This window comes from Equus asinus, chromosome 2, assembly GCF_041296235.1.
Source record: "Equus asinus isolate D_3611 breed Donkey chromosome 2, EquAss-T2T_v2, whole genome shotgun sequence".
Lineage (NCBI taxonomy): Eukaryota > Metazoa > Chordata > Mammalia > Perissodactyla > Equidae > Equus > Equus asinus.
In genome coordinates this window covers 141,985,342-142,265,824 of record NC_091791.1, presented here as the reverse complement: position 1 = coordinate 142,265,824, position 280,483 = coordinate 141,985,342, and the positions used below count along the sequence as shown (strand labels likewise).

At 37.4% G+C, this 280,483-nt stretch overlaps 1 protein-coding gene across 5 annotated transcripts; it reads right to left on the bottom strand.

Moving 5' to 3' along the window:
• Positions 1-64,099: 64,099 nt before the first annotated feature.
• Positions 64,100-192,080, bottom strand: RFX7 (regulatory factor X7). Of its 5 annotated transcripts, none has more exons than XM_044764837.2 (10): positions 191,658-192,080; positions 190,893-191,055; positions 143,228-143,261; positions 105,453-105,535; positions 103,892-104,014; positions 76,988-77,104; positions 75,586-75,670; positions 74,737-74,944; positions 71,431-71,726; positions 64,100-70,223 (listed from the first exon to the last, which is right to left on the bottom strand). In XM_044764837.2, exons 1-10 carry the CDS (start codon positions 191,965-191,967, stop codon positions 66,951-66,953), a joined length of 4,692 nt encoding a protein of 1,563 aa, XP_044620772.2. In that variant the 5' UTR covers positions 191,968-192,080; the 3' UTR covers positions 64,100-66,950. The 5 variants fall into 5 exon arrangements, with proteins under 5 accessions (XP_044620772.2, XP_044620773.1, XP_044620774.1 ...); XM_044764838.2 differs by lacking the exon at positions 191,658-192,080 and adding an exon at positions 191,211-191,573; XM_044764839.2 differs by lacking the exon at positions 191,658-192,080 and adding an exon at positions 191,211-191,442 and having other exon boundaries at positions 190,893-191,058.
• Positions 192,081-280,483: the final 88,403 nt, after the last annotated feature.

Below are 280,483 nucleotides of genomic sequence, written 5' to 3'. Positions count from 1 at the left end.
TATTCGGGATAAGCAAAGAATTGTAATTCAGAGTCTGCCACCATGGCGAGACATATACAAGTCCCCCAGCAGCCAGGGAGGAGAAAGTTGGGAGGGCTATTGTAAACAAAGCGTTCAGGTGTAATGGCTTTTCAGTTGTCTGAGCTGTGACAGTCTCTCATTGGCTGAGCTTCTTGCCGGGTGAAGAAGAGGAAGTCTGTCTCCTCTCTCTTGGGCTCCGCTGTCACAGTAGGGGGTGAGAGCGCCCCCTTTTGGCCTCCCGACTCCAATTTAATGAGGTTTCGGTTTATTGCCACATTTTTCCCTTTTGATCAGGATCTTTCTCTGAAAGCATCATGGATCGAAAGTCAGGGTTTTCTGGTTTCAGCGGCTTTTTGGCCCTCAATATCAGGACGGACTTTTCCTCGGTGTCATGTTCCATGTTGGAAGGAAGGTGCACAGATTGGAAACCTGTTGAGGCCACATTTGAGTAAGAAGAAGAGGTAGAAGGGAGAACTCTCAGGCATTTTTCTTTTCTAAAGTCTATATATTGTCAAGATCATAGGCATTGGAGATCATCTGAAGCATATGTCATCAACAAGGTTTGGCAGACTTCTGACAGGCTGGGTCTGGGCCTCATGGGAAAGCTGTCTCATCAGATGTCGTCTGCTTCAATTCTAGAAATCTTTACTTTCAGGTCACCAGAGGATGTGTATGTCTAGTTAGGGTCTGGTACTTTCTTCAGATGTGTCACATAAATCCTGGAGTTTTGTGGCACAAGAGTTAGTTAAGCAGTACCTGATAGGGGCCTTTCCAGAAGAGTTGAAGAGAGTCCTTCTGGAGGTGTCTTTTCCAACAGACAAAATCTCCAGGTTGCAAAGTGTTATGCTTAAGGTCTTCATTTCTCTGGAGCGCACTGTGAAAAGATTCCTCTACTAAAACATGGTTATTTTTAACAGGAGCAATTAGGCCTTTGCAGTATTGGAGTGCATCTCCTTTTATCAGCTGTGGGTCAAAAGAGGAAGGAGCCAACTGCATTGATGTCCTGTGACTATGTCAAAGGTGAGAGTTTATGCTTTCTAAAGGGGGTGGATCTGAGATTTAGAAGAACCAACGGCAGTGCTTTGGCCAACATACTTGGAAGGTCTATAAGTTTTGCCAATTGAGTCTTAATAATGTCATTAATGTGTTCAACTAAACCAGAGTGTTGGGGATGGTAAGCACAGTGAAAATGTTGTAAAACTGGCCCAACAGCACGAACTTGTGGAAGGACCTGATCAGTAAAATGGGTCCCTCAATCCCTGTGAAACTTGAGAGGAGTTCCCCAGACGGGGATAATCCTTTCCGAAAGGACTTTAGCCCCAGAAGAGGCAGTAGCTTGTCTGCAAAGGAACGCTTCAGTCCAGTTAGAAAGCATACAAACCATAACTGAAACTATTTATATCCATAGACAGGGGAAGTTGTGTGGAATCCATTTACCAAACCTTGAGTGGTCCATTAGGCAGTTTAAAATTTCTAGGAGCAGTATGAACAGACTTCCCTGGGTTTTGTTTCGGACAAGTGGGACAAGTGAGGTAGATGCTTTTTGCAGCCTTATTAATATTTCCCCACTAATATTGATTCATGAATGATATCATTTTGTCAGTAGACAATGATTTAATGCATGTGCAGTGGTTAGGAGTGGGAATTTTACAGTCTCTGGTAGGACTTGGTGGTTAATTTGCTCCAAACTAGAGCTTTTTCTTTTTATCAAACCAGCAATTGTTGAATTTTCAATCTTATTTTTCTTTTTCTGAGGCCAGTTGTTGGGCTTCTCTAGCCAGGTTTTGTAAGTTATCATTTGGGAAAATAATCCCTTTGGACCTTGACAGAGCCTTGGCTGTTGTTGGTTCCTTTAAGGGCTGCATTCTTTGTGGAAATATTAGCTAGACAATTTCTTTTAGCTTCCATAGAGCCAAGTTTAGAGTGTCCCGGGACCTTAATAATAGCTAAATCAGCAGGAAAAAGTATAGCATCCAATAATTCCTCAATATAGTGGCCATTTTTAATTTCATTTTCACTGGAAGTAAGGAAGCCACGTTCCTTCCACAACATTCCCAAATCATGAGCTCCTCCAAACGCATGTCTACTATCAGTATAAATGTTGGCGGTTTTGCCCTTGGCTAAAGTACAAGCCCATGTAAGAGCATATAATTCAGCCTTTTGGGCCCATGTAGCCATTGCTAAAGGTGCTCCCTCAATGATATGAAAAGGACTATCAATAGCATACCCAGCACAGTATTTGCCATTGTCACCCTTTAAATAAGAGCCATCAGTAAACCACAAGAAGTCATCATTACCCAAGGAGTTCCCTGCAGATCATCACAAGGAGTCAGGAGGTGATCCATCAGCATTTAGCTGTGGTGAGGGACTCCATCAGCAATGGAAGAGAGAAGAGTAGCAGGGTTAAGGTTATTACAACATAAAAGAGTTCTGTGAGGAGTAATTAACAAAAGGCTTTCATAGGAGGTCAGGCGGCTGACTGAAAAATGTTGAGTGTGATGAGAACTCAGGACGGCTTCCACAGCATGAGGTACAAAAGTGGTTAAAGGGGATCCCACAGTGATTTTCTCAGCAGCCTTAACCAAAAGGGCAGTGGCAGTAATGGCTGTAAGGCAAGGAGGAGATCCCCATGCCACAGGGTCCAGTTGCTGGCTATAATAGCCTATAGGCTGATGGTGGTCCTCAGTGGTGATACCCCAAGGGCATTCCCTTCCCTTTCATACAAAAAGGAAAAGGGGAATCTGATAATTGGGATGTCCAAGGGCAAGTGGGTTCATCAAACTCTCCTTTAAGGTTTGAAAGCCTTTAAAGTTGGGGTTGTTCATTAGTAAAAGATACAGAGGTTTGGACATAAGAGAGAAATTTGGAATCCAGTTTTGCCAGTAACCAACTAGCCTGGGAAAACCTTGCAGTTGGTGCTTAGTTTTGGGTTTTGGGAAATCTAGGACACCATGGAGCTCATCTGGATCTAGGTGTAGCTCTTGTTCTGATATCAGATGCCCTAAATGTCAAACCTGGCTTTGGGCAAACTGCAGTTTCTCCTTGGCAACTTTATGTCCCTTTAAGGGTAAAAGCTTTAGCAGGTGGATGCTGCCTTCTTGTGAGGAGCCTTCCAGTCTCCTAGTATGGGCTTTATACCTTAAAAGGCTTCTTTACTTTTAGGATATTGATCAATTTTGGGGAGAGGTTTTGAGGGATCATTTGAATCTTGATGGGAGGTGTGCTGTAAATTTTACCAACATCAGTTGAAGATTTTTGCCCATAAGAAGGGTGGTAGCTGATTTAATAGGACAAATGATCAGTGTTTCCAGAATCAGCTCTAGTACCGTTAAAGATGGAAACAATAAAAAATGTCAAGGGGTCATTTTATTCACCTGGTTGGCTCTTTTGATGACTACTGTCAAATTCTAGAATTATTTTTCCTTTTGACGAGAAAGAAATTCCAGCATGATACTTTTCCAAGAAGTCTCAGCCTAAGAAATGAATAGGATCGCTTCTCAGCTTTTTGGCTAAGATCAAGTGTAGGAATGAATAGGGTTGGAGAAACTAAGGAGGAAAGGGTATGTGTCTTTCAAAGGACCTAAACAAAAGGGAATAGGATCAGAGACAGGAACATGTTAAGGTTCATTAAAAATCCCCACTATTTGAACTGTTTTAGTACTCTGAGGCAGAGGCTGCTTTATAGTAGTGAGGTTAAGCACAGAGTATGGCTCTAGTGTCACTTAGGACAGAAAGAGATTCTTCTCCAATCTGGAGAAATGTTTCTCCAAAATGATTAAGAGGGAGGATTGGGAAGAGCCCCTCTATTTCCTCAGAGCCCCATCATTGGGAATTTGGAGGACATTGGAAAAGCCCATTAGAGGGCTGAAGGTACATGAAATGCTTAAAGTTGTAACCATCTCTTTTCCAATGTCCTGGCTCTTTGCAATAATAACAGAAACTAAGAGAGTTTTGTTTTCATTTAGGGGCCTTCATTTTCTGGAGTTGAAGATTAAGAATTTTAGCAGTCTTTCTTTTAGGTGACTCATGTACAGTGTGAGAGAGTTGGTTTGCTAGATTAACTAAATATGGAGTGGACACAATCTCCCATTCCATCCTGGTCCATTTTACAGGAAGGGAAAGGTATGGATTCAGTCCATTAATAAACATAGAGTTAAAACCTACCCAGGTGGAATCAATATCAGAAGAAAGACCAGAATTTTCTTTAAAAATAATTTGAAGTTGATTGTAATAGTCATGAACAGGTTCATCAGGTTTTTGTGCACAAGTCTGAATCTTGTTGCAGTCAACAGGCTTTGGGATAGCCCTGTAATTGCCTGAAGAAGTTGTCTAGCAATTGCCTGAGGCTGATTATACAGCAGGTCAGTGGGTTGGTCTCCTGGTTGTAATTCCAGAGACCTTTCAGGATTTCCCCAATTAGCAGTTTTCATCCAATGCTGGGCCTGGCCTTCACCAACAAGCATATGAAGTAGCTGATAAAAGTCAGAGAAACCAGGTTGATAAGTCTGAATGACTATATTAAATTCCTTATCAAATCTGTGAGGATCTTGAGTTTCTTTGGGAAAATCTTTGACTGTCTCGCAGTTCCACCTTAGTCCAGTGAATACAAGAAGTTCAGGGTTTAGCCTTTCGATCCTCAGAATGCTTAGTTTTTAAAGAGACAATTCTGATACATTCAGAGGGAGAGGGAATGAGAGAGGTTCAGAGGAGAGGGGAGGTTCAGGGAGAGAGTTATTATGGGGTAACTGAGGATACAGAGGAGGTGTAGATTATATAGAAGGGAAGGAGGAAGACAGCGTTGCACGTGGGCCTGAGATAAAGAAGCCAGGGAAGAAGAAGAAGATGACGCTGTAGGAGAAGAACATGAGGCTTCAGAAGCCATTTTCTTTCTTTACTAGTTTGTTTACCTCAGTTAATCTTAAATATTGATTTTGCAAAGAGGCAATTTCAGACTCCTAATAATGTTTCGAGGCCTCAAAATACCAATTGAAATAGGTATTCTGTTCAGCTTTGGAAATTACAGAGTTATGGTTGTCTGATTCAGTTTTAAGAAAAGTAAGTTTGGGGAATTCATAAGTTCCCCATAATGGCCATTGATAGTCTAAATTAATTTCGGGTAAATCATTCCACTTAGTTAAAAATGCACATGAAGAATGACTACAGTTTTTAACCATAAAATTAGCTAGGGTCCCTATAAAGGGGAGGGGCGAGCCCTCAAAATATTTAGATAACTGAGATGTCATTTCTTAGAGCTTTTTCTCCTAGAGTGAAAGAATAATTCTCAAACAGCCTAAACAGCTCAAATCACTTAAACAGCTTGAACAGCTCAAACAGGCTGCAGGCTTAATACCAGCCAGTCCCAATAGAACAGTCCAATTTCATTAAGATGAACTGAAGGTTGAATCAGTGCAGTCCAAGGAGCAATGTAATTCCAAAGAAGAGTTTGGTTCCCAAGGGAATTGGACAAAAGGTTGATCAACATAGTTCTAAAGGACAGTCTGACTCCGTTGGGAGCAGAAGGCTGAACGGCACAGTTCCTGAACAGTCCAAAAGTCAACCAAAGGCTAACCAGCTCCAAGTATGAGAACGGTCCAGTTCCAAAAGGAATTGGACTAAAGGCTAGCGCAGTTCAAAGAAATACCCTGATTCAAAGAGTCAGGCTGAAGTGCCATCCAAGTACTCACAGTCAAGACCTTAACTAGAAAAGGATAAAGCCTTAGAATAAATCTTGAATAAAGCCTGGAGAGCCTCAAATATAAAGAGGGTGCAAGCTCAGATGCAGGAGAAAGACTTACCATCAAACTCCAGGGTCAGTGAGAAAAGCAGGAAGCTCAATGGGCTCTGTTGTGGGTACCACACCTGTTTGCTCACCAGCTTCAGAGTTGCTGGTAGCAAAGAGGTGTCCTTCTCTGGATTCCCATATGGGCCACCAAAGTGTTGACCTTAAGCAAATAGATAACTCGTTATTTCTCCAGCAAAAATGGGTTTATTCAGGATCAGCAAAGAATTACAATTCTGAGTCTGCAACCGTGGCAAGCCACATGCATGTCCCCCAGCAGCCAGGGAAGAGAAACTCTTTTATAGAGGGGAAGAGGAAGTTGGGAGGGCTATTGTAAGCAAAGAGTTCAGGTGTAGTGGCTTTTCACTGGCTGAGTTGTGACAGTCTGTCATTGGCTGAGCTTCTTGCCCATCAAGAAGAGGAAGTCTTTCTTCTTCTTGCTGAGCTCTGCTATCACAGTAGGGTATGAGAGCTCCCCCTTTTGGCCTCCTGACTCCAGCTTAATGAGGCTTCTGTTTATCAGTTTCCACCAGAACTTGCCCTCTCTCTAGACATGGAATCAGAAGAACTTAATCCTAGCCTGACCACAAGCTAAAAATCAGAGCACTTTCTATTTGGTTAAGGCTGCTGATTCCAGTAGAAGCTAGACGTTGGGACCTCTGGGAAAGCCTGAGCATGGCAGCAAATGGGGAGTCTTGAAGGGAGCTCGTCAGTCTTGGACTCAGCATCTGAAATTCTCTCCCTAGGATTTGTAAACACTGTGCCAGTTCATAAGCCATTTCCTGTCATATGGTCTGTCCATCTTTAAAGCCTACCAATAATGTCTAGACTCTAGGCTTAACCTACACCTGATTAGCTAAACCTTGAAGTGCAGCCCCACTGGAAGGTATTGAAGAAGGAGGGAAAATAAAATGAACTAGGACCTCCTGTGATGGGTTTTCTAGTTCCATAATCACAGAAAGATCTCACCAAATAAAGCACCCGTAAAAGAGAATGGGGAAAATTATAAGCACTCATTGTCTAAGTCAGAATTGATATCTTGTCCTATTTCCTAGAGTTGCAGAAATTTGCATAACTCTAGAATCCCAAAATCTAACTAATTTCAGTTTTCCTTAAAGAATCCAGAATAAACAATTTAAAGTGCTGAAAGGTGGGAACAAGACTATACCCCACATTATCGGTTTGTTATGTAAGATTTTGTTGTACTTTAATTATATTTGGCAGGGTCCATTTCATTCATATTGTGTATCAGAATTTTATTAATACATAATCCAAATTTTATCATCTGCAGTAGAGGGGAAAAGGTGGCAGTTAAGTAAACACTAGTGCAAAATTCCAGAATGGTCAAGAATTGTTGGCGTTAACTAAATTTAAAAAGCCATAATAGCATGAATTTCTTTGTTTTATAAACTGTCACATACCTGTGTTTTTAGTGGGTTAGGAGTAAAATCATCTGAAAATATTCAGTATGTGCTTTTATTTTGGAAATAATACTTTTTCCTAATCTCTTTCTGATACACATTTTTATATTTAATTTTAAGTAGGACATTCATGTCATTTCAAGGCCTAGTTACAAACAAGTATAGAAACAGCTTCCCATACTCCTACTAAAATGTAATGAATGGATGAGAAATATACACACAACCTAAAACTGGTAATAAAATTAGCCAGAAATCCCAGTGGTTTATATAATAAAGCATCAGCTGATATAGCCAATAGGCAATACTGAAGATAATTCCAAATACACCTGATCTAACTCATGGTTTCTTATTCTTTCTGTCTGGATCCAAAGTCATAATGAAGAATTAAGCAGGAAGCTACTGATACGTGATGAACTAGAGTAATTATTATTTCCCAGCTGGAAGCCAGGAGAGTCTCTGTGCAGCTTGTACCTGGAATTAAGAGAAAGTTCGCATAGAGAACGTGGTATCAGCTGGTGGTCCAGTAGCCACCACTCCCATCAAGAAAGCTGTGTGGAATGAGAAACCCCTCTTTTCTTCGACATACGGCTCAATGCATGGTAAGCCCATGAAGGTTTTTTGCCCACCTAGGCTGCCTTCAATTAAGTTCATGTTGATTTGATTTGAATAACTATATATAACCTTGTAAATGGCATGCATAAAGAACGTGATATTGTGCATAATAATTTGTTCCAAGCCTCATGCCCCCGCTGTAGATTGCCCAAAGTCAAATCCGAGGCAATTCTAGCAACCTCCAGTTGCATTGCCATGCTATCCCTTCTTCTTGAACTTATCCTCCCTTCAATCTCCCTTTACATGAGCCTCCAAACTAATAAAGGAGCAGTAAGTGAATGAAAATCAATAAACCTGGTCGAGACCTTCTAGTGTTCTACGTTCCTAAACCTCTTGATCTCTGCTGAGAGTATTACTTGTGATGCAGAATTGGAGGTAGTTTTTATTTTTTAAATATGAGCTCTTTGGATAAAAATTTTGGTATTGAATAGCTAATCTAACAAGGATAACAATATGAAAGATAATGTTGGTTATTAATTCTCTAAGGAATACAAAAATAAGACTTGTTTGAAAGTTCTCTTTTAATTTTCTCTCACTCTTAAAATCTGCTGGCTGCCTCTCTTTTCTGTAACACTAGATATTTGAGATCTTTAAGATTCATTTTTTTCTTCTTCTTCCACTCTAAACTCCCTGGACCTCATCTGTTGCCGTTGCCATGGTTTCAGCTACAATCTTTTTAGAACCCATCTCAGTCTCAGGGCTCAGTAGTGCAAGAAATGTTACTATTTAATTTTCTATAACTGAACTTAGTTCCCCCCACAAGCTTCCTGTCTGCCTAGTGGTAGAAAACTTAGTCCTAATCAATTCCGCATTCTCTGTTAACCCCCTTTTCACTAAGGTTGACTCTAAGTTCTAGCAGGCTGCTGTAGTACTACATTATCTCAGGGATGGAGAGCATGCCACGGTCCTTATTACTCCATGCTGACATTACTGGAAGCATCCTTGTTCCCTCTGGTCTCTAGTTGTGGACATTTGTATCAGTTGGAATGATGCTTGGCTGTTAGTAACCCAAACTAACAGAATTTAAAGATAGATGTTATATTGTTCTCTCATATAAAAGTCCAGAGGTAGGTATTCCAGGGTAAACTTGGCTAATTTGCATCCACAAAGGCATCAGAAATTCAGGCACTTTACACCTGGCTGCTTTGCCATTTGTAGGTGTGGCCCTTATCTTCATAGTCCAGAGAGTGCCTCAAGCTCCAACCATTACATCACTGTTCCAGGCAACAAAACAGAGGAGGGAATAAAGAAGAAAGTTCAGGTCTCATGCTTGTCTTTTAAGAAAGGCTTACAGAACCTTCTACTTAAACTCATAGAACAGAATTGAGTCACATGTATCTGATTACAGGCTAGGCTGGCAAATACTGACTTTTTTGTGGGAAGCCTTGTAGGGGTTCTATTACTAGGGAGGAAAGGGAGAACAAGGGATATAGGGGGCGAATTAGCAGACTCTGCCCTAGCATCTTTGCCCTCTGGCGTCCCTGGAGAAGTCAGCACTCCCGTCTGTTTCTGGTCTTCAGGCCATGTATTCTTAGGCTCAAAGATGGAAATCCTGTCAGGTCCTCTCTGACGTGCTCCTGGCCCTTCTGCATCACTCTGTGGCTCCAGAGACTTGGGGCCTGTCTCCAGCTGCTCTGGGTACTCCGGCTTTGCCTCACTTCTGCAGTATTGCTGCCGTTGCGCTAAGGTATGTGGTAGGGATGGTGGGAACTTCTGCAAAAATTTCCATTTGAGACTGTACCCAGGACACAGGTCACCTCTGCTTTTGGATTCCACAAATCTAACTGGGGGTTCTGTCATTCTCCAGTTTTGAGGGAAAAACCCAAGTGCTGGAAGGGAGTTTTCAGAGCCTCTTCTCGGAAATAGTCACCGTTTCCAGTACTGTCCAATAAAACCTTCTGCCATGAAATAAATCTGTATCCGCACTGCCAATATGATAGCCGCTTGCTCACGTGGCTGTTGAACACTTAGAATGTGGCTAGTGCAACAAGCAATCATTTTATAATTAACTTAATTTAAATAGTCACCTGTGGTTATTGACTGCCATATTGGACATCACAGGGACTGTGTCTAACATATCCCAAATTGTAGAAACTTTTAGAAAAATTTAGAGTACATACAAAAAATTATAAAAATGTATAAGGTATAAAGAATAACAATGAAATGAACACTAATGTGCCTATCACCCATGGTAAGAAAAACAATATTTCCAACAACTTTTTTGCCTCTTTTATGCCTGCCTGTTTCATCCCCTTTCCTCTTCCCGCCGAGAGATCACTACTATTCTGAATTCTATGTTTACCATTTTTTTGGATTTTTTTATTGTTTCACCACGTGTTTATATTCCTAGATAATGCATTGTTCATTTTTGCTTCTTTGGACTTTATATAAATGGAATCATAAAGTGGCTTGCATTTTTTTTACTCGCCATTCTATTGGTGAGATTAATTCATGTTAATGTGGTTATAGTGGTTAATTAATTTTCACTGCTGTGTAATAGTCCATTGAATAACTCTGGCCACAATTAATCATTCCTCTCTTGTTGGATGTTGGGGTGTTTCCAGGGTTTTATTTGGTTTTTGCTTTGTTTTTAACTTGTAAAGATATTTTATTATGTAATTTAGCTGCTTCAAATGTTTGTGTAAAGTACAATGGTGTCTGTGAAATTTAATGATGGTTCAAAATTTGTATCAGTTAAGATAAATGAGGCATCAGTGAGATTACTAATTTTTCCCCAAAGGTACATTATGTTCAAAGACAAAAATATCAATTTGTAATTATGGTGTTAAAAGACTGATCCTATTATGCTTTTTTTTTTGGTGAGGAAGATTGGACCTGAGCTAACATCTGTTGCCAATTTTGCTCTTTTTGCTTGAGGAAGATTGTCGCTGAGCTAACGTCTGTGCCAATCTTCCTCTATTTCGTATGTGGGGTGCTGCCACAGCGTGGCTTGATAAGCAGTGTGTAGGTCCACACCCGTGAACCCCAGGCCAACGAAGTGGAGTGTGCAAACTTAACCACTATGCCACCAAGCCAGCCTCCATTTTTTTTTATGAAGTAAATTCTAAAAATTTTCCCCTGCTGAAACCCAAATACAGCCCAGTGCTTCTTGTTTTAGCTTTTCTTCCATGCCATTTCAAGAAGTTTGGACTTTACACTCCAGCAATGAAAGGCAATGCTTCTTTTCTTTTTTGATGATTTTTTTCTATTGTTGTTTTGTTTTGTTTTGCTATTAGAAATAATGCTGCTATAACATCTTGTATATAAAGTCTTTTTATGAAACATCTTAGTATTCCAGAAAGTAACAAAAGTAATGATGAGGACATGTTGAAAGGACACAGCAGCCAGCTGGAAGAGGCTCCCACTGGCCAAATATGGACTAACTTGAGCACCAAAATAACTTATGATAGCAACAGATTATAATCCGATGAGTAGATCTGATACTGTGAATCCATACTGGTGTAAATTATACCCAATGAGCAAATTCAAAGTTTGACAAGTGAGATTTTTACAGCATTTGATGTATCTTTCTACAAAATACTTATTAATTACAAAGGGAGAAAGGCTGAAAGACACCACCATAATCAAGGGATCAAAGTGAAGATCAGAAATGGGACGGGGGCCAGCTCCACGGCCAAGTGGTTAAGTTCAGCTCTGCTTCAGTGGCCCAGGGTTTGCCAGTGTGGTTCCTGGGTGTGGACCTACACACTGCTCATCAAGCCATGCTGTGGCGGCATCCCACATAGAAGAACTAGACTGACCTACAGCTAGGATATACAACTATGTACTGGGGCTTTGGAGAGAGAAAAAAAAAGGAGGAAGATTGACAACAGATGTTAGCTCAGGGCCATTCTTCCTCACCAAAACAAAAAGGCAAACAAAAAAAAAAGGAAATGGCACAAATTGAAATCTTGAACTTTATGAATGTATCTGAGGATTAGATGGTTGTAATGTATGAATGTTGATTGCCAGTTTTGATAATTGTATTGTGGGTGTGTAGGTGAAAATGACCCTGTTTGTAAGATGTACATACTAAAATTTTAGGAGGTGATGAGGCAGCAGTCAATGAAGTGCTCTTAAATGGTACAAGAAAAAAATTTCTTTAAACTATACTTTCAACTTTTTTGTAAGTTTGAGATTGTTTCAAATTTTTAAAAAATGCAGTTGTACTGTTAAAAATAAATAAATGTCTCTAATAAAAGGAACCAGGGCTCCCTGGAGAAATGACTGATTCTAGGTCTGGGGCAGGAAATGTACAAGATGACCCTGGAGCATCTTTTAGTGCCAGGAAGGAAAGAAGTGCTCAAAAGAAAGATCTCCCAAAGGCCGAAGCTGGGGCAATTTTCAGCAGCAAAATCAAGTGGTATTAGATATAACCCACAGTATAAAATAAATATACACAAGTCCCTACTGATATAGATAAACGATTAAGTAAATAAATGGGGGAGAAGACATAAGTTTTGTGTAGAATTCCAAATAATTTATGTAGATAGTCCGCCCTCGAACAGGGGGAGCATAACTGCCCACTGCTACAGTGTTGGCTGAACACAGTGACTCTCTCCCAAAGAAGACACCATCATGGAAGGGAGAAAAGAGAGAAACTTTACAGTACAGGACCCTGACAGACCCTGTCTCAGCCAGGTGACCAAGGTCAGCATCAGTAGTGATGTCGTGTTGATAGAATGTACCCTTGACACTATATGATGAAAATGACACTTTACCTCTGTGAGACCAAAAACGTATAACCCCAGTCTAATCATGAGAAAATCGTCAGACAAATCCCAACAGAGGGACAATCTCTAAAACACCTGGTCAGTGTTCCTCCAGACTGTCAAGGTCCATCAAAAACAAAGAAGTCACAGCCTCGAGGGGCTGCAAGAGACATGATGAGTAAATGTAATATCCTGGAACAGAAAAAGGACATTAGGTAAAAACTAAGAAAATCTGAATATGGTACCAATTTTAATAATAATGCATCAGTATTTGTTTATTATTGTGCCAAATGTACCGTACTCATATAAGGTGTTAATAACAGGGGAAATTGGGTGTGGAGTATATAAGAACTCTCTGTACTATTGTCACAACTTTTCTGTAAATCTAAACTGTTCTAAAAAAATAAAGTTTATTTTAAAAATAAATGAATAAACAAATAAATAAATAGATCTTAATATCTTTCAAAAAGTTTTACAATTTTCTCCACTGGGATCTTGCATATATTTTGCTATATTTGTTCTAATAGACTCTATATTCTTCCTTGCTATTGTAAATGTAGTATTTTTTTTAGATTACATATCCTAACAGTTTATTGCTGGTGTACAGAAATACAACTGAGTTTTGTACACTTATTTTGCTATTCAACAAACTTCCTGAATTTCATTATGTCTAAAATACTTATTTTCACTTTCATGTAGACATTAATACCTTTGATTGACAAATTTGTTTCTTCTATTCTAATCCTCTTACATTTCTTTTTCTTATGTTAGTGTCTTGTCTAATGTTTGAATAGACATGGTGATGACAGGTATAATTGTCATGTTCCTGGTTTTGAAGAGTATGATATTTGCTGTAGGGTTTTGTTTTTTGTTTTCATTTTTGGGTTTTTTTTTTTAAACTATCCTTTATTTGGTTAAGAAGCTCATTTCCATTGCTGGTTCACTAAGATTATTGATCATAAATGGACATTGGATTTTATTTAACAATGTCTTCTGTATCTCTCTCTCTCTTTTTTTTTTGTGAGGAAGATTAGCCCTTAGCAAAAACCTGCTGCCAATCCTCCTCTTTTTTGCTGAGGAAGACCAGCCCTGAACTAACATCCGTGCCTATCTTCCTCTACTTTATATGTGGGATGCCTGCCACAGCAGAGCTTGACAAGTATTGTGTAGGTCTGCGCCTGGGATCTGAACTGGTGAACCCCAGGCTGCCGAGGCAGAACGTGCGAACTTAACTGCTGTATCACTGGGCTGGCCCCGTGTATCTCTTGAGATAATCTTTTTTTCTTTGAATTTTTTAGTGGGGTAAATTTTGGTGAGTTATGGTAATTAGCTGTAAATTTTATTTGTAATGATGTAGTCATTTCAGATTTCCCCACTCTTTTCAGGTTTTAACTTAATCAAATGATTATTTTTCTTTTCTCCCCATTGTCTCACTAGTGGAATCTGAGTGCCAGGAGCTTACGTACGGTCATGGCAATGGAGGAGGGTGTCTGTGTTTTTCCTGTTGGCCCTCTATATGGAATACCTAGCTGTTGTCAGTTTACCCCTCCTTCTCTGGTTGTTGTCCCTTCTCTATAGGCTCTTCTGGTTCACTGGCCCTCTCTTTTCCACCCTCTTTTAGGATCATGGAAACTTCCACATGCTATCCCCTATGATTTTAGAGACAGAAATCTTAGGGGCTGGACTCCAGCACACTGTCAAATCACACCATATTGTCATTTCTACTACAGCTATTGCTGCTAGGCTATGCCAGCAGAGGGAGAACTGTCTAGGGTTTACCATCTCACAGGGCTCCTGACAGGAAGTAGGACACATCACATTTTCTCTTAGATCTCCATAATTATTAGGGAGTTCTAGAATTGCCTCCCACTCATAGCTCAGCAGCGAGGATGTAGAGAGGGAAGTAGGGTCCATTGTCAGCAATGCTCATCTATATCTTCTTGTTTTTAATTCTTTTTTTTATTTTTATTTTTTTCCTTTTTCTCCCCAAAGCCCCCCGGTACATAATTGCATATTCTTTGTTGTGGGTCCTTCCAGTTGTGGCATGTGGAACACTGCCTCAGCGTGGTTTGATGAGCAGTGCCATGTCCGCGCCCAGGATTCGAACCAATGAAACACTGGGCTGCCTGCAGCGGAGCGCACGAAGTTAACCACTCGGCCACGGGGCCAGCCCCCATCTATATCTTCTTTTCACCCCCAGCTCTCTTTGCGGTGGGGAAACTGATTCTTTCATCATCATTCATTCTACCTAAATCTAGTGCTAAGAGCATCAGCTTTGGCTCTTCGTGCTCAAAATCCAGGCTTTTGAAACTCAGAAAAAGCTTTTTTTCTCAACCTACTTTCTCTGCTAGGAGATTCAAAGCTCTATTTTGAAACTTATCAACTGAGCATTGACTCATCTTTCTCTTTTCATTTCTGTAGTAACAGCCCTCCGCTGAGGGCTGTAAATATAGAAAGCACTCAGTACTGCCCGGGTTGGAGGAGAGAAAGGGAGGCAGAATATTCCAGACATAATGAGTACTTACCCACAATAAAATTTCACAATAACGTTGTGCCCCAGCTTCTACACCCTTAGCTCTCTCGTAACCTCCACACATGTATTTCTCACTAGCTAACTCTGCCTGAATATCCAGAGGAAACCTCAACTTAGTAGATCCAAAACTGAACTAACCATTGTCCTATATTCTCTGTCTCTGGAGATGGCGTTACTGTCCATCCAGTCTCAAAGGCTAGAAACTTCTGAGTATCCTCAAATTCTTTTCCCACCACTTTTCCCACCACCAATTTGTTATACAATAGAAATTCTTCTCCCTCCAACCTCGTAATTTTTTTTTTTTAATCTTATTGGTATCTCTGGCTAATGTCAGTGCATGCACCATTCTCTGGTTATTGGCCCAGACAGGTGGATAACCCTTTGTCTTTCTTTTTGTGTCTTCTTAGACGAAAGCTTGAATGCAGGTAGTTTATTTTGGGACACACTCCCAAGCAGTAGTATCCTGGACTCAGCTCCTACTGTCCCCCACGTCTCTATCCACCTGCAGATTTGGTGGTGTCATGTTGATAGCTCAAAATTAACAGGATGAGTATTTACACCACAGACATTGGCAAATGCTACAAAACAGGGTAATTTTTCTTTTTCCTAGAGAGCCAGTTATTAAACATTTACCAGCACACTACTGATCCTAGGGAAGATGAGTCAGGGTGAGGGCCCAAGAAAAGTAAAACAGGAAGGGGGGTAAAACCAATGCAGTGGTTTTCGAGTTATTGAGCTTGATCAATATTGTTGAGTTGATTTGGGGTTTAGTCTCACTAAGGACCCCTGGAGAGCCATGCAGAATGTGCCTCAGAATTATCCTCCCAAGAAAGGAGTATTTCTCCGCTGGTTTCTGTTCCCCTTTGGACAGGGGTTGCCTCCTAGGGTATTAAGTCTCTCACATCTCCGGATTGGCTTGCGTGTAGAATGGCTGGTAGGTTCCTGCAGGCATCTCAGGCAGCAGTGGCCGTGAAGCCCAGGCACAGAAAGTGAGAGATATGTTGCACAACTGAAGTGAGTTGCTGTCTGATTACATCTCTGATTACACATCTGATTACATAGCTGGTTGCTGCAGTAAGGACAGAAGTAAAGGCTAGTTGAGAGGATGTGAGGCAGAGTACAAGAGGAATCTGATACAAGGGTTAGCTGTAGCACCCACTGCAGTAGCTGGCCTCAGGGTAGTAATTAATATTCATCTTCTCTCTCCTAAACCACCCAGTATAGATTCCCCACACCCTTGGCCAGCACTTCAGCAATTCTGGGTTGTTGCGTGATGACTCAGATTTTTATCCTCAAGGCATATGAACCATCCTTTGTGTTAACCTTATGGGCCATGGTTGCTGTAGTAGCCCATTTACAGTTAGCATTGGATATGCAAGTACTAAGATATGCCCCAGTGAATCTCCTCAGTTCCACACATACTCTTTAATGCCTTTCTTTTGTAGCCCCAAACTAGTTCCTCATGACAATGAGTCCATCGGTCTACCCCCCCTGCCAGTACAGTAACTCCTTTGTTTGTCAACAGGTCCACTAGCATGAGAAGCTCAAAAGGACCAAGTGATAGTCATAGCTTCAGGTATAGTGGGACCCTTACTGTGTCTCCTAGAAGAAGCATCCCTCCGTTCCACCGCAGGAACTAGGACTTCTAATCCAGCAGAGCCTAAACTGGGGGAGCGGGAAGCACAGATTCCACAAATGAGTCACTGAGATGATTGTAAGAAAAGTCTAGCCTACTTCCACCCTTTGGGTCAGAGATCTGAGGGTGTAGCTAGTAGAGACACAATCTCATATGTCAGTCACCATAGCGCCCATTGTAGTCATGTCTGCAGGTCTCTGCTCTCCCAGAACCCTATCCTTATAAAGATAGTTTCGTGATAATATCTGCTGTTGCCAACCCTGCCCTACAGAGGATAGCCAATGAACTCAAAATTGTCAGTAGTCCCCTCACCAGTGCATTCCTTATTGCCTTAGTGAAGTGTCCTCTGTGTCCTCTTAGGGAACAGAGTTGGGTGGTGAGTTCTCTGGCCCCACATGATAAATCAGTTCTAATATTCCTCCCTCGCTGAGCCTTCTGATTTTTACCTCAGTGATTCTACCAAGGCTGTTTGGGCTCCTCTACACCCTTTGCTGTATGCCACAGTCATGTCCGAAACTCAAGGAACAATCCCAGCAGCATATAAAGACTGGACCCAGGTATCCCTGCCAGGACTTTTAACTCTGAGCTGGGGGAGAATGCTCTATGTTAATAAAGTCTCCTCGTCCAGCCTTTGTAGTCTGCCCTTTATAGTCAACAGCTTCAAAATCTCCTCTTGCTTATGCTCTCTCGGTTTCTTTCAGGTATGGTAGTTCTGAGGTGTATACAGTACTCCCTCCCAGAGCAGGGATTATATTTCCTTATTTAAGCTGTGCTGTGACCTGACCCAAATGTGCATCCATTATGCATCTGAGGAATTGATGAGAGAGGATCTTGAAGAGGACAAGCGTGATCTTGAGAGGCACCTGCCTCATGTGACATCTTGGCAGGGTGTCTAGGTGAGGGAGGTTGCTCCACTCTAGCAAGGGCGAGGGCACTGCTTCTGCCAGTCCAGAGAGTGCTGGGGAATCTGGGTGTATCAGTTTCCTAGGGCCGCCATAACAAATTACCACAAACTGGGTGGCTTAAGCAACAGAAAATCATTCCCTCACAGTTCTGGAGGCCAGAAGTCCAAAATCTAGGTGTTGGCGGGGTTGCGTTTCCTCTAGAAATTTTAGAGGAGTATCTGATCCTTGCCTCTTCCATCTTCTGGCAGCTGCTGGCATTCCCTGGCTTGTGCCCGCATCTCTCTCTGCTCCACCTCCATGTTGTCTTCTCCTCTGTGGATCTGTCTTAGCTCCCTCTGCCTCTCTCTTGTAAGAACACCTGTGATGACATTTAGGGCCGCCCTCGATAATCCAGAGTAATCTCCTTATCTCAAGATCCTTAACTTAATCACATCTGCAAAGATCCTTTTTCCAAATAAAGTAATATTTATAAGATCCAAGGATTAGGACTTGATATATTTGGGTGGCCATTATTCAACTTAATGCAATGGGATTTCCAGATTCTCAAGCTCTTCCAACTAAATGTCTCCATCTGTGGTTTACAGCATTGGGCCCAGTATTTTCCCCATCAGAGCCTGGATTTTGGTGTGACCAACCTGTTGAGCCCACATATTCAGTCTCCTGTGTAGCTTTGCTGCCCTTATCGCTAAATCTTGGACCTTGTTTTCGTCACAACCTGCCTGAGAGCACAGGAGGTACAGATGTCTTTAAATGCTGCCTTGGAAGAGTTCTGACTTTCACTGTTCTGTCAGTTTGCCCGTGCTGTCTTTCTGCCGCCGCTGCCCTTCTGCCTCCCCTTTCTTGGACTGGAAGGCACTTACTCACTTTTTAAGATCAGCTCAGATGTCATCTGCTCCCCAAAGGCTCTCACCATTCCCCCAGGCAGACTTAGTTGCTCTGTTTTCTGTGTAATCACAACTCTCTAGTCTTAGCTTTTTTTTTTTTTAACTTTAATCACCTTTCACTCTTTTAAAAAGTTATTCATACCTCTTTTACAGTACCTAACACATTGTCTTATAAATTGTCTTATAGTTCTCCCTGAATTAGTCTGGGAGTTCCTTGAATATGGGAATTGTGTGTATTATCTTACCACTGGACACATAGTAGCCAGTCAACACTTACGTATTACATGAACAAACGATGATATTTCTCAGCAGTGGGGGGAAATGCATATGTAACACTCATATTTGTACCTCATTAAGTTTTTATGTTTCTGTATTTTATGTTTTTTTCTTATTGCATGTGACGCAGTTCTACAGTAGATAAGCCATATCTATGCCATCAATACTCTGTAGCTCAAAAGCTCTGAGCAAATGCTGTTGTTTGTTTTCACTCCCAAATATAAAGTAAACTGACAAAGAACATTCAATTTTAGTTATTAACCATTTTTTCAGTGATAAAATGAAAAGGGGGGTTTAAAAAAATATCAATTATTACTACAAAAGTATGGTCTTTCTGTAATGACTTGTTGAGCTTTTCCTTAAAATGAGTAGCATTTAGGATTTTAAATGATATTTGCCTGAATTATTAAAAAGCTAGGTAACAGTTTGAATTGCAACACGTTTTATATTGTTCCCTGGGAGAATAAAGACATTGTGTTTGTGGTTCTTTTACCCTAACTATTCTTTTTTTTTTTTTTTAAGATTTTATTTTTCCTTTTTCTCCCCAAAGTCCCCTGGTACATAGTTGTATATTTTTAGTTGTGGGTCCTAGTTGTGGCATGTGGGATGCCACCTCAGCGTGACCTGACGAGTGGTGCTAGGTCTGTGCCCAGGATCCGAACCGGTGAAAACCCGGGCTGCCAAAGCAAAGCACGCGAACTTAACCACTTAGCCACAGGGCCGGCCCCTTCCCTAACTATTCTGAAGTCTGAATTAGAAAGTCTATTCATAAAAGTGATTTTGAATTACACATTTAAGAAATTGCTTCTGTTTTATTGTAATATGTAGAGTAAAAGTATAATAAATGGGAATTTCTATACTATTATTTGAAATGACCCAAATATGTGAATAAAAATAACATCGTCCATATAAGACCAAGAAGACAAGTTGACTAGCAATTAGAAGCTCAATGCTTTGCTTAAAAAGCGAAAATTATCCTATAGGTAATGTGGTATGTGTGTTTGTGTGTGTGTGTGCGTGTGTGCAATTTTGTCTTTTTTCTTTGTATGCCAGATTTCTTAGGTAAAGCAGTCATTTCTAAGTTACACATGGCCTCAAAAGTCTAAACCATTGAGAAAACTGTCTTCAAGTTTTCTCTCCAAGTATAGATGAACCTTCCAGTTTTGTTATTAAGAGATGATGAGTGATAGATGGCTCGAGGGTTTTGTAGGAAACTACTTGTAAATTAAGCTAAAGGTCTTATCTGCACGCGCAAACTTGTTTAGCTTTCGGCTGAAGACTCAAGCGAAGATAAATAAAATGCGGGCAACTTGTTACATAAATTTGTTGCGTGTGAATTCTTCCTCCTTCTCGACTCATTTTTGAGCCAAGAATAAAGTCACTCCTTCTAAGGAGACATCTTTTGAGATTAAAACATTATACCTGTCTAGTGTGCAGTGAAAGTACAAAAAACGACTTGGCATGTCTAACTAGGAATTCTTAGAGAATTGCAGAACTTCAGAACAGCAGGGCATGGCCCTCACTGTGTGTGCCAGCTGATGCTGAGGCCAAAAATGTGCTTATTGCAGAATAAATACAAAAATACTGGTTGCAAAGTCATGTTCTTTTTTCTTCCTCTGTGTCCCACATTGAACTTTTTGGATCAGTCTTATGTATAAAAGTATTTTCTCTATTATGTGAAAAATTCATAGGAAACATTGTGAAATCTAAACAGCCAAATTAATATTAATAAAGGACTACCTTAAATAAATCGTGGTATATCGATACTCTGTATTTCCATAAATATAAATGTATAAATTAAAGGAGTAGGCAGCACTTTAGATTACAAGACAGAGTGTCGAAGGAATAAAAACAAGTTGCAGAACAGTGTGTGCTGTTTGCTACCAAAGTGGAACTGTGCACAAGGGGAGGGTATTGGGATTTGGGGATTTATAGTCAAAAGGGGAACTTTAGCCTTATCTATAATGTACTAATTTTTTTGAAAAATAATTTTTAATCTGCTTTTTATATTATAAAGAATTAGTTAAAACATGATTAAATGAGACAATAAATGAAAAATACTGTTAACTACACAGTGCTACATTAATATTAGCATTTTTTAGCATTAGCATGTTTTTGTGGAGTTTTTTTTTGCTGGGAAAGATTTGCCCTGAGCTAACATCTGTTGCTGATCTTCCTCTCTTTTTGTCCCCCCCCCCCAAAGCCCCAGTACATAGTTGTATATTCTAGTTGTAGGTCCTTCTAGTTCTTCTCTGTGAGCCACCACCACAGCATGGCTACTGACAGACGAGTGGTGTGGTTCTGCACCCAGAAACCAAACCCAGGCAGCTGAGGTGGAGCACAAAGAACTTTAACCATTGGGCCATCAGGGCTGCCTCTAATATAAGATTTTAATAAGAAATAGAAAAATATTAGGTAAGATTTGGTTTAAGGAGAAAAAGGTAAAGCATTTAACCAAAATTACTGCTGATTCTTATTTGATGATAATATTGCTAGGAAATAATTTCAGAATTACTAAGAACCAGAAGACTATTTAGCATAGCTTAAAATCTCTATCCAAGTGAGGAACCAAATGCTGGTTCATGATGGCTCCAGGACACTGTCACTTAAAAAGAAGGAAGCAAGAGATGAGTATTTAAATGAAACTATTGTAAAATATATATCATTTGCTTCTGACTGCCCAATGGATCTTCCTTTGGAAAACTCCCATTGCTTCCACTTCATAGGCTTCTGAAAGAATGCCAAGCACAAGCTCCTATAGCCCTGACCACAGGGATGAGAATGTGGTCCAAGCTAGGCCAATCAAACCGTCTCTTGGGAATTTAAGTTTTAGGTGTGGAATCCAACAAAGTATCAATATGAAAAAGACAGACAACCCAATAAAATACCTCACAAAGTATGTATTTAAAAGACTTAAACAGGCACTTCACAAAGGAAGATATCTAATTATTCAATGAGCCTGAGAGAGGCAGAGGGAGCTAAGACAGATCCACAGAGGAGAAGACAATATGGAGATGGAGCAGAGAGAGATGTGGGCACAAGCCAAGGAATGCCAGCAGCTGCCAGAAGCTGGAAGAGGCAAGGATCAGATACTCCTCTAAAATTTCCAGAGGAAATGCAGGCTGACTTCCCTCAAGATCACAAAATGGCTGCCAGCACCAAATGACACAACAGGTTTCTTTACCTATATTCAATATGGATAAGTGAGATTGACTTTCCATCGCTATCATTCTAACAAAAGGAAGAACTTTCCTAAAAGCTTTCAATAACTCAAACTTCATTTGCCAATATTGGGGCACATTCTCATTCCTAAGCCGTTTGCTGGCCAGGGGCAGGATGCCCATGATTAGCTTACCTTAACCAGTCCTCACTTTGTGAGCCAAGGATGCAGTCGGCTTTCCCTGAGTCACAAAGGTTGTGTAGGATAAGGACTGGTACCCAAACAAAACTGGAGATCCGTGAGAAAGCAGGTTTGGCAGCTGGATCGCGGGTAGGCACTAAGAACATCCACTATATACATTTCTACCTTCCTCAAATTCTTGCACTATTCTTCCCCTTGATGTCTGTAATCCAGCCTCATTGGCCTTCTTTCACATCTTCAACATGCTTTGCTCTCCCTCACTCTGAGGTCTTTGCTCAGGCTATTCCCGTAGCCTGGAATTCTCTTCTCCCGCCCCCTTTCCTGGCTAAATACTACTCAGCTATCTGCATTCCACTTAAAAGTGGCTCCTTTGGTAAAGCCTTCCCTCAGCGCCGTGCTAGCTCACGTGCTTCTTCCAACTCAAACTAACTTAAGCAAAAAGAGAATGCAGTTGGTTCTCATTATTCGTGGTAGTTATGTTCTATAAAGTTGCACCGACGCTGAATTAGTAAGTACTGAACCAGTGCTCCTAGGGCATATAGAGGCTTAGCTTCCAGGGGGTCTCTGGTCACAAGATTTTTGTTAACCAACCAATACATAAACTTGTTTTATGTGTATTTCTGTGTAAAGACAGCTTATTTAGTATATATTGTTGATTCGTTAACACAGAACTCACAGCCAATAGCACTCTAACTCATCCTGAACTAAGCTTACAGGTATTTTCTCTGTAAGGCACAAGGCACCTTCTTGCTCTTAGGGGCACTAGCCAGCACTTAAGCACTCCCCTTGTGAGCCATTTAAAACAGCGAGATCACCCAAAAAAGGCACAAAAATTAGAAAAATGTGGCACTAGACTGTGAAAAGGACACTTGTTTACAGTCTGAGAGCTGAAACGAGAAGGCAGAGTGTGGCCTTGTACGACCTCAGCTGGGAACACACACAACAGGGAACTCAAAATTTTTACCCTTCTGCACACGATGTGTCCACGAATGACCAACTGACTGCAAAAGTACCACACTATTGATTTTGGGTTACAAATAAATTTTAGCCAATAGGCAAGTTGGAAAATACAGAATCCATGAATAATGAGCATCAGCTGCATATTGCTTCACATACCTGGAAAGTCCAACAAGGTGAATCTGATGCGAGGCACGGCTGGATCTGAGAGTCACAGGTCTCTGTCTCTCTTTCTCCAACCATCTCCTGCCTTTTCTTGGCTTCATCCTTGAAAAGGCTCTCTCCACCCGTCGGCACAACAGCTGCTAATAGTCCCAAGTCTATGTATTCTTGGTTTACCCACAAACCCAACAGGAAGAGAAACCCTTTATCTCCCAAGCTCTGTGTGTTTAATCTAAGGGAAGACTCTGGTCCTTCTTGCACCCTGTTCCCCCATCTCTGGTGGGAGGGAGTGTGTCAGTCCCACCTTACCCACGTGGGCAAGACTTAAAAAGCATAATTAGGGGCTGCCCGGTGGTGCATCGGTGAAGTGTGCCCGTTCTGCTTCAGTGGCCCAGGTTTCACTGGTTCAGATCCTGGGTGCTGACATGGCACCGCTCAGCAAGCCATGCTGTGGCAGGCATCCCACATATAAAGTAGAGGAAGATGGGCACGGATGTTAGCTCAGGGCCAGTCTTCCTCAGCCAAAAGAGGAGGATTGGCAGCAGTTAGCTCAGGGCTAATCTTCCTCAAAAAAAAAAAAAAAGGTATAATTAATAAATAATAGTAGTAGATATATTCACTTGGCACACCACTTGACCCGTGTGCATACGTTTCACATGAGGCAGGTACTGTTCTAAACACTCGTATTATTAACCCATGAGGTAGGTCTTGTTATCATTCCATTTATATAAGAGGAAACTGAGGCACGGAAAGGCGAGGTGGGCTATGTGACTTGTAAGTGGTGAAACCAAGATTCAGACCTAGGCAGTCTTTCATCCACTATGCTATGCCATCTCTTATAAAAGTCAGAAAATAATACAGTCATGCATCCAGATCAAGCATTTCTTGATATTTTGCCACTTTTGCTTGAGAGCACTCTCTTAAAAATATTATAAATACAGCCAAAGCACCTTTCTCTGTCCTGGCCCCATTTCTTGCCCTTCTCCCCTTCTAGAGGCAACCAGTACACATGGATGTTTTTTACTTTTATTACATATGCATGTATCCATAAAAAAGATATCAATTATTCTGTGTACTTCTAAATTATACATAAATAGTATCATATGCATATATACATACACATAATACATAATGTACATATATATGTATATATAATATACATGTCATATTGGTAATAGTATCATAGTTTACAAATTCTTTCACAGCTTTTCAGCTCAGCATTATGCTTTTTTAAAAAAGTATACAAGTTGATACAGGTTTACAAGTATACGAGTGATAGAGTATACAAGGTAATACAAGTGGATACAGGTTTACAAGTATATGAGTGATACAATACACAAGGTAATACAAGGTAATACAAGTTGATACAGGTTGATACAGGTAAATCAGGTTTATTCATTTTGTCTGTAGTTTGTTATTCCATTGTATGAATAAATGAGAGTTTATCCATTCCCCTCCCAAGGGAGGGTTAGAATGATTCTGCCAGTTTTTATTAATCTATTCTTTCAATTACTATAATTTTATAGTGCATCTTGACTTCTGGATGTAGTGCAGGTCGCCCTCAAAATCTCTCTACTGTTCTTAGGCTTTTCTCTTCCATCTGAATCTCAGGATTGCCTTCTCAGATTACATCACAAACCCGGCCAGGAGTCTGATTTTGATTGGAATTATATTGAATGTATAGGTTAATCTGTGACGAATTGACTTCTTGACAGGGTTAGGTATTCCCACTTAGGAACATGGCAAACCTTTGCATTCACTTAGGACTTCTTGAAACATCAATTAAGTTTTTAAATTGTATCAATAAAGGTCTCGAACATTTCTGTTGGATATATTTATAGATATCTAACCAATTTGGCTTCTTTGGTGAATGGCATCACTTCTCTTTGATAACATTTTTCAGACTGTTTGTTGCTGCCATGTGGGAATGCAATGGATTTTGAATATTGAGTCTAAATCAACCTTGCTGGACTCTCTCATTAGTTTTAATTGTGTATATGTGTCTTGGATTTTCTGTGTACATAATCACATGATCTGCGAATAATTACCTTTTGCTCTTTCCTTCCAATCCTAACATCTGTTTTTTCTTGTCTTCTTACTACATTGGCTGGGTCTGTCAAGATAATTTCGAATAGAAGCAGCAATGGTGGGCATCAGTCTTTTCATTAACTTTGAAAATATTATCTCAAATATTTTACTATGAAATATAGTGTTTATACTGTACATTTTTTATAGCTATGTTTTATAAAGGTAAGCAAGTTTCCTATTCTGAGTTTGCCTAATGAGGGTTTTTTTTTTTACTTACCTAACTTACCATTTTTAAATGTAATAATTGGATTTAAAAAAATATTTTTAAAATACCCTTGAGATTTTTTCCTCACCATTTTCTTATTTCCTACTGTGGGGGATCAGAATTTGCCACCCCAAAATGTGTCTCTTTGGCTTGATTATTTTTAAGAACAGAAGACTCAGGAAGAAACTTTGACCTTCCACCTAACTGCCTAAAAGAATTTAAGATAGAAGGCCTGTTCCATGAAGGAGCTGTCACCATAGATAACTCTAAGTATGGTAGACAGGGAGGCATCTAGCAAAGCCCATCAAATATTTGTTTACTGAACATTTGCTTTTCCATCTCCATGTGAATTGCCTTCCTCCTCTTTGAAGTCCCAAACCACTACCCCAACCTACTCCCTTGTCTTTAGCTGAAAATGGTATTTAAGGTGGTGGCTCAACCATTTTGGCAAGTTACTCAGTTTTCCTGGGTTTCTCCCGTGTTTACATGTTATTAAACTTCATTTGATTTTCTTCTGTTGTTCTGTGTTGTGTGGATTTAATTCTCAGATCAGCCAGAAGAACTTAGAGGGTAGAGGAATATTCTTCCTCCCCTACACCCCCAACCAAGTCACAGACTGTTCAGGTGGCTGATGACCACAGTATTACATCACGTCTCACTTGGACTCAATTTGTAGAAAAACTCTTTTTTTCTGCATCTATAAGAGGATCATATTGTTTTTCTCCTTTAGTCTACTAATTTGGTGAATAACATTAATACATTTTCCTTGCATTTCTAGGACAAATTCTATTTGGTCTAGTATAACTTGTAGTCATCCTTAACCACTCTATCTTTCATAGCCTGCATCCAATCCATCTAAATCCATTAGCAGACCCATGGTATGTCCTAGAAAAATGACAAAGTGGACACAGTCCTTGCCTTCTCCTCTCCTTCCTGCCTTCTTGCATAATTTCTTCATGTGGGCAGAGTTTATCTGAAACTGTACATTCTGATTTTAATGGCTTTATACTCTTTACTGTTAATATCTACTATCTCTCAACACTTACTGCCATGAAAATATCTTACTGACTTACTCACAATAACCAATAAGATTTTGAGTGTTATGCAACCTGGAAGTAATTACATTTCAACATATAAGGAATTAAGATATCAATATATCACAAACGGGGAAATTTAAATAGAATAGTTATTTACCTGGTCAAGGGGCTCCCTTGTCACCTCTAAAAATATGTAATATGTGTTGCTAACTTCTTTTACTCATTGCTTTTGTTCCGTAAGGATTTCAAAAGCTGATTTGATCTTCTCAAATCATTTTTCCTTCTTCCCTACTTCTTACTCCTCACTGCCTTGATCAGTAATATTATCTCTGACCTTTGCCAGCATTCAAAATATTCTTTATTATGTCTGCATTTGTAATAAAACATGAAACCAATATACCTTGTTTTCTTAATCAATGTTGATATAAATTGTATTCAGCATGGAAATATTTTTAAAAATTCTAAACAGCTTAGCAGAGTCAGATGCTTGATTTTGTGGGATACATTTAAATATCTGATGTGATTTTCTAAAACATTACTTATTTTAAAAATTTTAGAGAAAAATGACAAAATGTCTAAAACCAACTACCCAAATTAACGATGAAAATTTAGTGTTAATTCACGTATAATTTTTCACTTCGTAACATAATTCATCTACTGATCATCTTAATATTAATTTAGAGCATTTCATTAGGTTTTTCTCGGATTTTTTTATCCTTGTGTTTTTCTGTATTTTATCCATTATGAATAAATTTCTTTGCACAGTTAACTACTTGTCCTCTATTGAATTATTTCTCTTGAACATATTCCTGAAAGGAAGATCGCCAGAATAAAACAGGTCTGAATGGTTGTATGAGTTTTCTGGGGACCACTTTGATGCCCAATTCCAGGAGCCACTATTCCCAAAGGATGTAAGAAGGATGGTGCTCCCTGGGGTCCTGCAATATGGCTACCTTGCTCTTCTATGTAGTGCCAGAAAGGCTGCACCATTTACTGTTCTCAAGTCTATTAATAGACTTTTAGTATTTTATTTACTTTTGCTAAATTATTAAGTGTAAAGAAATACAATGTTGTTTTAATTTGCATTCTTTACTTACTAAAAATGTGAACATTTTCTTGGTTTATTCTCTGTGTTTTGCTTTGTAATGAGCTCATAGTTAACATCCTTAAAAATGAGTTACTAGGGGCCGGCCCCATGGCCAAGTGGGTAAGTTCGCTCCCTCCACTTTGGTGGCCCGAGGTTTCGCCAGTTTGAATCCCGGGCGCGGACATGGAGCCACTCATCAGGTCATGTTGAGGCAGCGTCCTACATAGCACAACCAGAGGCACTCACAACTAGGACATACAACTATGTACCGGGGGGCTTTGGGGAGAAGGAGAAGAAGAAACAAAAAGATTGGCAACAGATGTCAACATAGGTGCCAATCCTTAAAAAAAAAAACAAAAACAGAGTTATATATTAGGAATGCTTTGACTAGAAACTGGCATATAATAAGTTCTGAATAAATGTTACTTGTTCTCCTTATTATTATTGTTAAAATATTTTATTCTTTTTGTGGTTACCATGACCATTTTTGACCTAAAGAGGCTGGATTTAGCCCATGGATTTACACCAAATTTCTTCTTTCTCTATTTATCTTTAGTAGACTTTATATTTTAGAGCAGTTGTGGGTTCACAGCAAAATTGAGCAGAAGGTACAGAGATTTCCCACATACTCCCTGCCGCCACACATGCACGGCCTCCCCCATTATCAACATTCCCCACCAAGGTGGTACATTTGTTACAATTGATGAGCCTACATTGATGCATCATTATCAACCACAGTCCCTAGTTTACATTAGGGTTCAGTTTTGGTGTTGTACATTCAGTGAGTGTGGACAAGCGGACAGTGACATATATCCATCATTATGGTAGGATACAAGGTAGCTTTATTGCCCTAAAACTCCTCTGCACTCTGCCTATTCATCCTTTTCTCCTCCCTAAGCCGTGGCAACCACTGATCTTTTTACTGTCTCTGTAGTTTTGCCTTTTCCAGAATGTCATATAGCTGGAGTCATGCAGTATGTAGCCTTTTCAGTTTGGCTTCTTTCATTTTGTAATATGCGTTTAAGTTTCCTCCATGTCTTTTCGTGGCTTGATAGCTCATTTCTTCTTGGCACTGAGTAATCTTCCATTGTGTGGATGTACCATAGTTTATTTATCCATCCACCTACTGAAGTACATCTTGGTTGCTTCTAAGTTTTGGCCATTGTGAATAAGGCTGCTATAAACATCAGTGTACAGGTTTTTGTTTGGACATAAATTTTTGGCTCCTTCTGGTAGATATCAAGGAGCACCATTGCTGGACCCAATGGTACAAGTAAGTTTATAAGAAACCGCCAAACTGTCTTACAAAGTGGCTGTACCATTTTGCATTCCCACCAGCGATGAATGAGAATTCCTGTTGCTCCACATCCTCCTCAGCATTAGCTGTTGTCAGTGTTCTGGATTTGGGCCATTCTGGTGTGTAGTAGCATCTCATTGTTGTTTTAATTTGCATTTCCCTGGTGGCGTATAATGTGGAGTATCTTTTCATAAGCTTGTTCGCCATCTGTATATCTTCTTTGGTGAGGTGTTGGTTAAGGTCTTTGGCCCATTTTTTTAGTTAGGCTATTTGGTTTTTTATTGTTGAATTTTAATAGTTCTTTGTATATTTTGGATAACAGTCCTTTATCAGATGTGTCTTTTGTAAATATTTTCTTAGCTAAGGGCAACCCCTCCCTCAATGTTTCAGATCCTATCCCCCCTCGCCTTCTCCAAAACATTGCTTCAGCAAATCTCACCTCTCTCTCCTACATTATTAGATTCCCTCTCTACTGGAGTTTTCCCCATCAGCATACAAAATGCCACTGATATCTCCTATCTTTAAAAAAACATGAGAAAATGGTCTGATTACACTTCAGTCTCCTGAATCCACACTTTCCCTTTACAGAAAACTAAAAAAAAAAGTTATCTAAACTTGTCTCCTCTCACCTTCTTTTTTCCAAATCTCCTTTTTAAAGTTGCAAATTTATTCCAACTGCTATGGATACTATGGAACGAAAATTAAAATAATAAGATTTAATAAAAGTTTCCAATTATGTAGAGAAATAGTGAAATAAGATTGACAAAATATTGATAATTGCTGAAGCTGCAGCATGAGTCCCTACAGGTTGATTATACTATTCTTTTTATTTTTATATGTATTTGAAATTTTTCCTTAACAAAATGCTCAAGAAGAAGTGTGCACTGAAGTCTTTCTCGCGCCCTTGCCCCATCCACCCCATTTTGCCTTCCTCTGCAGGTCATCACATTATTAGTTTCTTGTGTGTCCTTTCAATGCAGAGACAAGTAAAAATGAATGGATATTCTCTACCTTCCTTTTTTACACACAGGTCGCACACCTCATACACACTTCTGTGATTTGCTTTTATTGTGTTAACAGTGTGTGTTAATATGCTACCTTGTGTGTGAGGCACAAGTCGGTGGTGCAAAGGATCGTGCAAAACATTTCTTTGCTTTTCATACTGAGTCACCTTTTAGTCCAGAGTCTATCTCTGATGGACATCTAGGACTTTCCTTCTTCCCGCTCTGGCCTCCTCCTCCAGCCAGGGTCCCTGATCTTTTCCTCCGTCATGCTTCTCAGATCCAGGCTCTGTCCTGGGCGGGTGAGAGGGTGGGCGGGGGGCTGGAGTCAGACCCCTAAAGTCCTGCATGTCCCCTGGAGCAGCAGTGGCCGCTGTAGGGCTTTAGTATCTCAGGCGGAGGTTTCAGCCTTTCAGGTCCTTGGAAAGGACTGAAGCTTCTATAAGACGAAGATTCCCTTTGCAGATGGTGACCACTTCTCGCAGCCAATCTTTGGTGCAAAGTCTCACCAAGGATTTCTTTCCTTTTGGTGGGGGAGGGAGGGTGAAATGGGGATGGGAATATAAAGAAGAAAGAAAGGAAGAAAGAAAGTCAAATCCAGCCACCCATTTAAAACTTTGAAATGTTTGCTTCTATTTTCACGTTATCTCTATCACTAGCCTCTATTTCTGCTTATAATTTTTTTTAAATGTATAATTGTTTTATATTTTAAAAGGCTACTGCTTTTCCACTGAAAATAGTTTCTGGAATTCTTACTATTTATTTTTCTATAAATGTTTGCTATTTTCTATAGAGGTTTCCAACAAAATTTAAATTGTACTGCATTAAATCTATGACTAAATTTGGAAGGATATTGTGTTCCTCACTACAAATTATTTTTAACACAGGATGTAACACATTGCGTCTTCTATTCAAATCCACCTTTTTTATTAGATCCATGCTGTTTTATTAGATCTAATTGAGACATTGTTAGGTTTGTTTTATAAATGCCTTAGCACCTTAACGTGGCTAATATATACTGGATTGTTCAAAAAGAAGTTTGATAATAAACTACAGAAAAAATCAGAATATCATACTGATGGAAAGTTTTAAAACATTAAAACGGTCTGAATAATAATGCTAAATTTTTAATTAGCTTTACTGAATTCAAAATTCCCATGTCCTAAGGTCACAGCATTCTGTCAGTAGAGTGATTGGCGCCGTGGCAATCCTCGTTTCTCAGTGGGCGTCTCAGTGCACGACACTACTTGTTCCATGCGGGCAGATGCCAATTCTCCTCTAAGATAGACAATTTGTGCTTCAAACCTCCCTAGGTTAGGGTTGCTGGATAAAAACACAGGACAGTTAAATTTGCATTTCAGATAAACAGCAACAAATTTTTTTTAGTGTAAGTATTCCCAAGTATGGTACATTCATTGCTTATCTGAAATGTAAATTTTAACTGTGTATATATAATGTGTGTGCGTATATATATATTTTTTTCCTAATATTTTCCTAAATCTAGCAATCCTACGCCCTACCCTAGGTATTATCAACTAGTTTTATTTTCCAGTCTGAGTGATACACCTAGCTCATAATTAATGTGCTGGTTAGTGGAAATGAATATTTTGAGACCGGCCAAGTAATAACAGTTACATCTTTGGAGCATTCAGTGGCTTGCAGTCCACACTTTCCAGAATATGAAAGATCAGGCCAGAAGTACGAGTCCCGTCTTCACATCAGTGGTACAGCCCTATTGAACTGATTGTCACGTTCAGCTACGCTAAGAAGCCCGATCCTCAGTGTACCCGCCTAGGAGTTCGTTCCGTCTCCATTTCCTCCTCGTTCTCTCAGAATCCTCCTCACCTGTGCCCTCCTGGCTGGCTTGAGATCATCACACTGGCTCAAGCTCGCTTATGGAAACGTGCTTCCCCCAGGTTCCCCACCAGCTTATCTGACTCCTCAGTGTGGGCTCCAGGCTGTCTGTGGCTTCCCGCCTTCCCTTCCCTCTGAACAGCACTCTCGCAGTTCTTCCAGCCACAGTCCCGTTCCTATACTGCCCCACGTGATCTTTGAGAACTCTGCTCCTCACTGCAGACTGCCCATGAGCAGGAGACAAGAAGCTCCTGACACCCGGGAGCTGGCCTGGCACTCACAGCTAGCCTGGGCGTTCTCCTGTGGAACATACGTAATTTCACAGAACAGCAAATCAGACAAGGCCACTCTGTGACCAGGATGGATCAAGGCAGAGACAAGCCCACTCTGGAACCATGTGTGAACACAGATAAAAACATGAATATTGTCTAAACCATAAAAAGGACCAACCAAGCATGCCCTCTCTGGACTAATGGGAGGGACAGCTGCTTCTTTATTGATCACAACTTTAGCTTTACTCGTCTTCCCTCCTTCTAGGTAAGATTCAATGAGATAACATTGAATCACAGTGAATTCTGTGAACCTAATCACAGAATGACCCCTGCTTCCAGGCAGACAGCCTCTAGTCCAGAGCAAACTCCTGCTTCCTTAAGCTGTCCCTAAAATTACCTAACAAAAGCCCAAATCCTATAGTAAGTCTTTTCAAACACCCGTGGTTACTGAGATGCATACCACGGTATGCTGTCTCCCCTGTTGCTAGGAAGAATAAACCCAACTGTTTGACTGCCGGGGTGTTCCTGGTGGTCTTTAACTGCAGGGCATCAACAACTCTTAGCAACCCGTGATTTAGCATCAACAGTCTTCAAGGCCACTCCCAGGATCGAGCAAAAAGCAGCAAGACCTAAACTTTTGTCAAGACCTAAACTGCATGCTGTTCCCTACAGGTACCCTTATCTCTGGCTCCTGTCTCGCCGCTCCAGGCTTACAGCAGGGCTTAGAGGTGAGCTGTGGTGTCTGCCCGCCTGTCAGAGGTCAGGATGGAAGATTCCAACACCTTACCTCGCACCCAGGACCACCTGGCTATTGGTGAATAGCCCCACTCTCAACATTGCTGGGTTCGCTATGATTGGGTGAGGCAAAGAAATCTAGAACTAAGCCCCCTGGGCCATTAGCCATCTCACGGAAGAACCGTGGTTTTGTAGCTCTGTCCTCACACCCTCCAACAACAACCTTTTCCTGAGCAGAAGCACTCACTTCTGCGTCAGATCTAAGAGCAAGAACGTTAGGCTCAGCATAGAATCAACTCAAAGTTAGTACAGGAGTGTCTATATTATTAAAGTTTAGGAGAAAGGAGTCCCTGTCTAGCATACGAAGGTGAAACAAGCAGCTTCAGACACCCGCAGAACTCTAGAACTTTCACCAGCCAGATATGATAAAGAATCTTGCAAAAAAAGAAAAAAACAACTCAGGCTATGCCAGGCCTCCTTGGGAATCAACTCTGACCATCTGAGGAGCCAGGAGGTAAACTCCTCTCTCTGTCCTCAAATATATAACCAGCCAAAACTGTCAGCCCAAACCTACAAGTATTGACTGCATTCCATTTTTTAAAAATTACCGTGGGCTGCTGTCTTGTACCGCCTCTATCTGAGAACATGAATATCAGTCTCAAAGAGTGTTTTCAATCAATTAAACTGACAAAGATTAAAAATACCAGTAATTCTCAGGGCAGACAAAATTGGTAGGGTAGTACTTTGGTACAATGTTTCTGGAAAAGATTCTGGTAACGTGTTTTAATGTTTTAAATGTGCATAGTCCACATTTAGGAATTTATCCTACGGACAAATTCGCAAAGATGTATATAGAATAATGTCAGTTGCAGCACTGCATGTAGTAGAAAAATTCAAAACCACCTAAGCGTCCATCAGTAGGAAAGGGTTCATATGTCGTATGGATAACACCATGCAGACATTTTTTGGTTTTTTTTTTTAGTAAGATTGACTGGTGATTCTCAGCCCTGGAAGCACATCTGAGTCACCAGAAGTCCGTTGGAAAAAAAAAAACATGATTCCAGAACCCACCTCAGAGGCTCTGACTGTTTGGTGCGGAGCATTTGTATTTTCAAAGGTGCCCCAGGTAAATTCTAATGTGCCGTCAGGTCTGAGAACAGCTTAACTCTCACAACCAGGTGAAGTTTCTGTATCAACCCCAAGAGGAAAGGTGCCTAAGACACATCACAGACATATCATTTCTTCTATTTTATAGATGGAAGGATATATCATCTTCTATTTTAGAAACTATATGTTCAGGCAAGTATTTCTAAATTCATACATTAAAAAAGTGCACACTTGAGACTAGAGAGTAAAAATTTGTTATAGCTCACGTGCAGAACTTCTATGTGAACTGGCAGTGGGGTTTACTGAAAATCATGATTCAGGGTTTCACTACATAGTAGAGATCATTAAAAAATATTGTAATGAAATATTATATATAGTACATATATTATTGTATATAGTATATATAATATTGTATAAAAACCTGTAATGTTTATGGGTCTGGCCCAGTGGCATAGTGGTTAAGTTCATGCACTCTGCTTTGGCAGCCTGGGGTTCATGGGTTCAGATCCAGGTGTGGACCTACACACTGCTCATCAAGCCTTGCTATGGAGGCGTGCCAGATACAAAATAGAGGAAGATTGGCACAGATGTTAGCTCAGGGACAATCTTCCTTAAGCAAAAAGAGGAAGATTGGCAACAGATGTTAGCTCAGGGCCAATCTTCCTCACCAAAAAGAAAGAAAAACCACCTGTATGTTTACATATTATTATATATAATATATATTGTTAATACTATTGATTTAAAGTCTTATTCTTTTTTAACTTGATTAAGAATAGCTTATCTTTTTTCTTTTTTTTAATGAGATAACATTGGTTTATAATGTTATATAAATTTTAGGTGTGCATTTTGACTCCTGTATAGACTATATTGTGTTCACCACCTATAGTCTAGTTTTTATCCATCACCATACATATGTGCCCCTTTACCCCTTTTGCCCTTCTCCCACCACCCCGCCCCCTTCTCCTCTGGTAACCACCAATCTGTTCTCTGTATCTATGTGTTTGTTTGTTTATAATTCTTTCTTCCTTCCTTGCTTCCTTTCTTACTCCCTCCTTTTTAAATTTTTTAAATTGAGAAATAATTGACATATAATACTGAATTAGTTTCAGGTGTACAACACAATGATTCAATATTTGTATGTATTGCAAAATGATCACCACAAGAAGTCTAGGTAACATTCATCACTATACATGATACAACTTTTTTTCTTGTGATGAGAACTTTTAAGATCTACTCTTAGCAACTTTCAAATATACAGTACAGTATTATTAACTATGGTCACCATGCTGTATGTTACGTCCTTATTTTTACAACTGGAAGTTTGTACCTTTTGACCCCCTTGGCCCATTTAACCCCCCACCCCCAACCCCTTGCCTCTGGGAATCACCAATCTGTTCTCTGCATCTGGGAGTTAGGTTTGTTTGTTTGTTTTTTAGCTCACACATATGGTATTTGTCTGTCTCTCACTTATTTCACTTAGCATAATGACATCAAGTACCATCCATGTTATTGCAAATGCCAAGATTTTATTTATCCAGAGCTGATTTCTACATATTGCATAAACTATACTATCTGTGCATTAAAAAAAAAAAAGAAGAACACTTAAACTCCCAAGTGGTATTAGTATTTTCTTGGTTAGTTCTTTCTATCATGTACGATATCTCCTAGAATGATACAGAGATCGAGGCTCTATTCACAGTTAGGTTCAGCTGTCAGGAACGATTAAACACCTTCCTTATTCCCAGGAAAGGTGGAAACCAAACAGAGAACAATTGTGCAAAGTTAGGCTGCTGGTTTCCCCCATTCAGAGGCTTTGGTGCATCCCAGCTCAGAGGAGGAGAATGGCATGGTTTTATACTAGGTTATGGGATGTACAATGGGATAAATTTTCTGGCTTCTCTGAGGTCAGTCTTCCAATAAGAGTTATTTTGCTTGAAGTTTTATTTCCAGAACATTTATGCCAGTTCCCAAATGTAAAATTCTAAACAACAAAAGTCATACATTCTAGGGGATTTTGAAGCAGTCATTCTTCATAACCATCTGTACCTTTCTTGTGCTTTACTTGCATGGATAATTTGGAGTTAACTGCAGAGTTAATACTTAGGAAATAAATCCCACGTGATTTTCATGTTAAAGGTGAGAAAAAAAGGAGAAAGGGCAATTCCTGTGCCTTGATGAAACATTTTATTCCATTGGCTGAAGTAGCTGAAGCGCACACGCATGACTCATGTTGGAACAGCAGGCTAATCGAATAAGAGCATCACGTGCTGGCAAACAGTGCGAGCTGACAGGCTGGTTATCTCTTTGGGCTGATGCAATCCTGGAATTTCCTGAACAGAAATACAATTTAGAACCAGAGGGAGAGGCCTTAGGCTGTCTGGCCTTTAGCCAATCCTGCAACCCCATTTCCCCCCCTTTTTTTTTTTAGCATTTGTCCATTTCCTTCTTTTCTTATGTGTGAGGTGATAATTGCTAACAATAACACTGTGCCAGACACTCATCTAAACGCTTTACTCTCTTCACCTTCACAACGCATCTATGAGGTCAGCATCCCAATTAATAGATAAGGAAATTGAGATGCAAGAATCCTATGCAATTGCTTTAGGTCACACAGAAGACTTTGAGAATTATATCCAGGCATTCTTGCCCTCGGTGCTCAGGTTGTGTCTAAGTTGTCCAGGAAGCCCCACTCTTGGAAAGACCATACCCGCTGTGAGCTGTGACAAAGAGGACATTGCCACCTCCGTGAACTCGGTGCTCTGGTCATGCATTTTTAACCTCAAAATCAGAGCTTTCTTTTATTTATATTAGAGCTTTATTTTTCTAAAATTGTTTCAGATTGCTCTTGATATTTTAAGATTGTCTTTAATGTTTTATCAGAAAAGGGTCACCACCTAAGATCTCCCCTGACCTTTTTAGGATTTAAAGAATGAGATTGATTTGGGATTTTAAGATTACTTTCAGATAACAGCAAATGATCAAGTCTTAATAATCTTTCATAGCTCATTATTTTGTTCTGGATTTAATGCCAGTATTTATATAAATAAGAGAAAAAAATCAGGCAAGGGATATGTTGGTTTGATGATTATCCTCAGGTGCCACACAATTCAAAATCCGTATGTCCTTCATGTCTTATCATCATATAGGAATGGAGGAAACTGTAAATGTGTAATAATCTTGGAGGCCATATCAATGATGGAGTCCATTCAGCATTGGATGTTTTGGTGTAACAGTTCCAATTGATAGCCCCTCCAGTCCAAACTACATATGCCTACTGGCAATTTGCTAGGAAGGCAGGAAGCACAGAGTGAGTATAGATTGATTGCCCAAACTTACCACGTAGACCCCAGGTGCCCAGCACAGGTTTCTCTAACACCTCCCAGCCAGGGATGGAATTAAGATATCCAGAGTTATTCCTGACCTGAGGCCCTTTCACTACCTCAGTTTACTCTTGAGATGGAGTTCAACTCTTGCTCTTACATGTTTCTGGAATTACTAGAATGTTTCAAAGGTTAAATTCAAGGTTCTTTGACCACACGTTTTGTGCAGGGTCACTGTCCTGGTAGGGCCTCTGGCAAGTGCTACTTCAAGGTTCCTTTGTTAGCTATCAAGACTTACCTCTGTTTAAAAGAAGACATGTCATATCTCACTGATGGAGGATAGACAGAACTCTTCCATTAGAACTCTTCTATTAGGATATAAATTCCAATTAAATGAGAAGTATGATTTGAAATCACATGTATACCAAGAACCCAACACAACTGATGCTTCGATTATTGCTTATTTGAAGACTTATTCCTATCCCTCCCACTTCTCCTCACTCCCGGGACATGTTAAATGGAGTCAGGAGATTTACAATTTTAAGATGGAGGAGGATGTGTACTGATGGGAAGTGAGCTGATTTGCCCCACAGAACCCTGGAAATGCTCAGGAATTGGAAGTGCTGAGTACTTCAGAAGACAGCGAGTGAAGTGTGTGTGTGTGTGTGTGAAGGCATGTAAGAAGCAAGAGCAGGGGGACTGTTGGAAGTCTGTATAAGCAACAGTCAGTCAGCTTCCCAAGTTGCCATCCACATGCCAAGAAGCAGTCAGGCTCCCCGCCTCCCCAACACTGGCAGCACAGGGGATGCTTTGGAGGAACTGGACCAGAGGTTCTGGACCCAAAGACGCCAGAAATAGAGGAGAGTGAGGATGATATGACAGATTTAAAACAAGGTAAGTGATATTCTGCATACTGAAAGATAAAACCTCTTTCTCTTTCCCCTACTGAGTTTCAGAATAAAAATAACCAGTCTTAAAAATACTGGCAGGAGATGGAAAGATGGACAACCTCCGAAGAAAAGGTCTATGGATGCTAACTTTTGGGGTTGCTATTCTTCCATACTACCTAACTTAGATGTGAAAAAAATATGTATGTGTGTCTATCACAGTGTCATACTCACGGTGATGAAAAACACTAAAAATGGATTTAACCAAAATTTGTGAAAAAACCATATTGGAAGAATGAATTAGGAGAGGTTGAGGGAGCGTAAGTCTTCTTTTACTATAATAATACATAATTTAGATAATCTCTAAAATTGGTGAATAAATAGCAAAGTTTGCGCATTATTTTGAAACGTGAAAGTAAGTGTTAGAACAAAAGAATTAAGTAGGTCTATCAAAGGAGCAGAACGAGATGATGAGGAGGGCCGAGGGTTGCTGTGCTTTGTTACATGCCTTTAACAATTATATGATATTTTAAAACCACGGACTAATATTACTTTGATGGAAAAGATACTATACAGTTAATAGTAAATTAGATTATTTCTTTTCAATGAATAATTTTGAGAGTGGACACCTTAATTTAACTAAACCTGTTCTAGGTAAAGTAACGCTGTTCCTTCCAGAAGGAAATAGATTGCCCTTTTTAAGGGTACTTCCCTTACAGGAGCTAACTCTTTAATGAAAGACAAAGAGATTTTCCCAGTAAGGTAAATTCTATGAAGACATTAGAACCTGGAGAAGGGAAGTGGGGAGTGGATGCATCACCCTTTCTAAATTAGCCTGGATATCTTTGCAGTAAACGACTATTATCTTCCTAGAAATTCAAATGCTTCATTATCTAAAAATGTTGTTGAGCTATAATCTGAGGAGATAACTTGAAAACTGTGAAATACTGTGCAAACAAGAAGATATTTGAAAGCCTTTGACAAATACATCATTTCTTCATTAATTGTAGAAAGTGAAAAGACTCTTTAAAAAGTATTGTAAAAGCACATTATCTCTTTTTTAATATTGGTTATACTCCAGGTAGAAATTAAGACCAGTTGCAGATACTAGATGAAGAAAATCTACAAGGTTGGGAAACATAGGTAAGGGCTTAATTACCTGATTATTCACTACAAACACTTATACAGATTATTTAAAGATCTCTTTGAAGAAAAACGGGCAGTTCTTTCTAGAATCTTCTTCTCAAGGAGTAACTAAATATTGTGACCAAAGTAGAGATCCAAAGAAACAGGTTGCTGAGTAAATTGTCTCAAATTTATTCCATTTCCTCATAAATTTACCAAAACAAGTTTTAATTCAATGACTAATCAATTGATGTCTTTCCCTATAGAAGTGATCTCTCCATTTAAGTAGAGATTCTCTCAACTGAGTTCTAGACTATAAAGAGATCTTAAATAAATCAGAAGAAATAACCAAATGTGATGAGGAAATCCCTAAGTCCAGAAATTTTGATAAAACCTGAAAACCATGACTCTGTTTAACATCCATGTTTCCATAGTGGCTTTGCAAGACATGTCAGTAAAGAGCTGGTTCATCAAGTGTTTTTAAAGTCATGGTGGCATTCCTGAATAAATAGAGTCAAAACAAAATGCTACAATAAACAATAGTTTCAAAGGACAACTTCTAAAAACGTGTAATTTCTAAAGGTGTACTGAGATAATACTTAGAGCTTTTAATCTTGGACTTTTTTCTCTCCTGAAATTATTCTGCAGTTCTCCACCAACTGGAGAGCGGCATTCACTGTTTGATGAGGGCAGACATTGCCTACAAAAGGGGAACTCAAATAACTTAATTCAAGGGCTGAATGGATTTTTTTTTTCTTTTCTTTTTTTTGGCGGGGGGGGGGGGGGTGGTGTTGGTGAGGAAGATTGGCCCTGAGCTAACATCTGTTGCCAATTTTCCTCTTTTTGCTTGAGGAAGACTGTCACTGAGCTAACATCTTTGCCAGTCTTCCTCTATTTTGTATGTGGGATGCTGCCTCAGCATGGCTTAATGAATGGTATGTAGGTCTGCACCTGAGATCTGAACCTGTGAACCCTGGGCTGTGGAAGTGGAGTGCATGAATTTAACCACTACGCCACTGGGCCAGCCCCTGAATGCATTTTTTGGTTTTTCTTGAGGAGGATTAGCCCTGAGCTAACATCTGCTGCCAATCTTCCTCTTTTTGCTGAGGAAGACTGACGCTGAGCTAACATCCGTGCCCATCTTCCTCTACTTTATTCATGGGATGCCCGCCACAGCATGGGCCAACAAGCGTTGCGTAGGTCTGCGCCTGGGATCCGGACCCAGGCTGCTGAAGCAGAATGTGCGTGCGAACTTAATGGCTGCGCCACCCGGCTGGCCGCCGAATGGATTTTTAAATTCACACCTGGCGAGAGTATGAAATCACAACATTCTGGATCTGTATGAGGCAAGCCTTTGAGAGAGAAAGGTTTTTGTTTTGAAGTCAAAGAGGGCATGGTTCCAAAGTTTGACCCAGATTGGAGGAGCAGAGTTTAGGCTTTATAAAAAGTCGTCACCATAGAGTAGGGAACAATGCACTCTATGACTCATGGAGTTCCCCACCCCCAAGGCAGGAAAATTAAAGAAACTTTTCCAGGCCTGGCAGAGGAATCAGAGAAAGAGAGAGAGGAGAGCAAGAGAGCTGAAGTGCCCCAGCGAGGACTGCTCTCAGCCCCCTTCTGGGAGCAGTCAGACCTGCAGTGGGGGCAGGCTGATGAGCTCGGTTCAGTAATCAAAGCCGAAGGAGCCTATACCCCACCTCCCACATGGGATCCTGAAAGGACACCTCTGAGAGTACCCCGTCACCCCCACGGGCAGCCTCAGTAGAGTAGAAATGGTACCATGATGTGTTTGGTAGATGAAGAGAGCTTGAGTCTGTGCCCCATTGGTTCCCCACGACCTGGACGAGATCCTCAGTTCCTGAGTCAGGTGTAGTTGGAGCCCAGGGTGCACAGACCAGGTGTACTAAGTGGAGGTAGACACAGGACAGCAGTGGAAGAAGAAAGGAGAGAATGTGGGATGCTATAGATAAAGCTGCTTTCTTGGGCTCTGAATAGTTCAAAGAACTGAACCTCTTTCAGAGAAGTAAAGACACAAAGCATAAAGCAACTCAAGCCCTAAGGATAGAGGCTTAGGGGATGTTTAGAAAGATCAAGCTCTGGAGAAAGAGACGAGATTTTATAGTGAGACTTGAAAGAGAGCCCACTGCTAGTGATTCAGAAGCTGAGCAGACCCGGGAGGTGCTGAGGAGGCAGAGAGGAAATAAGAGGAGGGCCATGCTGGTCTGGAGAGAGCCTAGGCTCAGGAGGTGCCTACAGCCCTTTCTCAGCCACAAGCCAAGGAGGATACTGCCTCTAGCAGGAAAGAAGAGGAGATTTCGGTTGAGGAATCAGTCCCTACCTTCTGTTGCTCTTAAGGGAAGATAGGGGCTTACCTGGTTGATGTGAAGTGAGGGTCACCATATACAACCCATTTTGGGGGGGCCTTCCACACAGACTAGGATAAAAATGGTGCCCCAGGGTTGTGCACATCCTGCACTCCTCTACTTGGGGGCTCTGTCTAAAGCCTGCCTGAAGCTTATCCCCCATCAGAGGAGGTTCTGTCTACGTCATGGCTGAAGCTTCCTAAAAGGTGGGGCTGGTGAGAGGATGAAGGCAAGCCACTGAAGAAGAGATGCAAGGATGTTGACCAAGGCCACCTGGGTAAACCCAGAGGGCTTGCAAAGAGAGACACAAAACAGATTCTGCACAGACACCCTCTTGGAAGTGGGAACATCCAGATGAGAGTAAATGTCTTTGCGGTGGCCCTCGATGATTCACTAGGAGAAAACATGAATTTGGAATTTTGGGTGATATTTGGAAGTTTTAAACCACGATTTGTTTTCTGTCCAAAAGGGATACTTGCCCAGTGATTCTTCACCTGTTAGAGTGGCATTCATTGCTTCAGGGAAAGGCCGAGTCAGCCTAGAACAAAGAAGGCCATTGAAGGGTTGAAAAGTAGTGTGCATGTGAACACACGCATGTGTGCGTGTGTGTGCATGTGTGTGTGGGTCTAGTCTCTGTGTTTAAACTCAGAGCAGGCACAATTGCCTGAAACCCTGCCCATGCAATAGGTTTGAGGTTTAAGGTCATAATGACTCAGATGAAAAGAAATATAAGTTTCTTTATTTGTCGATAAAAATAGAAAGAGCTCCTTTGGTGAGAAGGGTGGGAAACATTTCATCCTGCCCCTTTAAGGTAATGCCGTTGTCTCCAGTTAAAACCTCATCTCCTTTAACTGAAGGGTGGAAGAATATGGCACCCCCAAATATGCCGCTTTGGTATAAGGATTATTTTGAGCTGAAGGCAACTGAGAAGGAACAGATACAAGAAGAGCTCCCTGCCCTCCGTCACTTTGCCTGAAAACAGGACATACAGTTGCAAAGCTGTCCCTCCCCCCCTCTACCAGGAAGGACAAAAGTTACTCACAGGAGACTTTAAACCCTATCAGCCTGGAGATGGCACCAGAGGGATCTACAGAACAAATTTATTGCCTAGCCTTTATAGACCATTCGTTTCCCATATATTTGCCTTCCCACAATTTGCTGCCCCTGAAGACACAAGGTCCTTTTCCTTTGTCTTGTCACTTCTCTAAAATTTATTGTTCCTTTGCTAAGATGCTATATAAACACAAGTTCTAACCAAACCTTTCAGTTACTCATCTCTGGGGTACACACATGTCCCATATGTCACAAGCGTGATACACATGTTAATAAACTTCTGTTTGTTTTCTCTTGTTAACCTGTTTTGTGTTACAGGGGCCCCAGCTGAGAACTGAGAAGGGTAGAAGGAAAATTATTTTTTCCTTCCCTATATAACCAATTCAGGATTCAAATTTAGTTAATTCAAAGCCAAACTCTTTGTTCAGGCTTTTCTAAACCTCAGAGCCCTATTGCCTCCAGGGCTGTGCTCTGAGTGCAGGTGGTGGGTGGCACGCGGCCAGCATCGTGCTGGGGAGAGGAGCGTCTGGGCCGTCTGGCCTGTCTGCAGATCTGTGGCCTCTGCACCTTGCTGGCCTAAGGGCGACCCCTTGCTCAGCTAAAGTGTCTTATTCTCTGCCGGGTGCACCACTGGCGATCGCCTGCTTGGGTCATCTGCTCTGTGACCCTGCCATCCACGCTTGGAAGCCTGTGGTGCTTGCCTTGGCCTCCCTGCTCCAGGGGCAAGCTCTCCTCAGCTGGAATCCAGTCATTCCCCAGTCATATCCTCTCGGCAGGTGTGCAGCCTACATGGAGGCACATGGCCTCTGGATCTTGTCCAGGACACACATAACCCCAGAAAACCCACGGAAAACCTCAATCACAGACTGCTTCTGTGCCTAACACTCCACCCACCATTGCTATTGTCATTCTATTGTCTACTGTCATTCCTGTGTTGGTGTGGGACATCCTTTAAGCTGGCGTCCTTCCAAGTCTTTCCAGATAGAAAATAGTGCATGAGCTTCCCCACTCTAGGAATCTAAAGTGTGAGGTTCTTTATCCCCCCCATCCCCATTCACGGAGCTGGAGAACCCTGCCCTCCTCAGCCTTTTCTCCAAGCTCCTCCTCTTGAGTCAGGAAGGGTTTTTATTGCCTTTTTGTGTGACAGGAAATTGCCATGACCTCATGTCCTATACCCCATGGTTTATATTAAAAACTCTAAACTTAGCCCTCATGCTTTGGATCTAGAGATTTAAAGAGAATGTTTTGGAAGTTGAAATAAAACAAAACAGAACAAAACCCTTTCTCTCTCGAGTGGCTGGGCTTTGTAAATGATGTGCACCCCTGGCCTGTTTGCCCTCTAGTCCTTTCCTGCCCTGACCCTGTCCAGCTCTCGGGTTTCGGGGCCCAATGCCTGCAGGCTCCCATGGCAGCTGACTCTGGCTGGGTTCAGCCACTCGGCGACACTGGCAGGAGCTCGGGCTGGAGGCAGGAAGGAAGAAGTTTGAGTATTTCTCTCGGCCTCGGCAAATCTCTGGCAGAAGCTGCCTTATTCCGTTTGTCTCTCCAATCTTGCTGATGTGGTTTATTTCTGGGTGACTTGACCATCCACTCTTTGGTTTCTCATCTCCTCCATCTCGTGTGAACCCAGTTACCTACGCTAATTTTCCTCTGTTGTAAGTTCTTAAAGTGGTTTCTGTCTTCCTGGTTAGACTCTGACCGCACACCTGGCTTTCAAGACTCTTGCTTCTGAAAAGGACTTCAAGAGTTAAACAATGACTCTTTCCATTCCTGCTGTAAAAATCCTAATCCTTCCTAAGGAAAATGAGGCTGAGTCAGAGGAAAGTCATGGTCATAGAAGCACAAAAATAAAAAACACATTAATATATTTCAAAATACCTCACTACCAAAGCATGCACAGTTACTGCATTCATTGTATGGCTACTTCAGTAGACAATTTGTTGTCCCGCCTGCCCCCTTATAAACTCATGGGGAAAAGTTCTCAGGTGTTCTAATATCCATGTGATCTTCCTTGGGTCCCACGCTACGTCTCTTACCTTTTACTTACAGAAGATTATGCCCCATTCAACAGCAAGTCACACAACCCACTCGGCTGAATGAAGTAATGGTATATATTCTCAGTTGTAACAAAGCCGATTTTACACACTGACCAAAATGTGGATGCAAGAGTTTTAGAATATCAGCTTGTAATGACTGGTACTGACCATTCCAACAATGATACTAAAATCTGCAGATCCAAATGAGTGAAGGCAGAGGTCACACAGATCAAAAATGTCTGTGGGGCCAGACAGGTAAGACACGTGGGAAAGGAGATCCCGTGTATTACAAAAGGGAGCAGTGGGACTGTGAAAACTAGAGAGGAGGTGTGTTAGTGAATGGGGAGGCAGTCTCTACCCAGCTCCAGCTGATTACACCGTGTGAGAATGGGGACCCCTTGTAGGAAATTTTACAATATTTGAAGAGAAGCCAGAAATCCAGATTGCATGTGAAAATCTCATGATTTGTAAAGTAACATCAACAAACTCAAAAAATTTGAAAACGTTGTGCAAATTTAACAAAACATGTCTCAAGCTAGATAAGACCCCATGTCATAAGTTTGCTGCCTCTGTTCTAATTAGACATTATACATTGGAGAAATATACATTATATGTTCTAATAATGCTGCCTTAATTTATAACATTTGTGGATATTTTAGTTACCTCCATAACATGGTCTATTCTTTTGAATATTCTCATTTGCATGAAATATACATTCTTTCATGGTAGGCCAAACTTTCGAGAATAGTCAAAATAATAATGTGAATATCGTTTATAAACAAAGAAAAAGTGGGGAAAATGAATTTGGGTGTATGTTTTTCCCTCTCACTTTTAACCTCACCCCCACCCCGACTCCCCCTTCAGGTTGTCACATCTTTGAGTTTTAAAAATATTTCTGGGGGCCAGCCCCGTGGCCGAATGGTTAAGTTCACACGCTCTGCTTTGGTGACCCAGGGTTTCACCAGTTTGGATCCTGGGTGCAGATGTGGCACTGCCCATCAAGCCACGCTGAGGCGACGTCCCACATACCACAATTAGGAGGACCCACAACTAAAAATACACAACTATGTACCTGGAGTCTTTGGGGAGAAAAAGGAAAAGTAAAAAAATCTTAAAAAAAAATTTCTGACATTCTCATTCTATCATTCCAGTTAAAGCAATCATTAATAGATTCCCTCTAGTAAACCATTCTGATAACTTCCCATTTCTCTGAGCTCCCAGGCTATCCTCTATGCAGCTTATTATGAAGCAGCTAACATGAATTAGCACAATGCTAGGAACTCAAAGATAAACTGGGAAAAATTTCTACCCTCAAGAACTTTACATTGTACACATTTTGGTAGGTAGGAGGCCTGTGGCTGTTGGGGAGGAGAGAGTCCTGACTCTGCCTGAAAGAGGGAACGTGGAGGAAGAGAGCCTGGTTCATTGACTGGAGCCTCAGAGAATCCAGCCCTCCCACCCTCACTGTGGGAAGTAGTTAGAATGTCTTCATTCCACATTTAAAGCAATATAGCCTCTCACCACATCTCGTCTTATCTCCGCCAAGAAAACTGTCCTATTTTGTGTTCCACGAACACAGTGTCATGCTTTTCTGCCTCCGTGTTTGTTTCTGCAGCACTCTCCACCTCAGCCTGTTGAAATGCTACTTAAACTATGAAACTCAAATGCTACCCACCCAAAAATCTCCTGCTAACTTTTTGGAGTTATTCTTTCCTTTGAGTTTCCGCAGAACTTCTTGTCTACATTTTGGCATTCATATCCTGCTCTGAAACACAGATTCTTGAGTTCTTGTCTTCTCCCCACTAGACCACAAGGACATATCGGGCATCACCTGCATCTTATTACTGATCTTCTGCAGGGCCTAGCATTAAGCTTTGTACAAAGTACGCGCTCGAGACATCTGTCTTGTATTGGGGAGAAGATGAGTTCTCCATCTAGTGGTAAAACTGAAAACCGCATGCAACTTTTGCCGAGTCTAACACTGCAAATTGCTTCAACCTTAATCTATATGGAGGAATGCACTGTATTACTTCGCAAGCAGACGTTAATCTCTCATAATATTTTTTATCAAATCACTTTGTCTAAAAAATTTCTCGAGATGGTACAATCTTTCTAGTTAAGGTTAACACTCTGAAATGCAGGTTTCTACAGAAGTTTTTAGAGCAGAATTTCTAGAGATTGGGACCTACCCAACAGCCTAGACGCCTTACTTGACAGAGTCTCAAGCCACTTGCTGCTTTCATATGCCACTGTCTTCTTCCTTTCTTTTCCCCAGATTTAACAGGAGTTCAGTGGGGAACAGCTCACACCAGCAATGGCGTCCACAGAGGATGATCAAGGCCTGAGGAAATGTTCGGTAACTCAAGAGACAGCTTGGAGACCCTGCTTTAGCGTTTGGTGTCTTTTTAGAAAATTGCCTTCTAAAAATAAAGAAAAAATAAAGTTAAGATAGTTTTGACAGTAGGGCTAAAATAAAATGATGGTATAATGCTCTCATGAGATTAATTTTTAACTGTCATATATTTTATTATGTAGACAGTCATTCTAGTTCCCTTCTATTTATCACTTAGATTCCTAGGCAAAAATGTCAGGCATTTGACTATAATTTTTGTGGTACAGTGATAAATCGAAAAATATGGCCACAATATTTTGCAGTTCTTCTCATTAATAAGATGAGAAGAGAAACTATTCAGTTCTCTGCTAGTTCCCTACCTCTTGAATCTGGGCTGTTTGCCTTGCTTTGATCAGTATAATGTGATACAAGTGACACTGTACAAGTTCTAGAGACTTAGCTTCAAGGAACCTTGCAACTCCTACCTTTTCCTTCCGGGAATGCTGCCCTAGCCCACTGAAGATGAGAGGACCAAGATGCCCCAGCCGACAGCTTGAGCCAACTGCTGGCCCTGTGAGTGAGGCCATCTCAGACCTCCAGCCCAGCTAACCCTCCAGCTGAATGCAGCCCTGTGCGTGAGCCCAAGCGAACGCAGCAGAGGAACCCAGCCCAGCCAGTCCACAGAGGCTGAGAAGTAATATGTTAGTCGAAGCAAGCCTCGAGGCCAGCCCAGATTCAGGGGAAGGGGAAATAGCCTCTGCCTCTTGATAGGTGGAAGCCCAAAGAACTTGCAGCTATGTCCATGACTGTATTTCTATTTCATTTATCTATTCCTTTGTAACTAGCTATCCCAAAACTTAGTAACTGATTGGCTTAAACAACCCCTGTGTATTAACTCACAATTCTGCAATTTGGGCTTACTAGACTTAGCAGGACAGTTCTTTGCCTGTGCCTGGGAATTCAAGATAGGTTTACCCACATGTCTGTGTCTCACTGTGATGGCTGGAACACCTGGGGTTTGGCCAGTGTGACACTGTAATATAATAAGACATACATATTTAGTCTTCATTCCCAGTTCCTGTCACGGAGTCCCCTAAAACTTGTGATTTCCTTGAGTGGTGAGGTGAAAGGAGCATCTTCTGTTATTTGTAATAAGCCCCTTTCGACCATACCTGAGTTTATATTAATGAGGTGACTGGTGGCCAAAATCTAAATACTTTTAGGGGCTAGTCACCAGAGGAGCCAACCATGTAATTAGAGAGTTAGAACTTTCATCTACACCCCCCAAACTCCAGGGAGGAGAAAGGGGCTGGAGACTGAGTTAATCACCAATGGTCAGTGACTTAACCAATCATGCCAAAAAATGGAACCTTCATGAAATGACTAAACTATGAGGTCAGAGAGTTTCTAGGATGGTGAACACATCCATGTGCCAGGAGGGTGCACACCCAAACTTCATGAGCACAGAAGCTCCTGTGCCCAGGACTCTTCCAGACCTAACCCTCTGTACCTCTTCCTTTGGCTGTTTCTCTGTATCCTTTATAATATCCTTTATAATAAGCCAATAATAGTAAGCAAAGTGTTTCCCAGTGTTCTGAGCCATGATAGCAAATTATCAAATCTGAAGAGGGGGTCATGGGAACTCCTGATTTGTAGCCAAGTTGAACAGAAGTGTGCGTAACCTGGCTACCCACTACATCTGAAGGTGGGGCAGTCTTGTGGAACTCAGCCCTTAACCTGTTGGGTCTGTGCTCAGAATTGACTTAAATTGTAGGACACCTAGGTGGTGTCCACAGAGAATTGGAGAATTGCTTGGTGTGGAAAACCTACACATTTGGTGCCAGAAGTGCTGTGAGTAGAGAAACAGCTTTCCTTTAGCCAGCTATCTTTCATCTCTCCATCTAGGTTGCTAAACCTCTTTCCATGTGGCTTGGAGCTCCAAGAGGGCAAAAGTGGAAGCTGCACAGTCTTGTAAGGCCTGGCACAGTGTGTCTTCTGCTGCATTCTAATTGTCAAAACAAGTCACAAAGCCAGCTGAGATCCAAGGGGCAGGAAAGTAGACTCCATGTCTCCATGTGGGAACAGAAAATATTTTGTGGCCATCTTTAATCTATTACAGTCCATCCTCTGGCCATAAATTATTTGCATCTCTCCCACATGGGCCTGTTCCCAAGACCTTCCAAGTCTCATGCAACATGGCAGCAGCTCGTTGCTCAGAATTTCATCATCTGGATCAGGTCTGGACGTGCATGACGATGCTCGGGTGTGGCTTATCTCAATCTGGAAACCTGTGAACTAAAAGTTTAAGTTATCTGCCATCCATCACCACTATCCTTCACAACCCCACATACAATAATGAGTGAGGGATAAGATAGTGACAATGGACAGCCCCATTCCCAGGGGGAGGAAACTGAAGGCACATAGTAGGCCTGGGTCCTTAAAAATTCTGAAACTCAGCCATGCGCATGTTGCCTGATCCAGAGGCAGGGACTATTACATGATTAGGGCCTGTTTCTGCTCTCGGAAATGATTCCTTAACCCACTGTTCTTGGCTGTTGGCTCTGTCCTCTGACATCTTTTTCCTTTTCTGTGAGAAATTGTTCATGTTTGCAGCTGAGTAATTTCTCAGTCTGCTTCTTGCTCACAGAAAGTTGGGGGCCCAGAGGTCTCTTTTCATTTTGAATTGTCTTTGTTCCTTTAGACTAAGTGTATACAATTCCTTTAAAAATGTTGTGGAATTTCTCTATATGAAATTATAATCTACCCCATTAGACAAAAGTCACACCCCATCCACATGTCTCCTGGAGACAGGCCCTCTCTACTTTGGGCTGTGATGTCTTAAAACAGGTCTTACAGCTACATCCTCAATTAGATCTTGATTAAGGTCACATTTTGCTGGCAGCATCCTGAGGCCATTTCTTACTTTGAAAACCCTTAGGAGCAGGAGAATCTAAGAAAGAGAATAGGTTGTATTTTCCAATCCATCAAGCCTGAGCTTGCAAATATATTCTCTAAATTCTGCTTGGAAGCTGAACTGTTCCTTCTTTGGTTCATCTCCCTTCCCGTATTTTATCATAGGCAGCTAAAAGAGGCAAATTAGCCTCTCCAGCATTCTACTTGGAAATTTCCCTTGGCCAGATCCACAAGTTCATTAAGAACATTTTCTACCTTCCACGTTACAGTAGTCCTCAGCTTCACTAACCGTCCCCTACTTTAAAACACACGTGACCATCTTTCCAGCCCCCAATAACAATTTCCTTTGCCACCCTTCCAGCCTCTCCCCGTGGCTCAAGCTCAAAATCACCTCTTTTAGATTTCTGTTCCTGCAGCACCCCACTTCCAGATACTACTTTTTGTTTTAGTTATCTATTGCCATGTAATAAACCACCCCAAAATGTAATGGCTAAAAACAATGATTTATCATGTCTCGTGATTTTGTGGATTGACCGCAGTAATGTGATGCATTCGTCTAGGAGCCTGCTTGGACTGGACTGTCCAAGATGGACTCTCACCCTCCAGAGTGTGTCTCCATTTGGCCTCTCATCGTTGAGTGGTCTAGCCCAAGTCACTTTTCAGCATGGTGGTGAACTTCCAGAAAGAGCATTCCTAGAGGACAAACCCCAATGCACAAGTGCTTGTCAAGTCTTCCGTCACTCTTGCTAATGTCTCATTGGCCAAAGCAAGTCACAGGATCAAGTCCAGGGTCAATGTGGGAGGGGATGCCAAGGGCATGGATACTGGAAGGCATGATTTATTGGGGGTCACTGTCTCCTGCACTCTCCAACTTTATGTCTTAGCAGTTTTTCCCTTGTTGACTATGCTGAACTTACACTGCGTTCTTGCTGTTCCTTACACAGAAATCTCTTCCTTGCCTCAGTCTTTGTTTTTGATGTTCTCTACCTGGATCACTCTATCTCTAGTCTTCACATTGCTGTTTCCTTTATATTCCTCTGGTATCAGCTGAAATGTCGCATCTGCCCTCCAATTCCCAGTTACTATCACATTACCTTGTTCCTTTCTTTCTTGGCATGTGAAATTATCTTGTTTACGAATTTTCTAAAATTTTTTTCCCTCCCTCTACCAAAATATAAGATCAAGGGGTCTTGTCTGCTTTGTTCACAGCAGTATTCTCAGCACTCCAAATAGGCCCAGCACATTGTAAGGACTTAATAAATGTCTCTGAATGTATGATAAATGAACAAATGGATGAATGAAGTAACTAAAGCTTAGTGTAAAGGAATTTATAGATAAATGTTTATTTTTTACAGAAACTATATAAAAGTTTTAGACAATTGTTGACTACTAAAAACTAGGAGTGACCCAAAAAGCTATTTTTTGAGATCTGGACTTAATATTGGTTATAGCTTGCTGAAACATTTAAAAGAAATGATAAATTTGGGGTTTGCTTCAAAATAATCTGGAGAACACAGGGAAATGGGCTGGGGCGCAGATGACAAGAGACTGACTATGAATTGATACTTATTTAAGTTGGGCTAAGGGTACACGAAGGTTCATTATACTCTTCTCTTAACTTATGTATCTGTTTGAAATTTCCATGATAAAAAGTTTAAAAATTATATGTAGATTATTAAGGGACTGAAGAGCATTAGAAAGATTGTAAAAATGTTTTACAACTATGAACTAATTTATTGCTATTCCCACTTTTCCTACTTCTTTTAGAAAGAGATTTCTATCCTCATATGATGGAAGGGAGGCGTTTTTAATGCTCATCTAGAAACAGCATTGGCTAGATGATCTGAGGCTTACTTAGATGTTGCATTTAACCCACACTAGACTCCATTTTAAGATATTGCTGGAACTTGGCATGCAGAACAGATTTCCGTAAAGCAAATCATTTTCCCATTGATTTCCATTCGGTTTTGAAGACCTGCTCTCATACCTCCTGTTGACTTCTCTGTCTGCTAATTATAGCTCAAGGCAGGAGATGGGAAGTGCAGAAGCTCATGTAAGCACTGGCATTTTGCCCTGATCTGGGGCTCAATGCAGCTATCTGATGCAACAAATTTTTATGTCCTCTGCCTGGATCAAGAAGAAGCCAGGGAGAGCAGGAGTTTGCTCCAACACATGCCACCCTCAAGCTGACAGCCGCTTTGCCTGGCTCTGATATCAGTCTGGGGAGTTGCTCATCTGTTGGCAGAATTCAATTAATAAGGGACTTTTAATTATTATATATCTTTCATATGAGTCTTAATTTGGGGGAATATAAAAGAAATATGGCTTCGTCTCTGCTATCAAGGAACCTGAAGGCTTAACGGGCTCAGGAACAAGTCCAACCTTAAGGCATCAGCTGGTATTTTTCCGCCCAGAACTAGAAGAAAACTACTATAAGGTTGAGGGCTGCCATATCCTGGGCGTTTGTATAACGAATCAGGACCCTGGGGCCAAAATCGTGGAGCGACACAGCTTATTTGTGAGTGAGCAATGGAACTGATGATGCCCTTGTGTGGGCAGAAGACCAGGTGGCTGTGCTTCCATGCTTAAAGACCCCCAGATCCGTATCTAGGTGAATCCATTCAGGACGGCCACCTGCTGGGCATCCCCGCCTCTGGAATAGAGATAAGCACCCAAATGGGGATTTGTTTTAATGGAAGTCTCTTTGCTGGGATTTGTCCTCACCCGCAACTCACACACACCTTCACACAAAGGTGGTTGGAGAAAGGCCAAGACCCAGAAATGGAGGTGTGTGGACAGAAGGAACCTGGCATATCAGTTTAGGGTGCTTTCAGCTGCAAGTAACAGTGATCTGTCAGTGTGGTTGCTTCATCTAGTCTCCGGGAGGCCCTGAATTTGTAGTCACAAAAGCACTGGGCCAGAGGCAGGCTGACCTGAGCACTGGTCTGGACTCATTATTTTCCTCACCTTTCTAAATCTCGTTTTCCCATCTGAACACGGAGGGAGATGGTCTAACTTCTTGGAGATATCAGGTCCAGAAATCAATAAACAAGTGATGAAATAAAAACTTGTAGACTATTGGAGGGGGCAAACTTAGGAGGAGTCTGTCGTTAGGGCCTCTGGAGAACGGGGCTTCCTGTGGGTGGGAGCAGATCTTTGAGAAGTTGGAGGAACTAGTTCTTCACTTTGTGATTATGTTCAAAGCCCCAAATGGACGTTGGCTCTTTGGAGTAAGATGAAGGTACCTACCACTGTGCTCAGTGAATGTTAGTCTCCTGCTCTCTTCCGATGGGTGAAGCCCACCTTCCCTACGTAGGACCACCTCACCCAGACAGGAGAGAGAAGCACTTCTGATTTGCAAAGTAACACAGGCCTACATCAAGGCTTTCCTTTAAAAAAGGGCTTATTAAAAATTTTAAAATATGTATTTGCATAGCATAATTTCACAAAGACTACAGTAGACTCCAGTCACCAAAATAAAAATAAAACTATAAAAATATTATTTCAGTTGGAGTTGAGGATGTTCCCGTTTACAGATTCACTCAATAAAATAGTAGCTTAATCAACAAATTGTTTAATGCAAATATTTGGCGTCCTGCCAGAAGGACCATAAGGCTATTGTCAAATCAGTTAAATTTCTGTTACAAGCAGTGAGGGTGGCCATCTGCTGTGGTTGGCAAAGAAATGAACATATTTCGAAATGCAAACACATCTCAGTCTCTCCCTACACAGCTCAAAGCAGGCATCTTGGCTATAGACAATTTGGATGGAATATTTAGTGCTTCAACTAAAATGATGTCCAATGTCTTTAAAAATAGGCAAGAGATTTTAGATAATAAATGTTCTATTTATTTGCTGTTATGAAGAATGACAATTCTTTAGCTGAAACTTTGTGCCTTCTTGAGAAACTCTCTCCGAAAATCATTACTGTCAATTCAATTCAGCAAATGAGGATAGTGCCCCTGCTACAGTCACTGGGCTCTGTGCTTTGAGGCGAACAACGAAAGGGGCCTTTATGGAGCCTCCGTTTGCCTGCACAGGGCAGAGCACTCTCACAGAGGCCTGAATCCAGTGCCACAGGAGTCTGCTTATTTCACAGGCAGGGGTGGCAAAGGCTTCTCCTCCCATGGCAGTTGAGGTGGATTTCGAAGGAAAGTACGACCCATAAAAAAACCCCAAAATATGGAGAACAGCCTGAGCAAGACTTCGAGACACAGGAGTGCGCACCCTATTCAGGAAACAGTAAGCGGTTCTGTTTGGCTAGATACATTTGGTAAGATGAAGCTCAAAAAGTTGTGTGGGAACAATGGTGGGCACCTCTCATGTGTTTTGCCTGGCTTTCATTCCCCTTCTTCCGGAAACACCACTCTGATTTTCCTTTAGGGAAACTATGCCTTACTCTTTTCAGCTCACGAGACTTGAAGGAGCTGATTATGCAATGCTGTGGACACTGGCCAAAGGAACTTGGATTTGAGATATATATATATATATATTTTTTTTTTTTTTGAGGAAGATTAGCCCTGAGCTAACTTCTGTCGCCAATCCTCTTCTTTTTGCTGAGGAAGACTGGCCCTGAGCTAACATCTGTGCCCATCTTCCTCTACTTTATATGTGGGACGCCTACCACAGCATGGCTTACCAAGCGGTGCCACGTCCACACCTGGGGTCGGAACTGGTGAACCCTGGGCCACCAAAGCAGAACATGTGAACTTAACCGCTGTGCCACTGGGCCAGCCCCACTGAGCTATATATTTTAAATCTCTTATTTAATAGAATGGAGAATCATAAAAACCTTTTTAATGAAAGATTTGTGAACATACAGAAGTAAAAAACCAAAACAATGAATCTCTATAAAGCCACAACCAGACTAAACAATTATCAAGATTTTATGATTCTTCTTCTATCCCGCTCTCTCTTTTCTTAAGATTGGCACCTGAGCTAACATCTGTTGCCAATCTTCTTTTTCTTCTTCTTCTCCACAAAGTCCCTCAGTACATAGTTTATTCTAGTCGTAGGTCCTTCTAGTTGTGGCATGTGGGACTACGCCTCAGCATGGCTTGATGAGTGGTGTCATGTCAGCGCCCAGGATCTGAACGGGTGAAACTCTGGGCCACTGAAGTGGAGCACATGAACTTAACCACTCAGACACGGGGCCAGCCCTACCCCTCTCTCTGTCTTTTACCAAAGTGTTTCAAAGTAAATCCTGGACAACCTGTGTTTTCACTTCCACATATCTTAGTACACGTCTCTAAAAAGTATGTATGGACATTTTTGGGGTCAGCTCCGTGGTGTAGAGGTTAAGTTTGTTGTGCTTTGCTTTGGTGGTCTAGGTTCACAGATTCAGCTCCTGGGTGTGGACATACACCACTCATCAGCCATGCTGTGGCAGCAACCCACATATAAAATAGAGGAAGACTGGCATAGATGTTAGCTCAGGGCTAATCTTCCTCAAGGGAAAAAAGAGGAAGATTGGCAACAGATTTTAGGTCAGGGCTAATCTTCCTCAGCAAAAAAACAAAAGTACAGACATTTTCTTACAAAATGCCATTATCACAACTAACGATTCCTTGGGATCAACTAATACCCAGTCCATAATCAAATTCTCCCAATTCTCTCAAAAATGTCTTTTTAAGTTGGTTGCTTGAATCTTGTTCTAAACAAGGTCCACGCATGGCAAGTAGTTTTCATAGCTCATCAGTCTATTTTAATCTATAGCAACCCTCCTCTCTCCACTTTTTTTTCCTTATGCCATTGACTTGTTGAGGAAACCATGTCAGTTGTCTCTTATAATGCTCCCTCTTCTGGATTGGTCTCATTGCTTCCCTGTGGTGGTGTTTAATTTATTCTTCTAGCTCCTGTATTTCTTATAAATGGAGATTACCCAATGTTTGCTTGTCCCACATTTATTAGTAGTAATGCTAAGATTGATCAGTGAGTTCAGGTGGTGACAGCCTGTTCCTTCCACTACAAAACTTCTTACCCATCTACTACCTATTGGTTTCATCCATTGATGATCTTTGCCTGAATCTTCTATTTCATTAGGCGTTGCAAAGTGGTGATTTTCTAATTTTATCACTCTTTCCACACTTACGACCTGGATTTTTTACAAAAGAAAAATTTTCTCTGTCAATTAGGGCTAGTTGGTTATCCTAAATACTGTTGATATAGGAAAAGCAAATTTCCTTGTAATTGTCAATTTTCAGCATACTACTTAAAAAAAATTGAAAAATATAACAGATACAGAAAGCCACATAAACTAAATTAATACCTTAATAAATTATTGGAAGCAAACACTCTTGTAACCATCACCTAGGGGAGGAAATAGAACTTTGGCAGCCGCCCCAGAAGCCCTCCACGTGTCTACTTATTCTGATTTTTATGGTAATCGTTTCCCTGCTTTTCTTTATATTGTATCACCCAAGTACGCATGCCTAAATACTATAGTTTCATCTGCTTTTTATTTAGTATGAACTTTACTATGGCTTTTTAAAAAAGTCTCTTTTAATCTACAGGTTCCTCTTCCTTTTTTTTTTTTTTTTTTTTGCTTTAGGAAGATTGTCCCTGAGCTAACATCTGTGCCAACATTCCTCTATTTTGTATATGGGACGCTGCCACTGCCTGGCTTGACAAGCAGCGTGTAGGTCTGTGCTTGGGTTCCAAACCCAGGAACCCTGGGCTGCTGAAGTGGAGCATGTGAACTTAAACACTATGCCACTGGGCCAGCCCCCATGTTCTTTTTCTTTTGTTGAAATTTATTTGTTAAAGAAACTTGACTGTTTGATCTGTAGAGTTTCCAAGATTTGGATTTCACTGATTGTATCACCATGATACAACATTTCATAATCTATGTACTTCCTATAATTTGGTAATTGGATTTAGAGACTTGATTAGATTTCAGTTTAATTTTTGCAGGCAAGACTACTTTGTGGTGGGTTTTGTTCTTCTGTCATGAGGCACATACTGTCTGTTTGCCTCTTTTTTGGTGATGTTAGTGCCCATCGATGCCTATTGTCTAGATCAATTCAATTCATTAAGGGTTACAAAATTATATTGCAATTTTATCACTCCTTTCCTCTTTATTAGCTACTCTATTTCTATATAGAGCAGCTCTCCTTCATCTATTATTTGGTTTTCCAGTGGTACAACTCGCAAAGGAAAGGCAGGATAAATATTTGAGTTTTTCCCGTGACCCAATTTTAAAAATAGTGATTGGTTGCCTATCATCCTCAAAAGGTGACCAATTAATTTTTTAGGATCATTAAAACTCATGGATTTAAACATATTTTAAGTGTTTCAATCCACTGAAGTTATTATCCTTATTGAACTTAAATTGTCCCATCTTTGGCCAGTGGCAGCTTCTTCAAGTTGGCTCCTCAGTCCTGTTGACATGACCTTAGTAGTCTCTGATAGCTTCCTTGCTACTGAATGGCAAGATATTCCATGAGTTCTTACTGATACTTCCAATCCAAAGTCAGGACTGTATTGTTTTTACTTAACATCTTCTATCTTACATCAATATCTCCTTTCTTCTGATAAGCCAGATTCTCAGGGACCAGAGAACAAGAGAATTAGAATATTATACAGTTACTGTTTGCATTGTCTTGCATTATACACAATAGTCTCAGCAAAATCACTCATTCTACCACCACCAATATTATTGAAAAAGTTAAAAAAGTGTTTGCATATACTCTATTTTCTGTAGTTGCATTTTATCTAGATTTTCAGAGAATATATCCAATACACAGCATACTCTGTCCTCTTTAACCCTCATGTAGTCGTGGTTTGCCAAGTAAATAGGTATTCAATGCTCACCACCAGTCCTTAGGTTGACGTCTCTCTAGTCATTGGGATGTCTGAATTTGTTCTCTGATAGATTCTTCAGGAAATGTGCAAGGAAGCAATATTGAATTCCTGTGCCCCCACAATGTTTCCAACAGAGGATGCTGTCAAACTTAGATTTTTTGCCAACCTGATAGGTGAGACATGGTAACTTGGTGTATTTCTCTTATTATGAGTTAGATTGAGCATTTTTTTTCATGTTTAAGGATCATTTCTTTTTCCCTGAGCCATCTGTTCATATCTTTTGTTCATTTTTCTATTGGGTTGTTGGCTTTCACAGTTCCCTCATTTTTAGGAGCTCTTTCCATATTAGTGTTATTACTCCTTTGTGTGTGATGTGAGTTACAAATATTTCTTCCTACTTTGTCATTTGTTGCTTGGCTTTACTTACAGGGATTTTGGCATGTGACTTTAATATCTTGCAGGGTTAGCCTCTCCCTCAGTGCATTTTTCAGAATTTTGGGGGGCTATAATTGTTTATGTTCTGATTTTAAATGTATATTCAACTTGTCTAGCTCTAGAAAAAAACATTGACATTTTTGTTGAGATCGTGTTAAATTTACCCATTAACTTAGGCAGAATTGCTACCTACATGACATTGAGTCTTACCATCTAAGAGCATGGTTTCTCATCCCATTTGCTTTGGTCTGCCTTGTGTCTTTCACTAAAAGTACTTGAAAAGTTTTCCTTATATAGGTTTTGCATGTTTCTCCTGTGTTCATGCCTGGATATTTTATCTTTTGTTGCTAGCATAAAAAGGGTCTTTTCTTGCCTTCTATCTTCTAGCTGGTTATTGTTTATAAATACGAAGAATATTGACTTCTGAATATCACAGGCTTTTGAGTTAAGGATTTCTATGGTGACACTGTATGGAAATTATTAGAGAAGTAAGAGAGAATTCAGTATTTCAAGCGAGACATGAATCCACGTACCAAGGCAGAATCAGGAGGGAAAGAGACATGTACCTCAAAGGCAAAGGACTTGGAAACTAATCTGAGGTTGAAGAGAGGATGAAGGGCACATGAGCTTTCAACTTGGTGACTGCAATGATGATAATACTGTTATCAAATAATAGGAAGAGGAGAAGGTTGGGGAAGAGAGAATGAATTTCAATTCTGGGCATTTAGATTTTGAGACTGAAAGTCAGAGAGAGGTCAAATCTGAAAATTTAGATTTGGAAGCCATCAGGCAGAGCTGTAGGAGTGTTTGAAAAGACTAGGGAGAAAAAGTAGAAGAAGAGAAAAGCCAATGGTAGAATGCCAAAGGACTCCTATATTTAAATAATAGGCAGAGGAAGCTGACCCCTGAAAAGAGACCAAGAATTTGGGGTCTGAGGTAGAAAGTGAATCAGAATATGAAGTCCTGGAAACTGAAGGAACAGTGTCACTGGGTTTACCAATTCTGAAATCACCAGTAATTTTCAAGACAGCCATTTCAGAACTGCTATGAGGGTGAGGTAAGATTGTGAAAGATTAAGTAAAGAAATCCTATTGACTTTAAAGGTATAATCTATGTAGGTTCAATTAAACAAACATGCTCAGATGACAAAAGCTTGGCCTAAGTTAAATTTTATTAAGTTATTTCTTGCTTATGGCCACATAACCCAAATTCAAAGTTCAGCTCTTTGCCTGAATCTACATTCTTACTTTACCTTCTGACAGAGGTTGGGGGGGATGGTGTGTGTGTGTGTGTGTGTTGCTTCAAGTAAAACATAACTTTTAAGTGCTAAAAAGGACAAGATGTTTTTCCCACTCCTAGATAAATGTCTGTCCTTTTATGTACGTAGTTATAACAATCACAATGGCTTATACTTAGAGTTTACAAAACATTGTCCTATCACTGAACTTCACAGAAGATTCTGGGAAGTAACCAGGACAGGAGTCATTGTTCATATAAGTGCAGAAAGGCGAAAAAAGTGACAGAACTTGGTCTAGATCTCAGGTGTTCCTGACTCCTAGCCAATAGGCATATGTTAATAATAGTTAGAGCTAAGTGTAGGAGATGCTTATTCTAGGTATTTCAAGCAGAAAAAGATAATGCAGATAATTGTTTACATGTACAGAAGTGGAAGAGCAAGCTTTAGATTGTGCCTCTAGAAATGACTCCCAGAACACGGTAGAGCTGACCAGCAGGGGAATGGGAACGAATTCATATCTGGAATCGCTCCAGAGGTCAGGAAGCCAGACCAGCAAGCTGCTGATACTGCTGCTGCTACCATTGCTGCCACTACTTGACTGCATATTGACATTCACAGAGCTGGTGACTTGACATTGGAACAAGGACCCTTGATACCTAAGAATCTCAAGAACAGACTCTAGAACACTGCTGCTGAAAAACTTTGTCACTAGGAGCTTGCTTGCAAAAAGAAAGTCACCAAAAGGGGAGAAGAGGATAGCTTCTGCTTCATTTTCATCCTCCAAATCTTTTAAGAATGCATCTAATAGATGGAATGCAATTCATATCCAGAACCCAAGCAGTGAAGAAGTCTAGAAAATGCAGTTTTTGACCTCTCAGGATCTGCATAACAGGAGGAACCTGGAACAGAAATTGGGCAAGCCAATCTACAATATTTGCCACAGCAAACTTTTTGTATGTTCACTCAAGATTTTGGCAAAAATAAGAAACAGGCCAGAACCATTGTGGCTCACCACTGGAAACTGCTCTCCAGATGGGTATCATTACTAGCATTCAGATAACCTGCCCGGGGTCATGGTTATAATTGGCAGTGCCGAGACTTAAACCCAGGTCTGACACCAAAGACCAGAATGCTGTATTGCCCTTCAATTTGATTAATTCTCTTTAGTTGTTTTAAGCAAAGTTTATAATCCTTTTTTTTTTTTTTTGACAGCTGTGAAACAGTATTCAAATGTTGCGCTAAAATCAGGGTATTCTTTCTAAGATTCTCTCCTGACTTATCAATCCCAATGAAAAAGAGAGGCAGTTTGCCATTCTTCAGGGGAATCCGTGATGGTTTCGTGATCCTCACGCTAATCTAACATTCCCCACTCCTGCTTAAAACCTTCTGGTGGCTACGTTGGGTTAGAATTTGGATTTGCGTTGAGCGACAGAAAACTCAAAAGAATTGACCTAAACCAGAAATTTCTCTCTCATTCATAAGCAAGCAGTCAGGACCAGTAGGGCAGCTTCCCTGTCATCAGGGCCTTAAGCTCCTTCTATACTGTTACTCTATCGTCCTCAGCACATAGCTTTACCTCGAAGAACAAGGGAGCTAGTTCTAGTCACCACAGGTGCGTTCCAGCCAGCAGGGAGGAAGGAGGGCAAGAACACAAAGTCGCACACAAACCTTTTGGTTGAGTACTTGGTAAGTGACTCCCCTAAACTACAAGGGAAGCTGGTACATGCAGTCTTTCCTGCAGGTGCCCGGGAGAATGCTACTAGTGGCAAACAGCAGTCTCTGATACGGTGACCTCATTGTGTCCTGCAATCCTGTTCATTGTGCGTCTTCCTCATTATATTGTAAAATTTCAGAATGGCAGGCGTCTTTTCTAGCACCTGGCACAGAGACTGACATATTCTAGGCACTTCATCATTTCTTCAACAGCCTATTTCTTATTTCCTGATGAAATTGTAAAAGTGGTTTAAAAATAAATGATTAGGTACACCTCCAAGAAATGTGCCTGAAAAACATGTGTGTGAAAAACAAAATTTCGTATTTAAGTCTTATTTCTCCCTTGACTCCAATACATCAGGGCAGGTATTTCCACGGGGGTAGGAGACGGAAAGGGACTCGATTCATTGATAGGAAAGTTACAAAATACAAGTAAAATCCAAAAGCAACACAAATGAAAAGGAAGTCTAAGAGATATAAGGATGGGAGCTTAAAGGGAAATAAAATCCTCACAAAAATCAAACAACACCAGATTTTAAGCTGGAATGAAATTTAAAGAAGCCACCAGCTTCTTTACAGCAGGCAGTTTGAACAAGTGTCTTAAGTATAGCATAACAGTTATGAACTAGGCTTCGGAACCAAGTTAATCCCAGCCCTTCCTGTTGTTGCTGTTACCCCTATCACTTAATCCCTGAGCCAGAATTTTCTCACTTGAAAAATGATATTCTTTCAGAATTGTTACCATGAGGAAATGAGAATATATACAACGTATTTAATATGGGGTTTAGTGCAAGGAAATATTCTATATATGGTAGTAATACCATTCTCATGATACATTTTATTTGTAAAATTATTTTCTCTTCTCTCCAAAATTAAGTACTTCTTAGAAATAAAATCTACCTTGAAAATAGCAGTCCTTTTGTTTTTCCCTTTCCACCCCATAAGCAGATAACTCAAGGGCTGGTCATTTATATATTTTAAATTTCAGATTATATAATATTGATCAATGATTCCATCCACAAACTTGTAATTCTAAAGATTCATTTATAGTAATGTACATCAAAATCAATCTCTATAGATTGGACAAAATCAAAATTTTGGCAATAGGTGCTGAGGCAATTTGCATTTATGATACTCAATAATACCTGATTTTTCATCTCATAAAGGGAAGGCAGGATACCAGTTAACAGTTTACACCAGTAAGCAGTCTACTTCTAAATGCAGTCTTTACTAAGAAGCTTCTTTTGCCCTGTTCTTGGCTCCTGTGTGAATTCTCATCTCTTTTCTTCTATTTCACATATTATATCTCTAATTGGCACTTCTCAAAGAACATGTGAGTAGTTCTTTGTAAGACTGAGAGCCCCTTACAGCTGGACACAAGATCTTAAGTCCCTTGCATCTTCTCTAGGTTAAGGAACTCATTTTAAGGTGGATAACCACATGCTCCAGGAAACGGACGCGTACCCTAACTATAAAGAATCAAGAATCTAAGCTAATTTGTTTTAGGGTGGGCCTTTGACCTTGTTTTGTCAAATGAGACTAAATGGGGGGTGGAAGGTGGGAAGGGAGTGCCTAATGGGAGACTCTGGGGAGGTTTTTTTTCTCTCTGATAAAAGGCTGAGAACTGCCCTTATCACCTTGTTTGGGATGTACAAAGATAAAATTTCTGGAGCTGTGGCAGCCAAACTGTGACCACAGGCAAGAGATACAGAAAAGCAAAGCTGAAGAAGATGGAACAGAAAGACAGAAAGATACACTCTGGTTCTTGATGAGATTGAGCCATTCAATGAACTCTTGAACTTCCTGTCTCCAAAATTATTAAGCTAAAAGTAAGTATCCTCACGGCTTAAGCCAGTGTTAGGTTTTCTCTTACTTGCAGCCAAAAGCGCCTCAGGTACTACACAGTATTTTTCCTCAGACTTTGTTACTTGTTCATTATATCCACTGATTCTTGTTTTATTCGCCTGCTCTTGATTAATTTTTTTCCCTTCTGTCATTGAGAATCCTAATGTACTTAAAGTAACGTCCGAATAGTTCATTACTTTTATCTGGAGAGACCGCTAATTGTCTTAGTTTCGGTTTCTTTGAGTACTTTAGAATTTTGGTTTACAGGCTCAACATCAGTTTTGGTTTGCAGGCTCATCTTGCGTGGCAGTCTCCTTTCTCTTCATCCCCCCACTTTCCAAACGTCACTCTCTTTTTTCCTTTTATAATTGCTTCCACCACCTGTCCACACTCAGGGCTCAGTCCTGTGGTGAAAGTGGGGCTACTATGGATTAACACAGATCTGTATACACAGATGAGTCGGCTGTTTGGCTCAGGCCTGGCTACAATATAAATTACAGTGTCAGGCACCAGTGCTGCATCCGTTTCCTCTCCAGAGTGAGGAAACTCCATCTCAGATCCTGGTTCATTACTCTGTGGGAGTTGAAACTTCTGGCTCTCTTTCCTGTGTCCAGACTACAGCTCAAGTTCTGGTTTACCAGTTCAGTGCACTTATCACTTTGTACTTCTGGTTCACCAAAATACCTATATTGCTTTTGGACACAGTTGTGCTTTAAAATTTTCTCAGTTTATTCTTCTATTCAAAGCTCCAAAAATATACATATCTGGGTACTCACAGGCTAACATTCTAAAGAAAACATTATGTGAATGAGCAAAAGAAAAGATGTTATTTTGGACAACATAAAGCTCTATGCCATGTACCACTCACTGGTAATAAATCCTAAGTGAACAACAGAATTGTGACAAAGGAAATAAGATCTGTGTATCCTTCTGGATTAATAGCAGAGAGCAGGTTAGCCGCACTGTTTCACCTTGTGCTGATTTTTATCCATTTCCCCGAATATCATGAGATCAAAGGAAGAATGGCATCAGGTCTGTTCACAAAATGCATGCTGCCTATATAAAATAGCTCCCATAAATCACCTGAAGATCCAGTCAGTTTAATATAAAATGTTTTTAATTGTTTTTGAAAACATTTAAAAAACAATTTTTGAGCACTTTTAATAAAAAAAGAGAACTGAAATGCTACTGCAATATTCAACTACTGTAGTTTCAGCAGGTACAACAGACAACAAAAACACTCGGGAAATCTGACTTTTTGCACTAAATGAAAACATGAAACAGGGCTTGTTTTTGTCATTTATGGTGTAGTAAAGCACATTATAGTACAAGACTATTATATGAACCTCAGATGCACTGCACAAAAAAACACTTTCCTTCTTTTCAGTTCAAAAGTCAGTGCTTATTGCAATTATATGCAAAATTATTTACTTCATGAAGTCTTATCATGATAAACAGTATGCAAAATGTTTTAAACATCAAAACAATGAAAATAATCTGAGAAAAGAACATATTCAACAATAACTAAGCAGAATTAGTAAACATAAAAAAGTAAATAACTTGTGAATAACTATGCCTGCCTGGTTAACATTGAACCAGTCTCAATACAGCCAAGAAAAAAAAAAGTGGTTACAGGAATACCTAGTACTGTACAAGGTAAGTCAATAACACTCATGCACATTTTGTGATCATGTATTAACATGGTGAAGCAAACTAAATTCTTCCTGCTGTAATATTCTCACGTAAGAGAATAAGAAATAGAAATATCTCATTGAGATCAATGCACATTGCTACATAAGACAATTTTATCTGTCACTTTGATGACATTTTGTCTTTTCATAATGAAACACATTTAAAAAGTTTAATCTGTGGACTGTATTGGTTGCATTTATCCTAAGAGATGTGCCTACCACAGGTTCAACGAATTTAGTGCAATATATGAACCCCAGAAAGTTTGCTGGACGAATTCAACCAAATTTAAAGTGTTTGCTGCAATACTGTACAGGGGTTAAAAATCCTCCAGTCTTTATATTTTTATCAAAAAAGATTTCCATTATTTTTATGTTAGTAGGAAGCTAATAATGTAAACAAGGGATTAGAATGGCCTCAAAATCTCCTTTTCAGAGTATCTCATATAGAAAGGCTCCCATCATTTGTTAAAAGAAATCACACAGTTTCCTTTGGGTATTGCATACTTTGGTGTGCAGTAGTGCTGTGTCTCAATGTACAGTGAAGAAATAACTAGGATCAAGAAAAAATATCTAACAGATCATTAAATCAAGATAACAGCAAACACACACAAATGCCAATAACTAAGACATATCAATATATAAACCTCTGAGCAAACCCTAGCACCATTTATTTATCAAAATATGTTAATAACCTACCTTGCAAATTTATTGAACAATGAAGCCTTATTAAATTAAACCCCTCATCACATTTGTTAAATATTCATTGATTGTAGTCTTCCGATTGGCTTACTAATTAATAAAGGAAAGCTTATCTAGGTTCAAGGTAGCATAGCAATGGTTTAATGTTAGCTTTAAAAACTTAATGGCAATTTTTAAATCTATTTGAAAGTCATCTTGAAACTCACTTAAATGGAGCTGTCAACTAGTGAGCAGATTTGTCAACATGAAATTCATAAATAATTATTCATAAAACAAAATGGGAGCCATAGAGAGAAACATTTTAAAACAAATCCTGAGTGCTTCTTTTGCAATTGTGGTTATCACAGTCAATAAATTAAGCATGTAATAAAATGCCCCTCTTCTTCAAGTACTATTGATGGCCCCTTTGCTTATCAGATACAAAGATCTGTGGCTTCAGACCTTAGGTGCTGAAATGTTTTTTGCTCAGTTTTTATCTTATCTCCCTCCTGCTTGTTTCTCAAAGGGATCTCATGATCACGTTCTATTACTAGAATCAGGAGGAGCGGAGGAGTCGGTCACTAAATTGAGAACTTAAGATTATTCTACTCAAAAAAACTTCAAAAGAAATCTTCAATAGAATTTTACATATGTGCATGTAGCCACTGTGATGAAACTAAGAAAATGCTTTTATTTTCCTTCTAAATTCCCCTATCTCAACTACCTAATAATAAAACACAAAATATTTTCCTAACATGCTTGCTTTTATTCTATTAAATTACAATGTTTGGAGTTATTTGCTGTGTGTGTGTGTGCACACACGTGCATGTCTCTGTATTTTAGCTCCATATTAAAATCAGTATTTTAAAATAAGACTAACACAAGGTCACAAATATAAATGGCTACTAGGTTTTCCTTTAAAAAATTTTAGTGCAGCTTTTGCTTTCCTTAGGTTAATATTTAATTTTCCATTATTTTTTCCTATTGAAGCCCTTCATTGCAGGTGCAAATGGTACTGAAGTCCCAGAAAGTCCTACAGAGAATTTTCATTCTACAGTAGCTCTATGCTTCAAGCGTAAATACTTATAATAACCTGAATATTATCCCTGTTTCAAGGAAGACCTTCTTGTCTACAGTTCACCTTAGCTATGATTTCATATTTAAAAGATAATGCCAACAACAACAAAAAATAGCCTATACCTAAAATCAATGGTTTCCACTAAATTCTGTGCAGATCAACCAATGAATTAAAATGAATTTACACAAAATAAAGATCTAGACTGCTCTTGTAAAAGCTGGTTAGTCAATTGTTTACTAGCAAACAATGTGATTAAATGGGGAACATTATAAAATTTAAAACCTAATACTTTTTCTTCTACAGCCTACTGTCTTTAGAAACTTGTTAAGAACTGAGGCGAGTCTAACCATTTCCTACTGAAGAAGAAACCACTTCTGCAGCAAACTTTTTAAATGTCACAATTAATAGTAAGTGTTTCTGCTGCGGGAGGCACTTCCATTAAGACAAATACAATACATATGTCTTTAGATACAGTGTGCTACATATTATAAAACACAATTTAACCCAACATTTCAACAGTAGGATGGTCCTTGCTTTCTATCCATTCAAAACCTGATGAAGTCATAGAGCTCATGGATTCACTGCAAATTTGTTGAAATAATGGGTCATTCTTTAATTCTTCCAGTGTAGCTTCATCATCTTGTCCCTGCTGACGACCTGGATCAAACAGTAGATTTGGGTCTAAAGTGTTCAAATCATTGATGCTGCCTGAGAGCTCAGAAGACAACCTGATATCGCTAGAGAAATCAGACGCAGTATTAGTAAGATCAGATGCTACCTGACCTACTAGCTGCTGGCTGGTTTGCAAGCTGTCTCCACTCAACAGGTCTTTAACAGTGCTATTGAAATCTAATTGTTGCTCTCCAATTTCTGATTGTGCTTGATTATCTCCAGGAGAAAAACTGATCTGATCGGTGCTATTACTTTTGGTGAGGTAAGATGGTGTTTGGAATTCATAAACAGAAGTGCTGGAATCGATCATATTCTGCGGATTGGCACTAGGAAAAACAGTGGAAGTTTCCAAAATCTGAGTGAGATTCATCCGGGCTGTGTAATTGGAGGGCAAGTTGTTCATGCCTAAACCTCTCACTGCATCATCATTGTCAGAATCAAGTTTACTCAACAAAACATTGGTTATTTTTTTACTGTTTGTTTGCTTCTGAAGAGCATTCGGGAAGGCTGTCTGCATCATGACTGTCAGTGGAACTGATTGACTTCTTTGAGCTATGTTGTTGGCACATGGGTCTGTGTGAACATTTGTGAAAACATGAACATCTGGGGTTACTGGACTTCCAAAGGGGGTCACATTAGATCGGGGGATATTAGCTACTGGATAGAGGGTGCTTCCACTAAGATTACGTTGGCGATGAACAGCAGGGCTCACACTCCGGCATCTGAAATTGCTGCTGGTAGATGAATTAGTTCCTTTATTATCAAGAGGGGCAGGGACTGCAAAACCCTCCTGTTTGTTGGTGTTATTTACAGTGGCACCTTGATGCTGCACAGGAGAGACAGGAGTCAAACGACCAAAATGAGTGTCATGATGTCTGGATTGAGACTGGTAAGACTGTCCAGGCACAGCAAAAGCATGAGGTTTCCTGAAACGGTCTTCCACTAGTTCCTGATAGCTTGGGAGAATGCCATGGCCAGAAACTGATGAATTACCAACCCCACTATACCCATTATTCATCCATTCTAGCTTGGTTTTGTCAGGATGTGTGGCCATGGGTCTTTGCATTGGCTTCACAGGACTACTCGAAACAATGCTGGCATCATGATATGCCATACTGGAGCTTATTGGGGTAAATGCAAATGGATTCCTGCATTCAACAGGGCTGGGAGGGACACTACTGCTGCAGTTAGAATGTGGAGTACCAATGGGTGTATGTCGGCTACTTCCTAAAGCACTATCCACAGGTGTGGTCTGGGCTAGCCTGGAACAAGGGCTCTCCCGCGACAGACTTTGAGACCCAGCAATCATTTCAGATGTTGGGGTTGGGGTCGGGGTCGGGGTTGGGGTCGGGGTAGGAGTGGGTGTGGGTGTGTGGATTGGAGTGCCATTGCTATGGATTGGATGATAGAAGTGGGTGCTGGAGGTGTGAGATGACATTGGAGCTCCTGGAGTTACTGACTGACTTTGAAGGGTCATTCCCAAACAGTTACCATAAGAATGAGAATTGTTCATGGACATTTGCTGCTCCATAAGCACCAGCTCTTCCACAATACTATCTTGTGTAAGTTCATCATCAAAAGGAAAGTAGCTTTCATTTGTTTGGGAAACAGAAGGCTCAAACTCCTTTAGTTCAGACTGTAGAGGTAACTGATCTGAAGACTGTGCTTGTATTTGATTCAAAGAAGATTCTTGTATCTGGCTATGTAGCTGCTGGGTATATGTGTCCTGTGGCATTCTTTCTAATTCCCAAACAGATTTCTCTAAGTCATTGATATCAGAGTGCTCAGGAATTGTCATAACACTGATATCTTGCTGTTCACAGCCGGCAGATATAAACTCAGAATTCTTAGTGACCTGCTGCCATTCATTTGGATTAAAGCTGCCATCTGGTTTTGAATCACCGTCTAAGAGAAAGACACTCCCTTCAAGTTTTACTTTTATATCTGGAGATGATGATGGTGTTTGCTGTTCCGAAACTGAACCACTGGTAATAAGAGCAGAAGAATTCAAGGGTCGATTTGCCACTGTGTGTGAACTGACATTCATTGATACCTTGCTAGAAATCTGAGCACCCGCTGTTGAACTTTCTGTTTTCCCTGAATGTGGAACCTTTTGGTCCTTCTTAACACTGCCTGGTTTCTGACCTTCCATGTTAACTGCAGAAAGCTGTTCCACTATTGGTTTCTTTATAGGAGGCACCTGGGACTCTTGCAATGCAGAAGACAGTCGCTTTCTTGGACTTTTAGTGCATAATTTAGGGTCTTTATTTATTGAGTCACCATTAGATGGTGAGTTGGTGCTGGTGAAAGTTAAGTTTTGAGTGGCAACTGAGAGCGTGACAGTGCTTTGATTATTGCCTGTTGAAGTGATCGGCAGAATTTCATTACAGCGACTTTTACATTTGGTCCTCTGGTCACAGACCTTAGTTGCTTTTATTTCAATGACACCTTCATTTGAAGGTTTTTGCACTACTCCATCGGTATTACTTTTCTGCCCCAAAAGGGCACTAGGTGTTGTTTTGGGAGCTTTAGTCCCATCAGAGTTCTCTTGGCACTGTACAGGATGCTCATCTGATGAAGTTTCAGGTTCTATTTTGACTTCCACAGCAGATGATCCCCCAGCGCTGCTGGTCCTGGATCCAGGAGACTGAAGTGAAACAACAGAACCATTCTTGATCTGCGGAAAGGTCCTTGATTCTTCTGTTGTTCCTGTAGCACTGTTTACTGAGGCAGAATGTTTAAGAGGGGCACTACTGTTGCTGGGTGTGAGGGATATTGCTGTCATTTTCACCACATTTAGAGAACTCATGTGTGAAGTGGGTACAACAGCGGTTTTGATGGGACTGCTAGTAAAGAGGACAGTAGTTGGAGAGCGGATGGTGAGCGCACTGGTGTTGGCAGGTTTGGGTAAGATCTGAGGGTAGCGGTGCCGGGCAGAACGATCCCCACCAGGACTGGCTGGAACATTCTGAGGAGTCTTTGGTGCCTGTTTCACAGACTGCATGTGCTGAGTGACCACCTGTACATTGAGGGGAAGAACTTTGCCATCAGAAGAACTCATTGGACTTGGGGAAGTTACCAACTGCCTGGTCCGCTGGACCTGTTAGAAGGTGAAAAACAAGAAAAAAAATCAGATTTAACAAGCCTAGGATATAAACAGTAATTCATATACCTGTATAGTAACAAGGCATTTAATAAATGCAATGCTAAAAAAAAAAAAATCAGTTCCTATGTTAGATGAGAGTTCTTCTAGACCAGGTTCTACACAATCAGACACATAAATATGAAAATAAATGCAACATAGTGCATTATAGCTGGAAGACACAATATGTAAAGAAGAACATTAAGATACTTTTCAATTAACAGGACCAAAAACTTCACACTTGTGATGAATACTTACCAAAACAATGATTTTTAAGGAGGTTATAGGGAGAAGAGGAAAATCTTAAAGAAATATGCAACTTTATGATGGTATCGACTGGAGTCTGTGCCAAGAAGATAACTCACTCACTGGGGACACTGTCTGATAAATGGGTCTAACTTGCATCTTAGTAATTAAACCACTGTGGATAAGGTCTCAGATAAAACAACTGTCTCCCCAAATTTGCTCTATAGTGAACAGTACAAGAGTGTAGTTACCAGGTATTCCATGTTTTAATGACATGATGATGATAATGGTAGGAACAAGAAAAACAAGATAAAGTTTTTATCTCCCTCATAATATCAGTAACAACATAAAATACCATCCTGTTTTAGTATGATACACTTTCATTTTAAAAGCCCCTTCATCACAACCTTAGTGGTCTGAGACAGGAAAAGGGAAGAATATCACCTCTGTTTGTTGATAAGGAAATGGACTCAGGGTAGCTAAGGGACTTGCCCAAGGTCCTATGTCCAGCAAGCCACAGACATAGGTCTATGTTAAAGCATTATCAATACACATTACAATTTTGCTCCATCTGAATGTTAAAAAGAAAAGAAGTTTAAACCAAAAAAAAAAGTTTAAATTGCGTCATCTTGGCTTAGCTAGAGAAGAAACAACTCTGAAAATGACTCATCTCTTACATAAAGCTCTGACCAGTTATGTGCATACTTTGTATGTCTTGGATCTTTGTATTTTCACGTATGTTCATTTGATAGCTCACTTTGTAAAAGACAACCAACTGAAGCTGAATCTATCTGTGGTCACAAAATTAGTTAATAACTGAATCTACACCTATACTTGCCTCCTTCTCCTGTGCCACTTTTAATTAAATGATTGACTTCCCACCATCCCAGTAAAGCCAAACACTATTTGATGATATTACCGGAATGGGACTAGGGACAGCTGCCACAACGATACCAATAGGCTGAGGAGAAAGGATTGCAGGATTTCCATTAGAAAGATTAGTCACTCCATTAGTTGTAGCGCCTTCTGATTTTTTCGCTGAGGATTCTCCTGGCAAAGGGGATTGTAGTTTCTGTTCTTGCTGCTTCTTCTGAATTTTCCGTTGCAATTGCTGTTTAGCATCAATAGGTGATGGCAAAGTCTTCACCTGAGGCTGAAATGAATTACTTTCAGCTGTAGGTATAAAAGCAGAAGGCTGGGTAATTCCTTTAATTCCTGAAAATAAACAGAATGGAAAGCTAAAATAAATACTCTCCTTTATAGAAGGCAGTTACAACTCCATTTCTTTGAATATGTAGCTATCTACCGCACACGGCAACCAAACCTAGCAAATTTATTTATTTTATTTTTTTTAAAGATTTTATTTTTTCCTTTTTCTCCCCAAAGCCCCCCCGGTACATAGTTGTGTATTCTTCGTTGTGGGTTCTTCTAGTTGTGGCACGTGGGACGCCGCCTCAGCGTGGTCTGATGAGCAGTGCCATGTCCGCGCCCAGGATTCGAACCAACGAAACACTGGGCCGCCTGCAGCGGAGCGCGCGAACTTAACCACTCGGCCACGGGGCCAGCCCCAAAAACCTAGCAAATTTTAACTCACAGTTTCTTTATAAAGCGTAAGTATTAGACTCCAATTTATAAACATTTGTCAATATGGTTTTAATTGACACTTTAAAATATGGTTCAACTCAGGTGACTGTTTCAGTTAAATCAACAATAACAGACGAAGATTTTGAAAAGAGTAGCTCTGTCATGAATATGCAGAAGTTAGGATAAATAAATGCAAAGAAAGCATGTTTTATATTTTATCAGTAGATGTCAGAAATTTCCCTCCCCACCTTCTCTAATTAGAAATTCAAGCATTTTCACGATTTTAATACTCAGCCCACAAGGGGCACTCCATAAATATTTGCGGAAACCATCCATATATTAGAAAAAATTTGTATGGGGAAAACAAATCTTTAATTCTACCAGAAATTCATGAAAATAGATAAAACTATTTTAACTGCTACTACACAATTATTCCAGTACGACCTAGGAGAAATTAAGCAGTTTCTTGATAACACTGAGGTTAAGATATTTTGAAAAAGTGTCACTAAGCAAACTCTTTAAAGCAGTAGGAAGATCAACACTGAGAAAAAGGAATAAAATAAGCAAGAGATAAATGTCAATTTAAGAAAAATTGATTATGTAATACAATTAATTTTTTTAAAAGCTCATTTCACATTTAAGGTGTGGCACTGAGATCATCAGAAAATAAGCCTGGTCGGTAAAACCAGTGGACAGAGGAAAGGGGAGGACATCACCACCCTGCTGGCACACCTTGCCCTACCTTTCCCCAGCCCAGTTTCTGCTTTTCATGTTCCGTTAAGAACAATAACTTGGGGAGTGGGAGACGGGAAGGAGAAAAGGAAGTGACTGTAAACTCTCTCCCACGCACTCACTCCTCAATAATCCCTCATTTTTGGAGCCCCTATTTATCATTATTTTTTTCTCTTCAAACGCAGCTCGAATTGCACTGCTCCCTCCTGGCCCCCAGCCTCAGCTCTGGCTTCTCGGCACCTGCACCCCGAGAGCCTCTGCCAGTGGCTCAAAGCTTGGCTGTTACCCCGCCTGCCAGGGTTTCTGGACGGGAATGAGTTCCAAGCAGCTGACTTACAAAAGAACATTTGTAACACAACCTGTTCTTAATATGGAGACTATATTTATAAAAAACCAAATTCACTTCAAAGGATGAAGATTAATCACTACCAAAGGTATTCAAAAAAATGTGGTACTGGCTGAGAACAAAATTTCAAGAGATTCTAAAAATGTTTGAGTAATGATACAATTGTTAGAGCCCCCAAGCTGACTACTTTCAAAAAGGGAAAAGACTTGTCTATATATGTAATTTTTAGTATTTTTGTTTAAAAAAACACACCTTTCTTTACACTTATGCCTCAAGGGGGCTCTGGAGACAGACAAATCAGGATTCAAATTCTGGTCCCACTACTTATCTGCCCATGACAAAACACTTAACCTCCCTGAGAGGCTGTTTCCTGATCTGTAAAATGGGAATAAATATCATGTATCTTCCAGGACTGCCAGGGGAATAAATGAGGTAACATGTGTGAGCTATCTAGCTCGATAAGGCTGCCCCAGCACTCCCCTGCTTCTGAGTAAGTGTTAAGGGAACAGATTTAGGTCATACAGTTTACATCCAAACAGAAAAAATTATGAGGAGGCTCTTGTTAGAGATTATTTTTCTGCAGTGGGTCCTCAACTGACCATAAAATGAGAGGACAGAACAATCCCACAAACACACCACAAATGCTTAAAGCTTCCGATGAATATAAACTAAAAGAAAAAGGATTCCTTATTAAAACGATGAAGTTAAGACCCCCACAAAAAGTGAAGTTATTTAAGAGACCATAATTCTGGCTGTCATAAATCTATTGCAGATTTAAAAACATTTACATTTAACAATCAGAAGAATTATCTCTGGAAAACAAGTTTCATGTTAATAAGTTTTTCATAGAAATTGTAATTTCCTACAGTAATAACATAATTTATTCACCCTTTTTTAGGTTTATAAGGTATGACTGAAATAAGACATTTAAAAAATTTCATCAGAACAGATACTTTACACAGCTACTAATTTAGGGGTCATTTATTCCAACAATACTGTCAATTCTAAAATTCCTATTTGAATGAAAATACTCATTTGAATGCATATATGCATATAAAAAAATCACTCGCTATTTTATAGTAATGCTTCATATAGTTCATTTTTTGTGAGACTAAAGCACCTTTCACATGTCCAAAGATCATTTTATTTATAAGCATTAGTTTCTGAGAAAGCAGTCTAGCAAATAATTTTAAAACGCAGTCTTACTTTTACCTCTAATATTTAGTTTATTAATTTAGATACACATATGTACTTAAAAGTACATATGAATGTATCTTTAAATTTTAAATAGCAATGAAAAAATTAAGCAAACATCAGCTGGGAGACCTTAAAAGTTTCATATTTTGGCAAAGCAACATACAAAAAGCTTTAAGCTTTATAATGAAAGGACTACTATTACTATTTTTGTTGGCTAAAAAACCCATCTGAATTTAGTGTTAAATGAAGTAAGAGTGAATTCATACAAATACTGAAAAGACAAGTTCTCTGGCTAAACTCTTCTTTTGCTATCAACTCTACATAAAGTAATGCCCTGTCAGCTTTAGCTTGTGAATAGTTTTGTACCTGGTGGTGCTGCTGCCATCACAGTTAGAGCTGCCATCGACTTGGTACCTATACAGTGACTTGTTATGAGGAAGCGGGCTAATTCCAAGACTGTGTCAAATGGCTGGCTTAACACTTTCTGGGCCCACTCACACACAAGGCGGCAAGCAGAAGAGATAACTTCCTCGTCAATATTTTGAAGCTGCCCAGAAGGTTCAGCTCCTTCCAACTAAACAAAGGAAAAAGGAAAAGTTAATTTTTAAGAGAAAGTTCATAGAAATTAAATAGAAGCAATTCAAGATACGTACTCTTAATTAGAAGATACAATCTAAATCTGCTGGGTCTAAGTAGTATGAAGTGACGTATGGCAGGCATATAAGAGCATTGCAAATAAGGTGTCTTTGCCTATAGCCACTGGTGCGCAGCCATCAGCAGCATTGTGAATGTAACATTTAAATGGTTGTTAAACATATATGAAGACTAACAGATCTTTTGAATCTTTCTAAAAGCTTTTCTAACATCAAAAAACCCAAACTATGCTACTAGCCATATTTGCTCTTCTGAAAACATTCATACTAAACATATTACCCTACAACTTAAAATTTCCTCTTGACAATATAAATCATGGATATATCTACAAATCAGTAACTTTAGATACATCTTTGTTCTCTGAAATTTCACGAGCCATGTTGATATAAGTCATATACCCTAACATTTTTCAGCCACTGTTGAATTTTTGGGCTCATTTATTTTGTAAAAGACACTGTTCCTGGTCCCTGGTTTTATCCAAATGAGACTATGCAGTATGCATTTCAATGCTGATATTAAGGTATAATTCTATATATTAAAAAGAAAAGGCAAAATTCTTACCCCATCTCCAGTTTTGTGAAAGTCAAGATTGGGCAGTGTTGGCATATGGACAAAAGCTTTTTTTCTTAGTCCACTGTAGCAATATGTAATAAATGGTTAAGGTCTAAAGTACCCTAAATTAAATAAACTGCTTATATAGTTAGTTATATGAAATGAGAATAAAATCAGCATAAGATGACATCTACTTTCTGAGTTCTTCAGTAAGAGAAACCTTAACATTAGAAACTCAGGACACTTTTACTCTTTTGAAACTGGAACAGTCCTTGTAGAACGTTACTGTCTTAAATGAAACAAAATGATTTTCATCTGTTATAAATTTTACAAATAAATGTTCCTAATAAGCTGTGCCAGCCACCAGTAACAAACAGGTCAAAAGGAAAGGAATATCCAGATGGAAACCTGGCACAGAGAAGGGAAACTTTAGCCCAGGGCACTGGGACAAAAACAACTTTTAAGAGTGTCACAAGGGCTTTAACCTTTTCACTTCTCTTTTTCCACTGAAACACACAGGATTATCGCCTGTAACATGCCAAAGACACATCAAGACATTTCTTTTTGTACTCAGGAAACAAGTCTAGGTCATGCAACAAGTGGCTCAAAAACACCTGGATCCATTTTAGAAAAACAGCCTTTCCCCCTTCCCCTCATTTCCTCCAGAGTAGTGAATTTTTATGCTTTGAAAAATGCCAAGAGCTAATAAGCAGAGAGAAATGATGTATTTCTAATATGACAGAGAGACCCTCTATTTTACAATCTTATTTCAAGATTAGGAAGAACTTTAATAAATTCTTAAGTTTAATTTTAATTTTTTTTTTTACTTCTGTTTGCTCCTAAGTATTGCTCCATCACAAGAGGGACCATTTCTATGCTGTGGCTTTAATTTTAATAGAGGCTTTACATGGTTGGCTGAAAAACACTTTAAAGAGAACACTTATCGTCCAGTACAAGTTCCACAGAAATTTTTTTGAATATTCTACCTTTTGCCAAGGAGATCCCTATTTTTCTAAATTAGAGGAAGTAAAGAAGATAATCTAACATCTTTCTCCATTTTTATTGATACAACTTACAATTGCTGTACTGTGGCATGCCTCAATAATTCTTATTGTTAAAGAAAAGGACATCAGACCATAAGAACACATTACAGAGACAGCATAAGGTGAAATCTATCACAATCCTTATAATAACTACTGTTTGTTATTTCTCTTGCAGTTTGATAAATAGTTGGGAAAATAACATTTGCAATTATTCTACTAAGTCCTTTTGAGTTGTTTCTATTTGTTAATTTAAATTTATTTCTCAATAAATGTAGTTGAACTGCAAGTGCTGGTTGAAGTACCACAGCAGATGTTCTGTAATAAGCACCCTTACAGAGGTTACTAAAAACCACTCTGGGAAAGGATATTTAGATTTGCCTCTCGTGCCCAGACGACGTGCCTTCATGTTTGGAAAGACATTTTTCATGATCTTTCCAAAGTCAGCAGCACTTAATGGATGGTAACCAAGATTGTCACAATAGCTCCTGAAAAAGAAGGAGGGACCAATTTAGAGAGCAACAGAACTCAGACTTACACAGCACAGTGCTATTTCAATACAATTTGAGCCCTTTGAGAAAACGAAAAAACACATCTTCAAGTCATTCACCACAATTCTCACTGATAAATGATTATTCTTTGGGGACTAACTCAGGTTTAGCTAGCTTGTTTCATCCTCAGGGCATACAGTACCACTGCTTTCAACAGCATTCAAGAAACTTGCAGTAAGAGATATTGGCAGTACAAAGTTTTCCAACTACAATCCAACCCTCCACTCTGCAATGAGTACATCCAGCTCAATCAGTAGGGCTCTAAGTTTCCACATATGTATCAAGCTCACATCCTGGGATAATTTCCAGTATAAACATTATGTATGTCAGACATTAGAGACAAAACCACAACATGGTTTAAAACAGAAACATGATACATTAGAAGTAAAAGGGACCTTGGGGATCATCTATGCCAACACTCTCATTTTACCAATAAGGGAAAAAATGAAGGCATAGAGAGAGGTCCTGAAGGTCCAGTGTTCTCTCCTCACCCCCCTGACCCCTATTATTGCTAGGAATAAAGTACTCTGTAAGGCAGTAGCTTCAAGAGGGACAAGGGAAACAAGCCAAGTCTTAACGACTATTGGACTCAGCTATTCTGTTTTTCTCCAGGGCTGCCAGCTGTAGGTAAAAGGCCAATCCCTCCACTACAAGAAGCAGCAGGCCAAGGCCACATCTCGTTCTGGCTGCCAAGGCCTTCCTCGTAACTTTTGGCCTTTGGGAGAACCACTACCTGAGACATACTAAAGAGGAAGTCAGAGGAATTCCAAAGTAATTCAATCAGATCTCTCCACCTCACCACCCCCATTTCTGAATCAATCAGAGCAGCTTCTTGATGAAAAAGTCATGCGGTGCACAGCCAACAAAGAGATTTAGGATGAAGAAAGAAAGGAAAACAACAGAAAGGCCTGATGGGCAGGGTACGGTGATAACCAGGACTTGAGTTCTTGCAGACTGCTGAATATCTTGGCAACATTCCTGAAGCAACCTGAACTCAAGAAGGCAAATTGGGAGAGACTCAAGAGGAGGGAGGGATCCCTGGAGCCTTACCAGAGAGAAAAGGGGTAGGTCTGGAGACCATGGTCTTTTTCTTGCTTGTGTCCTCCCTATCCCCACACCAAACCGCACATACCTCTGTGGGGAGTGGGGGAGAGGGACTGCCCAGTAAACACATTCCCAACAGTGCTGAAGAGCAGGGAAAAGGCAAAGGAGCTAAAACGTATTGAGAATTCCCTCTAGAGGAAGTACTAGATTAGATACATCATATTTAAATTGAGACTAAACGTGATACTTTGAGTGGCTCAGGGGTCAAGGTTTAAGGTACAAAGTGAAGGGATGATTTTTTGGGCGCTGACAATTTAAATGAATTGCATCAAATAATAACCATTTCAGTAATGGGTTAAATCAGTCATCTCTACGGTTTAAACAAGCACAGAAAGAAAATGTGAATGAGGCTCTTTTGCACCTCAGGAACTTGACACGTGTTTCCTCTCCATGGAACATTATTACTTTTCTTATCCTTCAAGTCCTAGCTTAAATGTTATGATTTCGAAAGGGTCTCTTCTGCCTCCCCTGTCTAAAATAGTGCTCTCCTGCCACACCCTCACCATATTCCGCATCAGTGTACTCTGTTTCTTTTCTTCTCATGACTTACAGTTATGTAACAGCCAATTTACTTGTTGTCTCCTCCATTAGACTGTAAGTTCAACCAGGGCGGTGACCACATCTATCTGATTCACCAATGTAGTCGCAGCACCAGGAACAAGATTTAAGAGTTACACTGTTTACCTGTTACATTAAGCCTTAATATGACATTAAGTATGTCATACTTAAAATGACCAAACCCATTAAAGAAACACATAAAAAGGTTAAAAAAAAAAGTAAAAAAGAAACTACTGGTCACTGGTTCCCATGACAGCAATGGCAGATGGGCCTAAAAAAACTGAAACCAAATAAAGAAAAGCAGGGCAATGAGTCTAATGAGAGATATAACATCCATTCTAGCCTCCCTCTGTGACTTAGGTCTTGGTGGTTTTTTCAGTATATTAGTATACCAAAATTTTTTACTTTGGCAGAAGAGGTAGGTGAAAGGTTGGCAAAGTTAAGAATCAAGATGATCAATGCAAAATTTGCTTGTCAAATAGAACTACTCCTGAGTGTGATTTCAGAAGGTGACCATCTGATTTCATCTGGTTTTTGACTATTATTTATTCCACTAAAAAAAAGAAGTTCACCTTTTGGAAGAATTAATTTTTTTTACAATGACCTTATCTTTAAAATACTCTTCAGTGGATAAATATAAAAAGTATCTTGTACACATATAAACAGCTTAAATTATTCCTCCTCAATCAAACAGTAGGTAATATTAAGAGTAAAACTGCTTATGATTCAAAATTCTATACTTTGACATCTTACATGTCAAAGAGAAAATAAAGAGACCTCAATTTAAAAGCAATGATAACAGTACTGAAACAGGTCCTCAATTTTTTTAATTTTGTGAAATCTTAGAACTGGAAATGAGTTTAGAAGTTGTATAGTTCAGCTTCCTGCCAGATGTGGAAATGGCCCTACTCTTAAATGATGGGTTACCTCAATGTGAACACTTCCCCTTATGGGGAGGGCTCTATATCGTGAGGCAGCAGTGGTCCTCATTTTCAAAGAAAGAGAATTTCATTATTAGAGTCCCTTCCTCATTGGGAAGATCTAGATATTCAATGACTCTGTCTTAATCTAATTAGGTAAATATTTATAGGCTATCTACTCGTAATTTTGAAACCAGTGCTATACAACAAGCCATAGGTCATTCCAGGCCATGTGGAGATCCTGGTTGGTTACATTTCGGTTTCCTGCTTCATAACTTTAACTGCAGGTTGATCAAGCAAAATATGGTGTCAATTAACACTTAACTCAGTGTCAGATTATATTTATGCAAGACACAAAAAAGGGAAGGAATAGAGAATGTTCTATTCACAGGATAACTAACACTCTAATGCCATTCTTAAAATGAGACCTTTTTTTTTGTTGCAATGTTTTTTTAAAAGTATGCTTTTAAGGGGGCTGGCCCCGTGGCCGAGTGGTTAAGTTCGCGCGTTCTGCTGCAGGTGGCCCAGTGTTTCGTCGGTTCGAATCCTGGGCGCGGACATGGCACTGCTCGTCAGACCACGCTGAGGCAGCGTCCCACATGCCACAACTAGAGGAACCCACAACGAAGAATACACAACTATGTACCGGGGGGCTTTGGGGAGAAAAAGGAAAAAATAAAATCTTTAAAAAAAAAAAAAAAAAAGTATGCTTTTAAGACTTTGAAATTAAGCCTAAAATTCAACATGACCATCAACACATTGTTCAAAATTGTTGGCAGCAAGTCAATCTTTAATGTTTATTCATACCATTTACAAATTAACTGCATAAGTTAAAGGTAAACATTATTTAAAGGTACAAAAATATAAACAAAAAACCCATAAAAGACCAGTGGCAAAATATAGTCATAGGATACCTAACCATACCTGGACATTCTTTGAGTGTTTTGTATGTGTTACAACATTTAATCCTCCCAACACTTTGAGGCAGGTATTTATATTACACACGCTTTTTAGATGAGGAACTTGCGAAGAGAGAGGTGAATCTGGAAAGGATTTGGTCATCCGGCCTAACCTACTCATCTTGCCGATGAGAAACTTTTATTGCTAATTAGTGACTGTAAGCAAACTGAATGCTTGGAAAGCAACCAAAATTATATTATTAAAAATTTTTCCAATATTTAGAAAGAGAAGAATTTATTAAGAATTATTCATTTTCTATTAAAAGCCCTTTTCTTACCAAGACTCACACTAGTATTTTGGAGGGCCTTAACATTCAAGTATTACAGACGACAATAAAAAATATGGGAATTTAGGAAGGTTCCGAAGACATGTAGAATTACATTCCCTTAAAAGTATTAATCAAACAATACATTTGCCAGATGATCGGCAAGATAAATGAGGTAAAAGTAATATGGTCAAATTAGCTAATTTGCTTGAGCTTGGAAAATGAAACAGTTGCTGAAATCCTCCAATACTTTTAAGGTGCAATTAGGTCCTAAGACTCTGCAGAGAAATTCTTTGAAGGTACCTGACTTTGATCATAATGGATTTGACTTTTCCTATTGTTCCATGTTTTGGGCAGGACAATGATACACAGCTGAGTCTGAGGCACGGGGCTAGGTCCACTGGGCTCTGGCATTTGACAGGACTACTCAGAGAACACTGTGGAAGTGCACAGTGTAAGGTATGTGATGGCTTGGTGTCCCAGTGGACAGCACAGCTGGAGAAGCACTGCATTCGGCTGTTGGTTAGTTATCGTGTCTTCTAGTCTAGCCCTGGAGAGCACTTTAGAGTTGGCAGCAGTACTATTAACCCAAGCTTAGACAGGACAAATATCACCTTTGAAATTCAAGTGACAAATCGTATTTTTGTAGTAACTACATAATAATATGTCTGAAAGATTACTTTGCTTGAAGTCAACAAAATTAAAGAAGAGTTAAATTATCATGTATATATAAACAAATGATCATGCACGACCTTATTAACCAGGTCTTTCCTTCCACCTTGCTTTTCCTTTTTCATGGGATTATTAACTAAAATGATTTTAACTAATAATTCCATGAGAAAGATTCAGTCATGGTGAGTCAAGATTAACATGTCAAGGATCTTATCCTGAAGTTTATAAATTACTAATAAAAGAACATAAACTTTAAGGGTAGTCATCTGATAAACCCTCAATATTTTAAAAAGAAATCTGTGTCCTTAACTATTTAACTATAGTAAAAAGTAAATATTTCTATTTTTATTATGTCTTAAGAAAGTCTTGATTCCTCACTATTGCCTAAGAAAAAGCCATTTAAAATGACTATTCCTTTGGTCAGTTTGTATTTTTTTTTTTAAATAAACACTACATACATAAAGGATATATATATCTCTCAAACTCTGGATATAGTGCAAACTTTATTGGTACACTTACCTTCAATTTTGGATGGTCTCAGTTCTTTGTTTTAAATTAACCTCACATAAAATGTTCAGATTACATGAATAAATATAGTAACTGCCTATAGATTAAGAATGAACAAAAACACTGAAGCAGTGGGCCTCGACCCAATGAATCCCTGATTAACCATCTCTTCCCTGAACTTCCACCCAAATCCAATTTAACTATACTAACAGTTTCAAACATTTCTGAAATCAGTTTAGTAAAAGGATAAATTTGACAGGAACGAGGTTGTCTATGTTAAAACAACAACAAACTCCACCATCATCTGTGTAATCATACCATTTTGTAGATGAGGATACTAAGGAACAGAGAGGTAAAGATGATTTGCAAGGATAGTTAACTAATGAGTGATTCTTTATATTACTGATGAGCCAAGCAGAGTTTTACACATTGGGTATTCAACACATATTTGCTGACTGGTGGCACTGCAATCAATATTTTCAAAAGGTTCCTTCTGAAGAATACTGATCAGTCCCCAATTTGATTTGCTGCATAAAATCTCAAATCAATAAATACATATAGGATGGCATTCTTCTAGAAACTACATCAGGAGAAAACGATGAGTGAGATATATTTACCTGCCTTTAATTATTATACAGAAGAGAGAAAAATGGATAAAGACTTAAACAGGCTCTTCACAAAGAGGATATCCAATTGGCCCAAAGAACATACAAAAAGGCACACAACTTTATTAGTCATCAAGAAAGTGCAAATTAAAACTCAAATGGAAAATAACCTAATGACCATACATAGTAGAATGGACAAAGAAATTGCGGTATGTATTCATAAACAGAATACTAAACAGCAATTAGAATGAGTGAACCAAGACTACACAAAACAAAATGCATGAATCTTTCAAACATATGTTGAGTAAAAAAGAACCTAGATACAAAATTATTTTATAATTTCATTCATATAATCTTCAAAAACAAGCAAAGCTAACGTGTGGTGTTAGAAGCAGGGATAGCAGCTCCTCTTGGCAGAGTTGGGGTGATGGTGGTGGGCAGTGTAGTGACTAGAAAAGGACACAAGGGGCCTTCTGGGATGATGGCGATGCTCAGTTCTTGATCTGGATACTAGGAATATAAGTGTACTCACTTTGTGAAAATTTACCAAGTTGTACACTTAAAATCTGTGCATTTTCCTGTGTGTATGTTACACCTCAAAAAAAGTTACATAAAGTACTGTAAATAAAAAAGTCCTGTAAATAAAATACTATGACAGAGGTACAAATGAGCTGCCATATGATCACAGAGATGGAAGCAATTTTAACTTAGATAAGGGTATAACGGTGTATGCAGAAAGTATATTTAAACTGGGCCTTGGAAAACAAGCAGATTTAATCAGACGGGTGTTGTAGGGGAGGGGGCTGAGGTAGATCTATTGCACGTGGAGGAGAGTGTGTGAACAAAAACTGAGAAGAGCAGGGTGCGTTTGTGCAATCTCAAGAAGTTCAAAATAGCTAAGGTGTAGGATGAATGGTGAGAACAAGGAAAGAGGGAGAAGAAAGGTTTATACAGGATAAGGTTCATACCAGGTAAGGTGAAATGTTGGACCGTGGAAGAGTTTGAATAATAATAACTGCTGCCACATATTGAGGGCTAACTATGTACCAGGGACTATGGTAACACTTTTTGTATGTAGTTTTAAACCTTAATAAAAACAGTATGATATTTTTACATTCTACAAAGGGATAGAAAACAAACCGACACTAAACATAACTGACATTAAACGTGACTTGCCTATGGCTACAAACCTCAGTACATCTCTAAATGAGGACTCAAACTTAGACATGGTTAGTTAAAAAGTCCAATTTTTCTCTACTATATTATTCTGCTTTCCTCTGAAAAATACAAGGTTTTGGACTTCATTCTGTAACAATGGGAAATACCAAATACAATCTGGAAGGAGTCTTTTTCATAACTTTTAAAGAAAGTCTTAAAGAGGTTTTCATTTTTCAGGCTAAACAGTTTTTATTTCTTATGATTAAAATGGTTATTCCATTTGCTGGATCATTTCAATGAACTTTTCAATGAAGTGAGGCAGTTAGAACTACACATAACATTTCTGGTCCTTTAAAAATTTACAGCTTTCAATTTTATAGTTTTGGTGACATCCATGAAAACTGTATAGTAAGGACCACTGAAACAACAAGGGAATTAAAATGGTTCGCTAGAAAACATCTATTTAACACAAAAGAAGTCAGTAATGGGAAAATTCAGAAACAAAAAATAGACATAAGACAAACAGAAAAAAGGAGCAAAATGACAAATGTAAATCCTATCTTATCAGTAATTACATTAAATGTAAATGGATTAAACTCCCCCAATTAAAAGGCAGGAATAGGCAGAATGAATTTAGAATAAAATATGATCAAACGATATAGGTCATCTATATAGTACATATATATTTTAGATTCAAAGACACAAATAGGTAGAGAGTAAAAGTTGGGAAAAAGATATAGCATGCCAAAAGTAACAGAAAGAGAAATGGAGTGCCTATACTAACATCAGAGAAAAAGACTTAAAGACAAAAATTGTCACTAGCGACAAAGACAGACATTATTTCAGGAAAAAAGAGTCAATCCACCAAGAAGATATAACACCAATAACCTATACTGCACCTAACAACAGAGATCCAAAATACATAAAATGAAAATGGACAGAATTGAAGGGAGAAATAGATAATTCAACAATAATAATTGGAGATTTCATTACTTCACTTTCAACAATGAGTAGAACTAAGCAGAACATAAACAAGGAAACAGAATACATAAACAACAGTATAAACCAACTAGACCCAACAGACACCTATAGAACACTCATATCTATTGAACATACAACGATAGATCATATGTTGGGTTATAAAACAAGTCTCAATACATTTAAAAGGAATGAAATAACACGAAGTATTTTCTCCAACTATAATGGAATGGAATTAGAAATGAGTAACTGAAGGAAATGAGAAATTCACAAATATGTGGAAATTATAAATGGGTCAAAGAAGAATTCACAAGAGAAATTAGAAAACATGTTAAGATGAATAAAAATGAAAGCACAACATACCAAAACTTACGTGCTTGTAGGGAAATTAATGGCTGCATGTGCCTATATTAAAAAGGAAGAGGGCCAACCCTGTGGCCTGGTGGTTGAGTTCAACATGCTCTGCTGTGGTGGCCTGGGTTCAGTTCCTGAGTGTGGACCTGTATTAGTTGTTGGTGGCCATGCTGTGGCAGTGACCCACATACAAACTAGAGGAAGACTGGCAAGGCTGTTAGGTCAGGGAGAATCTTCCTTGAGCAAAAAGAGGAAGATTGGCAAATGTTCCTCAGCAAAAAAAAAAAAAAAAAAAAAAAAAAAAGGAAGAAAATTCTCAAATGGATAACCTAATTTTCCACGTGAAGAAACTAGAAAAGAGGAAACCAAACCTAAAGCAGGCAAAAGAGGGGAAATAATAAGAATTAGAGTGGAAATAAATAAAACAGGATCTAGAAAAAAATTAACAGACCCAAAAGTTGATTCTTTCAAAAGATCAACAAAACCGACAAATCTTTAGCTAAACTGACCAAGATAAAAAAAGAGAGAAGACTCAAATGACTAAAATTAGGAATAAAAGAGGGAATAGTACTACTAACCTTTTAGAAATAAAAAGGACTGTAAGAGAATACTATGAAAAGCTAAATACCAACAAATTGGATAATCTACATGAAATAGACAAATTCCTAGAAAGACACAAACCATTGAAATGGACTAAAAAAGAAACAAGATGATCTGACCTATAAAAAGAGATCAATTTAGTAAATTAAAAAGTACCCACAGGAGGCAGCCTGGTAGCGCAGCGGTTAAATTCGCAAGTTCCACTTCGGCGGCCCGGGGTTCGCCAGTTTGGATCCCGGGTGCGGACCTACGCAACACTTGTCAAGCCATGCTGTGGCAGGTGTCTCACATTAAAGTAGAGGAAGATGGGGACAGATGCTAGCTCAGGGCCAATCTTTCTCAAAAAAAAAACTACCCACAAAGAAAAGCTCAGGCCTAGATGACTTCACTGGTAAATTCTATCAGTTATAAACTCTCTCACAAAAATAGAAGAGGGAATACTTCTAAACTTATTCTGTAAGGCCAACATTCCCTGATTCCAAAAACAGACAAAACGTATCACAAGAAAGAAAAATAGAGATCAATATCCCTTATGAATATAAAAGCACAAATCCTTAAAAAGACTAGCAAACTGAATCTATCAGCATATACAAAGGATTATTCACCATGACCAAGTGTCATTTATTCTAGGAATACAAGATGGGTTCAATATACAAAAATCAATCAATAATGTAATACACCACGTTAAATGCATAAGGAAAAAAATCTGACAACGATCATCTTAGTAGATGCAGAAAAGGCATTCGACAAACTTCAACATCCAACAATCTGGTAACAGAATGCAAGTTCCTCAATCTGATAAAGGTAATCTATGGAAAACCCACAGTTAACATCATACTTAACAGTGAAACAATGAAAGCATCCCCCTTCAAACTGGGCAAAAGACAAGGATGTCTGCTTTCACCATTTCTATTCAACATGGTACAGAAGATTCCAACCAAGGCAATTAGGCAAGAAAATGAAATAAAAGCCAGATTAAAGAGGAGAAGTAAAACTATCTCTATTTTCAGATGACAAGATACTATATATAGAAAATCCCAAGGAATGCACTAAAAAACTATCATTAGGGCAAAACCTAGTTCAGCAATGTTGCAAGATTCAAGATCAATATATAAAAATCAGTCATGTCTATAAACTAACAAAAGTAAAATTAAGAAAGTAACTCCATTTACAATATCATAAAAAAAAGAACCCTAGGAATAAACTTAAGAAAAGAAGTACAAGATGTATACATGAAGACTACAAAACATCCTTGAAAAAAGCTAAAGATCTATGTAAATGGAAATATGTCCCATGTTCATGCATTGGAAGAAGTAATATTGTTAAGATGGCAATACTCCCGAATTGATCTACAGATGGAATGCAGTCTTTATGAAAATTTCAACTACATTCCTTACAGACACTGACAAGCTGATGCTAAAATGCATATGGAAATTCAAGGGACCCAGAAAAGTCAAACTAATCTTGAAAAAGAATGAATTCAAAAGACTCACACTTCCCAATTTCAAAACTTACTACAAGGCTAAATTAATCCGACAGTGTAATACTAGCATAAAGAAAGATACATAGAACAATGGAACAGAATTTAGAGTCCAGAAGTAAGCCCACACATCTACGGTCAATTAATTTTCCACAAGAGTGCAAAGACCATTCAATGGAGGAAGAAATAAAGTCTTTTCAACAAATGATGGTGAGACAATTGGATATCCATGTGCAAAAGAATGAATTTGGGTACCTACCTCACACCGTGTATAAAAATTAACTCAAAATGCAAAGAACTAAATGTATGAGCTAAAACTATAAAACTCTTAGAAGGAACACAGTGTAAATCTGCATGACCTTTGAATTAGGCAACTGTTTCTTAGATGTGATACCTAAAAGCACAAGAAATCAAAGAAAAAATAAAATAGATTTCAACAAAATTAAAAACTTTTGGGGCTGGACCTGTGGCTGTGCGGTTAAGTTCGCGCACTCTGCTTCAGTAGCCCAGGGTTTTGCTGGTTTGGATCCTGGGCACAGACCTAGCACTGCTCATCAAGCCACACTTAGACGGCATCCCACATGCCACAACTAGAAGGACCCACAACTAAAATAAACAACTATGTACTGAGGGGCTTTGAGGAGGACAAGGAAAAATAAATAAATAAATAAATAAATAAAAAGATCGGCAATAGATGTTAGCTCAGGTGCCAATCTTTAAAAAAAAAAAACCAAAAACTTTTATCAGAGGACACTGTCAAAAAGAAACAGCCCACAGAGTGGGAGAAATATTTGCAAATCATAACATATCAAATAAGGATCTAGTGCCCTAAATATATATATAATAGAACATTTATGACAATAAAAAGACAAATAATTAAAAATGGGAAAAGAATCTGAACAAATATTTCTCCAAAGAAAATATACAAATGGCCAATAAGCACATGAAAGGATGCTCAGCATCATCAGTCATCAGGGAATGCAAATCAAAACCATGAGCTACTACTTCAGATGTACTAGAATGGCTATAATAAAAACGATGGACAAGTGGTGGCAACGATGTGGAGAAACACCAATTCTCACGCATTGTTGGTGGGAATGTAAAACGGTGTAGCGATTTTGGAAAACAGTTTGGTAATTCCTCAAAAAGTTAAACATAGAATTATCATACGATGCAGCAATTCTACTCCTCAGGATACGGCCAAGAGAATTGAAAACATACAAAAACTTAGAGACAAATGTTCAGAGCAGCATTATTTATAATATCGAAAAGTACAAACAACTCAAATGTTCATCCACTGAAAAATGGATAAACAACATGTGGTATATTCATAAAATTGAATACTATTTGGCCATAAAAAGGAATGAAGTACTGATATATGATACAACATAGATAAACTGTGAAAACATGATGTTAAGTAGAAGAAGCCAGACAGGAAAGGCCGTATGTTACATGATCCCATTTATATGAAATGTCCAGAATAGGTAAATTCATATAGGCAGAAAGTAGATTATTTGTTGCTATACCCTGGGAGGAAGGAAGAATGGGTAGTGACTGTTAACAGATATGGGGATTTGAGGAAGTAACAAAAATATTCTGGCATTAGTGGTGACTGATACCTGACCTTGTAAATATGCTAGAAACTACTGAATTGTGCAATTTAAAACACAATGAATTTTATAATATGTGATTTATGTCTCAAAAGATAAAATCTAGGGGCTGGCCCTGTGGCTGAGTGGTTAAGTTTACGCGCTTCGCTTCAGCAGTCCAGGGTTTTACCGGTTCGGATCCTCCGCTGTGCACATGGCACTGCTCGTCAGGCCACGCTGAGGCGGTGTCCCACATAGCACAAGCAGAAGCACTCACAACTAGAGTGTACAACTATATACCGGGGGGCTTGAGTAGAAGAAGAAGAAAAAAAGAAAAAACTTGCGGGAAACAAGCAAAACAACTCTTACATGGGAATTTGTATGCTCAATGCATTTAATTAAAAAAAAAGAGAAGAGTGAAAATGCTTACTAAAAAAAGATAAAATCTAAAAAGCAGAACAAAAATTTATAGTTTTGTCTATCTGTGAATAATTGTCTTAACCCTATGACATACAGTAAATTGAGGTTTTTACTGCTGCATGAATCTGAATTACAGCCTTTAAGATGGGAGTGGAAGTGATGCACTTGCTGGGACATGAGCTAGCCAATCACACCTGCATCTCAGTAAGGCTTCACTGTTCTTAAATCATTAAGACTTATGCTGTCTCCAAAAATTATAAAAATGTTTTTTCTATGTTAAAAACAGCTCCAAATCAAATAGATGGATTACAGAACTGTTAATTTTCTTGGATGTGATAAAAGTACTATGGGTAAAAAAGTGACTGTCTTTATTCACTGAAGTATCATACCCACAACTTACTTTCATCTGGTACAGGAAAGAAACTGCTGAATCTAGGTGGAGAATACAGGATATTCTTATATTATTCTTTCAACATTTGTTACGTTTGAAAATTTTTATAGTAGGAAGTTGGAGGAGAAAGTGCCCTTAAAACAAAGTGATTCTTCAGGGTGGATGGTGATGCCAATGAATAGGAAGTGAAGAGATCTAAAAGGGTAATGATATTTCCCAAACTAGGAATTCATGAAGGTCTTGCAGCATCTACTTGGCAAAGTCCAGGCTGCATTATCTGGCCGCATCATGGTTTTGTAAAAGAGTGAAATGTTTGTTTTCTAGTTTTGTTCTTTTTCTGATGGTGCCCACTCAGTTGATCTTTTTGGCCATGGCACAACGTTGGCCTGCTCTTCCCGGGTTATAATTTATAAAGATCTTCCTGAGCCATTTGCAAATGGTAGCTAGAAAACCTTTATCCTGTAATATGCTTATTTTCTTAAATACACTTATTTTTGTCCACAATGAAGTTTCCTGATTAAAAATGCTTATGTGGATTTTTCTGCCAACCTAAGTGGCTTAGGACTTTGTCCCTAAGGTTAATTCACTGTTCTTCACTTGGTAGAGCTCAGTGTAAACTGCTTCTCCTCTTACACAGCCCACAGAGGATTACGCTGCTGTTTGCACTTTTCCTTTAAAGATGTATTTGTTTATTCTCATTTTTACTTCCCTATCCTTTAGCAAAGTGATCCAGTAAAAGATAAAAACAAAAACATCTACTACCTTGTTAAAGGCTTTTGAAAAGTTGAAGTATCCTTTACTCTTCAATCTAAACATCATACTAATACAACTTAAACATAAAGGCAAATCTAACAGAGTAAAATAAAAATGCTTAAATAGCCCCTATGTAATTTCTTAGATTAATTTTATTTTAACTGCAAAAATACAGTCAGGATTTAGCACATAGTGGGAGAGGGAAGAGAAACTCCAAGTCAGGACAGCCCAAGTTAGAGCTGTCCAGTTAACCGAGTTTGACCTCATAGGTATCTTTCTTCCTCTTATCCACAAATATAATTACAGAGCTTACTTTAAACACAGTAAAAACAATAGAGGGTATATTCTTTTAACTGTTATAATTTACTATCAGCATTCCTTCTCACCAAATTTTCTGAAGTTAGGCAGCAATAAATAACAATTCATAGACACTTTAATACATTAATTAAATTTTGAGTAATTTTATATCTTTTTCTAACTAGTTCATTTCCAACCATCAAAACAGCTATTTGATAAAAGAGGCCATCTAACATGCAATGAAATAAATATGAAGGGTCTTGACTATTACCATTTTGTTACAATTACATGGCTAATTTAGTTAACTGGCTTTATAAAAGAGGATCTAGCATATTAGTACATTAAGTACTTCTTTGCTGCTAGTCTATCAGTCACACAACTAATAAATATCAAAGAAAAACTAAGGACATTAAGGTTTTAAAGACACTTCAAATATTAATGATATTGCCATTATTGATATATATATATCTTCAATGCTAAAAAAAAGGGAAAAGGTCCCCAAGAGGCTAGGCTAGAGGTATTAGAGAATAGGGAGTATCTGCATGAACAATCAAAAAATTTCACAGATGCAGTAAGAGCTCCAATGAAATAGTAATTAGCTACAGCATTCTATAAAGCAGAGTTTCTCAACAGCAACACTACTGACATTCTGGGCCAGATAATTCTTTGTTGTGTGGGATGGTCCTGTGCTTTGTAGGATGTTAAGCAGCAGACCTCGCCTCCACCCTGTAATAGATGCCTGTAATACACCCCAGTTGTGACAATCAAAAACGTCTCCAGACATTGCCAAATGTTCTCTGCAGGGCAAAACCACCTTCAGCTGAGAACCACTACTCTAAAGCAGTAGATGTCAACCTTAGCCTCAGAGGAGAAAAACAAGGTGAGCTTTTAAAGTTCCCAATGCTTAGCTGCACCCCACACGAATTAAATCAGAATATCTTGGGGGGGAGGGGGATGGGAAACAGACTTCTTCTAAAAGCTCCTTAGGTAATTCCAATTTTTAGCCAAGGTTGAGACCAACTACTGTAAAGTGACAAGTTTATTTGTATAATTTCTCTCTCCTCTCCAGGATTATCTATGAACTCTCAGAAAGAGAGGACAGGTGCATTTTAAGTATACGCTGGTCATCTCTAGTCTGGCCACTGGATAAGGCAGTACACTTAGGGAAGAGCTTCTAAGAGCCGAGTAAGAAGAGACTTATTATAAACTCATTTACTTTCAGTAAAAAAATTTTAAAACAACACACCTAACTCAATTTTTAACCAAGGATTTACAAATTCAATAGTATTGCTGCTGATAGGTAGCAGACTGTCACGGAGGAGAGAAGTTGAGGGTAGGGAGGAGAAGGTAAAGTCAATAAGGTATGTGTTCCCAAAGACACGCAGAGATTTTATATCTTGAGTGGTTGATTACTTTCTTCCAGAGAGTTGTGGAAATGCACACAAACAATACAACTAATAAAGTTAATATAAGATTTTCAAGCATACATTTTAAATATTTTTACTATATTATCCCATCAAATTCACTGACTTGACTTATTAGAAAACTTAATGACTTCTGCCTAAAAAATTTTAGTGAAGACAGAGTATGGTGAGTTGCAGAGTGAATGAGAGGTGAGGAAGTTAAGACAGCTTAAGTGCACGGCCTCTGTTGACAGAAATAGCTCAGAGATCTAAAAGTTCCTCTGCCTTAGGCTGTTAGGATATTCATCTAAACTGTTTAAGCCTACTAGGTGTGAGGTTCCTATGAGGACTTAAGATTAGTCTAGAAGAACTGAAAACTTAAGATAGTTACATAATCATATGCTGCATTACACTGCTAAATGCCAAAACAAATGAAGAAAGATTTTGGTTAAATGGGATGGACAGATTGCATGCTCAAAATAAGTTAATATAAAGAATAAATATCATCCCCTATTCCCAAGCCACAGAGAAGTAGCAGCAGCCAGGAATCATCTCCCCAGGCAGGATAACTTAACCCTTCGGAAAAATTTAAAAGTGGGTAGGAGTCAGAGACAGCAAAAGGTGAGGGAGGGTAGTGGAATGAAGGGCAGAGTAAAAAGTGATTTTAATTTGATGCTATACTTTTAATTTGCTATAATGAACATATATTTCTGTAGTATTTGTAGAATTAAAAAATTAATTTGAATATCTGATAAGGGGTTAATATCGAGGACACATAAAGAACTCCTATAACTCAACAACATAAAAACAAATAACCCAATGAATAAATGGGCAAAAGAACTTGGATATGTTTCTCCAAAGAAGATATACAAATGGCCAATAAGTGTATGAAAATATGCTTAACACTATTAACCATTCAAGAAATGCAAATCAAAACCACCATGAGATACCACCTCGCACCCATTAAAATGGACACTATAAAAAAATCCCAGAAAATAACAAGTGTTGATCAGGATATGGAGAACCTTGTGCACTGCTGCTGAGGATGTAAAACAGTGCAGCCGTTATGAAAAACAGTATGGTGGTTTCTCAAAAAATTAAAAATAGAATTACCATAAGATTCAGCAATTCCACTTCTGGGCATACACCCAAAATAACTGAAAGTAGAGTCTTGAAGAGATATGTGTACACCCATGTTCATAACAGCATTATTCACAACAGCCAAAAGGTAGAAAGCAACCTAAGTATCCATCAACACAAGAATGGATCAACAAAATGTGGTATTATACACACAATGGAATATGCTGACACATGCTACAACACAGCTGAACATTGAGGACATTATGCTGAGTGAAATAAGCTGGTCACAAAAGGACAAACACTGTACGATTCTACTTGTATGAACAGTCAAAATTCATAGAGACAGAAAAGCAGAAGGATGGTTCCCGGGGATGGAAGAGGAGGGTACAAGAAGTTATTGTTTAACGGCTACAGTTTCAGTTTTGCAAGAAGAAAAGAGTTCTGTGGCTACATGGTGGTATGACAGCGCAACAATGTAAATGTACTTACTGCTACTGAACTATACACTTAAAAATGATTAAGATGGTAAATTTTATGTGTGCATTTTACCATAAATAAAAATAGCAATAGAAACATTGTGATTTTATTATAAGCAAGACTTAATGCAAGGTTTAAAATAAAAGTATCTTACCTACCTGGGAAGACAGAAACAACATTATATTTAAATAAATAAAAGTATCTTACCTACCTGGGAAGACAGAAACAACATTATATTTAAATGACAACTTAGAAAAACAGTGGAAGACAACAGGATGATTAATTTTAAATAAGTAACATAAATCAGTGATTTTCAACCTTTTTCTCACTCCCTTAACGCACCTGAATTCTAACTCACTTCTCCCATCAGCCACAGTAGCTCATTTTGGATGGCAACAAGTAAAACCAGGCTAAGGATTATGAGTGGTGAAATGGGTATCTACAAGGAGCCTGGGTCCCTGCTGATACCACGGAGCCGCTAGAAGGAAAATTAAATCTTTCTTGTTGTTGAAACTGTTGTTCACTGGATGTTCGGTTCTATGCAAATAAACTTGATCCCCACTGGATGAGGCTAAAAAAAAATTTGCTCTCCTGGGGCAGGCCCGGAGGCGTAGTGGTTAAGTTTGTACGCTGTGTTTCAGTGGCCCAGGGTTCACAGGTTCTGATCCCACGTACAGACCTAGCACAGCTCATCAAGCCACGCTGTGGCAGTATCCCACATAAAATAGATGAAGACCGGCACAGATGTTAGTTCATCAACAAAAGAGGAAGATTGGCAACCGATGTTAGCTCTGGGCCAATCTTTCTCAAAAAAAAAAAAAAAAAATCTCTCACTACCTCATCTCTCTTACTGTTTTCTTTCTCCATCCCTTTAAAAACTCTACTCAAGGTCTTCATTTACCACCTATTTACCTTTCAGGGCATTGTAATCAGGCTTCATTCCCCAATACAATATGGAAACTGCTCTGGCAATAGATCCCAGTGGCCTATTAAGTGACAAATGAGATGGATTTTTTTCCTTGTTTTCCTTTTACTCGAGCTGTCTGAGGTACAGGAGACTAGAGCAAACACCTGTCTCAAAATAATCTCTTTTCTCAGATTATAACATATATGCTTTCTTATTTCTCTTTTAAATTCCTCCTCATTTTTGGAGGGCTCTTGTTCCTCTGCCTAACCCCTCACAATTACCAATTTTCTCCTTTACCTTATCATTTCTTTCTGAGATGTTGTTCTATTGTTTAAGTTTTCAGTGACTCTCCATGATCCACACATGCTCTCTGGTCTGGCCTGGTCTCTGACATCTCCCGAACTCTGATTATAAGCTCCCAGGCATTTAGTATTGCGCCTTCCACCCAGAATGCCCTTCTGAATCCCTAGTCTGCTAGGTAAACTTGTCAGTTTTTACAATTTTACACATCACCTCTTCTGTGATGCCTGCCCTCACTCCACCAAATTGAGCTGGTAATTCTTTGTGCCCCATTTATTTACTGGTCTGTTTCTCTTATTTGAGAGTAGGGACTATGTATAGATAATGCTTGATAAACTAATGCACTCAAATTAATTTATTTTAAAATCATTTATTTTATTTAAGGTATGCTGTTTTTTTGGTGAGGAAGATTGGCCCTGAGCTAACATGTGTTGCCAACCTTCCTCTTTTTGTTTTTTCTCCCCTAAGCCCCAGTATATAGTTGTATGTCCTAGTTGTAAGTCATTCTAGTTCCCCTATGTGGGATGCTGCCAAAGCATGGCTTGATGAGTGGTGTGTAGGTCTGCACCCAGGATCTAAACCAGTGAACCCTGGGCCGCTAAAGCGCAACACATGAACTTAACCACTTGGCCACGGGGCCAGCCCTCTAAAATCATTTATTTTAATTTGTTGATTGCAATAAAGCACTACTAATTCTGCCACGATCTCTTTGTCCTTAGGATTGGTAATGCTGAAGTCTTAATTGTGTTAGTTCTTCAAAGTACTCGGTGCCTCTCAACTGCCACAGACCACATTAGGGGCAGAGAAAAAAAGTTAAGGTAGTGACCCCAGCAATGAACTGATAACTGAAAGATTCATGATATGGAATAACTAGGCTCATAGACATGCAGTTTACATGTGTAGGGTATTGGAAAGGACTCTCATTTTAAATTATGAGACTTGGTTTGTAGTTCCAATTATGACTATAATATGTGTTTAGTGCACTTACTGTGATTGGAACAAGTCAGTCAACGTTCTCTACAAATATGTCAAATTAGAGAACTAGTTCCTTTCCTGATATAACATTCACTGTTCTAGCTCTATTCTGCCACTACTCTATTACTGCTCTTTCTCTGATGATTTTAAAGAGTTGAAGAGGGAAAGATGAGAGTAAATGACAAACCTGTGAATGTACAAGTGGTCAAAAACATTGAGAAGGTAAGGGAAAGATAGATTATCAACTATCCCCTTGAAAATCAAGTCACTGGAAACAAAAGGAAAAGAGAAAACTGGGATAAGGACTCTATGAGATAGGCCACATCAAAGAAGTGTGAAAAAAAAATCTTACTGGAAAAGCAATCCCTTAAACATGCTAGCTAATGTATTTAGGGTAACAACTCAGACATTACAACTATTAAACTTAAATGGTAAAAATCTTAAACCAATTTATATCTTAAGGAATATTTAATATCTATATTTACCTGTCAAATACAAAACAAAAAGTTTGTAATGCTGAAATTGATCACTTTTATGATTTGGTTTATTTCCAGTCAGTTAAAAATATTTAAAATATAATTAAGGTTTGGCAAATGCTACTTCAAAATTTTTCATTTTAAAAAGAATAGTATTTGGAATAAATTTCTAGTGGTAATAGAGATTAATTCAAAAAGAGCCCGCCCTGAAGTCAGAAAACCTGGGTTCAGATTTGTCTAGAGCAATCTCTTCTCTGAGCCATAAGGCCCTCATCCATAAAGCAGGGATAACATCTGCTTCCATTTATTTCCTACGGACGTTGTAACACCAAACAATATATTATACTTTTAAGAAACTTACAAATTATGCACATACGCTTAGGCCTGACCTAGATTTCAGATAGGTGTAAAACATTTATATGTCTTTTAAGTCATGCATTTGTTCACTATTCTAAAGCTCTTAAAACAAATGTTACTAGAATCTACTTCTACCTTCAATGTTGTCCTAAGAGTTTGATTTACATTGATTAATACAACAAAAATTACAGACTTCAGTGGTAAGCATGAAAGCATCACACATGGAAATTTAATGATTATATAATAACAAACTAAAAAATTAAAACAATCACATTCCTTAAAATATTAAATAGATTAAAAAAAAAAGGATTTGGAGAGAACATTTGTGTACCAGCAAACACTGCAGCCAAGGTTGTCAAGTTTACAAATCTGAATATTTGTGACCTATCTAGAATGAAGCAAACAAATCTCCAGGAATGCTAAAATAGGCTATATATTATTTAGTAAGAAATTCATTTAAGATTAATACTTGAATTTCTCTATCATACAGGAGGAAAAAGCAGCAGGAGCTGTGGTTGCTATTGCCTCTGTTGCTAAATGTTTGCATACAGAAGAGTTTCTGGATTGGTTTATTCCACCAGCTTCCCTATGGGTTAGATTTTAAGACCAGGGACAATTTTAGATTAAAAATATGTAAAGCACGACATAAATGGTAAAAATAAAAGTGTGGACAAATACGTGTGTGTGTGTGTGTATATATATATATATGACAGATATCCAGAATGTGTCACAAATATTGATATCAAAGGAGAATTTAAGACAAAATACAATAAATATGACACAGGATCAGTTTTTGTTGACAACAGCAAAAACTATAATAAAGATATACCATCATGGACCTTTTTTGCGTCAAATATCCCCAAGACATGTAAAACAAAACCCATTAAAAATACTGCAAGGAATTGTGTGAAACATCACTTTTGTAAGAGATTAACCCCACTCATCTTCAATTGATTAAACAAAAAGCAAGTTAAAGATATTTTGCAGAATTTGAAGGATTTAAAAAATAAAGGAACGTGGATATAGTGCATAACAACATACAGTGAATACACAGTGTGATATAAACAGAATGTCCATAAACATTTATAAAAACTGTCCATTTGTTAGGCTGAAAGCAAACCTGAACTAATATAGAAAAATCAGAAATTGAATGAGCCATATTCTTTGAATGCAATATAATAAAACTAGAAATTAATAAACTGCAAAACAAAATGAAAGAAAACTCCTTCGAGCACATGAAAAGTTAAAAAAAAACACTTTATTTTGGGTCAAAGAAGAAATCAAAGCTATAATTCCACACGATGAGAAAATTATGGTAATTTTAATAAATCATATATCTACACATAAGGCATATAGCCAAAACTATAAGAAGAGGCAAATTCATAGATATAAATATTCATATCTTAAATATGAAAAGAATGAAAACAAAGTAAGCATTCCATTTAAAGAGGAAAAAAGTCCAAGAAAATCAAGAGAAAAAAAATAAAAGCATCTAATAAATGAGAAAACAGACCAAAAAAAATCACTCTTTTCTTCTCCCTTTAAAAAGAAAATCAATAAAAATAAACTACAGCTAAGTATAATTTGGAAAAAAAGAGGGAAATTCATATATATAACATTAGAAATATGAAAATGGCTATAACAAATAGGATATTCAACTTAAGAGAGAATAGGATACATAATGCTATGCTAATACATTTGAAAATCTGAATGAATTCCAGGAAAAACAAATTACCAAAAGTGACTAATGAAATAAAAACCTAACCAGAAAAAACTACAAAAAAATTGTCAAAGAATTACCTCCAACAAAGGCTCCAGGCCTAGATGGTTTTATAGTTGAGTTCTTTAAAACTTTCAAGAACAAATAAGTCCCATGCTATATAAACTTTTCCAGAGCACAGAAAATTAGGGAAAGAGTTCCAATTCATTTACGAAGCTGGCCTAACCCTGATATCAAAACCTGACAAAGATAGCACAAAAAAAGAAAATTACAGACCAAATTCACTTATGAATATAGATGCAAAGATTCTAAATAATATATTTGAGAATAGAAATCAATAGAATAATTAGACATCTTGACATGAAGAGGACATTCATTCTAGGAATAAAAGGAGGGTTTAGATTAGGTAATATCTTTATACATCATATCAAAAGGTCAAAGAAGCAGCACTGTATAATAATCTCAATAAATGCCCAAAAGGCAATTGATGAATTTCAATACCCATTTCTCATAAAACAGCAAATAATGTCTTGGTCAACTACAAATAATACATTCTTAACATCAAAGAACTGTAAGAGTAAATGATGCTTATCATTGCCATTATTTATAAAATCAGAAGGAATATCTGTTAAATGTAATAAAATAAAGAGAATGAGGAAGATACACAGGATAAACTTTACCCAGAAGAATCAAAACTAACAACTGAAAAACTAGGATTAAACAAAGTTCAGGAAATATAAAATTTGCAATAAATTCATAAATAAAATAAATTTTCACATTTAATGCCGTGTTAATCAAAATTCTTTTAAGGTTTCCTTTTTTAAAGTTAGAAAGGTGATTCCAAAAATTCATATGAAAAAATTAACTGGTCTGAAAATAAACTCCAGGAAAATTTTGAAAAAGAGGACTAATAAGGGAAGACTGGTCCTATCAGCACTTAAACATTTAATAGCTAAAATGCTTAAAAATGGTATAGTATTGGAGTAAGAACAGAAAATATAAAGGAAGAAAATTGAGTCCAGAAGGCCTTACTAAGATAAAAATATTATAGATTAGTGTTAAGAGAAAAAAATTATTCAATAAACAAGACACCATTTGGAAAAAATTAAAATCAGTGCCTTACCTTACGACACATACCAAAATACATATGAGAGGGACTAAAAGGTTATATGTGAAAAATGAAATAAGAATATCTAGAAAAAATACATGTGAGTATTTAGTTGCTAGTGGCATGGGGAAGTTCTGTCTGAGTATAATAGCAATGTGACAAGCTACAAAGAAAGTGGATAGATCAGACTACTTAAACAAATTAACTAAAATTTCAATAATAAAGAGCAATCTTGAAAAAAATTTACATTTTAATAGAGTTAATATCCTATATATATAAAGGTTCAATAACCAGCAATCCCAATTCTGATAATCTACACTAAATCATATAGCCAAGAATGTTCACTGCAGTGTTATTTGCAACAGTTCCCCCATTCAAGAATTGTGTAAACAGTGGGGCCAAATTTGGTTAAACAGTAACAAGAATATACATGGGAAAAGAAGGCATTAGAAAAAAATAAAAAGAAATAAACCAGAGTGGTTACTTTTAGACAGATTACTGGTGGTGTTTTTCTTTTTCATACATGTATAACTATCTGTCAAAACTTTCATGATGAATACATATTACTTTTACAACTAGAAAAATATAAAAAAACACATTAAGGAACATTTTCATAAATACATGATTATCAGAATTCAAAAGGTTCAACAAATGTAAAAGTTCACAATGGTTTGTAAATTAAACTATCTTTGCATGCTGAAAGCCCCTTAAACCTTTCTGGTTCTATTAATCTTAACTTAGCATGAAAATACAGTTAAAAAAAAGCCATACTGTCTTAGATTACATTTTCATTCCTTCTCTCAAAGGGGTTTTGATTTTAATGACTATTAAAAGGATTGATTTTCACAAATACATCTCAACATCACTGCAATAAATTATACAAGGGTCCATATGCAATAGAATAGCTTACAATAAAGGTTTATTTCATATTAATAACACTTTTTTCAGTGAATATTTAGAATAGAACCAATTTAAGACTGGTCATTTTCTATATTAAGTTTTTACTCAGGAAACCTCTTTAAGGCACTCCAAATAGGAAGACGACTAGCCTAAAAGCCTTTAGAAAAAACAAAAATTCTTTAAAAATCTTAATGGACAGGAAGTATTATTTTGTGCCTAACTGAAATCTCTCCTGTGATTTAAAACTCTTGTTCTTTAAAAAAATATAAAGCTAGACTGCATTTTGCTTTCTTTAGACAACATAATTTAAAAACTTTTAACTAGCTATTTCCTAATACTTTGGTTTACTTGTCTGTCTGTAGTCTTTTAATATTTTTCTTATCTCTCAAGTTATTTAACCCCATATGGCAAATTATGGTTTCAGGCAATGTACAATCAAATGAGAGAAGAGCTTAGAGCTCCTACATGTCTAATTCTGTAGAAATACAAACATACCTTCCTTCTTGGCACATGTTGCGCTGCTATTACATGTTACTGTGCTTGTCTCTTACCACACTCATATTATTTGTATGCATGTATACTAATTGTATGTAAACCAATTCATACTTTGAGCAGCTTTTTTATTCACACTAAGTGGAAGTCCTAGTCAACTTTATTTGTAACTACTTGCCCAACGTTTTCCACTCACTCAGTTTGACATCACTCAAATTAAACAATTTCGCCTTCTCATCTATTATGAAACACTCATGAAATGTGAGTTCTAGCCTTATAACCATCCCTAACTAGTTTTGTGACACTGGAAGAGTCCCTAACTTCTCCAGGTTTCAATGTTTCCCTCTATAAAACGGGGATGGAACTGTACTAGAAGACTAAAAAGTCTTTTACATGCTGACATTTTATTATCAATGCCACGGAAAAGATTCTATTCTAATTACTCTTAATATTAAATTACTGCTTACTATGTGGAAACACTGTGGGGAATACAACAGTAAATAAAGTATATTCTTAGTGCAATGTTTTTTGAACTAAAATACCCAGACTTAGGTATACTTATACTATAGTACTATACTGATTATAAATAGAAAATCATTAGCATAATTCTTTCAAATTCTGTGAACAGAACTGGTATTTCTTTCCTAGCCACATTATCAAAAATTTCCCTTGCCTATACTTCCTTTTTAGACTCTAGTCTAAGTCACTTCCTTTTGTCTCTCTTGCTCTCTGATGAACTGCAAACTAATTGTTCAACTTTAGAGCCTCCACTCCTCACCCCAAAATGATGTTCTGTTTTGGTTCTATTTTGTTTAGGAAAAATCTTTAACTTTTCTTAGTGAAAAAAATTATAAGGGAATTATATAAAAAATTATATGGGAATCTTATAAAATGATTTAATAAAAATTCAGAAAAATATAGAAAAATATAACCACATCTTGCCCAAGGCAAGACACTTTTAAAAACATAAGGACTGCTATAATGGGCCAGACTCACACTTTCACAAACAGAGGGTCCTGTCTCTCATGGTGATGCAAAGGGCTGTGCAGTGGAAGGACATCACTTCACAAATATATGAATATCCCAGGTTCCCTTATTAATTTGTTACGGAAATGTGATACATTAATTTGTCCAATTTGCCGTTTGGGAAGCTAGTGAGTTATCCGTGGATAACTAGTTCGTCAACATTTCCTATGTCAGACAATTTTTAGAAATTTTAGGGCTAAAAGAAACCTCACACCTTTTCAATTGCCTCATTTTATAGATGACAGGACTGACATAAAGAGTAGTTAAAACTCTTGTCCAGGTCACTCAAGTTTAAGAAAGAATCTACTCTCTCGATCCTCAATCCAAGGATATATTTCTTCAATATATCACACATTTATCTGATACTAATAACCTTTGAATGAATTCAAATTTGCTTTTTTGCCATTTCATAGGGTTATCTCTATTTTAATTAACTTGACTTTAGTGAAGAATTCATGCTTACTGTAAATATATATATTCTTGACAAGGGCCAGGGCTGTGTCTCATTCACTGAATCCTCAGAATTTATTTATAGGGTCTGGCACATAAGCAGGTATTCCATAGACTGTTGTAGACTGAGCGAATGAACTTTATAGACTTGGCTCACATGCATTCTTAGCTTTAATTTTCTTAAAGAGAAAAAACGTAAAGCTCTTTAGTTCAACTTTGTTCCTTTGATCATTCCTGACATTTTTCTCTAGACTTTCTCCAGCTCCATTATGTTTCTTTTCTTTTTTTTTTTTTTTAGGAAGATTAGCCCTGAGCTAACATCTGCTGCCAATCCTCCTCTTTTTGCTGAGGAAGACTGGCCCTGAGCTAACATCCGTGCCCGTCTTCCTCTACTTTATATGTGGGACACCTGCCACAGTGTGGCTTAATAAGCGGTGCAAAGGTCCACACCCAGGATCCCAACTGGCGAACCTCAGGCCACTGAAGCAGAACGTGTGAACTTAATCGCTGCGCCACACAGCCAGCCCCTATGTTTCTTAAGGTGAGGAAATGAGAATTTTGAATGAGAGTAGAAAGTTTTCTTTCTAGATACCAATAATCTTCCCAGTAAGTGTAGTTCCCTTGCACCACCTTATTCTGGTTAACAACAGTACTTACTTAACACTTTTCTTTCAAACTGTATAAGTACAACACATTAATGTTTGTTGGTTTGACATTTCAACACCCAGAAAATTTGGATTTTATTTATTCTGCCAGAATAAAGTCCCTCTTCCAAATCAATTATAAAAATGTTAAACAAGACTAGATTTAGCATGTATTAACTTTTCTCTATCCAGAATGGTCCATTAGACTCTATAGTTTCACTTCTTGTGTTTAAATAAATTATCTGTATAATCAAAATTATCTGAGTGTCTAATATGTGCAAGCCACTGAACTCCCTCGTCATGAGTAAGTAACTCATACCATTCCAGAAACTGATCTTTTTCTTTGGTTGGTATGGAGAAGGATTAGAAAAGTTTTGGATCCATGAAAAAGACCTTTAGGAAGTATAAATAAAAAACATGTTTTAGTTTTTCCTTATGCATTGACTTATTTATTGCCTTCCACTGTCCTTTTAACCCCAGATATACCCTTCCTGTCATTCTTAAGAACTCTACCAAAATCCTTTTATTTATCAATCCTATGTCTTTGTCCCTCTATCCTCAGACAACCCTCCTGTCATCTAGAAGAACCTTAGAGAAATTCTTTTATTCAGTAATCCTGTCCTTTATTACATACGCTATCAGAGAAGTTGAGAGATGGAAGGAATCTTAGAGATTCCAAGTTAAACTCCGATATACCAGCATGATATTCATCAATACTAAAACAAATAACTGTAGCCAAGTATAGTACTTAACCTGTTTAATACGTCAGCATGCTTGACGTATACACATAATACTTACTTGTACTCATCATAGACTTCCTGTTTCGGCAGTGAAGTCTCAGGATGCTCCTCTAGGGTATTCCGAATCCAGGAAAAGGCATGCATTTGCTGTGCCCGACTAGATGACATGGCGTTCTGATCACTAATCATAAAACAAAAACATGTTTTAGCTGAACTAGACAGCAATTCTTTGATAATTTTTGAGCCAGGACTAAATGTTCCACTAGAGAACTGTATGTGAACACATTATAAACGACTAAACCAGACTCAGTACATACATCAGATGCCCAGTTATCTATGTACCAATTGTCTACCTGTGGTTGTGAGCCATTTTCTACAGCTAGTATCCGACTGCAGTTACTGCTCTGTTCTATCCCTCTCCATGGTCTGTCTCTAAGGCGGCAGAGGTGATGGTGCACTGAAAACATAAGGTATTTGTTTTGGCCAAAATTATCTCTAAGTGGATATCTGCTCACTCACTTGCTTGTTCACTGGCCTAAATTTAACAAATCATCAAACTTTTAAAATAAAAGTCATCAAAATATTTGTTTATTTTCTATTTGCTTAGCAACCTCAAGTAACTACCCCAAAATCTTACTAAAACACTCTGTCCTCCAGAATGGAATTCACACTAGAGAGATCTTGAGAGGATGAATCTCCCCTTATAATCTTTCCTGTAACTGGGTCCCCTCCCCAGGCAAAAAAGATCCTAAGTTTTTATTATATGGCAGTGTCATTTATAAACCAATTCCATGAAATGACACCCAAGATAGCATGAGGGAAGCTCCCTTATTGATTCTGACATTCACCTCAGCTAATAGCATAACAATTTACAATAATTCCAAAGAAGAGACGGAGCAAGTTTCTAGAAAGGACAGAAAATGATTAAAATAGTAATAAAATTTGGTTGGAGGGAGAAAAGATAAAAGCAACACAATTTTCATTCCATTTCTTTTTATACACAATTTTAAAGCAATAGAATGTTAAGTATAACATATGAATGAAATGAATTTTGAGAAATACTTACAAGGGTGAAGAAATGCCTTTAAGAATAGAATGTATGAACAACTTCCCTCTATACTTTCTAGATGAGACTATTAAATATTTTTAATAATAAAAATATAGTAATACCCAAAAGCACCTAAAACGTCTTATATTTATCATAAATTTATGTTCCATACAGGCAATTTCACTTTTTTTCTTTTTTATATTCTGTGATTTACTTACCCGACAGTACCTAAAAATACTCTTTTGCATTTTATTGCTCACAATACTTATCTGTTTATGTTTTGGTTTTCTGTTCATTTTCACAATCTCCCTTACAGCATAAATACATTGATTTGCTTATAAAACATAATCCAAATTGCATTTTGTAGCATTTACCCAGGTGCACAAATGAACCGGCAAAACTGTAGGAAAACACTTAACCAAATATGATGAGACTAAAAAGATCTACTGTTTTGCCACTCTGTTTTCTGCTGATTTTAGGAACAGTGTAAAACCATTAACAAACACAACACACACATCCTCGGGGTGTCCTATAAACACTATAATTAAGGCAAAACCCAGAAGACATATACCTTTTCTCTCCATTGCTGAGACCAGAAGGCAGCTGAAGGTAGAGGTAGAGTTTCTCTAGGTCTGTAAACTTCTCAACTTCTTGCTGATTGCAAAGGATTAAAAAGAAAGATAATTTTAAGAACACTGGTTTCTCCCTCAATAAAACTTACTCCCTAAAAAATACTGACTGCCTAAATTTATACACCATGGAATGGACAACCTGCCAAAGAAAACAAAATTTAGGCTTTTTTCTCATCAGTAAAATAATATAGTTGTTTGATAAATTTATTGCAAATAAAATGTTAGTTAACAAGCAAAAATGGTCCTATTAATTCTTATCTTCTAGGTATAAATAAAACCATAGATCAATGCTTAGACAGAAGTTTCTCATTTTTCACGACGTTTAAAGAAGGGGACTGTACAGTACCATAGGAAAGGTACGAGACTAGGAGTCAAGAGAATATTACTTAGTCTTAACCTAACCATTTAACTGGCTATGAGGCTTTGGTGCTCTGGCAAATTTTCCTTGTAATTGTTAAGATGGATAACATGATTTCTAGGATCCTTTTCTAATGCTCAAAAACCTAGAACACGTGACTGACAATGCTATTATCACCTGTGGATGGAACTGAAGTTTAAAAAACTGAAGTACAACCAATCAAAACTCTTTCTACACTATGCAGATATTATTTAACTTGCAACAGTTGCTACTATTTGGAGAACCTACTTGCAACGTTCTCTATTGCTATTTTTCTGCACTTATGTCATTTCGTCTATAAATGCACCCTTAAAAATAATTTCTGCTGGTTGCAGGTTCCAGATTAAGATGGCGATGACAACAGAGGAAGATCCTGAACTCACTTCCTCCCACAGACATACTGAGTCTACAGCTATATATGGAACAATTTCCTCTTAAAAAACTCTAAAGTCTGTCTGAGTGATGACTACACATCGGGTAAACAAGGAGAAAACCATATCAGAGCAAACAGGAGAGGCTGGGAGACAAACTCGCCATAAACCCCACCCCCAATACCGGTGATCCACAACTAGGAGGGAACTCAGAACCTGGAACTTCTTGCTGAGGAGCAAAGGTTCAAACCCCACGTGTGGGACTCCAACTTTTAAGACATGCACTTGAGAGAAATAGCCCAAAACATCTAATTTAAAAAACCAGTGGGGTCCCAAGACCCACAAGATAGTAGAGATCTGGGAGACACCTCTTAAAGGGCCTGTGTGCTCAGACTCACTGGCCCAGGGCCCAGCTCAGAGGCACCTCATCATGCCCAGACTTAAAGTGAAGGAGGCTCACCTGCTTATATTAAAACCTCACCCTGAGGGGGAGGCATCTAATGCAACAGACACACACACACACATCTAGAAGCCTGCTGGAACACTTTCTAGGGCCAGACTGGCGGGCGCTATGTTTGCACTCTCCCTTTGCCATGCTCCAGAGCACCATTATCTCCCTGAAGAAAGTCCTTACACGTGTTTGGTGCCCTGATTTTTGTGGCTGCCACCCAAAGGATGCCTCTTGATCACCTGGCAGTGGAGGCCAGGGGAGCTTATATTCCTGGTCAGGCGGGACTCTAATAACCAGTGTCACCAAGAAAGCTCATACCCAACTGGCACCCTGATTTTTGTGACTGCTGCCAGAGGACACATCTGTATCATCTGGCTATGGTGGCGAGTGGAGCTTTTGCTCATGGGTCCAACAGGATTGTAACCAATGAATAAAAGAGTTCTTAAACAGCTATCACTCCCAGGGCAAGGCAAGAGGCAACAGACGCAGAGCTTCGTCTTTCTGTGAAGGAGGCCTTTCAGGTAATCATCATAACTGTGGCCTGAGGAGTAGGCTTCTAATTAAATGCACATCTAGGGGCCGACTGTAATCTTTTCCAGAGACCTGGGAGGGCAGGTGCTATCTTTGTACTCACCTTCTGCCATGCTCCAGAGTCCCAGTGTCTCCTGGAGGGGAGCTTTACAAGTGTCTAGTAGCAGGTTTTACAGCTGTTGCGCAGGGGATGCCCCTTGACTGCCTGGCTCTTGGGCCAGAGGGGCTTGCAGTCCTGTGTTTATTGGTAGACTAGCACCCCCAGGGCACTGCAGAGACAGCAGACTGAGGCACCCCGCCCTACCCCCCCCCCCGCCCCCACCCCGTCTTTCTGTGAAGGAGGCCACTTTGCTTGTCCTGGAGCTTCGGACTGAGGGGCAGGCTTCAGATTTGGCACACATTTAGTGGCCTATGGAGCTGCTCTAAAGGAATGTAGGCTGTGGATGCCAACATGGCACTCTCCCTCTACCTTGCTCCAGCTCACCAGCGTCTCCCAGAAAGGAGTTTATACACTCATCTGGGGCCTGATTTTTGCAACTGCTGCCCAAGGGACACTTCCAGACCACCTGGCTCTAGTGGCCAGTGGGGCATATGCTTTCAGTGCCTCAGGACTGTATATATCTGTATACTTTTAAAAGCTGCTGCCTGAGAGTCTGGCTTCAAGCAAACCTGAATCTAAGTGCTAAGATACTCCCCTTTGGGACAGTGACAGGTCTTGGCACATCTTCAACTACTAGGAGATATTAAAAAACAGATTAGGCTGCTGGGACAAGCACAGAAACTTGAGAGACAACCAAAAGCTGGGGCAGGGCTGAATAAAAAGGTTCATCTCTTACACAAGGCCACTCCTTCAAGACTAGGAGAGGTGGTTGTTTCATCTATTGTATAGAAACCAACACAGACAGCCAAGGGAAATAAAGAAACAAAGGAATATGTTCCAAATGAAAGAATAGGATAAAACTTCAGGAAAAAAAACTTTAATGAAACAGAGATAAGTAATTTATCTGATAGAGTTCAAAGTAATGATCATAAAGATGCTCACTAAACAGGAGAGAAGACTGGATGAACACAATGAGAATGTCAACAAAGAGACAGAAACATAAGAAAACACCAAATCAAAGTCACAGAGTTGAAGAATACAATAACTGAACTGAAAAATACACTACAGGGGTTCAACAAGCTGGATGAGGCAGAAGAAAGGATCAGTGAACTTGAAGACAAGACAGTGGAACTCAACCAATCAGAGCAGCAAAAAAAAAAAGAATGGAAAAAAGTGAAAATACCTTCAGGGAATTATGGGACAACATCAAACGGACTAACATTTGAATCACAGGGCTCTCAGAAGGATGAGAGAGAGAGAAAGGGGCAGGAACTGTATTCGAAGAAACAATGGCTGAAATTTCCCTAACTTGGGGAAGGAAACAGACATTTAGATCCAGGAAGCCCAGAGAGTCCAAAAAAAAGATGAGTCCAAAGAGACCCATACCAAGACACATTATAAGTAAAAGGTCAAAAGTTAAAGACAAGGAGAGAATTTTAAAAGCACCAAGAGAAAAACAACTTGTTACATACAAGAGAATCCTCATAAGACTATCAACAGATTTTTTAGCACAAACCTTACAGGCCAGAGGGAGTGGCACAATATATTCAAAGTGCTGAAAGAAAAAACTTCCAACTCTACCTGGCAAAGTTATTCAGAACTGAATGCGAGATAAAGGGTTTTCCAGAAAATCAAAAGCTAAAGGAGCTCATCACCACTAAACCTGTCTTCTAAGTAATGTTAAAGGGACTCCTTAAGCTGAAAAGAAAGGGTGCTAATTAGTAATAAAAACACATATGAAAGAATCAATCTCACTGGAAAAGTAAATAGACAGTAAAGGTAGTGGAATAATTACTTAGAAAGCTAGTATGAAGGTTAAAAGACAAAAGTAGTAGAAATAACTACAATTACAATAATTAGTTAAGGGATACATAAGATAAAAAAGTGTAAAATGTGAAGTCAAAAATATAAAATACGGGGGGGAGAGTAAAAATGTTGAACTTTAAAATGGCATCAAACTTAAGTTATTATCAACTTAAAATAAGACTGTTATAAGTTATTATATGCAAGCCTCATGGTAACCACAAAGCAAAAACCTATACTAAATACACAAAAGATATAGAGAAAGGAATATAAGTATACCACTAAAGAAAGTCACCAAATCACAAAGGAAGAGCAAGAGAAAAAGAAAGGAACAGAGAGGACTACAAAAACAGCTAGAAAAGAGTTAACAAAATGGCAATAAGTACATACCTATCAATAATAACTTTAAATGTAAGTGAACTAAATTCTCCAATCAAAAGACAAAGAGTGGCTGAATGGAGGAAAAATCACGATCCATCTATATGCTGCCTACAAGAGGTATACTTCAAGTGTAAGGACACACACAGACCAAAAATGAACAGATGGAAAAAGATATTCCATGCAAATGGAAACCAAAAGAAAGCTGGAGTAGCTATACTTATATCAGACAAGATAGACTTTAAAACAAAGACTGTAACAACAGACAAAGAAAGGTGTTACATAATGATAAAGGGGACAATCCAACAAGATATAACATTTGTAAATATTTATGCACCCATAGGAGCACCTAAATATAAAAAGCAAACATTAACAGACCTAAAGGGAGAAACAGATAGCAACACAATAATAGTAGGAGACTTTAATACCTTACTTACATCAATGAATAGATCACCCAGACAGAAAATCAACATGAAAACATCAGCCTTAAATGATATGCTAGACCAGATGGACTTACCAAATATTTACAGAACATTCCATCTAAAACCAACGGAATATACATTCTTCTCAAGTGCATACAGAACATTTTTGAAGATGGATCATATGTTAGGCCACAAAACAAGTCTTAATAAGTTTAAGAGGACTGACTCATATCAAGCATCTTTTCCAACCACAAAGGTATGAAACTAAAAATTAATTATCCAATAACACTGGAAAATTCACAAATATGTGGAGATTAAACAGCATGCTACTGAACAACCAATGCATCAAAGAAATAAAAAAATACCTTGAGACAAACAAAAATAGAAATGTAACATACCAAAACTTATAGGATGGAGCAAAAGCAGTTCTAAGAGGGCAGTTCCAAGTGATAAATGCTTACCTCAAGAAACAAGAAAAATCTCAAATAAACCACCTAATGTTACAACTCAAGGGACTCAAAAAAAAAGGAACAAACAAAGACCAAAGTCGGTAGAAGGAATAAAACAACAAAGATTAGAACAGAAATAAATAAAACAAAGACGAAAAGATCAATGAAATTAAGAGCTGGTTCTTTGAAATGATAAACAAAATTGAGAAACCTTTAGATGGACACGCCAAAGAAAGAAGAGAGAGGACTCAAATAACAAAATCAGAAATGAAAGAGATGTTTAAACTAAAATACAGAAATACAAGGGATCTTAAGAGACTATTAACAATTATATGCCAAAAACTGGACAACCTAGTAAAACAGATAAATTTCTAGAAACACACAACCTACCAAGACTGAATCATGATGAAATAGAAAATCCGAACAGAGTGACTACTTGTAAGGAAATTGAATCACAGTAATCAAAAACCTCCCAACAAACAAAAGTCAAGGACCAGATGGCCTCACTGGTGAATTCTATCAAATAGTCAAAGAACAATCAATACCACTCCTTGTCAAACTCTTCCAACATACAGAAGAAAGGGTATTTCTTCCAAACACATTTTACAAGGCCAGCACTATCCTGATACCAAAATCAGACAAGGCTGCCACCAAAATGAAAACTACAGGCCTATATCCCTGATGAACCCTTCCTGCAACTCTGGAATAAATCCCACTTATCATGGTATGTGATCCTTTTAATATAGTGCTAAATTTCGGTTTCCTAATATTTTGTTGAGAATTTCGTGCATCTATGTTCAACATTCGCAAATCAGTCAATGTGATATACCACACGTTAACAAAATGGATAAAAATCTCAATAGATGCAGAAAAAGCATTTGACAAAATTCAACATCCATTTGTGATAAAAACTCTCAACAAAGCAGTTATAGAGGGAAGGTAACTCAACATAATAAAAGCCATATATGACAAGCCCATAGCTAACATCATACTCAATGGTGAAAAGCTGAAAGCTTTTCCTCTAAAATCAGGAAATGACAAGGATGTCCACTCTTGCCACTTTTATTAAATGCGGTATTTGAAGTTCTAGTCAGAGCAATTAGACAAAAAAAAGAAATAAAAGGCATCCATATTGGAAAGGAAGAAGCAAAACTGTCACTAGTTGCAAATGACATAATACAATATATAGAAAACCCTAAAGATTCCACCAAAAAATGGTTAGAATTCGGGACCGGCCTGGTGGCACATTGGTTAAGTTTGCGTGCTCTGCTTCAGAGGTCCAGGGTTCATGGGTTCAGATTCTGGGCATGGATCTGCACACTGCTCACTGGGCGATGCTGTGGTGGCATCCCACACACAAAAGAAAAAAAAATAGAGGAAGACTGGCACAGATGTTAGCTCAGGGTCAATCTTCCTCACCAAAAAAAACCTCCTGTTATTCATAAATAAATTCAGTAAAGCTGCAAGATACAAAATCAATACACAAAAATCTGTTGCATTTCTTTACATTAATAATGAGTATCAGGGGCTGGCCTGACGGACTGGTTAAGTTCATTCACTCTGCTGCAGCGGCCCAGGGTTTTGTGGGTTTGGATCCTGGGTGCGGACGTGGCACTGTTCATCAGACCGTGGTGAGGTGGTGTCCCACACAGCACAACCAGAAGGACGGGGGTTGGGGGGAGGGGGAGGAGGAGGGGGAGGGGGAGGAGGAGGGCAAAAAAGATTAGCAACAGATGTTAGCTCAGGTGCCAATCTAAAAAAAAAAAGAACTTTCAGAAAGAGAAATTAACAATCCCATTTACAATTGCATCAAAAAGAAAAAAATACCTATGAATAAATTTAACCAAGGTGGTGAAAGAGTTGTCTATTGAAAACTACAAGACATTAATGACAGAAATCAAGGAAGACACAAATAAACAGAAAGATAGTCTATGTTCATGGGTTGGAAGGATTAATACTGATACAATATCTGTACTACCCAAAGCAATATACGAATTCAATGCAATCCCTCTAAAAATTCCAATGTTATTTTTCACAGAAATAAAACAAACAATCCTAAAATTTGTATGGAAGAATAAAAGACCCTGCATAGCCAAACTCATCTTGAGAAAGAAGAACAAAGCTGGAGGCATCATGCTGCCTGATTTCAAATTATATTACAAAGCTATGGTAATCAAAACACTATGGTACTGGCATAAAGACAGACTCACAGGTTAGTGGAACAGAACAGAGAGCTGGGAAACAAATCCATACATATATGGTCAATTAATTTATGACAAAATAGCCAAGAATACACACTGGAGAAAGGACAGTCTCTTCAATAAATGATGTTGGGAAAACTGAGAAGCCACATGCAAAAGAATGAAACTGGATCACTATCTTACGCCAGACACGAAAATTAACTCAAAATGGATTAATGCATGAATATAAGACCTGAAACCATAAAACTCTTAGAAGAAAACATAGGTGGTAAGCTCCCTGACATAGATTTTGGAGATGATTCTTTGAATCTGAAACCAAAAGCAAAAGCAACAAAAGCAAAAATAAACAAATGGGACTAAATCAAAGTAAAAAGCTTCTGCACAGCACAGGAAACCATCAACAAAATGAAAAGGCAACTTACTGAATGGGAGAAAATAACTGCAAATCATATATTTGATAAGCAGCTAACATCCAAAATATATAAGGAACTCATACAACTCAACCCCCCAAAACCACACAATCCGATTAAAAAATGGGCAGGGAATCTGAATAGACATTTTCCCAAAGAAGACATACAGATGGCCAACAAGTACATGAAAAGATGCTCAACATCCCTAATCATCAGGGAAATGCAAATCAAAAACTATAATGAAATATTACCTCACACCTGATAGAATGGTTATTATCAAAAAGAAAAGAACAAGTGTTGGTGAGGATGTGGAGAAAAGTGAACGCTTGTGCCCTGCTGATGGGAATGTAAATTGGTACAATCATTATGGAACACAGTATGGAGGTTCCTTGAAAAATTAAAAATAGAACTAGTATATGATCTAGCAATTCCACTTTTGGGTATTTATCTGAAGAAAATGGAAACACTAATTCGAAAAGATACCTGCAGTCCTATGTTCACTGCAGTATTATTTACAATAGCCAAGATATGGAAACAATCTAAGTGTCCATGTATGGATGAATGGATTAAAAAAAATAACAATGGAGTATTATTCAGCCATAAAAAAATAAAAAAAAGAATGAAATCTTGCCAGTGCAACAACATGGGTGGATCTCGAGGGCATTATGATAAATAAAATAAGACAAATTAAGACAAATACCATATGATCTCATTTATATGTGGAATCTAAAAAAACAGAAACAAAACAAGCTCATAGATACACAGAACAGATTGGTGCTTGCAAGAGGTGGGGCTCTGGGGCTGGGAGTAATGGGTGAACTGCTTCTTGTTTTTTTTTTCAGTTTAAATAAACTGAATAAAAATTTAAGAACAAATGTTAATGTCATAAGACACAAAGCAGCAGAGCAATTTCCAGATTAAAGGAGGCTGAAGAGGCATGCCAACTAAATGCAATGCTCAACCTTAATTGAATCATGGAAGGAAAAATTTTGCTCTAAAGCACATTAATGGGACAACTGACAAAATTGGAAATATAGACTGTGGATAATTAGATAATAACATTGTATCAGTACTAAAATTTGCTGATTTTGATATCTATACTGTGGGTTGTTATCTAAGAAAATGGTCTTAGGAGGTACAACTGAAATATTTGGGGGATAAAGAGAAAAATACAAGCAATTTAATTTTCAACTAAATGAGGAAAATAAAATAAAATAATTTCTGCTATGCAGAGATATATAGTGTTCTTTCCAGTTGAGTTTGCCATAGAATAGCTTTAAATGTGCCACAAATCCTATTACAATAAAAATATCAGAGTAAAATTTTGGTAGCCTTATTCAAGTAAAACTCCACTGCAGTTGAAAAATGCAGGCAGATTACTGGCATTCCTGATGGCAGAATTTCTTCTTATATAATAAAGCACAGCTTAAACATAGATCCAATTTTTTAAAAAAGCTTAAAATGACATAATTTAGCCTATTCTTATTATCACCAGAATTCATCAACAAACGTTTAATCTTAAAATTCATCCAGAGAATGATTTAATCTATCAATTACATGCAAATAACTCCCCAATCCACATTTTTTTCATTCCACTGTCTATGTGGGTATTTTCCAATTAGCTCTCGCTCTAACACCTAATAGATCTACCAGTAATATCCAAATAACCCTCCTCTCAAAGAAAAAACAACAATAACAAAACACACAGACATTTCCTTTCTCAATTGTTACTTGACACCTTCTTTTCTCCAGTTCCCCAGTGTTCAGTTTTGTTCTGCTTAATTTTGTTCCTCTTGGTGCATTCCACTTTAATCCTTTATTTAGCCCTCTTAACTCTTCCCCACATATTCTTCCAGTCTCTTTATTTTCCCTGCCACCATATTATTCTGGGTCTTTACCTGTCTTTCTTTTAACAATAAAGGAGAATTCATTTACTCATTTATTTGTTCAGTACTTCTATTTTCCGCCATGTTCCACACATGATTTACAGTAACCATGGATTTATACTGTGTGTTACAACCTATACAAAGACTGGAAATACAGAGATGAACAACACAACAATAGTCCTTGCCTTTAAGGAACTTATAATAATTCCTAATTCCTAAATTACTAAAATGTCTAATTAGCAAGTTTCCCTGCCTCCAACCTCTCCCCATTTTAATCTGTCTTAAATAAAGTAAATATAGTTCCTAAAACACTTTCTGTTGAATATTATTAACATCACCCACTTAATCCCAACAGTGTCTATCATATTAAATCCAAAGTAGGTTATGTAACCAAAACCCCCATAAGCATCATCATGGACAAAGTCTGAGAAAATGCAATATAAAACATGATTTTTGATGGCTAAGAATTAAAAAAAAACTTCATACTGTTGGAGAAACCTTGGACGGTACATAGTTTTCAAACTTTACATATACTAGAGACAAGAAACTCCAGAACAGAGAGGAAATTCCAGAAGGAATTTAGGAGATAGTCCAAATTAGGATAAAGTGCCAAAGAGATGATTTAAAGATGATGCCAAAGGAATAATTTTGAAAAAGATAAAACTTACCATCCTGTTTTATGTTTTGCCTTTCAAACAATGAAAATTTACTACTGTTAATTACCATTTCATTTGTTATGTGGGACTTAACACACAAAAGAAAAAATGTGGAGAGATTACTAAAACTGGTGATGTCAAAATTCTCTGGAGCAAATGGGAACAAAATGACTCAAGAATGTGGTGACGGCATTCTAGTCCAGCAAGGCTGAGTTCATGAAGATTTCTGGTTTGGGATATACAGTGTCATTTATGGCTAATAATTGGCTTTCAAAACAATAATCAGTGGTGTAGGACAAGAATTTAACCTGGCTTGATTATCACAGCAAGAGCATCAGGTGGCACATATGGTTAAACATCAGATTATTTGACATGCTTAAAGATTAAAATGTCAAGAATAAAGGTTTTTTGTTCCATGTTGAGATTCATTGGTTGTCAAAAAGAAATATGCTTGGCTGGATCTATGAAAGGAAGGACAAAATTGCTCTATTTTTAGAGAACTAGAAAAAAGATCAACTGCACAAACTTTTACAAACTATATAAATACAGCAATAAAAAGGAATAAACTACTGATAACATCTACAACACACACCAACCTTGAGAACACTATGCTGAGTGAAAGAAGCCAGACACAAAAGGCCACATACTGTGTGATTCCATTTCTAAGAAATATCCAGAATAGGCAAATCCTAGAAATAGAGACAGAAAGACTAGTGGTTGCCAGGGGCTGGGGGAGGAGAGAATGATGCTGCCTACAGGGTTTCCTTTTGGAGTGATGAAATGTTTTGGAAGCACAAAGAGGTGGTGGTTCCACAACACTGTGAATATACTAAATATCACTAATGGTAAATTTTATGTTACGTGCATTTTACAACAATAAAAAATGTCAATTTTGAATAGAGCTTGGCTCATTTGGCAGACATATCTGAATACTGGACCTGAAACTTTAAATGACAAACATTAATATCCCTATTCACTAGACTTAAAAAGTCTTCGTTTTCTTGAGTTGAAGAGTTAGGTTCTCAAAGCAAAGTTATTGAAAATGGTTTCAAGTCTAGGGGGAACCTCAAATATTACACAGTCTATTGAATGAACTAAGGTGATAATTTCCTGCTATTGTTGTTGAAGATCTTGCCTGAAAGCTTATGAGGACCTCTCTCATACATTTCAATCTTTGTAAGAAGATATCCAAAAGGAATTTTTGAACTAAAGTTTGATTTAAATGTCACAGGCATTCCAGGAATCTGCTTTGGAGAATTTTTGGTAAAATCTGTGTTGACTCCCAATTAGGTGAGGAGACCTTGTGTGTCACCATCCCACTTTTGTAAGCATGTATTTACAAAACTGGTTTTTCTGAACCTTTGGCTATGAAAACAAAGCAGTGCTACAGACCTAATGTTGCAAATGACCTAGATGGTACTTTGATCTTTCACATCTTGGACAGAAAAGCTTGTGGCAAATAAGGATTCAACATTCACTTTGATATCACGTGATCCAGGGGAGATAAAGGTGTAATTCAAGATATGCAAAATCAAGTTACCTTTGGAGGTTCAAGATGGAGTTCCCTGTTCGAATCCTACAACTCAATCACTTTTCCTTCTGAAACTTTGGTTGGTAAAGAATATTTACACAAGGAACTAACAGCGTGGAGCTATCTAAATCCTTCTATGAGGTGCAAGTAAAACAGTGAAGAGAACATGGGACAGAGACAGAGCTCATCAAATATTCCATGTGCTCACCTACACTTCTCAGCCTCCTTTGCAGTTAGATTAGGCCCAAGAACTGAGCACAAGTTATGTATTTCATTTCTCAGCTGACATAGCTAAGAATCAATGTATGACCTTTATCCAAAGGGAAACCCTTTGTGACACCTTGGAGGCCATCTGTTTTACTGGTGAGACTACAACATGGCAGTGCCTGTCAATGTGGGTTCCTGAGGAACTATGTGGAACAGGGGACACTAATGATTTGTGCTGTACATATAGAGTCATACACTGCATCATGACGTTTCGGTCAATGACAAACTGCATATATGACAGTGGTCCCATAAGATTAGTATCATATAGCCTAGGTGTGTAGTAGGCTTATACCATCTAGGTTTGTGTAAGTACACTCTATGATGCTCGCACAACAACAAAATTGTCTATCAACGCATTTCTTAGAACATATACCTGTCATTAAGTGATGCATGACCGTAAGGTGAATGAAAATAAATTTTTGTGGTTAGGTCAATATTTCAGGTGTACTTTGTTATGGTAGCATAGCCTTGCCCATTCTGATTAATAGAGAAAGTCAGACTTTTCCTTCCAGCACTTCTGAGAGAACTAAGACCCCTTTTATATATGCAGATAAAAAGGTGGGGAGAGGAAAAGGGATCCTCTGTAGTTAGAAAAGCTTCCATTCACTCATTTTTAGAATAGTATTTAACTTATTTTGAAATTTCAAATTACATTAACCAAGAATATAAGATATTTACTTATGTTTCTCAAAATAGAGTATGGGCTAAAAAAAGGTTGAGAAGCACCAGTTTAGAATACACAGCCATGCTCTCTTCCACTTAACTTCTACTTAAAAAAAAAAACAAAACCTCATCAAAAATTCAACTCTAATAAGTTTTTTACATGTGATCCTATAATATGTCTGTCTGTTCCTCTACTTTGAGCCACAATTACTTAAGAATTTACACTCAATTAATTTGCATTTATTGATTGTTTGAAAAAATGTTTTTCAGTGTCTGGTTATATATTCCCCCCTCAACTAGACTGAAAATCCTGGTTTGTCGAAACTCAATCATCCTTTGAGGCAGAATCCTGAAAGATACGACAGAGTTAGATGGGAATCCTTTTAATACTTTAATAGCTCATTAAATTTTTTAAAATTTAAAATTATAAAGCATTTCAAATAAAGTATAGAAAATAGGGACACATGTATCACTATCTATATTAAAAAGATACTAACTTTTTGGTATATTTGCTTTGGAATTCTTTGACTTTTAAACAGTTTGTACAATAGTGTTGTATGGATTAAAACCAGTTTATCCATTTCTCTAGATAGATACTATAAAATTTCATTATTTCATTATCGCTGCTATGAAAATCCTTATTTGTGACTATTGGGTACTTGTGTGAGAGTTTTTTCCTATGGTATGTACCCAAAAGTAGGAGTACTTGGTCACAAAGATGCATATCTTCAACTTTACTAAGTATTTCGAAATTGCTCCCGGCAACTGTTATGCCAATTTATATTCCTAACAGCAATGCTACAATTTCACCACATCTTTGTTAAAACTTATGATTTAAATTTTAGCTAATTTATGGGTCAGAAAAATAACCTTGTTTTAATTTACCTTTTCTGATTGATGATGAGACTGAGAATGTTTTCATAATATTTATTATTTAAGTTTAATACAACGGCTATCAAATTTTAGTATGCATCAGAATCACCTGGAAAGCTTGTTAAAGACTGCAAGATCCACGTTCTGATTCAGTAGGTTTGGAATGGGGGCCTGAGAATCTGGATTCCTAAGAAGTTCCCAGTGATGAGGATACTGCTAGTGAGAGGATGATATCTTGAAGAAACATAGCTCAAGCAACCGCTCATTTAAAAATGGGGATATTTATCATGTAGCCTGTATGCTAATCCTCTACTAGTTATAAGTGCTGCTAATATCTTCTCCTAGTTGTAGCTTGTCTTTTCATTTTGTTATTGAAGTCTTCTGATGCAGAGAAGATTTTCATTTCCAGGCAGTCACATATATCAATCTTTTCATTTATAATATGTGCCTTTTGTGTCTTGTTTTGAAATTCTTCCCTATCCCAATGTCCTACGTTTTCTTTTTAAAGTTTTTTTTTCTCATTTAAGTCTTTAGGTCTTTAATTGCCCTAGAATTTATTTTTCTATGAGATATAAAGTAGGGACCTAATTAAAAATTTTCCACAAGGTTAGCTACTTGTCCAAGTATGAGTTATTGAATGATTTACCAATTCCTTTCTAATTTTTCATGTCACATCTATTATGTGATTCTTCTTTATTAAAGGTTAAAAAAATTTTATTTTTACTTTCAGTATTTAAAAACATCTTTCTCTAGGAGGTGCAGGAGGAGTGATGTCAGCACCATGGCAGAGTGAGCCCTTCACTTTGACTCTCCCTGCTAAGACATAATGCAAAGGACATTCATAAACCAAAAGAGGACATTCATAAACCAAAAGAGTACATTCACACAACACAACAGATGTCTGAGAGAACCACGCAGTCATGCATCTGAAGGTTGAGGTGCTGGACTCCCAAGGAGGAAGTGGAAGGAGGTAAGGGGATTGCCTCTCCCTCCTCCAACAGCAGTGACCCAGGTCACGGGACTGCACATGGCTCTGAGAAAAGAGGGGGAAGGGGCAGCTCTCCATGGGAACACCTTCGCTCTCCAAATTCCCTCACAGCACGTGGAAAAGCCCCACACAGAAGTGGTTGGGCTATTGCAGAGCTGTTTTCATCAAGCCAGCATACCAGGAGAGTAGACAGTAAGGGCTATCCAGTGAAAATGTCCTCTAGATAAAATGGAGAAATAAAAACTTTCCTAGATAAACAAAAGCTCAGGGAGTTCATCGCCACAAGACACCTCCTACAAGGAATGATCAAGCAGGCCCTCATACCTGAAAAAAACAGAAAGGGTTTACAAAGCCTTGAGCAAGGAGATAAATAGGCAGACAAAAATAAGAAAACTGCTGCTCTCTATCAGAACAGCTTAGCAAACAATTATAACATTAAAGATAAAGGGAAGGAAAAAATAAAAAATACCACAAACTCACAACCCAAGATGGAATAAGATGTGACAAAAACAACTTAGAAGAGGAAGGTAAAAAGGATGGAATTGGCTTAGACGAAGGACACAACAGGCTATCAGAAAATGGACTATCTCATCAACAAGATTTTGTACACAACCCTCATGGTAACCACTAAACAAATAAGCAGAACAGATACACAAATGATAAATAAAGAGAAAACCACCATAGAAAACTACCAAACTGAACTGGTAGTCTGAAATACACAGGACGAGAAACAAGGAAAACACAGAACTGGAAAACAAGTGATAAAAATGGCAGCATTAAGCCCTCATATGTCAATAATCACTGTAAATGTAAATGGATTGGATCCCCCAATCAAAAGACAAAGAGGGGCAGGATGGATTAAAAAAGAAGACCCAACAATATGCTGCCTCCAGGAAACACTTCTCAGCTCTAAAGATGAACACAGGCTCAGAGTGAAAGGATGGAAGATGATACTCCAAGCTAACAGGAAACAAAAGAAAGCAGGTGTCGCCATCCATATATCAGAGAAAGTAGACTTCAAGATAAAACAGGCAACAAGAGACAAAGAGGAGCAGTATATAATGATAAAAGGGACACTTCACCAAGAAGGCATAACACTTATAAATATATACGCACCCAACACAGGAGCACCAAAGTACATAAAGCAAGCATTAACGAAACTAAACGGAGATAGTCACAACAACACAATAATAGCAGGGAACCTTAACATCCCACTTACATCAACAGATAGATCATCCAGACAGAAAGTCAACAAGGAAACAGTAGATTTAAATGAAATACTAGACCAGATGGACTTAACAGATATCTACAGAACACTCCATTCAAAAACAGTAGAATACACATTCTTCTCAAGTGCACATGGAACATTCTCAAGGACAGACCATATGTTGGGAAACAAGGCAAGCCTCAACAAACTTAAGAAGACTGAAATCATATCAAGTATCTTTTCTGACCATAATGCTATGAAACTAGAAATCAACCACAAGAAAAAAGCTGGGAAAATGACAACAAATATGTGGATATGTAACAACATGCTACTGAACAACCAATGGATCAATGAAGAAATTAAAAGAGAAATAAAAAATATCTGGGGACAAATGAAAATGAAAATAACCATACCAACTCATATGGGATGCAGCAAAAGTGGTCCTAAGATGGAACTTCATAGCAATACAGGCCCACCTTAACAAACAAGAAAATTTTCAAATAAGCAATCTTAAACTACACCTAACAGAACTAGAAAAAGAAGAACAAAGCCCAAAGTCATCAGAAGGACGGAAATAATAAAATTAGAGCAGAAGTAAATGAAATGGAAATGAAAAAAACAGTAAAAAGGATCAGTGAAACAAAGAGCTGGTTCTTTGAGAAGATAAACAAAATTGACAAACCCTTAGACTCACTAAGAAAAAAAGAGAGAAGGCTCAAATAAATAAAATTAAAAATAAAAGAAGAGAAATCACAACAGACACCACAGAAATACAAAGGATTATAAGAAAATACTATGAAGAACTATATGCCAACAAATTGGACAATCGAGAAGAAAAGGATAAATTCTTAGACTCACACAACCTCCCAAAACTGAATCAAAAAGAAATAGAGAATCTGGATAGACCAATGACAAGTAAAGAGATTGAAACAGTAATCAAAAACCTCCCCAAAATAAAAGTCCAGGACCAGATGGCTTCTCAAGAGAATTCTACCAAACATTAAAGAAGATTTAATACTTATCCTTTTCAAACTACCCCAAAAAGCTGAAGAAGATGGAACATTTCCTAACACATTTTACATAGCCAAAATCACCCTGATCCCAAAGCCAGAAAAGGACAACACAAAAAAGGAAAATTATAGGCCAATATCGCTGATGAACATAGATGCAAAAATCCTCAAAAAAATATTGGCAAACCGAATACAACAATACATTGAAAGATCATATACCATGATCAAGTGGGATCTATACCAGGAATGCAGGGATGGTACAACGTCTACAAATCAATGTGATACACCACATTAACACCATGAGGAATAAAAACCACATGATGATCTCAATAGATGCAGACAATGCAATTGACAAGATCCAACACCCATTTATGATAAAACTCTCAATAAAATGAGTATAAAAAGAAAGTATTCAACATAATAAAGGCCATTTATGACAAACTCACAGTCAACATCATACTTATTGGGGGAAAACTGAAAGCCATCCTTCTGAGAATAGGAAGAAGACAAAGTGCCCCGTCTTGCCACTCTATTCAACATAGTACTGGAGGTTTTGACCACAGCAATCAGGCAAGAAAAAGGAATAAAATGTATCCAAATTGGAAAGGAAGATGGGAAACTCTTGCTGCTTGCAGCTGGCATGATTTCACATACAAAAAACCCAAAAGAATCCATCAGAAAACTATTAGAAATAATCAACAACTACAGCAACGCTGTACGCTACAAAATCAACTTACAAAAATCCACTGCCTTTCTATACTCTAATAACTAACTAACAGAAAGAGAAGTCAAGAATACAATCCAATTTACAACTGGAACAAAAAGAATATAGTAAATACGAATAAATTTAACCAAGGAGGTAAAAGACCTATACAATGAAAACTATGAGACGTTTTTGAAAGAAACTAATGGTGACATAAGGAAATGGAAAGATATTCCATGAACATGGATTGGAAGAATAAATAGAGTTAAAAATGTCCATACTACCTAAAGCCATCTACAGATTCAATGCAATCCCAATAAGAATGCCAATGATATTCTTCACGGAAATTGAACAAAGAATTCTAAAATTCATATGTGGCAACAAAGATCCCGGAGAGCTAAAGCAATCCTGAGAAAAAAGAACAAAGCTGGAGGCATCACAATCCTTGACTTCAAATTATACTACAAAGATATAGTAATCAAAACAGCATGGTGCTGGTACAAAAACAGACACACAGATCAATGGAACAGAATTGAAAGCCCAGAAATAAAATCACACATCTGCAGACAGCTAATCTCCGACAAAGGAGCTAAGAACATTAAATGGAGAAAGGAAAGTCTCTTCAATAAATGGTATTGACGAAACTGGACAGACACATGCAAAAGAATGAAAGTAGATCATCATCTTTCGCCATATACAAAAATTAACTCAAAATGGATCAAAGACTTGAAGGTTAAGACCTGAAACCATAAAATTCCTCAAAGAAAATAGAGGCAGTACACTCTTTGAAATTGGTCTTGGAAGGATCTTTTTGAATACCATGTCTACTTGGACAAGGGAAACTAAACAAGTGGAACTTCATCAGACTAAAGAGCTTCTGCAAGGCAAAGGGAACCAAGAACAAAACAAAAAGACGACCCACCAACTGGGAGAAAATACCTGCGAAATAAGCCATACAGAGAAAGACAAACACCACAGGATTTCACTCATACGTGGAAGATAAACTAACACATGGACAAAGAGAGCAGTTTAGTGATTACCAGAGGGGAAGCGGGTTGGGGAGTGGGCATAAAAGGTAAAGGGGCACGTTTATATTGTGACCGACAAATAATAACGTACAACTGAAATTTTAAAATGTTATAAACTATTATGACCTCAATAAATTTAAAAAAATAAAAATAAAGAAAATAAAAACCTGACCACCACCACCACCAAAAAAATCTTTGTCTGAGAAAGATTAGAATTTAACTAGAATTCTAACTAGAATTTAGAATTTAACTAGAAAAACGTGAACAATTTATCCTTGAGAGGGTCATATACCATTATAGCAAAATATATGATTCACCAACCTTCTTGAACTTGTGTTACAGAGATTTTTTATATAATATAACCCAATAACTGATTAGTACAGTAATAAAGCTATATATATTAATGATGAAGCTTTTATAAATATGAGGTTAACAGGCAAGTCTCCTATTGATAAATTAATAGCTAATGAGTATACATGAATGAAGCAGCTGCTATTTGAGCTTGACTGATTGACCATTCGAATCTAATCTATCTAAAGCAGCAGGATATTGTGATAAGGTCTAGGATACAGAATCAGAAGGCCTGGATCTGAGCTCCAGATTTGCCATTCATTAGTTTTGTGATATTAGGCAAGCTGTTCAAGTTTGAGTATTAATTTTGAGATCTGTAAAACAGTGATAAAATGCTCAGATAATTTTTGTGAGAATTAAATGCAATTTATAAAATATATTTATGATAGGTATTATCACATAAATATTATTCTGAAATTTATAATTGCCTAAAATCAGATTTTGGCTAAATAGTTTATAACTCAAATTTTGTCAATAAGTATAGGATCTTTCATTTGAAAAAGCAAGGCACCTTAAGAAATGTAGGAAATATTTAGCCTGGCAACCTCCAGAACTTGGGAGGCATACTGTAAGAGCAAGGTTCTAGATTCTATATGTGAGCATCAGACTTGGCCATAAGTTTCTGAAGACAATGCTCCACCAGCACTGACCTTCCTCAGGGGCAGTACAGAAAAGGGCAGATACTATTCCCTCCTGAACCATCAAGATGAAATCAAAGTTAGAAAATATTTCTGACAACAATTTTGTTACCAGACAGAAAACAATCAACCTAAGCAGAATAGGTCAGAAATAAAAGCTTTCCCCAGGTTGTACTTGGAACAAGATGTGCAACTTTCCACTTACCTTCTGTCTTAAAAAAATACCTGAAACAATATTCTGTATTTAAAAAACTGAGGTAATTTTTAATGCTTCTGCTAGTCTGCTCAGGACATCTGCCTCTGAACTGTCAATACACACCAGATGGAATGCAGAGAACCAGGAAGAATTCTGAACGTCTTATTACCAGAACTTGAAGAGCTTCAAGTAGATGGTAAGGAAATATGTTCCTACTATTTATTGGCATGGAATACAGGTATAAGGTAGTCTGAGTAAAGAGATCTGCTCCTGTTTTTAGGGACCATCTTAAATCAGGTTTACTCCACAATTTCTCAAAATTTTAATTAAGTTTCTCCTATCGGAAATAAATTTCTCTGCAGTGATTTTTTTTTCTGTTATGAAACTTCCCTTTCAGGTTTTATTCAGGTTTTTTTACAGGGTTACAAAGCTGGGTAAGGGTTGATGCTTATAAAGACCATAACAATTAAAGACTTAAACAGAAGCTTTCATGCAAATCCTTGATGGGGAAATTACATCTGAGGATCATTATCTTTATTTCCAGAAGAAGCAGACATTCTCCTGTTGAAATGTATAAACACCTTTCAAAGAATTGGCCAGGATGATAATGACTGAGTTCTGACAGAAGATGACCAACCAAAGTATCATGCCCATAATCAGTTCTTTAAACTTTAGTTTTCAAACTGGCACCAGAAAAAGGTTTTTTGAAAAGTTTTAATTCAAAGTTGTGTTTAGAACAGTCAGCTTAAAACCCAGAAACCGAAATTCTCCAGTTTGACAGTTTCCTCAGTTAAATTACCATGTATGGAGAGAAAATATATATACGGCTAGGATAATCATCCTTGATTTTGTCTGCCCTTGATTTTGTGAATTACAAAAACAAAAGTGAAAATAAATCTAATTTTTCCCCCTCAAGGTGACACTGATTTAGGAGTATAGTTACTAAAAGGCCTCTTTCTTCACCACATCACTGACAGAAGCACCAAAAGGGCAAAAGCAGAACTTCATTCTACAGCCTTTAATTTATGCAAACAGTCAACATTCTCTCAGGCCCCAGCAGTTGTGAAAGATGTCCTTCCACAGGATTGTATAAGGAAGACAGAGAAAAAGGACAAGCGATGAGGACTCTATTTTTCAATGCTGGTTGCTTAGAATTCTTAATTTTTCAGCAATTTTCAATTTCCTAACTTGCTATGAAAACAATGGTGGGGGTGTGTGTGATTTTCTTTTGAGAGCTACCTACTATAAACAATCTAAGAGAAAACTGTTTTTCTATTCTCACTTCTAGAAAATACAAATCAAATGGGGAGAGTAAGTAATTTTTATTGTACTTGTATTATTGTGAGGATTTACTCTATTTATAAACCTAATGAATTAGACGTAAAATGAAAATGGTTTAATTTTCTGTTCAAAATGTTCTGCTCTGATATAAGGAATGTGATCTGAGTTCATTTAAAAACATCAGTTACTAGGGCACAGCTAAGGAAAAGTGAAGGAAGGCTGACAAGCAAACTTCAGCAAAACTCAAAATTTGTGTCTCTCTTTCTTCTTATTAATTCTGCTGGGTGACCTAGAGAATTCACGACCACCTGAAAACAAACTAACAAAAAACCCCTTTCAATTTGCCTGAACTACAATCAAGCCTAGAGAAATTCTAACATCAAGAAGCCCTGAGGGGCTGCAATGTAAGCACTGGAAAATTTACACTCCAAGGTAGATATCTAAGATATTTTTGAGTAGACTCTGTGTATATTAGGAAGGTAATATGCATAAAATTGGGAATAGAGTAAATTATGAAAGAAAAAAGCTAGAGTGCCAAGGACATTAATTGTATATCAACAGTGGTCATTAATATGAATGTGCTCTAAAATATATTCTTTGATCTTATTTTTAGGGCTTAATAATAAAAAAAGGAAGCTGAATCTCCGAAACTAACATGATGAATAGCATGGTAGCAAGTGTCATGGCTACAGAAGTGCCCAAATGTCTAAAGACCAAATGAAACGCATATTGCTACAATACTTACATGCCAGGTACTACGGTTCAAATGGGCAGAGGGTACATAAACCTATAGATTTGAGTCCCTCTGAAATAGGATTCAAATGAGAGCCATCTCTAGGGAAAATTCTAGAGTTAACATAGCTAAATTCTACAAAAAGTGACCATCATGGGATGATCACCCAATAGTTCTCTGGATCACTCAGATGGGGCAAAGGTTATCATCAATGTTTCTGAATGCTGTTTGAAAAGACCCTAGGGTTCTAGCAGTGGTTGGGGATAGAAGAGGGGACACTAGCAAAAATGATAAGGTTTAGATCTTTCCAGCCACTGTGTTTTCTTCCTTTTTTCAGCATGGAAAGAAAGCATGGTCCCTGAGAGCCCACTGCTATTATGCTTCCAAAAAACTGGACTTCTAATCAATTCTTCAAGATCACAAAGCTACAGCCTCAACAAAAGTGGAGGACATGGAGAGAAAAAGTCAGTTCTTTAATTCCTCTCTTTGCTCCTAGTAACTGTTCCTTCTTTCTCTCTTAGTTTAACTCTTTTTTGTAAGTTAGAAATGACTTAAAATGCAAAGATAGAAAAACTAGAATACTGTAAGAATTCATTTGCTTTCTATCAGAGCACATTTTTCTGGTTTATGTCATTCTTTGAATATAAAGATATTAATGAAAATTGAGTTTCTTTCAGGTAATGATGAGAGATTGCCATCGTATTCTTTCCTATTCCTCTTTGTGACAATAAAATGAATTTGAAATCTAGCTGACAATGATTTGGCATTCTTTATAATTATGAAAGAGGAAAGTTACCAGAACTCGTGATTTGAACCTTAGTGGCAATTTAGTCCACTTGAGTCCCTAACAGGAGAAAAAAACCAAAAGACATTATTAACTATATTGCCCTCCCATACTAAGAGAGGAAAAAATAACTTATGTGTTTAATGTAAATAAATAAATAAATAAAAGACTCAAAATGCTCTAAACAGCATGGCCTTAGACAGATTACTTCTTTTTGTGATACGCAAAAAAGAGAACAAAACCAGCTATTTAAACCTAGTCCTTTTGTCAAGTCCACCCCCACACCAAGTAAATTCTACATAAAAATGCCCTTTCTTTTGAAAGTTACCCATTTCTTCTCCACCAAGTGACCAAAAGGAAAAAGTCAGATTCTGAGACAGGACTAAACTAACAGTAACCCGAGTGCCACATCACAAGATAAACCCTATCTTCTATTCTAACAACGAGCGTTTTTCTAGCCATGATGTATTTTAATCAGACATTCCAAACAAAATTTTTAGTTTCAATCAATTTTGCGTCAGTAAGTTGACCCTGGTCATCATTTAGCATTCATTACAACAAGGATTTGAGGTGAGAAAGCATGCTTTCTCCCATAAAGGAGAAAAGGGAGGAAGGAAGTCTTTTTCAAATGTATACTCCTCATACATGCCCCTCAACTATATACGATCTATCTCTGAAGGGCAGGTGAGGAGGTGTGCCTTTTGTTAGGAATTATTCCTTGAGTGAGTTACTCAAATTATTTCTGGGAGTGTGTCATCTATCTTAGAAAGTCCCACTCTAACAATATTAGTCTGGTTCCCAGGAAGCAGGTTTCCTATACCCTAATGTTTCACGTATCTTTTAGTTCTCATCCAATCACTTCAGCAGTAGGCATATTAAAAGAATTGGCTTCTAACTGAAAATACTAACCTTGGCACAGACCTGAAAAGTTTAAAAATTAAACGAGATCATTCATTCATTCACCCACGATTGAATGCCTACTATGCTTTAGGCATGACCTTACATTTTAGTACCAGAGAGACAGACAATAAACAAAATTTAAACATAGAACATATGTTACACGATGATGATAAACATTATGAAGAAAAAGTGTTGGGAGGGGGTACAATTTAAGTTAGAAGGGTCAGGGAAGGTTTTGCTGGGAAGTAAGAAGACAAAATGTTTTGCACAGTGGCTACCCATCAGATATATTCTCAAAAGAGTTATTAGCATCATTTTTTGTTCTATCCTACTTTTGCTTTCTATTGACTGGCTGTTGCAATGGCTAGCCACGGCAAGGACTGACAGTAAAGACAGTCTATCGTACCAAGAGACAAAAATAGAGACTGTCTTCTCACTATCTGTCCTCATATACACTAAAATGGGTCCCCCAACCCTACAGAGAATTGCTCTTGGAAGAACTTTGCCCCAAAAGAATCTAATACATAGGTCACAAACTCAAATGTCAGGCAGGTAATGCAAATGATTAAAGTAGACTATAGGTAGGAAAAATATCTATGTTGAAGAGCTAAACACATGGCAAGGACTCAGAAGACTGGAGAGTACACGTCATGTTTAAAAGGGATAGCTGTTACCTAGGTCCAACAAACAACTGTCATGGAGAAACAAGGACTCAGTGTCCTCAGTTTTCAAGAGAAACTAGACAACGAATTTTTTCTGTGAATTCTCCCCAATTTTGAAATTTCAATTTTGAAATATGGCAACCAATTTGAAATTTAAAAAATGTCGGTATGGGCCAAACAGAACACCTCTATGGAACAGATCTAGCCTGTGGGTCTCCAGTTTAGCTCCTCTGGTCTACAGGGTCATGGGCTGATTCCTTCCAGGGCCAGAAAAGCAGTGGGATGCTTGATTTGCTGGACCAGGCTTGCTTGTTATTACCATCCAGTATATATCTGAGCAATCATGTATGAAAATCCAGGATCTCTGGAATGTACAGTACTTAGATTCGGAGCAAGCCATGATGAATAAGATGTCATAAGCCAAAATGAAATGATACTAGAAAGGTCATACACAGCAAAATATTTTCTACTGCAGTGTTTCAGATAGGACCCTGGTGAGAATCTAGGTACTGCTGAACTTCCACATAGATATGCATGATAAATAAATAGACTTCCTACAGACAGACTGCTTGTCCTGCTTTCCCCTTGCCTGTTTCTAACCAACTTATTACTATGCTAAATAGGATTTTTCAAATGGGCAGTTAGTATTTCTGTTGTGATTCTCTACTGGGGCAGGGGGTGAGGGTGGGGAGGGGAGGAATTGAGGTGGGAGAGAGTGAGCAGATTCTCTATACGATTACTTAATCAGTATTCAGAACCTAAAATACACAGACTACAAATTCAACACAATTTTACCCTTTCAAGTTTTCTACTGTATTCCCTTGCGAGAGGAGGACACAAAGAGTTCTCCCCTGGAGGGAACTTGCCTCACTACTGAATTATCTGAATGATGGCATTTATCACCTAGGTTTCTCTAGCCATCCAGAAGGAACAGGCATTCTGGCAACCTCACGTCACTTTCAACCTCTCTCTCCTAATGATAATCCTAGAAAGGCCTCAACTCTCATGAATAAATCCTATCCCAGCAGAGCTGACTTAGGTCAGAAAGCCTATAGACTCATCTGTAACAAGAAACTCACTAGACATGTTCAATTTTTGCCCAGATGAGTTTACTGGGCCTTCTAGGTGCAGAGCATAGCATGCTCTGTAAAGCACATGCTTTATTAGGCTATGCTAAGTCACCAAAAAAGGCTAATACTGTATTTTTTAAACCTAGCAGTAGCTGGCAATAGATAAGATTCCTCTCTTAGAATGTCAGTCACTTAGAGAGCCCTAGAAGTAAGGCATATACTCTTGCTGGGAGGTTTAGAATATAGACCTAAAATACTCAGTCTGCCTTATTCCTGGTTTTAAGCTTTTTCTCTCTCCAGCTGATGGGAAAAAAGTCAACAAAGGCTGTCTACTCTTATCTCTATTATCTTACTAGGATTGCTGTTGAATTGCTTAGTCCATGAGACAGAAATATTTTTCTTCTTGCTTTAGCTGATTTCCTGTTAAGCTGAATGTTATTTGTTTTAATATTTACAAAAAGCCTTTCCTAATGGGAACCAAAATATATGGTCTCCCCCTCACCCACCCCTTTTAACTGTTATTAGTTCTAGTAACTCTAAAGCAGAACTAATCAATTTAGGGGACCTGAACATTAGAATTGGTGGGAATAATGCTTCCTGGTGGTATACACACTTAAAACACAGTAATATAAAAAGAAAGTTCTCAATATCTGATAGTTCTGAATGGTAACGTGGGAAATAATTTCTTTCTCCATTCTAGAAAATTGCCCTATAGATTTTGCCAGTCATTTCCCAAATAGTGTGCCCTACAACACCAGTTTCATGAGAAGTTTTATGAGGGAAAAAAGTTTGAAACACAATGAATACTTGTTAAGATTCATGATATACAGAAGCATATTAATAACACCTCAAGACACTTTAATCCAGAGTTCATAAGACATATTTGACTCTTGGAATCTTTTTGTGTAACATATTAACATCCCATGGAATTACTCTTCCAAGGACCATATTTTGGGAAACATGAACTATTTCTTCCCATCCTCCTGTGGTTGACTCTCACCAAATCAGATCTTGCTTTTTGGCACCAAACATTCAGGATTATTTCTCTCACATTTTAGGTCTTGCTACAGCTGGCAGGTAGTTCAGTTTAACTGAACTAAGATGAGGGGACTAGGTAATATGGACCGAGTAGTTTTCAAACTCTGGGGTCTAGCTAATCCTCTGGTGCTGGATAAATCAAGGGTAAGATTTTGCCTTGACTATTAAATTGCTCATGAAAAATATAACTGGATCAGCTTTATAAATACGACATTACAGATCTAAAATTGTTACAACTCATGAGAAATTTAGCTTAAGACATGTTGGTTATTATTAACTTAAAAATTGTTTCTACTGCAAAAGCATTAAAACATTAACGAAAAATTTTATTCACAATTGTGCTACTAAAAATCTTTTCGTCTTTACTGATAGGCAGGCAAAATGCTAGGCTTTGAAAATAGCATAGATAGGGCTGGCCCGGTTCGCACAGTGGTTAAATTTGTGTGCCGCACTTTGGTGGCCCAGGATTTGCCAGTTCGGATACCAGACACAGACCTACACACTGCTCATCAAGCCATGCTGCGGTGGTGTCCCACATACAAAACAGAGGAAGATTGGACAGGGCCAATTTTCCTCATCACCCCCATCCCCCCCCAAAAAAAACCCCCAAAAACCTGCATAGATACAATTTTACGTTTTTCACTTCTAGTATTTTTCATAGTGCCATAGCCTTCACAATTGTAATCAATTTAAATAAGTAAAATCATTTTAGTTATTTTGTTTCAGTGAGCATATTATGAGCTTTTAAAATGGCATTCAAACAAACTGCTTGCAAAAAACCAGACTGCATTTAGAATTATTGACTACTAAAGTTCAGTATGATAATGAGGCCAGCTTTTAATTTTTTCTTTTCAGATTTATGTTCAAGGTGGAAATTTACTTTCAGGAACATTTTCTTGATTATAAGAGTAGAATTTCAAAAAATTCATACATAAGCTCGTGTTTCAGACACTTTTAAAGAAATGATACAGTATATCATAGCTTTCAAAAGCCTGGGCTCCAGAGTCAGACTATCTGGATCAAAAGCCTAATTCTACTAATTAGCAAATTTTATGACTCTGGGTAAGTTACTTAACCTGTCTGAGTCTGTTCTTCATCTGTAAAATGAGGACGATAACAGATTAACCTGCTAGGCAAATTATAAGGACTGAATGATAAAATATGTAAAGCACTTCTCTGGCACATGGTAATACTCAATAAATGCTAGTAATAACAACAACAAATACAAAAAAACTCTGTTTAGGGGAAACTATGTGCATATTATACCTTCTTTTTGATAATGACTGCATGTGAATAATCACTCAGCAAATATTTACTGAGTGTCTTCCATGTACTAGACAGTGTGTTAGGCACTGGGGATACAAAGACCATGAGACACAGTCCTTACTTCCAAAAGCTTATTTTTGGAGAAGAAAACAAATTAATCTGGTGATTAGCATACTATATGGTAAAAGCTTTAATAAGGGTAAAGAGCTTTTCATGAGGGTAGGGGCCCTTAACACGAGAAGGTATGGCAGATACGCTGAACTCGTATACATACAGCTAACCACCTTTTACGTCTTCCTCTGGTATTCAGTCTAGAAAACAAAATACTCTGTGTCTTAGTTTCCATTACACCTAGGAGTACCCAAGCGACATTACTCTGGAGGGTGAAGCTCCTGAAGTGGGTTTTCAGAATGAAAGTAGGTGCCCTGAAAATAAAGACAGAGCTTTGCTCGAATAAAGCCCTCTTGCCTTTCCTCCCTTCCTCCTGCCTTAGCGTTTGGACAGAAGGCATGGAAGTGCACCAGCCATCAATGACGCCACAGGACAAAAGGTGACACAGCAAAAAAGAAAGAGCCCAAGACTCCGGTGTCACTGCCGAGTTACTGCACCCCTCTTGAATGCCTAACTTTGAACTCATTAGATGACACAAACTCTTATTTCTTTAAGCTACCAATACACGGGGTTTTCTGTCATCTGCAGCTGAATGCATTCCTAGTAGATAAATGAAGCTTTCTAAAAATGTTTCTGAGTCGAGTACAAAAGGAGTAGGAGTTATCCAAATGAAGAAATCTGAGAAGGGCACAGCTGGCAGAGGAAACAGCTCTTACAGAGGCCTGGAGGGGGAGGGAGCATGGAGTGCTAATCCTGGCATCTGTTCTACGATATGCACCTTCTGGCTTCTTGGACGGCTTTAACCAGGTGATTCCCATCCTCCACCGTCTTTCACTACTTAGGTTTGAGGGATTCAATATCCTCTCCTCAGTGGTTTCATATGGTGAGCATTCATTCTTCAATGGTAAGTTCTGTGATGATGAACACAAAATGTGATCCCTGACTAATGTTAAGATTTCTAGAAACAAAAATTTATGCCAATTAAATCAATTAGATCCACATTATCAGTTTACACATCTAACACCTTCAACTGAAGTTGTCGTGTGTGCTTACCATGTGCCAGGCACTGTATTTATACTAGTTCTCTCATGTAACATTCACAGCAACTCAGTGGGTTAGGTACCATTATCACCTCCTTTTTTACAGAACTAAATTAGGTTAAAATTGTCAAAAGGCAGACAATAATGGCAGAGGCAAAGATTCAAACTCAGGTCCGTTTCATTTTTCAGCCTCAGCTCTGAGCCATTCTGCTATACTGCTAATCAGTTTCCCTTAGTTTCTGACCTGTTTGTCCCACTTTACTTGCTTAAATCCTTCCCGAGTGCAAAAGTTTTAGTTTAGTTCCCCATCTGTACTCCAACGATGAGAGTTGAGGTTGTTCAGGTAGGTTATCTCTTAACAGGAAAGTATGGAAGGAAGGGGCATATCTAAGCTGAGCATAACAAGGAAAAGGGTGAAAACGTCAAAAAAAGAAAAAACATTCTTTCCCTCTAAAGGAATGAGACAAGTTTTTGTTCTTACTGGCAAACTGTGAAGTAATTCCAAAAAATAAATTCAAATATTTTAACAAGTGTATGGTCTCTAAAAGGCCTAAACTGAAGGTGGCAACATTTCTTTATATTTCAAATTGTAATGTTTAATAACTGATTCATTAGTTTATACTCATTCATACATTTAACAAATATTTACTGATCATCCTCAGATGCCTCTGGGGAGATTCCAGTGAATACATTCCTACACTCAAAAAGCCAAGAACAAATAAAAATGCTAATTATAATTATCACAGAAGTGACTACATAATACAAATAAAGATAAGCATAGGATATTATGGGACAGAAAATGTGTCAAACACAGACCTGGGAAATCATACGTGGCTTTCCAGAGAGGGTGATACCTAAGATGGATCTTTAACTATAACTAGTATAGCCAAAAATAAGGGACAGTCTAGACCGGACTTCTCAACTTCAACATTGTTGACAATTTCAGGGTGATGTCCTGTGTCTTGCAGGATGTTTAAACAGCATCCTTGTCCTCTATCCAATTGATGCTGGTAACATACCGAGTGTGAAAACCAAAAATGTCTCCAGATATTATCAAATGTCTCCTGGGGGCAAAACTGCCTCTGGTTGAGAACCACTGTTCTAGACCTGCAGTATCTCAAATAGTTGCCACTAGTCACATGTGGCTATTTAACTTGAAATTAATTAAAATTAAATAAAATTAAAAGTTCAGTTCCTCAGTCACACCAGCCAAATTTCAAGTGCTCAACAGCTACATGTGGCCAGTGGGCACCATACTGAAGAGTGCGTATGTAGAATACTTCTACCACCACAGAATATTCTAATGGATAATGCTGTTCTAGACTGAGAGAGTACATATTCTCTTCTCTTACTCCATGACTATTCACTACAGCTTGCTGATAGCCTGTGGAGGGAGTAGAGAAAGATGAGGTTAAACAAGAAAAGCAAGACCTGAATATGAAGGGTCTTCAATGCCTTAAGATAGAACAATGGGGAATCAGTGAAAGGTTTTAAGCAAGGGTGTAAAATAAATAGGTTCGCATTTTATAAAGATGACTGTGATGGTATTGTGGAGAATGGAATGAACGTGGAGAGACTAGAAGCAGAAAAACAGTTGCAGTATTTCCAACAAGTATGGTGATCTGGATTAATGCAGGAGCAGTAGGGATGGACAAAAATGGAGCAATTAAGGAGGGAGAATTGATAGGACTTGGTAACTGACTAGATGTGAGGTAGGCTGAGGAAGAGGATGAAGAATGACTACAGGTTTTTAGGCTGGATGAGTGAGCACATTTATTAAGATAGAATGGTAGAAGGAATTATGGCCTACAAGATGTAATCCTCAAATCCCTGGAAGCTGTGAATCTGTTACCTTACATGGCAAAAAGGACTGTGTAGATGTGATTAAACTGCATCAACCTTGAGATGGGGTAATTATCCAGGACTATCCAGTAGGCCCAATGTAATCAGAAGTGTCCTGATAAGAGAAAGGCTGAAGGAGATTTGACTCCAAAAAAAGAGAAGTGTCAGGGTGATGCAGTGTAAGAAGACTCAAGCAGCCACTGCTGGCTTTGAAGATGCAGCCACTAAAAGCCAGAAAAGTCAAAGAAACAGACTCTCTTCTAGAGCCTCCAAAAGGAGGCCCTGCTGATGCCTTCATTTTATCCTAGGGAGACCTGTGTCAGACTGCTGAGCTACAAAACTATAAGGTAATAAGTTTGTGTTATTTTTAGCCACTAAGTTCATGGTAATTTATTACGGCAGCAATAGGAAACTAATACAGATAGAATTTACAATTTAGAATTTAGAGTATGATACAATGACACTGATTCTGGAAAAGCTGAGTTTGAAGTGCCTATGGGACATCTTGGTAAAACTGGCCAACTGAAAAACAGTTGGATACAGGGGTCTGGAGCTTAAGCTGGGGATGCATAATTAGGAGTGATCAGTATACTGAGATTAATTGAAACCATCAAAGTAGATGAGATCACCATGGGCAAATATAGAAAGAATGCAGAGGACTTAGGTAGAGGAATAGAAGCCCTTGAAGGAAACTGGGAAGGAACAGCCTAATATGTAACAGAAAACCCAGGACAGTGTCACATCTAAGGAAGTAAAAGAATGAGAATGTACTAAACGAGGGGGGAAAGAGGATGGTCAATACAGTCAACTGAAAAAGGATTGTCAAGTTAGGGACTGAGACTGTCTATTATACTTGACAATATGAGGTCATGGTACTGTTGATGAACACAATGAACATAAGTTTCAGAGGAGTGATTATTAGGAGAAGACTTGTTACTGGGGCTGAAGACTGAATGGAAGGTGAGGCATGAGACTGAGTTCAATCAACACTTTGACTAAACTTTAAACTTTAAATTTCTTCTTTCAAAAGAAAGGAGGAAGACAGGGTGGTAGCTAGAGAAGGGTTGTGGGCTACAAGAAGGATTTTTTCATAGATGTGGAAAAAATGAAGCCTTTAACTATTAGTGGGAAAAGGTCAGTAGAAAATGAGAGAATAAAAAAACAAGGGAAAGAGAACAAATGAAGTGAATTCTGAGATAGGAAGAGATGAGATCCAGAGCCTAGAAAGAGAGAGCTCAACTTCAGACAGGCAGAAAGATATTTCTTCTGTTAGGAGAAAAGGGAAGGAAGACAAGAACAGGTACTAAGGTGAGAAACTACTGAGCTGGGGATAAGAAGTGGGGTTAATTTTGTGGAATAACTACAATGTATCTTCCTATTTTCTCAGAGAAGTAGGAGGTAAAATCATGTGCAGACAGTGGGAGAAGAGGTGGGTATAGGAGCTTTAGTTAAAGAAGTTTTAAACAGTTTTGGTAGGGAATAGTGGAAAATAACTCACTAGAAAACAAAGAAGGTTGAAGGGGCCCACACATTTTACTGAATAGCTATTCAGTAAAATATCTTAAAATAGCTTTTAATAAACCTTTGCACATGGTCACATTGGAGTACCTAATACTGAATCAACTCTCCCAGGTTCATAAACTAAAAACTCAGACAAAATACAAGCAACAACTCTTTTCAGAAACTGGATAACAGAGCACAGAACTCTTATATCTTGGAGAAAAGAAACAAATGAGATGATTGCATCTGAAGGCAACTTCTGAACCATGGTAGATGGAGGGGGAACTCAAGCAGAGCATGGCAGGATTGATGAGTTACAGAGATAGAGATCAGTGTTCAACAACGCAAAGCATCAAAAGGAAGGAAGATAAGGAATATCTTCAAAATCTTTTATCTTTACAAACAAGTGTCGATAAATACTCAACTATTTGGAAATTGATCAATATATATCTACATGTTCCATGGGTACAAGAACAAATCAGAATGGAAAATTGAAAAAAAATTAAATGATAATGAAAACAACATAGAATTTATGGGATGCAGTTAAACCAGTGCTTAAAGGAAAATTTATAGCATTAAATGCTTATAACAGAAAAGAAAAAAAGAGTTTAAAGTTTCTTTATTAAGGAACTAGAAAAATAAGAGTAAATTAAAATCAACGTAAGCAGAAGGAAAGAATATGTATTAGAGGAGAAACAAATAAACCAAAAAACTGACAAATAAGAGAGAATATCAACAAGGCAAAACTTGATTTATATGGAAAAATCAACAAAATGATTAAACTTTTAGCCAAACTGATCAATAAAAAAGAAAGAAAGGTAATTATCAGGAATGAGAGATAACTGATACAGATCCTACAGATAGTAAAGGAATATTAGGAACATTGCAGCAACCAATTAGGTAATATAGCAGAAATGAACAAATTCCTTGAAAGGCACAGATACCCAAACTGTATCAAGAAGAAACAGAATAGCCCCACAATAACTGAAGAAACTAAAACCTTTTCCACTAGAGAAATCTATTAAACATTTAAAGAAGAAATAATATTAATTTTAAATAAATTCCTTCCAAAAGTAGAGAAGGAATAAACACTTCCAAACTTATTATATGAAGCAAACATGACCCAGACATCAAAGACAGAAAAAGACATTATAAGAAAACAGCAGATCAAAAGCCCTAATTAACACAGACGATAGTCTTTAACAAAACAGCAAATCCAATCTAGCAATATATAAAAGTATAATGCAACAATATGGAAGTATAATGCATCATGTGGAGTCTATCACAGGAATGCAAGGATGGTTTACTTTGGAAAATCAATCAGTGTAATTCACCATGTTAACAATAAAGAAGTACTTGTGATTATTTCGATAAGCGCAGAAAAATCATTTGATAAAATCCAACATTTATGATGAAAACCTCTTAGCAAAATAGCAACAGAAAAGAATATGATCAACTTGAAAAGAGCATCTATGAAAAAGCTAATGCTAACATCATATTGTAAGGTGAATGTCTTCCCCTACGGGTGGATTTCCCCTAAGCGTGACAACAAGGGAAGGAAATTCACTCTCATCATTTCTATTCAACATGGTCCTAGAGGTCCTAGAAGTGCAATAAGATGAGAAAAATAAATAAATAGACACTTAGATTAAAATGGAATTAAATTTTTCTGTATTCACAAACAATATGATTAGGTAGAAAATCCAAAGGACTCTACATACGAACTACTAGATCTAATATGTGAACTTAGTAAGTTTGCAGCTACAAGGTCAATATAAATATTAGCAATAAAACACTGGAAAACAAACATTTTTAAATGCCATTCGTGATAGCATCAAAAATCTTAAAATATTTAGGAATAATTTAAGCAAAATATATACAAAACATATACAAAGAAAACCACAAAACTCTGCTGAGAGAAATTATAGAAGAACCAACTAATATGGAGATATATCACTCTCATGGATTAGAAGACTTGTCATTAAGATGTCAACTGTCCCCAAAATTTTCAATAAATTCACCATAATCCCAATCAAGGATCCCAGTAGACTTGGGGTTTTTTTTGGAAGAAAGTGACAAAGTTATCCTAAAATTTGTATGGAAATACAAAAACAATTTGAATCATTACATTACCTGATGTCAAGACTTTCTATAAAGCTACTGTAAACAAGACAGTGTGGTGACACCATGAGGACAGAGATGGCAACTAATGGAAAAAAGAGAGTGTAGAAAAACATCCACACATAATGGTTTTGATATAGCAGGTGATTTGGGAAGGGCAAACTTTTCAATAAATGGTGCTGGAACAATTGGATATCCAGTCATACAGTAAAAAATAAACACTGAAGTTCACCTTACACCAAGCACAAAGTTAAATCAAAATGGTTCAGAGACCTCACAGAAAATACTAAAACTATAAAACTTCTTGAAGAAAACAGGATAAAATCTTTGTGAGAAGATTGAGATATCTAGACCAGGTGCAGTGAAGGTCAGCAATCCCCCCCTCAAAGTAACTATAAATGATGCAAAATGGTCTAAAAGAACGATTTTAGGGCTTTGGAAAGTGACTAAAGGCAAACAATATATTGAGAAGTGTTTGGTCATGAATAATTGCTGAACTTTAGATAATAACTGTGAGAGTCTGTGTCACTCTTGCCTGGGGCTGCTCACATGGTTCAGACAGCAACGCTGCCAGGATGAGGCCACCATGTTTAAACATACAAAGGAAAACATGATGACAATGAGTCAAATAATAAGGAATTTTAAAGATAGACAGAAGCTTTAGGAGAGGGGAATCCAAGGGACAGAAAAAGTATTTGAAGAAATAGTGACTGAAAACTTTCCAAATCTCAGCAAATCCCAAGTGATCCATAGCTACACATATAATAGCCAAACTGTTGAAAAGAGTAAACAAGTGAACAAGCAAGTGAATGAATTTATAAATGAATCTTGATAGCAACTCATCATGTGCAGGAAAACAACACGATTAATGACTGACTTCTCATCAGAAATAATGAAGGCTGAGGCAGTGGAATAACATATCTGAAGTGACGAAAGAAAAAAAAAAACGTGTTAACCAAGAATTCTATATCCAGTAAAACTATCCTTCAAAACCAAAGGCAAAATAAAGACATTCACAGATAAATACAGATAGAATTCACTACAAGCAAACCTGACTTACAAGAAATACTAAAGGAAATCCTTGAGACTAAAAGGAATTATCCTTGATTCCTCTTTGCTTCTCCCTCCACATTCAATGTATCAGCAAGCAAGGCCTACTGGCTTTATATCCAAAATATGCCTTGAATCCATCTACTTTTTTCCATCTTTCACTGCCATCACATGAGCAAGAGCTTGAACTCTCATTTGGACTTCTGTAATAGCCTAACTGGTTTTTCCTGCTTCAACTTTTTTTTTTTCCCCTTCCTTCTTTTTAAAGATATGTGGGTTTTTTTTGTTGTTTTTTGGGGTCTTTTTTGATGAGGAAGATTGGCCCTAAGCTGACATCTGTTGCCAATCTTCCTCTTTTTTTTTGTCTCCCCAAAGGCCCAGTACATTGTTGTGTATCCTAGTTGTAGGTCCTTCTAGTTCTTCTATGTGGGATGCCGCCTCAGAACGGCTTTATGAGTGGTGTGTAGGTCTGTGCCTAGATACAAACCAGCGACCCCCGGGCTGCTGAAGCAGAGTACATGAACTTAACCACTACACCATGGGGCCAGCCCGGCTGCTTCTACTCTTGTCCCCCCCACAAGCACATTTTCCAAGAACAGCCAGTATATTTTTTAAAAAACTAGATCATACTATTCTCCTACTAAAAACTCTTTAATTGGCTTTCCATGCACTTAGAATGAAATCCACACTATTCACCATGGCTAAATACGCCCTACAACATGCCCTACCTGAACTTTCTCTTATCATTCTCTCCTCCCTCCATAAGTTCCAGCACACTGGGTTCAATCTTTGCGTTCTTCAAATATCCCAAACTCACACCTGATTCAGCATTTTTGTACTTACTATTCCCTCTGCCTAGTATGTGTGGCAGGCAGAACATCACACAAAGCTGGCTTATTTTTTCAGGTCTCCCTTCAAATGTTATTTCCTCAAAGAGGCTTTTCCTGATCACCCAATCTAGGTTACCCTACCCACCATCACTTGCTGTCTTTTGCCTCTTTAAAATTTTGAAGTAGCATTTATCGTTATCTAAAGTTATAATGTTTATTTATTTGACCATTCATTTAATGTCTACCTCACTCAATAAAATGTAAGGTTCACAAGGATAGAGATCTTACTATCTTGTTCATCAAATATACATAACTTTAAAACTTACGCTAAAACATAAACACTTCTGAACTGTTGATTTTTTAAAAACCTTTTTGTTCTTACTTAGTACTTTTTATAAATGCCATATTTTATAAATTATACCAGTCTTCTGCCTCGATTTTCTCAATGAAAAGAAAAAAACTGAATAATCCTCCAACTTTATCTCAGGTACTGAAAAGAAAGCTGGTGGTCTTAGATAGGAATTGTATCTGTCTTCTTTTCTGACACCCAGAACAGAGTCTGGTACATAGCAATTATATAATAATTACTGAGTGATAAACAATGAGACTCCTGAGAGTTGGGAGAGATAGGAAATGCTCTCATGGCTGGGGGCAACATCACCCCTACATTCCCAACCACCACCTTCCTAGGACTTAAGAGCACTCTTGAATATATTCTGACAACAGACTGAATTTCTTGAGGCCAAGAAGTATATCCTTTTCATTTTGTATGCCTTATATCTAGCAATGGCAGACAGAAGGTGTTCAACAATCATTTTTCTGAAGTAAATGCAAAAGCATCAGTTTCTTCATTTGTAAAAGGGAGGTAACAAGATTACCTACTTCAGAGGGTTATTGTGTGAGGCAAAAAAAAAGGAAGATAAAGAGTAAGTGAAAGGAAAAGATCCCATAATGTTCTCTCTCTCAACTATTACTTTAGAAAATCATAGGAGAATTGATCAAAGTACCTCTTCACCTATGAACTACTACTATTTATTTGCCTACCTAGAAGCTAATAAGCTAATAATACAATAAGCTAATAATAATATCATGAGCTAAAAAGACATCAGATACTGTTTCAGCACCAGACACTAAGGACCCTACCTGACTCCCCCACAAAAAAATTAGCTTATAAGGAAGACCCAAACCTACATAAGAAAGTTCTGATGTCACAAATAGAGAAACAGGACTAACTACAATGATACTTCAGGAAATCTAACAGTACAGAGTCATTGAATGTTCTAGAGCCTAGGGAGTATTCCATTGGCAGAGATTTCATGAAGGAAGTCAGTACTATTCCAGCGGCCCCAGAGCTGCAAGCTTCTTCCCTCAAATATTTAAGAGACGACTTAAGGAACTACAAATACAATCTAAATTTAAACTACTGTTGTGGCTTTAATTCCTGAAGGCCAGCAACCCAAACATGAAAAGTATATTAAAGCAATAAAAACTAATCTTTGAAGCATTTTTAAAGGCTTTCATTTAAACCAATTCTCAGAGTTCTATAAGTACTATCTAAATTTAAACTTTTATTGTGGCTTTAATTCCTAAAGTCTAGCAACCCAAATATGAAAAATATGCTATCACAACAAAACTACCCCATCAAAATCTTCTTTCTTTAAACAAATTCTTACAGAGTTATTAGAACACAAAAATAAACAGCCCCTTTATTAAACGTTCAAGTGATTTTTAGCAAAAGCCAGTTACATTTCAAAAACATGCCATTACCTCAGATTGTGATGTTATTATTGATGAGATATAGGAAGGTATCTAGATAGCTTATAAACAGTTTACCCCTAGGGTTGTAATTAAATGTCAAATTTTACTCACTAAAATTGGGTTATATTTAAAACAAGTATTTATTCAAGAATAATATATTTTATATAGTGGTAAAATCCTTATTGCAAAAGAACTTTAAGATTAATTATTTTACTTACCAAAATGTAGTCCACTTTAGATTGTATAGTTTTGCTAAAAGAAAAAGAAAGTTAGGTTATTAAGAATGATAAATTTATTAATTATTTGAAATATTCTTAAACAGATACAGTAATTAGTCTCCCCTACTACGAAAAAAATAAGTAAAACTCCTTATTAAGATCAGGCATTGTATGCAGTGTATATACAGAATTGAATACTACTCAGCCATAAAAAAAAAGATAAATCGTCCCATTTGCAACATGGATGGATCTTAAGGGTACTACGTCAAGCAAAATAAGCCAAAGAAAGACAAACACTGTATGATTTCATTCATATAAAAGTAATAATAAAGATTAACCAATATGGTAATAAATTGAAGGGGCAGAATACATTTAGAAATAAATAACACAAATAAAGCCACTATATATCAATTTAACTGAACAACTGAGTATAAGTGAACTATTAATACATAATACAAATGAAGACAGTATAAAATAATTGAATTGTCATTTGGATTTTGTTATAACACGTTCAAGTGCAAATGTAATGAAATCATGCAAAAGTTTAGAGATAGTTCATATACAATCTTTAAAAGATGTTACAAACCAAATTATCTTCCATAAAAGGGTCTAGAGCCAAACAAAGGTAAAAAAGAAAAGTGGTTATTTACCTTTGTATATAGCTATTCAATTAATCTATAAAGTAAGTAAAAATCAGCATTTAAATCTCATTTTAGTTAATGTAATCAATAACCTTAAAACTTTGCACCTGTACTGAGATTTCAAATTTCATTTTTTAAAGAACAAAGCATGACTGTATTAAGTTCAATCACAAAGTTCAGAATGACCAAAAGGAGCAAGAAAAGTAAATGATACCTGTAGGTAAGAGGAACTGAAATCCCCTCCCCAGAATTCCACAGATTTTTTGAGGTTTTTAAATCTTTTGGGATCATTTATACAGCTTATCACTCACAAGCAGCTAAAGTGTGCTATATTTTTCTCTTCCTAGTAACTCCCACAGTTTCCCTGAGATAAGAGAGTAATCTACAAATTAAGACTGCTGCTAGAAAGTAATATGTGAGGAATCCAACCATTTCTCACCACCTTAGTCTAAACCACCATCATTTCTTGTCTAAAGTGATAAAATCACTTTCTAATTGGTTTCCTTGCTTCTGTCTTTACCAGACTAGCACCAACCCTCTGCACTATTCCCAATAAAGTGGCCAGAGAGAGTCTTTGTCCAAGCCACATTAGTCCTTTGCTCCTCAGTCTTTATATGGTCAACAATACCCTGCAAGATGCAGCCCTCTGCTCTTTCTAATCTCATCTCCTACTAGTCTTCTCCCCATTCACTCAGCTCCTGCCACAGTGGGTTTTTCTGTGAGCCTCTAAGGCTCTTCTCCCATATAACTTATCTGTTGACCTTCTTCATGACTTTGCTCGATGTTAACTTTTACAGACAGTTCTTCTTTGACTTCCCATACAAAATATTCTCCATCACTCTCTATTCCTCTTACTCTGCTTTACTTTCATTATTTCACTTACCACCAGTCATTTTATATTTTTATTAATTTACTTATCTACTTGCTATCTTCCTCGACTAGAATTTAAACTCCATGAGAGCAGGCTTTGTCGGTTTTGCTCACTGCTGAATTATCAACTGGCATATGTTAGGTATTCAATAAAATCTGTTGAATGAATAAATGACAAAAAACACATTCAGTCCCCCATATGAAGAAAACTCTTTGGAAAGACTGGGACCACTTAAGAAAGGGTTTTTAGAGAAATTAATATGAAATTGAAAAAGGTGATTATTTTTTAAACCATAGATCTAAATATACTCCCCTTCTACCAGAAACGGACTGCCATATGAGATATCTAAATAGGATGGCTATGTCTTCCCATTACAAACGACTTGGTAAATCTTTAAAACGTATATGTAAAAGACAGCCCTTTCAAAGAATAAACTTATAAAGTAAAAAGAAAGCATTTCTGAGCTAGATATCAACCTTGGCAATCAATCTAGCCCTTTGATTATTTTTACTTCATACTTACACAAACATAATAGGATATAGATGAAGTTTAAGTCTCCTTTGCTCTTCTGTCTAGTTTTATACCCTTTCCTAGTTTTCCAAAGACAACCATCATTAATCTGATACGTAACCTTCCCAGTTGATACTTCAATACTTGTATTAGACATATATCTATATGCAACCTAATTGTTGTTTGGTGAAACTTTTAAATGTTTATATAAATGACATTACATTGTATATATTCTGCAACTGTCTTCTCTCACTCAAGATCCATGTTGATGCACTTAGATGAAATTTATTCATTTTAATTGCTGAAAAGTCTTCCATTGGATGAATATATCAAATTTATTCATCCATTCCTCTATTGAAAGCCAATTACATACTTTGCAGTTTTTCCACAAACAATACTGCAATGAATATCTTTGTACTTGTCTCCTGATATACACATGCAAAACATTTCTCAGTTATAAATCTAGAAGTCAATTTTCTGGGGCTCATAGATATATCTTTCAATTTTATTATATATTACCAAATTCTTCTCCCAAGCACTTGTACCCATTTATATTCCCATCAGCAGTATACGATAGTCCCTATTTTCCTATTACCTTGCACAAATATATATATATGCCTTTTACACATGATATACATAATACACATATTAAAAACTTGTCATTCTAATGGATATAAAATGTTTTTTTTAATGTCTTTTTCCCAATTACTAGCAATGTTGTGTACCTTTTCACCTGCTTATTGGCCATATGGGTTTTCTCCTCTGTAAACTGCTGGTTCACATTCTTTACCCATTTTTAAGTGGAGTTGACTATTTCTTATTAAATGGTTGTAATTTGTTCTTTATATATTCTGGATACTAATTCTTTGTTACATATACTTACTTTGTTAATGATGTATTTTAATGATAGCTTATGAAAATTTAAATTTTGATTGTTTTCCTTTATGATGTGTTTTTTGTCTTAAGAAATCCTATCTAGCTAAGGTTTTAAAGACATTCTATATTTCATTCTAAAATTTCTGAAGTTAGCTTTTACAATTTTGATCTTTATTCTAATTAGAATTTATTCTTGGGTATGCTATGGTGTAACATAGATATTCTTTCTATCTGGTAAGCCAATTGTTCCCCATTTCATTGTGCCAAGTTTCCATGCATGCTTGAGTCTGTTTCTGGCTTTTTTTCTGTTTTATTAATCAACTATCCCGAAGCCAACATCACAATTTGAATTATTAGTGCTTTAAAAATTAGGTCTAGTTATTTGATTACATGACCCTCTTTGACCATTTCAGAACAGTCTTGGATGTTTAATCTTCCAGGTGAATTTTTCAGTTTTTTTCAATTCACAAAAGTCCTGATAAGATTTACATTGAACTGTACTGATGTTATAGATTGGACTGAGGGAACTGACCAATAATTTGGATTAATTTTGTCTGTCCTTAAAAATGTCTTGTAATTTTTCTGTATCTTTTGTTACAGAGAGTCTTAGGTAGCTTATAGATGGTATTGTGAACTGTATCTTTTTTTTCCTACTGTTTTCTACTAATTTTGCAGATGTGCAGAAAAACTCTTGGTTTTCTACGCTGACCTTATATCCAGCAGCCTTTCTGAACTCTTATTAGTTCTAATAGTATGCAGATTCTCTTGTAAATAATAATTCCACTTACAACTAATGAAAATATTTTTTCTTCCTTTCCAATCTTTATGCCTGCCCCACCCCTTTCTTATCTAATTACTTTGGCCAAAATCTCTAGTCTAATGGTGAAAAGTTGCAGTGACAGCAGACACCCTTGTTCTGTTTGCAAATTTTGTTTCAAAATTTTAACATATTATAATATCCCATTTAGTGGGTGTTTTATAATTTCCTAAAATATTCCTTGAATATTGGATGTTTTGATTGACTCAATTAAAATAAAATAACGCTTCAACATTGCAACGTTCTGCTTCAAATAATGACAAGGTAACTTATATTTGAGTAATCTTCCTACACATAACAATTATATATTGTGGACAAAATATAAAAACAAACATTAAGGTGAAAGACAGTGACCTAAAGCAGGTAACAACTGGAGGGAAGACATCCTTAAAACAGAATGGCACTGGGCAGGATCTGTACTTATAAGGCTGTCTCCTGAGGGCACTTATCCGCCCATGCAGCAATGATCACTGGGGACTGAGGCAGAAATCTGCTATCTTGCCAGCTGAGGAGACAGAGGGCAGTCTAGGGCTGCCCGAGTCACCGTAAAGTGAAGATGAAGTCCCAGAAAATAAGGTGCTGCAAAATTTCTGTACAAACTATGCCCAAATATTTGGATGACCTCTGTGTGAGGAAGACTCCAAGGTTTCCAGCAAAAAGCAACAGCTGGAAAGTGGAAAGATCTGCGTTGAGACTTCTGCTGCTGCCTATCACAGGAGAGATAAGATGGAGTATGAATCCAGCCATGTTAACTGTCTACCAGGACAAAAAAAAAAATCAACACTCATCCAAGAAAAATAACAGAATCTAAAGTCTACAACATATCACCCACAATGCCCACTACACAAGCAGAATTTACTGGAATGAAGAAACAGGAAAAAGAGACCCAGAGTCAAGAAAAAAAGCAGCTCATAGAAATCAAATCCTGAATGATCCAGATGTTAGAATTAGCAGACAAGGACTTCAAAGTAAGTATTATAAATATGTTCAAGTATTTAAAGGAAAATATGGTCATCATAAACACACAAACGGGAGGAATCTCAGTTGAGAAATGGAAGCTATGAAAAAGAACCAAATGAAAATTCTTGAATATATGAAATGGAAAATTCACTGGATTACCTTAACAGGATATCAGATAAAGCAGAAAAAGGGTCACTAAAATGGAAAATAAGTCAGTAGATCTTACTGAATCTAAAGGAGAAATAAAAACATTTTCAGAATAATAAACAGAGCTTCAGAGATTTTTAATATAATATCAAGTGGTCTAACTATGTACAATTAAAGAGGAAAAATAATGAGAGAAAAATATAAGATAAGTGGCCAAAATTTCCCCCGATTTTGTGAAAAAACACATACTTAAATATCCAAGAAGCTCAGCAAACTCTAAACAGGACAATTATAAAGAAAACCACACACAGTAGATGAAAACATAAAGATGAAAAGCAAATCTTGAAGGCAGCCAGAGTAACATAACTTAAAAAGTGATGTATGAATGATAGCTTACTTCTATATAGTCAACTGATTTGCAACAGAGGTACCAAAGCAATTCAAGGGATAAAGGAAAATCCCTTCAACAAAGGCTGATGGAATAACTGGATATATCTATAAGCAAATGAACATACCTCTTTCTATGGAAAAATCTGAGTTGGATCACAAAATTAACCATAAAAGCTTAAATTATAAAGTACCTAGAGAAAAATCACAGGAGAATATCATGACCTGAGAATATACAGAGATGCCTTAGGGTGCAGAAGCAATAATCATTATTAAAAAATAAATAAATTAGACTCCATCAAAATAAAAATCAACTTCTATTCATCAAAAGACATCAATTAAGAAAATAAACAAGGGGCCAGCCCCATGGCCGAGTGGTTAAGTTCTCGTGCTCCACTTCGGCAGCCCAGGGTTTCCCAGATTTGGGTCCTGGGTGCGGACCTAGCACCACTCAGGCTATACTGAGGCAGCATGCCACATAGCAGAGCCAGAAGGACCTACAACTAGAACATACAACTATGCTCTGGGGGGCTTCAGGGAGAAGAAGGGAAAAAAAAGAAAAAAAACACACTGGCAACAGACGGTAGCTCAGGTGCCAGTCTTTAAAAAAAAAAAAAGAAAAAGAAAAAGAAAATAAACAAGTCATCAACCAAAAGAAATCACCTGCAAAACACATATTTGACAAAAGATTTGTGCCCAGCATATATAGTGAATCCCTACAATTCAATAATATAGACAGGGGTTAACCCATTTAATACATCAGCAAACAACTAGAATAGACAGTTCACAAGGAAAGGATATACAAATGCCCACTAAGCACATGCAAAATGTTCAACATCATTAGTCATAAGAATATGCAAGTCAAAATCACAACAATATCCTATTACATTCTTACTAGGAATGGCTAAATCAAAAACACTGAAAACACCAAAAGTCAGCAAGAATTTGGAGCAACCATAATTGTCATACATTTCTGGTAGAAATAAAAAAGGGAAAACCACTTTGGAAAAATTTAGTAGTTAAATATAAACCTATCCTATAACACAGCAATTCTACTCTTAGGTATTTATCCAAAAGAAATAAAACTGTGGGTCTACAAAATAGGTGTGTACAGGAATATTCATAGAATCTTTAGTGACAATAGGACCAAAAAGGAAACAACACAAATGGCAGTCAACATAAGAATGGAGAAAGACGTAATATATTCACAGAACAGAATACTACTTAGCAATAAAAACAACAACAAACTTCTGATACATAAGAGACATGGATGAACCTAGTGGTCATTATACTGAGCCAAAGACACCACCGAGAAAAGTTCATTCTTTATGACTCCACTTATATGAAGTTCTACAATAGGCAAAATTAGTCTATGGTGAAAGAAAAATTAGAAAAAGTGGTTGACTCAGCATAGGGGTGAGGAGTTGACTGGGTAGGAGATATATGGATTCTGTAATACACTGTCCCTTTTCCCCTTTGCAGGAAAAAAGGACTATCCCCCAGCTGCTAGGAGAGCTTCTGGCAGAAATCCCTCAGTTGTCAGCCCCCTGTGGGGACTGCCTATGCTGAAGAAAACTTCACTCCCCAAGGCCACATCGTCCCACGACAGCCCACATCCAGAGGCTGATCAACATAGGGGAATAAAGGCCCAGGTCCTAGACTCAACTTGGGACAATTATGATGGGTCATTCTAGCTTCAGAGCTCTCCAGCACTGCAGCTTAACTTTCCCTCTGCTTCCTTCCTGTCCATTCCTTCCATAGATGTGAATCACAAGAGCACTCCCTAATAAAGTGGTTCTTAAAATATAATTCCCGGACTAGCATCACCTAGAACGAGTGCAGATGATTAAAAGCGTAAATTTGTGGGCCCCACCCAAGACCTAGTGAATCAGAAAGCAGAAGGCCCGTCTACCTGCGGAGCTTCCTATCAGTGCTTTGTGCCTCACTCTTATATATACTCAGATGGGTATACATCTCTAATACGAAAGATAGAACATTCCCCTTAAAAAGGGGGCAAGAGACCCTGCTTGGAAGAAGTACGACCATGTAAGAAGAAGAAAAAAATTTTAAATCTTCGCTAAGGTAAAAACCAAAAATTGGATACTATATATACTTTTAAAAACATTCAGAGAGCTAAAAAGTAACGTGTTAGAAATTAAAACTACTGGACTGGATATTTTCTGTTTGCCCTTCCAGATCCACTTCCCAACCTTTGCAAGAACCAAATGCTTTATGCATTGTATCTATATGGCTCCCTTTCCCTCTGGTTTCCAGTGGGCCGACATTAATCACCGGAAAGAGATAAAGAGAGCAAAAAAGAGATAGGAGGTATTTATGCCACTTGGCTTTCTCTCTAACAATTAGTAGTTAGGAAACTGTGGTTCTTCCTAGTAAGTCTTGTAAGATCTTTTTTGACCCATTAAACTAGGAGCATCTAAAACTTTAATCAAAAACGAAAATTAAATCAAATATATTAAAAATTTAAATGAAAAAATCTCAAAGTTATCAAACAAGAATTGGGATTATCTATGGATAAATTTGGAATTAACTTATAATTATTTTTTCACCATTACTCCAAGTTAAGAAAACTTTTTCAGCAACAGGAAAAATATTTTTATGTTATGTAAATTTGACCTCAAAAAAAAAAGAATTGTCATCACAAAACTAAGAAAAATTCATTTTGATACTACCAGTGCCTAATCAACAAAATACCATTCCTGTTTCTTTTTAGACCAAAATGCTTTTAAAATAGTCACTGTTCACAGTTCTTGCCTGATCTTATGAACCTGTGGGCAATCTGCTTTGAAAGGAAATGAGCCTGTAGACCGATGTTTCCCACTAGGGCACTGACATTTATTGGCATCCTCCTTTACTGAACAAGTCTTTCCGATGCCTTATAGGATGTTTGGCATTACTAGATGCTACCACTAAATGTCAGCAGACATTCCAACAACCAAAAATGCCCCCCATATTACCATATGTCCTAGTTGAGAGCCACTGTTACACATGAGAAGTTACCTAATATACCTAACACAATGCTCTTCAAATGAGTCATTTCAAAAGTTCAAACTTCTTTAGGTATAAAAATTGAATTCCTTGCTTTCTTGCTTTTCACACAGGATATTACGTGTTTGTTAATTTTACCATAAAACTCTAAACATTAAAACTAATTCCAACCAGAAGAATTAACTATATCACAAGGTAACTTTTGCTTACTATTTTTTTTTTGAGGAAGATCAGCCCTGAGCTAACATCTGCTGCCAATCCTCCTCTTTTTGCTGAGGAAGACTGGCCGTTAGCTAACATCTGTGCCATCTTCCTCTACTTTATATGTGGGATGCCTACCACAGCATGGCTTGCCAAGTGGTGCCACGTCCACACCCGGGATCCGAACCCACGAACCCAGGCTGCTGAAGCAGAACAGGCACACTTAACCACTGTGCTACTGGGCTGGTCCAGTATTTAATTATATTGATCGTATTATTAAAATTAAACTTTCAATTTTTCTTAGTGACATTATTCCATTCATTGAGTTAATATTTTCTTTTATTTTTTAAGTTACCAAGTTGCAAATATATAGGAAAGTTATAAAGAATAATGTAACACTCATGTGCCTGCCTGCCAGTTTGAACAAATCTGAACATTTTGCCTTTTTGTCCTTTAAGGGAGAAAACTTTACAGATAAATCTGAAGCCCTAATGGGCCCTTTTCCAATCTCATTTCACCATTCTTTTCTCAGTGGTGACCACTATTCAGAAGCTGCTGTTTACCACTCCCAGGAATGCTTATATTTTTACTACAAATGCTGAGTATATCCAGAAACAATAGAAAGCAGTTTTGTTCACTTTATAGACATGGAGATGATGTATATATCACTCTACCTTTTTTTTCCTTTTATTTAACAGGCCTAGAAGAAGTTTACCTACTTTTTTTTTTTTTATGTATATAAAGATTGGCACCTAGGCTAACAACTGTTGCCAATCTCCCCCTTTTTTTTTTTTTAAGGATTGGCACCTGGGCTAACAACTGTTGCCAATCTTTTTTTTTTTTTTTCCTGCTTTATTTCCCAAATCCCCCTGATACATAGTTGTATATCTTAGTTGCAGGTTCTTCTAGTTGTGGGATGTGGGACGCCGCCTCAACATGGCCTGACGAGCGGTGCCATGTCCGCGCCCAGGATCCGAACCCTGGGCCGCCGCAGTGGAGCACGCGAACTTAACCACTCGGCCACGGAGCCGGCCCCTGAAGTTTACCTACTTTTTGATTCTAGTTTATCCATTTTAACTGTTACATAGTGTCGTGGGTTGCATTGTGTCCCTCCCACCCCAAAATTCACAAGTTGAAGTCCTAATCCTCAGTACTTCAGAATGTGACTGTGTTTGGGGATAGTGTCTTTACAGAGGCAAATCAATATAAAGTGAATGAATTAGTCATCTGAGTGGGCACTAATGCAGCATGATTGGTGTGCTTATAAAAAGGGGAAATGTGGACAGAGACAGACATAGAGGGAAGATGATGTAAAGAGACACGGGGAGAAGGCCATCAATAAGCCGAGGAAAGCAACCTGAAGAGATCCTTCTTCACACCCCTCAGAAGCAATCAACCCTGCTGACAGCTTGATTTTGGACTTCTAGCCTCCAGAACTGTGAGAAAATAAATTTCTGTTGTTTATCTCACCTACTACGTGGTACTTTATTACAGAAGCAAACTAATACACATAGTATGCCATTATTTGAACATACCACTTTTTATTTATACATTCTTTCACTCAAGGACTCTTAGGGTAAGGTGTTTCCAGTGCTATACTGTAACCCACAATATTGCGACAAACATTTGACAAATAGATCCTGCTATACACATTGTAAGATTATTTCTCAGACAGAAAGATACATACAGAAACCTTGCACGAGAATTCTGTTATGTTGATCTTTAACTTTCTAAATGATTATTAAATTGCCTTTCAAAGTATACTCCATCAGCTGTGTACGAGAATGATTTCTTTCTATCCTCTCCAAAATCTGGTAATGAAAGACTTTTGCCAATTTGCTGTATGTGAAATATTTTAATATGCATTCCTCTGTTACTGAGGGTGAACATCTTTACAAGTTTATTGACCACTAAGTTTTCTTCCGTGAACTGCCTACTCATACCACATCCTTTACCCATTTTTATACTTGGTTGTTTGCCTTTATTATTATTATTTACTTATAAGAGTCCTCTTTATACTTTGCATATTAATCTTTTGCCAATTATTTGAATTATAAATATCTTCTCATCTGCTTTTTTTAATGGTGTTCACTGTTTTACAGAAAGCTTTTAATATAGTCAAATTTACTAATGTTTTTCTTTATGAGAAGTGCTTTTGTTACCTTGTTTTTAAAAATTCTTCCTTATCATGAGGTCACAAATTTATTTTCTTCTAAATGTTTGCTTTTCACATTTGGGGGTTGAGTTTCCCTGGATTCTGTGTGTGATTTGAGGGTTTTATTTTTTTATGTAGATAACTAAAGGTCCCAGTGGTCTATCCTTTCCCTTATAGACAAAGCCTACGTCTTGTTAATCTGTTTCCTAAGCATAGCATTTTTGCTGTACACATTAGGCAATTACAAATGTGTGACTGATAAAAGGAGGGATGAAGGGAAGAGAAGGGAGAGAAAGGGAGGTAAGTTAGGGATGGGATTGTGGGAAAGTACTCCGATCGTGGTCCTTGGCACAAACTAAGTATCAGAACTATACAAGTCAAAGGGCATTAAAACGGATTCAGGGGTGGACTGCAGGAAGATAGGCTTTCCAGAACTCTGGAATGCAGAAGGCAGACATTGCTCATGCGTAACTAGGTAGTGACTCTGCTTTCTCTCTCCCAAGATGAGAATATGGCCTTGGTGATACTGAATTTGTTCGAAATTCAGAAAACTGTGATGTTTTGTAAATATTATTTGATTATTATGTTAAGTCTTTCCAGAATGTTCATGAAAACATAGGTATAAAGGACAAAGATATACCAATAATTTGATATCGGAACACCATCGGAATTTTTGCTGCAGGAAAGGTGGCTATATGCACCACAGGAAACCTAGAGATCGGAAAAGCCGTTTAAAGATAGGCTGCATTTACTACTATTCGGAATAGTCATTTGGCCTCTATATCCTTAAATAAATAATCCAGGAACATATACAACAGGTGGGTGGATAGTCTCTTGCCAACAATCCCTAACCTGAGGGTCTAATGGGAGGTGGGGGCAGGAGGGCCAGGGCACAACTGAAAACAAAGGAAGAGAAGAACGGAACCTAGAATGACTTTTGCCTCAGTGGCCCTCAACAGAAAAATAGCTCCCTAGAGCAACATTATGAAGTATAGCTCAGAAACAGTCAAGGAAGTATGTTCCACAAGAGTAAAAAGGGGCTCAGTCTTCTGATGGAGGTACACAACACCACCTATGAAGTATTCTTGCCAAAATACTGAACTACGTCTACATAGTGAACCATATCTACATCTAACTTCCAATATTAAAGAAATGGAGGGGAAGTATATGCTAAACAGAGAAACACAAAGGAAAAGAAATATGCTAAATAGCAGCATGGGAATGAAATCAGTAAAACTCAAACTGTGGGAAACTCCAGAGGACAAATAATCCAGTTTCTTCAACAAATAAAAGATAAGAAAAATTTTAAAAGAAGACCTACAGATTAAAAGACATCAACCAACAGCAATGTATGAATACTGATTCAAACAAACTGTAAAGAAAAAAAAATGAGACACGGAAACTTGAGTACTGATTGTATGCATGCAGATACTAAGGAATTTCTATTTGTGTGTGTGTGGGTTAATCACCTAGCTATATTTATTTATAGATGAAATCATATGATACCTGGGATTTCCTTCAAATAGTCTATGGGGGGTTACAGATGGGGTTATACAGAAATAAGATTAGCTATGAGACGTTCTTGAACCTGAATAATGACACGAGGGTTCACTATTTTTTCTCCCCTTTTGTATACAACTGAAATTTTTCAACACAAAAAGTTTAGAAAGTGGGAGTGCTTAGCAAATCCTTTTCAAAAGAAAAGCACTTCAACCATGTAGGTCCTACAGTTAAGAGACTAGTTTGAAACCTAAAAACCTTCTGATGTTGATTAAAACTATGAAGGGCTTAAACTCTGTAAGAGAAGGTTATATAGAAAACTAAGAATCAGAGATTCATCCACTATAACCACTATCTACTGAGTTCCTGTTAACCAATGTTTACTAAACAGCCATTGAGCAACACCAAAAAGTATGTTAGTGGTATTCCAAAGTTTAGACTACAATGACTATTTTTATAAAAACTTTCTAATGAGTTATTTTCCTTTTTTGGCTGTTCTTCCACATGTAGGCATCTTTCATTACATTATTGCTGGGTGCACCAAATGTTGAATTTTATCACTAAAATCTGGCCTAAATGGACTGTGTAAATACTTTGGGAAGGCAGGGTACTGAACAAATTTGACTGTTCTCTTTAGTCTCTATGTACTTGCTCAGTTTTTTTCAATGCAAACAGACTTTCACGTTGACAATAAGAGTTCAAAGAGTCAATAGGATTCAAATGTGCAGTCAAATAATAGGAAAGCACTTGCCCACACAATACTCTTTTTAAAGTTAAAAAGAACCCTTAAAATAAATTTATCTAGTAGGAAACACTATGGTATATGTAGCAGGAAGAAAACATGGTTTTCGAAAGAAAGAATTCCAATTCTGCCACTATTAGCTGTATATCTTTACTTAGATGAACCGTTTTTTTCTTGAGGTATGTAACACCTCCTCCAAAAGTTGTACAAGACAGTTTATAAAAAAGCCCTATCGCAATAACAAGAAAGTAACAGATTCTTAGTAAACGTTAAATGAAACTAAATCTAGCCTAACCTTTTCATTTACAGTGAGGAAACTGAGGATCAAAAAGGTTAAATGACTTGTGCAAGGTCACACATTTTATTTGGCCCCATTATCAGTAAAAATGCTACTATTACACCTGATAATCATGCCTCTATTTTACACTAGGATTCTAATTAAGAAGAACAATTCTGCCCTAGTCTCATCATTTAGGAACTTCTTTCTCCAAAAAACATTAGGTATTGCCAGTAAGTGAGCTGGATGAAGGTTTTGGCTAGCTCCCAAGTCATATACTCTTTGCAGGGCTTCAATGCCCTCTAGTGCTGGGCTGCAGAGGCAGCCTCAGGTTCCAAATACAGGCAAATTAACCTGGTCTACAAACAGGTAACAATGCTCATAAAAATAATGAAACATAAGGCAGGTGCATGCACATAGAGACCCATCTATAAGAATGATTGTCTTCTTTGAGAAATGAGATTTGGGGAGGTTTTACTTCCTTTTCAAAGCTTAAAAAAGTGTTTTACACCTTTGTTCTTGTTTGAATTTTTATAACAAACATATAAAACTTTAAAAAACAAACTAAAACATGGGGCAGGAGAGAATCACGTGGATAGCCCAGTGGGGAATATTACTCTTCTTCCCATACTGCATTGCTCAGAAAAAGAGTTATACAGCCATGCAGCTTGGTATCTTCTTATGTTACATTAGAAGAAAGCCGGATCAGAGATAAGGCAGATCTTTAAATTGAAAAAAACATCAAGATAAAGGTAAGCAGGGGCTAGCCCCGTGGCCAAGCGGTTAAGTTTGCGCACTCCGCTGCAGGCGGCCCAGTGTTTCCTTGGTTCGAATCCTGGGCGTGGACATGGCAACTGCTCGTCGAGCCACGCTGAGGCAGCGTCCCTCATGCCACAACTAGAAAGACCCACAATGAAGAATATACAACTATGTACCAGGGGGCTTTGGGGAGAAATAGGAAAAAATAAAATCTTAAAAAAAAAAAGATAAAGGTAAGTGGCCTCATTTTCTTTGGATGTATATCTTAGGTGTCACCAATAGGTGACATATATGTAAGTCTTTTTAAACTAAAAAGTATTAAACCAACCTATGGTATTCATTATTAGATACTTAACTGAGATTCTAAAAGAAGGAAATCAAAGTGGGAATGGCTGTAGAGGACCAAAGTTAAAATAAGATTTCCTCTAAGATAGGAGATTTCCTCTAAAATAGCAGACTCAGGCAATGATGTTTCATGTGCAGATTAGAAACTACATTAATGTCTCATATAAACTGTTGCAAGAATATTTCTTAAAACCATAGTTGAAATGACTCTTGTATATACTGCCTTCACTCTTGAGACATGACTTACTACTCTTTTCTAGAGTTTTTTCTTAGTTTTTTTAGAGTTTTTCTAGAGTTTTTCTAGAGTGCAGTATTCCAAGATCTGTTCCAAAAAATGAAGCCACCAGATTCAATATCCTATCATCCACCATTTGACTCCAAGAATCATAAGACTTTTGTCATAATGAAAGGCAAAATACATGAAAACCAATTTGATAGTTAATACTAAAATTCTCTCCCAAAAAGCAATGAAGGAACCAAAAGTGAGCAGCCTGACCTAAAAACGTTCTAATCTATAAAGTAGAAGGCTATCTAAGGAGATCAAAGAATACTTAATGTTCAAATGATGCTGTAGAGGAAGATACTAACACTGACACATTTTAAAGGTAGAATAGTTATCAATGAAAACAGGTAAAATAATTTTTTAATGACAGTTAGAAAGGTCTAATGTTTTCATCTTTCTCCCTGTGCCTGAAGCATGATTCCACATAGGAAGGTCTGGTATTAGTAATGTCTTCTTGGGATATTTCAAAGAGACTTATGGGATGAAGGATCATCTGATCTCAAGCCAAAAGTTTTCAAAAACCAAACCAAGCCAGAATTCTTCCCTGAGCCAGAAAGCTTTATAAAAACCTAAATAATGAGGTTCAGCCTCCGAGACTTGTCAACTCATGGAGGAAGTGTACACAGTCTCACTGTTCAACAGAAACATAATACAAGCCACATAAATAATCTTAAATTATCTAGTAGTCAAATTAAGTACTAAAAAATAGATGAAATTAATTTTAAATATTTTACTTATACATCAAAAATACTACTACTTCAATATGTAATCAGTATAGAAATTACTGAAATATTTTAGATCCTTTTTTCATACTAAGTCTTTGAAATCCAGTCTGTATTTTATACTTAATATATCTCAGAATGATTTAGCCACATTTCAAGTGCTCAATAGCCACATGTAGCTAATGACTAGTGTACTCGACAGTGTAGGTCTATGGCACAGTATGTCTCACGGGTTATACTCAAAAGAATATAAGTAAGTTTGACGACTGCTTCAGAGGTGAACATGCAGAAACAAAACAGTCAACTGTTACTCTTTAATTGTAGGATTTACTCCTTTAAAAGTATATAAAACTGCAAATCTCTTGAATAAACTGCCTTCAATCATGACAACATGCAGAATAATTCCTTTCTAGATTTTACTAGGATAGTAATCAGTATCCCAACATCTGCCCTCTAAAAAGAAGTCACTAAGCTAACATCCCATTGTCCTTCCCTTGAAACCAAGACTCACAGGCACAGAGGATAAAGCATTTATGTATTGTAGTCACTAAGGGATTATAGCATAACACAGGCAGAAGATAGCTGTTAAGTATTAAGTATGAAAATGTTAGAGGCCACTCATTTGACCATCTGGAAAAGAGAACTGCAAGGTTAAAGTACATTAGTGACATAGTGCTAATATTCTAGTTGCATTTTGTGAGGAGTGTTCCTCCTAATATAAATAAATAAGTATAACATGGAAAAAGTGGCCAATATTCAAGTAAATTTAGGAATTGCTGAGTTAAATAAAATTAAACATATTCTAGGTTGCCCCATCCTTCTAATACAGGACTGTTTACGGACCTTAATGTGCTAATATGCACTGTGTCCATTTGAGAGAGGGTTAGAAAGAGGGCTATAGTATGCAGCATTTCCCAACTAATGTAATGAAGAAAATTTATTCTCATGGATTTATCTTGAGGAACTAGTATCCCAAGTTAGAAAATGATGATCTAGATGCACAGGTAAGACTAATTCCACAACCCCAGGGAGAATCAATGTTAGAGTATCGGCAAGGGCTTAAGGAAAGAGTATACTGCTGGGCTAGGCTTTGAAGGTCTAGTTCTTAAAAATAATTCTAACATAAACTCTAAGGCCTAAATTATCAGGGACACTTTTTTGATTTGGCTAAGTACAAAAGGTAATGATCTGTCTGTAGAGCTATAACACCTCCCTATTCCTACAATCAAGTAATAATGGCTACGAAATACAAGATTTAATTAAAATCCCCCACACAAAAAATCTTATTTTGGTCTTATGCTCCTGCAGACCAAGAAAGAAACTTTTATGAAATGAAATGGAAGTGAGGGGAAAAACTCATCTGATTCTAAAGCTACTGCAGTTGAAACTAAGCAGGTTTAAGAACTTTGTGAACTTCACAGCACAAAGTTTAAAGAAGTAACCAAGCAACTGGAATAATTAATGTACATAGAAACATCTAAAATAACCACATTGTCTAGAACCAAAAGGGATCTAAAAACATAAATGGGTGCCAATTTAGACAACAAAAGCAAAAAGAGAGTTATTTCCTCTAAGGAGAGATTTTTCTATGGCTTATGGAGAGTGTAAGTGGTAAAACAAAGAACACACTGCAAAAAATATTCTGTGATCTCTCCAAAACCCTAATCTGGATTAAATGTTCCTCCTACAGGATCAAAGAAGAGAATACATAAAATGAAGGTAACATTTACAATATTCAGGGTAGACAGTTATAAGTGCCAGTAGTAGGAAGAATTTAATTTTTGCCCATCTGGTGGGTACAAAAAGATTGTCTTGAGTTGCCTTCCTCTGAGAACTAACAAGTCTGAGCACATTTTAGTGGGTTTTCTTTTTTTAAACATTTCCTTTTTATGAAATGCCTGATTATGTTTTTTTGCCCAAATTTCTGTTTGCTTGTTTCTCTTTCTTAGTAATCTGTAGGACTTCTTTATATATTTAAAATACTAATCTTCTTTCAGTTGTGTTGCAACTATCTTCTCTCAGTTTGTGATTCATGCTTTCACTTTCATTACATTGACACAAGACTAACAAAACTTTAGAATTAAATGTAAATGCTCAAAAATGCTAGAGAATTCTACCAAATATTTAAGAACTAAACTAACACCAATTCTACAGAATCTTTTCCAGAAAATAGAAGAGAAGGGAAAACTTCTCATTCATTTTACGAAGCTGGTATTACCATACTGACAGAGTGATAGACACATAGATCAATGAAACAGAAGAGACCACCTAGACACAGACCCATTCAAATATGCTCAATTGACTTTTAACAAAAGTACAAATGCAATTCAATGGAGAAAACACATATTTTCAACAGATGGTGCTAAAGCAACTGGACGTCCACAGGCTAAAAAAAAAGATATGTCACCTCACAGCCATAAGGATGGCTACTATAAAAAATAAATAAATTAACAAACGTTGGCAAGGATAAGGAGAAACTGGTACCCTTGTGCCACAAATACTGTAGTCATAATTAGTCTTGGAATTCACTATTGCAAGTTCTTAACTTCTTCTTCTTTAGGAGCATCTTGGCTATTCTAGGCCATTTTCTCTTCCACAAAAAGCTTAAAATCAGATTGTTTTTTTGAAAAACACTATTTTGATTAAAATCGCACTGAATGTGTTGAGCTACTTGGTAAAAAATGAAAAGAATCTTTACCATAGTCTTTATTTCAGTGAACATGGTACATTTCTCTGTTTATTTAGGTATAAATTATTTAAAATCTTTCAATAAGGTTTTTAAATTTTCTAAAATAAAGATTTGCACATCTCTAGTTAAATTTATTATAAGAACCTCTTTATTTTTACTGAATATGCTTCTAAATATTTTTATATAAAACTTTTATGTAAATTTTTATTGTTGTATATACAAATGCAAATGACTTTTGCTAGACTATCTTAATAATTCTGATAATTTTTACATAGATTGAGTTTTCTATACAGAGTAACCCATGTTTGTTTCTTCCTTCCAACTATTCCTAACTTCTACTCATTTTATTTTTTTATGTCTGAATGTGCTAATAATTCTGTACAATGTGGATAAGAGTGTTTAAAAAGGGTGTTTCAAATCTTTTTCACTAATAAGTATGTTTTCTGTAGTTTCTTTGTGAATTGCCTCTTTTCAAGTTAAGGAAGTTCTCTTCTACTCAGTTAGCTAAGGGTTTTTATCATAAACAGATACTGAATGCTATTAAATTCTTGCATCAATTCAGATAATCAAATACTTTGTCTTACTTCATCTGTTAAAGTGGTAAATTTTATGAACAGATTTTTTAATGAACTAACTTTGCACTCTGTAAAAAACTCAAGCTAGCTAAGATGTATTACCTTTTTTAGAATTTTTGGCTTCAATTTTCTAATCTGTGTTTTGGACTTTCTGTTCCTATGTTTGAATGGGATAGTAAAATTAAAGGTCATTTTTATAGTCTATCTTGTTTGGGTGCCAAGATGATACTAGCCCCACAAAATGAATAGGAGTGTATATTAATTATTGCTGTATAATAAATTACCCCAAAACTTAGTGGTTTAAGCAACCAACACTTGTTATCTAACAGCTTCTTTGTGTCAGGAACTTGGGAGTGGCTCAGCTGGGTGCGTCGTCTCAAAGGGTTTCTCACGAGGTTTGTGCAGATGTCAGCAAGGGCTGCAGTATTCACTTCCAAGATGGCCCACTCACAGGCTGCTGGCAGGAAGCCTTAGTTTCTCGCCACATAGGTCTGTCCATAGGCATGAGTGTCCTCAAAAGTAGCTGGCTTCTCCAAGAGTAAGTAATCCAACAGAGAGAGTGAGGAAGAAACTATAGTTCCTTTTATGAACTATTCTCTAAAATTCCACACTGTCACTTCTGCTTTTTTGTCCTGTTAAAATTGCATCAAGTCCAGCCAACACTCAAGTGGGAGGGAATTAGGCTTCCACTTCCGGAAAGGAAGACTATCAAAGGAGTTTAACATATTTTATAATGACCATGAAGTATTCCCTCTTTTTCTAATTTCTGAATGTGTGTAAGACTGAAATTATCTGTTCCTTGAACATTCGGTAGATCTCACTTATAAAACTATTGGGACTTGGTATTTTCTCAGTAGGCAGTTTTTATAGAACTGATTTAACTTTCTTAATGGTTAAAGGGCAATCAGGTTTTCTATTACTGAGTTTTCTTGGAATTTATCCATTGTGTTCAATTTTTAAAATTTACCGGCATCAAGGTTGCTTACAAATTCCCTTATTTTAATCTCTGTTGCATCATAGTTATGTCTTATTTTTCATTCCAAATATTATCCGCATCTACTTTTTTCTTGATCCGTCATTCCTAAGTCTTGATTATTTAGCAGGATTTTGCAAAGAAACCAACTCAGATGTTGTTGATCATGTCATATCTTAGTTTTTTATTCAATCAATTTCTATTCTCACCTTTATTACTTCCTTCTTTCTATTTTCTTTGGGTTAATTCTGTTAATTTTTCATCTTAAATTGAAAGTTTGCCTCATTAATTTTCAATTTTTCTTTTTTCCTGGTATAAGCCAGTAAAGCTACAAACTTCTCTATTAAGTACTAGTTAACTACATCTACAAGTTCTGACAGGGAATCTTTTCATTATCATCTAATTCTCAATATTTTCTAATTTTCATCATGATTTCCTTTTTGAAGGTATTTCTTAAATTGCCAAATGTGGGGAGGTGTTCTCCAACTTTTTATTACAAAAATAGTTTTCAAAGCAAAGAAAATTTGAAAGAATACAATAAACAACTGTATACGCTTCACCTAGATTAAACAATAATTATCTGTCAAATTTATTTCCTCCTTCTACACACACATATATAGTATAACATGTATTTCACTGCACCATTTAACAGTAAGCTGTAGACATTAAGACACTTGATCCCTAAATAGTTTGCACACCTCTTCTAAGAATAAGCAAAATCTCCTAAATAACCACAATTTCATTACATCACCTGAAAAAATTAACAATAATTACAATATAACATGTAGCCCACATTCATACTTCCCCTAATTATTTCAAGAATGTCCTATAGAGCTTTTACCCCAGAACCAGATCAAATTCAGGTTCATGCATTGTAACTACGTCTTGTATCTTTCGTCTAGAATAGTCCTTCCACCTTTTTTTCCCTATGACATTCACTTTTTGAAGACTCCAGGACAGCTGACTCCAGAATGTCATACTCTGGATTTGTGTGATTGCTTCCTCTTGATGGCATAAGTGAATGTATGGACTATTCTAAAGCAAATACTTTGTCTTTTCCACTAAACATTTTAAGTTATGAGTCAATGTCCATATAACTTGAGCACCAGTTAGGATTCTGAGTGCACATTAACTGAACTACACAATATGTAAGATTTATTTGATTATAGCTTTAATCTGACATAAATTTAATGATATGCATAATTTTTTTTGCAGCAAAGTATTCAGGCACGAATGCTAAATAGCTCACATAAATAATAGTAATCAATATTCTTTTACTCAACCAAATCAATGTGTCACAGTTTTTCTTTCATTTTTATTATTTCCCCAGTAATGAGCCAGCACCAACATCTGTTACATATAAGCAATAGCATAGAATTTAATCCTCAGATTCAGTATCCCTTGTTCCTACCTTACTCCCTTGTACGTACGACTGAGACCTAATCTAATCTTTCCCCTACCTTCCTTAAAGAGGAGTCCTAAGGAGTCCAACAATTCACTGACTACTGACTATTTCACATTATTAGTTTCCTAGGTCTTAAATTCAAAACAGAAGAAACATAGTGTCCCTAGGCTGTGAATAGCCCATTTGCAAAACCACAGCTGGGGCAATGCACTGCCAGGCTGATGACCTGGGATCCTGGAAAAACACAGTGAGCCTGGTTTATGGATCTATAGCATCTGGGCCTCTAGAGGCAAGGAGGGATGACAAAGTAAAGTACAGTTATTCTCTACTTGGGAAGGAATTTAACTTTATAGCACGTGCAGTGAACAAGAAGGCTCTAATCACTTCCATCCAAAACCAACAAACCAAAGAAATACTAAAACAAAACAAAACAAAAACTCACCCACATAATGCTATCATATTGAGTGACAATTAATAGTATTTTATATATATTGCTTATAAAATGAGGTACAAAGAAATACAAACCTAGAAAAGGAACCAGAATTCAAATCTAGGTCTGTATTATTACAACCTATATTCTCACTGTTTACTGACACCAGATAACAGAAAGACCTAATTGCAGGATTAGAGAATTAATGTACATTGAAAACAGTGAATAAGTAAATACAAATGAGCAAAAGAACTCAGTTCAGATAAAAAATTAGGACGCAAGATGACACTGGGAGAAAGAGAGGTTGACAACATACTAGCATTAATACTCTTGTGAAGTTTATCACAAAAAGCTAAAATGCAATAATTCCTCAGTTATTAAATGGCAAGATTACAATATTTACTTTTACTTCTTCCTTTAGTTTAATCAGTTGTGTCATGTATAATAAAGCTCCGTTATATGGTACAAATACATATTTAGGATGTCTTTTTGATGAACTGGCTCTTTTATCATCATGAAATGTCCCTCTTTATCACTGGTAATACTTTGTCTTGCGGAGTACTTTGTCTGATATTAATAGAGCCACTCCAGCTTTCTCATGATTTAGCATTTCGGTAGTATGTCTTTTTTTCCTTCCTTTTACATCTAGTCTGTATCGTTATACTTAAAGTGCATCTCCTATAGATAGTATATAGCTGGGTCTTGGAATTTTATCCAGTCTGAAAATCTCAGCCTTGTGACTTTAGTCCACCTAGATTTAAGCTAAATATTAATATGGTTGGCTTGGCTTCATCTGGTATTTTTTAGTATTCCATTTTATTGCCTCTATTGGCTTTTTAGCCATACCTCTTTGTTTAGCGATTGCTTCAGGGATTTGCAATGTATATCCTTAATCTATCACAGTTTATCTTCAATTAATATCACTTCATCATCTTAGAACAATGCAATTCAATCTACCTTCCTACTATCTTACGTGCTATTGTGCCATGTTTTTTAGTTGTATGTGTTACAAACCCACAATATATTGTTAAGGGCAACTTTTTATAGCATTTTTATAGAAAATAAGACACAAGAAAAAATGTCATAAATATTTACCTAAAGACCAATTCTGGCCCTCTACATTACTTCATTTAGAGTTGAGTTTCTGACTGGTATGTTTCCTTCAGCCTGAAGGACTTACTTCAATATTATTTGTAATGAAGTCTGATGGTGGTGAATTCTGTTAGCTTTTGCTCATCTGAAAATGCCTTTATATTGCCTACATTGCTGAAAGATATTTTTGATGGATTTATAATTCCAGGTTGATAATTTTTCTTTCAGCACTTTAGAAGATATTCTGCTGTCTTCTAGTCTCTATTATTTCCAATGAGAAGTCAGTGTTAATTCCTATTACTGTTTCCCTATGTATAATGCAATGTGTCTATTTTCCCCTCTTTAACTGCTTTTAAGAGTTTTTTCTTTTTTAAATACAGATTGTGGGACTCCGCTCTTGAAAATTCTAGTTAACTAAGATTGGAATGGGCTCAGGAATCTGTTTTTTTGCTGTTGTTGTCAAGGAAGATTGGCCCTGAGCTAACATCCGTTGTCAATCCTCCTCTTTTTGCTCGAAGAAGATCATCCCTGAGCTAACATCTGTGCCAGTTTTCCTCTATTTTGTATGTGGGATGCTGCCACAGCATTGCTTGATGAGCAGTGTAAAGGTCTGTGTCTAGGATAACCCATGAACCCCAGGCTGCCGAAGTGGAGCATGCACACTTAACCACTATGCCACTGGGCTGAGCCCAAGATGTTCTCTTTGTATTTGTTTTTCAGCAATTTAACCTGATGTGTTAGTATGGTTTTCTTGTGTTTATTGTGCTTGGAGTTTGCTGACCTCCACATGTCTGTGTGTTTTCATCAAATATGGAGATCTTTCAACTATCATATCTTCATTTTTCTGCTCCAATCTCTCTTCTTTTTCTGGACTCCATTTACACATATGTTCTACCACTCTTTACCGGCCTATGGGTCACACTGAGGTTTGTTCATTTTTTTTTCTCCTCTCTTTCTCTCTGTGGTTCAATTCACTGAAGTTTTCTTCTGCAGTTTCCATTTGCCATTAAACACATCCAGTGAATTTTTCATTTCGAGATATTCAATTTTGCTGTTGTAGATTTTCCGTTTGATTCTTATTAAGATTCTACTTCTGCTGAGATCCCTGTTTGTGCATGGATTGTGCCCATCTTCTCCTTTAAATCCTTGAACATATTTAACAGAGACTATTTAAAACATCTGCTTGCTAATTTCACACCTTTATCATCTCTGGGTCTGTTCCTATTAGTTTTTTTTCCCTCTAGAGATGAGTCACATTTTCCTGCTTCTTCATATGTCCAGTAAGTTTTTATTAGCTGGATATTATGGGTACTATGTTGTTTAGTGTCTGGAGTTCCTTCAAAGTGTGTTTTGTTCTGGCATGAAGTTAATTTACTGGGAGCTCAACCTGACACTTTTGAAGGTTAGTATTAGGCTTTGTTTGAATGGGTCTGGAACAGCTCTAATTCTACAGGTAGACTAGCCTTAGTCCTAACAGTAAGACTTCCCGGGGTCTCAACTAATGCCCAAGGTGCTCAGCAAGCTCTTTCCAATCTGGCTGGTTGAAATTCTGTCTCTCAGCACTCTGTGACCTCTAGAATCTCCTCCTGACTTACGGCCCCAGGAGTTGTTCTCTGAAAACAGATGTGTCCTGCATATGTGGAGTTCAGTATTCAGCCAAAGAATCCAAAGGCCCCTGTGAAGATTTCTGAAGCTCCTTCTCTGTGTAGCTCCCTCCTTTCCAGTACCCAGCCTCACAAATTCCAGCTGCTTAGCAGCCATGCACTCCAAGGACTGTTTCCTCCATCCCCTAACTCTCTGGTCTCTGTTTGGGCTCTACTTTCCTGAGCAGCAGTGTGGAAAGCCAGAGTAAGCTTACCACTTAGGTTTTCCTTCTCTTAAGGATCATAGCTGTACGCTTTGCTATCTAACACTAAGAAAATTCCCAGTTGCTTCATATATTTTATTCAGTTTTATACTTGATTATGGAGAGAGGATAAGTTCAATACCTGTTACTCCATTATGGCAGGACCTGGAAGTTAAGGTGTATCAAAATTAATTTTTAAGTACTTAAAAAAATTGTCTTCATATATACTCATTAAAAAAACAGAAATACAAAAATGACAATGAAATTTTTTTTAAACCAAGACCACATTCCGCAAAGAACTTCTGCTAAATTCTGGTGTATTTTCTTCTAATTATATTCACATATTTGTCTTTATACATGTGCATAAAATCTTTTTAAAAATTAGGTGAAATTAGTTTTATATTTTGCTTTTCTTATTTAACATTGCCTGGTGGGCATTTTCCCAAGCCATTATACATTAACTGACAACAGGATCTTTTTATGGTTATACAACAAAATCTTGATAGCAATTTTAAAATAATTATAAGCACTCTCTTTTGGTTGGACATTTAGGTCCCACCATTATAAATAAATGTTTTGTCTTCTGATACCCACATGGCTCGCTCCATAATTCAGGTCTTTACTCATATGTTCCCTTAGTGAGGGTTCCCTGACCAACCTATGGAAAACTGTAATCCCCTCCCTGACATACATACTCCCTCTTTTCCTGCTTTGCTTTTCTTCAGAGAATTTATCATCATATCCCAACATATATATTTTTTATTATTATCTGTCCCTCCACTATAATTCAAACTTTATGAAAGCAGATATTTTTGACTATTCTGTTTACAGCTATAGCCCCAGAGTTCTAAAAGAATACCTGCCTAATAGCAGGTACTTAATTAATATCTGTTGAATGAATGATTATATGAATATTAAGGAAGGACACACTATACAATATGATTTAAACTATGCCAAAACAAAAAGTTATTTACAGGAAAAAAGAATCAAAAGAAACATTTATGTTTTACATAGACAGTGGAAATAAATTTTTTTTGTTTTTTAAGTTTTCTATAATTAATGTGCTTTGAAAATGTAAAAAATATATTTTCTTTTAAAAAAAAGACTAAAATATCTTTCTGACTAGTGACTGTGACAAATTATTATTTGAATCACCTTAAGACCATAAATATTTGCTAACATAGCACTGTGGGAGATACAAAGATGAATAAGATATGGCTGTTGCCCATCAGGGGCTCAACATCTACTGGGAAAGAAAGACATACACAATAAAAAATACAGCATGTGCAAACTGTGATAAATGCTATACTGGAAGTACAAGGTAAAATGAGGGAAAAAAAACCATTGGAAAGAATACAGTAAACTGGGGTAGCCTAATTACGGTCCTGAAAGTTGTCTCTGAATATGCAGAGGGAAAAGGGAAGCATTATTGCTAAAGGGTAAAGCCAAAGCCAAGGAAAAGAGATGGAAGACTATATAACAGCACCTTAAGAGAACAGCAAATACTCCAAAAGATCTATCAAGCAAGGGGTGCAAGGCAAGGGTATCTTTCAGGGATGGGCAAATAACCTAAATGTGTGATACAGCTAGACCTAATACAAATAAGATTTGGTGGTCCACATAGTGAAATGGAATATGTTGAAGGTATTCACATTAAAATTATTGTAAAATTTTGTAAAAAGTACTGTGCTAGTCCCTGCTAGAGACACTGTATTTAAGAGAAAGGAGGACAGAGAGGATAAGCTGGAAAGTCAACTGGAAACAAATTACAAAGTGTTTGGAATTCATCCTGCAATTTTAAGAGAAATATTTTTTAAAATAAATTGCCTATTTCAGGAAGACTCAAAAATACAATAAAAAATTATTTTGAAAATCATCCATATCACCACTTCCAACATTACTGAAAGTCAATATTTTTCTGTGTTTTCCTTCCATTCTAAGATTAGGGTTATGTACGTGAAAGTGTGTACACACGTGCATGTGTGTGTAGGTTTGATTGTGTCTGTAAAATTGTGTAACTATAGTGCATTTTTTTTATCTTACTAATATTCTATCAAAAGAATTCATTTATGTAGGGGCCAGGCCTGGTGGCTTCACGGTTAAGTTCAGTGTGCTCTACTTCACTGGCCCAGGTTGAGTTCCCAGGCACAGACCAACACTGCTCTGTTAGCGGCCATGCTGTGCTGGCCAGCCCACACACAAAAAACAGAGGAAGATTGGCATGGATGTGAGCTCAGGGTGAATTTTCCTCAGCAAAAAAGAAGAAGAAGAATTTATTCATGTATGACATACTCTCCATTAATATTTTTAAATGGCAGCATAACCATTAAAATTTTATTCTGTTCTAATTTGTCTTTTAATTTGGACTAGGTATAGGTGAAAAAATCTAATACCTAAGTTTCTTTATTTTTCATTAAGTAGTAAAATTCTTTTTTTGGGGGGGGGTTTGTTCTAATGTCTTCTACTACTTCTAATAGAAATCTTTCACTCCACCAGAATTTAATTTCTATTTTGTTCTAGTTTTTCTTTTAATCATCCCATTTCTTTTTCATTTAACCATTTATTCGTTGGAATGGTGTTGATGACTCCTGTGAGTTGAGGCTCTAAATTTATTCCCTCCCTTCTCCAAACAGCTACCAAGTGCACTAGTACCATTTCTTAAATAATCCTTCTGCCGATCTGTGCTGCCCCTTTTATCATATATTTGTATCATAATTGAAATACAACTTGATTATGATTCTAAATTTAAAAAAAGAACATAAAGACAGTAACAAGATTTCACCATTAAATATTGCTGAATGTAAGTTTTATATTTGGAACTCAACGGATGAACAACTGCAACCCAAAACAGCCAAAACACGCAGGTCCAAAATACAAAGTTTTGTTTTGTTTTTTAATCTGCCACAATCATTCCAGAGCCTGACCCTTTAAGTCATCACAAAAATTAAACACACGTAACCTCAGCTTTCTAATCAAGTAGCAAACACACTGTAGCACTGACATCCCAGGAGAATTTCCTATGAAACCGCATTTCTCAGGCTGGGGTTCAGTTACAGTCCCTCACAGTTCATTGTCTTCATCCAGGAGAGCAGTTGTCTGAGCAACCTCTAAATTCTTCACACCATACTGCCAATGCCAGAATACACATTCCAACTTACTTCACAAGAACTGATTTTAAACAACTACAGAGAACTTATTCTATTATTTAAATAAAGCAAGACACAAGCTGTACTTCTAGCCAAACAGGTTGAAACTTCAGAGAATTCACAACAGTTCACATCCTACTTCAGGAGTCAGGAATCCCAAAGTGTCCTTTTAGCTTCATTTCTCTCTGCTTTCAACTGGTTAGAATTTGGTAGCCTTATATCGGAGACTAAAGCAAGCAAGCAACCAGCCTAGCACCCCTTTCCTTCTGTTAAACTCACCGGCTGACTCACATCTTCTCTAGGGTACATTATTAAATGATTTTGCATAATCTTTTTCATATCAAAGGCTCATCACATCTTTTCTTAATCAACCTGATTAGGCTTCGAAACAACCTGATAAATAAAAAGCTGTTAACTCCTTAGATTCTGAATGTAAGAAAAGCAGGCATAAAATTTTAATAAACTATATAGATAAGTTTTTCTTTTATGATGGGGAAAGAAAGGTGAGAGACAGAAAAGGCAAAAGAAGGGGTAAAGGATAAAGAACAAGAGCGGTCAATAGAACAAAAAAGGATGGAGAAAAAAGGAGGCAAACTAGGAGGTTCTGAATTATCTGCTATAAACATCTTATACTATATTAATATGAGCGCTGTGAGGAAATCCTTCTCTTCACAACTTACTGGAAATTATCTCATGTCTTGTTTTAGACTAGATGATCCACATTTATAAAATATAAGTTTAAAGAAGTAAAAGACCAATGCAGATATTTTGGGGCCACAGAGAGTCTGACTAAAGTAATAACAATAGGAGAGGTGAGGAACTGGTGATTAACAATCAAGGTTAAGAGGAAGTACAGGTATAGGCACCCAACACTAGTTATCCAGAAGGAAGTCACCTGGAGGACAGAAACCAAGGAACAGCTTTGGGAAGGGTGACAAACAGATGCTACGTCCCATCTTCAAGGCAGAACTAGAGGGAAAAAAGACAGAAAGGAACTGAGAAAGAAAACCTGGCCGGACTTCAATGAGCTAGAAGGAAAGATGGAACATGAAAAGTCATATAGAGAGAAAACTGTAAATACTTACGCACTATGTTAAGAACTGCATTTAACACAAAAGTGTGACCCTGTAGTAAACTACCCACTAATCTTTAAGTCTGTATCCAAAGATTCCCTTACCATCATGATATATACGATATACAGAATGTTATAAACAGTCGTGCATAAACTGTATGAAACCCTCCAGAGGAAGAGCATTAGAACAAAACTGCAGCCTCAAGGAAAAGTAGCACCCAACACAGGGAGGGGAGTGGGCGTGGAAAACCACCAACCAGTGGCCAAAAGGCAGCTTTCTTTCTGTTTGGAGGTTCCTCAGATGTGTTTTACACAAGAGAAGCTTTTTGGACTTCTCTGTGTTTTGTTTTTAAAAAACTCTAAAAGTCCCCTAGGAGGAAAAGATACTGAATAAAAACTTTATTACTCTCCAAGAAAAAAAAAGTGATTAGAAAGGTTTTTTAGAGAACTGAGATAGACATAAAACATAAGTGTTTAGTTCTTTTTGAATTCTCTGGAAATGGCCTTCAAGAAAGAAATCACATCACCCCAAAATTAAGCCTTAAGGATCACAGCTAAGTGCACAGGTTGTCACCCTCACACTTTGTTTTCAACAAGTCTGGCTATACTAATCTGACATGTCATAATTTCCAGAGGTTAAAAATAAAAAAGTGTGGCAGTGACACCACAAAGCTGTTTTTCTCATCCCCTACATTCCCAATGAGAAATTAAAAAGAAATTTAACAAACCCCTAATAAGAGCACTGAACATTTGTTTACAATAAAACATTATATAAGGTAGTATATAACATATACCAGTAAAATCAACCACACTAGGGGAAAAGGGAATATGTAGGCCAGTTTCAGAAAAATGGTTCACACTTCAAGATTAAAAAACATCAATTTGAGAGTACACATACTAATCTGAATCACGATAAAATTATTTCTTTTTGGTAGTGCTATTTATATTAACAATAAATATTCAAAAAGGTCACCTGTAACAGAAATTTGCAATAAACTATACTTTTATACTATTGAAAATGGTGTATCATACACTAAAAATTGTGTATTTATACAGGAAAAATACTAAAGTTTGCTACTTTTATTTATAACTTCTACTACACTTAGTAACATAACTTAAAACACTGCTTGAGGGGGTGGACGGTGGGAGGAGGAAAGCAGGAAAACTGCACCAGACTCCCAACTCAAGTCTAAAAGCAGTTTGATAGTTACTGAGTTAGCTCAAGCATTCATGCATGCATTCATTCTTCACTGGGGAAGTATCTTTAAGTGAGAGAGCTATAAGAGGGGAGACTGAAACTATACATACAATTATTTTATTACAATTATAACGCATGGTAACAAGAATTAGAACCTAGGGGGAGAGTGATTAAGGACCTAACTTACCTTAAAGATTCAGGAAAGACTCCTTTTACAGTTAATTGAGTTGAGCTCTGAAGGATAAATAGAAATTTACTAAGGTGGGGTTAGGGTTAGGAGAGCATGGTCCAGGCAAAAGGACAGCAGGTGAAAGAAGGCAGGAACAAGACCAATTAGAAATCCCAGAATGGCTTCTAGTCTATTAAAACCACTATCTAAATGCAATTTCTTAAACAAGAGCTTGAGACTTCAGAAACAGTAATTTACAAAATTCTACTGCAAGAGGAAGCATAGAGTAGTAAGACTACCGGAGTGTTATAATAATGATAATTTGCATGTTCTTTAAAATAGTAGTACCTCTATTGTTAATACAGAGTTTCATTCTAGTTATTTAAAATAACTGAAATATATGTAAAATGCTTAAAAGTCTAATTCTCACTTTTTACTAATTAAGTTAGGTCATTTATTCCAAATTGCTGATGCATGTTTATACTCCAATAGACAGATTATGAACATTCAGTCTCTTTGACGGCAAATCTTTCAAATTTAGTAACAGCACCTATGATACTGTACTTAATATACAAGTTTGTCCCTCTATCAAAGAGCCTAACGTTGCATAATTTTGGCATTATCATCGCTCTATTTAAAGAAAATGGTAATGGTTATTCTATAAGGAATTACAAAAATACTCATTTAAAATTTTTGGAAAATAGAGAAAAGTATAGAGAAAATGAGACCACTCATGACTAGCTGCAACACCTCAAGACGCCCACTCATGAATATTTAGAAGTCTTTACTTCATCTTTTATACACACACACCTAATGCAAAATGTCAGTAACCCAGCACAGCCTGGTCTCCCCGTTTCTGCCCTTGCCCCTCTACAGTCTCTTCAACACAGCAGCCCAGTGAGCCTTTTAAAACACCAGCTGGGTCATGTCACTCCCCTGCTCAGAGCCTTCTAATGGTTCCCATCTCACTCAAAATGAAAGCCAAAGTCTTGGTGCTTACTAGACCAGCAAGGCCCTACACAAACCTGCCCCTCCTTTACCTCTGACCTCAGCACTACACTCCCTGCAATCACCACACTCTCACCACTTGGCCACCTTGGCGCAGCCTTCTCATGACCTTTGCATTTGCTGTTCCCTCTGCCTGGAAAACTCTTCCTTCAAACATCATCACAGTTCCCTCTGTCACAGTACAACAGTACAGTAATAAGAATCAGAAGTAATCATATAATCTTGTAAACAGATGGTGCGTTAAAGTGAAAAAGTTCTTTGGATTTTATTGCGGTTAAAAAATAACAGCCAACATTCATCACTTACCATGTGCCACATTCTATACTAAGTGTTTTACATGAATTATCTCATTTAATCTTCACTACAACCTTATGAAGTAAGCACTATTACTATTTCCATTTTATTGATAAAGAAAACAAATTCAAACGGTTATGCGATGGGTGGCAAACTCAGGCAACTAATTTCAGAATGCATTATAATGACGTATACCACTACATTAGACTCGCTCTTTGTGATTCCGATTTTTTTCACTTTAAAACTGTTAAATATGTAAGATTTTAAAAATAAAAGTTACTCTATTTTGGAAGTTTTTATGCTTGGCAGAGAAAGTTTCTAACCTTCTTAAAGAGAAATTAATTTAGGAAAGTACAATTACTTCACTGGTTCAAAATATGTTACAGAAAAAAGTGAGAGCTGACATATGCTCTATAGTTACAAATACATAACATAGAAATGTCTGAAAATAATGTGTGCCATAGGGAGATTCACACAAGTGTCTGACCAGTGATGATGAAGCTCAAGGCAACACTTAGATAATTTTTTTAGCAGTAAGCATCTAAACAGAAGAAAGCTTTTTAGCATATCTAAAGTAATTAAAGACTGGTCCACAGAGGACCAAGACTGCAAAGAAAAAGAACACCATCCATCTTCTGAGTTTCTAGAAACCCACGTCCTATTGTTGAGTCTCATCAACACATAAAACAAAAACACTACCCCAAATGTTCCTAATGCCTTTGAGCCTCCAGAAATATAATTAGATAAATAACTTTTCTACTTCTAATCAATCCAGTCAATATAATTCACTTTTTAACAGCTTAAAAAAAAAAAAAGCAAGCCATTCTAAAACTAGATCATAATGATGACTGCACAACTTTGTAAAAATACTACACCATCGGGCTGGCCCCTAAAATCTTTCTAGTGGTTACCCTAGGGGTTTACCCAATACACCCTATACACTTTTATGACTAACCCAAGTCTACTTTCAAATGACACTACACCACTTCAGTCAGTGCAAGTACCTTTTAAGAGTATTATCAATTCCTCCCTCCCATCCCCTTTAACATTGCTGTCATTCATTCACTTCTCTGTATAATCATCAATTATTTTGAACAAAATATTATTTGTTAGATTAAATATAAGAAAAAGACAAGATTTTACCTGTATTTATTCCTTCTACACTTTCTTCCTTTATATAGATCTGAGTTTCTGACCTATATCATTTTCCTTCTCTGTGAAGAATTTCTTCTAACATTTCTTGCAAAGCAGGTCTACTAGTAACAAATTCTCTCAATTTTTGTTTGTTTGAGAAAGTCCTTATGTGTCCTTCACTTTTGAAGGATAATTTCAGTGGATACAGAATTCTAGGTTGGTGGTTTTCTTCTTTCAATGCTAAACATTTCACTCTATTGTCTTCTTGCCTGCTTGGTTTCTGAAGAGAAGTCTGATGTAATTCTCATCCATGTTCCTCTACCGGTAAGGCAGTTATTTCCCTCTGACTTCTTTCAAGATTTTCAGTTTTTAATTTTCTGCAGTTTGAACATAGCACACCTAGGTGTAGTGGGGTTTTTTTGGTTATTTATCCTGCTTAGTATTCTTTGAGCTTCCTGGATCTGTGGTTTGATGTCTGCCATTAATTTTGAAATATTCTCAGCCAATACACTTCAAATATTACTTCTGTTCCTTTCTCTTGTTCTGGTATTCTAATTACAAATAAGTTACACCTTTTTTAATTGCCCCATACTTCTTGGATATTCTGGTCCATCTTTTTCACTCTTGTTTTCTCTTTGCATTTTAGTTTTAGAAGTTTCCATTAATATATCTTAACATCCACTGATTCCTTGCTTAGTCATGTCCAGTCTATTGAGGGGCTCATCAAACACATTCTTCATTTCTGTTACAGTGTTTTTGATTCCTAGCATTTCCTTTGAATTCTTTGAGTTTCCAACCCTCTGCTTACATTATCCATCTGTTCTTGCATGTTGTCCACTTTTTCCATTAGAGTCATTAGCATATTAATCAAGGATTTTAAAATCACAGTCTGACAATTTCAAAATCTGTGTCACAGCTGAGTCTGGTTCTGATGCTTGGTTTACTTCTTCAGATTGTTTTTGTCTTTTAGCATGCCTTGTAATTTTTTGTTGAAAGCCATACATAACAACCTCGGATAAAAGGAACTGAGGTAGACAAGCCTTTACTGTGAAGTTTTATGTTCATCTAGCTGGGAGTTAGGCTGTGTTTACTGCTGTAGCTATGGTGTCTGAGGCTAAAATTTTCTCTAATGTCCTTGTTTTTGTCTCCCATGTTGTCTTTGGGAATCTCGAGAGACTCCTTAAATAAAGTCTGAGGCTTACAGCTATTTTAGCTGTAATCCTGTTACTATACAGGAGCACTACTGATGTAGCGGTAAAGTGGCGGTGGGGGGGGAGGGGGGGTGGATGCTGTTGTCCTATGATTAGGTCTCAACCTTTTAGTGAACCTGAGTTGGGTATTTCCCTTTTCCCACATGGAAGACTAGAGGGGACTGGACTTGGGTATCTCCCTTCCCCCGGGTCAACTACGCTTTGGTAAAGCCCAAGTTGGTTGGGCTCTGATAAAATAGTTTCCCTTGAGGCAAGCCTTGTTGAAGAGAACAGAGAGCTCTGGGTATATTTTAGAAGGGTTACTTTTCTCCTCCCCTCCTAACCCACCCCCCCACCCCACACACACACACACACACAATATAGGAAGTAATAGGAGATTTTTCTCTGATCTTCACAGGGAGAACCTGGTAGGGCTCCTGGAGGTAAAACTCAGGGCAGTGTGGGGACACCCCACCCCCTCCCCAAGACTGGGCCGCCTCAGTTTTTAACTCTCAAGCTAGCCCATGCAGAGCCTCCAGCAATTCATCAATTATAGTTTGAAGTGCTCCTACCTATAGTGGCTTCAGCTATGGACTTCTACTCCGGGGCTGCTGCCACCTGTAAGCTGTGACTCTCTGCATCCACCTGTCTGTCCCCAGTTTTGCAGGCAGTTTGCCCTGTGACTTCAATTCTCTGATGGATTCAAGAACAGCTGACTTTCAGTTTGTTTAGCCTTTTCTCTTGTGATGACAGGAGTGAGGACTTCCAAGCTCTTTATGTGTTGAACCAGAAACCAGAAGTCAATATACTTTATTATTGTCCTTGGGAGCTGAGTTAAGACTATCCCTAAAATATAATTCTCACTTGCTTGCATTCTAATATGCTTTACACATAACCCTAGCTTTACCCAAGGGAGAATTACAAGACAATATCAAGCACGTGACTGTTATTCATTGTTTGTCAATAAACGGGAATAAAAACTGAGAACTGTATTCAAGTAAAAATTGATATCTGTATCCTCTGAGTAGTTATCCCAGCAAAGCAGTGGGATACAGGGGTGCACAAACTGCTGCCCAAGGACTAAATTCTGCCAGCAGTGTAACAAATCTGGCCTACCCGTTCATTTATATATTGTCTATGGCTACTTTCTTGATACAATGACAAGGTAAAACAGTTGCAACAGAGATCTTATGTTTTACAAAACCAAAAATATTTACTATCTGGCCCTTTGAAGAAAAAGCTTGCTTACTGCTGGGTTACATATCCCATACTTTCTTGCACGTGTGACCACTGGTAGAGTGAGTGTGTGTGTGTGTGTGTGTGTCTGTCTGTCTGTCTCTGTCTGTCTCTGTCTGTCTTTTAACTGCTGACCAGGGCTGAGTACAATGATGACTATGCACTGTTTAATTTTTATTCATCAATTCACCCATCAATTCATTTAATATACAATTACTGAAACTAAAGATTTCAGTTTAGTGGAAATCTTTTACAACAGTACAAATGATGCTATAACAGAATTATATTCAACTACTACGAAAATTAAAATAAAGGAGTTATTAACTCTATTTGGGGTACTCAAAGATTGAAAATACTAAAATTTTGCTACAGAGGACTTTGGCTTAATATTTGTTTATTAGAAGACATATCCTCTAAGCCAGTGGTTCTCAAACTTCAGCATCTATCAGAATCACCTGGAGAGCTAGTAAAACAAAGACTGCTAGTTACACCCCCTAGAGTTTCTGTTACAGTAAATCTGAGGTGGAGCTCCAAAATTTACATTTCTAATAAGTTCTCAGGTGATGCTAATATGACCACAACTTGAGAACCACTGCTCTGACAAACGAAGTAGCAGCATATAAATACAATTTTAAAGCTGAATGGGTCTTTTAAAGATAATCTAGTTGTTGTACCTTTCTGAAAGAATATCAGACCAGAAAAACAAACAAACAAAAAAGGCTCTATGTCAGGTAGAAAAGCCCAGCAGACTAGTCTGTTTTATGAATTTGAAACACGTTGGGCCCTCAGAATGGTTTTCCTATTTTAGTCATTCCCTCCTGACTTCCCAGATAAATCCAGCTCCCTCAGTTATTTGCCCTAACTCACAGGTTTCCTTTGCCATCTTTGGGCTTTGGCCATGACTCAAGTTACCTTAGCTTTGGGTCTTGACTCCTAAAACAAGCAGATCAAACCCTCCATCAGGACTAAACTTTAAAGAAGCTATCTCCAATTCAATGTTAAGCGGGTCTTCAAAATTGCAAGTTCATCTCCTGGGAACTAGGCTGGGACACAGCCTGCCAATCAGTTCACAAAACCCTAACTAAATACTACGGTACGCTCATTGATGAAAAGTTACTGAACTATGTAGTAGTCATTTGCTCAGCATTTTTAAAATAAAGGATACAATGGCTCTCACTTGGGACATACATTATTTTTTAATCTAGATATATAGTGAAAGATATTTAAGTAGTAATTGGTTAATATAAATTATATAAACTAATAAAATAATTAGAACTGAAACTCTAAATAAATGATTACTTCAGTTTCACCAATACAATTTTTAAAAAAATCAATTGCTGTAAGTCCTCTATTCTATAAAATGAAGCATAAGTTTGACAACTTGTCTGGGGAGAAAATTATCACATTAAATATATCAAATACAAAAACATTAACACGTAGAAAAAAAATAAAGTGCCCCCAAAGGGTTTCTGGACCCAATTCCAAGGTGTGTGTGGAGGCTTCCCCACACCAACAAGTAGTTCTCAGACACCAGCAAGGTGTCCAAGAATTCAACTCAATTCTGACCACTATCTACTGGGAGATAGAATCAGATTCCACAGGTAAAAGGGCTCAGTCCCACAAGACCACCTCCCACTTCAAATGCCAGCTGCAAGCCCAGGTTGTTACCTGTACTTCTGACTGACTAGCTATAAATCCGAGGTTCCCATGACCTACTCTTCAGGTTTGATTAATGTGTCAGAACAGCTCACAGAACTCATGGAAACACTTATGTTTACGAGTTTATTAAAGAATATGATAAAGGATACAGATGAACATCCAGATGGAACAGATGAGCAGGGCAAGGTGTGAGGGAAGGGGCACAGAGTTTCCATGCCCTCTCTGAGCGCCCCACTCTCCCAGAACCTCCATGTGTTCAACAACTCGGACGCTCCCAGAAAAAGGGCTGAGGAGCTGGCCTCTTGAGTGTTTAATGGAGACTTCATTACATGGGCACGACTAAGTCATTGGCCACTGGCAACTGATTCAACCTCAAGCCCCGCTCCCTCCCCAGAAATCAAGGGAAGGGACTGAATCCAATCCTCTGATCAGATGGCTGGTTCTCCTGGCAACCAACCTCCACCTTTGGGTGGGGTCCGAAAATAATCTTCATCCACATAACAAAAAATTCTAAGGCTTTTGGGAGGTGTGAGCCAGGAATTGTAGGTAGATGAAGACCACATATATATTTCTTACAAATCACAGTATCACAGTGCCTCTAAGAATGTAGTAGACAAAAATGCTATTCACTAGCACCTACCGCTAGATGAGAAAAGGAAAGATGCAAAAGGTGTTGCCCCTAGATTCAAAGAACTTGATTAAAATGGCATAGGAAAAAAATTGAGTGATTAAGTGCTTAATTGTACAGAACTCACTATACAACATGATGTCAAGAAAAGGTCAATGGGGACTAGAGTAGCTAAAGAATGTTTCAAAGCACAATGATTTCAACTATGACTTCAAAAAAGGTTAAAACGTGATTAAGTAGGATTTGGAGACAAAGGAGTGAAGATTCCAGAAAAGATATAAAGCAGGAATGAAAGCAGGACCACAAAATCTAAGTCAGATAGTGAATTAAGAAGTGAATTAAGGCCTGCTGGACTTAAGTGGAGTTGAATACTGATGAACAGCAAGAAATAGGGTTGGATTGATCGTACGGAGCTCCACAGGCCTTAGAAACCTGACAGAAAACTTTAGACACCATATAGTGGACAAGATGAAATTATTATAGGTTTTTAGAAGTGGACTGCATGAAAAAGAATGTCTTCTATTAGAAGAGTTATTTTGGCAGCAATATACAGCATAGTTCAGTGGGGAAAAAGGACAGGGGCAGAGAACAGCTATGTTGCTGCTATAATAATCCAGGAATGAGATGGTAAAGCACCAAACTATAGTCCTGGCAGTGGAAAAAAGGAAGAAAGAACCTTAAGTGACATTGCAAACTTGGTAACTTATTAAAATATGGTGATGAAGACAAGAGAGGAAAATCAAATACGAAACCAATATTGTTAGCCTGATAGAATTAAGGAACAGTGGTATCTACTACCAAAAGAAGAATAATTGGAAATGAAAGCAAACTGAGGTAGCAAGGCACCATGGCAAAGAAGAAGGGTTACCGTGAAAATGCCAAGCTTAAGGTGACTGGTAACTACCGGCATCTGGCAAATAAATGAGATGTGGTTAGAGCTGTCTGTTCAGTCCATCTATTTCTTGATTTTAGCAAAGAAGTGAAAAGAGAAAAAGAAAGGACAGCTAAGAAATAAATGTCTGGATATTCACAATTAAAGAGCATCTAAGGAAGGGAGCAGGAAAAATAAAATGTTAACCAAAGGTAAGATAAATGAAAACAGGGATCTTGCATCCTTGCCCACGAATCCCCAAATGCCTGGCAGACTAAATGACACAAAGTCAGCTCTCAAAGAGGAACGAATGAGAATTTCCCAAGTGGGAAGTAATCATACTAACAAGAAGAAATGTTAGAGACATAATGAAAGATAAAGACTGGAAAAAGGCCACTGAGTTGGCAAGAAGAACAAGAAGCCAGACTGCAAGAGTTAAAAAGGACAAGAGCAGAGAAGATCTAGCAGAGTGAGGATGGTAAGCTGATGGACAGGCAGCAGTTAAAAGGAAAAGCAGCAGGGTAGACAAAGGGCATTATTTTACTTGTTTGGATATTTTTCCAACAAAAAATAATACTTGCTCATTCAAGAAAATTTGGAGAATATAATAAAGTAGGGGGAAAATTACACTGTTCCGCCACCTAAGTGCAAACACAGGTGACACTTTTAAAATGTATGTTCAAATTTATTCCACCAAAAACATGAGTGGGTTTACACATCACACAAGAGAAAAATAACTGAAGGACTGGAGGAGAGGGAAAGGGATAGGAAAACAGTAAAACCAGGAGTGAGATTAGCTAGCAATGGTTACGGTATTTCTTGAATCTTTTCTTAGTGGTCAAAAAATGTACTTTTCTGCTTTAATTATTTTTTATTATTGAGAGTAAAGATTTTTGCATACCTCTTAGCTGTTTATGTTATTTAGATTATTCTTCTTAGAAAATGAGTATTTACATTCTTCATTCAATTACCTAATGACTTTTTTTCTTATGGCTATGAGTGAGCTCTTTAGGTCACTGAGAGATCAGCTCTGTTTTACTGCAAAAACTTTTTCTCCAAGATTGTTGTTGCTGCTTCAAGGAAGTCATAAGCACGTCTAAAGTCACAGGAAAAGCAGCCCGTGGAAATCACAGTGAGATGATGCTGACAGAAACAGGGTATGTGTTAGAACAAATTCCCTAAATATATGGAAAAGGATGAATCCAAAGGGAAAAACAAACTGCCTCCAATAACGGAAAAGTACAGAGATACAAGGGCCAAGATATAGGAGCCGAGATATGGGCTGAAGGAGGGACCCCTACATTCACTGAGAGTCAATTCAGGGTACACAGTGCTCTTTCAGGACTGCTATTGGTGCAGTTCCTGGTCCTCTGCCCCAGCTGCCTCCATCCTTTTCTTCTCTATTATTACTTAATATTCTTTCTTCAGCCATTGTAAAACTCAGATGAGAGGATTGTGATTGGTGGAAACCCCACTTCACAGTCAAGGTAATTCTGTCCTAAGCTATTTTCCTTTAATTATTCTCATTACTGGCAAGGCTTATGGTCATCAACAACTCTGAATTCCTTGCTAGCAGGAATAAAGATTTCCCAGTAAGCACAGTGTTAAATGGATTTGGATCAATAGCCTGTCCGTTGATTTTCTGTTAAGGCCACCATCCTCAATTTTGCCAATAAAAATATCATGTCCTCACCGAATCCCTCTCTCATCTAATTCTGTATTTGTTTATACCATTGATTATAACATCACTGCACTTAACAAAATCTTATTTTTGTTAAATTCAATTGATGATGCATACAACTAGCACACAAGGGGTGAATGTTTTAAAGGTAGAGATAGTGTCTTATTACCTTTTTTTTTGAGGAAGATTAGCCCTAAGCTAACATCTGCTGCCAATCCTCCTCTTTTTTTTCCCTGAGGAAGACTGGCCCTGAGCTAACATCTGTGCACATCTTCCTGTACCTTTTATATGTGGGACACCTGCCACAGCACGGCTTGTCAAGCAGTGCCATGTGGGCACCTGGGTCCCAAACCAGTGAACCCCAGGCTGCCGAAGCAGAATATGCAAACTTAACCGCTATACCACCGGGCCCACCCCTGTCTTATTACTTTTTAATCTTCCTATGCCTGTATGTAGTACACATTAAAATAAATGTGTACCAAATTTGGTTTTCCTTGACCACTTGATTCTGTAAAATTAGAACTAGTCTTTGACCTCCTCACTTCTTTGAAACTTGTGTATATAGAATTTGGCCAAACACTGCTTGCTAGTATCTCCTGCTTCAGAAAAAGGAACCATGCATTTAATAATCTGACAGTTAAATTTTATATCATTACATACACATACAATTAATAGAGCTAATGATTGCAATCAAAATGGAAAGTCAATGACATTAACTGAAGCATCTTGTTCAAATACATTCCCAGGCTCCCAGAAGCACCAACTTTACTCCAAGCAAGATTTCAGTGAAGTGACACTCTTATCCAATTAAATTTTTAAAATTTCATATGTACTGCAAAAACAATGGCAAGTTCTTTAATACCCCATATACCAGTAATATTTTATTGTCATATTTTAAGTTACTTATGCAGTGATTGCTTTGCTTCACGTATATTCAATCTCTGAATTCCTATGAACTTTGCATATTAGAAAATGAGAATGTTTCATTTAAATTCAGTAAAAATTCACTAAAACAAACTCGTCTCAGGTAAGCCCAGTCTAAATTACTAAAAAAATTAATTTACACAACTCAGATCACTATTCCCTGGGAGTTGGGAAAGCTTCATGGAAGCAGAGGCACATGAGTTAGATCTTAATGTTAGACATCTATATCAGCAGAAAAAAGAGAAAGGTTTTTAAGGTAGCAGGTAAAGTGACCAGCACAGGCAAAGGCAGAGACACAAGACAATGAAAGCAAAGAAAAAGGGTTATGGATAGTGCAAACTGAAGCAGCCACTAATACAGTAATCCCCTGTTCTTATCTTGTAGCTACTTGGCAGTACAAGATGATCAAAGTAGGAGAGCCACAGAAAAATAAAAAGAATACAAGCAGAGAAAGAAAAACACAGACCCAAGTGCTCTCCATACTTGATTTGTATCTTAAAATTAGGCATCATAAATGGCAATACCATACCCCTCGGGACTCATACCCTCCAAGATAACCAACAGCTCTGACGCTTTACCTGTTAATAGAGCTCAAATTCTAAAACTCACAGATTTCAGAAAGAAAAGGGGAGGTAATTGTAGGGCATATGTACCATCACTTCCTATCCCCATGTTCCTGGGAGGCATCACTAATCAATCAGTCTTGGCAAGCAAGTTCAAATCAACTTGTTAACCCTGTGTTGGAATGAGTGCACTCTTTGCTATCTGAATCTTTGCTATTTGAACTCAGACACGAATGGGTTCACATAAATTTTTTTTTTTAGATAAGGCTATTTAGAGGAGATGGTATTTCACACCATACGGACTCCTGTCTTCCAAAATAACAAAACATAATAGATTGGAATCTGTCACTCTGACCTCTCTCTCTCTGAATTAAAAAACCAAATAGAAATTCAAATAGCAAGGAATATCTCTATGTTTTCAGTTTGTTCTAAGATATGAGGAATACAAAATCTCTCTTCCCACACAATTTTTTTGTAATATATATAGGAGCTACTTTAATAGTTGCCTGATACAGGTATTGTGCATAATTAACCAAACCTCATTGTTTTCTATTTCCTCTTACAAATAGGAGGTTTCTGTGCATGAAACAGAAAAAAGTAAATGTCTCAAGAAAGAAAAATCAAATCATGTTTTAAAGTTTTTATTCACATGGATTACGGTTAAGTGTGAAGTGCTTTAATCTCAAGTCAAGTGCATTAAAGTCTCAGACCTTATTGTTCCTTATTTATTATCCTGCGAAGGGCAAGAAGATTCTTCCTCCTATTGGTCTATGCTACTCATCTTTAACCTGAACTCACAGAACCCTTGAGAAAGCAACTAAATATAGGGAGACTAATGGAAAAGGAGGTACTGGATAAGAGTGGTCTAGTTTGGTCAGAGACAGGGAGTAACCATCTTATTGTCTTGTTCTTAACACCCTGTCACAATTACGCATTAAAATGTCTATCCTAGATGAAGATGAAAACTAGTGAAAGCGCAACACTACACTAAATTATTCTGAAAAGAATACACACCTTTCTTATTTACATAACCAAATTTACCATACAACATTCACTACTGCCTTAAAATATTACATTATTACTACAGGAAAAAGTTCCTCTGTGAAGTGCTTATAAGTACTGAGCACCTATTTATAAACAGAACAAGCACACAAATAGCCCCCCATTGCAATCTCAACTAGTAAACTCTCCAACAACAGAGATTACTGCATAGCCCTACATATTTTGCATAATCAACAGCTCTTAGCATATTTTAAACATAATACATGCTCACTAAATATTTGCAGGCGGAATCTCACTTACATAACAGAACTCTTGCACAAGGTAACAATAAGTGAATAACACCTTCAGATAGGCCTCCTGGGCTCACACCCAAGGAAACACTGACAAATCCTAATAATCTGTCCATTGAAAATGTTCTGCTGATTGCCTGTGATTAGTTAATTCTGTTCATCTTTCACTGTGCTCAAGCTATGCTTTATTATTGCTGCCAATATTAATTTAGTAATAGAGTCATAGAAATTTAAGCTAAAGGAACTTGCAAGGTTGTCTAATATAAACCTTTCATTTTTATAGACAAGCAAACTAAGGTCTACTTTTCCCACAATTAACAGTTTGGCACTTGTCACCTCTTTCCCTGGTCCCCTAACTAAATAAAAGAGAAGTTTTATTGCACATTTTTGCTTAGGTTAATATTACAAGTGAATGGGCATTCCTCAAATGCCAGTCTCTAGCTTAGCACTTTGTATATAGCAGGCACCCAGGTGAGTACTTACACACTGTTCTTGCTTAAAGTGTTCAAATTTGAGTAAATAACAATGCTTATTTTAATTATTTTCATTTGTACAATTTTAGTGTGTATTATTTTTCTAATATAAAAGGTGATCTGATCTGTTTTTATTCAAAGCATATCCTTCATAATAAATAAGTCACTTGTCTTTTCTACCACTGTCAAGCTCATTTCCCCCAGTAATACCAAAAACTTACGAGACAGAAACCAAATCAGCTCTACACATAACATCATTCAAGACACCTTCCAGTGGGGAGAGCAAATTGGTCAATTATTTATACACACAGATCCACTACCTAGGCTAACCAAGGCCGGAAAGTCGAGGGGCGTGAAATTGCTTAACTTGCCTTTCTAGTTAATAGAGAAGACAATTTCATCAGTTTCGAATTATAACAGAGAGTAAGGAACTGCCTTCTTTCTGGAATCAGAGAGTTAGTGTTGGGATGCAACCATCACAGCTGGCCTCAATCCAGAAAAGCAGAAAGCACCCTAAGTCTTTGGTATGCTTGGTGTAGAAGACAAGCTGAACTCAGGGCAGGTAGCAGGTCAACCAACTAATCAAAAATATATGAAAACCAGCTGATGTACTAGTCACTGTCTAATATTAAAGCAAAATGAAGATCACGGGCTTATGGTTAAAGTAAACTCTAAAGTTATGAGCTTTATAGTGAATGTTTCCTTCTACAGTTGAAAGAACAATAACTATTTCTCAGACAGAAATAATAAACTGCCTGACTCAGAACCAAACACAAAACTGAACTACTGAGTTCTAGGATAGGGGACAGAAATCAGGACTAATATGACATTACTAGGTAAATCTTACAGATCACCAAACTTTGCTTATTGTGACTGAGAAATAAGAAAGTTAAAAAAAAAAAATTGCTCCATTTGAATTTAAATGAGAATTTAGAAAATATCCAAAATGGCCCACGTATATAATTCTACTTTGATTATAATTCTAAGCCTAAAATGTACCAGAATCAGAAGTGTGTATGACTTACAAGATGATATAAAGTCAAGCAACTCTGGCCCCAGCACTGCTTCCGGGGCCTGATAATGAATCAGAGGAATCCTACAGCTTCCCTGTCATTCAATTCATCTGTGTCCATAAAGTGGGTACAACAAGGACACACCTTAGGATTGTTTTAAGAAATGATTTGTAAGATCTTACTCGCAAATAAAAAGTTATAAATAAAAATAACATTAACTAATTCTTTTAAGAATCCCTGAATCTGCTAAGTAAATACAGTATTAGAACGTTTTCTACAATAAAACATCAGAGTTTCTTTTGAATTTCTAGGCAAAGGTTTGTTGTCTATGTGACAGACTAACTGCAAATATGTTAATCACTCCCATCCATGTAGGCATGATTATTCTCAAACATAACTACCACAAACAGGCAGAAGAGATCTCAAATGTAATTTTTTCTATCCTATTTTTTCCATAGCAATTTTATTTTATCAGGTTTCAAGTAAAACTGCTTTTTAAAAAGAAAAAGAAAAGCACTTAGTAAATTTTTTGTGTAAACTACATACAAATTTTCATTTTTTAAAAAACTATGAAGATAGTTCATGGGAGATAAGAGGAAGGAAAAAACTTGCTCTGATATTCTTTAGGCAACCAAAGAGGGGTGCAATGGAAGTTAAAGGAGTTTGCAGCAAGGTTAGTTTGTGGCTTTGTTTCAGGTTTGAGTACGAGCCTCCAGGTAGAAAAAAGACACAGGCTACTAGTTTTTTCTTTTTAAATGAAGTTTATATTAGAGTTCTGCTTTTTAGAAAATATAAACAACATCCTTACAGCATATTGAGTACTAAAACACACCTCTGCCAATAAATCTCCTTTCAAGTGAGTAGTGTAAGTGATTCGGACCTTTGTCTACGGGGTGGGAATGAGGAAGGTCAAGAAAGGTGCAGGCTTGTTAATTTGGACTGTAGATGAAGATATTCATAAGTATATTACACAAATATTACAACACTATCAAGTTAGCAGTATCTTTACTTTCTAGAACTACCTTAAAAAAACATTATATTTCTAATTCTTAAGAAACAGTTTCTGATCTCATCTAAGTACCATGATTTCAACTTTGAATACTTAATCTTTTTTTCAGACTCATTCAATGCTTGAAATTACCATGAACATACTTCTAGCAAACAGCAATTTAGCTTAATAAACAGAATAAATTAATTATGAATTGAGATAATAAATAACTCATTGTCCAGCTAAAGGCCTACATCACACACTATATTTATATTTGTAGAATAAGAAGACAAGCACAGACTTGTTTGTGATCTGCAAGTCCAATAATTTAAAACTATGATCTAAATGCAAAACCCATTTGATAATTTTTAAATGCCACATTTCTGTTTAATGTAATTTTAAATTCTGATTAGTAATGCTGCCAAAGGTTGATACAGGAAGGAGTACAAAACTGATAATCCCTCAGAACATTATCAGGTGATAAAATAATTGGTAAAAAGATACTGGTGCCTCAAAAAATGAGATACTTTAAGAATTGCAATTTTACGTACTAAAAATGATTTTAACATATATATATCTATATATATACAAACACACACACACACACACACACTATTTCTTAGGAGGAGATGGTAGTGAAGGAGCTTTCACTTTTTAATGTCTTTATTTCACACAGTCACCTGATGAATGTAAAAACAGTCTTGTGGACCAGGGGATATGAAACTATATATTAACTATATCTACTATTCTAAAGTTTTAAATATAATATAAAGGAATCACTTTAGCAAATAGGATTTCTAAAGTTGAAAATTAAATGCTAGTAAGTGTGCCATTAAATTTTAAAATAAAGATGTAAAATTGTACATTTGGGGATCAGGGTGTTTCTGCCCATTATTTTTCAGAGCAAGTACCAAAAACTGAAGTGCACTCTACTTCAGCATAAGTTTTTCTCACATTAAAGTCAGTGCAGTTAAGTTGTAATGGACGTGTAAATATAAATTACCAATGAAAGAATAATCAAATCATAAGATTTACCAAAAAGAGGGCTCCACTACCATTATTATTCAAACACTTCAGTCAGTTGCCTATACAATTCACTCTTATTTTTAAAATATAAAGTGAAGCTTCCTCTCCTCTATTGTTCTCAAAATAAAATATACATTACTAATTCAACTTTCTTAATTTGCCTTTCTTAAAAGATTTTAGTCCTTCAACTTGGATGAATCTTACCTCAATGTAAAAATCAAGGTGCTTAATTCAATTTAATGATGGTTTCAGAGACACCAAGTTACATCAAGTTAGGGGAAAAAAACCCATTCTGGTTTCTGGAAACCTTGATGGCAAGCTGGAGATTAACCATCTCTTACTTTAAATTACAGCTTAAAAAGGGAGTGAGGGTATCCATCAAAAAATAAAGCCTTCTCTCTCTCTCTCTCTCTCTCTCTCTCTCTCTCTCTCACACACACACACACACACACACACACACACACACACACACGACAATCCTATTTATCTGACCTATTCAAGTTGCCACAACATGACTACTGTCAAAGTCAAAAAAATTCTCCTTTAAAATATTTAAATTTCATTTTAAAATTAAAACTGAAAGCAAGATACTCAGCTGCCAACTACTGTGTAGTAAGAAACTATTAAAGCCTGCACTGACCTACTTCATATTAGCATCATGACAATATGGATGTATGCCAAGAAACTAATGAAAATTACTATATAACAAACCTTAATTTTGTATTTAAAAATTGTCACTTTTTAACTGTGTAAATACTATACTGCAACACCAGCTGTTTTATGATATATTTATTTTTAAATTGCAATATAAAAGCAAGGAGTTTTGATATTTTAGTAGCCATATTCAATGATGGACATGCAAGATCTCATTTTTAAAATTAGAGCTTTTTTTATACCACATTTAATTCTATTTTTAAACTTCTATTAAAAGCAGTCTCTTAGACCAAATTCCTAATATTGCTTTCCATTTTTAAAAGAACACTACACTTTTTAAAAAATGTCAGTTAATGAAAAATCCTACAAAAATAATGTAAGTTCATGTTCAAAGAATATTTGCAATGCTTCTAACAGAGGATAGACTTAACTCAGTGTATTTAATTATTAAAAGACTGCCAGACTGCCCCCAGTCTTTCAGAGTTTAATCTAATGCTGAAATATTGGAAATTCTCCTTCAAGAGAGTACCGGAATAGCAAAGGATATTTCATCTATGTCCTCTAAAAAAAGATACACGAAACGGCAAGACATTTATTTTAAATTACAGACATCTTTTTAAATTAAAAAAATCACTTTACAGTGTAAACTATCACCTTAAAATATCTTACACGAAAGAAACCCTCCTTTACCATCAATGCAAAGAATAAACTCCCTGGAAGAGAAATTTAATTTCAGAAAAAAGGCAAAAACATCCAGAAACAGCAGCTAAACCAACTGAAAGGAAGAGACACATTAGGTTTTGTGCTGCATATTAATATTCTTACGCACAATGTCTGTTTGGTGAAAATTCACAATACACTTCTTCCTCCCTGTATGAATGCAAAAAGGAGTAAACACATTTCGCATTCCTCAGTCCCAAATTCATGCCACCATCATGCAATATGACTTAATTTCGACCCATATTCCTCTTACACATAAATGAAAAACACAAATAACTTGTTTATCTGCACTCACAATTGAGGAGGGGGTAAAAGCATTTTTTGGCTATGGAGACCGGGGGCTGATGCGAATTCCCCGCACCTCCAGGGGTCCTATAAATATGCACCCGACTCTGGATACCCACATTCTATGAATGCATCAGCCTCCTCCTCCGCTCCCCCGCCCGCCGCCCCCCACCCCCTTTGCAGCAGAAATGTGCCTGGGCTTTTTCACCCCAGCGATGGAGGATCTTCTTACCAGATGGAGTTCTTGATCTCGTGTTGCAGCGCGCTGGCCTCCGTCCCTGGCAGCCCAGGCACAAGGGCTGGCAGAGCCACCCCCGAGTTGGGGGCGCTGGGGGGAAGCTGCTGATGGGCATCAGGCTGCTGTGGTGGCGGCTGTTGTTGTTCCTCTGCCATCGCTGCTGGAGGGGTGGGAGGGAGGGAGGGAAGATGGGGGCGCGGGGAAGGGTGAGGGAAGAGACGGGGAGGGGAGGACGAAGGGGGAGAGGAGGAGGAGGGGGGGAGGGGAAGAGGAGGAGGAGGAGGAAGGAAGCTGGATAAGCTAGGCCTTTACCCCAGGGCTCGAGTGAGTCGCTTTCGCCTGCCGCCTGGGGGACATCACCGGGGAAACCGAGCGGCTCCTCGCGGCCGGGGCGCTTCACCGCGGGAGAGGCATGGCGGCGCCCCTCAGCCCCCCGCCGCCGTCGCCGCCTCCTCCCGTCAGCGGCCGGGGCTGGGGGGTGAGGAGGGGGCGTCTGAAGACGAGCTGCGGGGGCAAGGCTCCCCCCCGATCCGAGGAGAACAGTTGCTCAGGGACTCCGCGGTCCGGCCTTCCTTTCTTGCCCCCGGGGCTTTCCACTCCGGGGGCCCCGCGCTGCTGCAGCCCCAGGCTCGGCTCCACGCCACTCCCCACGCCGCCGCCGCCGCCGCCGCCGCCGCGGCCGCCGCTGCCCTGCCAGCCCCGGAGGCAGCCCAGTGCGCGCAGCCGCACTGCGGCCCGGCGCAGACGGCAAACACCTACCGCTCGGCCGGGGGGGCGTGGACCCTTGTGTGGGGGTTACCGGCGCGGGCGCGGGGGGCCGGGAGGGGGGCGCACGGGTGCGGAGGGCGGGCGCGGGCCAGCCGGACCCAGAACGCGCGCCGCCAGGGCTGAGGAGGGGACTAGCCCAGCTGGTGGAGGAGAGCAGGAAAACGTGGGGGAGGTGCTGGCGAGAGAAAGAGAACTTGCGTGAGGAGGAGCAGGAGGAGGAGAAACCAAATTTAATATTTGGCGTGGAAATGGGATTTTTTTTTTGCATCTTCAATGCAAGTGAAGTGAAATTAATCAACATTATCCTCCCTCCCCTCGACAAGTGAGGATTACTTTCTCCCTGGGTGAATGAAGAGAATGGAAGCAGGTAAGAGGATAAGCTGACTTTTCAGAAGCCCCCAAAGAAGAACACCCATTGGAATTAACCACCCTTTAGGTAATTCAGTCTTGAACGGAAATCGCAAGTCAGGAGCTGGGTTGAGTGCTCCTCAGTCGGGCATTCAAAGCCCTCCAAATCTGGCCCCACTTTAGCTATCCAATCATAGCTGCCTCCATCCCCCTGCAAGAACTCCCGGCTCCAATCAGTGAAGTCTCCATGCCATTATCAACGCGCAGCAGATTCATTCTTCCTTCGTGCCTTTGCTCATGCTGTTCCCCTCACCTCCCCACCCCACCCCCTTTCCAGGAATGCCCTCCCTCCTCCTCTATACCGCTCTCAAGCCAACCTAGGCTCTAAGGCACAGCTCGAGTCGCGGCTTGTCAGGGTCCCTGGCAGCCAAGGCCCCTGCCTGCCTCTGAAAGAAACGCGTGTGGTTCTCTCAACGTGGAGGCTCAGGCTCCAACCTCAAGCTTCTTCCTTTGGAGCCAGTTGAACCCTTGGACGCTCTCTCCACCCCCCAACCCCCATTCTTAAGAGAGAGCTTTGCCCACAAGAGTACGACTCCCTGCCACAAGCAAGCAAGTCCCCTTTAAGAGCTGAAGAATTGGCTTTTCTAGGTGGGGCTGATCAGGCAGGCCTAAACAGCCTGGGTGTAGAAGACAACAGCCAAGGCCTCTGGCACCAGATAGAACAGCTGCTCCGCTCACACTGACCTTTCTCTGGCCTGTGGGTGTTAGGAGCTCTTCGGTTTTAACTTTTCTGAGTTCCTATCAGGTTTCTACCTGTCCGATTCCCTGGCCACTTTCCTGCTGTACTTGGACTTTGGGCTGTGAGGCTCTGCCACCTTTTAGACTCCTCGTGGGTGGGGAATCTGATTGGCTTGGGCTTCCTGGCCTTTGGAGTGCTCACTTCCCTGCCTTGGCCAGGAACTCTTTTGCACCTCTGTGCCCTCAGGCCTGGCCCACAGACTCCACTCCCAGATTCACCCTGAATGCTTACACATGGTGGGGGAAGGGGGCGAGGGAGGGAAGAAGGGCACCTGTGTGCAAAACAAAAGCTCCTCCATGAGGATCCCAGGCCTCTTGCATTCCTTTATGCTCTGAGCACCCATTGCACTGATTGTATCACACAAACGAACCCCCTTTTCTAGAACCTAAGGTCACTATTAGCTTAGCCACTTTAGGAAAATATAAGATGTTTATGAATTCATTCTGCATATGTACTCTTGTGTCTGTCCTATGGAAAGACAGTATTTTTCTGTACCAAATTAATAGACATGGTGTGCACTAGATAGAAGCTTTGAAGAATAAAAATAGCTAGCGTTTGTTGAACACTTTCCTATGCCAGACCTAGCACTTTCCATACATTATCATAGTTGCCCCTCCCCAAATTGTATAATGTAGCTACTATTATTCTCCCTATTTTACAGATGAAACAGAAGCTTAGAGAGGTTAAATAACTTTCTTAAAGTTACCCAATTAGTGAATGAGGGAGCCGGGATTTGAATTCTGGAACTCTAATTCCAGAGCCTGCAAGCCATGCTGAAAATAAGATTATACTGAAAAAAATCCTGAATATATATATAACCTCTATATCCATGGGGAAGATGGAGGAAGGAAAGACATTGAGGAAAGTTGCCAAGTCCACGTTCTAATTTTCTACCTCGCCAAGAGAGAATGATGGCTCCACGTTGCCACGCCCTGGGAAGGGGGAGATCTTAGGGAGTGGGAGGTTCATCCAAGAAAGGTAATGCATCTGAGACCTGACAAAGGCCTTAAGAAAAGGAAGCTGAGAACCAAGACGTTTCTTAAAAAGTTCGCTACCGGTGTCACACGGCCTGGCTTCCCGAGTGCAACTTTTCAGAGTTTTTTATAGGTTCCAGAAAAGAGCAGCCATATTACCCCAGACGCCACTAGAGGGCTCAGCAGAGCTGCAACCCTGAGCTGCCCTCTAGAGGCGGTGCTGAGAGAGGGCATTGTTGAGCCTTTGGGGCCTTCAAAGACCAGCAGGCGGTTGGAGGAGACGTCTGGAACTCTTAGGTTCAGCTAGCTGTGAGAAGGGTGGCAGATAGTATCAAACTGAAGAGACCTTATTGCCGGAATGAGACATCCTTGCAGGGAAGGAAAGTTCAGCCCCCACTGCTCACTGAACATCTGGGACTTTTATGACAGTCTTCAGAGAGGGTTGTGAATAACATTACGCTACTAGAAACCTAAAAGAAACCTGGTAAAGTTACCCAAAATCTTGAGTGGGGACTCAAGCTAAACCCAGACACCCCGAGTAAAAGCTGCGGAGCAGCCCTGTGCTTCTCAAACGGTATGTGAAGCCTCTGTTGTGAAACCCTGTACTGAGGACCCAGAGTCAAGGTGGCTCATTTTCTCAGACCTTCCGTTTGATTCAGTGAGTAGTGGAAAACATTAAACTAAACACGAATTTTTAAGATAACACGTTAGATTTTGAACTTGTATTTCCCAACCCTGAGGAGTATAAGTCTGTTCTCTCTGAAAGTGTACTCCAGTGGAAAATTTTGAGAAACATTGATGTAGTGGGGAAGAAAGAGTGGTCTCGGAATCGGAAGACCTGGGAATTCAAACCCTCTGTTTCCATGTCTATAAAGATGAAAATGATGACCTACCTCACTGGGTTGTGAGGAACAATATGTAAAGTGATATCTAAACCATGGAAGTCCTTTACACTATAAAGACAATATACAAGGCAGATTGTGAGCACCTCAAAAGTAGTAACTATGTTTTATTTATCCTAGTAGTCCTGGGACACAATTCCTTACTCCTAGGTGTTTAGCAAATATTTTTTGAATTCAGTAGTTACCTAACCTTAAATTTCTTAGCCCAGTATATTATATCATCTTGCTCTCTTATGTCTGTGAACCTTGTCTCCTTTATGAAACTGTAAACTTTTATACTGTCCAGACTGTAGCATATGCATTTATAATATATTTATCCTGCCTGATACATAATAGTATTGGGCACAGAAAATATAAATAAATTAATTAATTAAATGAATAAGACCTTGTCTCAACTTGAAGTAGTTTACATTCTTGGGAGCAGAGACACATAATATATATTAATTATACAAGATGATGAGTTCTAAAATAGAATCATGCCTCCTAATGCTGTGGAGTCATAGTGGAGGGAGGGATTGGTCCTGCTCAGGGTCAAGGAAATGTTTGGAGAAGGCCTCTTGGCTGGCATTTGAATTGAGTCTCATTGGATGAGTAGAAGTTCAGTAGGCAGAGCAGTGAGGGAAGAGGATTTCGGGTCAAGGAACAGTATGAGCACTGGTGTGAAGCCATGAAAGGGCGCATAGGATGAGAGAATAATGCATAGCCCAGTGTTAGCTCTGTGCTCGGATCCTTAATGCAGTGTATAGGGGAGGGAAAGAAGGTGGGGGAAGCACAAGCCCGTTTACAAAATGTTGCTCTACGTTATTAGTTATCACTGTTCTGACAAAAGACGAGGCCTAAAATAGGTCTCGTCAGTGGTAAATATTGGTTAAGTGATTAGAGTGTACATTTTATTTCCACAAATTATGGTGGTTTACAGATATGGAAAAGATAAGATTCTACCCTATTCTCCTTCCCCCGCCCCCCGCCCCTTAAAAATAAAAACAAAGTATTCCCTCATCCTCTTTCCCTTTGATCATTGCTTTCCCTTCCTTCTTCCATTGTAGACTTTTCCCTCTAGGGGCTGAAAGTAGAATATGTAATCACCTACATGTTATTATTTGAGGGAACAGGGAAGAAAGGCTTCCCATTTCCAAAAAATCTTTCTCCATACCAGAAAGTGATGGTTAATTTCTTTGGGCTAAGCTGTTGTCTTTCAAAATGCATGTAGTCCCAGAGGAGCTGATGTGTTGAGTTCCAATGCTGCAAGCTAATTGAGTTTTCAGTCTTTTCAGAGCATTAGAAAGAAGGAGGCTGAGGGAGAGGTGAGGGGGACAGTAAAGAGGAAACAAGCATACAGAAGAGGGCGGTTGGAGGGTTCAAAACCCAGTGCGTATTGGCAAATCTGGATATAATTTCACACGATGGGAACGTGTGAATTCTCCCATTAGAGCACAAATATTCCATTATGTCATTGAAACAATGGTTTCTTAAGGCAAAATAACCTGACTATTCAAATATTGGGCAAGGCAGCAGGCTGTTAACAACACTGTCACTACCTGGCTGTGTGACTCTATCTGTACAAGCCATTCTTTCAGGTCCCTTTACTTATCTCTAAGGATTAATGGGATCAAGTTCTCATAATGTACTTGGCTCTTCAAGTGAAAGGCATTATGAAAATGAATGCCAGGTAATGCTTTGATTTCAGTTAGAAATTTTCCACTGTTGTTACCATATGCATGTTTATGTTGTAACCTGCAATTCTCTTTAGATTAAAGAAGGTTCAAGATAATATCATCTGTCTGAATTTTAAAGGAAGTGTTTACTTTTACATGGGGCCAGAAAGGTCCTAAGTAGAAATTTGATATGTTGGAAATTCAGCCCAGCAATAGCTGTGAACAGAAGGAGGTAAAGAAAAGGCATATTTACCTAACCCTAAAAGTGACAATGAAAGGACACTGGAGCCAGTCCTACAATGAGGAAGTCAGTGCCAGTGCAGTCTGAACTGGTGGAGCCCCATCAGACACCCACAAACTTGATCATTCGTCACTTCATTTCAAGGCACATTTAAGTATCTTATTATGCACAAATCATTATCTTGGGATCTCAGAAAGATTTAAAAATGTGGTAAATACGGTATTGTTCTAATCTTCAAGAAGTTCTTAGTCTAATTGAAACACTAGATGTGTCAGCCCACACATATTTTTAAAAGTGAAGTAAAAATACAGGGGGCAAACAAATAAAAAAATAAGTGTGTGACAGCATAATTTATTACGCTATTAATTTGGTTTATGTTCTCCTTGTATTTTCCCTCCCCTGCATTCCAGACAGGCTTCAAGGGAGTTTTGTATTCCTAGGTAGAAAGAAGTTGTCTGACAGGAATTCTCTGTTGGACAACTTCAGGGGGCACCACTCACGCTGTAAATGAGGCCTCCTGGACCACAACTTCTTAGAATGCACTGTCAATGTTATCCCTGGAGTTGTGCCCAGGAATTTGCCTTCCAGGTTCCTGCTCCTTGAGGAGATTTTGCCAGAAGGTTAAAAAGGTGAGGGCATCTGGACAGCAAGGGAAAGAAAGAGAAAGAAGGAGGGGTTGTGAGCCGGTGGAACTGTAGAAAAAGAAAAAAATTCCTCCAGCCTGGAAAGGAGTCAAAGGTCAGGGTTCCAGTAGTGGGGACATGAGCCTTGCTTTCTAGAAGCACCTCAAGAGATATCCAAACCTCAGATGGATGCATGATGACCCAAGGGAGGCTGATCCCTCTGCCACTCTTGGTCCATGAGTAGAGGAGTTGCCTGGCTTCTAGGGACCATATACCCTTGAACAATGAGGATGTCAAAGTCCATCTTCCACTGTTTTGTAGGTTCAACATAAATCTTCCAGACTCCAGTGCACTCCTAGGGAGAAAGGGAGGGAGGCCTGGGGATTGGGTTTCCTTCGACTCTGGCAGAATTAAAGCTGGGATCACTTAAGACTGGGGTGAATTAAATTTGATTTAAACAAAATAAATAAATGTGACATTTCTTGCACACCCAAATTTATACTTACCAATGGTGGATAGTGTACACATAACAGTGTTATGTGAGATATGTAAGATTAGGAATCACAGTGAATGGCACAGCTAACAACTACTGAGGGAGTTTAGAGAAAGAAAAGAGCAAAAGCAGCTAAAGTAATAGGCGGCTTCATGGGGGACTTGGGATTGAGCTAGTGAGTAAGGAAAGGGAAGGAGTTTATAAGGGTGGAAGAAGGAGTGGAGACCAGTCAGAAGGGAAAAGCCGTGTGAACAGAAGCGGAAAACTGAGCGTGCACGTGAAGAGACACAGGAGACGCCTAACTGGGGAGAACAGCTGATGATAAAGGTTACATGGGGTACCAAATTCCAAGTCTGTGCTTCCGTATTCACTGTGTAAGGCAGGGATCTACCAGAGAACCACCAGAAGAAGATATATATGTATTTTTTAATTATGATATAATTTATTATACTATTTATTATGATTATATATGTATCATAATAAGTAATTATTTTATTATAATTTAGAGGAATTTGGCTTACATGATCGTGGGGGATGACAAGTCCAAAATCTGTAAGGCAGGCCAGCAGGCCAGCAGGTTAGGAACTCTTGGGCAGGAATGGACCCTGCAGTCCATAGATAGAATTTCTTCTTCCTCAGGAAAATCTCAGTTTTTGCTCTTAAGGCCTTTCACCTGATTGGATGGAGCTCATCTAGATTATCAAGGATAACCTCCTTTACTGCAACTGACTGCAGAAGTTAACCACATTTACAGAATACCTTCACAGCAACACCTAGGTTAGTGTTTAATTGAATAACTGGGTACATTAGCCTAGCCAAGTTAACACATAAAACTAACCATAACATTCGCTACACTCTTTATGTCCTCCCTTGTGTATTTGAGAAGAGAAAGAAATCTTTGGACTTTTTTCTTATGGACCTCAGGAAAGATCATTTCCTGTGAAGTAGGTCACTTTGTCTCCTTTCCTTGGATACATTTATTTTCTGTGCTCTTTCATGTACATAAATACACTTATTCCCAGGAACTTTCTATTTTTCTTCATCCTTTTTTTCCCCTACTATCACCTGAAGTTATGCCAAGGGAGTATTGTGTTTGGTATTAGTATGGTTTTCATGTTTTTTGGTTGTTCCATTTATAGTGCCTCTACTGTGTCTGCAGTGTCATTCTCCTCAGTCAGCCAAGCCTCAGGTTGTCTGCCATATCCATGGCCCCCTCGAAGGCTGCCTCCCTAGCTGCCTTCTAAAGGGCTCTATTGATGTAAGCCTCCATCCTTGTCACTTGTAACCCTGGGCCTCTGGTTGGAATGGGGCTCAGCATCCAACACAAGGCAACCAATCCCCTGGCTAGACAGGGACTCATGAGTTGGCTGAATAGAAGAGATTTGCCTAAGGAAGAGGTTAGCAATTAATTACCAAATTGATTCCTTTCTTGGAAAATAAATATAATAGAGAGAGAAGGTTAGGCAGTGGCAGTAAAAGAGTAGCTGAAAGACACACAAGAGAAGGCCAACTTCAGAAACCAGTAGTCAACAGCAACCAGTAGAGGCAATAAGTAAGCAGAAACTGAGGAGAAAAGCTGAGAGGCTTACACAAGAGAAAATAGTTGTTTAGGGATGGTACGAACAATTGGCCTAGGGGTTGATAGAAAGTGAGTAGATTTTCTGGTGGAGCTCCAGAGTGAGGAGGCACAAATGAGGAAGAACAGATTATTGTCCAGGCCTTGGGGAAATCCAAAATAACCACCCAGAAACCCAAGAACAGACATACAAGTGACCTCACAGAGACTTGAAGAGAGCTGGGGAACTAAAAGTTCATTTTAGTTCCAATGCAGTTCTAGCAACTGATTGATCTCCTCAAACTCCAGGAGAAGGATTCCATTGCTCCTTTACTTTGGTGCGAATCTCTCTTCCTCCAAGAGTCTTCCACATACACTTGTGGTCCTGATCACCTGAAGAGCTCAGTTGTATGTCAAGAATTGCATCCTCTTAGAAATCTTCCCTTATCCATTTCCCATCCCACTCCCACCCCAACTGAGTTAGTGTCTCTTTTCTATGGTCCTATAGTACCTTCCACAGCCTTATGTTAGAGACACTATCTCTTTATATGATAGTTGTAGGTTCACTTTTGATTTCTTGTATCTACCCTCCCCACTCCTGGCTCCTAGTACTGTTAACTAGGTCAGGAAGGTATGAGGTCAGGAAGTATGTTTTTATTTTTCTCTATGTCTCCAACATATAGCATAGTCTGTACCATAAAGTAGCCAAACAATACATAAATTTAGTTGAATTGAGTTATTGAATTAGCGAGAACTCCTTTTGTTTAGGCCAATAAGAAGAAAAAAAAGAAAAGAAAAAAGAACGTCAGAAAAAGCAGAATTGGCTAATAAGAAAACAATAGCTTATCTACAATAATAGTGCAGGAGCTGAGAACTTAGTTAATTCGTACTTAAAATTCATATCTTCGTGACTCTACAAAAATTTCCCAAGCAGCCAATTTTGTCTGTTCAGCTTGACATCTGGTGCTACGATTCTCCAGTTTTAAAGGTACTTTGGCCAGCCCTGTTCCTTTTAAGGAGAAGAGTCGGCTACATTCTGCCTCCAGCCCCCAGTTTCTCATCTGAATTCAGATCCACAGTCTTGGGTGGGCCAGGCTTGAGGCTCACTCTCTGGGAGAGCCCCTGGGCTTCAGAGTTTAGAGTCCAGGATCCAAATCCCAGCCCTACCACTTGCCACTTCTGTAGTCTCGGATAAGTCCTTCACTTCTCTGAGCCTCAGTTTCCTAATTGGTAAAAATGGGGATAATAACAACTCCCTCACAGAGTAATGCTGAGGGTTTGATGAAAAATACTTTTGAAAATGCTTAGCACAATGCTTTACATGTAATAAGAACCAAATAAATATGAATTTACTTTCCTTTTTATTCCTGAGGAAGTGGAGAGGGGAAGGGAAGGCATAGGATGATGGTAGAGGACAAGGGCCCTGACAATGACAGGAGCCCTGAAAATCAAAAGTGCCAGCAGCCTCGGGACCGTGTGCTACCACTTTAAAATCCCATAAAGCCCAGATCATAGTCACCCCAAACCACACTGCACTTGAGGCAGCTGTTGCAAGAGATTCCTTGATCAGAGCATGGAAGGACATTCAAACCCTGCCAGGCTGAAATGGGGTGCAGCAGATAGTGAGATAGGCACCACTGATGGCAAGGAAGAAAGTTTTTGCTGACAGCAAGCAAAGAAAATTTAGAGATTCATCAAACACTGTGTCAGAAAATTCTGGGAGTGTACAGAGGTGTCTGACAGCAAACCCATGCAAATAACAACCCCAGGACTGAAAAAGGAGAAAGAGGGGAAGGTGTTAATAATCAGTTGAGAAATCTCAGAGTATTCATAGGAATTTCAAACACATATCCATTCTTTCTGAGGTCCCTAAAGAAAGCCCAATAGGACCAGCTACTCTTTTCAGAGGGACTTAAAAGCCCACATAATGGGGAGTTGGGGGGGGGGCAGAATTTATAGCTACTCTAGGAAGAGTTCCCTTAAGTCAGTATTAAAAACTGTTAAAGGTTGCTCATGGTGCACTCTGAACAGGCTGCTTGGCAGACGGGGATTGAGGTAGGGCAGGAAGGGGCTAGAATCCCCAAACGGGATGACCTAGTTAGCCAAATTTTCCTGACTGAAAATGTCACAAATGTCACTGATTGCTGCCTAATGGCCTAATGTGTCAAGTTTGTTATCAGGTGGAAACAGTGGTTAAATGATTACAACTCTGCAGCAACCAGTGTCTTCCACCCCCATGAAAGAACCCCTTTTAATTGAATAGACTAGCCAATCTATTTTTCAAGGCAGGTGACTCAAGACTAAATACTCCTTTCCACTGTCGTTGGTGAAAGTCATTTTATCATTTTGAATCCCCTCAGAGATATTGTTGGAGTAGTGCTTCAATTTCCTTTCTGTCACACAGATACTCTTTCTGAGTATCTTTTAAAATGTTTTGAAACAAAAATGGTAAGATCATAAATTACCACCCACAAATAAATTATATTTAATGGTGTTTTGAAAGAGTTAATTTAAAAATCCTGTGTATGAAGATTAAATGAAGATGTCAGACTGAAGGAAACTTACCTCTACCAAATCTTATGAAATGACAGAGAAAGTTGAGAGATGGGAGGGGGAGAAAGAAGGAGGGGAATAATTGGGAACAGGACTGGGGACAAAAAGTATCAATGTATCAGGAATTTTTAGGAAATGGGATCACACCCTGGAAAAACAAACTAGAGCAACTGAACCTCAAACCACTCTAAGCTCAAGCCTGTAGCCTGATGTAGAAGCAATTTCAGGGAAGCTCCCAGCTCAGAGAGAGCAGATTCAGTGAATAGGGTGCTAGAGTAATGACCAGAGTGATGAATGGAGACACTGCGTTTGGAGCAGCTGGACTGCTGATCCCCTTCCCTTTTCCTGCTTATAATTGTCCACAGATTAAAGCAGTGAGCCCATGGGTCCGGGGAGCCAAAGAACAGAACAGTGGGAATGGACTCCAGGAGAGACAGGGAGACTCCTCGTTCTGAAAACAAGCACTCTGCCCAGCATGAGCATATGTCCTTTCCCTCCCCTGTGATCACCAGAGCCAACCCACATTACACAGAAGTAGAACACCAACAGGGATTCTCATTTACAAAGTACAAGAGCAATACAAGTTTGGAGAGGCACCAAACTCAGTAAATTCCCAAATAATACCTGAGGAAAGAGAGGTAACAAATAAAATCAAAAGATAAGTATAAATTTATTTTATAAATTTAATCTTATAGTTTTAAGAAAAATATAATTATTCTAAGTAAAAGTAAAGATAATGATTATAAGTATTGTGAATTTAACAATTATCCTCAAAGAGATTCAGGATGTTATTACATCCATGAAAATGAAACAAACTGATCTTAGAGATTAAAAACGTAATTTTCAAAATAAAAAAATTCAACAGATGTGAATCACCAATAGGATATACTTGAGCAAAACCAGAGGCACTCACAACTAGAATACACAACTATGTACTGCGGGTCTTTGGGGAGAAGAATTAAAAAAAAAAAAGAACATCCTTGAAAGGATGACTATAGGATGACTTTAACAAAATAAATAACAAATCCAAGAAAGATGAAGATTTCAAGAAACAGTAGAGAGGAAAGAAACTAGTTAACTTATAGCTACATAAGTATGGCTTGTGTTTAAAAATTAATAACATCGGGGCTGGCCCCGTGGCCGAGTGGTTAAGTTCGCGCGCTCCGCTGCAGGCGGCCCAGTGTTTCGTTGGTTCGAATCCTGGGCGCGGACATGGCACTGCTCATCAAACCACGCTGAGGCAGCGTCCCACATGCCACAACTAGAAGGACCCACAACGAAGAATATACAACTATGTACTGGGGGGCTTTGGGGAGAAAAAGGAAAAATAAAATCTTTAAAAAAAAAAAATTAATAACATGAAGTTAAAATCGACATTAGATGTTAGCAAACTTTTTCTGTAAAAGGGCAGAGAGTAGATATTTTCGGCTTTGTGGTCCATATAGTCTCTGTGGCAGCTACCCAGCTCTGCTGCTGTGATGTGAAAGCAGCCATAGTTAATGTGTAATTGAATGGGCATGACTATGTTCCAGTAAAGCTTTACTTACAAAACAGGCAGCGGGACAGATTTGGCCTGGAGGCCCAACCTTGTTCTGGATGATTGCAACATAAAGATGTCGGAGACAAGGCATGATGGAAAGATGAGAGGGAAGTTCTAAAAGCCTGATAAAACACACAAACACACACAATCAGACGGCAGGAAAAAAGTCAACCATCATTAATCGCAATACATGACAAATGGATACAATTTCTTCAATAGACAGAGGATCTCAAATTTGGTAAAACTCCAACAATGACAACATATATAGATATAAGCTATTTAGAGGAAATACGTCTAAAAAGAAGATTGAAAATACAAGTACCTACGAAGATATATCAGGCAGATACTAAAAATAGATGTGTGGTAATATTAATGTTAAACAAAAAAGACTTTACTGTGAAGAGGATTTGACAAGATAAAGAACATTCATGTTGATTAAAGATACAATTCCATAAGAAGCTATATTAATAATGAACCTTTACAGACCTAACAATATAATATCAAAAGTCATGTTTATAACACAATGCTTGAAGTAAAAACTGATAGAAGTACAAGTAGGAATAAAAAATACCCAGTCTGTGCATTCCATTTTGGAAGACTTCAACACATATCTCAGAAATTGGCAGATCAAGGAGAAAAAAGTAAGTAAGGATAGAGAGGATTTGAATAACGCAATAAAGAAACTATGGGTATAAAGGGCTTTTATGCAATAAATGGTGAATGCACAATCTCTTCAAACACACATGCAACATTAACTATCTGCTAAAACACAAAGAAAATGTTAATAAATTCCCAGAGAAGAAATCATTCAGGTCACATTCTTTGATCATACAGTAATAAAATTTGGAATTAATAAACAAAGGGGTACAATTTTTATAAAGTTGGAAATAAAAGAACCACTGCTTCAAATAACTTTACCTTTGAATAACTTTATTAAAAAGAAACTTAAAATGAAGTTATAAGTATTTAGAAATAACAATACCTAAAATTTATTAAACATTACTATACAACGAGCATTGTGCTAAGTGATCGACATGGATTATCTCATTTTATTATCACAATAATCCTGAGACGTTGATTCCATTGTCATCTCATTTCACAGATGAGAAACTGAAACACAAAGCTCTGTTAAATAACCTGCCCAAGGGCACACAGTCCATAAATGACAGAGTTGGGATTTGAACCTAGATAGTCCAATCCAGGGTCAGGACGTTTAACCACTACAACAAGAAGGACAATGGGATGAATGCAAATCAAAATCTATACTCAGAGAAAATGCATAGCCTTGAATGCATACATTAGAAAATAAAAAGATTGACTAGAATTAAAGCAAGCGTGAAGCTCAAGGAGCTAGTGGAAGAAAAATTAAAAATATATGAGGAAAGTATTATTAAAGAAAAAACCAGAAATGAATGAAATAGAGAGTAGAGTAAATTTGAATAAAACTGAAACCTGATTCCTTGAAAAGAACCAAAAATGTCAAAAGTCTAGAATGTCTGATCAAGGTAAAAAAAAAAAGGGAGAAATATCAATATTAGAAATGCAAAGGGGACATAACTATCGGCATGGAGTAGATTCTAAAAAGTCTGAGATAAATACTAAATTTAAGCTTATAAGTTAGAAAAATTTAGATTAAAATGATTTCTGGAAAATACGTCACCAAAATTTATCCAAGACAAGACACTCACCTTAAAAGAACAAATAGTGACAACAAAACACACTGAAGACACTGAAAAGGTAGGCAAAGCTCCCTTTCTTATAAAAGGTCACCAAACACAGATGGTTCTACAAGTAAGGAACAAATAATGCCCATACTATATTAATTCATTAGCCCAAAGCATGGGGAAAATAAGAAGTTTCCTAACTCATTTACATTGGGGCTGACATGGCGTGGATATTAAAACTGCACAAGGAAAGAGCATGCTTGTTTTTGAACTCAGGTATGGAAATCCTAAGCCAAGTATTAGCAAAATAAATCCAGAAATGTATTTTTAAAAATCTCACAACCAAGTAGAATTTATCCAATATATTCAAGGCCAATTCAAAATTCAGAATATATCCATGCAAATCATTATATTCAAATGAAAGAAAAATGATATAATTATCTTAAGAGATGCAAAAAAAGCATTTAATTCAATTTGACATCATTTTTTTATTACAAAGAAAACCACTTTAGCAAGTCAGTAGAAAGAAACTTTTCTATATTAATGGAAGGTATCTGTATACACAAGCATCATATCTAACGAAGTATTAGAAGCTCTCCCACTGAAGTTTTCTCAATATTGTTTTGAGTCCTACCCAATGTCACGCAATAAGAAAAAGAAAAGTTAAAGGTGACAAATGAGGAGAAAATACTTTCAATGTATATTTTAAAATATGTTACATTTTATTATGTGTAATAAACACCAAAAAATCAACAAGAAAAATATAAACAACCTAATAGAAAGCTATGCAAAGGCTATAAATAATCACTTCAGTAAGAAGAAATATAAATGATGAATATAAATATAATTCCAAACAACAGTGAATTGCATTTTTTTGGCCTTATAACTGGCAAAATTTTTAAAGGTTGATAATATCTAGTGTTTATAAAGATTACGAATCAGATATTTTCATGTACATTGGTCAGAACGTAATTTGTAAGGCTTTCTTAAAAAGCAACTTGGCAAAATTTACCAACATTTTTACTCTACAATTTTCTTTTACTCAGCAATTTTGTTTCTACAATTTTAGCCAAAAGAAATTTTTATAATGCACAACAAAATATTTGCTCATGTGCACAAAGAAAATTCAGCATGTTTGTTGCAGCATTATTTCAAATAGTGAAAAACTAGAAATAATCTAAATATGGACTAGTAGAGAAATGACTGAATTAATTATGTTACATTGATACTATGGAACATTATGCAGCTGTTAAAAATGAGGCCACTCACCCCAGACCTGTTAGAAGGGCTATTATTAAAAAGACAAGAAACAACAAGTGTTGGCCAGGATATGGAGAAAAGGGAACTCTTGTGCACTGTTAGTGGGAATGTAAATTGGTGCAGCCACTATGGAAAACACTATGGAGTCTCCTCAAAAAATTAGAAATAGAACTAACATGTGATCCAGCAATTCCACCTTTGGGTATTTACCCAAAGAAAACAAAAACACTAACTCAAAAAGATATATGCACCCCCATATTCATATCAGCATTATTTACAATAACCAAGATATGGAAACAATCTAAGTGTCCATTGATGGATGAATGGATAAAGAAAATGTGGTATGCATATACAATGGAATATTATTCAGTCATAAAAAGGAATGAAATCTTGCCATTTGCAATAACACGGATGGACTTTGAGGGTGTTATGCTAAGTGAAATAAGTCAGACAGAGAAAGATAAATACCATATGGTCTCACACATGTTTAATCTAAAAAACTCTCCCCAAACCCCCCATGTTCATAGATAGAACAGAATGGTGGTTGCCAGAGGTGGGGGTTTGGGGCTGGGCAAAATGGATGAAGGGAGTGGAAAGTTACAAAATTCCAGTTTAAAATAAATAAGTTATGCAGATTTGACATACAGCATGGCAATTATAATTAATAATACGTGTATATTTGAAAGTTGCTAAGATATTAAAAGTTCTCATCACAAGAAAAAGAAATTCTGTAACTATGAATGGTGATGGATTTTAACTAGACATATCGTGGTGATCATTTTGCAATATACACAAATATTGAATCATTATGTCTTACACCTGAAACCAATATAATGTATGTTAATTATACCTCCCCCCTAAAAAAAGTGAGGACAATCTGCCTTAGACATAGAAAAAGCTGCAAGATGTATTTTTAGGGTAAAAGTAAAATTACAGAACTATTGTAAAGCATGAATGAGTATATTTTTTTAATGTTACACATACATGTGCGTGTGTATATGAATGTAAATGCATAAGAAATAATTTGAAAGTAAGCTCACTTAACAGTTTTCCCTAGAGATGGCAGCAGAAATGGGAGGCAGGAAATGAAGGCAGGATTAATGTTTTACTCTATATCTTTCAGTGTTTTACTGAATTTTCAGTGTTTTATATTTACTCTATATATTTCAGTGAAAATATATTCATGTAAACTGCTGTGATTTTTAAAACATTTTTTGAGTTTTAACATACAGAGACTAACATGCACAAATTATAAGTATACTGCCCAATGAATTTTTACATATATATTGCTCATGTAATCACTACCCAAATCGAGATGTAGAATATTTCTGCTCCCTGGAATGCTCCATTGTGCTCCTCCATAGTACCTGCCACTAGAAGTAACCACCATCTTTAAACACCATAGATTATTTTGTCTGTCCATGTAATTCACAGAAATAGAATCATACAGCTTGTTCTAGTTTTCTGTCTGGCTTTTTTTGTTTAGTGTCATGTCTGCTATACTCATCCATGTTATCAGTTCTTCTTTTGTTGCTTGTAGTATTCTATTGTATAAATGTACCACAATTTGTCCATTCTACTTTGACAGACATTTGTGTTATTTCCAGTTTGAGGCTATTATGAAGAAAGCTGCTATGAACAGCCTTGTACATGCCTTTGGTGTGACATATTCAGGCATTTCTCTTTCTCTAGGTACCCAGTAGTATCTAGGTACCCATTTCTCTAGGTTCCCAGTAGTACCTCATATTGGTACTACTGGGTCAGTAGTACCTCGTATTGGTACTACTGGGTCACAGGAGAGGCTTTAGTAGACTCCACTGATTCAAAGCGGTTGTACCAATTTTACGCTCTCATTAGTAACATACGAAAGTGCCGAGTTTAGTTGTTCCATATCCTGGCCACCACTTTCTATATTGTCAGTCTTTTTCATTTTAGCCATTGTGATGAGTGTGTATTGATGTTTCATTATGGTTTTATTTTTGTTTGCATTTCCCTGATAACCGTCATGTGGAACGTCTTTTCATGTAATTATGTTCATATTGATATTCTCTTTTGTAAAATGCCTGCTCAAGTTTTTTGCTCATTTTGTTTGAGCTGTTTATTGAGTTATCTTTTTCTTATTAATTTGTTGGCATTCTTTAGATATTGTGGATATGAGTTATTTGTTGGATATATATGCTATTTGTATGATATGTGTATATATACATACATATACACGTATACATGTTGCAAATATCTTCTCTTAGGTTGTGTCTTTCTGTTTCACACTCTTAATGGGGTCTTTTAATAAATAGAATTTCAGAACTTTGTAAATCTTTCTTTTTATGGTTCATTTTTTGTGGGTCTTATTTACGAAATCATTGCCTACCCCAAGGTCATGAAATTATTCTATGTTATCTTCTACAACAGGGGTCAGCAAACTATGGCCTATGTGGTCTGCCACCTGTTTCTGTAAATAAATTTTTATTGGCACACAGCCATTCCCATTCATTTATGTATTGTCTATAGTTGCTTTTGTGCTACAACAGCAGAGTTGAGTAGTTCTAACAGAGACCGTGTGGCCCATAAATTTGAAAATATTGACTATCTGGTCCTGTACAGAAAAAATTTACCAACTACTGCTCTAGAAAATTACTGATTTCCTTTCATATTAGGTCTATAATCCAATTGGAATTCATTTTTGTAAATGGTGTAAAATAGGTCTAAAGTCTGTTTGTTCCATATGAATTGTCCAATTGCTTCTTTTATTGAAAAAAATTATTACCACAAAATTGTAGTAGCACCTTTGTTGTATGTCAGGTTACTGTACATGTGTGGGCCTATTTTTGGACTCTCCTGTTCCACTGGTCTATGTATGTATCATTGCACCAATACCACACTATCTTAAATATTGTAGCTTTATGCTAAATCTTGATTATCTTATAGTGTAAGTCTTCCAACCATTTCTTCTTCCTGATTTTTTGGCTATTATAAGTTGTTTGCATTTCCATATAAATTTTAGAATTCTCTAATAAATTTGCACAGAAAAACCTGCTGGGATCTTGATTGGGATTGCATTGTCAATAAATTAATCTTGGGAGAATTGACATCTTTACAATATTGAGTCTCCAAATCCATGAACATGGTACGAGTATATCTATTTGCTTAGATCTTCTTTATTTTTCTCTGCAATGTTTGCAATTTTCAGCTTAGTGATCTTGTATGTGTTTCATCACATTTATTCCTAGATATTTGAGGTTTTCCAAAGCTATTGTTAATACTATTGTTTCTAAAATTTTATTTACTAATTGCTTTTGCAAATACATAGAAATACAACAGGTTTTTGGAAATTGTATCTAGTGACCTAGCTAAATTCATTTATTAATTCTAATAGGGTATATATTCTTTTGAGTTTTTCTGTATTTAAAACCATGTCCCTAGGAATATCAGTTTTACTTGCTCCTTTCCAATATTTATACCTCATAATTCTCGTTTCCTGTCTTGTGGAACTAATCAGGACCTATAGTGCGATGATTAATAGAAGTAATGAAGACAAATGTGTTTCAGTTGTTACTGAACCCAAGGAGGAAGCACTCGACATTTCACCATTAAATATGTTAGCTGTAGACTTCTTGTATATAAACATAATCACCTTAAAGACGTTATCTTCTATTTCTAGTTTGCTGAGAGTTTTTGTCATGAACTAGTCGTTAATTTAACTGGAAGCCTTTTTGCATCTGTTGAGATTATCATATGACTTTCACTTTCATTATGTTAATGAGGTGAATTATATTGATTAACTTTCAAAAGTTAAACCATTTTTTATTCCAGAATAAGCCAATTTGGTCATGACATATTATCCTCTTTATATATTCTCTGGATATAATTTTATAATATTTTGTTCTAACTTGTGTCTGCGTTAATAAGTATTGTTCTATAATTTTCTTGTAATTTCCTTGTCATATTTTTGTATCAGGGTTATGCTGGCCTCATAAAATGAGTTAGGAAGAAATACTCTCTCTCTGTTCCTTAAAAGAGGTGGTGTAAGATTGGTATTATTTCTTTCTTAAATGTTTGGGAAAATTCTCCAGTAAAGACACCTAGATTTAAAATTTTCTTTGGGGATAGGTTTTTAATTATAGATTTGATATAGTTAACAGCTATTAAGATTTTTCTGATTTTTCCTGTGTCAATTTAGATAACTTGTGATTTTAAAGAAAATCATCTGTTTTATTTAGTTTGTCAAGTTTATTGAAATAAAACTGTTCATAATAACCCAGTGTTATCTTTTCATGTCTGTAGGCTCTGCAGTGATGTCCCACTTTCATTCTGATATTAATAATTTATATTTTGTCTCTTTTTCTTGTTTGGTCTTGCTAAGAGTTTATCAAACATTGATATTCTCAAAGAACAAACTTTATTGATTTTTTTTCATTTTATGTCAGCTTTCTGTTTTATCAATTTTCTTCTATTTTCTATTCTTTTCTAACTTCTTGAGATGGTAATTTAGAAATTGATTTTTAATTTTTTTCTTTTCTAATCTATGTGTTTAAAGTCAATTTCCTTTTAAGCACTGTGAATCAACAGGTCCAATCAGGAGAGAGAAATCACAGAGTAATTCAAACAGAAAAAGTTTAATATAAAGAATTATTAGCCCTACCAGGGGATTGCAGTAATGAGGGATTGGTTAGCAAGAAGGAAAGAGGATTCCAAAGAATATAGGAATAGTAGATTTAGGGAATAGCTGATACCCATGGAGTTGATGGCACACCCAAGGAAGAGGCCTGCCCAGGCCTGAGATCCAGACTGCTGTGGAAGGCACTGCTGTGGCTCACCGGAGGGCAGAGAAGTTTCAGTCACGCTATCCTGCTAAAATGTGCTGGAAATCCACCCTCTGAAACTTGCTTGAAATCCACCCTTGATTGATTGCTTGAAATTCCAGGGAAAACTCTTTGTAGGGAGATCTCTCACTGGAGGTTCTTTGCTACAAAACAGCCTGAGGGAGGTGCCAGGGGAAACTGCTGGCTTCTGGGTGCTGCTGGCCACTGTGCACTGCAGAAGCCTAATGCTGGGGAAAGCAATGCATCCTGGGGAAGCTTGTCCAGCAAGCACACCAGAACTAGGAAGGAAAAACTTTTTCCTCCTGCAACGTATTTCCAGTGCCCTCTAATGACAGAGTTCCAGCTGGCAAAGAAAAATATTTACAGAGCCCAAACCTATTTTCACAAAGCAAGCAAATAGGCAAAACTTGGAACTGAAAGGGAGTGAATAATAACTAACACTCACTGCTTTAGCCACATCCAATAAATTTTGGTGTGTTGTATTTTCAATAGCTAATTTTCATTGTGCTTTCTTGACTACTAGGTTATTTAGAAGAGCGTTGGTTAATTTCCAAACATTTTCAGATTTTTCTTGTTATCTTTCTATTATTTGATTTCTAGTTTCATTTCACCAGGGCCCGATGACATGCCCTAGGTGATTTTAATTTTTTGAAGTTTGTTCAGACTTTTTTAATGCATAGCATATAGTATATTTTGGTAAATATTAGACGGATGTGAAAAGAATGCGTATTCTGCAGTTGCTTGGTGTAGTATCCTATATACACATATCAAGTAGGTCAAATTTGTCAATAATTTGGTTCAAATATTCTGTATAATTTATGATTTTTGTTATCTAGCTGTTCTTTGGGGTCTAACACACCAGAGATGGGTGATTATACTATTATTGGAGTTTGTCTATTTCTCCACTATTTCTATCAATGTTTGCTTACACTATTTGAAACTATGTTATTATGGGCAGAAAAATTTAGGATTGCTGTCTTCCTGTTGAATTGACCCTTTTATCTTTAGGAAATGCTACCCTTTATCTCTGGTACACTTCTTGCCTTAAGGTTTGCCTTGTCTGATATTGATATAACCACACAAGCTTTCTTTACGTTACTGTTTGCACGATATATCTTTCCATTCTTCTGCTTTCAATCTATCTACTTATATTTAAAGCTTAACAGCACACAGTTGAGTTATTTTTTTAAATCCAGTCTAAAAATCTTTGCCTTTTAATGAGAGTGTTTAGTCCATTTGCACTTCATATAACTACTGATATAATTGACTTTAAGGTTACCATCTTGCTTAATGTTATTTTTATGTCTCTTATCTGTGCTTTCTTTTTTCCTTCTTTCCTAATTTTTTAGGATTAATTATTTTATTATTCTGTATTATTTGCTTTGTTAGTTTTTCTTAATTGCAGATTTGTTGAGATATAATTTCCATATAGTAAAATTCACCACTTTTACTATAATTCTACGAGTTTCGACAAATGCATAAAGTTGTGTAACCACCATTACAATCAAGATATGTTGCAGTTCCATCGTTTCCAAAAATTTACTTGTGCCCCTTTGCAGCCTGCACTTCCCCATACCCTTAGACCCTGGCAGCCACTGACTTCTGTGCCTCTAGTTTTGCCTTTTATAGAATGTCATAGAAGTGGAATCATACTGTATATAGCATTTTGAGTTAAGCTTCTATTATTTAGCATTGTGTATTTGAGATTCATTTATGTTGTTGTATAAGTCCTTTGTTCTTTTTTTATTGCTGCATAGTGTTTCATTGCATGAATATTCCAGTTTGTTTATCCATTTACCAGCTGAAAGACATTTGAGTTTTTCCACTTTTTGACTATTATGAATAATGCATTTAACTCATTACTAATTTTTGGCAATTTTGAATAGAGTTGCTATGAACTTTCAGGTACAGGTTTTTGTGTGAACATATGTTTTCCTTTTTATTTGGTAAATACCTAGGAGTTGGATTGCTGTGTTATATGATAAGTATACATTTAAACTGATAAGTAAGAAACTGAAAACATTTCTAAAGTAGTCATACATTTTTTAATTCACACAAATAATGTATGAAGATCCCACATCTTCGTCAGCCATTAGTATTATCAGGTTTTTTGTTTGCCATTCTCATATGTATGTAGTGGAATCTTATTGTGGTTTTAATTTGCATTTTCCTAAGGATTACTGATGTAAAATGTATTTTTATGTGCTTATTTGACATCCATATGTCTTTTTTGATAAAATATCTGCTCAAGTCTTTCACCAAATTTTTTTCCTGGGTTGTTTGTTATCTTCTTATTGAGTTTCTAAAATTCTTTATATATTTGGGACATGAGACCTTTAACTGATAGGTGTTTTTCAATTATTTTCTCCCAGTCTGTCACTTATATTTTCATTTTCTTATCACAGTCTTTTGAAGGGCTGAAGTTTTTAATTTTTTTCTTTTCTTTTTCTTTTTTCTTTATTTTTTATTTTTTTGAGGAAGATTAGCCCTGAGCTAACATCTGCCACCAATCCTCCTCTTTTTGCTGAGGAAGACTGGCTCTGAGCTAACATCCATGCCCCTCTTCCTCTACTTTATATGTGGGATGCCTGCCACAGCATGGCTTGACAAGTGGTGCATAGGTCCACACTGGGGATCAGAACAGGCAAACCCTGGGCTGCCAAAGTAAAACATGTGAACTTAACCACAGGGCCACTGGGCTGGCCCCTGGGCCAGCCCCTGAAGTTTTTAATTTTGATGGAAAAAATTTATTAATTTGTTCTTTTATGGTTCATGGAACTATTGCCTAAGAAATCTATCTATGAGATATTTGCATAACCTAACAACACAAAGACTTTATCCTGTATTTATTGTGATAATTTTATAGCTTTAGATTTTTCACATATCTATAATTAATTTGACTTATTTTTTGTGTATGATCTGTGTTATGGGTTGAGGATTTGTTTTGTTTTGTTTTTCAAGTGGATATCCAACTTTTTGACACTATTTGTTGAGGAGATGACTGATCCTTTCTTTATTGAGTTGCTTTTGCAATTTTGTTGAAAATCAGTTGGCTATATATGTGAGGGTCAATTTTTGGACTACTTGGTTCCATTGATCTAAGTGTCTACCTTTCACCAATATCACACTGTATTTATTATTTGACTATTTATAGTAAATTTTGAAGCTATGTAGGAAGAGTCCTCCAACTTTCTTCTTCTTTCCAATTTTGTTTTTGTCGCAGTAGCTCCTTTGCTTTTCCATATAACTTTTCTTTCTTAAGATAAAAGCTTAGATCGTTGATTTGAGACCTTTCCAATTTTCTAATACAGATGGTCCCTGACTTACAAAGGTTCAACTTATGATTTTTCAACTTTACCATGGTGCAAAAGCAATATGCAGTCAGTAGAAATAATACTTTCAATTTTGGCCTTTTCCCAGGCTAGTGATATGTGGTATGATGCTTGTGATACTGGGCAGCAACAACAAGCCATGACTCCCAGTCAGCCATGTGACTACAAGGGTAAACAACTGATACACTTACAATCATCTGTACCCATCCAACCATTCTGTTTTTCACTTTCAGTACAGTATTTAATAAATTACATGAGATATTCAACACTTTATTATAAAACAGGTTTTATGTTAGATGATTTTGCCCAACTGTAAGCTAATGTAAGTGTTCTGAGCACATTTAAGGTAGGCTAGGCTAAATAAACGATGATGTTTGGTAGGTTAGGTGTATTAAAAGCAGTTTCAACTTATGATGTTTTCAACTTACAATGGGTTTATCAGGACATAACCCATCATAAGTTGAGGAAGATCTGTAAAAACATTAACACTAAGAATTTCCCTCTAAGGACAGCTTTATCTGTATCTCAATAGTTTTGATATGTTGTATTTTTACTTTTATTCGGTTCCAAATATTTTCTAATTTTCTTTGAAAGATCTTCTTAGACCCATTGGTTATTTAGAAGAGTTTTTTTTCAATTTCCAAATAGAGGATTTTTCAGGACTCTCTCTTTGCACTTTAATTCTGTCATGATCAGAACATGTACTTTGTATGACTTCAACTTTTGAAAATGTGTTGTTTGTTTTATGGCCCACAATATCATCTCTCTTGGTGAATGCTTCATATTTTCTTGAAAAGGATGACTAATCTGCTGTGGTGGGTGGTGTGTTCTGTGAGTATTAATTAGGTCAAGTTGGTTGATAATGTTGTTCAAGTTTTCTAATTCCTTATTGATTTTTAATATAATTGTTTTATTGATTACAGAGGGAAAATGTTGAAATTGCCAATCACAATTTTGAATTTGTCTGTATTTTTTCAAATCTACCAAATTTTGCTTCCTGTATTCTGAAGCTCTTTTGTTAGGTGCCTGTGCGCCTAGCATTCTTTGGGTATGCTTGGTGAATTGATCCCTTTATCATTACGTGATTTTTCTCTCTCTCTTTTTTTAATAATTGAAAGTTATTTAATCTTTTTTTTCCTGCTTTTTCTCCCCAAGTTCCCCCAGTACATAGTTGTATATATGTTTTCTAGTTGTGGGTCCTTCTAGTTGTGGCATGTGGTCTACTGCCTCAGTGTGGCCTAACGAGTGGTGCCATGTCCATGCCCAGGATCCAAACCAGCAAAACCCTGGGCCACTGAAGCGGAGTGCATGAACTTAACCACTCAGTCACAGGGCTGGCCTCATGATTTTCCTCTTTATCCCAAGAAATATTCATGTTCTGAAGTCCAATTTCCTGATATTAATATTACCACTCCAGCAATATTAATTCTTTTGATTAGTATTTGTATGGGCTCCTCAAATTTTCAATCTGTCATGCCAGTTGCTACAACCACTAAAAGATCCACTGGTTTTTCTTTCACCCATGTTAGTCCCTCTACCTGCCCCAAGTCCAGTTCTTAATCCAAGCCCAGAATTAGCCAATTCCTCCTAGGAAGAAAACTGCTTGCCGGCATAAGTTTGTTAGAAAGGGTTCTCCCCTCACTGGAATATTATCTGGTCCTTTTGCTTCCACATCATTCTGATGTCTTTAAAAGCGTAATTTTTGTCATTTATCCATTTTTTCTAATTGTTGCATTTGAAATATTAACCTGATGAAACCTATTAAGTTCTACCCATAAGATGTATAATTTTTTTTAATTTAAGAAAAAAACTCTATGCATGTACTTATCAGTGAGAGGAAGTTTTAAAGAAATGCTTTAACTGATGTTTGCATTCAGAAATATGCCTCAGGGGTTTATAGCTTTCTCATGTTTTACCGTATTTAAAACCACCTTTCTTTATATTTTGTTGAGAAGAGCTTGGGAGGAGAATAACACATAGGCTTTGGCCTCAAAGCTGAACTATGATAAAAATTGTCAATGTATAATTTTTTAAAAATTGACTTGTTTATTATAAAAATATTATAGTGACCATGTGTCAAGGATTTCTTAACTCATTCTTGAGGGGAACCATGCGATGGTAAAGCTAGTTCAAGGGAAAATTTGAAGAACCCAAGATATATGGTTATCCAGTGAAAGGAAAGATGAAAGGAATTTGCTAACAGATACAGACTAATTAATGTCCTACAGGGTAAGAAAAGCATATCCATTGGGGTTACCTTTACTTCCATAGAGAAATCTAAAGTTAAGACCTAATTCCACAGACTCTAGTCCCTAATCAAGAGTAAATAGTAAGTCAAGCAAAAGTAAAATTCCCTACTTAGTTAAATAATCCTTGGACAGAGGCATTAGTTCTTTGGGTGACATTAAAAAGGTATGTTCTCATCCTTTTGCCTTATTTCCAAATATCAGATCACTTTTCTTATCAGAATTATACTAACGTGAAGCTAACTTCTCACAAATGTTAAGTTTGTGTACAGAAAAGCAGAAGATGTCATATGGCTATAAGGACTGAGAGATAATTTGGAGATTTTTTTTCCCTTGTGATCCTTGCTAACAACTTTAGCTGGCCTTGTGGGAAATGCCTTTGATGTTAGGGAAAGGAAGGATGTTATTTATTTTATTGCTATACTCTCGCTATTTACTTTATTGTTGAAATATTTTCTTGTTGAAAAATATATCTGTTCCTAAGCAGGAATAACTTTACCAGAGAGATAACTCTCCTTTTCTCTTCTGAACATTCTACTCAAAGGCAAAGGTTGGAGGGGTAATGACAGATGTAATTTCTGTACAAAAGGAATAAATTAGACAAGCTAAGTTAAATAATGTATGAATGTGGTTGCTACAAATAAAGGCAAGGTTATGCATATCCTAACCATTTTCAAACACTTCTATAAGAAAAGGAAACCTCACCAACAAGAAAGATACAAAAGGACATAACTCCATCAGGATAGTTTTAATTTCAGAGAATTGATGTCTTGAAGAATGTTATCTGAAGAGGGATGTAACAGGATCATTGGCAATGGGAATGATTTCTACATCTGTCAGTCCCTGGCTGAATCATTTAGATTCTCAACCCAGATTTTATACCTAAGAGTGAGCATTAATTAGAAAAACCAATGTTATTGCAAAGCTGGATGAATAACTAATGCCTGGCATAGATCTGCTAAAGTAATTTCAACCAAAGATTTGTGTTGGGATGTCAGTAAGTGATTTAAACCAGAAGCCAAAGCAAAGTTGGCCTTTGTAAGCTTCAGAGGGACTTAATGAGTTCAAGATTCTTCCTTTTGAATTCAGAGCTTCTCCAGGGATGTTTTTCCCCCAATGATTGGTAAGAAAGTTATGATGTGTGTCATAGAAAATTTGCATTGAATAGGTTGAATGACATCTGAGTTACTTGCATATTACCTTCAGCATTATAAAAGTGCTGGTATTTCTGAGCATAAGGGCTCCTAAATGTTTTACATGCCTTAAAAGATATTTGTGTCACAGAATGGGAAAGGGAAAAATAGAATCCTTTTAAGGCAAAGGAAAAGAAAATTCCCAAAAAGATACTGGTTAACAGATGCTAGCATACAGGTTCAAACCCTCAGACAGTCAAAATAACTGAAAAGCAAAAGAAATCTGTGGTATCTATATAATGAAGTAATCATGTAATATTTTTACACTTTGAAAATAAGGTCTTTGGCCTAGGAACTTGTAGTGAGAATTGGTGTGGCTGACTGCTTGCAGTTGGTTCTTACGGCCGTTATAATTTATACCTCTGCCCCAAAACAGTGTCCACGCCTAAGAACTACAAGTTGAGGAATTTGATTCATCCATGGATCATGAGATGATATGGATTCAGGCTAATCAAATTCCAAGGATACTGTTTTTATATATCAGAATATCAATTGTTTTTCATTTATAATATAAGGCATTTCTGACCTAAGTAGAGACTACCTACCCTTTAAATGTTGATGATCTCTCATTCTAAGATACTTCTCTCAAATCATAAAAAGATATTACTAACCCTTCTTATTAATATAGGTGCAAAAAATGCTAAGCAAAATGTGAGAAAGAGAAAGCAACAATATGTATTTTTAATCTACCAGAACCAAAGGGATTTTATCCTAGGGAAGCAATCAAGATTTAACATTAGGAAACTTTTTCTGTATATATTGTATAAATAAGTCATATAAAAAGTCACAATCATCTCAACAGATGCCAAAACGGCATTTAATAAAATCAAAATCATTCATATTCTCTAAGATAAGAGGACTAGATTGCCACTGCCCTAACATGGCAGAGAGTGCATCTTTCAAACCACCAGTAGACATCATATTTTAAACTAAAACAGAAGAGGCATATTTATTAAAAGTAGGCATAATATTAGAGTGTCCTCCATCACTATTATTACTTAATATCATACTGGAAATTCTGGTTAGTGCAATAAAGATGAACCAGAAATATATAATCTCCCAATACTTATAAATTATACTATTAGACATCAAGAAATTTCATTAGAATTTCCAAAACCTGTTAGAATTAATAGGATTTTGTGAAAGCACTGGATACAAGAAGAATGTATACAGGAAGGTTTGCAGGAGAACATATCACAAGCTAATATCTTAAGGGTGGTTAAGAGTTACTGAAATGAAGAGGCAGGGAAAAGGGACTGAAGAAGATGATGGTATTGTTCCTATCTGAGGGAAATTCCTAAGCAAGATCTATGGGCAAGAGAAGCACTTGATGGCTGAGGAAGGGAAGGAAGTTCAATATGCCTGTTAGTGTGTGTGGGATTGGCCGCAATTCCAGACAAAACTTCAATGGGATATTTGGGAAGTTCACACCTTATTTTAAACTTCCTTCTGGATAAGAAATGTACTACTATTATGGAAAGTGAAAGGAAAAAACAAGTTTGAGAACTGACTGTGTAGTGTGAACCAATTTATGTAAAATTTAGGTATGGGGGAATAGGCATTATGTATGTTCTTATAAATATATACATGGACAATTTCTGGAACAATACAACCAAAAAAATGTTGACAGTGGCCCCCAAGGAGCAGAATTGAGAGAGTTTGAAGGGGACAAGGGGCGGGAGGGTACAGGAGCTTTTCTGTTTGCTTTATACCCTTCAATCTCATTTGCATTATTTCTACGACCATATTGTGCTGTTATAATTTTGTAAAGTTCTTTATATCAGTGTTTTAAAATCAGCAAATAATCCTCACTGAAAATATTTCTAGAAGAAAAACAATAAAAATATCTTTGAAAACCATCTGATAAGTATTAGTCCTGCTAGTATGAAAGCATATCATAAAATACAATTATAAACACTTTTAAATAATGGGGCAAGAAGAGACCATCAGCAGCACACAATATCCCAGAAATAAACTTCAATATAATATAATATGAAATTAATATATTCAATATAACAGGAAATGAATATAGATAAAGGATATATCACTGATCAATGGAAAAATAAGGAGTTATTTAATAAATTATGTTGGAGCAATTGTTTAGCAGTTTGTAAAAAAAATTCATGTAGTTTCTCATCTCACATCAAGCATCAAAATAAATTCCAGATGGTTTGACTTAAATATATAAAAACAAATCAAAATAGGACAAAAATAGAAGTGAATATTTATAAGGCTTTTGGAAGGAGACAGTTAAAAAGCAATAGGAAGAAATAGGGAAATATTTAACTATGCAAACATTTAAAATTTCTATCTATCCCCAAAGAAAAACCACAACTAAAAAGATAAACATAAACTTGGAGGAAAAATCAAAATTAATCTGATACTGCTGATGCAAATTTGGTAAAATACTAAGACTTCAGTTGATACACAAAGAAAATGAATTCATAAAAGAGAAAATATGTCTTCAATAAACATGAAGAATGTCCAACCTCACTAATAATCAGAAAGATGCAAACTAAAATTAGTTTTCACTTTCCACTTGTAAGTTTAAAAGTTTTAAAAACTTGATAGTAGAATTTCTAATATTAATAAGGGTGCCTACATTAATTGCTAATAGAAATGTAAATTGGTACAACTATTTTAGAAAGCATTTTGATAATATGTGTTAAAGGCCCCCAAAGTGTTTATTTTTTTGTCTTAGTAATTATACTTCTTGAATCTATCCTAAGGAAGTAATCATAAATATGAAAAAAACTTTATGCATAAAAAGTTAATCTAAATATTACTTAAAATGGTGTCCAGCAATAGAAGAATGACTAAGTTATGACATCATCCAGAAAGAATATTATATTACCATTTTACCAATTATATTATATTATATTATATTACCAAGTGCATACGGCTAGAATGCACAAATGCCTATGTTATACAATATTAAGTAGAAAGAAGGAATATAAAATTATACTTATTGAATGATTATTGTGTTAAATAAAAAATATACACAAAAAACATGGGAAGAAAACATAATAGAATACAATAATGAATGTATCTGAGTGAGGAAATGGCAGGTGATTTTTTGTTTGTTTCTAATTTTCTTTAAAGATAACATTTTCCTTTTTAAATGAAAAATATAACAAAATTAAACTTTAAATGTTCATACTCCCCACATAATCCTACTTATCTTTTTTCCTAAATTTTATTTTAATTTAAAATAATTTAATGGAAAAATAAAACTTTATTTAATTAGTATAGCTCTTTCATATTAAAAAATATTAAAAGTAGAAAAGAAAGATTAAAAACATGGAAAAAAATTTAGGGGGTCCCAGAGTTCAGCCCTTGGCCTCTTTCTTGCTTTTTACATCCATGAAGTTACATCCATGACTTCATACATTAATGACTCTTGTAACTCTAGGCCCTCACGTATTCCTTGAGTTCCAGACACATATTTCCAACAGACTTGTGGACAATTGTTGACTGGTGCTACAGGTAAATCAAACACATTTTCTCCCCAAACATGCCTCTCTAGCAATATTCCAATCCTACTTGATGGTCCTACCATACACTATATATCCTAAATTAACATTCTTATAGTTATTTCACTTTCTGAATACAGATTTCCTTTTTTTCCTCCATCCTCACTGCTACTGGCTTGATTTTGCCAAATTCTGATCTTCTCTCACAGGTGTTAAGCCACACTTCCGTTTGGCCCTCTTGCTCGAACTAATTTTTGTTATCAATTTCTGCCTTAATTTTTTTGTGATGAGAGAACATTCTCTAAGAAATAAAAAGAGAAATCAAAAATCTGAGACAAACGAAAATGGAAACACAACATAGCAAAACTATAGGATGTGGCAAAAGCAGTTCTAACATGGAAGTTTATAACTATTAATGCCTACATTAATAATTAAGAAAAAAGAATAGGGTGATGTCAGCATCAGGGTGGAGTGAGCTATTCTCTTTGTCTCTCCCTCCTTAACTTACAACTAAACAGATATTCAATAACTAACAGAAGATTCCCACACAGCACAACAGGATGCCTGAGAAATCCATGCAGCTATACATCTTATGGTGGGTGGACTGGATGCCTGGGAAGCAGTGGAACTAGATGAATGCACTCTTCCCCCTCTCCGGCAGCAATGAGCCAGGTCACAGAGCCTCACACAGCAGCTGAGAGTGACTGTAAGAGGAGTTGGGGCAGCTCGGTGTGGTAGCCTGGAGGGGTAGCCTGGCCTATGGGAGCACCAACCATGCCCCAGTAGCCCTGACTGTGGGAATGCTCCCCACTGAATGGCAGTGGCTCAGCCCCAATGAAGGTGCCCTGCCCACCAAATGCAGTCATTTGGCTCAGCCAAACCACTGGCAAGTACAGGATGGGCCCATACCTGCACTACCTGCCCACTGAGTACAAAGACCCTGCCCCCACAAGAGTGACCCGCCGAGTGGTTGTGACCAGCCTGTGCAAATGTAAGGAAGCTGTACCTGCACAACTTCCAGCAGATGAGGCAGGATCAGAAACACAGCTCCTGCTACACTCCAGTGGTGGCAGGTGGAATTTGCAACCTGATATTACCACAAATGTGCCAGCAAACGATCAGTTCATCAAACACCATGAAAAACTACAGTAAGACCTCAGAGCAGAAGGAAAATGATAAGTCTCCAGAAACCAATCCTGACGTCACAGAAGTTTATAATCTAAATAACAGAGAATTCAAAATAGTTGTCATCAGGAAACTCAATGAGTTGCAAGAAAACTCAGAAAGACAGTTCAATGAGCTCAGGAATAAAATTAATGAACAGAAGGAATACTTCACCAAAGAGAATGAAACTCTAAAAAAACCAAATTCTGCATATGAAGATTACAAATGATGAGATAAAAAAATAATCTAGAATCCCTAAAAAATAGAGCTGACATTATGGAGGACAGAATTAATGATTTAGAGAATAGAAATAAAGAAATGCTGCAGGTGGAGGAAGAGAAAACTAAGATTTTTTTAAAATGAGGAAATTCTTCAAGAAATATCCAACGCAATTAGGAAATATAAGGATTATAGATATTCCAGAGGAAGAGAATGAGAAAGGAGCAGAGAGCTTGTTCAAAGAAATAATGGCTGAGAACTTCCCAAACCTGGGGAAGTAACTGGGCTTACAAGTACATGAAGTCAATTGAACTCTTAATTACATCAATGCAAAAAACCTTCTCCAAGGCATATACTATTAAAACCAGTGAAAGTCAAAGACAAAGAAAAAATATTAAATGCAGCAAGGCAGAAGAAAATTACCTACAAAGGAACCCCTATCAGGCTTCCAGTGGATTTCTCAGTAGAAACCTTAGAGGTTAGGAGAAAATGGAATGATATATTCAAAATACTGAAAGACAAAAATACTTGAAAGACAAAACACTGAAAGGCAAAAACTTTCAGGCAAGAATACTCTACCCAGTGAAAGTATCCTTCAGGTGTGATGGAGAAATAACCGCTTTCCCACATAAACAAAAACTGAAGGAGTTCATTTCCACTAGACTTCCCTTACAAGAAATGATGAAGGAAGTCCTCCTTCTTGAAACAAAAAGACAGAGGTTTATGAAGTTTTGACCTAGGAGATAAAAAGACAGACAAAATCAGAAAACAGCAGTTCTCTATCAAAATAGGTTAGTAAACACTTAAATATAGCATAAAAGATAAAAGGAAGGAAAGCATCAAAAATATCTATACATACTTCAATTTAGCCACAAAATCACATCACAAAATAGAATAATTTGTGACAACAATAACTCAGAAGGGGAAGAGGAATGGGATGGAACCTGCTTAGGCTAATGGAGATAAGAGGCTATCAGAAAATGGACTATCTTGGGCTTGGCCCTGTGGCCTAGTGGTTAAAGTTCTGCATGCTCCACTTTGGCAGCCTGGGTTCACAGGTTCAGAACCCAAGTGTGGACCTACACCACTTGTCAGCCATGCTGTGGTGGCAACCCGCATACAAAATAGAGGAAGATTGGCAGAGATGTTAGCTCAGGGCTAATCTTCCTCAAGAAAAAAACAAGAAAGATTGGCAGTGGCTGTTAGCTCAGGGCGAATCTTCTTCAGCTTAAATAAATTAATTAATTGAAAAAAGAAAATGGACTTTCTCATCTATGAGATCTTTTATACAAACCTCATGTTGACCACTAAACAAAAAAACCAGAGCAGAGCCACAAATCATAAGTAAAGAGAAAACCATCACAGAAAACCACCAAACTGGAACGTCAATCAGAAATACAAGGGAAAAGAAACAATGGAAATATAGAACAACCAGAAAACAAGAGATAAAATGGCAGTATTAAGCCTTCATATATCAATAATCACTCTAAATGTAAAAGGATTGAATACCTCAATGAAAAGACACAGAGTGGATGGGTGGATTAAAAAGCAAGACTCAACCATTACCTGCCTCCAGGAAACACAGCTCAGGTCTAAAGACAAACATAGGCTCAGAGTGGAAGGATGGAAGATGATACTCCAAGCAAATGCCAAGCAAAAGAATGCACTTGTTGCCATATTTACACGAGACAAAGCAGACTTCAAGATAAAAAAGACAATGAGAGAAAAAGAGGGGCATTATATAATGATAAAAGGGACACTCCACCAAGAAGACATAACATTTATGAATACATCTACACCTAACACAGGAGTAACAAAGTATATAAAGCAACTAATAACAGACCTAAAGGGAGAAATTGACAGCAACACAGTAAGAGTAGATGCCCTTAACACCTCACTTACATTAATGGATAGATCAACCAGACAGAAAGTCAACAAGGAAATAGTGGACCTAAATAAAACACTAGATCAGATGGACTTAATAGATATATATAGAACATTCCATCCCAAAACAGCAGAATACACATTCTTCTCAAGTACACATGGAACAGTCTTAGAGATAGACCATATGGTGAGAAACAAGGCAAGCCTCAATAAACGTAAGAAGATTGAAGTAATATCCAGCATCTTTTCCAAACACAGTGCTAAGAAACTAGAAATCAGCTACAAGAAAAAAGCTGGGAAAGTCACAAATATGTGGAGACTAAGCAACATGCTACTGAACAACCATTGGATAAGTGAAGAAATTAAAGGAGAAATAAAAAAAAACCCAGAGATATATGAAAATGAAAATACAACATACCAACTCTTATGGGATGTAGCAAAAGCAGTTCTAAGAAGGAAATTTATAGCAAAACCAGACCCACCTCAACAAACAAGAAAAATCTCAAATAAGCAATCAAAGTACACCTAACAGAACTAGAAAAAGAAGAAAAAACAGTCTAAAGTCAGTTGAAGGAAGGAAATAATAAAAGTTAGAGCAGAAATAAATGAAATAGAGACTAAAAAACAGAAGAAAGGATCAACGAAACAAAGAGCTAGTTCTTTAAGAAGATAAACAAAATTGACAAACCCTTAGCCAGACTCACTAAGGAAAAAAGAGAGAAGGCTCAAATAAATAAAATTAAAAATGAAAGAGGAGAAATTACAACAGATACCACAGAAATACAAAGGATTATAAGAAAATATTGTGGAAAAACTATATGCCAACAAATTGGATAATCTAGAATAAAGGGATAAATTCTTAGACTCATACAACCTCCCAAAACTGAATCAAGAAGAAACGGAGAATCTGAATAGACCAATCACAAGTAAAGATTGAAGTGGTAATCAAAAACCTCCCCAAAAATGAAACTCCAGGAGCAGATGGCTTCTCTGGAGAATTCCACCAAATATTCAAAGAAGATTTAATACCTATCCTTCTCAAACTATTCAAAAAAGTTGAAGACGATGGAACACTTCCTAACTCATTATATGAGGTTAACCTTACTCTGATCCCAAAGCCAGAGAAGGACAACACAAAAAAAGGAAAATTACAGGCCAATGTCACTGATGAAAATAGATGCAAAAATCCTAAACAAAATATGGCCAGACCAAATACAGCAATACATTAAAGGGATCATATACCAAGATCAAGTGGGATTCATACCAGGATGTAGGGATGGTTCAACATCTGCAAATCAATCACTGTGACACACCACATTAACAAAATGAGGAATAACAACAACATGATCATCTCGATGGATGCAGAGAAAGCATTTGACAAGATCCAACATCCATTTATGATAAAAACTCTCAATAAAATGGGTATAGAGCGAAATTACTCAACATAATAAAGGCCATATATGACAAACCCACAGCCAACATCACACTTAATGGGAAAAAACTGAAAGCCATCCATCCGAGTACAGGAACAAGAGAAGGGTACCCACTCTTGCCGCTCTATTCAACATAGTACTGGAGGTTTTGGCCAGAGCAATTAGGCAATGAAAAGAAATAAAAAGTATCCCAACCGGAAAGGAAGAAGTGAAACTCTTGCTGTTTGTGGATGACGTGATTCTACATAAAGAAAACCCTAAAGAATCCACCAGGAAACTATTAGAAATAATCAACAACTACAGCAAAGTTGCAGGGTACAAAATCAACTTAAAAAAATCAATTGCATTTCTATACACTAATAAAAAACTAGCAGAAAGAGAGCTCAAGAATACAACCCTATTGACAATTGCACAAAAAGAATAAAATGTCTAGGAATAAATTTCACCAAGGAGGTGAAAGATCTAAACACTGAAAAATATAAGACATTATTGAAAGAAATTGAAGAAGATATAAAGAAATGGTAAGATAGTCCATGCTCATGGATTGGAAGAATAAACATAGTTAAAATGTCCATTCTACCTAAAGCATTTTACAAATTCAATGTAATCCTTATCAGAATCCCAATGACATTCTTCATGGAAATAGAACAAAGAATCCTAAAATTTACATGGAACAGCAAAAGACCCTGAATAGCTAAAGCAATCCTGAGAAAAAAGAACAAAGCTGGAGGCATCACAATCCCTGACTTCAAAATATACTACAAAGCTATATAATCAAAACAGCACGGTACTGACACAAAAACAGACACACAAATCAATGGAACAGAATTGAAAGCCCAGAAATAAAACTACACATCTATGGACAGCTAATCTTTGACAAAGGAGCCAAGAATGGACAATTGAGAAAGGAAAATCTCTTCAATCAATGGTGTTGGGAAAACTGGACAGCACATGCAAACAATGAATCTTTTGCCATACACAAAAATTAACTCAAAATGGATTAAAGACTTGAATGTAAGACCTGAAACTATAAAACTCCTAGAAGAAAATATAGGCAGTACACTCTTTGACATCAGTCTTAGCAGCATCTTTTCAAATACCATATCTACTCAGGCAAGGGAAACAAAAGAAAAAATAAATAAATGGGACTACTTCAAACTAAAGAACTTCTGCAAGGCAAAGGAAACCATGAACAGAACAAAAAGATAACCCACCAAAGGGGTGAAAATATTTTCAAATCATATAACCAACAAGGAGTTGATCTCCAAAATACCTAAAGAACACACAACTCAACAACAACAAAAACAACCCGATCAAAAAATGGCAGAGGATATGAACAGAAATTTTTCCAGAGAAGATCTACAGGTGGCCAACACGTACATGAAAAGATTTCATCATCACTAATTATTAGGGAAAAGCAAATCAAAACTACAATGAGATATCATCTCTGCCTGTCAGAATGGTTATAATTACCAAGACAAAAAATAACAAATATTGGAGAGGAAGTGGATAAAAGGGAACTTATACACTGCTGGTGGGAATGCAAACTGGTACAGCCTCTATGGAAAACTGTATGGAGAGTTCTTAAAAAATTAAAAATAGAAATACCATATGATCCAGCTATCCCACTACTGGGTATTTACCCAAAGAACATGAAATCAACCATTCAAAAAGATTTATGCACTCCCGTGTTTACTGCAGCACTATTCATAATAGGCAAGACATGGAAGCAACCCAAGTGCCCGATGAATGGATAAAGAAGATGTAGTATACATATACAATGGAATACTACTCAGCCATAAAAAAGACAAAATTTTCCCATTTGCAAAAATATGGATGGACCTTGAGGGTATGAGCTTTAGTGAAATAAGCCAGAGAAAGACAAACACTATGTGATTTCACTCATATGTGGAAGATAAACACACACATGGACAAAGAGAACAGATTAGTGGTTACCAGAGAGGAAGAGGGTGTAGGAGGTGAGTGAAAGGCATAAAGGGCACATGCGTATGGTGACTGATAACAATGAGAAGATTGGTGGTGAGCATGATGCAGTTTATACAGAAACTGATAAAGAATAATGTACACCTGAAATTATACAATGTTATAAATCAATATGATCTCAATAGAATAAATAAAAAAAGAAAGATCTGATATAAACAACCTAACATTAAGCCTCAAGGAACTAGGAAAAGAAGAACAAACTAAGCCCAAAGTTAACAGAAGGAAGGAAATAATAAAGATTAGAGCAGAAATAAATGAAATGGAGAACAGAAAAACAAAAGAAAAGATTAATAAAACTAAGAGTTGGGTTTTTGAAAAGATAAACAGAATTGACAGACCTTTAGCTAGATTGACCAGGAAAAAAAAGAGAGGACTCAAATAAACAAAAATAAATAAAATCAGAAATGAAAGAGATGTAACAACTATCACAGAAATACAAAGGATTGTAAGAGACTACAATGAACAATTATACACCAAAAAAATTAAATGATATAGAAGAAATGGATAAATACCTAGAATCATGAAGAAATAGAAAGTCTGAACAGATTAATAATGAGTAAGGAGACTAAATCTGTGATCAAAAGCCTTTCAACAAAGAAAAGCCCAGGACCAGATGACTTCACTGGTGAGTTCTACCAAACATTTAAATAAGAATAAATGCCAATCCTCAATCTCTTCCAAAATACTGAAGAGGAGGGAACATTCCCAAACCTATTTCACAAGGCCAGCATTACCCTGATATCAAAACCAGATAAGGATACTAAAAGAAAAGAAAATTACTGGCCAACATCCCTGATGAATATAGATGTATAAATTCTCAACAAAACACTAGCAAACTGAATTCAGCAGCACATTAAAAGAATCATACACCATGATCAAGTGGGATTTATCCCTGGGATGCAAGGATGGTTCAACATATGCAAATCAATAAATGTGATGTATTACAGTAATAAAATGAAGGATAAAAATCATATGATCATCTCAATAAATGCAGAAAAAGTGTTTGACAGAATTCAACACCCTTTGAAAAGCTTTTATTAAATTGGGTATAGAAGGAACATGCCTTAACATAATAAATGCCACATATGACAAGCCCACAGCTAACATCACACTCAATGGTGAAAGTTTGAAAGCTTTTCCTCTAAGATCAGGCAAAAGACAAGGATGCCCACTCTCACCACCTATTCAACATAGTACTGGAAGTCATAGAGCAATTAGACAAGAAAAAGAAAGAAAAAGCATCCAAGTCAGAAAAGAAGAAATAAAATTTTCTCTGTTTGCAGATGACATAATCTTATGTATAGAAAACCCTAAAGATGCCACTAAAAAACTGTTAGATCTAATCAACAAATTCAGTGAAGTTGAGGATTAAAAAAATCAACATACAAAAATCAACGTGTTTCTATACACTAACAATGAACTATCTGAAAAAGAAATAAAGACAATAATCTCATTTACAATAGCATCAAAAACAATGAAATACTTAGAAATACATTTAATCAAGAAGGTGAAAGACCTGAACACAGATAGGTATAAGACAGTGCTGAAAGAAATTAAAGAAGATATATATATATATATATATATATATATATATAGAAGGATACTCAGTGTTCATGGATCAAGGGAATTAATACTGTTAAAATGTCCATACTACCCAGAGCCATCTACAGATTCAATGCAATTCCTATCAAAATTCCAATGGCATTTTTTTCACAGAAATAGAAAACACAATCCTAAAATTCATATGGAACCACGAAACACCCCAAATAGCCAAAGCAATCACAAGAAAGAAGAACAAATTTGGAGGCATTACACTTCCTGATTTCAAACTATATTATAAAACTATAATAATCAAAACAGTATGATACTGGCATAAAAACAGACACACAGACCAATGGAATAGAATTAAAAGACCAGAAACAAACTCATGCATATATGGTCAACTAATATTTGACAAGGGAGTCAAGAATATTCAACGGAGAATGGATAGCCTTTTCAATAAATCGTTTTAGAAACCTGGATGTTCACATGCAAAAGAATGAAACTTGACCCTGATCTTACACTACTCACAAAAAATAAGTCAAAATGGATTAAAGACTTTAATGTAAGATCTGAAACCATAAAACTGTTGGAAGAAAACAGAGGGAAAAATCTCCTTGACGTTGGGCCTGGCAATGATTTTTTGATATGAGACTGGAAGCTTAGGCAACAAAATAAAAAAGAAACAAGTGGGATTACATCAAACTAAAAAGCTTCTGTACAGCAAGAGAAACAATCAACAAAATGAAGAGGTAAGCTACAGAATGAGAGAAAACATTTGGAAACAATATATCCAAAATATATAAGGAATCCATACAACTTAATAGCAAAAAGCCAAATAATTCCATTTAAAAAATGGGCCAAGAACCTGAATAGATATACAAATGGCCAATAGGTACGTTTAAAGGTACTCAATATCAGTAACCAGCAGGGAAATGCAAATCAAAACTACAATGAGTATCACCTCACACCTGTTAGGTTGGTTATTATCCAAATCCCCCACCAGAGATAACAAGTATTGGTATGGATGTGGAGAAACGGGCAGCCTTGTACTCTGTTGATGGGAATGTAAATCGGAACAGCCATTGTGGAAAACAGTATGAAGATTCTTCAAAAGATTAAAAATAGAACTACCGTATGAACTAGTAATCTGAATTCTGAGTGTACATCCAAAGGAAATGCAATCACTATTTCAGAGATATCTTCACTCTCGTGTTCATTGCAGCCAAGACTTGGAAACAACCTAAGTGTCTGTTGACAGATGAATGGATAAAGAAAATGTAATATATATATATATATATATGTATATTCACACATATACAATGGATTATTATTCAGCCGTAAAAAGTAGTAAATCCTGCCATCTGTGACAACATTGATGAAACGCGAGCAGATTATGCTAAGTGAAATAAGTCAGAAGGAAAAAGACAAATACTGCATGATCTCACTTATACATGGAATCTAAAGAAGTTGAACTCACAGAAACAGACAACAGACAGCAGATTGGTGGTTACCAGGGGCTGGGGAATTGGGGAAATGGGGAGATGTTAGTCAAAGAGTACAAACTTTGAGTTATAAGATGACTAAATTCTGGAGATCTAATATATAGCATGGTGACTATAGTTCAAAATACTGTATTGTATTCTTGAAAGTTGCTAAGAGAGTAGGTCTTAAATATTCTCACCACCAAAAAAAAAAAAAAAAAAGAAAGGAAGGCAACTAGGTGAAGTGACGGATGTGTCAACCAAAAAAAAAAAACATGTTAATCATAGCGGAAACTAGGTGGGGAGAGAGGAGGTGGAGGGGGCATATGGGAAGTTTCTGTACTTTACACTCAATTTTTCTGTAAACCTAAAACTGCTGAAAAAAATAAAGTCTACTAATTTAAAATTTTTTGTATGTAATTTTAATTGTGTTAGATTTGCTGAGACTTGCTTTATAGCCCAATTTTTAAATAATGTTTCATGTGTGCTTAAAAATAACATGTGTTTTACAGTGATCCTTTACTTAGGCCAGTTTTCTTAATTTTATTCAAGTCCTCTGTATACTTAGTTTTTGTCTGCCTATTATATAAATTATTGAGAGAGGTGCATTAAAAATGTCCCACTATGTTTGTGAATTTGGCAAAATCTTGCTTTAAACAGTTTGAAACTATATTATTAGGATTATACAAATTCAAAATGCTTGTATCTTCCTGGCCAATTACCCCCTTTTCATTATGAAATGATTTTCTTTACATCTAATAATGCTTTCTGTATTTGCATTTATTTGTTTATATTAATACAGCAACAGCTACACTAGCTTTGTAGGGGAGAGTTTGGTATTTGCACGGTATGTCTTTTTCCTTTCTTTTATTTGAACCTCATTGTTTTAGATGTGTTTCTTGCAAACATCGTATAGTTATATTGTGTTTACCCAGCCTGAATCTGTGTCTTTTTCCCAAAGCATTAGGTCTACGTCAGGTAATTCCTGACGTATTTGGGTTTAAATCGTGCATCTCATTCTGTGATTTCTACTTGTCTCACCGTTTCTGTTTCTTTTCCTCTCCTTTCTTACCTTCTTTTTGACTGCTTAAAAATATCTTTTTATGTTACACATTTATAGTTTGCAAGTTATACATTAGGCTTCTCTTCTCTTAACGGCGACATTAGAAATTTAAAAATTTCTACATTAGCAAATTTTAAGGTAGAAAAATTTCTACTTTAAAAATGTCTAACTTATCATAGTAAAGTTAATCAATACCTTTACTCTCCTCCAGTACAACGAAAGTTTCTTAGAATACATTAACTTCATTTTCCCATCTCCACTTATATGTTGGTGACTTTTAAAATTCTATGCTGTAATTTTCTTTTATCTCACAGAACATTATTTCTCGTTTACGAAGTCATCTAGATTTACCCACGTATGTACGCCTGTTTTGTTCTTTATTCCTTCTTGTATTTCAGATCTTCCATTTGAGATTACTTTTCTTTTGCCTAAAGTACATCCTTTAGAATTTGCCTTCAGTCTCAAAAATGTTTTCTTGAGAAAGACAAATACTGTATGATTTCACCCATATGTGGAAGATAAACAAACGAACAAGCACATAGATAAGAAGAACAAATTGGTGGTTACCATAGGGGAAGGGGGTGGGGCGAGTGTGGAAGGAGTAAAGAGGCATATGTATATGATGATGGATAAAAACTAGACTACTGGTGGTGAAAACTATGCAGTCGACACAGAAGCTGAAATATAATAATGTACACCTAAAATGTGCACAAGGTTATAAGCCAATATGACCTCAAGAAAATAATTTTAGAATGTATATACATATATATAAAAAGTTGGGAGGCCAAAAAAAATGTTTTCTCTTGGTACATAGAATTCCAGGTTAGCAATTATTTCCTTTAAGAGCAGTTGAAGATATTCTACTATCTTCTGGTTCCCACTGTTACTATCGAAAAATAAGTCATAAGTGTAATAGTTCCTCTTTTGAAGTTGACCTTTTACATTTGGCTTCCTTTAAGACGCTATCTTTGGTGTTTTGCATTTTCACTATGATGTACCTAGACTATAATTTCTTTTCATTTATTTTATTTATTTTATTTGAATCTGTGGATTGTTGTCTTTCATCAGTTCTGGAAAATTCTTGGCTATGATCTTTTAAAATATTGCCTTTGTCCATTCTCTCTTTTCTTTCCTTCTGGAATTCTGATTAATGTGTATTAACCTTGTCATTCTATTCTCATGTTTTTAACATTTCTTTCATACTTTGTCTTTTTGTCTTATATGCTGTATTCCAGATAATTTCTTCTAATTTATTTTTTGATTCATTTATTCTTTCCTCAGCTGACTACAATCTACTGATAAACACATCCATTGCATTTTTAATTGTGGTTCTTATATATTTTACTTTTTGTTTCTAGAAGTTTCTAATTGGTCATTTGGGTCTGTTTTATCCCTATTCGCTACAGAAAATTTCAAAAATTATCTTTCATTTCTTTTAACCTAGTAGGCACAGGTTTTTAAATTTGTCTAATAATTCTTATACCTGAATATTTTGTGCATTTACTCATCCTATTGTTTCTGCTCATTCTCATTCATTGTACCTGGCATTTTCTATGCTTGGTATTTGACTGTGTATGGCTCATTGTTCTTGAAAACTATTGGTGGGGATTCTTTGAGGCCTAGAATGAAGGCACCTATATAAATTTCCTATTGCTGCTGTAACAAATAACCACAAATGTAATGGCTTAAACTACACATTTTATTCTCTTTGAGTTCTGAAGTCTAAAATCAAGGTGTCAACAGGGCTGCATTCCTTCCAGGGTCTCTAGAGAAGAAGACGTTTCGCCTTTTTTAGCTTCCAGAGCCTGCCTGCATTCTTTGGCTCATGGCCCTTTCTTTGAATCACTTCAACCTCTGCTTCTGTCATCACATCTCCTACTTCTGACTCTGGTCCTCCTGCCTCCTATTTATAAGAACCCTTGTGATTACATTGGGCCTATCTGGAATAATCCAGGATAAGCTCCTATCTCAAGATTCTTAAGTTAAGCACAACTGCAATGTCCCTTTTGCCAAGTAAGGTGTCATAGGTATCAGGGATTAGAACATGGGAACCTTTTGTTTTGGGGGAGAGGGTATTATTTATCCCACCACACTCTCTTCTCCAGAGAGTGTATTTGCTTCTACCAGGCCCCGGTCCAGAACTCTCTCAAAACAGGTTTACGGCTTGAGGTTTTCTGGACCATCAGGTGATATAAATCCAGGCTGCACATTTGTGGACGGATACACTATATAGTCACAAATTCTCAGAGAAAGTTTTAATCCCTTCTTTTCTTTTTCTTTTCAGCACCAAAGCGATGTTCTTTGCAGTCCCCCAGAAGTGGGAATTAGAGCAGATTTACTTATTTTATCTGTACCCTGAGAGAATAGGGCCTCAGTTTAATTTGGGGAAATCTACTAGACTCTCCACCTCCCACTTGGGTTTTGACATCTGTCCCCACCACCCTGCAAGTCTGCCAAAACCAAATTCCAGTTTTCCAGGAATGACAGGAACCCTCAGGCCAAAAGTGTCTTTGACATTGTGACTTCTTTCTCTGGATCTCAGCTTTCCCTTGGATTTTGGCCTGATAGTTCTTTGTGATCTTGTCAGTCTTCAGTGCTCTTAATTAAAATATGTATATTTTAGTCGGGATTTATTATGTTTTCAGTAAGAGCACTAGTTCAAATACTCACCTGCCATTACACAAAACTAAGTCCCCAAACAAATTCTTTATAATGAACATGTCTCAGTTTTTCACTTAAAAAAAAATCATGGGCAAAACCTTAGGATATTTGAAGGGCAAGATAAGTCACAAGATGGTGCATGATAATTACCAAAAAAGCAAATATAGTGATAATTATTTCTCGTGAATTCAGAAGAAAATGAATTCAGCACAGTTTGAGACAATTTGACAAGTTTAATGGCAGAAGTGTGATTTAAAGTGCAAGATAGACCAATGGAGTTTTATGTAATAGAACAAAAATATTTCATTAATTTTCATGGCTTCCCCCTTATTCAGCTCATGATCATATCTGTGTGGCTGGAAGCTATTTTGAGATACGAATCTATGGAGTTTTCATCTCTGTATTTCCCCTCTCCTTACCTCCCATTCAAGCGTGCAGCCCTGTGATCATTGCCTCGAAGGAGGTATGCTGCAGAATGAAAAGCAGAAATAGCCCAGAAGTCTCCTTGGCTTTTGCATTCCAAGAGTGTAAGCTCTTAGGAAAAGTTAAAGGAGAAGATAAAAGAAAGGGAGAGTAAAACTCCCAGGCATAAATGGCATGTCTCAGAAGAAACATGAAAGAAAAATGATCTACTTCAGATTAAAATAATATTCTCTTAGACTGAGGGTAGGAGATGGCAAAGCAGTCTGAGGCATCCAGAGCCTAGGCATCGGGGTACTGCTTTCATCTAGTGCCACCAGGGAGACAGCATAGAGAAAGAAAGCAGCCAGAGAGAAATGGCAGTCAGATGGAACACAGACAGTCTAAAAAAGACTCCCAGGCACTAAATTGGCAAAAAAGCAGCAGAGAGCTTCTAGAATCAGAGGTAGGACAATGGACTCCCAGTGGGAACTGTATAAGACCCAGAAATTATAATACAACCTAGGGGGAAGGGCATCCCCAAGAATGGCTGAGATCAATTTTCCTGTCAGCCCAGTGGGATGGAGTCAGAAAGTCAGTCAGGATCAGAAAGTAAGTTGAAATGGAGAAAAGGAAAATAAGTGGTATATTTTAGCCAACGGAGAAGAGGAAAATAGGTGGTATGTTTTAGCCAAGGTTGTGACTGACATTCAAATTACTACATCTTTATCTCTAGCTCTGAAATTTTTCTCAAGTTCCATCCTAGAGCTTACTGGAAATTTCTTGTTGGATATTCCACTATACCTCATTTGTTATACTTAATACCATGCAACTAATATTTCCATTGAGGCAGAGCCATCTGGGGTAATTACCTCTATATCCCCCTTCCTATAATCAGGGGAGAAACCCAGAGATAGGGAAAAGCAATTTGAGCAGAGTGTCCTTTATCGTAACTTAATGTCAGAATGCTTTGCAATTTAGCCCAGGTCAAGGAGGCTGTTATGTTCTTTTAACATAAGGCCTAGGTTTGCAGTAATTAAAACCAAAAATATGCCAAGAGGAGAGAGATGAATCTTTTGTGTAGAGAGATTGTATTAAAGAAAATTAAACTTCAAGGTGTATGGAGGCTTGATATGATTACTTAGAAGAATCCTAGCCACAGCTAAAGTGGAAACTTCCCACTCTTATTCTTTTCTCCACTTCCCAGGGGACAGAACTGTCAAGAGCAGTGAAAAATCTGAGATGCTAAAAGTTAGCTTGATAAAGTTTCAGGATGCTGGCAGAAGGCACAAGACTCCTGGGTTAGAGACAAAGGACTTTTTTTACACATGGCACAGAGGAGAGCATGAACTTTATGTTTCCATTGCTTTCCCTTGTCCCCCAAGTCCCATGAGGGTGATGCAGAGTTGGGATCAGGTAGATTTTGTACACGCAGCGGATGTGCATCGGTTCCCAAGAAGGGATTAGGAGTTGGTGAATTCTGTAGGGACAGGTGGCAGACTTCAAGGAAATGTGGTGGCAGACGCTGTAGAATGTACAGATGGAAACAGACACAGCTAAATAAAGGGAACTTTTCAAAGTGAGGGAGAGAATGGGAGCTTCAGACTACCATCTGAAGGTCTAGAGAGTAAAGCTCCATATGGAAAACAGAGCGAATTTCAAAGACCAGGCATCTAATGCCCCATTTTCTACTACCACCACTTTACACCCATCTCAGTAAAACATCTATACTCGTCTATCTGATTTGGGGAAGGGAGGTGCTGCAGGTCGGTTCTTCCTGGAAGGAGACTCCAAGTTAGATTTTAGAGTGAAAGATGTTTATTACAGAGTACCCTTGGGATCAATACCTGTAGGAGAAAGAAAAGAAGCAGGTTGGGGCAGAGAGAAAAGTCAAGTTGCAATGCAGGCCTGATGACAGCTTTTGCCAATGCTAGGGAGAGCTCTGGAGCTCAACTTGTTTGTCAGAGATGTCTTATTTTGGGTTGAAATGGTGGAGCCTTTGATCTTAGTGTCAATCAGTCATTGGATGTGTGCCATTAGGAAGGGATGTGATCTTGGGTGAGGGACCTCTCTGTAGCTGAGGCAATCCTGGAAGGAGCTAAGAGCTGGTTCCAAAAAAGCCAGTGATTAGGCAGCAAGTCCTTCTTTGAACGGGCATCTGGGCATCAAATTTCATGTCCATCACCATACACCTTCTGCACTGCTCAAATCTACTTCTTAAAATATATTCAGAAAGAATCGTCTCTAGGATTCTGGTAAGCATTTTCTACTGGGGAAAACTTCGAAGAGGAATCTTGGTGAGATGAACTGCAGCTCCTGTGATTGCAGCTTGTCTCAGTCTAGATGCCCGTCATCCTCAGCTGGCATCTCTGCTGTTTTTGGACATGACTCCCATGTGAGAAAGGGGCACTATTCTTCAGGATGCTGTATTCATCTTAAAGCAATATTGACAGTCCCAGACATATTTGGACAGACCCCTTTTCCCAGTATATATGTATCTGAGTAAATGACCATAGGTCCCACTGGGGAAAGATTTTACCATGTATACTAGCTCTGTGGTTGCAAGACTTTTCTTTCTGAGAAGCTGGCACCCTCTGGGTCCAAAAAACTGATTCAGTTTTGAAAACTGGGAATAAGATCATGAAGTTTTATTAGCACAACTGCCCTCAGCCTCCTGATTAGCATCCTTGATTTCTTTTGATGGTACAAATTGAGTAGTGCATTTGGTTTTGTCCATCTGTTTTTGCTCCTAGGGATGCTGCATTCTACTAACCATTTCCATAACTCTCTGTGGGTCAGCTCCTCTTGGTTCTCAGTCTAAATTTGCCACTCATTACAATAATTGCACCAACCTGGCTTCTGATAATTAAGTACTACCACCTGGCCTCTATCGTTTGGGGGTCTTATCATCCCTAGTGCCATGAGTGAGCCTCGGAGTATAATTCATCTCTCCTTTCATCTACCTTGGAACACAAAAAAGAACCAACACTGAAGTTTTCAGTGGTGCTTGTCATGCTCTCACCAGCACATCCCTTATGGTCTTGGTAAATCGTGTATCCTTCATGTCTTCCCATGAAACATAACCATTTAGAAGGATTTATTTGTTTGATACAGTATATCTATTCTAGCATGCTCATTTTCTTGTGCCTTTCAATCCCTTTCTCCATCTGCCACTGGAATTCTGGCATTTTGACCTCCTTTATTATGGGCCATCATTTTTTCCATGCTTCTAGGTGCTATCCAATTAGTGAGTTCACACTTTCTCTTGGGATCTTTGCTATAGGTGTTAAATTCTGTATCTTGGGATTTAATAAATAACCCCTTTTCCAATCTTTTGTTTTAATCCCCTTGATCAAGTACTCGAGAATACAGTCCCAGGCATACTTCCCCAGCTCTTTCCAGCAAATGCTGGCTGGGTCCTGCATCTCCTTTCTGTCCTTATAAGGCCAAACATGTCCCCAGTTGGGTTATGCTGAGACTCCCATCAGAATCATCCCTCTACCTACCTCACAGATTCTTAGAGGGGCACATATTGCCTTGCAGGGGAGAGAAATCTGCATTTTCTTAAAGTAAGAGGGAAGTGATAGCTCTGAATAGGGAGGGTTGGGCTACTTCTCTAGGCTCATAGGTTTCAGGGAAATCTGAGAATTCAAGATTTTCAGAGATATCAACCCAAACATCCCAACTCCAAGTGTTAAGACCCAATTCTTTCTCAAACAGGGTCTTAACCTTAGTATAGGAGACCTGTCGAGTTTGAAAGTTGAACTTTTTTGGAAAGTATGTACACTGACAATTAAGTTATGGATCTGGTCTTAAGTTTTCTCTGCCCTCCTGCTGCTGGAAAGAGGCACTTTATATGTTCCTAAGGGGCCCCCTGGTTTTCCACTTGACTTTCAATTGCCTGTTAATTGCTCTCAGCCTTTTCTTATCTTTTTCTAGAGCATCAATCCAGTTTAGCATTAGCTATGGAGATTCCCATTCTCCTTGTAGTTACTATTGTATCCCTATTTCTCAAATAATACATCAAACCAGCACGGGTATTTCTTTTCACTGACATGCCATCCCAGTTCACCAATAGTGGAAATTTGAACAGTCACACAGCTCCCTACAGCCAGAGGCTGGCTGTGCTTCATTTACCATCAGTGATGGCTTCTTCTTTACCAAGCTGGTAGTGAATGAACTAGCTCTAAAGCCCCATCTTATGTGTTTTCTTAGACTACTTTTGGTCCCAACTGTTGCAAGTTGGACTTTCTGGGAGGCACACTGAATTGGAGTTTAGGGTGCAGGATGTTTATTAGTGATTGCCATTGTGATCAACACCTGTGGAAGGGAGGGGCAAGAAGCAGGATTTGGCAGTCGGAGAAGTTGAGCTATGATCCAGGCCCAAACAACAGTCTTGCTGGAACTCATGGAGGAGCTTTGCAGCTAAAATAGTCCGTCAGTTTCCTGTGTTGGGCCCAAATGGCAGGATCTTTATACACCCCGCTGTTAATGAGTCATTGGTTATGCGCTGCCCAGGAAAGGTCATGACCTTAGGCTAGGCGCTATCTGTAGCTGAGGCAGATCCCATAAGTGCTGACAGCTAAAGGTTGCCTGTTGAAGCACTTCTGGCAACTGGAGCAAAAACTCCTTCCATGAAAGGGGATCTGGAGTGTGTCCTTCACAGTGAATGAGGCAGTATCTAAAGCTTTTAAGTGGAAGTCTCCTCCTTCATGATTACCAATAGGCATCAGCTCCAACCTCATTGTATACTACTGGGTGCAAGGATGAACCACCCACGTCAAACAAGCCAGGTAAGGAAAACCTAATGTTGGCCGCCATAACCTCCCCTCTTTCTGTATTGGGTGGGGTCTGTCACATAGTTTTCTCTTAAATAAGCTCCCTAATTAATTTCCTTCTTTAAATTAATGATGCCATCAGTATCCCAATCAATCATAATTCAATGATCTTTGCGAATACATGTAGTATGGCATCCATAGCATCTTCTTTATTATTTTAAAGAGTCCGTGGTAATTTTCCTCTAAATTTTTATTATCCCGGCTAATAATATTACCTCAGACCTTGGCTTTTCCTGTCATCAGGTGTTAGCTGATATCAGGTGCTTGGGAGTGCCTGGCGGGAGGCTCCACAGTAATGTTTGGGTCTGACCCAAAGGCACGAAGAAATGTAAGATGAAATCTGAATACCAGCAGATTTTAAGTATAAGTTCTGCTTTACTTAGAATTAGTGTAGGGACTGGGGTAATATATCTCTAGACCAACTAGAGGAGTAAAAAGGGAGACACTGAGAAACCAAGGCAGAGATCGAGAAGGGGAGACATTATCTAACTAGTATCTGAATGAGAAGGACCAATGAGCATTATTAGAACATCACAGTAGTGAAAGCTGTATTTTACTTTCATTTTGCTATGTATACATATATTAAAGTAAGCTTAACTATGTGTGTAATGAAATTTTTTTTCCTTAAATTAACTGGTAATAAACTGTATTTATTTTATTCCATAATATAAGCCTATTTCTTTTCAGCTGCTTTACTGGAACCGGACTCAGTTCAGCTCCTTATTAGCTGAGTGGTTGGGGTCCATTTACTGTACCTCTCTGAGCCTTAGTTTCCCCATCTGTAAAATAGTGATCAAGTTTAACTACCTTGTAGTTGTTGAGAGCATTTTAGATGATTTATGAAAAGCCAAGGCCCAATAGAGGTGCTCTGGAAATGTAGCTATGACAATTAGCTCTCATAACATTTGGGGTTTAAAAAACTAACTCACCAGGTACCCTTAAGGAGACACCACTCTGATGTCCTAACTGAGTGTACGAGTTAATCAGCACCCTTTTTTGAATGTATCAAGTATAAACCATTCTTTTTTTGGGTATTCCATTCTTTCTACATCATAAATAACTTCTTGAGGACTGGGCATTTATCAGTTTCTTCCTTTGCTGGCCTTGTTCTTTTGAAGGCAGTGGCACCGTCAACCTGACATTCAGCCTCTCCAGGTTCCTGAGCCTCTTGCAGCCATTGCTTTTATCTTTGTACCTAACAGGTGGTGTTTCATCAGATTCAACCAGAGCCCTTGGGGTATGGAGTGATCCTTACCGCTTTAAGCAGTTTTGTGTTTTTCTTTGGGGTGCCTGGGGAGAGCCCTGGCTTCTCCCTTGCCCCAACGCCACAGCCTCTGCGCATTCCTCTGTGTTATCCCAGGCCATTTGACTGATTTCTGCCTCAGTTAACGGTGCAGAATCCAAGCTCCCCTTTGGAACAGGAGCCTGAACCAAATCCATGTGAATGGGACCCTAACAGCCTGCCCTTGAGGGGCTGAATCGTGTGCTCCATAGACCCAAGGCTTTGTTAGACTTCTGAAATCCCAAACTGCTGCCTCACCTGACTTCATTATTATCTACCCTCCATACCCTTGCCCACTGGAATGGACCAAATTTCAATGCCAGTCTGAATAGTGGTGAGTTCGCCATTTGAACACTAGCTTGTACATGGATCTCTTCCTCCTCCTGTCCAATCCGGGATTCAGGCCTGAGTATACCTCAGGGTCAAGCTCACACAAGCGTTAGCATTGCTCAATGCACTCAGGTATTATATCTTTTTAAAACTTTACATAAATTATATTCCATATAACACCTTGTAGAACTACCTGCTCTCCACTGTATAACATGTGCTTCTTTGAAAATCTCCTAATTATCTAATTTTGTGACAGTCATTCTAGTTTGTTACTGACTTTCAAATTCCATTTTGTTTTAGAGCCCTAGGAAAATTGCACACGTTACTTTAATTAGTATCAATTTGGTTGTCAAATTTTCAAGATAAAACCATTGTGTTGCAGCATTATTTAAAGCTAGGGCGTTAAAATTAGCTGGGGATTTTTCAAGAATCACTCATGATGACCCAATTTTAAAGTCATTTTAAATGTAACATTAAAAAGAATTATTAATAAGTCTGTATTCTACCTTTGGGCTACAATATCTTAAAGTTATATAAAAAGCTAATTGCTAGCCAAAGGTATCACTTTTCACTGCGTAAAATATAGTGTCAACTCAATTGTCTGCATCAGGAGAAGCAGAGGTTGAGTAATGCAAAAGTAATTTAGATTTGTCTTTGGGATGCTTTACCCTTAAATTTGAATATGGGTGAGTTTGATGTCTAGGGAATTCATGTCAAAATAACGAAGCTATACTATAAGGTCTCAAATCTGGAAGCTGATGAGTTCAATTATTCTACCTTTTTCTTTTCAGTTACTCCCACAGATTAAAAAAAGCAAGTTAAGCTGAGCTCTATTCCTCTTTGGATCTTAGAATATTGAACACAGATGTTAAACCATGGGTCTGGGAAGAATTCAGTAGCAGATTAGAAGCTGCTGAAATAAGGATTTTGAGATCCCTATTGGGTTATGTGATTAGGCTTTAAAAAAATAAAAGAAAGAAATGGAGAAAATAAAAATGGAAGATAGATTATATCATAGAAAAAACATTTAGAGAAAATACTGCAGAAATTCTGTAAAGAGAACAGGGAATGACATATGGCCAAGCATTATGCTGGCTTAGAATACACCTATTAAACTGTGCATATTGCATGCCATGGGGGTAGAGGTAAATTGGAGAAGGAAATAAAATAATAAGCTAATGAGGTAAAAACTACTGTCTTCAAAAATTCTTGTGTCCTGGTATGTAAGAAATACGTATATACATATTTTAAAACAAAGACTCTATTGCATCATTTGAATAATTTTTTTACCCTATCCATCTTTTATTTATTACCCAAAAGCAACACACTTGAAAATAGATGCCTTGAAATTGAAAATATATAGAATTTGACGGTAACAGCAAATGTTTTTCCTAATGATAAGTACTTAACTCTCTCCCTACCTGCCTTAGTTTTCCACAGAATTTCTAAATCGAAAGACAGCATGCTTTGCTTCTCTTTTCCAACTAGACTGCACATACTCTAAGGCCAATTACTGTGTCATAGTTCTTTATATCCATTATAGGCTCTAGGAAAACACTTTGCACATAGTGGGTGCTTATTTTTTGAATGAATGAAGGCATGAATACTGAACACATGAATATCTCTGGTTAGATCTGTATGCCCAAAATAACAAGAACACAACAAATCTGATCATTTTAGCCATCTGAATGCTCCACCAAATTGCCCCTGCCATGTCGATTGTGTGATCTGCAAGGAACAACTAATGCCATCGTAATTTATTCCACTTATATTCCACCTTGTTTACAAAAAAGTATTTAGAGATGGCACCAAAATTGCTCTATGGACTGTGCCACCCTGTTTATTTGTTTTTTTTTTTTTTTGCTGAGGAAGATTTTCCCTGAGCTAACACCTGTGCCAATCTTCCTCTATTTTGTATGTGGGTCACCGCCACAGTGTGGTTGCCAATGTGTGGTGTAGGTCTATGCCCAAGACTCAAACCCAGGCCACTCAAGTAGAGCATACTAAATTTAACCACTAGGCAACAGGGCCAGCCCCTGATTTTTGTTTTTTATCTTAATTACTATTTCAACATGCTGGGCCACATATGTTTCGTTTTTCTTTCATAGTGGCTCATGTTTTGGTAAAAGTTTCTTTGCCTCTGCAGATACACTGATCTCACTTAACTAAGTCACACTATCTTTGTTGTAAAAATATAAGACACCGGGATAGTCCTTAATATTTCCAACTATATTTATTTTAATGAAGTGGATTTATTTAATGGTGTGTGGTTAGCTGAGCTCTCAAAAGATGACTCTGTTTTTGTTTTTTTTCCCATTTCTCAATAATCATATAGATGACCTTACAGGAAAAGTAATATTTAGCAATAACAGCTAACATTCATTCAGTACTTACTATTTTCCTGGCACTGTGCTTGGCTCTTTAAATGCCTTATCTTATTCATTTTTTTATTTAAAGTTTTAAATATATACACCTATAATTTTCGGTAAATTTATGAGAAGATTATACCATACACGGCAAGAAGAGCATGTGGGTGTCGGTGCTTCCCCTTCACCTCAAGGCAACGGAGAGGAACTTAGGGAAACCACCTAAAAAGCTTAATATACGTTCGCTGCAGTTTGGGGGAGACAGAAGACTGGTGTCAGAATTATACCCAAAATATCTGAAAGATGAGAGCTTGGAGGAAGTGGCCAATGGTTGTAGTTTGGGAAGCAGCTGAACTTTTAGAGTCTGTCACAGCAAAAGAGTTGTGATGTTACACAAGGACCAGATGGGTGGATAATTTCAGAGAAAGCCAGTCTGGGATTGTCTTAGTTCCTGCCCAAGAGGAAGCCTCAGTATAAGGCTGAAAAACCCCCAGATTCCTCAGGGTGTGGAAAAAATCACAAATGACTAGTTGGCATTGAGATGGATTTGAGATACCCAGAGGTGGTAGGTTCTCATCACGAGAAAAAATCGTAACCATGTGAGGTGATGGATGTTAACTAAACTTATTGTGGTGATCATTTAGCAATACATACAGATGTTAAATCATTAGGTTATACATCTCAAGCTAATGCAATGTTATACGTCAATTATATCTCAGTAGAACAGGAAAAAATATATAGTTTCCTGGCAGGAAAATTACTAGATTAGCCGTGAGTATAAGCAGTGAGATACCTGCCCCAGCTCTACAAGAAATCAAGCCGGCAGCCAAATGAAACTCAGAGAAGGGGATATAAAAAGCTGTTAATTGAATTAAGGTGCCTCCAGATCACAAGCCATTTGTCTCTTGTCTCTACTTTTATTCTCCACCCTTCTTCCAAGTTTATTGTCTGGAATGGCGTCTGGTGAGAGAATCTGCATCCGTTTCCTAATTTTGGATTCCTCATTGTTTGTCATAGGTTCTCTCCCCAGCCCAACAATCTGGACAGCTGTTTCTGATTTCCCTCACTGACAATGCTCAGGCAGTCCCACCTGACTGCTGCCAGGGCTGAAGGAGTAAAAATTCTTAAACCCTGGGCAGGAAATAGCCTCAGCTCTATTATCTGAATTTAGGCTGATGGGAATGAAACCAACCAATAGTTATTAAATGTCTACTGTATACCAGACATTTAAAAAATAACAGCTTTATTGAGATATAAATCACATACCATAAAATTCACCCTGCTAAAGTGTACAACTCAATGGTTTTCACTGCATTTGTAGAGTTGTGCAATCATCACCATTATCTAATTTTAAAACATTTTCATCACAACAAAAAGAAACGTCATACTCAATAGCATACTTTCCCCATTCTCCCCTCCTCCAGCCCCTGGGAAACCACTCATCTATTTTCTGTCCCTGTGGATTTGCCTATTCTGGACATTTTATATAAATGCAATACATAGCCTTTTGTGTCTGGCTTGTTTAACTTAGCCAAAAGTTTCCAATGTTCATGAATGTTGCAGTGTATATCAGTACTTCATTTACTTTTATAGCCTATAACTATTCCATTGTAGTAATATATCACATTTTGGTTATCGATTCATTAGTTGATGGGCAATTGGGTTGTCTCTACTATTTAGCTATTATGAATAATGCTACTATGAACATTTGTGTACAAGTTTTTCCATGGACGTAAGGTTTCAGTTCTCTTCAGTATGTATCTAGGAATGAAAATACTGGGCCATATGGTAACTCCATGTTTAACTTTTGAGGAACTGCCAAACTGTTTTCCAAAGTGGCTTCACCATTTTACATTTTACCAGCAGTGGATGAGGCTTCCAATTTCTTCATATCCTTGCCAATACTTGTTATTGTTCATCTTTTTGATTATACCCATTCTAGTGGGTATGAAATGGTATCTTATTGTGGTTTTGATTTGCATTTGCTGATGACTAATGATTTTGAGCATCTTTTCAGGTTCTTATTGACCATTTGTTCATCTTCTTTGGAGAAATGTCCGTTCAAATCCTTTGCCCATTCTTTAATTGGGTTATTTTTCTTTTTATTGTTGAGTTGTAAGAGTTTTTAATATATTCCAGATACTAGGCCTTTATGAAATTCATGATTTGCAAATATTTTCTCCCATTCTGTGAGTTGTCTTTTCACTTTCTTGATGGTATCTTTTGAGACACAAAAGTTTAATTTTTGTAATGCCCAGTTTATCTATTTTTGTTGTTGTTGCTTATGCTTTTGGTTTCATAACTAAGAAACCATTGCCTAATCCAAGGTCATGAAGACTTACCTCTATGATTTCTTCTAACAGTTTTATAGTTTTAGCTCTTACCTTTAAGTCTATGATCCATTTTGAATTAGTTTTTGTATATGGTGTGAGGGAGGGATACAACTTTATTCTTAGCACATGGATATCCAGTGAGCCTGGCACCATTTGTTGAAATGATTATACTTTCCCCATTTACAAGGGTATATTGCACCCTTGTAAAATTCATTTGACTGGAGTGATGTCAGCATCATGGCAGAGCAAGCTCTTCCCTTCGTCTCTCCCCACTAAGATACAATGAAAAGGACATTCATTAACCAACAGAGGACATTCACAGAACACAATAGACACCTGAAAGATCTACACAGTCATATATCTGAAGGTGGGAGTGCTGGACCCCCCCAGGAGGCAGTGGAAGGAGGTAAGGAGATCTCCTCTCCCTCCCCAAATGGCAGTGATCTAGGGCATGGGATCTTGCTGGCAGCCAGCTAACAACACTGAGAGGAGAAGGGGAAAAAAGACAGCCCTCCATGGGAACGCTTGCACTCTTGGAGTTGCCTCCCAGCCTGTGGGAACACTCCACACTGAGGCAGATAAGCAATCGTGGGGCACCCGACACCAAGCCGAACAGCCCAAGCCGGTAGACAGTGAGTGTAGAGTGGGGGCATTTGGGATTGTGCATATGAAAGAAAGTGCCTTTCCCCCTCACCCCTCACCTGGTGCACCAGCTCAGCCAGTCAACCAGAAACAGGGGATCTCCACCAGAGCACCTGCGCATACGTGTGTAAAGCAGCAGTGGCTAGTGGGCAAATGCAGATGGGCTCTGTTGGGAGAGCTTCCAAAGGACAGGCACATCTGCCAGGGGTCATGGAGGGCTCAGAAGACACAGTTCCCACCCGCCCCCCGAGTGGTGGCAGGTGGAATCTGCAACCAGATACTAACACTATGCCATGGCACAAATGCACCCCATCAAATAGCATGAAGAAGTGTATTAGCACTCCAGACCAGAAGGAAAATGACAAGTACCCAGAAATCAATCCTGAAGTCACAGAAATTAACAATCTAAATGACACAGAATTCAAAATAGCAACCATAAAGAAACTCAACAAGTTACAAGAAAACTCAGACAGTTTAATGATCTTAGGTATAAAAATTAATTAACAGAGGGAATACTTCACAGAAGAGATTGAAACTATAAAAGAAAAAAACCAATCAGAAATGTCAGAGAAGAAAAACACAATGAATGAGATAAAGGAAAATCTGGAGTCCTTAAAAAATAGAGCTGATATTATGGAGGATGAATCAGTAATTTAGAGGATGGAAATATAGAAGTGCTGCAGATGGAGGAGGAGAGAGAACTAAGACTAAAAAGAAATGAAGAAATTCTCTGAGAAATATCTGACTCAATTAGGAAATGCAACATAAGGATTATAGGTATTTCAGAGGGAGAACTGAGGGAGAAAGGAGCAGAGAGCTTGTCCAAAGAAATAATAGCTGAGAACTTCCCAAACCTGGGGAAGGAGCAGGAATTACACATAAACAAAGCTAATAGAACTTCTAATTACACCAATGTAAAAAGGCCTTCCCAAGGCATATATTAGTAAAACTGGAAAAGTCAATGACAAAGAAAAAATATTAAGGGCAGCAAGGCAGAAGAAAATAACGTACAAAGGAACCTCTAGCAGGCTTTCAGCAGATTTCTCAGCAGAAAACTTACAGGCTGGGAGAGAGTGGAATGATATATTCAAAATTCTGAAAGACAAAACCTTTCAGCCAAGAATATTCTATTAGGTGAAACTATCCTTCAGATATGATGGAGAAATAAAAACTTTCCCACATAAGCAAAAGCTGAGGGAGTTCACCACCACAAGAACCCCCCCCACACACACACCCAACACATACAAGCACACAAAAGAAATAATCAAGATGACTTTCATACCTGAAAAAAAAGAGAAAGAGTTTGCAAAGCCTTAAGCAAGGAGATAAATAGACAAACAAAATCAGAATATTGCAGCTCTCTATCAGAACAGGTTAGAAAACACTTATAACATTAAAGATAAAGAGAAGGAAAGAATCAAAGATAACTATAATCACTTCATGTTAATACAAACACACAACACAAAACAGAATAAGTTGTGACAACAATAACTTAGACAAGAAATAGGAAAGAGATAGAATCTGCTTAGACTAAGGAAATAAGAGACTATCAGATAATGGACTATCTCATATACGAGATCTTTTATACAAACTTCATGGTAACGACTAAAGAAAAAATCAGAACAGAGACATAAATGATAAATAGGGAAACTGAGAAAACAATTGTAGAGAAACACCACACTGAACTGGCAGTCAGAAATTCATGGGATGAAAAACAGGGAAATAGAGAGCAAGGGGAAAACAAGTGATAAAATGGCAGTATTAAGCCCTCATAGATCAATAATCACTATAAGCATAAATGGATTTAATTCTCCAATCAAAAGACAAAGAGTGGCGCAATGGATTAAAAAACAAGATCCAAAAATATGCTGCCTCCAGGAAATAAATCTCAGCTCTAAAGACAAACACAGGCTCAGAGTGATGGGATGGAAGATAATACTCCAAGCAAGTGGCAAACAAAGGAAAGCATGTGTTGCCATAGTTATAACAGACAATGTAGTCTTCAAGATTAAAAAAAAGACAATGAGAGACAAAGAGGGGGAGTACATAATGATAAAAAGGACACTCCACCAAGAGGATATAACACTTATAAATATGTATGCACCTAACACAGGAGCACCAAAGTACACAAAGCAACTATTAACAGACCTAAAAGGAGATATTAACAGCAAAACAATAAGAGTAGGGGTCCTTACACCCCACTTAAATCAATGCATAGATCTTCCAGACACAAAGTCAACAAGGAAATAGTGGAATTAAATGAAAAACTAGACCAGATGGGCTTGATAGATATGTATAGAACACTCCATCCAAAATCAGCAGGATACACGTTCTCAAGTGTTCATGGAATGTTCTCAAAGATAGACCATATTTTGGGAAAAAGGCAAGCCTCAATAAATTTAAGAAGGTTGAAATCACATCAAGCATCATTTCTGACCATAAGCTATGAAACTAGAACTCAACCACAAGAAAAAGGCTGGGAAAGTGACAAATATGTGGAGTTGAAACAACATGCTACTGAACAACCAATGGATAAATGAAGAAATTAAAGAAGAAACCGAAAAATATCTGGAGACAAATGAAAATGAAAATATACCATACCGACTCATATGGGATGCAGCAAAAGCAGTCCTAAGAGGGAAATTCATAGCAATACAGGCCCACCTTAACAAACAAGAAAAATCTCAAATACGTAATCTTAAACTACACCTAAAAAAACTAAAAAAAGAACAAGAAGAGCCCAAAGTCAGCTGAAGGAGAGAAATAAAAATTAGAGCAGAAATAAATGAAATTGAAATTAAAAAAAGAGTAGAAAGGATCAATGAAACTGAGAGCTGGTTCTTTGAGAAGATAAACAAAATTGACAAGCCTTTAGCCTGACTCACTAAGAAAAAAAGAAAGAAGGCTCAAAAAAAATTATAAATGAAAGAGGATAAATTACAATGGACACTGCAGAAATACAAAGAATTATAAGAGAATACTATGAAAAACTATATGCCAACTAATTGGACAATCTAGAAGAAATAGATAAATTCTTAGACTCATACAACCTTCCAAAAATGAATCAAGAAGAGATAGAGAATCTGAATAGACCAATCACAAGTAAAGAGATTGAAACAGTAATCAAAAGCCTCTCAAAAAATAAAAGTCGAGGACCAAAAGGCTTCTCAGGAGAATTCTAGCAAACATTCATAGAAGACTTAATACCTATCCTTCTTGAACTATTCAAAAAATTGAAGAAAATGGAACACTTCCTAACTCATTCTAGAAGGCCAACATCATGCTGATACCAAAGCCAGACAAGGACAACACAAATAAGGAAAATTACAGTCCAATATCACTGATGAACATAGAAGCAAAATCCTGAACAAAATATTGCCCAACCAAATAAAGCTATACATTAAAAGGATCATACACCATGATCAACTGGGATTTATACCGGGCACACCGGGGTGGTTCAACATCCGCAAATCAATCAATGTGACACACCACATTGACAAAATGAGGAATAAAAACCACATGATCTTCTCAATAGACGCAGAGAAAGTATTTGACAAGATCCAACATCCGTTGACGATAAAAACTCTCAAAAAAATGGGTATAGAAGGAAATTATCTCAACATGATAAAGGCCATATACAACAAACCCACAGCCAAGATCATACTTAATGGGGGAATACTGAAAGCCATCCATCTGAGAACAGGAACAAGACAAGGGTGCCCACTGGCACTCTTACTCAACATAGTACTGGAGGTTTTGGACAGAGCAATCAGGCAAGAAAAAGAATGAAAAGGTATCCACATTGGCAAGGAAGAAGTGAAACTCTCATTTTTTGCAGACATGATTCTACATATAGAAAACCCTAAAGAATCCATTGGAAAACTATTAGAAATAATCAACACCTACAGCAAAGTTGCAGGCTACAAAATCAACTTATGAAAATCAGTTGCATTTCTATACTCTAACAATGAACTAACAGAAAAAGAAGTCAAGAATGCAATCCCATTTACAATCGCAACAAAAAGAACAAAATATCTAGGAATAAATTAAACCAAGGAAGTGAAAGACCTATACGATGAAAACTGTAAGACAATATTGAAAGAAATCAATGATGACATCGAGAAATGGGATGATATTCCATGCACATGGATTGGAAGAATAAACATAGTTAAAATGTCCATTCTACCTGAAGTAATCTACAGATTCAACGCAATCCCAATCAGAATCACTATGACATTCATCACAGAAATAGAAAGAATCCATTCATTTGGGGCAACAAAAGACCCCAAATGACTAACAGAATCCTGAGAAAAAAGAGCTGGAGGCATCACAATCCCTGACTTCAAAATATACTGCAACGCTATAGTAATCAAAACAGCATGCTACTGGTACAAAAACAGACACACAGATCAATGGAATAGAATTGAAAGCCCAGAAATAAAACCACACATCTATGGACAGCTAACCTTTGACAAAGGAGCTAAGAAAATTCAGTGGAGAAAAGAAATTCTCTTCAATAAATGGTGTTGGGAAAACTGGACAGCCCCCACCCAAAAGAATGAAAGTACATAATTTTCTTTTGCTATACACAAAAATTAACTGAAAATAGATTAAAGACTTGAAGGTAAGACGTGAAACCATAAAATTCCTGGAAGAAAATATAGGTAGTACACTTTCTGACCTTGGCCTTAGAAGGATATTTTTGAATACCATATCCACTCAGGCAAGGGAAACAAAAGAAAAAATGAACAGACATGACTTCATCAGACTAAAGAGCTTCTGCAAGGCAAAGGAAACCATGAACATAACGAAAAGACAACCCAGCAACTGGGAGAAAATCATATATTCTACAAGGGGTTAATCTCCAAAATATGTAAAGAACTCACATACCTTAACAACAAAAAAACAAACAACCCAATCAAATAATGGGAAGAGGATATGAACAGACATTTTTCCAAAGATATACAGATGGCCAACAGGCAAATGAAATATGTTTAACATCACTTGTCATCAGAGAAAGGCAAATAAAACTACACTGAGATATCACCTTACACCTGTTAGAATGGCTATAATTACCAAGACAAAATAACAAATGTTGGAGAGGATGTGGAGAAAAGGGAACCCTTGTATGCTGCTGATGGGAATGCAAACTGGTGCAGTCATTAGTGAAAACAGTATGGAGATTTCTCAAAAAATTAAAAATAGAAATATTATACGACCCAGCTATCCCACTACTGAATATTTATCCAAAGAACTTGAAATCAACAATTCAAAGAGACTTATCCACCCCTATGTTCATTGCAGCATTAATCACAATAGACAAGACCTGGAAGGAACCCAAGTGTCCATTAACTGATGAGTGGATAAAGAAGATGTGGTATATATATAATATGGAATACTACTCAGCTGTATAAAAAAAAGGACAAATTCTTCCCATATGCAACAACACAGATGGACCTTGAGGGTATTATGTTAAGTGAAACAAGCCAGAGGAGAAAGACAAACACTACATTATTTCACTCATAAGTGGAAGATAAACACACACATGGACAAAGAGAACAGAGCAGTGGTTGCCAGAGGGGAAGGAGGCTGGGGGGTGGGCATAAGGGGTAAAGGGGCACATATATGGTGACTGAAAAATAATAATGTACAACTGAAATATCACACTGTTATAAACTATTATGACCCCAATAAAATAATAAAAAAATCAATTCAGCATAAATAGACAGGTTTTTTCCGGACTCTTAAATGTATGCCATGGATCTATATGTCTATCCTTATGCCACTACTACGTTGTCTTGATTAGTTAGCTTTTTAGCAAGTTTTGAAATTGAGGAGTGTGAGTTCTTCAACTTTATTCTTTTTCAAGATTGTTTTACCATTCAGGATTCCTTGTATTTCCATATGAATTTTAGGATCAGTTTGCCAATTTCTGTAAAAACAAAAAACTAGCCAGGATTTTGATAGCAATTGTGTTGAATTTGTAGATTATTTTGGGGAGTATTGACATCTTAACAATATTAAGTCTTCTGATCCATGAATGTGGGATGTCTCTCCATTTATTTAGATATTCTTTAATTTCTTTCAACATTGTTTTGTAGTTTTGATTGTCCAAATCTTGCTCTTTTGTTAAATTTATTCCTATTTTATCCTTTGTTGCAATTGTAAATGGAATTGTTTTCTTAATTTCAGTTTCAGGTTGTTTATTGCTAGTGTATAAAAATATATATAATTGATTTTTCTATACTGATCTTGTGTTCTACAACTTTGAACATTCTTTTCTTAGTTCTGATGGTATATTGTGCGTATTCCATAGAATTTTCTGTATAGAAGATCAGGACTTCTGAAAATAGAGATGGTTTTATTTCTTCTTTTCCAATCCGAGTGCCCTTTATTTCTTTTTCTTGACTACTTGCCCTGGCTAGAACCTACAGTACAATGTTGAAGTAAAGTGGTCAGAGCAGACATCATATTCTCATTTCTGTTAGGAGAAAAGCCTTCAGTCTGTCACCATTAAGTATGATGTTAGCTGTGGGTTTTTAAGGGACAGCCTTTATCAAGTTGAAGAAATTCCCTTCTATTCCTAATTTATTGGGTGGTTTTATTAAGAAAAGATGTTGGAATTCTTCAAATTTGTTTCTGTGTCTATTGAGATGACCATGTGTTTTTTTTATTCTATTAATATTACATTAATTAATTTTCAGATGTGAATCTGACTTTGCACTCCTAGGACAAATCCTACTTACTCATGGTGAATAATCCTTTTAATAAATTTGATTTGCTAGTACTTTGGTGAGGATTTTAGCGTCCATATTCATAAAAAATATTGGTCTAAAGTTTTCTTCTCTTGTTCCTTTGTCTGATTTTGATATAAGGATAATACTGGCCTCAGAATGAGTTGGGAAGTGTCCTCTCCTTTTCTATTTTTTATGGAAGAGTTTGAAAAGGATTGATGTTAATCCTTCTATAAAGGTTGAATAGAGGATCATATACCATGATCAAGTGGAATTTATTCTAGGGATGCAAGAATGGTTCAACATCCACAAATTAATCAATGTTATACACTACAGTAACAAAATGAAGAATAAAAATCATATGGTCATGTCAACAGATCCAGAGAGAGCATTTGACAAGATATAGCATCCATTTATGATAAAGACTCTGAATAAAATAGATATAGAAAGAACACACCTCAATGTAATAAAGGCTATATACGATAAACCTACAGTTAACCTCATTGTCAACAGTGAAAAACTGAAAGCTATCCCTCTAAGAACAGGAACAAGACAAGGGTGCCCACTTTTGTCATTCTTATTTAACATAGCATTAGAAGTCCTAGCCAGAGCAATTAGGCAAGAAAAAGAAATAAAGAGATCCAAATTGGAAAAGAAGAAGTAAAACTCTCACTATTTGCAGATGACATGATTTTACATAGAGAATCTACCCAAAAAACTATTAGAAATAACAAACAAATACAGTAAAGTTGCAGGACACAAAATCAACATATATAAATCAGTTGTGTTTCTATGCACTAACAATAAAATAGCAGAAAGAGAAATAAAAAATACAATCCCACTTACAATCACAACAAAAAGAATAAAATACCTAGGAAAAAATTTAACCAAAGAGGTAAAAGACCCGTACACTGAAGACTGTAAAACATTGGTGAAAGAAATTGAAGAAGACACAAAGAAATAGAAAGATATTCTGTGCTCATGGATTGGAAGAATTAACATAGTTAAAATGTCCATACTTCCTAAAGCAATCTACAGATTCAATGTAACCCATATCAAAATCTCAAAGGCATTTTTCACAGAAATAGAACAAATAACCCTAAAATTTATGGGGAACAACAAAAGATCCCGAATAGCCAAAGGAATCCTGAGAAAAAAGAACAAAGCTGGAGGTATCACACTCCCTGCTTTCACAATATGCTACAAAACTATAGTAATCAAAGTGGCATGGTGCTGGCGCAAAAACAGACATGAATCAATGTAACAGAATTGAGAGCCAAGAAATAAACCAATGCACGAACAAATATTTGACAAAGGAGCCGACAACACTCAACGGGGAAAGGATAGTCTCTTCAATAAATGGTGTTGGGAAAACTGGACAGCCATGTGCAAAAGAGTGAAGGTACCATACACAGAAATTAACTCAAAATGGATTAAAGACTTGAATGGAAGACCTGAAACCATAAAATCCTAGAAGAAAACGTGGGCAGTATGGCCTTTGACATCTGATCTTAGCGGTATCTTCTTGAATATCACGTCTCCCCAGGCAAGGGAAACAATCAAAATAAACAAATGGGACTACATGACACTAAAAGGCTTCTGCACAGCAAAGGGAACCACCAACAAAACAAAAAGACAGAAACTTTTTAGTTTGATTTAGTCCCATTTGTTCATTTTTTCTTTTGCACAGCAAAGGAAACCATCAACAAAACGAAAAGACAACCTAACAATTGGGAGAAGATATTTGCAAACCACATATCAGATAAGGGGTTAATATCGAAAATATACAAAGAACACATACAGCTCAACAACAAAAAAAACCAACAATCCAATTAGAAAATGGGCAAAAGATCTGAACAGAGATTTCTCCAAAGAAGAAATACAGATGGCCAACAGGCATATGAAAAGATGCTCAACATCATTAGCTATCAGGGAAATGCAAATCAAATCTACAATGAGGCACCTCACTCCGGTCAGAATGGCTATAATTAACAAGACAGGAAACAACAAATATTGGAGAGGGTGTGGAGAGAAGAGAACACTTGTTCACTGCTGGTGACAGTGCAAACTGGTGCAGCCACTATGGAAAGCAGTTTGGAGTATCCTCAGAAAATGAAGGCTAGATCTACCATATGATCCAGCTATTCCACTGCTGGGTATTTATCCAAAGAACTTGAAAGCACAAAGGCATAAAGATACTTGCACCCCTATGTTCATTGCAGCATTATACACAATAGCCAAGACTTGGAAGCAACATAGGTGCCCATCAAGGGATGAATGGATAAAGAAGATGTGGTATTTATCCACGATGGACTACTACTCAGCCATAAGAAATGACGAAATCCAGCCATTTGTGACAACATGGATGGAACTTGAGGGTATTCTGCTGAGTGAAATAAGTCAGAGGGAGAAAGTCAAATACCATATGATCTCACTCATAAGTAGAAGATAAAAACGACAAAAAAAAAAAAAACATAGCATTGGAGATTGGACTGGTGGTTACCATTGGGGAAGGGGGGGGGAGGGCAAAAGGGGTGATTAGGGTCACATGTGAGGGGATGCACTATAATTAGTGTTCGGGTGGTGAACATGATGTAATGTATCCAGAATTTGAAATATGATGTACATCCGAAAAAAAAATTAATAAATAAATAAATTAAAAAATTTAAAAAAAATTAAAAGAATTAAAAAAAAACAAAAAAACCCAAAAAGACAGCCTAACAATTGGGAGAAGTTATTTGCAAATCATATATCTGATAAGGGGTTAATATCCAAAATGTATAGAGAACTCATACAACTCAACAACAAACAAATAATCCAATTAAAAAATGGACAAAGGATCTGAATAGACACTTTCCAAAGAAGATATACAGATGTCCAACAGGCACATGAAAAGATGTTGACTGTCACTAATTATTAGGGAAATACAAATCAAAACTACAATGAGATATCAAGTCATTGGAATAGCCATTACTAAAAAGACAAGAAATTAGTGTTGGAGAGGATGTGGAGAAAAGGGTACCCTCATGCACTGCTGGTGGGAATGCAAACTGGTGCAGCCACTAGGGAAAACAGTTTGGAGATTCCTCAAAAAATTAAGGATAGAAATACCATATGATCCAGCTATTCCACTTCTGGGTATTTATCCAAAGAACATGAAAGCACTAATTTGAAAAAGTGTATGCACCCCTATGTTCATTGGAGCCTCATTCACAATAGCCAAGACTTGAAAACAACCTAAGTGCCCATCAACGGGTGAATGGATAAAGAAGATACAGTATATACAGACAATCGAATACTACTACATCATAAAAATGATGAAATCTTGCCATTTTCAACAACATGGATGGAACTTGAGGGTATTATGCTAAGCGAAATAAGTCAGCTGGAGAAAGCTAAATACAGTATGATTCACTCGTGTGGAAGATAAACAACAACAAGCAAACACATAGATATAGAGATTATTAATCTAATCTCTAATTATTAATTATGGTGATGGATGGTAATTAGTCTTTGGGAGGTGAACAAGATGTAGTCTTCACAGAAACTGAAATATAATGATGTACCCCTGAAATTTATATAATGTTATAAGCCAATGTTACCGCAATAAAAACAAAAGCAAACAAACAAATAAATAAAAACTGTGCTAAAAAAAAAGTTGAGTAGAATTCATGGGTGAAGCCCCTGGGCCTGGATGTTGTTGTTGTTTTTTCCTAATTCAATATCTTTGCATATTATGGTTTTACTCAGATGTTCTGTTTCTTCTTGAGTCAGTTTTGGTAGTTTGTCTTTGTAGGAATATGTTCATTCCATCTAAGGTATCGAATTTGTTGGCTAACAAGTGTTCATTCTCTTATAGTCCTTTTAATTTTTGTAAGATAGTAGATATCCCCTCTTTATTCCTAATATTAATAATTTGAGTCTTCTCTCTTGTGTCAGTCTAGCTAAAGGATTTTCAATTTTGTTGATCTTTTCAAGAACTAACTTCTCCTTTTATTGATTTTCTTTATTTTTCTTTTTTCACTTTATTTCCACTCTAGTCTTTATTTTCTTCTTTCTGCTTGTTTTGGATTTAGTTTACTCTTCTTTTTTTATTTTATTAAGGTGAAAGTTTAGGCTATTGATTTGAGATCTTTCTTCTCTTTTAATACAGATGCTTACAGCTATAAATTTCCCTCTAAGCACATACTTAGCAGTGTTCCATCAGTTTTAGTATGTTGGGTTTTCATTCATCTTAAAGTATTTTCTAATTTTCTTTGTGATTTGTTTTTTAACCAGTTGGTTATTTAGGAGTGTGTTGTTCAATATCTACATATCTGAGAATTTTCCAAATTTCCTCCTGTTATTGATTTCTAATTTTATTCATTGTTGTTGGAGAAAATACTTTGTATGATTCCAATCCTTTTAAATTTATTGAGGCTTCTTTTATGGCCCAACGTATGCTCCTTCCTTGAAAATATTCCATATGCACTTGAGAAGAATGTGTACTCTGCTGTTTTTTTTCTCATAGTTACCGTGCATGTACGTGTGTGTGTGTGTGTGTGTGTGTGTGTGTGGTGAGAACACTTAATATCTACTCTCTTAGCAGATCTCAGTTATACTATACGGTATTATTAACTATAGTCACCATAGTGTACATTGGATCCCCAGAACTTATTTATCTTATAACAGAAAACTTATACCCTTTGGCCAACATCTTTACATTTCCTCCACACCCTAGCCCATAGCAACCACTGATTTACTCTCTGGTTCTGTGAATTCAACTTTTTTAGATTCCACACATAAGTGAGATCATACAGTATTTATCTTTTTCTGTCTGGCTTATTTCATTTAGTATAATGTCCTCCAGGTTCATCCATGTTGTTGCAAATGGCATGACTTCCTTCTTTTTTATGGCTGAATAATATTCCATTGTGTGTATATTTATCACATTTTCTTTATCCATTCATCTGTTGACGAACACTTAGGTTGTTTCCATGTCTTGGCTATTGTGAATAATGCTACAATTAACATGGGAGTAAAAATGAAGGTTCTGACTGATTCTGTTTCTGGTGAGAGCTCTCTTCCAGGCTTACAGATGGCTACCTTCTCACTATGTCCACACATGGCCTTTCTTCTCTGCACAGAGAGAAGTGAGCTCTCTGGTCTCTCTTACTATAAGGATACTAATCCTATCAGATCTTGGCCCTACTCTTATGACCTTATGTGACCTTAATTACCTTCTTATAGGCCCTATCTCCAAATACAGTTACACTGGGGGAGAGGGCTTCAACATATTTTGGGAGCACACAAACATTAAATCCACAACAACCGCTAACATTTAACATGATGGCTCGTACATAGCCCTTGAATAAAACAAAGAAAGACCACATTGAAAATATGTGCCTTTCAAAAAAAACCCATAAAATTGATGACTGGCCTGGCAATTTGTTGGCATCCGGATAAATATTATTTTCCTCACAGTGAAGAGTGAAAGGAAGAAAGAATTCATTCACAATGAGAGCTACAATTCTCATGCTTAGGGAAAAACACCTTTGGGTACTGCTGTTTTGTGAGGTAGGGTCCCAGTCTGAACACGGCTGAAGGACACATAGATCTATTTGCTTGGAGAGAGAACAGTGCTTCAGGGTCAGAGTGAAGGAGAAACTCAGAGAAGAGCAAAATACCTGACATTCAGTTTGCTGTTGTGTTGGGTTTCTTCTCTTTATCCCTCTTCTCCACCCTTCCCTACCCTGTTTTTATCCCCAGAAGGCTAACTAAATGGACTGCATCACTAGGGTTCCTTGCCCTTTGGCTTTTACCTGAAGGCAATCACCTATATCCAGGTTCTAAAAGAGAGAGGGTAAATGGTTAGAAACTGGTTACATGTCCAATGGAGCTAGATAATGAAAGCCAGCAGTGCCTGAAACTGAATGAGGTGGAGCCCAAAGGAAGCTAATGTTGGGCAGACTTTCAGAGTGGGTAGGGACATTCCCAAGCCAGTGTGCAGAAAACTATAGCAGTTTTTAATATAGTTTGTGCCTTGATTGATATGGGCCCCTTAAGAGTTTTTATAGAAGCAAGAGAAGAGCTGATACAATTCTTAGCAACAAGAATTCAGATAGCAAGCAAAATTCCTAAGTATTTAAATAATTACTATGTTGCATAAGAAGAGAAAATTGCTGCAGTCCAGCCTAAGTCATTAGAAAGAAGCATTCGACTTCTGTACTAACTCATGAAGACAAAGGTCATAGCTTTGAAGGAAGAACAATGGTGTTATTAGGATCTGGATGTTGTGTGGCATGACGCATACCAAAAGTCACTTTTCTGGTGTGAAATATAAAAGATTTTATATTTCTGGAGTGAAATATATTGGATTTTGAACTTCTAGTGACATCACCTAAGTTATTACAAGCGACATGAAGTAAAGGGGGTAGTTATTCTTCAGAGCTACCACAAACATCAGAATAAAAACAGCTCACATGTGATTAAATAGTAATGTTTATAAATGGCTATTGCTTGGCTAGGGCTGGGGATGATATGAAAGCCTCATAATTTTGTCCAACAGGGGGATCCATTTTCAATTCAGACTGTAATCAGGAAGCGATTCTTTTGGCTCAGAGGAAGGTTGTACATAACATGTTGCATATAACTAGAGTAGGGTTGCCAGATATTATACAGTATTCCTACTCAGGCCTCTAACCTCACATTTTGCCCCCCTGCCACATGCCACGTTCTGGTACTCTCGAAAGGGGCATGTGTCCTACCTCTGAATATCAGGACCTTTTCACGCTCCAGAAAGAAGGAGGCCGGAAGAGCAGGAGACCTGCAAGAATTTCAGTGTCCAGGAGGATGAGGACGGCCAGGACTCTTCCCACTGAGAAGTAGAACTTGGCTTCGTTTTTCATTTGTTTTTGTGTTATGGGAAAGATGATACAAAAGACAAGCCCTGCAGATATGAGAAGGAAGAAAGAATTTATGCTGCGCCTCTGTGTGTGCGTGTGTATGAGTGTGTGTATGCGTGTGCACATAGTGGTCTTGTCCACCATGGCAGGTGGTCTAAACAGACTCCTGGAATCTGATCAATCATTCTTTTCCAGGAGGAGGGAGCAGAGTTTGGAGAAGGCAAACTTCCCTGAAAGGCCCTCTCCCCAGCTGCCTAAGGTGCTCAATCAATGTTTTATGTTTTATTTACTTTTTGTTTTAGGTGTTATCCTGAATGAACATAAAGTGCCTCTCCTCCTTAGGAGTTTGTTGTATGAACTCAAGAATGATAAACACTGATGCCTTCCTAGAAATACAGTGTCATAAAATCACACAACTGAAAGTAAACTTTGATAACATCCAATGAACTCCAATGCGCTCATTCACGTTTGGAGATAAGGAACCTCAGGCCCAGAGAAGTTAAATTATTTTCACAAGGGCATCCAGATACTTAATGGTAGGAACAAGTGTGGGGTTTGCTGTAGCAGAGGTAGAGCTGACTACAGCTCAGTATTTTATTACAAGTAAGAACTGTATAAACCAATCACACTCTAGCCCACCTGGCACACAAATGCAATATCCAGAAGGAATAAACTACACCAAAAGTCAGAAGGAGCACAAGTGTCCTCAAATGGCATTGCAGAACCAGTTATATTTACTTGTACGTAACCTCTCTCTCCCATCTTTATCTCAAATGGAATTTTACTTACGTGATGGTGAAACTGCAAAACTGTCTCTATGTTATCCTAAGAAGTATAGAATTACCAAGGGCCTCTATAATGTGCAACATGCCTCGACAGAAATAAGCTGTGCTAAGAGAGTATTTTGTTAACAATGCTGTTTATCTGATTTGCTCCACTCTGGGTATTGGAGTTGTTATTGTAAAACTCAAGTAGAGGCCACTTAGCCCAGTTAAGGCTTATTTAACTCAGGATTTTGTGAACTAGTAGTGGATGTGTTGATAATGACTAAACCTACACACCAGAATAAGAGCTATCTTTTAATATGCCAGCCTTGGTCACACAGAGGGTCTCTAGGAGTCAGAATCAACATGATGGCACTAACCACAAACCTTTTAATATATCTTTTAATAAATACCAGGACTGAAAACATCATAAAGCAAAGGTTCTTAACATTTTTGGATCTTTTTGAGAATCTGGTGAAAGTTATGGCTATACCTTCCAGTAATGAGGAATTTTAGTTATAATTCACATGACATAGACCCCAACACCAAATTCCATCCATGGAGCCAAAGATAAAGATCTCTGCAACATAATCGTTCTGATATCATCTTTCAGTTCCTCCTTCAGCCATTTTTGGCTGAGGGATTGGCCTCTGTTTTGGCCCAGTCTGCCTGGCTTTCCTGCATCACCTTCCTGCTTGACAACACTTCTTTTTTGGCATGTCACTCTCTAGTTTCAGGGAACTGAATATTTGTTGTTAGTCTCTACATTTGTGAAAACTCAGATTCCTCCCTAATAACACCCCTTATAAGTGTGTTATTTCCACTCTGAGAAGCATTACAAAATTCTGGCTGCCAATTTTACTTGAATATTGGGAGTGACTTTGGTTCCTTTCTTTGACCCAGTACCCCTTTCCTCGTCTAATTTGTAATGTCTCCACATTCCCTCTAGAGCTGTGGGGATGGGGAAAGTTTTCTGTTGTACATGTATGCTGTATATAATTAGGGTAGCCATATAATTCGTTATCAAAATTGGTATACCTTGAGAATAAAAAAGTGCTATCGATAACTACCCCTGGACATTCAGCACTGTCCTGGCAAACCAGGCCATATGGTCCCACTAGCCTAAGACTGAAGTGCTGCTTGGTTTTCCTTTGCCCTCATTGCTTGGGCCTGTATCTCCCTCAGTGGTCTTGTGAGAAGGAGTAGCTGGAACCAGGAAATGAAGAAGTTTCCAAGGTGAATTCAGAGCTAGAACCCAGTGTAGCCCCTCTAATATGCTCTAGATAAAGCCTAAGCAGATTTGTGACTCATCAATTGTGTTGAATCTACTTTGCAATGATATCTTGCCAGATATGTTAATCCCCGGTGTTGATGCTACAGCTGTAGCAGGCACAGGAACTAACCTGTGAGGTTTCTTGTTATTTCCACTTCTGGGAAACTCAATCCCACCATGTAATTCACAGGTCAGAGCTCCTAGTGGGTGTGAATGATTACTGGGTATGAAATGGTCAGACAAGAACACCAAGGCTGCAGTAACCAGGCTGGAAGTTGGACATTAGCACATAAGTCCTCCTGTCCCAGGGCACACTCAAAACACAGATGTGGCAAACCAGAGTGCCAACGTTGGGGCACAGAACACTCAATAAGCACCTGCTTCCTGAGCCAGGGAGCACAGAGTCAGAGTGCAGGATTCAGATGGAAAGAGACAGGGAGCTACAGGAACTGAATAAGTAGTTGGCATTTTGCGGAAATCATCAGAGAGTCACCCTCAGCAATTCAGTGACAGTGATTCTGTGCTTAAAAGAAACTTTGGGCAGTTGTAAATTTAAAGAGAAAAATACTATAGCTGGTATTAAGAGCATTACATAGAGAGGTAACTGTTTTGGGGGCAGGAACAGATATTAGCAAGGAAATTAGCAGAATCCTGAGAAAATAGGAGGGGAGGAGGCTGAGCCAAGCCAGGCCAGGACAGAAATTATTCTTCTAACCAACCCAGCTAAAGTTTTGCCCTGGAAATCTATATCACATTTCCACAAAAACTCAAGTATAGTTTATTAGATATATCCATAGTTAAGTTCAGACTTTTTCAGTCATGCTCAACCAATTATGTTGCTATCAAGTACTGATTTGAGTAACTCCAGCAGACATCAGGACTAGCTAGACCTTGAATAACGACTACAGTCAAAATTCTAGAGCATAAAAACTATAAGGATGGAGAAGAGGTAAGTGGTTGTGGGGGATGGGGGAGGGTAGGAAAAGAGGTTGACCACAAAGGAGCTGCACGAGGGCATTTTGGGGAGTGATAGAACTGCTTTATATTTTGATTGCTGGGATGCATACATGACGCTAGGCATATATGTCAAAATTCATAGAAGTGTATGTCACAAAAAGTGAATTTTACCATATGCAAACTTTAAAATAAATAAAAAATTTCAAAACAGAAGAATCTAGGGACTAAATGAACAAAACCAGATAAACAATCTCTCTCCCACTTCCCCTTGCTTTCTAGACTGTTGCTTTTTCAAGTTTATATCTTTCTGGTGGATACAAAGATATGTCTATTGGAAACTTCCAATAGAGCCTAATCTTCAGGAATAATTAAACTAGCTGAAGTCAATTTGGAGTTACGTCAGGTAAGACAGCTGCTTTATAAGGCCTTTGGTTCTTTGGAAGATAAATATGTGCTCTCTCCTTCTATGTACGATTGAGTACCATCCTTGTAGAAACACAGAATGTTAATGCTGAAAGGAAACTTAAAATCGTACAGTTCGCTTCTTCATGTTACACATGGAGAAATTAAGGCTCAGAAAGATCAAGTATACTCTCAAGGTTAATGCGCAAGCTAGTTAGTGGTGAAAGAGGGACTAGGTCATGGGTCTTATGACCAGAAGTCTCATTGCCACATTAATGGAGCCATATTTTCCAAACTAAAACACCTAAGACACGTGATCTAGAAAGTCTGATATGACTTATGGGGATGATAGGACAGAAGACTTGGGATTCCAAAGGTGCTAGCAGAACACCTCCATTGCTTTCAGCCATTCTTACTGCTCCCTCCTAACCCATTTTCCCACTTCTGTGATTCCATATTTTCTAATCTCCTTTAACCACAATAGGAAGTTACTCATTAGCAAAACTGGGGGACCCAACAATCTTACACATTGGCTCTTCCTTCCCATTTCTGCACTCTCTCGTAATGTAGGTCGAGGAAGAAGTGTTTTTCTTTCTGTTTTAAAGATATATAATGAACTTTCCTATTTGTCCAGACTCATCACATCTTGATGGCCTCTGGCTTATCCATGAGGTATTTCAAATGCTGGAAACTTGTGTAAAACAAGACTTATTTCATGGTCTGACTATAACCAGTGTTAATAATAGCAATTTTTAAATCAACATTTTTTTGGACCCAAATTTAGTGCTTTATCCAGAGTGCTAAATCTTTCTCCTCCTCTATATTTTGTGAATATGCATTTACCCTTTGCATAAGGTTCTACAATGATCCCTTCACTCGTGTCCGAAAGTCTAGAATGAACATATGGTCTCAAATAATCCAACACTCTTTAGTAGAAAGTATCATTAGTAAGAAAGTATAAGTGGTTCTCTGACAGCCTCACAGTTTGACACATTAGACTCAAGAATTAGAGATTGCCCATGTTGAAAGGGATGCTAAAGATCCTTGAGGACAGCTGTCCCTGTCAATGGGTCATTCAGCCTCTGCTTATGCACTGTCACTTGTCACTGACTGAAATGCTCTTTTCTCAGAGAGAGTTTATTCCAATTTTAGGCAACTTTAACTGCTAGAAAGTTCTTATTTGAGTAGAAATACCCCTCTTTGTGACTTCCACTCACTAGCCACCTTTTTCCCAGTTTCTTTGGTGTCATGATGATTACATCCAATTTTTCTTGTACTTGTCAGCCCTTTAGATATTTGAAAGTAGTTTTCATGTCCCCATCACAGCTTTACAACAAAACCTATAGACAAAAGTCTCTATTGGAGAACACAGAACGAAGTCAACTTTTCTTCTGAGTATAAGTATTTTTATGCTTCTGATTTATGAAACAAATGCTATAAAATGTTTTCTAAACTTTTAACATAAACTGAGTTTTTATAGAACTGCTTGAAAATTACAGATAAATATCTTAGTTTTAGTATGCCCAGAAGCAGACAAGACAAGGATTTGAGTATAATTAGATTATTTGGGAAATGCAGAATATCTTAGGGGGAAGTAATAATCATAATAGTAATAGTAATAATAGGAAGAGAATCCAGCCAATGAATGGCGTGTTATTATGCCAGCTATCACAGTGGGCAACTGGAGAGAAATCTCAGGGAGAAACCCTGGAAAACTGAAAAATAAATGTCTCAGAATTATGCCAACTCAGGGGTGAGCTACTACCTCAGCATTTTCAGCCCTCTCACAGGCAAGCTGCCTTCCACAGGACTGGAATAAAAAGCTCTCAGGCACAGAGGAAGCCATTAGAAGCTGGCTGGAGTATTTCGTAGCACACTGACAGCATCTAGGACAATAAGCAAAATAATGATAATTGTAATTATTAATGGTTAACAATTTGATTGCTTCCATTCAGAATTTTTTCTCTATGTATATTTCCCTGAATATAAATTATCACAAAAATAAAGTCATTCTACTGCAAAAATTAATTTGCAGCCTGCTTTGGCACTTAGTAATACTGTATGTCATATCTTTCTATGTCAATAAATATACATATACTCATATCATCATTAATGATGATATGGCATACCATAATTTATTTATTTAATTCCCTGGTTGGACATTTAGGTTAGTTCCAGATTCTTGCTATTTTTTTTATTGAAGTAAAATTGACATACAATGTTATATTAGGTGTATAACATGGTGATTTGATATTTTTACATGTTACAAAATGATCACCATGCTGTCTAGTTACCTTCTGTCACCCTACAATGTTGTTACAATATTATTGACTATATTCCCTAAGCTGTAACATTACATCCCCATGACATATTTCTTTTTAACTGCAAGTTTCTAACCTCTTAAACCCCTTCACCTATTTTGCCCATCCTCTCACCCGCCTTTCCTCAGGCAACCACTAGTTTGTTTCTATGTATCTGTGAGTCTGTTTCTGTTTTATGTTTATTCATTGTTTTGTTTTTTAGATCCCACATGTAAGTGAAATCATATGGTATTTGTCTTTCTCTCTCTGACTTATCTCACTTAGCATAATACCCTCTAGGTCCATCCATGTTGTTGCAAATGGCAAAATTTCATTCTTTTTATGGCTGAATAATATTCTATTGTATATATACTACATCTTCTTTATCCATTCATCTATCGATGGAAATTTAGGTTGCTTCTATATCTTGGCTATTGTAAATAATGCTGCAATGAACATTGGGATGCATATGTCTTTTTGAATTAATGTTTTCATTTTCTTCAGGTAAATACTCAGAGTTAGAATTGCTGGATCATATGTGGTTCTGTTTTTAATTGTTTGAGGAACCTCCATACTGTTTTTTATAGTAGCTGTACCAATTTACATTCACACCAACATTGCAAAAGGTTCCCTTTTCTCCACATCCTCACCAAAACTTATTTCTTCTCTTTTTGATAATAGACATTCTGACAGGTGTGAGATGATATCTCACTGTGGTCTTGATTTGCATTTCCTTGATGATTAGTGATGTTGAGCATCTTTTCATGTGCCTGTTGACCATCTGTATGTCTTCTTTGGAAAAATGTCTATTCAGGTCCTCTGTCTGTTTTTTAATTGGACTGTTTGGGTTTTTACTACTGAGTTGTATGTGTTCTTCATATATTTTGGATATCAACCCCTTAGAGGGTGTGTCATTTGCAAATATCTTCTTTCATTTAGTAGGTTGCCTTTTTATTTGGTTGCTTGCTTCCTTTGCTGTGCAAAAACTTTTTAGTTTGATGTAGTCACAGTTGTTTATTTTTGCTTTTGTTTTTCCTGAGGAAATATATCCAAAAAAATATTGCTAAGATCAATGTCAAAGAACTTACTGCCTGTGTTTTCTTCTAGGAGTTTTATGGTTTCAGGTCTTACATTTAAGTCTTTAATTTATTTTGAGTTTATTTTTGTATATGGTGTGTGGAAGTGGTCCAGTTTCACTTGTTTGCATGTAGCTGTCCAGTCTTCGCAACACCATTTATTGAAGAGACTGTCTTTTCCCTATTGTATACTCTTGACTCATTTATGTAGATTAATTTACCATATATTGCATGGGTTTGTTTCTGGGCTCTCTCTTCTGTTCCATTGATCAATGTGTCTGTTTTTGTGCTAGTATCACACTGCTTTGATTACTATAGCTTTGTAGTATAGTTTGAAAATCAGGAAGCATGATACCTCCAGCTTTGTTATTCTTTCTCAAGATCATTTTGGCTATTCAGTCTTATGTTGTTCCACGTAAGTTTTAGGATTATTTGTTCTTGTTCTGTGAAAAATTCCATAGGTATTTTGAAAGGGATTACATTGAATCTGCAAATTGCTTTGGGTACTATGGACATTTTAATAGTATTATTTCTTCTAATCCATGAGCACAGTTTATCTTGCCATTTGTTTGTGTTTTCTTCAATTTCTTTCATTAATGTTTTCAGAGTACAGATCTTTCACCTCTTTGGTTAAATTTATTCCTAGCTATTTTATTTTTTTGATGCAATTGTAAGTGGAATTGTTTTCTTAGTTTCTCTTTCTGATACTTCATTATTAGTGTATAGAAATGCATCAGATTTCTGTATATTAATTTTGTATCCTGCAACTTCACTGAATTCATTTATTAGTTCTAATGGTTTTTTTGTGGAGTCTTTAGGGTTTTCTATGTATAGTATCCTGTCATCTGCAAATAGAGACAGTTTTACTTCTTCCTTTTTAATTCAGATGCCTTTTCTTTTTTTTTCTTGTCTGATTGCTGTGGCTAAGACTTCCAGTACTATGTTGAGTAAAAGTAGTGAGAATGGGCATCCTTGTCTTGTTCCTGATCTTAAATGAAAATCTTTCAGCTTTTCCCCATTGAGTATGAAGATAACTGTGGGTTTGTCATATATGGCCTTTATTATGCTGAGGTATGTTGCTTCTATACCCACTTGGTTGAGAGTTTTCATCGTAAATAATGTTGAATTTTGTCAAATGCTTTATCTGCATCTATTGAGGTGATCATGTGATTTTTATCCTTAGTTTTGTTAATGTAGTGTATCACATTGATTGACTTATGGATGTTGAACCATCTTTGCATCCCTGGAATAAATTCCACTTGGTTATGGTGTGTGATCCTTTTAATGTATTGTTGAATTTGGTTCACTAATATTTTGTTGAGGATTTTTGCATCTATAGTCATCAGAAATTTTGACCTGTAATTTTGTTTTTATAGTATCTTTGTCTAGTCTTGGTATCAGGGTAATGCTGGCCTCATAAACTGCATTTGGAAGCATTCCTTCCTCTTCAATTTTTTGGAATAGCATGAGAAGGATAGATATTACCTCTTCTTTAAATGTTTGGTAGAATTCATCTGTGAAGTTATATGGTCCTGGACTTTCCTTTGTTGAGAGTTTTCTAAATCACTGATTCAATTTAATTACTAGTGATCCATCTGTTTAGATTTTCTATTTCCACCTGGTTCAGTCTTGAAAGATTGTGTGTTTCTAGGAATGTATCCATTTCTTCTAGGCTGTCCAATTTGTTGGCATATAATGGTTCATAATAGTCTTTTATGATTCTTTGTATTTCTGTGGTATCATTTGTAATTTCTCCCCTTTAATTTCTGATTTTATTTATTTAGGCCCTCTCTCTTTTTTTCTTGATGAGTCTGGCTCAAGGTTTATTAATTTTATTTCTCTTTTCAAAGAACCAGGTCTTAGTTTCATTGATCTTTTCTATTGTTTTTTTGGTTTCTGTTTCATTTATTTCCACTCTGATCTTTATTATATCCTTCCTTCTCCTAACTTTGGATTTTTTTTTTTGCTCTTCTTTTTCTGGTTCCTTTAGGGTGTAAAGTTAGATTATTTATTTGAGATTTTTCTCATTTCTTGAGGTAGGCCTGTATCTCTAGGAACTTTTCTCTTAGAACTTTTGCTGCATCCAATAAATTTTATAAAGTTGTGTTTCCATTTTCACTTGTCTCAAGGTTTTTTTTTATTTCTTCATTGACACATTGCTTGTTTAGTGGCATGTTGTTTAGTTTCCATGTGATTGTGTTTTGTCCAGTTTTTTTTCTTGTAACTGATCTCTAGTTTTATGTCATTTGGTCAGAAAAGAAGCTTGATATGATTTCAATCTTCTTAAATTTATTAAGACTCATTTTGTGGCCTAATATGTGATCTATCCTTGAGAAGGTCCCATGTGCACTTGAAAAGAATGTTTATTTTGCAATTTTTGGATGGAATGTTCTGTATATATCTATTAAGTCCGTTTGGTCTCTTGTGTTGTTTCAAGCCAAAGTTTCCTTACTTATTTTCTGTCTGGATGATCTATCCATGTTTTTTGCTATTCTTAAGGGAGACACTTAATTTCAGTCTCATTTAGCAATGAATTTATACTTGGTTCAGTTGCCACTTGACTATATGTTTATTATTATAATGCTTAAAAGATATAAACAGTGTGGGAAAGAGTACTGTGTATTTAAGGGCTGATGATTAATGCTTGCTTTGCAATTTATAAATATTACTTAATACAGATAAGTTTGAATTCAAAATACTGTTAAATCTTGTGATTATATCACAAGATACAGCCTTTTAGGTTATAGAGGTTCAACTTCATGTGTTTCATTTAACACCACTACCACAACTTAGGAACCATTTCTTTGCATTTATGAAGATTGATTTAGATTTTAGCTCAGTACTGCCATTCCAGAGCCATCATGGCCTCTCAGTGCTGTTGATAGTATAGCTGGAATACTTTCTTTTCTCCTCAGAGTACTTGCCATTTGTTAGTTTATAGCAGTGCTAAGTGGTGCATAATAGCCCCATGATTTCGACTTGTTCAGTGAGTATAATATTGTATTAGGTTAGGTTTCCTGGGAAACAGACTGAGATGGAGATTTGCATGCAGGAGGCTTAATGGGGAGTCGTCTCAGAAACATTCTGAGAAACATAACTTCTCTTTATCTGGAGACAGCTTATCTTGGATTCTATACTCTTTATTTCCTGGGGAAATTTATAAGAAAGTTAGTGGGAAAAATTCCAAATCCTGACTTTGCATTTGATCCTGGTACTCATTACCTCTCTCCTCTTCCACACTCCTATATCCCCTTATCATTCAAGTAGCTCTTCTGCTGGGCTAGGTGTCTTGTCTGGTGAGGCTATCCAGACTCCTATCCTTCAGGGATCTGAACCCCTAGTAACCATGTCTCTCTCATGCTGTGGATGCTGCATTTGTCCATTTGCCATCAAAATTGGTTATCGGAGTTATCAAGAGACATTCCAGTGGATCAGCTAAGTGCTAAATAGTTTTCCTTTACCCCATTGTGTAATAGCCCTACTTCATCTGAGTCAATTACCCTGCCAGTATGGGGACTCTTTTCCTTGCCTGCTAGACTCTTGGCACAAGGAATCTAAAATAACCAGGTGGTAGCCATAGCTTAAATTTTATGGAGACTCTTGTTACTGTGCCCCTATTTAGAAGCATTTCCTTTATGTCAACTGGAAACTCTAGGCCTGCAGAGCATGAAGTTGAAGCAACAGGAAATGCTTGGAGTGCTATTGAGAAAAGTTACTCCTACTTCCACAACTTTGGGTTCCCCAGTTTTGGAAATATCACCATACAGTGGTCATTGATTCAAGGTGTCAACCCTATCCATAGGATAGTGCCCATCCACACATGATGCTGTGCTTTCAAAAGTCCCCTATCTCTCTATCAGGCCTGCAGTTTTTAGGTGGAGCAGTGTGTGATAGGACCCATGAATCCCATGGTCATGAGTCCACCACCATACCTCATTTGTAAAATAGTTCACTTAGCCTGAGATGGTGATCCCTTGTATAGTGGTGTTGGCTGAGGCACTTTGGGCAGGAAGAGTAAACCCATGCCTGAAATAGATGTCAGTATTTAATTTTGGAGGTGATGTCTTAGCAAGCTCCAGATCAATGGACTCCTAAAAACTTTACTGATATGGGTAGGCCTGAATTTTCATAGGATTTGTCTTCCATACTAAGGAGTGCATGTATCTTACCAAAGTTTATGGAGTACTTGCCCATCTTACTCATTAATTCTGACTAACGTGTTATCTCTAATCTCATAGGACAATGTGATGTTCTGAGGGATGTCCAGAAGGCCCGGGTATTTTCCACTATATTATAACAGAGTATAGGAGAGTCAACTTAGCTCAGTGGCAAGACCATTAATGTATACTGTTGTTCCTACCATGTAAAGGCAAACTGCTTATGCTCCTCTCGCGTGCTAGATATTGAACACAACACATTTGCCAGACTAATAGCCTCATACCTCTTAACAGGGGCTGTGTTAATATGCTATAACAAAGATATCACCTCCATCACATTAGCTACAAATAGAGTTACTACTTAGTTAAGTTTGAGGAATTATCTACCTTGTGTTTTAGAGGCCAGGTTGGACAGCTACATAGGGATATGATGGGTACCACCAAGCCTGTATCATTCAAGTCTTTGAGGATGGTACTAATCTCTGCAATTTCCCCTAGAAGAAGCATTATTTTTTTTTAAGACTCTACTTTTCCTTCTTTTTCCCCAAAGCCCCCAAGTACGTAGTTGCATATTTTAGTTGTGAGTCCTTCTAGTTGCGGCATGGGGGACACTGCCTCAGCGTGACCCAGTGAGTGGTGCCAAGTCCGTGCCCAGGATTCAAACTGGCAAAACTCTGGGCCACGGAAGCAGAGTGCATGAACTCAACTACTCAGCCACGGGGCCAGCCCCAGAAGCATTATTTTTGATTTTACAGTCTTCCAATGATGGGGAGGTTTTCACTTGGCCTTTTCTATTATAACAGCTCTTCTTTCATAGGTCAAAAAACCAGTGGGAGGGTTCTGCTCATTGTTGAATATGTCCACTCCAATTATGTGTTAAGGTACCAGGGAAATAACCACTAGGTCATTTTATATGTTTATTTTTGGAACTAATGGATTCACTATGAGTTGAGACTTGGGCCAAGGCTCCATTTATTATCGACGTCCTTCGTTATTCTAACAGAGGTGACATGATAACACTTGGAGCGATTCGATATTCAACTCAGTGTTTGCTCAGACAGTGTATCCAATATCCCTCAAAAACTTCTATGTATTCCCTTTCCTCAGTTTATAATTACCTCAGAAAAGTCTTTTTGGGGAAGGACTGGGGAAATCACTTGGTATACATTTGCTATTGTATTGCAGTGTCAAGAGGCCTGGCCTCTCTTTTAATTGACAGACTCTGAGTCTGAGAACTGCCTCAGGTCTGGAAACTAGGCAAGGGATTATATCTTTTCAATGGGGCAGCTGACCTCAATCTTTTGCTCATACAGTAATATATATCACTGATTGATTATATATATTAAGGACTACCCTTGTTGGATCCCTATGTATCTTGCTCCTGGACACACCATGTTCTATTAGCCAGCCCTATAGATCACTGTGGGTCAGGCTTCCTTGGCTGCCATTCTACCCTTGCTGCCCAAGAGAATAATTACACCCACCTTGCTTTTGACAATTAGATGCTGCCACCTGGCATCTATTATTTCAGCATCAGACTCTTGCCGTTAGGGAATCTAGTTCTGTTATAGAACTTCTTACTGTCATCCCCTTCTTACAGAGGACAGACACTAGTACTGAGCATCTCCATGCTACTGCTGCCCATCCTCTCCGTTGCATTTCTTATTGCCTTGGTAAATGGAACGCCCTCAGGGCCATACCAAGGAATATAATTAGCCGTTGAATTTTCTACCTCACTTAGCATAGTCCTTTGCTTTTTCCAAGCTTCTAAGAGCCATCCTAGCAACTTATTAGAACTAGATGTCAAGATCCTTGACAGGGTGTTAAACCCAATGTCATGGGAGAGTGCCTCTATATCAACAAACTCTCCTTTATTCTGATTTATATCCTGCTTCCCTTGATTCAGCATCTTTAGGATCTATTTCCTTGCATATGATCCTGATCCTGGTTCTTGCTACTGCATGTTATTGAGATGCTACAGCTCATGTGTAGCTCATCCCTCTCCTGCCTTAGCAGACCTGATACTCTCCAATTATGCTGAAATTTGACCCTAGTTATTTGTCTAGTTACCAGGACAGGAGTAATGGCAGATCCTGAGAAGGGCAAGCATTGTCTTGTAAGCCATATGCCTATTTTAAATGTCTGCATGTTCTTCAAGCAAAGCAGCACCCATCTTCTAACAAAAATGAGTGGGACATTACTGCAGGCTCAGAGGGTTCAGACATACCAGGAGGGCAAAGTTCTGAGTGGATCTATGCAAAATCCTTAATCCAAGTCTCAAGGTCTCATTCTCTCCATCTCAGGGCCCTTACTTGGGCATAGGACACTTTCTAGGGTTGAGAATGCAATATCTTCTAAAATTCTACTACTCTTAAGATTAGGTCCTGAGCTAATGAGAACTTCTTTAAGTGCTACTTAGTAGGATCTTTAGTGTTCACACTTTGCTTTAAATTGATGAGTGATCATCCTTAGCCTATTATTTTTTCACTTCAAGTCATTGATGGTATTCAGCAACAACTATGTAATTCCAAAATCCTTATAATTACTATTTCTCCCACATCTTTCAAATGCCACAGATATTGCACAAGCCAGTGCATTCCCTTCCAGATCCCATTCCAGTTAGCCACAATTGGAAAGCCTTAATAGTTTTACTGCTTCATCATGCCAGGAACTATCAATTCTCCACCTACCAGCAGAGATGAGGTCCTCATTGGCAACTGGCCAGCAGGTGATCCGACTCCTGAACACTATCCTTAGAGTCTGCTTCCTAGCCCATTCCTAACACCCATGGGTCATGGTTGGGGTTTTCTAGAAGCAGAGTCTGAGACAGGGATTCAGGTGCAGGTGGTTTTTTTTGAAGGAGTGCACTTCAGAAAAAAAACTAAAAGAGATAGAAGAAAGCAGAATAGGGAAGGGGAAAGAAGACAATGACGTTATCTTAGGCTAAGTCTGACTTTGGCCTGAACAATGGGGTGGGGGCCTCTGGAAAATAAATCATGCTGAGAATTTTCCCAACTTGAGGCAAAGGGGCTAGGCTTTTAGACTCCTGTATCAGTCATTTATTAGCACCCCCACCACTACCATACGCACATGGGATGTCTCTTTTGTACTTTGAGCAATGACTAGACACCTGGAAAATTTTTTTTTAATAAGTGGTCTCAGACCCTTCCTGCTGTTTCCTTTCCTCCAAAATTTTCTGGTTAAGTTTATTGGAGAGTAGTACTAAAACAAAAACTCTGTAGCTCCTTAAATATTCTCATTGGTCAAACTATGATATTTGAGAAGCAAAATGACAATATTAATAATTATTATAATTTAGAGAATTGGTGAAAAAGATGAGTCTGTGAAAGGTCATGAGTGGATAAGAATATACAAAAGAAAAAATAAATATAAAGTATATAAAAAGATAATTATAAATAAAAAATATTGACAATAAGGAGATCCTTAAAGTTAATTTTAGGTGCACATGAGAGTTGGTGGTGGGCAAAAATGCTGATAATTTTAGAGATATAGATGGAAAAGATAGTTCTCTTTTTAAAAGTTATGAGTTCATATTTATCTTCCCAATTTATCATTTATGCCTGTACCCAACTTTTCTTATCAACTATGGAGTAAGATTTTTCTATTACATTGACATAGATTCAATTTTATGCTAATCTGTGTGATGAAGCCCAGAGTCTGGAATTTTGAGAGTTCAAACATGAAATTTCAACTCAGTACTAAAGTATCACCCCTTCCTTTTCACTTGGTGCTATTATTGATGGTCACCTCTCTTGTGGTTCCATAAAAATAATAACTAATATGTGCAAGAAATTCTCCTAACACTTCATATTATTGCTCTCACATTTCACAATAATCTTATGAAACAGGAAGTATTGTTATCCCTATTTTTCACATTAGAAAAATAATACTCAAAGAGGTTAAGTGAAAAGGTCACATGGCCAGTAAACAAATGAGCCACATGGCTAACTCTGCTCATTTCAGGAAATGAAATCTCAAGATAGCTAGTTTTAAAAAATCAAAAATTAAGAATAACTTACCTTTCTACGGTATCTGTTTTACTTGTAAGAACTATCTTCTATCTACCCATCTGTGGTCAAGAAAAGAAGTAAAAGCAAATATTATGGTTCAGAGCATTTAGCGTTTAGTTAAAAAGAAAGAAAAAAGAAGCTCCACATGCAGTAGAAAAGTTGTTATTGTGGTTGGAGGTGGCAGAAATAAATACTCCTAAACACTAGCCCAGTGCAATGAATTCCTAAACAGACAGTAAATTATTTTTTTTAAAAGCCTCTGCACAAGAAAATAAGCAAGAAGTTACATTGGACTGAAATACAATCCACAAGGACAAATGTGGCTTTTATTGGATGACTGTGGCTGGCTTCTGGGCCACATCCTTCTGATTCATAATGTGAAAAGGCCACAGGGTTAACCTGGGCAGGACAACTGGTCAATTAGGCTGAGTGGAGTGCCACAATAAGTGTGAATCAGGATGCATGGCAGTGCCAAATAAATATTTAAGGGTGTTAAACATAAACATTGCCTGCTTGCCCTCTCATAGAGTTTTCTGTATCTTAAGATCCAATAGTTACTAATAAATACTCAGAGTTTCTCTAGAAAAACAAATGTAGAGAGGGATCTCAATTCAAAAGAAGGGGTCCAAATGGAAGTCTATTTCTGAGGTTGGAAGAAGATGCCTGGGAGAGGTGAGAGAGGAGCAGAGAGGTGCAGCTCAAGTGTGATTCTGGGAATCTGACTTCATTCTTTGGGGAAGTGGATTGTATAAATTTACCAGAATTGAACAGTGACTAGGCTAAGGTGTGTGTCTGGCTTTTGCCAGAGACAAGCCAGGGCAAGACTGTGAATGGTGCTTCCTGGAGCCCAGATTAGTATTTATTCCTTTCCCAATCTTTTAAACAAAACTAGCCTATCCATGAAAGGAGCAGTTGAAGTCTCTAAAAGCCCCTCTTCCATCTCCAAAATTAAACCATCCCACTCTCTATTTGCTACTCTGACTTGCTGTCTAGGGTCTCAGGTTTTCCAATCCATTTCTTTCCTACCTTAGTCCCGGTATTCCTCATATTGATTGACAACTCATTTGGGATATGCTTTATGACCCAACTATGCATTTTTCTCTTGGATGTTTGCAATGCATGTAGAGGTAGGGGAGACCACCTCTCATGCACCCAAGCTTTTAGTACTGATCATCAAGATTTACTTTTATCTTGATTTTTCCATTATCAAGGAGAGGATATAGATATCCACTTTCAGGTAGAGGTAGCGCATGTACTTTTCCCTATTCCTCCCACTAAGTGCAACTAAAACCTCTGGAAATTATATGTAAAACAAACATAAGAAGACTTTGAAAGGTGGATAGAGGAAGGCAGACCAACTAGGTATGTTGGGACTCAAGGAATGACATGACAGTGAGTTCTCTGGGTTGCTGGGGTTTTTTTTTTTTGCAGCATATATTCCACACTTTGAGGTGAAGAAGACAGAAACCTGAAATGCCATCAAGCAGAGAAGAAGAAAACTCCAACAGAAAGTCTGCTCTCTTAGCCAAAGGATCAGGAAAGGGGCAACATAGAAAGAAAGAACAAATACAAAGAAATTCACTCAGCTTAATTAAATTTATGAAAACTAAAAAGAAAAAATATATTTGAAAGAGGCCAGAGAAAAACAATATTTTACCTAGAGGAGAAAAACAATTAGAATGGCAGCAGATTTCTCATCAGAAAACACAGAGGCCAGAAGGAAGTGACACAATATTTTCAAGTTCTGAAAAAAAAAAGAACTGTCAACTAGAATCCTATCTCCAGCAAAAATATCCTTAAAAAATTAAGGGGAAATCAAGACATTCTCAAATGAAGAAAAACTTCATAACAGAATTTGTTGTCAGGAGATGTATCCTAAAAAGATAGCTAAAAGAAATTTTTTAAACTGTAAAGAAACAATTAAAGAACGAATCTTGAAACACCAGGAGGGAAGAAAGAATATGGTAAGCAAAACTATGGGTAAATAAAATAGGCTTGAGTTTTATTAATTATATTTGACACTTGAAGCAAAATTATAACACTGTCTGATGTGGTTCTCAATATATGCAAAGGAGATAGTAAGACAATTATATTCTAAACAGGAGAGGGGAAAGGATGTAAAGATAAGCTAAAGTTTCTATACTTTACTAGAACTGGTAGTAGAGTGTGATTATGTATACATAATGTATTACCTAGAGCAACCACTAAAAAATGCTAAGGAGATACAGCCAGAATCACTATAGAAAAATCAAAATGGAATTCTAAAAAACATGTTCAAGTAACCCACAAGAAGGTAGGGAAAATAAAATGAAAAATTTAAAAAACAGAACCAACAGAAAAAATAAAATGGCAGAGATAATCCCTAATATATGAATTATTAGAGTAAATAAAAATGATCTAAGTATGTCAATTAAAGGATAGATATTAGTAGGTTTCATTAAAAACATGACCCATCTAGGGGCCGGCCCCGTGGCTGAGTGGTTAAGTTCGTGCGCTCTGCTGCAGGCGGCGCAGGGTTTCCTTGGTTCGAATCCTGGACATGGCACCGCTCATTGAGCCACACTGAGGTGGCATCCTACATACCACAACGAGAAGGACTCACAACTAAGCATACACAACTATGTACCTGGGGGCTTTGGGGAGAAAAAGGAAAAAAAATAAAATCTTTAAAAAAAAAAAATGACCCATCTATATGTTGTCTACAAGAAAGTCACTTCGAATACAATATAGGCAGTTTGGTAAAAGGGTCAATCAACTAAGAAGACATAGCAATCCCAAATGTGCCTGCACAAAGCAACAGAGCTATAAAATATGTGAAGCAAAAACTGATAGAAAGGAGAAATAGACAAGTTGGGGACTTGAAGCTCCTCTCTCAAAAACTGATAGAACTACTAGACAGAATCAGCAAGGATATGGAAGAATTCAAAATAACATCAACAAATAGGATCTAAAAACATTTTTGGAACACTTCACCCAACGACAGCAGAATACAGATACTTTTCAAGTGCACATATATCATTCACCAAGATAGATCATATCTTGAGCCATAAAATAAACCTCAAAAAATTTTAATAGAACTGAAATCATACAGTGTGTCCACTGACCACAAGGGATTCAACCTAGAAATCAATAATAGAAAGATAACAGGAAAATCTCCAAACACTTGGAAACTAAGCAACACTCTTCTAAATAATCCATAGGTGAGAGAGAGTCTTGAGGGGAATTAAAAAAAAATACACTAAACTGAATGAAAATGAAAATACAACCTGTCAAAATTTATAGGATGCAACTAAAGCAGTGCTGAGAGGGAAATTTATAGCAACTAAATGCATAAATAAAAAAGTAAAAATCTCAAATCAATTATCTAATCTCCCACTTCAAGGACCTAGAAAAGAAAGAGCAAAATAAAACCAGAGGAAAGAAATAATAAAGATAGGAGCATAAATTAATGAAATTGACAACAGAAAAACAATAGGGAAAAATCAGTTAAACAAAAAGTTGATTCTTTTAAAAGATCAATAAAATTGAGAGACCTCTGGAAAGACTGACAAAGAAAAAAGAAGAGGAAGACACAAATTACCATTATCAGGAATGAAACAGGGGAGATCACTACCAAACCTGCAGATATCAAAGGGTAATAAGAAATAATATGAACAACTCATTATGGATGAATTTGACAACTTAGGTGACATAGACCACTTTCCCCCCAAAACACAAATAAATAAATGATTTGAATAGCTCTATAACTATTTTAAAAAGGAATTTATATATATATATATATATATATATATTTGGTGAAGAAGATTGGCCCTATTGCCAATCTCTTTCTCTTTTTGCTTGAGGAAGATTGTTGCTGAGCTAACATCTGTGCCAATCTTCCCCTATTTTGTATGAGGGATACTGCCACAGCATGGCTTGATGAGTGGTGTGTCGCTCCATGCCCAGGATCCAAACCCGGGAACCCCAGGCAGCCAAAGTGGACTGCGTGAACTTAACCACTATGCCACTGGGCCAGCCCCAAAGAAATGAATTTATAATTTTAAAACTCCCAAAAAAGAAATCCCAGGGCAAGATGATTTCAGTGGAGAAATCTACCAAATGTTCAAAGAACTAACATTAATTCTCCCCATCTATTCCAGAAAATAGAATAGAGGGGAACACATTCCAGTTCACTTTATGAAGCCAATATTACGCTGATACCACAACCAGACAAAGGCAATAAAAAAAGAGAAAACTACAGACCAATATCCCTCATGGATAGAGATGCAGAAATCCTTAGCAAAATATTAGCAAATAGAATTCAGCAATACATTAAAAGAATGATACACTGTGAACAAGTGGGATTTATTCCAGAGAAGCAAGGCTGGTTCAATATTTGAAGATCAATCAATGTAATCTACCATATTAACAGGTTAAAGAAGAAAAATCACATGATCATATCCATCAATTCAGAAAAAGCATTTGACAGAATTTAACACACATTCATGAACAAACTCTCAGAAAAACAGAAAAAGAGTAGAACTTCCTCAACTTGATAAAGAACATCTACAAATATCCTACAGCTAACATTATACTCAATGGTAAAGACTGAATGTTTCTCTGCTAAGATCAGGAACAAGGTGAGAATGTCGACGGTCACAGCTCTTTTTCAACATAGCACTGCAAGTTCTGGACAGTTCAATAATACAAGAAAAGGAAATAAAAGGCATAGAAATCTTAAAGGAAAAAATAAAATTTCCCTATTTGCAGATAATATGTTTGTCTGCATAGAAAATCCTAAGAATTCTACCAAAAAAATCTTCTAGAACTAATAAGTGAGATTATCAAGGTCACACAATATAAGGTAAAAATACAAAGTAAATTGTATTTCTATATCCTAGCAATGAACATGTGGGCTACAAAATAAAAATACAATACCATTTACAGT

Coding starts and splice junctions, on each gene's coding strand:
- RFX7 (XM_044764837.2), bottom strand. CDS start 191,967: ATGTTGATTAATTTCACTTCACTTGCATTGAAGATGCAAAAAAAAAAT. Junction 74,945..75,585: donor TTCACAAAACTGGAGATGGG/GTAAGAATTTTG, acceptor TCCTTTGTTTAG/TTGGAAGGAGCTGAACCTTC. Junction 70,224..71,430: donor CTGTCCCTAGTCCCATTCCG/GTAATATCATCA, acceptor ACCTTCTAACAG/GTCCAGCGGACCAGGCAGTT.